This window comes from Esox lucius, chromosome 24, assembly GCF_011004845.1.
Source record: "Esox lucius isolate fEsoLuc1 chromosome 24, fEsoLuc1.pri, whole genome shotgun sequence".
Lineage (NCBI taxonomy): Eukaryota > Metazoa > Chordata > Actinopteri > Esociformes > Esocidae > Esox > Esox lucius.
The window spans coordinates 24,826,508-25,048,571 of NC_047592.1; the positions used below are offsets into that span (position 1 = coordinate 24,826,508).

General features: G+C 42.4%; 6 protein-coding genes across 22 annotated transcripts; 1 reads left to right on the forward strand and 5 right to left on the reverse strand.

Moving 5' to 3' along the window:
• Window positions 1–15,008: 15,008 nt before the first annotated feature.
• Window positions 15,009–29,894, reverse strand: LOC105030862 (insulin receptor substrate 2-B). The gene is made up of 2 exons (XM_010904978.4): window positions 25,565–29,894; window positions 15,009–15,945 (listed from the first exon to the last, which is right to left on the reverse strand). Exons 1-2 carry the CDS (start codon window positions 29,535–29,537, stop codon window positions 15,941–15,943), a joined length of 3,978 nt encoding a protein of 1,325 aa, XP_010903280.3. The 5' UTR covers window positions 29,538–29,894; the 3' UTR covers window positions 15,009–15,940.
• Window positions 29,895–34,837: 4,943 nt separating this feature from the next.
• gc2 (guanylyl cyclase 2) lies at window positions 34,838–69,973 on the reverse strand. Of its 9 annotated transcripts, none has more exons than XM_034290624.1 (24): window positions 69,515–69,971; window positions 67,696–67,920; window positions 67,243–67,422; window positions 66,385–66,502; window positions 65,858–66,159; window positions 65,393–65,524; window positions 64,105–64,208; window positions 61,596–61,714; window positions 61,327–61,411; window positions 59,600–59,693; window positions 57,888–58,019; window positions 57,576–57,656; window positions 47,830–48,006; window positions 46,564–46,720; window positions 44,414–44,563; window positions 43,782–43,930; window positions 41,022–41,185; window positions 40,380–40,572; window positions 39,959–40,133; window positions 38,833–38,931; window positions 38,586–38,680; window positions 37,964–38,052; window positions 37,826–37,864; window positions 34,838–36,621 (listed from the first exon to the last, which is right to left on the reverse strand). In XM_034290624.1, the coding sequence occupies exons 1-24, from the start codon at window positions 69,581–69,583 to the stop codon at window positions 36,480–36,482; spliced, it is 3,270 nt and encodes a 1,089-aa protein (XP_034146515.1). In that variant the 5' UTR covers window positions 69,584–69,971; the 3' UTR covers window positions 34,838–36,479. The 9 variants fall into 9 exon arrangements, with proteins under 9 accessions (XP_034146515.1, XP_010903272.1, XP_010903273.1 ...); XM_010904970.3 differs by having other exon boundaries at window positions 67,696–68,465; XM_010904971.3 differs by having other exon boundaries at window positions 67,696–68,314; window positions 69,515–69,593.
• A 13,214-nt stretch (window positions 69,974–83,187) lies between these two features.
• rasl11a (RAS-like, family 11, member A) lies at window positions 83,188–91,098 on the reverse strand. Of its 2 annotated transcripts, XM_020044224.3 has the most exons (6): window positions 90,597–91,098; window positions 89,749–89,805; window positions 89,165–89,247; window positions 88,190–88,360; window positions 87,600–87,694; window positions 86,141–86,310 (listed from the first exon to the last, which is right to left on the reverse strand). In XM_020044224.3, the coding sequence occupies exons 1-6, from the start codon at window positions 90,745–90,747 to the stop codon at window positions 86,235–86,237; spliced, it is 633 nt and encodes a 210-aa protein (XP_019899783.1). In that variant the 5' UTR covers window positions 90,748–91,098; the 3' UTR covers window positions 86,141–86,234. The 2 variants fall into 2 exon arrangements, with proteins under 2 accessions (XP_012987998.1, XP_019899783.1); XM_013132544.4 differs by lacking the exon at window positions 87,600–87,694 and having other exon boundaries at window positions 83,188–86,310; window positions 90,597–91,096.
• Window positions 91,099–91,726: 628 nt separating this feature from the next.
• Window positions 91,727–106,826, forward strand: usp12b (ubiquitin specific peptidase 12b). 3 transcript variants are annotated; one of them, XM_013132554.4, is made up of 10 exons: window positions 91,727–91,948; window positions 94,082–94,162; window positions 95,371–95,510; window positions 95,926–95,999; window positions 96,183–96,454; window positions 96,726–96,802; window positions 96,938–97,021; window positions 97,799–97,996; window positions 98,690–98,768; window positions 101,880–106,826. In XM_013132554.4, exons 1-10 carry the CDS (start codon window positions 91,901–91,903, stop codon window positions 101,979–101,981), a joined length of 1,155 nt encoding a protein of 384 aa, XP_012988008.1. In that variant the 5' UTR covers window positions 91,727–91,900; the 3' UTR covers window positions 101,982–106,826. The 3 variants fall into 3 exon arrangements, with proteins under 3 accessions (XP_012988008.1, XP_034146245.1, XP_034146244.1); XM_034290354.1 differs by lacking the exons at window positions 91,727–91,948; window positions 94,082–94,162; window positions 95,371–95,510 and adding an exon at window positions 95,538–95,602; XM_034290353.1 differs by lacking the exons at window positions 91,727–91,948; window positions 94,082–94,162; window positions 95,371–95,510 and adding an exon at window positions 95,547–95,556.
• A 288-nt stretch (window positions 106,827–107,114) lies between these two features.
• Window positions 107,115–176,410, reverse strand: arhgap36 (Rho GTPase activating protein 36). Of its 6 annotated transcripts, XM_034290351.1 has the most exons (15): window positions 175,961–176,410; window positions 165,801–165,894; window positions 136,017–136,173; window positions 127,585–127,659; window positions 122,472–122,557; window positions 121,571–121,789; window positions 117,316–117,526; window positions 116,960–117,015; window positions 116,152–116,302; window positions 115,713–115,861; window positions 115,535–115,606; window positions 111,377–111,556; window positions 110,803–110,891; window positions 110,173–110,390; window positions 107,115–109,652 (listed from the first exon to the last, which is right to left on the reverse strand). In XM_034290351.1, exons 1-15 carry the CDS (start codon window positions 175,963–175,965, stop codon window positions 109,321–109,323), a joined length of 2,094 nt encoding a protein of 697 aa, XP_034146242.1. In that variant the 5' UTR covers window positions 175,966–176,410; the 3' UTR covers window positions 107,115–109,320. The 6 variants fall into 6 exon arrangements, with proteins under 6 accessions (XP_034146242.1, XP_034146240.1, XP_034146241.1 ...); XM_034290349.1 differs by lacking the exons at window positions 165,801–165,894; window positions 175,961–176,410 and adding an exon at window positions 160,054–160,225; XM_034290350.1 differs by lacking the exons at window positions 165,801–165,894; window positions 175,961–176,410 and adding an exon at window positions 160,054–160,224 and having other exon boundaries at window positions 110,173–110,387.
• Window positions 176,411–180,117: 3,707 nt separating this feature from the next.
• On the reverse strand, window positions 180,118–188,501 carry LOC105030864 (acetylcholinesterase). The gene is given in 7 exon segments (XM_020044229.2): window positions 180,118–180,371; window positions 180,674–180,837; window positions 180,839–180,896; window positions 181,901–182,208; window positions 182,290–182,616; window positions 184,939–185,254; window positions 186,931–188,501. Coding segments are annotated over 6 exon segments (1,326 nt in total). The 5' UTR covers window positions 185,239–185,254; window positions 186,931–188,501; the 3' UTR covers window positions 180,118–180,202.
• Between the last annotated feature and the right edge of the window lie 33,563 nt (window positions 188,502–222,064).

Here is a 222,064-nt window from a genome sequence, read left to right on the forward strand (position 1 = left end):
GAAGTACATATCGTCGCTGACGGGCGGAAACGTCATATCTCCATATTTTATCATTTAAAAAAAAACATAAATCAACGCTATTGGTCAACCTTCACGTCTGTCTGTGGGTTTTACAAATATTTAACCAATGAAAAGTATTATGAAAAGAGCTTGTAACAAAACCTTGTAACTCCATTGGATCATCGGACTCTCGGCAAAACATGCTTCCATATTGAAAGAGCCGAAGCTTAACAGTAACAAGGCGATTTTGTCTCACTTCATCTGAGGTGCAATCTTACTTTTATTTTATGATGGACTAGTTGTTTTTCTATCCATGTAATATGATTTTTTTTTTATTATTATTTGTGTGAGGTTTTGAATGGGATTATGTGTCTTCGTTTTTAATTTTGTTTGTATGTTTTTTGTGGATTTGTTTATTTATTGGGTTTCGTTTTGTTTTCGTTTGTACTTTAGGGATTGGTTACTTTTCCATAGTTTCTCACATTCTAGGTTTTGTATTATATGTTTGTTTTGGTTTAATTTGTTTTTGTTATTCGGTCCACCTGTTCATCGTTAACGCAGCTATTTCAGTGGCCATTCTCAGTTCCCTGTGAGGTATTAGTTGTTCGCCAACGTACCGAGACTTCGTTAGAGGTTTCCTACGAAAACACAATATAGGCCTACCTAGATTTCCCCGTGAAAAATAATTTAGCCTGCTTGTTTTCGACTTTGCCTAGCCTTTATTTTGTACTAGAGACGTTTTTTCTGGATTTCCTGTTACCGATCGACTGTGTTTCTGAATTTTTTAATTAATCTCCTGCCTAGCCCTTACTGGAACTTCGTATTTGTTTGTTAAATAAATCTTCCAACGCTCCGCGTTTGGAACCGCAAAATTCTTTCCGACTCATAACAAAATGGCAATGCAAGTAGTCAAACAAGTGCGCACTACAATACATGTGAGTAGGCTATTGCGTTTGAAAAATATTTAGCAATGCTAAATAAAGAACTAGTTTGAATAAGTAGGCCTAGAGGTTTGAGACGTGTGAGCGTTGAGTGCAGGTCTGGAGGTAGATAGGAGCAGGGCTGCCATGTCCACTTAATATAATTATTTTGGTCTTTTGCGGTGCATTCACACTATTCGCGAAATTTCGGATAGCCAACACTAGCATGCGTCACCCAAAGTGCTTCGCCTGTAGCATACTTGTGGGTGTGTCTGTTGGCGAACTAGCGTCATAACAGCAGGTACGCTGTGTTAAGGTTTAAAAATAGCACATTTGTATAAAGAACATCAGATTATTAAAATGGTTAAAATTGGAATAGAAACTTATTTTAATATATTTCTACATTTTATCTCCACTCAATTCATATGCCTCATTGATGTAATTCCTACAACCTGCAATGCTAGCTAGCAAACCAGCTTGCTAGAATTAGGTAGCCACCAGTCAGCTAAGGTATCTACCTGTACAGCTCCCACCACTGCTACTAAACATTGTTAAAAAAAATTTCATCCATCTTTTAAAAAGGACTGCACAATAATTTCTGTTTAAGTTCTTTTAATTGCACAGAGAGCATTTCACAACCACCTACACAAAATCCTATGATTGGTCAGTCCCCAGCGATAGGCGCGGGTGATTGGCATAAGGTTGGAAAATCTAAACATTTTCTTCGGATCCCACGCTTCTCATGGATCTCACACATCGCTCCACAAGACACTTGCTCGCCACGCCACTTCATTGAAATTAATTGAGCCATTGCAAATAGTGTGTATGTACGGTTAGACGACGTCCTGGAGAGCATGACAATGCTTGTGTGATAGCAGCTAAGGTCCCACGTATTGCAGATGCCAGGTTCCATGCATAGAGGGTCTACACCTTCTAACAGTATGAGTGCCTCTCCTGTTATGAGCTGCTGTGGTCTAGCCAGTAGCGTTGCAGACACTCGTTTGGGAGATCGGGGTTTGTGTCCCGACTGTGACTCTTTTTCTGCTCCCTTTCGATCCTAGCCCTCGATGGCAAGACCGTTGGTGGTAGGGGCGGACGAGGATTACGAGAATTTTCTGAACACCCCTCAACTTCGTGCTTGTCCTCTCTAAGAGCGCCATTGGGAATGACGTTGGCATTGTACACTGTCAACCTGGCTTGATTTTCGCATGCTCACTATGACTCGCCTACTGGAATCCGTGCTCCAGAGGGACTTTAGTACAAGCATAGACCTAAAGGATGCTTACTTTCATGTGCCGATCGTTCCTCGCTACAGAAAGTTTTTACGATTTGCGTTTCAGGGCAGGGCTTATGATTACACAAGGGTGCCCTTTGGCTCAGCGCTCGCTCCGCGCACCTTCTCCAAGTGCGTGGAGGCAGCACTGCAACATTAATGCAGACAAGGTATCAGAGTTCTATCCTATCTGAACGATCTACTGATTTTAGCCCCATCGGCGGATATGGCAAGGTCTCACACTTGCGAAGTGGTGTCCCTATTTCTTAAATTGTGGCGGCTCCCTGCAAGGGTGGGGAAGCATATGTCGGGTCAGGCAATAGGGGGCGTGTGGTTTTCGGGCCCTCGCCACATCAATCTGTTGGAGTTGGACACTGTTCTGCTGGTGTTAACCCACTTCCTGTTCCTGGTCAGAGGCTGCAAAGTTCTGATTCGCTCATACAGTCGGGCCACGGTCTCCTAAGTCAATCGGGGGAGTCAGGTCTCCTGCTCTCCACCTGTCGGCCACGCGCCTGTGGCTTTGGGCACACAGGTACCTGCGCTTTCTCTCTGCCTCACATTCCGGCTCGGCTGAACGGGGCACGAACCCAATGTTCCGAGAGGGTCTTCGAGACGACGAGTGGCGTCTTTACTCCCTCATCTGGGAGAGATTTGGGGAAGCCCAGACAGACCTCTTTGTGTCGAGGCAGAACACTCAGTGTGGGCTTTGGTTTTCCCTCAGTCAGCAGGATCACCCTCTGTTAGGGGTGGATGCCTCTGTGCACCACCCCTAGCCTCCCGGGCTCCTTTACGCGTTCCCACCGTTACATTGCATTGTTCATCTACTGGCTCGGATCAGATAGGATTGGCTACATCTGATCCTCATGGCACCGGATCGCCCAGCAGCGGTCTGGTACCCGGAAATGATCCAACTGCTGGAGGGCCACCTGTGGACGGTTCCTCTCAGACAGGATGCGTTGTACCTGGCCGGGGGCACAATCGTTCGGTCATCATCGCTGTTGGAGACCCTCATGTTCTGGCTCCTGAACGGGACAGGCTGATTAGAAGGGGACTGTCTCCTGCGACGGTACTCACTATTCAGGGCGCTAGGGCTTCATCTACTTCCAAACTGTATTCCACAAGGTGGGACATGTTGGTGACTTAGTGTGAGTGGTCTTCCTTAGACCTTCTGTGTTACCCGGTTGAATCGATTCTGTCCTTTTTGCAGTACATATTCGACATGGAGAGATCGCCCTCATGCCTCAGCCATCTCAGTTTGTCACAAGGGTTTTGCTGGCAACACTTTTTTCAGCCACTCGCTGATTAGCCATTTCCTTTTGAGTATGCGCCGTCTGTGCCCTGTAGCCAGGACCAGTGTGTCCCAGTGGGACCTTTCCAGGGTGCTCAGAGCACTCTGTGCGCCTCCTTTTGAGCCCTTGGAACAGAGCCCTCTCCAGTCGCTCTCTATGAAAACGGCCTTGACTCCTCACCTTGTGCCCTGCTAAGTGAGTGAGCGATCTGCGTGCACCCTGGATGCCTGTCCATCAGAGGGGATCTGCATTGTGCCACGCTACGCCTTAACCTGTCGTTCGAGCCTAAGGTAATTACAAGCTCTTATCAGTCTAGAGTGATTGAACTGCAATTTTTTCTTCCACCTCCCCATGCGGGCGAGGAAGAGGAGAGGCTGACCCGTTTGTGCCCCGTTAGCGCCCCTTGCGCATTATGTTGAACGCACTAAGAGTATAAGATTGACTTCTCAGCTGTTTGTGTGTAATGCGGATTCCCGATTGGGCTACCCGCTCTCCAAACAGCGGCTGTCTCACTGGCTTTGCAACTGTATTGCATTGGCCTACAAATCTTTGGGGTACGCAGCTTCTGAGGGTCTCAGAGCCCACTCCACACGGGGGATTGCCTCCTCTTCTGCCCCTCTTCTGAGGTTAGAGTGGACAACATTTGCTCCTTGGCGTCGTGGTCGTTGCAGTCAGCTTTTATTCATTTCTACCTACTGGATATTTCTTCTACATCCCTGACTCAGTTCTCAGCGCCGCCACTGGGAATCTGTAATTATTATTGTTAGAGCCCGTGGTGGGTTCTCTCTCTGTGACAGTATGCTCCTTAGACACCTATTGAGTTGAGGTGTGAGGAGACAGTGCCGTTGGGGGAGCGGTATGAGAAATGTTCCTCAATCCCGTGACCTGGGTTTCTTTCTCTTTGTTGACTATTGTGTTGAGGTCTAACAGAATTGTTCCCGTTCAACTCGGCTTGAGACCTTTGTATTGTTTTTTCTACGCCCAGAGCCGTTGCGTGTTGGCATGTTTGTGTATGGGCCTTGTGTGAGAGATTTCAGTTTTTTTAAGGGCCTTTGTTACATTTTATATCGATCGCGCCCGCCACGCCTTGTGGTGTCGGGTGCGTTGTCTATTTCACAGCCATTTGGTCTTGCAGGTTCGCTTCTGCCTACCGTTTTCGCGGTTCACTACACTGTTAGGTTAGTATTTTGGTCCTTTTCCTTTAAAGGCGTGTCTTCACTCACTCTGTAGGGTTGAGGTCTATTATACATATTTATTTTCACACATTCCTTGTATTCACTTGTTCCTTCCTGCCTTTGGCAGTCTGAGGGGTGTGTGTGTGTGCTTAGGGTTGTGGGGATAGTCTTGGACTATCTTGGAAAACCACTAGGAGCTAAGCCCTCTAGGGGGCGGAGCTCCACGACATATAACATTAGTTACCGGGAATGTATCTCAGGTTATATGAGTGGAGCGGAGCCCCCTAGAGGAAATGTATCTCAGGTTATATGAGTGGACCGGAGCCCCCTGGACTTGTTGCCCTGCCTCATCTGGCTTTTCTGCTGGCTGAAGACATTGTCGGGAGGGGGTCCTATGAGCACAGGTACCTTTCTAGGGGCAGGCTTTCTCCAATTGGCTGATGCATGTGCATATATTTTTTCAGTGATGACCGCTTCCGCGGCAGGGGTAAACCACTAGAAGCTAAGCCCTCTAGGGGGCTCCGCTCCACTCATATAACCAGAGTTACATTCCCTCTAGGGGGCTCCGCTCCACTCATATAACCAGAGTTACATTTCCTCTAAGGGGCTCCGCTCCACTCATATAACCAGAGTTACATTCCCTCTAAGGGGCTCCGCTCCACTCATATAACCAGAGTTACATTCCCTCTAAGGGGCTCCGCTCCACTCATATAACCAGAGTTACATTTCCTCTAAGGGGCTCCGCTCCACTCATATTACCAGAGTTACATTCCCAGTAACTAACGGTTTCTGCCGGACAGCAACGATTTGCTCTAAGCCTAGGGGCTTGGAAACATGACAGCAAAAAAATGAATGAGCTAAGTATAAACTTTTACTGCATTAGAATTTAGTTTATTTGCCACCCCAATAAAGGCACATTTTGTACATTAAGAACAACTGTATACTAAATGAACATCTATAGTAATTCATTAGTTAAACCATAGTACACACAATAGACTTCGCTGATGGACCTGACGAGCCGTGAGTCCGCCATGGTTTTATCTACTTAATCTATGTTAATGTAATTGTGCCATCTAAAGCAGAACACTGGAAACTTTCATCCATTAAGCATTGTGTTAAACTGACTAATGTTTCTTATTAAGATTACCTCCACCACAAATAGCATCTATGAACTGTACAGCCTATGCCCCTGGTCGTTTTAACAGCTTATTAGCCAGTAATAGGCTTACTAGTATCTACTAACTTAAAACTTGGAACTGTCATGAGAAATGAGCAATTGCTAGCAAGACTGAAGATTAACTTTTCCTTGACAAAGCTATTTTATTTCACGTCACAAAAACATTTAATTTGTGAAGTATACACTTTTACCACATTTGAATAAATTTTTTTTAGATGATTGAATTTAGTTTTTTCATATGATGAAATATATTTTAAAACGTACAAAAGATATTTCAGTTATGTTTTTCTTTTCTTATGGTCATTACATTTGAGCTAAATTTGGCTCCATACAACTCCCACCATTTTTCTTTCTAACCATAAATTCCAACCTGGTTGCAAGAGAATACATAACATAATATAAAAGGATTTGACAAAATCCTGGAACTGGTCTGAGCTAGTTGTGCCTGTTTTATAAAATGAGTGACAGGCAGCATATTATGTATGTGCCATCTACAGTAGCAAACTAAAGCCAAGGTTAAGTCAGGTCAAGTGTTTGTAGCTAGCTTAGTTGAATTTACACAAAAATAGACAGAATATACAAATCAGGTTTGATAAAATGCAAGGACAAAGAAAATAATAAAAGTTTAATTGCATCCACTGTCCCACTTACAACCTACCGTTTAATCCTTGCATCAAGACCATTGTGATAATGGCATTAAATATCTAATGACTAAATGCTAGCTCTAGAGAATTCTCAACTTTCTAACAGTGGCTAAAAAGACCACATTGATGGAAGTGACATGTTTGTTGCTGATGTTTTGCGATTTGCAAATGGTAATTTTATTCACACGTTTGTATGGTAATTCCCTAAGAAACCTAGAATGTTAACCCTAATTGCTCCCTGGTGCTCATTGTGGCATCTTCCTGCACTTTCCAGGTAGGAGTTGGGTTAACTGCAGAAGCCAAATCTGGTTGTACCTTATGTGCAAACAGACAAAATATTCTGTTGCGTTTATGGCCATATCATATTTTAATTTAATTAGTCAGAAGGGCACCTTGAGAGCACCCATCCGTTATGTGCTGAGACCCTAACTCTCTATATATAGATATATATAAAATGTATAATATGATACATATAAGATGATAACTATAATACAGTGTATATACATAAAATCATCCGAGTTCCAAAATAACATTTGTGGTCTAATGGATTTTTACTCTTTTAGAAAAAATGCAAATAAAAAGTGTTTGGTTTTCAGATTAATGTTCCTCCTATAATGTGCCCTTCATTTGCAACACTAATGACCCTGCAATCGCACAGCTATGAATTACCGCTTCAACTCAAGATCAGTTTCTGAGAAAGACTTTGTCTGTCCATCTGCTAAACACGCTTGAAATATAGATGGCTTGGAACGTGCACAGACATTTCAGTTGAAACATAAACGATGTGGAAGATGCCCAGAAAATATCTGTTGAAAAAAGATGACCTGGAACATGCCCAGATATTTGTTTTGACGCTGACTTCATGGGCAGGCTCTTGTGGCTCTGTACACCTAAAAGAGCCAACTCATTTGGCTCGCAAACAACTCTTTATTAAAATTTAGAAGAAAAAAATAGACATGGTATCATTAAAATATATAAAGCCCAAAAAGTAGCCTTTCATTATGTCAGAAATGTTTTCTAAGATATCTGCAGATAATCGTGGTTTTAAGAAAACCCATAAAAGTATACAAATCAGGAATACTTCACCATTGCAATTAGTTTCATAGGTTTTACCATAAAGGGCTATTTAAAAAGAGCTGTTCATTTTCAAACGAACCTTTGCTAATGACAGTGTGAGGAATGAACTGGGACAGGGGTAGCAGGGGGTAAATTTGTAAATTCCTGACCGAAAATATGTTGTGACTGAAACATTGTTTGATTAAAACACAGTTCTTAAGCAAACAGTATGTTCAAGCGGTTTCATGTGAAATAATATCCATTTGAAATTTAGAAAAAGGTGTGGTGTAAAAATGGAACAACTAACATGTGCTACTAATGTGATTAGGATAGTGCTTGCTTGACAATTAAAGAAAGTTAGACAACTACAACCTGAGAAAATGATGCTGGTTAATGGCATATTAGATGTTAAAAATTATATCTATTGTATTTTTATAAGCAAATTGCAGCTACTCCAAAACAATGAGATGCCTCTTGAATGAGACTAAACTTCCCAGTTTAAAACAATTGCTATTATGGTAAAATAATTTCTTAATGCTGACTTACACTGTGCAGACTATTAAGATATCCATTACTCATACATCATTCCTCATTTACACTGTATTTAAACTGTGCCTACCTGACTTGCACTATTTCTTGCACTTGTCCCTACTGAATTCACTGCATATATTCATAGTTTTCAGTCACGTGATTGCTCTGATAGCCTGGAGGGCAAAACATTGCTAAAACACGGCGGCTCACTGGGAACTCTATGGGGCAAGTGCACAAGCCGGTCAATGTTTTACTTTTACAGCCCATGACTGTTTAGATCACCTCACAAAACATGAAGGTATGCAAACAACCTGCAAATTTTAGGCAATTGTGACCCATATACAGCACCCGCTGCATTATTTACTGTACATCCTTAAAAACAGCGACTTCCGGAGCTGAACTTTGGGTATGTGTACTATACTATATACCTTGTGGAGAATCCATCCCCTTATGCACACTGCTACCAAAATGAAAGCGTACAAAAGTACAGACATCCGTACATTTGGGGTGGGTCAATAATGTAATGGTTTGGGAGGTGAAGGAGAAGAAATTATTCGTTGTCACAGCGAAGTTGAGTGCTAATTTACCTAAATTACCATGGGTTCTATGGGTGGTCAGTGTAGCGTAGTGCAGCCAGTACAACACAGAATCTTGGGACAAATATACTGGTAATAATATAAATGTTTTCCCAATTTCAGGTAAACCATTTATATTGTTTAAATAACCCACCATTGACAGCCTGGGATGCTGTGAAGAAGTTTGGATTGGTGCAATTTTCTCCTGTGTTAACTTTATGAATTTAGCTAACACTATGTTTAAATAGAGGTTTAGCTAGCCTCACTAACTTCAGCTAGACCATTGGAGTTGGTTGCATCCGGTCATATGAAAACAGACCATGTCATTCATTACACTGATTACATGTAGATATGATTGCATATACAATATAGAGTATATGCGGTTAGCACATCCAATGGAACTGCAACTATCTGGCATTTAGTATGATAAGTATAACTAGCTAGTAAAAGTATTACGAGTAAAGGTTGTCGATGGTGGGCAACTGAAGGGCACTGTGTTTAGCCCACCAAGTGACCCCACGTGAAAACTATCAATTGCAGTACCTGTTTAGGGATAGCCTACGAAATGCTTAAATAGTTTGTACAGCCGTTTAAGTTCACAAGAGTTCAATAAACATACTTGTTTAAAACAGCTTTTGCTGAGGCCAGAATCTCTTCTGTAAACACACAAGCTGAACAGAATGGCCATGGGGATAACATTATAAATATTCATGTTTCTTAGTTCTGATCCATCATACATATAGCTCGCCAGCTAGACCTACATTTAAATACAATTTCCATTAAAAATTGTAAAAACACCACATATTTTGACCATCACAGCTAGCTGGCTATAGTAGCTAGACAATCTCTAATGTTACTAACTAGCTATCTACTTGATAAATGGCTTCCACACAAGAAACTTTGCATAGCCCATTTGTTTGTGCTTTCAGGTTCCGAAAGCACTTGTCTGCAAAGTGTGCTCAACAAATGGTGGTCACAGTGGCACGGTTAAGCTAAATATCTGATGAGTTGCTTGGTGAATCGGATTACAGGTAGACTGTATACATTAAAATTAGGGCGATAAGTGAAAATATAAAAAGCACATAATTGGATGTATTAAAATGATATGATGCCAGGTCTACAAAGCAAAATAAAAACCAGAGTGATTTAGATTCAAGTGATTTTCAGATGAGGTTCTGCAGACAGAAATGTTATCAAATGTTCACTTGGGTGCCTTAGTTCAAATGTTAAATTCAGTAAAACTGCAGACTGAGCACACCCTTCTATTTTAAATGTAATCCAATCCATTTCTTAATTATTATTAGCAAATGTGTCACATCTACGAGGGACTAAATGTACAGCAATTACTCCAACGACAATTCAATATTAGCGCTATAAAATTAACATTCAAGTAGCATTTAGCAGAGGTTATTATCCAAAATAACTTACAGTGTGAGTGTATACATTTTTATACTGCCCCCGAACTCAATGCCAGTATTTGATTTGATTAGGAACCCCAAGCTGATGCAAAAAACACCATTTACACTTCCTGGGGTCCACACAAAAACACATAACAAAAATAAAAATAAATAAATAAACATCAACAGGTAGACCAAGAAATAACACAGAAAAACATGATTGGAACTGAGTCGTCCATATTTTTTCATGATTTCGTCATCATCAATCCTTGCCGAGTTTGAAAAAAAATTTACTTACAAGGACTTACAAAACCGCATTTACCTAACTTTCTATTTTTTTGTGTAACTTTTCAGGCAATATAAACATCCAAACCGACCTATATTTTGCGAGATGCAGGGAGAAACTATAAACGAATATTTGTTTACGGAGGCCACACTTCCGTCTGTACAGTGGGATATAAAGGTCACAAATTATATTATGGACCAAATGTATTACCTATTAAAATATTTAGGCACAGCGAAAAGACAAGTAGCTATAAAAAAAACCATGCCTTAGGCCTAACTTCCGTTGCAGGTTAACTACTCTGCCAGTTGTCAGTCTTTGAAAATTAAATTACACGTGGCTAGTCGAAACTACATCAAAATATTTAAACATGGCAGCTTTTCTTTCCCTTCATTTACAAAGCTATACAATGTAGAGTTTTAATACCTGCAATATTAGTCATGCGACTTCATTTTTAGCGTTACAGCACGTGAATACACACACGCATTTGTTCGTGGCACGCTTATTTTTTTCTCGTGATGGGCATTCCAAGACTTTGCTTCTTACTCAATTCACACGAAGGAGCTTGGTCATTCTTTGTTTAGTTTTCTTAATATTTAACCACTTTAGCATTGTCAGCGTATTTCCAAACCCTAGTGTAATTTAGACAAAACAGTTATTGGGCCCTGCTTCAAGTCATTATAGCCCATTTCATCTGACCAATTTACAGAGGTTCCATCCATGAGACAAGCTTTCTCAAACACTTTTGCTGTGTTTGCTGTGCATCGAAATCATCTGAAATTTTTTCAAGGTGAATCCAACAGAAAATGGCTGTCAAGCTGATCTTGACAGTTTCCTTGTATTAGGCCACGTCTGAAGACCTGCTGCTCCAGACATTCCGCAAATTTGGACAGAGGTTTCTGGGAACTAGATTACCATTTCACCCAAATATATAAAGCAGTGTTCTATTACCTATGATTTCACCAACCCACTGCACAAGTGCATCGAAATCATCTGAAATTTTTTCAAGGTGAATCCAACAGAAAATGGCTGTCAAGCTGATCTTGACAGTTTCCTTGTATTAGGCCACGTCTGAAGACCTGCTGCTCCAGACATTCCGCAAATTTGGACAGAGGTTTCTGGGAACTAGATTACCATTTCACCCAAATATATAAAGCAGTGTTCTATTACCTATGATTTCACCAACCCACTGTATAATGGTTACTATTTTACAGCCAGTGTTGACCCGGCATAAATGATTCAGACAGTGGTTAGTGTTGATGTAATCTGAAAAATTATCCTATGTACATTAGAGTTAGACAGCAGTTTGAAATCCGAGTTAAGTCATGGGACAATGCTACACACCTTCTTGTGTGATATAACTGTTTTTGACACAAAATAGATTTGCAAATGATTTGATAACTCTTATGGTAACTATAAACTCTTACTCCTTTACAGAGTCATGTTACTGAGACTGTCCTCTGCATGTCATCAAGTATTATCTGTTCAGGAGTGGATGTGAATGTGAATGGGTTAAATGTTCAAGGGAAAATTGGGGTCAAAATACAATCCTGCAAGCGGTGGGATTCAAACTCACTCCCTGAAAAGTTTTGCATTACTTTAGACCACGTTTAACTTCGTTTACTGTAGTTTGACAGTGGTTATGTCTTAATTCTTGGCACAAGTAGCCAGTTCTCAAACCTCTGCTTGAGGTCCCTGAACTGATCAATTTAATAATCAACCTATCAAAAAAACTGGTAGAGTTGGGATTTAAACCCACACCAAGGAAGAGACTGGAGCTTTATTCCTGCAACTTAGATCACTCAGTCAGGCTATCTACTATAGCATAAAGGCCATAAACCATTTTGTGTAGTTATAGATTACGAGTGCTGGTCCTGGATCAGTTCTGCCATTTAATCCCACCTTTGTCAGACTTGCTTTTGACCAGAACAACAAAAAAAATGAACTGATGGGAGTACTGAAAAGATAGGTTTAGGGACACTAGAGTAATTCATGGGCCAAGACTTTAATAAGGTTGAAATGTTGAGCTACATTTCACTTTAAGACAGGTGATCAAACAGTCTGTCAGGCACTGTTATTGGACCTTTTCAAAGGAAAGTCATTCTGTTTTGAGTGCATTGGCCATTGAGTCAACAAGGCAGGTAGTGCTCATGCTCTACACTGACAAGTCTTGCAAAGTCATTTTATCTAAGAATCACACCTGCGGTCACTCCTCAGGGAAGCCTAGTTTTAGACAAGGCGAGTTAGACACACACACATACACACAAAGAGGGATAGTTGAGGCAGTAAGATGTACATGAACACATTTTTATTGCAATAGCTCTATTGAAAGCAAAAAAGTTGGATAAATATAAACACTATGCAACGCTCCCAATTCCTCAACTAGGACTTTGTCACCATCCCTCTTTACCTCCTGTTGTAAAAGAGAGAAAAAAGAAAAAGGGAAAAACAAACAGAAAAAAGGCGCCTTGAGGCGCCATTAACATGGAAAAACAATTGTACCGTATATACAGGGGGAAGAATCCGCCAAGAACAGTTTAAATTTTGAAATGATTAAGGATTTTTTTTTAAATTAGTTTCTTGTTTTAACACTTTTTGCAAGGACATACATTGCAGAAAACTATGATGCACATACGAGGATCCACACCTCTGCGGTATGTATGAAGAGAACTCTCTCTGTTCTGCAAAGCTAAATAACGACAGCATTCAATTCAGAAAACACAGGTAGCAATGAAAATGAACCCAACATCATCGTTGTTGCAAGTTGCCATCAATCAACAGCATTCAAATTGTAATTTTGTATTACTACACAGCAGCAAATAAAATAGTAATAGTTACAAAACATTAGGCAGAGGTTTTTACTTATCTTCTTGCTTTTCCTTTTTACAAAACTGCAAAATGTCTATGCCGTCGTGCTTTTGAAAAAAGGTGTATCCAACGTTTTACCTTAGTTTCAAAAGGACTTCAACACCGATCTGTCGTTAAGAGTTCCACCAAAAGTATCAACACAACACCCCCCCAAAAAAATTATTCCCCTCTTTCTGTGAACTACATATAAAAAAGAAAAAAATACAGTTGCATATTTCTTTATGCAGTACCATTTAATTCCTCTGTAATATATTACGTAGTTATTACAATTTCTATTTTTTCCATTCTTTTTCTATTGGGTTTTTTATTCTAATCGTTAACTCAGAATGCTAAGGCTCTTTTCCAACAACCCACTAGCATAGTACTTAGTATGTGCTAGAAGCTAGTTGCACCCTAGTGAGAATGCATGTCCAATGCATCGATAGTATGAAGTTTGGGACAGGGCCATAGTACTTTGTTACATGTCATGAAAAGAAGATTGGGACAGTACCAAAAAAATCAAGTATAGAACTGAACAACACTGATTTAACAAATCGACACTTATCTTGCTGACTGATTGAATTGATTAGGAAAATGATTAAGTAAGACTTCTCAATCGCAGCAAGTATTTTGCTAAAGCTTTTCTATAGGTCAAATCTAATAGCTAAAGCCAAAAAGCGCTGCAGCGTAACCTATTTTTTGATGTCTCAAACTAAACAAACTGGAAATATTAAGAAAAAAACAATTCCAAATGTTGCATGTACTATAGATGAAACGGTACAGCCTTTGAATGTGTTCCAAACACAGCATTAGAATGAAGAGAATCATAGTTCAGTCTTGGTAGGTATAGTAAGAGTTCCGTTCACATAACGTTATGGTAGGTTCTCTGTCCGGTAAGAGTACCACTTAAGACATTGGTTGTACCTAATGGGCTAAAAACAGGCGGTTGAAGGATTTCGGGCTGCTGATGGATTTTGGGAGTCATCTTTACACTGTCCACAGTTTGCACCAACAAATTATTCCTCAAAATAATCATCCTCCTTCTCCTTGTACTAACTTTCACACACCAACAAAACATACCGTTTAAAAATACTTTGGAGCTTGTGTCCTTTTTTTTTTTTTGTCTCTCCAAGCAAATAGCTTGTTTTTCTTTTCACTAACATTTGGTTAGGTCATCATCACATGAAATGAGTAAGGGAGCTAGCAAAAAAGAGGAAAGGATAGATGGGTGGTGGGGGGAGGGTTGAGCAGTGTAATAATATCAGTGAGTGGGAAAAATATCAAAACACTCCAGTCACCATTGAAAGATTCCCGCTAACATCTTATCCTCCCTTCCTCTCTACCCATCCATCTCCCCCTTCCTCCTCGGCACCTTAACAGTGGTTTAGCAATATAGCTAAAAGGCTGACGAGATCACACAGCAAAATACACACCAGTTATCAAGCAGAACTCACTGCTTGCTTCCTGCCTTTCAGAACGGAGAGCTGGAATGAAGAAAAAAAAAAGGGGGGGGGGGGGTGGAATTAAAAGCAAAAGCATGGCACGCTTGAGTCAAAATACTGAACCTCAGAAAAGAAAACCTACAGCTGGCTGTCAGAGGTTAAATGGTCACTCGCGTCAGTCCTCTGTTCTCAAGTAGTGCGTTTTGGCTATATGTCTGATATGAGGCCTGCTGTTGTGTTGAGGTGAACAAAGCAACTGATTCCAAGCAAAGCATTGGACCTTCAATGTCGTACCATTACTTGTTCCAGGTTGGTTCGTTTTGTAACCCTTTATTATAGCTACATTTCCCAACGCTCACCCTAAAGTGATGTCTCTGAGCGGTGTTCTGTGAACCCCCCCCCCCCCCCCCCGTAACAACATCCAGCTGACATATTTGGCAATGTGATAGGCCTAGCGTGCGTAAGCAGGGAGGTTAGAGGCTGAGGGGCAGGTATGGCCAGGACATTGAATCTTAGTGGTGTGGAGTTAGTTTACTAGAACCGCAAACGTCACCAAGCCCTACTGACAGACTAGGCCTATCACAAATGGGGGGGTGAGGGGGTTGCCTAGCCTAAACGGGAAACACTGACGTCTGTGTGTGTAGTCAGTCAGTGTAGCCTAAAGTGGAGAAACAAGCAGCCAGGTATGTAAGTGTGGGTGTGTGTAGGTGTGAGTGCCACACGCACATTATACTAGACCTGTGCTAATAAGGACCTTTAAGTGGAAATAAAGTACCTGCTTCTTTTACAGAAAATCTTTTTTCACCAGGAAAACAAGGACTACCGTCAAGTCCAGTACCATTTGCTGCTAGCTAATACAAAAATACTTCATTGTGTTATAATAAGAAATGCACTATTGTGGCAATAAATACATTTAGCCTTTTCTCAATGAGAAAAAATGAGTAAACCCTAAGAGCGCTTAGAGTCAACTCTACTGACCAATCTGTACAGGTATTATTATTAATATGATTATTCTTACTATACAGTCATACTCTAAAGTGTTTGAGCGAAGCTCCCTTTTTGTATGGTCAACTGAAATGCATGTCTTCGTAGCCAAAGTCCTTTAACGTCGAGAGTAGCCTCAAAACCAGCCATGAACACAAAGTCTCAAACAATAAGTCGCAAGAAAGAAAAACACTCAAACGCGAGCGCCGTCCATTTTCGCCTTCCGTCGTCTTCGTGATGTTGTTGCTGTTGCTCAGAGGGAGGCGTGACCTTGTGGGTAAGCCTTGGCATTGAGGTTAACGGGTTTAAGGTCAAGGCGTGGGGGGCATCTATCCATCCATCCATCTTCAGTCTGGAAAAAGAGATGGAGAGAAGAGAGAGAATCAGTTTACTGAATCAGTTGGTAAAGAAGCATTCCCCTCATGACCTCAATGAACCTTGTTTAACCAAAACACACACAGGGCCAGTAAGAACCCAGTCCTAACCCCTTGCCAGAACTCGAACCCCTCACATGTGCGTGTGTGTGTTTTAGGGCTGGCCCGGTTGACCCTGAGCAGGGCTTTGATAGGGGCTTTGTACTGTCATAACAATGGATGCAGGCCCACAATACGGATGCTTTGAGAGAGGGCTTCAGCTGTGGACGGGATGGAGCGACAGGAATGCAGGCTGACGCTTTGTATCGGTCTGTTTGTTACAGAGGAGGGGAGGAAAAGTAGAGGGGGGAGGGAGAGGGGGAAACAGAATGGTAGACAGAGATAGATGGTGAGAGGGAGAGAGAGGAAGGAGGGGAGAGATGGGAGAAAGAGGGTGACCAAAAGCGAGACACAAAGAGATGAGTGCGAGAGAGAAAGAAGGAGAAAAAGGGGCGATGGACAGAGGTCTTTGTGTTCTTTTCACGGCAGTTGACTTTGACCATAACAATCTCCTCAGGCTCCGACCACTACAGCACTCTGGCCTCAGCTGAACCCTGCACACACACACACAGTTTTGAATTTATATCCTTGTACAAACCAGAAAACCTAAAGAATACCCGTTCCCTAACCTTAACCTCAATATGCCAAAACTTTAAAAGCAACCCCAAAATTTACTTTTACTCCAAACCTAACCCTTGAGCTGGTAACAGACTTTGTCATTCTGAAGACTTAGCAAAAGGTCCTAGTAATTGCAATTGTTCATGTTTTACATTTTGTGACTGAAAACTTCTGGTCTTAATTTTATCTGTGAAACAAAAACACCCCCAGCTGGAATAAAACGCCTACATATTTCCACATAACACCTAAGGCATTAACACCTAGCCAGGTGCTTGGGCCAGTGTTTCCCCTAGCTAGATCCCTCTAGGCGGGGTGCCAAGGCCCTGACAGCAAATGCCAGCCAGCTGACATAAGTTCACTACACACATTACAACTGTTGACACTGTTCAATCAGTGGAGCGTTTTGATATTCAGACTTTTTCCCCCCTTTATAATACCATGCTTTATTAATCTACATCCATGTTACAGGGGTCTTAAGATGTTTACTGTTCTACTACCATAAATGACCTGACACCTGCAAGGAATGTTTTACTTTGGTTTTCTTAGTAATAAATAAAATATTTTACACACATATATATACATACATACATATTATATATACATATACATATTATATATACATATAATATATACATATACACATATACACATATACATAAAAAAAACGCACACACACACACACGTTCAGTTTCTTCAGAAGCTCCTAGGCTAGCAAGTAAATTACCAGTTCTTTTCAACATTATTGGCAGTGAAGCCAACTAATGCTACATTAGATGGGTGAGTGTTGTTTTCCTGGTCAAAACTTGGGTTAATAAACCAAGGCTAAAGCTCGCCAGTTAAATTGAATGCTACCTAATATATTAGCAAGCTAGCTAATGTCATAGCTACCTTAGACATTGTCCCATTGTGCACACACTCCTCCATCATCCCTTTATCCTTTTCTGACTCTTCAATGGGTCCCTCATCCTTCCATCATATCTGTTTACCTTTTACCCTCAACCTGTTCTTTGCCCCAATCTCTGGTCCTTGTCCCGAGTTCTCTCTTTTTTTTTTTAGCACAATCACAAAAAAAGATAAAAAGGTCAAGATGGCCACCAACGCGCAACAGAGAGAGTATGCATTGTTCTTCTTTCATGCAACAAACAATTATTGTGTGTGAATTGAATATATTAAAAAAATTCCTGAAGCCATACGGAGGAGGACGTAGAGAAGGAACTTGCCAAGCTACATTGTGGACTAATTAATCTCACTCACTTATATACTCCTTTCCACCCTTCTCATCCTCCCATGGCAGAGGTGGCAACGTTTTGGCTACCTGCTGCTACTTATGATTTAATAGGGTCGGGGAGTAATGTCTGTCTTTCTCCATTTCTTTGTGTTGTGGAATACGAGTGGAATATGGTTAGGATGGATCAATAGAAGTGGATGCAAGGGTGCAAGTAACCAGCCATGCCAACACATACACACAGCGAAAACATAAACAAGTTATTCTCTACTATCCATGACCCATTCGGTCATGTTTTCACATGGCTAATAAAATCTAGCTAACATCACATTCCTATAGGGAAGGAGCTTCACAAGTTCAAACCTAATCCTTTATCAAGACCATCTGAAGGTTGTAAATCCAGAAAGGTTCAAACCTCTGGGGAGGAACATCAACACAGTAAAATCACACACATGGTTGATCAATGGCATCATCTGGTGCTGGTGTAGCGTATACATACAAAATACAGTACAGCAAAGTAAAAAACACACCCATCCTAGAGTAGAATAACTTTTGCATGATACAAAGCACCGATGAAACAACAACACTATATTCTACTGCCTGACAAGGACTGACCTTTTCAAGCCAGCTCATTATGGAGACTTGAAATTCCATTCCATTCTGATTCTATGTTTGGAAGTCGGAACATTCTAATTGATGACGTCACAATTCTGTAATGGAATCCTGCATGGAGGTAGAGGAATAGTGTCTCCCAGATACAGAACACAACAGTAAATGAATCCTGTCACTTTTAGACCAGGAGTCAAATATTGTGGATGGTTAGAGGTGTTGGAGGATCTTAGGGAAATGCTAATTCTACATAATTGGGGGGAGGCATGTGTTGTCGTGAAATAAGACAGGCGTTGTCCTTTTAACCTATCATACAAATTACACTGATAAAAAAAAAAAAGATTTATTAAAAACTCTACACTATCAATGGGTTTCATAATTGTTCACAATATTATTTTGAACATAGGTTTTAGGGTTGATTCACAACTGCATTCTAATCAACACAACCCTACTGGACCTGGTCAAGATTTGGAATTAAGGTGGTTAGAAAACATGATAAAGAAGGAAGATAATTGGTAGTGTGATCCTGTGTTAGTAATGTAAAGTAACTAAATAGATTTTAGATGCAGTCTAAGTTTAAATAGTCAGCTAGGATTGACAGATGTCCACTGAATTTGAGCTGACTAACATTATCTCTAGCTATTTTTGACTGACTGCAGGGTAATGACAACACTGACATCTGATGTCATGATTATGATGGCAACCTTTTCTACTAAATGTTTGCCTACTTTAGCGATTTTATCATTTTTCATACCCTATAGCACAAATCAGACTAAACAGTTAATAGAACCTGTTTCAAGTCATTAGTCTTGTTCCACTTTTGATCATCTATGACTGTGGCTTCTGTAGAATGTTGACCACAATAGCAACAACGCAACCGAGTGATGGAGGTCCAATCCAGTGAATAGGCAACTGATAGACCTTTAAGGTCCAGCATAGGGAAACTTAACAATTCAATGGCAGTGAATGGATAGCTGAGAAATGGAACACTTAGACATTACCAACATGACCTGACGTTTTTCAATGTTAGGCACATGGCAACCTAAATAGTTGATTACTCAACTGAATTTATATTATTCACATCACATCGTCTGCCTAAGTAAATAAGAGAGAATATTTACTCCCCAGCGTGGCGTGTTAGTCAGTCATCCAACTTTCCGAAGGTTATGAAAAACCATTGACCGCACATTGACACACACAAAGGCATACAGAGTGAACAGCAAGCTAGCCTATTAGTCACTGGGCTAATATTCTCCCAGCCTATCTGAGAAAATACACTACCCTTGACTCATTGAAACAGGAGGTGTTTACCTAGCTATGTCAAACACAATACACTAATATAGCTAGCAAGTCCTGACACTAGTAGGACTAGTCAAAGTAACAGCAGAGGCCATGCCATGGAAACTTGATAACACCAAGGGGTTTCGCTATAACAATACTGTACTAGATATATGTTGTATATTGTCGTTTCCACAGTAGCATATCAACAACTGGCTAAATATAAAGCAATAGGGCAATTCATGACAGAGGTATCCATTTGACACACACTCATTTCACAGAACCTGATTATATTAACATCTGTGCATGTATTTGCGTCAGAGTGTGTGAGGGTGAGTTTAGGTTCAACACACACCCCCACACACATACACCAACCCACAGGAAAGGTGATCCAATCGCCTCTGCCTAGGAGGCTTCCTCCTTTAGGGCCAGTGTACATCCGACGTCTCAAATAGCAACCCATGTAATGCACTACTTTTGATCGGGCCCATGGGGCTGTCTAGTCAAAAGTAGTGCCCCTATATAGGAACTAGGGAGCTATTTGGGACTCGGGCACACATGCCTACAGCTAGGCCCAGCTCATAAATAAGTGTCAGTCTGAAAATAAAGCCGTAAATATAGATGGAGGTGGGATAGGAAAGGGTAGTTAACAAACACTCTACGGGACTTTAACAGCTCCAAGTCCCATACTGGACTGTCAGACACTGGTGCCTACTGTACAAATGGATGAGGTTTGAAAGAGCAGCCAGCTAGCCAACCCTTTATATACATGGCTAACACAGCTAGTTAACACACTCTACATGAGGGTGAATGATTATTTTGTGTAAAAAAATAACGAGGCCTCTTAGAACTGTCTAAAAATGACCAAACACGTGCCTGGCACAGAGGATTATACCACATTCAAAGTCCCTTTTTCGGTTAACCAAATTCTTTTTTGACAACAGATCAGTCCCTAAAATAAACATTTGTGCGGCCCGTATAAATTACACTATGGCCCTTGAGCCAAAGGTTTTACCCACCCTGCTCTGCAGCTTTCCTGTGGATGTCACGGTAGAAGGAACGGTTGCAGCTTAGTTGACCGACCATTAACACATGCGCAACCCTTTCTAACTACCACAAGAGGGGACTTACACCTATGCTTTGAACACCCACACGGCACACCTAGCAAAACCAGAATGAAAACCTGCCCTGTCGTTGTAAAACTTTGGATCATAGCCTACATCCCTGTTTCACTCGGTTTCAAACGTTTTTTATTTTTTGCAACAGAATGCTGTAAAAAAAAAAAAAAAACAGGACCCGGTGGCCTGTGCTTTCAAACCATAAAAAACTAAACTGGGTACTGAAAGGGAGTCAGGTGTGCCTGTCTGCCAGGGGCAGGTCACAGGAAGTGCATTCCTGTGTGATGATGTGTTTTCTGTGGTGCCACAGCACGCTGGGCCAATTAGAGCACATCAAAGACCCTCCACATGATTCAACGTGCACACACACAGAAGTATTTACATGTGTGTGAGAGCGAGTTTGGCTTCAGTACACACACGGTTACTAAACTACAGTAAAGGAAATGGATTGACTCTGTTGACCAACAAACAGAATTACATCTCAGGTCCACAGACACCCCTATTGTAAGGGAAATGGATTGACTCGGTTGACCAACAAACAGAATTACATCTCAGGTCCACACACACCCCTATTGTAAGGGAAATGGATTGACTCTGGTGACTAACAAACAGAATTACATCTCAGGTCCACAGACACCCCTATTGTAAGGGAAATGGATTGACTCTGGTGACTAACAAAGTGATGAACAGAATTATCTCAGGTCCTGGATCTTTACTGTAGAGAAATAAATGCGTCCATATGTGAAGTATGAATTGTTATGTATCCTAAGAAGGCCCACAGATGTAGAAGTGTACACTGTCATTTGACAGCTACACATTGAGATTTAATAATAAAATATACTAGCGTACACTACTGTTATTGGGAATATTTCATACATAAACTTAAATCATAATATTCTACCTTAAGATCCCCTTCTCCTCCCTGCAATATGTCCCCTTCTCCACATACACGCGCTCCCTTTTATAATGGCGTAATATGATCAGTATCTGTACCGTGCTAATGTCTACTGTACTGATAAACAATATATAGTACTATACATTGTTTCCCATATGTTCATTAAATAGATTTTCGATATTTAAGATATTTTCAATATTTTTTGTGATGATTCAGGAATCAATGTAACTAACAGGCACTTGTTCTACTGAAGAAAAGGCTAGCTGTATATGCAGAGCCCTGGCCGAACAAATAATTAGGAATATCGTTGATATCAATGCCTTACTAGTAATCTAGATTACATTGTTTTGTTATGTTTACGGGGGAGCATTCAACAACTAGTTAGCATTCTTTTCAAACCACCTGTTCCAGAGATTTAAAAAGGGAAGTTCTGCTGCATAGGATGCGTGGAATCACGGTGATATACAGTATCAGTCAAACATTTGGACACACCTACCCATTTGAGTAGTTTTTTATTTATACTATTTTCCACATTGTAGAATAATAGTGAAGACATCCTAGCTATGGAATAATGCATATGGAACCATATAGTAACCAAAAAATGTGTTCAACAAAATCAACTTTGAAGAATCTGCGATACGAAATGTAACTATTTTTTGGTTGCTGCATAATTACATGTCATTAAATAGTTTTGATGTCTTCAATTTTATTCTACAATGTGGAAAATAGTAAGACTAAAGAAATACAGTTGAATGGTTAGGCGTGTCTAAAATGGGATTTGTCAAACTGACCCCATTACTTAATGTTAGTTTCCTGGAGTATCAGTCCCAATCTTGTGCAGATAATTAATGGTAATACTCCAAAAACATTGTATAAAAAAAAATAGCAGGCTCTTTAGACAAACCCAAACTGTTGCAAAGCAAATACTATACTGGTAGTTTGATTCCAGGCCAGAACGTTTAGAATTTCCTGCTGGGCTGTGAACAGTGGATGTGCACCGATAACTCAAAATGGGACTTAACAGGCACTCTCTGGGGAATGTGGGGATTATCTTGATATTACCCAATGACCCAAACAACCTGTTTTATCATCATTATTATTTTCTAGAATTGTAGCCAGCGATGATGTCGATATAGAGATGTTAGACAGCCCTTGATTTTCTAATAATTATATGCACATTTTCTCCAAGCAAGAGAGAGCAACAGCCTCAGAAAGTGCAAGGACAAGTCAGTAAAGTAAGATCAGTCACACTTATAGTGCAGGATTTCTCAAACTGGGGACTGGGGCCTAGAAGTGAGCCATGGGTATATCAAAGGGTGTTGAATGATCAGAGTACATGAAGAATAACACGCTGTTTGACAAAAAATTGGTTCACAGAAGATGGTCAATTTTTCACTTGAGTACCCCTGAGTTGGCGCATTAACTGAATTAACATGGTCTTATTCTCACTGTTGACAGTATGGTTTACATCACAAGACTGGAAGAAAAAAATTAGATGTGGCAGCGGTACAGCAAGAGCATGTTGTTTCCATTATGACGCATTCAGGGTCAATTACAAATACACAAACAAAAGGCATAGTTTTCTTTAGATTAAAGACATTTTAAAAGCAATAAAATCTATTCTACTCTAATATTCTGTACTAAAGATAGATCGTACTAATCTGGCACTGTACTAACAATCTACTGTACTAATTAGCTACTGTTCTTTACTGATACTAGTGTACAAACGTCTACTGTTTTAATATCCATCATACTGTTCTGCACTAATCTTTGTTACTATTGTACTAATCTCTACTGTACTGCAACCTCTACCTTACTGTATCTCCAGCTTTGTTTACTAATACTACTGTATTAACGTATACCATAATGTACTAATCTCTATTCTCTACCAATGTTCACTAATACTACTGTACTAACTGGTACCATACTGTACTAAGCTTTACAGTACTGATCAGGTTATATACGCTATACTTTCACTATACTGTTTTTATTTTTTTAATTAAATAGCCTGAATGTAAACAACCAAAATGGGGGGGGGAAGTGTATAGTGAAATGATAAGGAACATCTAGTCTACTCAATACATTATTTCATTATCTAAAAACAAACAGTATTTTCAATATGGAGCACTGTATTTGCCATGCTTTTTAGCAGTAAGCTAGTCAATATTCTTCATCAAGAATGAGCAATTTGGACTAATTGACCATGGAATACATGGTAATGTTGTTCGCTTGTCTAATGTGATTGCTTCACTGACCTTCAAGAAGGTATAGCTCTGCAAAAAAAAACGTTTTAATTCCTTTCCAAAAAAGTGAGGAACAGAAATGTTCAATTTGCAGTGGTCTCTTAATTTCAACCCCTCTGTTGCTCACTCAAAACCGCCCTTTTCGACTTTTTGGGAAAGGAAAGAAAAAGGTGCAGTGGTCTCAGCTGTATAACATCAGATAACATTCTGACAAAAGCAAATATGTAGCCTAGGTTGTCGATTAAAATGACATGACTACCAGGTTCTCAGGACAAATATATTAAAAGGACCACCAGGTACTGTAGGGTGACTACAAGACTTCTGAAACACGTTTATAATTGGGCAGACTTGGTCAAAACGTATGAAACATAATCCGCTATAGGAAGCGGCTCAGTGGTGAAAGACACTAGGAAGGGCAAATGAAAAGTAGTAGGCTAATAGGGTTCTTTGTTAGGTTTTAGTACGAATGATATAACCTGGATAGAGAGATGTTCTCCTGACTGTGAAGCAGTTGACCTATTTGCGGTTTGTGACAACTATCAGTTACCTTTCAAGCCAATTCAACTGCAGTCATTCAGTTACCAATTCATGGATCGTTACATACCGGATTTAGTAAAACACAACACATTTTAACCACCTAGTAAATCATAAACAAAACGTGCATCTGTAAAAAATAAATAGGTTGGTCTACCTTAAAAGAAATGAGAAAAATATTTATGGAGATGTGGTGGGGGAATATCGTTTCTGTAAAACTATAATATTAACTGTAACCAGCACTAGTCCCGGACGAGAGTTAATAAACATACTCACTGACACCTTTGTTCGTTTGGGGCCCCAGCTACATGTGACTCAGCCTCACTACTAATACCTGGGCACATGATTACCGACTGATTACTTTAGGGTCACAGGTCTGTGTCTGTCCGTCATTAGATGGCTCACTGGATCAGCGTCGCAGTGAAATACTAGGCTCAAGGCTGATGAGGCAAGTCAAGAGGGACAGACGGATGCTTTTCTCACTTAACATTGTATGGACTACACTTAGCACTGAATGCACTCAGTGAGCACGCAGGCAGGTCGCGGCGACATGTGTTCGCTAGGCTGACACCCTCTTTCCTCACTGGCTGTCAAACCAAACCAACCATGTCAGCTCCTAACTGTAAAACTGTACACCACTTAATGTAACTTCTGGAGAAAGAGGGAGTTTTTACCCCCAGTTGATCATCCACAGTGTTAGGCTTTAACTCCAGACTGACACACCTACAGCATGGGCATGTTGCTGACTCATTTGTAGGGGGAAAAAAACAAAAGGAGGAAGACAACACCACTTCTCCTGCTTGTCTGTGAGTGCAGGTGAGAAGCCCTCCCCTCTCATCATTATCACCAGGTACTCCCCAGGGCTGGAATGTCTCCCTACATCTCCACAGACATAACAGGAGGGCCACACACGCAACTTAAAAGGCTAATAAAGTACACAAATGCTGAAGTGTTATGGAAACAACCTACAAAAAGACAATTTTGAGCAGTGGGTCTCACGGACTTCACATAAACCCCCCTCACCACACACACACTCACCCTTAGATGTGGCGGTCATCCCGTCAGAATTGGTAAAGTCTATCTTGGTGTAGGCGTCATTGTTCTCCATTACAGGCACCGCCACGCCACCTGCTGAGGGCACGTTAGGACCAGGCCCGGTTTCGTGCCCAGCTCCCCCCTGCTGCTGTTGGGCTACAGGGAACGGGTCCGAGTCCCGGTCCCCTAGAAGCTCCAGGGCCATGTAGTTGAGTCCGTTCTGGTACCCCATTGACACGTTCCTGCACGTCAGACCGCCGGCAGGGCCCCCGGATGAGACAGAGGCCAGGCCGGGTTCAGAAGCCCCTGGCTGGGGAGGGAGAGCAGCAGAGTCCCCACCCACACCCTCCACACACAACCAAACACTGTCAAAGGAGCCCGTCAACTTGGAGCCCTCGGCCAGTTGGGCTCCATTTAAGGCCAGGGGGTTGGCCGAGCATAGGTGGGGGTTGGCGGTGGAGTTCGCACCTCCCCCACCCCCTGGGGTGGTCGAGGAGGAGAAGGTTTCGGAGCTGTGCCGGCGTCGGCCCTGTGGGTCAGCGCGTACCACCTTGGGCAGCTCGGGCTGGGGGCCGGAGCAGGAGGGAGGGGGGGTGTGGTGGGGTGGTAAGGTGGGAGGGTAACGCCCCTCCAGCAGATGCTGCAGCATGGCAGTAGGGCTGCTCCGCAACCCCTCACCCCCACTCAGATTGAAGGTCATGTCGGTGTAGTCGTCGGCTCCTGTCCGCCAGTGAGCTCTGGATGACCCGGGGGAACCGCTCAGGGAGGTGCCAGAGGCCAGGGGTCGGATGTAGCTGGGTGGGTTCCAGGGGGCCACCAGAGAGGGTCTGGGCGACTGGTTCTTAGCCAGACGGCCTCCATCGTCACTCCCGCCACCTCCACCCCCCACCTCCACGCTCATATAGTCCTGGTTCTGAGGTTGGGGAGGTGAGCGGCGCTGAGCGGCCATGCCTGGCAAAGGTGAGCCGTCCTGGGCAGGCAGAGGGCAGGACGTGGGGGGTCTGAAGCGGTCCCCAAACTCAATGTTGATGTACTCCCCGGGGCTGGGGGGTCCCTCGGTGGCGGCCGTCTCACTGACCCTCAGTGACCCGTGGAAGCTGCGACGGCTCAGGGGGAGGCGGTTGGGCCGGACCGGGGTCGACCGTCGGTCCCCGTGGGCTGACTGATGGTGAGCTCCGTAGGGAGGGGGTGGGTGAGTGTGTGGAGTATCCGGGCCCGAAACACTACCCCTTTCTGCAGTGTTGCCGGTCGCAACCTGGGAGTAGACTGGTTTGGCTGGAGAGCTCATGGGGACGTATTCGTTATGCTCGCTTGTTCCCCTAGCGATGGGGGCCTTGTATGAGCGAGGCAGAGAGAAGTAGGGGCTGTAGGATTTCGGGGCACCTTCTGCGGTGCTCAGTGCATAGTATCCGGCCTCATTCGGGGGCTTCCGCACCCCCACAGCGCCACTGTATGACATGTCCATGTAGCCTCCGTTCTCCAGCCGCTCAACGACATCACTTACATCCGGGCCCGCGTCGCCGGCCCTTCTATGGGGGCTCGGAGAGGCCTGGACTGGGGAAGACGAGCTCCGTCCTCCCGGTAACATCATCATGTAACCGTGAGGGTCTGTGGGTTGGTTGGGCGGGCGCGGGGCTTGGCTAGAAGTCTGGGGGGAAGTCAGTGGAGGTTGGTGACGCTGAGAGCCGGGCTGCATGGGCACATAGTCGGGCAGGTCACGAGGCGAGGCAGCCACCCCGCACAACATAGGCATGTAGCCGCTGTCCTCCTTGGCCGAGGAGGTGGGAGGGCGGCCTTGGCTGTGCTCAGAGGACGAGCTGTAGTCGGAGCGCAACGAGGAGGACGACGACGAGGGCTGGTTGCCGCTGCCGACCCGGCCCAACGACAGAGCCTCCCCCGAGGCTGCCGACTCGTCCAGCGAGAAGGTCGTCTGGGTCATCTTCTGGTACACCGCCACGCATCCCTGGGCTCCGGGCCGGGTAAACGAGTGCGTCCGCCGCCTCAGTGAGCGGTCGTCGTCCGCCGACGTGCTCTCATCCCGGTGGGGGGTCTCTGCGCCCCCGAGGCTGCTCCCACCAGTCGCCCCGAAAACCTCACGGTGCCAACCCATGGCCATGTAGTCACTCAGACAGTTCTCCTCTCTGATTGGCGGGGTGTTCCCCAGCGAGTCGGGTGTGTTGCTCCGGACCCGGAAGTAGCGGAAGTCTCCAGGGCTTGAGCCATACTCGTCGGACGAGTTGAAGCCTCCGTCCGAAGGGGAACCGCAAATTGAGGCGCTGGAGGGCCTGGTGAGGGTGTCGGAAACTGAGCCGTGCCCGCTGCTACTTGACACGCTGACGGGGGATGTGGTGGAGGGGAAATGCGAGACGGGGAGTGAGGCAGAGCGGGCGTGGTATGCGGAGCCCGGAGGCGCCCTGGCATAGCGCCCACCGCCTGCGGAGCTCCCGGCACTGCCAGCCCCTCCCCCGCCCTCCTGGCGCCCCAGGTGGATGCGAGCAGTATTCAAATGAATCAGGCTGCCAGTGACAGAGCGAAACGGGCGGTTCATGGTCCCCTCGCCCTCACTTGACGTCCTGAAGCGGTAGCCGCTGGCGCCAGAGCTTTTGCTGGACGGCGGTGTCCCGACCACTGACTCGGTCCGGGACCGGCGCTGCAGACCCGTCTGGCTTGGTGGCAGGTTACCTAGGTGACGGCGTGTGGTGATAAACGCAATAGGATTGGAGCCTGATGACTGGCTCTTGCTACGGGGGCGGAATTCAGCAAAGGCCTTCAGAGCCTTCATGGTCTCAAGGATGGTCTCATGCATGTTCTGGGCCACGACGGAGTCGTCCACCTGCATCCATATCTCCCCTGGTCCAATAGAGGAAGAGCGACCCACCTCAATGAAGAAGAAGCTTTCGGAGTGTCCACATCGCCTGATGTTCATCAGCTGGAGATTAACGTACGGTGTCTCCGAGTTCAGTTTAAGCAGGTGGATTGTTTTGGTAGAGAGACATAAGCGATAAACACCTGTGAGGTTCTTGGTCTGGCCCAGCCCTTTTGGTTTCACATTCACCTGCCACACCTCTTTGAAAACCGTACCTGGTGTGACTGTACCGTAGCCATCATCCAACTCGTCAGAGTCGCAGTGGCCCTTTTTCCCCTCACTCATCAGTTCACTCAGTGCTACAAACCAGTCCTCTTGCTCCTGCTCATTTTCAGCCACAATAGCAAAGTATTCATCCTTAGTATAGAGGGCTATGAGGTGTTTGTTCTTGGAATCCGCTCTTTTGTTGACGGTAAAGCACTGATACAGATAGATCACCCGTTTCGGAGGAGAAGGGGCAACTGCACCGGTCGCAGCAGCCGCAGCAGCAGACCGCAGGCTATTACGGAATTTTTTCTCGCTGTCATAGTACTCCAGCCGGCTGAGGCCTAGGTGGCTGGCTGCTCTAAGCACGAAAAATCTCTTGTGCCCGTGCTTTTGTTTCCGCAGGTAGCCACACTTCCGAATGTCGTCCACAACAACTTCTGAGGTAGCCACGCTAATGTTAGCACTCGCAGCTAATTGTATAGCGGCAGACGCAGCGTTTACCGACGCGGCGAGTGCGTGGTGGCTAGCAGCGGGGTCCTCATGTACTAGATTCAAAGACGACGCGGGGGCTTTTCTTAACGGGGACTCCGTTATGTTTTCGCCGGAGAGATGTTGCTGTTGAGGACTCGCTGCCTGGTAGTGGTGCGACAGCGGTTGTTGTTGTTCTTTGGGTAACGAGCTCTGGGGGTAGTGATGGTGGCTGTGGTGGTTGGAGGGCGGCAAGTGTTGATGGAAACGTACTCCGCTGCCACCACCGATATTCAACAACGGGGAAGGGGGTTCCCCGATTGAGGTGTCGCCGTTGGCTGTCGAAGCCGCTGGTTTCGTCCCGATGCCTCTCTGTTGCGTCTCCACCAACAACATAGTGGCCTTGCTTTCCTGGTAATTCATGAAATTTGCCATTTAGAGAACACAACCAAAGGTCACTTTACCTAAGCCGTGCTGTGGACCTGGACCCCATTCTTGTTTTGGAGACGGGCTCCGGCTGGCTCTGTGTTGTGCTGTAGCTACACGGCGCGATGGTTAGCTAACGATACAATCCAAGCAGCAATTTGTTGGATGGATTAAAAGGGCCGGTCCAAGCCTCTTCGTGAAAAATTGGTATCCAATAAGGGCTTTAGGAAATTAAGCCCGCCGAGTGCACCATAACCACGTTCACCCCGGTTTCTTTAATCGTTGGAATCCAAGCTAGCTAGCTACCGTTAGCTGGCTAGCAATCTATCCCCTTCTACCTCTGTGTAGCTACACATCTCTACAGAGCAGAGCACAAACAACACGTGACCCGTGCGTCATGTCCAAGCAGGAGGAACAATGATCCAGACTATGATTTTCATTGGATGTTTAGATAAGTTGACAAGCGTTGACAGGCAAACAAACCAATTGTTGTAGGCTTTTGGTGTTCTACGTCAACACGGCGCACCAATAATAACGCAAGGAGTTTCATTAATGTAAAAAGAGGAGGGTACGTTACGTATATGATCGACAGATAACTGGCCACTGATGATAAAGGAATAATGATCTGTATATGTTGATGCTACCACTCTCATTGGATAATAAAGTGGATTGACGTTGAGGTTATCTAATCATAGTGTGTGGACACGTTTTAGTTGAAAAATACCCTCCCGCAAATTGCAAGTTCCTCCTTTCCAACTGGGATCCTAACTAGAACTTGGGCAAAACAAGCCTCACAACAAACCCTTTGACCCTTTTATCTCGCACTTAGTTCATGTGCAGATTCCAAAAAAACTGGGCTCTCCTAAAAGCATTGTAATTGCAGGGGGAGATATCACTAAACTGACCGCACCTAACCAATTATTTTAAGATCTTCTTAATTGGAAGTGCCAGGGGTCACAATAATTAGGATGGTGTTTATATAAATGTGGTGTTTTTTGTTTGTTTTGCGTGGTGATAATCATATTATTTTAGTGCCGCAGTGTTGGTATAGCATCTGAATAGTAACTCAAATGTTGCCACCCGCTGAGCAAAATAGGTATTTTCAACATCTATTCAACATCTTTTCAACCAAGAAGACATATTTTCAACATCCCTTGCTCAGTGGACAGGTCCAATCCCTGAACTGGCAAAAATATCTGTCATTCTCTCCCTGAGCACATCAGTCCACCTTAACTGCTTCCAGGTCATTGCTGAAAATGTGAATGTGTTCTCAGTAATACACACATGGTAAACATATTTTTTTTTTTTAAAGGTCTGTAAAATATGTTGGCTTTGCAATGTTTTTGCTTTGTTATGGCTGCCTGGCACTTGAGCAATAATTTACCTGTAATATCTTTTCTAGTGAAGCCCCAGAGACACAGAGATTTGTTTAAAGTAATAATAATTTGTGGTTTATCTATCCCCAAAAATTATTTAAAACTCTACAATATATTTTTCCATGTATTATTTTACATGGGACCTCTTGGATCGAACTATTCCTTTGCTGATATATCTGTAATTAATTAGAACACAGCTTTTAATAGTCATTGTTCTGTAATTGTCGTTACTTTGGTTACACATCAGATTGAGAAATGGGAATAGTGTCCTCTACTGGTTACTGAAGCACTTTACAGTACTCAGATCTTACTCAAAATATTTCTTAATCAACATTACAACATATTACTGAGGTCTGGTTATTGTCAAATGGATTTAGATCTATTTCCTCAGGTGTACTTTAGCTCAGGGAGTCTGGAAATTATAATCTAAATTTGTCTTACTATTAACAAACATTTTAATGTACATTATTTTGAAAGGCTGGAAGACCTGTATACATTTCACGGCTGGTAAGCAGCATGACCAACTGGTATAAATTAAATTGGTTTATGCAGTTTTTTCCTGCCAGCTATAAGTTATCACTCGCATCTCATATTCACACTGTAACCTTCTGACTAAACTTTGTCAACCCACGCTCTAAAACCTAATGGTTAGAATCAAAATGTATATCCTATCTTAATCTATCAGGCAGATAGTAGTGGTTGAAGGTTGTGCCCATGGGGATTTTAATAGGCATATTTTTTGTTTACATCTAACAAACGTAAATAAAAAAGTGAAATTGTTGCACAAATTCTAATGAGGAGTGGAAGGAGTGGTCCTGTCAGGGCCTGAGCAGAACCCAAAAGCAGACAAGGACAAGAAGTGACAGGTTTAAAGGTCAAACAGAAACACGTATGAGGTGAGTATGGACAGATTGCTGGCAGGGAGAATGGTGTGCAGATGGTTGCAGGTGTCCAGGTAGACAGGAAGGTGAATGCAGGTTAGGGCGCGGTAGCTGATCCGGTTGTAGAGGCAAAATCCAGGTAAGAGTTTGGAAATGCAGAATCCTGTGACAGAGCAGAGAACGGGGTGAGACAAAACACAAAACAAGCAGGTAAGTGGGACTAAGCAAAACCTAAGGCTAGGCTGGATCAGTAAGACATACAAGGTACGACTTAACGATCCAGCAGGGACGAGACGTCAGGGCTCCGCTTAAGTGCTGCCGGTAAGTGGTGGAATCGGGAACAGGTGCGTGATTACCAAGGGGAAACAGCTGGCACCAGCATCACCCAGGAGTTGACGCCACACCCCCAAATAGGTTGCCAAGACGACCAAGACAGACACAGAAACAAACTGACACCCACACACACAATCACGGGGTGGGGATCGTGACAGGTCCTCATGGTGTAGCCAACTGTACTCATGATACATTTACAATTACAAACCAATGTAACATTGAATTACTCAATTACCAAATCTCTGCAAAATCATTCTGCAGTGTTGAAGGTACCCAAGAACACTCTTCCTGAACAATCGGGGGAGAAGGGACTTGGACGGTGATAGCAACTTTGGCAGAGCTCCAAAGTTCCTGTGTGGAAATGGTACAACTTTCCAGAAGACAACCATCTCTGCAACACACACCAGTTGGCCTTTATGGTAGAGTGGCCAGACAAAAGCTAGCCCTCAGAAAAGGCCCACGACAGCCACACTTGGAATTTGCCAAAAGTCACCTAAAGGACTCTCAGACCATGAGAAACGCAATTATCTGGTCTGAAACCAAGATTAAACCATTTGGCCTGAATGCCAAGGTTGACATCCAGAGGAAACCAGGCACAGCTCATCACCTGACTAATAGAATCCCTATGGGGAAACATGATGGTGGCAATATCATGTTGTGGGGGTGTTTCTCAGTGACAGGGACTGGGAGACTGATCCATGGGCTCTTGTTAAGATCAATGGCATAATGAATTCTTCTTAGTGCCAGGATATTTCAACCCAAAACCTGGTTGCCTCTGCTAGGAGATTGAGACTTGGATGGACATTTCAACAAGACGATAACCCCAGAAATATATCAAAATCAACACAGAAAAGTGCCATAACTTCTGAAACCTGTTTTGCAAAAAACATCATACTTGTGAAAATGTTTTAGGTGTGAGAAATAATTGTGTAGTAATGAATATCGTGGAAAAGTTCATTTTCTTCCGTAATTCAAATCAAAGAGTGATACCTTCATATATTCTAGATTTATTACACAAAAAGTGAAACATTTCAAACCTTTTCTGTTTCAATCTTGATGATTATAGTTTCCAGCTCATGGAAATCACAAATCCAGTATCACAAATTATTAGAAGAAAACATTTATAATACAGAAATGTTGACCTGAGAAGAGCTCTAATCAGCTAATTAACTCCCTGAGCCTTCAGTACACACAACCACAATCATGGGGAAGACTGCTGACTTGACAGTTGTCCAGAAGACATTCATTGACACCCTCCATGAGGAGGGTAAGCCATAGGTCATTGCTGAAACAGCTACCTGTTCGCAGAATGCTTTATCCAATTGTATGTGGCTGCATACAATCAAAAAAGTGACACCTTCATGTTTTCTAGATTAATTACACATGAAGTGTATCACCTGTATGTCTCCCCGTTATGATTGACCCTAAAAAATGACACATTGTTTGTGTTGTTTATTTTTGCTAATAATTACTGTAAATACGTATTTGGAGCCAAACACAGTATATATTATTGTACCAAAAAAACTGAAAAGATATTGTCTGGAGCAGTTTTGCTGTTTTTGCAGGGTGTGAGTTCAACAACCAGACTTCTGAATGCAACTAAGCATGCCAGGTAAAAAATTATATTTATTATTGTTTGTTTATATTTGAAAAATCCAATAACGCTTTTAGTGTATCAATATTAATTCAAGAAATTACTGACAGTATTGATAGTTTTGGGCCCTAAGACTTTTTGGAGTTAAATTCTCCAAACAAGGTCATTTCCACACATATCCAAAAGCAAATATTTCCCCCTATATACTCATATAATCCCCCCAAATTAAAAAAAATGTATTCTAAAAAGGCAGTTTGCCTGCTTGACAAGAATGGTCACAACTTTCCAGAATCTCTGATTTAAATGAATATTGTATTGTGGTTTTCTGGTTGTTTTATCCTAAAGTTACATGTCATTGTGGCAGATCTGCTTCCTTAATTGGAAGACTCACTAATCTGGTTAAGGTTGACCCTTCTTGACAAGATGTCAATCAATCAAATTTATTTATAAAGCCCTTTTTACAACAGCAGTTGTCACAAAGTGGTTTACAGAGACACCTGGCCTTAAACCCCAAGGAGCAAACAACAGTAATGTTGAATTTCAGTGGCTAGGAAAAACTCCCAAAGAAGGTCGAATTTTAGGAAGAAACCTAGAGAGGACCCAGGCTCAGAGGCCTGGCCTTCTAGGAGCAGGATGGCCTGGCCAATGGAGCAGTGATCATCCCATTGCAGCTGCTGCGTCTATTCTCTCTGCCACCAGAGGGCACTGAAGACTGACAGACCTAGACCTGGGACATATTTTAGTGCATAGAGTTAGTAAAGGGGGTACATGTTGGCCATAACAATATTTTTGGTCATTAATCAGGCATTAATTTGGTCATTTAGGGTTAAGTACCTTTCGCCAGGAAACAACATGTTCTTGATTAATATTGGCAATAAGGGAGTGTCCCCAGAGTAGGACTAAATTGGGGATACCATCTGTACACTTTGTCTACAATACATGTGCTGTCAAAAGTTTGTGCAATTGCTAAGTAGTGGTTGCACTTGGTCGGAAAGTCTTTAGGATATTCCTATAGACTTCCAATCATCATGCTAAAATGTGTAAGCATTTCAGGAAATGACCTCTAACCTTCATAAAAATGGTATTCGGACATTCACTTAAAACATCTCTGCCAAAAGCCTGAACAACTGGATTAGATTTTCTCATTTATTTAATTAAAAAGCTATTCAGAATACCAAGGTACACAGTTGTTGATCTTGGAAACATGTTTATTGTAACAGTCTCCCACTTTGGTTAATTGAACTATATTGTAACGCTATAAGACCTTTTGCTGTTTGTCTGGGTCAACACATGGGTCATGAAAGTGCATAGATGTGGGTGAATTGACCTGTAGTCAAGGCAAGAACAATTTTGAAATGCAAGCCATGCTAACAAGTCACATTACACAATTAAACATACAAAGAAATCAACACTGGTACACACACAAATGAAAACCTCTTTAAATGTTTTACAACACAGGCATGTGGAAGTTATAAGTGACAAAACATTTCTTAATAATATCCACACAGAAATATTAGTGAATAGAACGCATGCTTATGCAGAGAGGTCCTACATGGAAGCTTTGATCAATTACCCTTTACGTAGAAAGTGCCTCAGCGAGCGTGTACTGTACATTGCAACCTTATCTAACATAATAATATACAAAACAAACACCTTTAATGAGTGATTCCACAGAAGCTACTGTACACGTTATATTAACGCATGTCCCCTTATATGGGGACATTTGTCTTTACACATGTAATAATCCACCAGTGAAAACTCTGCCTATTAATATCCAGAAGAACCTTTCAGAAGAACATAAGCATAACTCAAGAAAAACCACAAAAAAACCCACAGCTTTTGCTTCACTAAAGCGGAGGACGGACTAAGTTGGCAGACGGACTCAGGTTGTATAAATTGTGGTGGGAAACTTGACGATTGCCTGACAACATTTAGCCAGGGCATAATTACAGGGGTGTGAGAAGGAGCGGTGTAGTAGAGGAGAAGAAAGGAAGCAGGAGGAACAAGCTTTGAGCCAAGCGTTCATCCCCTGACAGAGCCAATCCAGGGTTTGCTGAGTAACACAGTTGGGCTAATAGCCTTATACTAATCCCCCGTGTGACTGCCATCTTCCTCCCATTCAGCAAGGTGCAGTAATCTCCACCCGGCACAGCGGACGCTTTCACCCCCCCACCCCCCTCTCTCATCTACAGGTTTGTCTTCCTGTTTCTTTCAGGGCTTGCGATATCCAATCCATTAACAGATACTTGCCGAAAGTCAACAAAATCACAAGCTGGTCGCAGGACAGTCTTATTTTTGCCATTTCACTTTCCAAGGTAACCGTAGCAAGATGTCAATATGTGACTCAAAATGAATAGAGAATAAGTCTAACACACCAGGAGTCATAACACCCAAAGTGTTTTCGATACATAACCTCGTCCCCAGGCTGCTATTGAGGGCAGTGCATAAAAATCCTGCAATATCAACTGCTTAAAATTAGCCTTTACTGGGAACCAATGTTGGTTCATACAAATGACAATCGGTGGTTCTCTTTGGTCATCCCCAAGATGCATTTTTTTAAATGAGCAAAACAAGGCTTTGCTGTAGTTCCCTTGATGCCAGTCTTTGGCTAAAGTCAAAGGTCCGTGATAATGCATCATGTATTCTCGCCCTGGTCCTAACTGGTCAGCGGTGGTGAGACAACTTCTGACTGGTCAGTGGCAGTCTCTTAATGTCTGATTGTTATGCCCGATTGGCCAGTGGCAGTGAGTCGGTGACGTTTGATAGGTCAGTCGTGATGCATGTGGTGGTGCATCATGATGTTTTCATCGTCCACCATAGTGATTTGAGCAACCGTTCTGACAGTGGAGATCTTCTTAACCGCCTTCTGGAGGAGCAGTCTGAAGTCCTTATTGCTCTCGTGGACAGATCTGAAAAACACAGATGACAAGGGTGAGAGTGAGTTAGCCCAGTCAGAGAGGCCAAAACCTCAATTCGAAAGGGTGTGGTAACGCCCTGTAGAAAGTAGGGCCACAAACATTTTTGTATTTAGTAAATTTACATGAAACTTGAGCCATGGTTAGCCCAGTAACATTGCACAGAGAGTTATTAAAGAGTGCTGTGAATGTCAACATATTTAAATGTTGACCAACTCTCTGAACACAAAGTTCGACTAAATGGAATTCATATCGGAGCCTTGAGATCTGAGAGGCAGATTTGACAGACACACACATATTATAGATTTTACGCGAGCCAGGCTAAAAGACCACAACTTCTGCAAGCCCATGTTGTAAAAATACTCAGGGCAATATCTGAAAATACAAAATGTCAGTTTGTTACATATTTAACTAGCTCCTGTCTGAGAAATACTAGACCCAAGATAATTCATTTCCAATCCAGTATGTCAACTTTTCTCAACCAGTTTAGGCAATAGTCAATCCATGACATGAATCATTGATTGAAAAATCAGACATCATCAACTCTAATGAAGATACACGTGAATGACAACCAATGGGTTTTCATTTGGACAACTAGTAAATGTGTCTACACAAAATGACAGAATTCAGAAACACACACACAAGAATCATGGGTTGAAACTAAACAACATACAAGCATGACACACAATGCAAACAACATATATGTGGTTTTCCACCTATACAGAAAGCAGTATTATTGGCAGATAATATTAAATTGCTTTAAAGTAACTATAAACTTACTAATTGTTTAATATGTATATGAGCTGAATATAGTGCATTCTCTTCTGGTTTGCTCTATTGATTTTTTGGCAATAGTTCTTTCTTTTCTATATTTATCCATATTAAGTTAACAAGTGAAGCTCAGGCTGTGATTCAATCATAAGCATGTTTCCAGCAATGTGCCTTTGACCGAATCCCAGCCTCAAACTTGTAAAGTAGAAGAACTGAGTTTAAAATACATATTTAAATGGCGGTGGGCTGACCCCGAACAAAAAAAGGTTTTTGTAAGGATTGCAGCTAGCCCCAAGTCCCAAACTACAGTTCGTAAAAAGGCCAAACAAGTAATGTTATACATTTTCCATGCATAACATTACCTTATGTAATTCAGTTATTCTTCTTTGCAAGCTGTTGCAGTTGCTCGGCTTTTTTCTTCTTGTACCTGGCTATCTCCTCCATCTGCAGGCCATGAGCCAATTGCCTGTGAAAACGAATCGGACACAGAGGTAGGATCAACAAAGCAGGACACACAAACAGTGCAGGAGAGACAGGCGAGGGACGGTAGGAGGGCATATCTTACCCTTTCTTCAATTCGGGTGGGACCGGAAGAGGTTTGGTAAAGTTGTCCTTCCCTACGAGCCAGAACGTCTGCTCGGTTCCACCTTTTCCCTACGGAGAGTAGAGCAGAGTGAGAGAGAGATTTCTAGCTGAGATTCAATTGAGTTTTAGAGAATTAATATACAGAATTATCAGGGGCCGCTGGAAAATTCCAAGGTAGTTTGCGACATTTAAGTAAATATATTTTTTTTGTCAAAACTAAAATATATGTAAAGTTTAAAAATTTTTACCAAATTCTGTAGTTCCAAAGAAATGTAAGTGTTCAAAATAAATTCACAATTACTTGTAATACACATTACCTGGCAAAACCCTAAAAATATATTTAAACATACATACATACATACTATACTTTAAAGGGGAGATGAGCTACGGGGTTCTAGAGCATTCTAAAGAGTTTTCTTTCCATAAGGGGTGGTTTGAGGGAAAACTGGAGATTTTTAGGTGAGTTCTTGAGTTCTATATGGTTTTTGATATGTTCTATAGAAATCTAAAGGAGTTCAAGAGAGTTCTAGGTGAGTTCAATGCTGAGCTTTAGGTAGTTCTACATATTTCATAGCTTACTGTACATAACACTGATGGTTTACCTTTAAGTCAGTCCTGCCTCTTAACTGGACCTTGTATCCTGCCTTGAGTTCCAAGAGGATTTTAACTGTACTGTTATGGACGTGGATTCGGTATGCTACAAATACAAGTGGCAGGTCACTTCCAAAGTCAAGATTTTGCAGAAGCTTCCGGGCTCTGTCAATCATCTACCAGTGACATTTCCTTCAAATGTAAGCAAACAACACACTAGATTGTATCTGTATTAAAGTACATGGATGTGTGACTTACGCGAACCAGTAGACTCCATGCGTGAGGCGGTGGTGACCGTGTCTCCGAATAAACAATATCTGGGCATGGTCAGACCCACCACTCCAGCTACACACGGACCTATTGGACACACAGAGGTCAGGTGTGTGGGTGTTCAGTTAAATTTATTGGGGTCCTCATTAGCTATAGCACACGCAGTGGCTACTCACAACACACTACATATATCGAGAAGACAATATGCTATTACATGTTAAATCCAAAAAACAAGTAAATCTATAAATAAAATGAATAATGGCAAGACACTAAGAAATAAAGCTAAAAATATTTGAACTTTAATCACATCCACATTAATATTCTTACAATACAGTTCATTTACAGATTTAAGAAGAGGTTAGATTTTTCTTAAATCAGCATCTCTACATGTATGGCACCCATTCCATTCCAGTGTCTGTTCAATGCCAACACAACACAGGCACACCTTATTTTACTTAATGAGGTACTGATTAGGTGATTACCTGAACCAAATCTAATTTCACGTGGAAAAGTATAAAAACCACTGCTGTGGTCAACTATCCTCTTGCAATATATATATATATATATATATATATTGTCTGCCCGAGTTGCGTCTTATGGCAAAGCATTTCACTATGATGTGGCTTTATAACGGGCTAATGCATTACATTTGTTTTTGGTGAGGCTACATTGAACAAACCCATTGTGGTGTGCCTGGAGACATATGTCTGTTTGAAGAGTATACAAACATATCATACAAGTGGCTAGACCCCAAATAAATATTTTTTCAACCCTTACCCATGAAATGTAGTCACACTTGGTGTTAATGTTAGTTCTGTGCGAGCCGTTGAGGAAAGGGCATGCTGCTCTGTTTTAAACCAGTAGCATCTTTGCTACAGTAGGTCTTTCTTTGCTGCAGCTGAGCATGCTACAGTATTATTATAATTAGTATTACTAATCGTAATACTGAATGTAACTATTTGTTTCAAATCTAGGCGAGCTCACTGGCTTTGTGTGCTGACATGTATAATACAGTATCATTTGTAAGAATTAGGATACTGTAGTTTTAGCCTCATATAAAATACATAATTAGTAAAAATAAGAAAGATAATTGGTCCACGCTGCCCCCCCTCACCTGAATGTAGTCCTATTCGTATTCGCACAGGGACTTCTGGCATGTGTCTCATCTTAAACGTCCCCACAGCACTGAGAATGTCCAGCGCCATGTTGGCTATCTCTGCCGCGTGCCGGTTTCCGTTGGCAACCGGTAACCCTGACGCCACCATGTAGGCATCACCTATCGTCTCCACCTATGAAACAACAGGAGAGGGAATGGGGAACATTTTGAGGGGACGACTAACTTCAGGCAATATGGGGGATGGAAATATGCCTGTACTGTCGGGAGAGAGTCCCGGGAACACACCATCATCCGGCAGAGTAGGAGACGGCCAATCAGCAGGGGACATGTCAAATCAGACTGCAAGTGTCGTGGGCTTAGCGACAAAACGGCATTACACTTAGTTGGGGGTGCACTTAATCACTCTCCGTCTCTGTACCTTATACACGTCGTGGTTGCCGATGATGGCGTCGAAGAGCGTGTAGAGGTCATTGAGAAGGTCAACCACCTCGATGGGCTCGCTGTGGGCTGAGATGGTGGTAAATCCCACGATGTCACTGAAGTAGAGTGTCACACTGTCAAAGTACTCGGGTTCCACTGCGCCGCCCACCTTAAGGGCGTCTGCCACCGACCTAGGACAGAGGTAGACATTACAGGTGTGATAGTAAAACCTGAACAGGAAAAGGGGATTTCAAGGTTAGGTTTAGGGCTGAATGTATAATTACGTTATAAGGTTATCTTTAGGCGTTAGGGCTACTGTAGTTTCCCCATAAAGGTTAGAGGACTGAGGTTAAGGTCTGGGTTAGGATTTGGTCTCTGATATGTTGAATATACAAATGTGCATGTGTGTTCAGTGTCATTATACAGCTCCGGAAAAAATGAAGAGACCTTTTTTCTTTCCTTTCCAAAAAAGTCGAAAAGGAAGGTTTTGAGTGAAGAACAGAACGGTTTAAAATTAAGAGACCACTGCAAATTGAATGCTTCTGTTCCACACTCAAATCTTATTTTTTCAACTTTTTAGGAAAGGAAAGAACAAGGTGCAGTGGTCTCTTGGTTTTTTCCGGGGCTGTATGTGGCTCACGGTGGCAGCATCTGAGTGAGCAGTTTCTCGGTCTTCTGCTTCTCTATCTCCAGCTCCTCGGTCCGCTCTCGGATCAGTTCTTCCAGGTTAGACGAGTACTGCTCCAGCATCCTCAACATGGAGTCGATTATGTTGGTCTTCCTGCCCTTGTTGATGTTCTTGAACTGGGGGTTAAAGGAGAAAACCGAATTACAGATAAGAATTGAGAAACCAAGAAAGAAATGGTGAGAAGAGGGGAATGAGAGCAAGAAAGATGAATAAAAACGGAGAGTCTGGGTCCAATAAGGATATTGATCGAGGCAAATATAATACCAACAGAAAACTGATTTCCAGGATTTATTCATGTTTACAAATGGAGAGGGGTCTTTCAACAATGTGTGTTAAGTCGAAGTGGGAAAAATATAAAATTAACGGAGGATGACTGTTTAAACATATATAGGACACAGTCTACCACCTCTAGCTCAGATCAGTGGAGGGAATTCACCAGGAAAACATTTTAAGGTTCTTTACAACTCCTAACATAAAAAGTTAACAAAGCAACAACACTGAAAATGGCCAATGCTGGAGAATGTGTGGGGATGTGTCTGCTGTTAATTTCAACCCTGAATATGGTCAATGCTAGACAATGTGTGGGGATGTGTCTGCTGTTCATTTCAACCCTGAATATGGTCAATGCTAGAGAATGTGTGGGGATGTGTCTGCTGTTCATTTCAACCCTGAACATGGTCATTGCTGGAGAATGTGAGGGGATGTGTCTGCTGTTCATTTCAACCCTGAACATGGTCAATGGTGGAGAATGTCTGGGGATGTGTCATTTTCATATTTTTTGGGGCTCCAAATATCTCTTCTGACTGGGTAGATGTGGAAACAGATCAGATCAATCATCAAACCTGGGCTTGATTAAAATTTTGGTGGTACTGGGAAACCTTGCCTACTGGACTGATGAAGCAGGATACTACTAGCAGGTAGTAAAAAGCAAAAACCACAAAATGGCTGAACAGGGAACATCCAACAGTCCGCTAATGGATAGAAATAGTTTAAGAAATGTATGTTATGGAAAAATTTACTTTCTCCCTGAGACACACCACAAAATAATTTGAAAAATAATGGAAAACCTGTAAATCTTACTTGAATATACACTCACCTAAAGGATTATTAGGAACACCATACTAATACTGTGTTTGACCCCCTTTCGCCTTCAGAACTGCCTTAATTCTACGTGGCATTGATTCAACAAGGTGCTGAAAGCATTCTTTAGAAATGTTGGCCCATATTGATAGGATAGCATCTTGCAGTTTATGGAGATTTGTGGGATGCACATCCAGGGCACGAAGCTCCCGTTCCACCACATCCCAAAGATGCTCTATTGGGTTGAGATCTGGTGACTGTGGGGGCCATTTCAGTACAGTGAACTCATTGTCATGTTCAAGAAAACAATTTGAAATGATTCAAGCTTTGGGACATGGTGCATTATCCTGCTGGAAGTAGCCATCAGAGGATGGGTACATGGTGGTCATAAAGGGATGGACATGGTCAGAAACAATGCTCAGGTAGGCTCGTGGCATTTAAACGATGCCCAATTAGCACTAAGGGGTCTAAAGTGTGCCAAGAAAACATCCCCCACACCATTACACCACCACCACCAGCCTGCACAGTAGTAACAAGGCATGATGGATCCATGTTCTCATTCTGTTTACGCCAAATTCTGACTCTACCATCTGAATGTCTCAACAGAAATCGAGACTCATCAGACCAGGCAACATTCGTCCAGTCTTCAACTGTCCAATTTTGGTGAGCTTGTGCAAATTGTAGCCTCTTTTTCCTATTTGTAGTGGAGATGAGTGGTACCCGGTGGGGTCTTCTGCTGTTGTAGCCCATCCGCCTCAAGGTTGTGCGTGTTGTGGCTTCACAAATGCTTTGCTGCATACCTCGGTTTTAACAAGTGCTTATTTCAGTCAAAGTTGCTTTTCTATCAGCTTGAATCAGTAGGCCCATTCTCCTCTGACCTCTAGCATCAACAAGGCATTTTGGCCCACAGGACTGCCGCATACTGGATGTTTTTCCCTTTTCACACCATTCTTTGTAAACCCTAGAAATGGTTGTGCGTGAAAATCCCAGTAACTGAGCAGATTGTGAAATACTCAGACCGGCCCGTCTGGCACCAACAACCATGCCACACTCAAAATTACTTAAATCACCTTTCTTTCCCATTCTGACATTCAGTTTGGAGTTCAGGAGATTGTCTTGACCAGGACCACACCCCTAAATGCATTGAAGCAACTGCCATGTGATTGGTTGATTAGATAATTGCATTAATGAGAAATTGAACAGGTGTTCCTAATAATCCTTTAGGTGAGTGTAGTTTGATTGTGTTATTTTATATCTGCTTAGAGGGCTTTGTTCTACCACTCTCTGTACTGAGATCAACAGACTGGACTCTTGAATGAGTAAAGGACCTTATCCCCCTTAGCTTGGCCTCAATTTTGGTTGAACTACAACCACAGATCATAAGAACCTATCATCTCAAAGGACAAACAAACACAATGAGCCCTCAGACCTTTACATTTCATTGTAACTCAAACTTGTGGTTTATTATAATTTGTATTTATAATTTTCATTTTATTTCCTTACTTATACATTGACAAGCATTTCGTCTTACCTATGATGATCCTGTCTGTTGCTTGTTTGTTTTATGGCAAAATAATACAAATAAAGTAAAAAATAAAAATAAATAAACAGGGAGAGAATCTCAAAACACACCATGTCGAAGATCTCTTCGAAGCATGGCCGTTTGTCTGGCTGTTCGTTCCAACACTGTTTCATCAGCTGGATACATTCCATTGGGGCTGCCTCAGGGGAGACCACTGGACGACACAGAGGAGGCGGTTTACAGATCTTCTGTATCAAATCTGAAGGGCATAAGTTAAAGTTCAGGGGTCAGAGGACAATTCTGGCACATTCAACTTTCCTCCATACCTCAAGATTGTTTCCCCTTCAATTGGTTTTTATTAGGTAAGTTAAATAGCTGCTTCTCTTTGTAAGAATGGTGTATCCAAACAATAGAATGGCTTACATGTATAATAATTATAACAACTGTTCATGTGAGTAGACTGTAATGAACTGCTCATTGACAATTTCATGTAATTTTCCCCAAGAAGATTACATCGTCCTACTGAATCTTTTATTTAAATGGACCATTTGAAAAATTATTTTGAGGTGGGTCAATCATATTTTTTACCTTTTTTATACTTACAAATAAATATGATAAGACAAGCAAACTCTTTTTTACGAACCAGCTAGTTTATGCGCCAGTGAAAATAAAATGTTAAAGTGAATAAAAGTGAAAGATCATTTAGTTACAGTGACACCTATCGGAACGGGCCAGGTATTACCTTCAGCAGACAGCTCCAGCATGCAGAAAGGCGGGCCCCTCACAAGCACTTCCTGCACGACGATGGCAAAGCTGTACACATCACCGTGGAGACTGCCATAGAGGCCAGGACGGGGGCCGCGTAGGATCTCTGGGGCTGTCCACAACAGGTCTAGGAGAGATGAACCAAAACATGCACCAATGCGCACGCGCACACACACACCAAATCCAAAGCAAACCAAATTGTATTTATATCGCACATTTTTATATTAACATTTCCAGGTGCTTTGCTGGTAAAAAGAAAATAGTAAAAAAATTGTTTTTATTCAAAAACAATATAACATGAATAATATAATTCAAAATACAAAATAAAGAAAGAAATATTTAACTAATGCAACAAAAATAAAACAAGTATGGCTGAGACAAGATAAAAAGCACCCTTTAAAAAGATCTAAAAGATTTGAGGTTTTATTTGAAATTGTCAATCATTTTGTAGAATTTCCACAGTCTGTTGCACTGTGGCTTAAAGAAGAACAGCCAAAAGGCCTGTGCTGGAGGATTGAGGGACCAATAGCTTATCATAACAGAAAACAACAATAAAACAAAAACGTTTCGAATAATAAAATAAACAACTATAGCTGAGACTATAGTAAAGTACCCTTTAAAGCAGGGATTCCCAACTTACAAGGCGACCTCCAAAATGGTGTATCTCATCTTCCTGGGGTGGCCTAGACCACAACCTGATTAATTAGAATTTTCTTCTTTTGTTGATATAGATATATTTTTTCTCTGTTACTTATTTGAAAGGGGGTATTATGAGTAATTACATGTATATCTATAATCTTATTAATATAACAGACCCTTTTTATAAAAACCAAAAAAGTTAGCGGAATAACAGCAACACCAGTTTGCATAAATCTTATAAAAGCTTTTATAACAATATTTTCAGATCTTAAAATATAAAAATATAAAAAAAGATTGTTACTTGCTACAATTATTACCTTCACTATTGTATGTTTGTTATCTCGCTTGAAAAGAAACGTAGGGAGCTGAAAGTCAGCAACCAGGAAATGATCAAGGGATTTCACTGCTATTGTTCGTGCCCATGTCAGCTAATGTTTGTTTGAGGAGAGATGATAGCATTTCTTAGTAACAGAGGAAGAGGAGGGTGAAGGTTTTTCATTTTACCAACAGAAATTTTGCATTTTAGAATGCAATGTTTTATGTGTCAGTATATATACATTCATGTTCAAAATTTGGGGTCACTTAGAAATGTCCTTGTTTTCAAAAGAAAATCACATTTTTATAACATCAAATTGATCAGAAATACAGGGTAGACATTGTTAATGTTGTAAATGACTATTGTAGCTGAAAACCACAGATTTATGGAATATCTACATAGGGGTACAGTGGCCCATTATCAGCAACCATCAGTTCTGTGTTCCAATGGCATGTTGTGATTGCTAATCCAAGTTTATCATTTTAAAAGGCTTATTCAACATTAGAAAACTTTTTGCAAATATATTATCACAACTGAAAACTGTTGTGCTGATTAAAGAAGCAATAAAACGGTGCTTGATTGGAGCCAATTTCCTCCTACAACAGGACAATGACCCAAAGCACAGCTCCAAACTATGCAAGACCTATTTAGGGAAGAAGCAGTCAGCTGGTATTCTGTCCAGTCACCGGATCTCAAAATTAATGAGCTGTTGTGGTTGCAGCTTGACTGTATGGTGTGTAAGAAGTGCCCATCATGCCAATCCAACTTGTGGGAGGTGCTTCAGGAAGCATGGGGTGAAATCTATTCAGATTACCTCAAGAAATAGACAAAGGTCTGCCAGGCTGTTATTGCTGCAAATGGAGGATTCTTTTGATGAAAGCAAAATTTGAAGGACACAATTATTTCAATTCAAAATCATTATTTCTAACCTTGCCAGGTGACTATATTTCCTATTAATGTAGTTATATTTCCTATTTAAAGTGATTTCATGTATGTTTTCATGGTAAACAAGGACATTTCTAAGCGACTGCAAACTTTTGAACGGTAGTTAACAATTTCAGATGGATTTCTGTCAAGCCAAACTCAGCCCAGATGGAACTCAGCCCAGAAGGAACACTAAACTTAAGACACTCTGGATAAAACTCTCTCTCTTCCTGTAAAGCTTTACTCACCCTCTGCAGATGATTCAGTGTAGGGAAACCTCGCAGCCTCCAGAACCTTGTTGTATCCATAGTCAGAGATCTTCAACACAAAGCGTCCATCCACAACACAGTTCCTGCTTTTCAGACGGCCGTGATATAAATTCCTGTGGTGCAGGTACTTCATACCCTAGGGAGAACAGGAAACACAGAACTCAGAGGCAGAACACTGAAGATCAGTGTGGAACCTCCTCTGGCTCACCTCTTCAGTACATTAATAAGCCAAAAGCATAGCATCCTGCATCCAACTGCTGGTTTGCATCAGATCTGGTTGAACTTGGACCCAGTACTGGTCTTGTGGGTGTCAGATAGAAATGTAATAGATACAATTTGGCTTGGATATACAACCCTGTTTCCAAGAAAGTTGAGACGCTGCGTAAAATGCAAATAAAAACAGAATGCAAAAAAGACAGAATATCAAATGTTGAAACTGAGACATGTTATTGATTTATGAAAATACATGCCCATTTTGAATTTGATGCCAGGAAAAATGTTCAAAATAAGTTGGGACAGGGGCATGTTTACCACTGTATTGCATCACCTCTTCTTTTTGGGAACTGAGGAGTTTTGAAAGTGAAGTGTTTCCCCATTCTTGCTGCATAACGGATTTCTGCTGCTCAACCATGTTTTTTTTGGTTTTTTGCATTACAACTTTTCCAGTCTTTTGTTGCCCCTGTCCCAACTTTTTTGAAACGTGTGGCTGGCATAAAATTCAAAGTGGGCATATACAGCTCTGGAATAAATTAAGAGACCACTGCACCTTTTTCTTTCCTTTCCTAAAAAGTTGTAAAGGAAGGTTTTGTGTGAGGAACAGAAGGGTTAAAATTAAGAGACCAATGCAAATTGAATGCTTCTGTCTGAGTTTCAACATTTGTTGTCTTTGTAGTATTTTCTATTAAATATAAGGTTTAAATGATTTGCACATCATTGCATTCTGTTTTTCTGTACATTATATACAGTGTCCCAACTTTTTTTGGAAATAGGGTTGTACATTTGGAGATCGAAGGAAGACCTTTACTCTGGTCTAAATATCAAGGCCAGTGAAGAGGACTCTGCCTTCCAACTGGCCAACTCATTCCTTCTAAAACAAACTGCAAAGAACTATATGTATACAATCAACAATGGTTACTGTGGATTAAACTTCATGACTAAAATGTAAATGTAAAAATTGTATAAGGGGTAGCAGTAGTGATGACTGGAATATCCAACTCTCAATACCTTTCGTCCACCCTCCCTCACCTTAATTAGGTCTAGCAATAGTGATGACTTGAACATCCAGTCCAGCTTTACACCATCGTTAAGTAGTAGATCCTCCAAACTTCCTCTGGTGCAGAACTCGGTCACAATAGCGAACACTCCACAGTCATGGAAGAAACCCAGGAAAAGGTTAATGTTCTCGTGACGCATGTCCTTCATCTGGAGAATTGAAGGTTTAGAGGTTGGGGGTCAAAGGTCAGCGCAGACGTACACACTAAAGATTGAAGTGTTAAAGGTGTCATTTGTAAGATTTCCACCATATCATAGTAGAGAAGTTCTAATTACTGTACATTTCAAAAGATATTGAGGAAAGATGTTATTTGAAATAGTACACTTCATAAATAATTTGTTATTATAGGCATATTCCATTTAAAGGGATAGTTTGCCAAAATTAATTTTTTTTCTAAAAGCGCACTTACCAAGAGATATTCCTGAAGGCACATTGTAATTTTTTCTAACAATCCATTATTCAGCTCTGTCCCAGGCTATAATTAGAATTATAAGTATCGTCCAAATTAATGTATGGAAACGGTTCGTACCGCTATCGCAAAGCTGCATTGTAAGTGGAAAACTACTCCCAAACACTTCACACTCTATGTGCCTGAAGGAAAAACTTGGGGTAAGGGGACTGTCACCGAAATATGATTTTTGGACGAACTATCCCTTTAAGAGAATCTGTATGCCCAGTTAATTTAGCAAATGTTAGACATTAGCCAAGTAATTTAGCAAACTTTAGCCAGCAATGATGAAGGCATGCAGTAATTTTGCTAACTAGTAGTGTTACTGCTGTTTACAGCTGAACATGCTTGGGCAAAATGTGAAATTTTCATCGAAATACTCTGCTGTGTTGCCATATAGCTATATTACCTTAAGAAATAGGGTTAGTGGTTCGATTTTAGACTGTAGTAAGAGATTTGTCCAATGATGTTAGCTAGCTAACATTAGATGGGGACAATGGGGAATGGGACATTTACATGCATATTATCAAAGTTTCAAAGGTGCATTTGATGACCTGAATTTGGGAAGTCTCAGCACAGATATGCATGTTTTGTGCTAGCCGACCAAGGCCAAAGTGTAAATATAGTGCTTGTGTGCATCATGCAAAAATGACTTATAACCGGTAGAACCAGTGGCGTTTTTATTTTATTTTTTAAATTGGTGGGGCACAAACCATTTCAAAATATAGGATACATACCAGTAAAGCTACAAAACTCCCTCTTGCTACTGATGTGTTTATTTAACACATCAACAAACAGGGTGGCTCCACAAAACACTTAACGACAGAGCGGCTTGCCTCTACCAGGTGTTGCAGTACACATACTGGAGAGAGAGAGAGAAAAAGCTTCTTGTGCAATTGCTCTCCTTCTCTCTCACACACACGTAAAATTACCACTGTCACATTTGCAAACCTAAATTAGGAATGCAAACAAGCTCAGAACCAATGTGCCTACAGGGCCACAACGAAGCGGAAAGACAACTTTTTAGGGATACAGATCCATTCTATGACAACAACCTTAATAGATAAGCATGGACACACTGACACTCGTCACCATCTATATCAATCGATCCAGCACAAAAATATGACCAATGCACAGACCAGCATCACAAAGGCAGGATGATAAAATATGCTTTCACTCATCAAGGCTGAGGGCTCACTTGAAGAGAAAGGTGGCACAGCAGTTCTTCCTCTGGGCAAACCTTTCGATGACTTTGGGAATTAAGTATTTGATACACTGATGATTTTGCAGGTTTTACTACTTACAAAGCATGTAGAAGTCTGTAATTTTTATCATATGTACTTCAACTATGAGTGAAGGAATCAAAAAAAATATCCTGAAAATCACATTGTATGATTTTTAAGTAATTAATTTGCATGTAGCTGCTGAATCAGCTGGCTTTCGGTGGACAACATTGCCAATGCGTTGAATCGCGGCTGTCCCATGGTATTGCAAGTGAAGGTTTTTATCCTCTTCAAGGTGGAAAAGTTCTTCTCTGACTCGGATGTCATCATAGGTGTTATGATAATTTGTGACGGTCTCAGCAAAAGCCTCCTCTAGGTTGTTCTCATGGATGGATCTTAACAGAAACAGGGCCGACAAATTGTGGGAAGAGCGAGCTGTCAACCAGCTTGCCAGCGATCAGGTGGTCACTTGGGCTCCACCTGGGAGATTACTGTGTTGCATGCCTCCTTCATCACCGGCGCTGTGTTGGTTACTTGTCGGCCTGGCTCATCTGTTCCATCATGAACAGTGTCAGCCCATTCATCAGTTTGCTTCCGCATATCCTGGACTTTCTACCACCTGGGATTAGCGCACTGCTAATCCCAGGTGCATCGATGCTCCGTTTTTGCAGAATGTTATAGAAAACATCCAGTTCTGGCATAAGGAAGAAAAAAAAATCCAGCAGCTGCAGAAAGGCTCGGTCCCAGAGTTTGCCTCACTTATGGTGGCCTCATCCCATTCTGGTTGTGTGCGTATGTCCTCCATACAAAGGAGCAGCGCAGCGCGGTTTCCCCAAAATGCATTGACAGTTCCATCGTACAGCGGGTGGCCTTTGAATGCGTCTCTATGTTGCCTCAGCATGTAGTATGCTGTGACCTAGGTAAATGAGTAATTAACAGACCATAGGGTCCTTTGTTTATCAGTTGAAGAGATCTTAACTTGACCAGAGAATGACCTAGCATCTGTTCTGTGTTCAATGTGTGAGTAATATGAGTAGGGGGCATGGTCAGTGAAGGAGTTACAAAGACGCCTGTTGTAACTAGATTCTTTGATTACTCGGAGTGCGGTCATACTAGGTGGCCGTATATCTCGTCCACTTGCTTGGCAATCTCCTCCCTGTACACTTCATACATACAGTCTAACAGTTTGTTTTGTACAGTCCTGGATGTCCCTTTTAAAATGGCCTGAGTGTCATAGTGCATCTGAAGTCTCGAATTGCCCTCACATAGTCTCTAAAATGCATCTGAATATTCCAGGATTCAGGGAGTCCACCGACTCGTCGTGCCCCCGCAGTGCGGTTTCACATTTTCCACACAGTTTAATACATGTTATGATCTGACTGAGAACGTACCTGTTTTCCTCCACCTGTTTGTTATGCTGCTCAATGGAGCGCCCTTATGCACTGTCAACTTGGGCTGTGACATTTACCCTTCCAAGTAAGTCCAATTTCACAGCATTGTCCAGATGACTCCTACTGCTCTCATGTTTTAAATCCTCTCAGAAACATGTTTCAAATCTTTGTAATCCATCCTCGACCAAGTACCATCTCCACCAAATAGCAGACATGGAAAACAGAAGAGTGCCTTCTTTTGTATGTTAACCGTTAGCCACTTTTACTTCAAAAACCACTCCATGTAAAATCCACGGTTACTTTTACCATCAGTATGAGTGATGACAATATCCCCTGGCCGATGGGCACCAAGTCGCTTTACTTCAAGTTTCTCTTCCAAATTAAGGGTTTCAAACCGGTGCTCGAGTATGAAATCCACTTTATTTATTTTCTCAAGTTATCTGGAGTTTGTGAAGCTAACAAGGTAGCTAAGACAATCTACCCTCCTCGCTCTTCTTGCCGACTAATGTTGGCACCAGACAGACAGACAGCCAATCTGGTCTGAAATACGAAATTACGCTGTAGTGGGGCTACCGACTGCGAGCCCCACTTGGCATCAAATTTGTTTGATCTACATTGTTCACACTAACATTCTGAGCATGCGTATTAATATTTTCACACGTACAATGTACATTGCATTGTGAGAGAGAGGCTAGCCCCACATTCATGCTTAGCCTATGGCTTACTACTGAGAACTTGAATCGGCAGAACGCAGTCTGAAGCAGCAAGGCAGGGACCAATGAACATGAAATAAAATCCTAACATAAATGATATGCAATTTAGGAAGATTCATATATAATAAATTATAGGAAGAAATCTTTTTTTTTTTTTGCAGTTCTTTCTGTTGACAACAGGTGGGGCTGTGCATGTAGTACATGTAGATCGATGCAAATAGTATTGGGGTGTGATTAGTTTGAGTATTCACATTCAGGTAATTGGCTACGGACACATGGGTACAAATTGTCCTGGGTGTAAATAGATATATGGGCTATTTCCACCCCGGGTGCAAATAGCATAATTCACTACGGACACCTGGGTGCAAATAGCATTGTTGGCTACGGACACCTGGGTGCAAATAGTATCTGTCATAATTGAACGCAATTGATCAACTGAGGCAAAAGAAAAATGCACGTAAAACAATAATAATAAAAAATAATGAAGAAAAAGTGTTTTGAAACCCCGGATTGCACTGGTACTGTCTTTGATGGATAGGTGTTGGTGCCTCCAAGAAGAAAGCTGAAATATTCAGCTCTGAATGATTGTATTCCCTTACGTTCCATTTTTATTTCAAACAATTACAATGGATTTTCTCCACTGATTTAAATTCCCAGTTAATCAATCATGTGTTGATTGCTATGACTTAAGTAACATATTCTATATAGCTACTGACAATTTGATAATTGGAGGAACTGATAATTGGATGCCACGTGATTGATCTCCAGAGATATGGTTTTGATCGACTGAAGTCCACCCCATTGGTTGAATACAACAGTTTCATCCATCCAACTTTTCATTACTTCTTCGAGTTAAGCATTTTCCTATTGATGCCTAAATAGTAGAATATATTGCCAGTGATATTATATGTTTCTGATAAGTAATAAAGCTATATCAAAATGCAATGAATAGGCTATTATTCAAAAGGTATGCATGGCTATGTCCATTCCAAACCACAAATATGGCCTAATTCCATTCCAAATGGCCGCAAAGTGGCACTTATAGTGCACTTTATAAAGAGCAACGTACGTGGTCCATCGTAACAAAGTCCATCTCAAGGCTATGTGCATCGTTAAACCGTCGTAAGTGCCATGTTATCGGGAAACTTTTGTGTTGTATGTTTTGGCCCTAGTTGTAGTACAGCATGCCCTTTTCACCTCATCCCACTTCCTGAGTAAGCGAAACTCAGATGGAAAGCAAGAGTTCAGGACCACCAGGGTGTTATAGTACTGCTCCATGAAAAAACGATGCTACCAGTCCCGAAGAAAATGGGATAAAGCTAGAGGTAGAAGGAGAATAAATGGAGTCTATGCATCGCTCTTGAAAGATGGAGGAATACAGGGACGGATTCAGACTTGAAAAGTGACGCTGAGTCTGCCATGTTTCTCCATGACAGGTAAGAACGGTACTAAGGACTGTAGCCAGCTAACAGTTATAATAGCTAGTAGTCAGTAAAAAAACGCTAACAGCACTAAAGTTAGCTTTAAATGCTAATGACATTAGCTGTGGCCACTGGCCAGCTGTTCGAATCCTGGACTCAGGACACAAACAATGCTCGGGGCTCTGGCATTGGTGCGACGCAATTTGGCTCAGAATTGCCCGGGGTACTTGTAAGAACAGGCACCTGCAATCTCTATCAAAGCAGTAAACCAGGAGAATGTGTAACCCTCAAGTTGACGTGTACCAGCTGAACACTTCTGCGTTGACCTAGCACTGTGATGCCATGACAGGAAATTGGATATAACCAAAATTGGGATAGGTGCTTCTTAACTAGAAATCCCCAATCATGCTTGAACACAATGTCATGGCCACACTAGCTAACAGAAATGTTGTGCAGAAACGCGTAATCGGTTGTGACACACCAAACTGCACATACTGAATGTCAAATAAAAGACACTTCCAAATAAAGTTGTTTTTGAGTGGAATAAATGTAAATGTTTTCACTCTAAGGATGGATAACATCACCCATTACCACTTTCATATGACAATATACTGACAAAACCTTACCTTATATACACTCACCTAAAGGATTATTACACCTGTTCAATTTCTCATTAATGTAATCATCTAATCAACCCATTACATGGCAGTTGCTTCAATGCATTTAGGGGTGTGGTCCTGGTCAAGACAATCTCCTGAACTCCAAACTGAATGTCAGAATGGGAAAGAAAGGTGATTTAAGCAATTTTGAGCGTGGCATGGTTGTTGGTGCCAGACGGGCCGGTCTGAGTATTTCACAATCTGCTCAGTTACTGGAATTTTCACGCACAACCATTTCTAGGGTTTACAAAGAATGGTGTGAAAAGGGAAAAACATCCAGTATGCGGCAGTCCTGTGGGCCAAAATGCCTTGTTGATGCTAGAGGTCAGAGGAGAATGGGCCGACTGATTCAAGCTGATAGAAGAGCAACTTTGACTGAAATAACCACTCGTTACAACCGAGGTATGCAGTAAAGCATTTGTGAAGCCACAACACGCACAACCTTGAGGCGGATGGGCTACAACAGCAGAAGACCCCACCGGGTACCACTCATCTCCACTACAAATAGGAAAAAGAGGCTACAATTTGCACAAGCTCACCAAAATTGGACAATTGAAGACTGGAAGAATGTTGCCTGGTCTGATGAGTCTCGATTTCTGTTGAGACATTCAGATGGTAGAGTCAGAATTTGGCGTAAACAGAATGAGAACATGGATCCATCATGCCTTGTTACCACTGTGCAGGCTGGTGGTGGTGGTGTAATGGTGTGGGGGATGTTTTCTTGGCACACTTTAGGCCCCTTAGTGCCAATTGGGCATCGTTTAAATGCCACGACCTACCTGAGCATTGTTTCTGACCATGTCCATCCCTTTATGACCACCATGTACCCATCCTCTGATGGCTACTTCCAGCATGATAATGCACCATGTCACAAAGCTTGAATCATTTCAAATTGGTTTCTTGAACATGACAATGAGTTCACTGTACTGAAATGGCCCCCACAGTCACCAGATCTCAACCCAATAGAGCATCTTTGGGATGTGGTGGAACGGGAGCTTCGTGCCCTGGATGTGCATCCCACAAATCTCCATCAACTGCAAGATGCTATCCTATCAATATGGGCCAACATTTCAAAAGAATGCTTTCAGCACCTTGTTGAATCAATGCCACATAGATTTAAGGCAGTTCTGAAGGCGAAAGGGGGTCAAACACAGTATTAGTATGGTGTTCCTAATAATCCTTTAGGTGAGTGCATATATATACATATATTACAGCTCTGGAAAAAATTAAGAGACAACTCCAAATTTTTCTTAAATCAGCATCTCTATATGCAGAATTTCACAGTGTCTGTGAAATTCCAGGCACCTCATTTTATTTAATGCGGTACTGATTAGGTGATAACCTGAACCAAATCTAATTTAACAAAGAAGTATAAAATCATCACTATCCTCTTGCAATAGAATCAGCTGGATGGCAAAAACAGTGCAAGTCAAATCAATCAAATGTATTTATAAAGCCCTTTTTACAACAGCAGTTGTCACAAAGTGCTTTACAGAGACACCCGGCCTTAAACCCCAAGGAGCAAACAACAGTAGTGTTGGATTTCAGTGGCTAGGAAATCTCCCTAAGAAGGCCGAATTTTAGGAAGAAACCTAGAGAGGACACAGGCTCAGAGGGGTGACCAGTCATCTTCTGGCTGTGCCGGGTGAGATATTAAAAGTCCAATTGGAATAATTTATACATTTGTCTGGGCTAAATCCAGAGTCTATTTGATTTTAGACTAGGTCAAAAGTATGACCAAGTAGTTCCTCAAAGGTAATTTGAATAAAAAAATTACTATTCAGCATGACAAAAGAGTTGAAAATAAATGCTTTGAGTGAGGAAAAGAAGGGTTCAATTCTGGCTTTACTGGCAGAGGGATACAGTGAGCGTCAGGTTGCTTCCATCCTGAAAATTTCAAAGACAGCGGTTCATAAGAACAAAGTCAAGCAACAGACATTGGGGACAACAAAGCTACAGACTGGCAGAGGGCGAAAATGACTATCCACTGACCGAGATGACAGTCAACTCATTCAAATGTCACTCAACAATTGAAGGATGACATCGAGTGACCTACAAAAAGAATGGCAAACAGCAGCAGGTGTGAAGTGCATGGCAAGGACAGTTCGAAACAGGCTCCTAGGGGCAGGGCTGAAGTCGTGCAAAGCTAGAAAAAAGCCCTTCATTAATGAGAAGCAAAAAGCCAGGCTGAAGTTTGCAAAAGATCATAAGGATTGGACCGTAGAGGAATGGAGTAAAGTAATCTTCTCTGACAAGTCAGATTTTCAGCTTTGCCCAACACCTGGTCATCTAATGGTTAGACGGTGATCTGGAGAGGCCTACAAGCCACAGTGTATCGCACCCACTGTGAAATTTGGTGCAGAATCGGTGATGATCAGCAAGGCTGGAATCGGGCAGATTTGTCTTTGTGAAGGACGCATGAATCAAGCCAAGTACCAGGTTATCCTGGAAGAACACCTGCTTCCTTCTGCTCTGAGATTTGGTTTTTCCAGCAGGACAATGCTCCATGCCACACAGCCAGGTCAATCAAGGTGCGGATGGAGGACCACCAGATCAAGAGGAGGACCACCGGTCATGGCCAGCCCAATCTCCAGACCTGAACCCGATTGAAAGCCTCTGGAATTTGATCAGAGGAAGATGGATGGTCACAAACCATCAAACATGCCGAGCTGTTAGTGCCAGGAGTGGCATAAAGTCACCCAACAGCAATGTGGCAGACTGGTGGAGAGCATGCCAAGGTGCATGAAAGCTGTGATTAAAAATCAGATTAATTCCAACAAATACTTTCTGATGTTGAAAAATTAATATTAATTTGTTTTCTGTGCATTATTTGAGGTCTGAAACAATGCATAATTTTTGGTCATTTTGACCAGTTGTTATTTTCTACAAATAAATACTCTAAATGACAATATCTTTATTTGGAATTTGGGAGTAATGTTGTCAGTAGTTTATAGAATAAAACAAAACTGTTCATTTTACTCAAACACATACTTATGAATAGTAAAACCAGAGAAACTGATAATTTTGCAGTGGTCTCTTAATTTTTTCCATAACTGTATATATACACATAAAATACAAATTTTCTGAAGGAAAACTACCATTGCGTGGGAGTCGGGAAAAGTGCCAAAGGAGTGGCGGACTGGGGTGGTTGTTCCAAAAATGGGGAACAGAGGGTGTTTGCCAATTACAGGGGTATCACACTTCTCAGCCTCCCTGGGAAAGTCTACTCAAAGGTACTGGAAAGGGGGGTTCGGCAGATAATCGAACCTCAGATTGAAGAGGAACAATGCAGATTCCGTCCTGGTCGCGGAACAAAAAAAAACGAAAACAGAGCTGAGCCAGAAGGCAAAGCTCTCGATATACCGGTCAATTTTCGTTCCTACCCTCACCTATGGTCATGAAGGCTGGGTCATGACCGAAAGAACTAGATCGCGAGTACAAGAGGCTGAAATGGGTTTTCTCAGAAGGGTGGCTGGCTTCTCCCTTAGGGATAGGGTGAGAAGCTCAGCCATCCGTGAGGAACTCGGAGTAGAGTAGAGTAGAGGTGGTTCGGGCATCTGGTAAGGATGCCCCCAGGACGTCTCCCTAGGGAGGGGTTCCAAGCACGTCCAGCTAGGAGGAGACCTCAGGGTAGGCCCAGGACTAGGTGGAGAGATTATATTTAACACTGGCCTGGGAATGCTTCGGGATCCCCCATTCAGAGCTGGCAAATGTGGCTCGGGAAAGGGAAGTTTGGGGTCCCCAAAAAAAGCAATGACAGCTGGAGCTGCTGGAGCTGCTGGAGCTGCTGGAGCTGCTGTCCCTGCTGTCCCCGCGACCCAATACCGGATAAGCGGATGAAGATGAGTTGAGATGAAACCTACCAGTTCAAACACATCACTTGTTTTTGGGTTGATGCTCCGGAATGTCCCATGAGGAAGTCTCTTTAACCAAGCCCAGTCTCCCTAGAGAAATTACACATTAAGAATAGGTCAATTCATTCAATGATATGGAATATTTAAATATTCAGCCCATAAAGTATGAGTCAGTTGTGGGTGGCTTCATTTCATACTGAAACAATATACTGGGCTTTACTACGTTCCACCTCAGATGCTGAGTTGATGTGTTTAATGAATGCAGTTCATGAAACACATCCATGATTCGATCAATCAATCAACCACTTAGTTCTCTCTCACCTCTAAAAGGACTACGTTGGAGTTCTCGTAAGTAGCAGGTGACTGATCCGAGAATGGGGACAAGACACTATTCATTGACTGGCTCCTTAGATCGATTCCGCTGGTCTTCCCTTTGCTGTCTATACTCAGTTTCTGTAGAGAAAAGGCAGCCATCTTAACTTGGTCACAACTTTCAAGGAGCCACTCAGGTTACAGTCAATCCCTACATTTCATATACTCAGCTATTGAAACACAACAGAGAGCAGGTGTTGAGTGGGACTCGTTTTCAGCCCGGGAGTTACAGTGGATATAAAAAGTCTACATACCCCTTTTAAAATGCTAGGTTTTTGTGATGTAAAAGAATGAGACAAAGATAAATCATGTCAGAACTTTTTCCAGTTTTAATGTGCCCTATAATGTGAACAATTCAATTGAAAAACAAACTGAAATCTTCGAGGGGGAAAAATGAAAAATAAAAACCTTAAAATAACCTGGTTGCATAAGTGTGCACACCCTCTTATAACTGGGGATATGGCTGTGTTCAGAATTAACCAATCACATTCAAACTCACATTCAAAAATAGAAGTCATTACACACCTGCCATCATTTAAAGTGACTCTGATTAATCACAAAAAAAGTTCAGCTGTTCTAGTAGGATTTTCCTGACATTTTCTTTGTTGCATCTCAGAGCATAAGCTATGGTCCACAGAGAGTTCCAAAGCATCAGAGGGATCTCATTGTTGAAAGATATCAGTCAGGAGAAGGGTACAAAAGAATTTCCAAAGCATTAGATATACCATGGAACACAGTGAAGACAGTCATCATCAAGTGGAGAAAATGGGTTACAACAGAGACTTTACCAAGAACTAGACGGTGGTGGTGGCAGCATCATGCTTTGGGGCTGTTTTTCTTCAGCTGGAACCAGGGCCTTAGCCAGGGTGGAGGGAATTATGAAAAGCTCCAAATAACAGGCAATTTTGGCAGAAAACCTTCAGGAATCCGTTAGAAAGCTGAAGTTCACCTTTCAGCATGACAACAACCCAAAGCACACATCCAAATCCACTAAAGCATGGCTTTATCAGAAGAAGATTAACATTTTGGAATGGCCCAGCCAGAGCCCAGACCTGAATCCAATTGAACATATGTGGGGTGATCTGAAGAGGGCTGTGCACAGGAGATATCCTCGCAATCTGACATATTTGGAGCGCTTTTGCAAAGAAGAGTGGGCAAATATTGCCATCTCAAGATGTTCCATGCTAATAGACTCCTACCCAAAAAGACTGAGTGCTGTAATAAAATCAAAAGGTGCTTCAACAAAGTATTAGTTTAAGGGGTGTGCACACTTATGCAACCAGGTTGTGGTTCACGTTATAGGTCACATTGAAGGTGGAAAAAGTTCTGAAATGATTTATCTTAGTCTCATTCTTTTACATCACAAGAACCTTTTCAACAGGGGTGTGTAGACTTCATATCCACTGTACATGGTGCACAAGCCAATTTTTTCTATGTAAATAGAGATAATACAAAAACACTGTTGAATAAAATCTCAAATAACTAGAACGCAAAAATATATAAAAAGTAGTGCCGTCAAACGATGAAAATAATTAATCCCGATTAATTGCATTATATTCCGATTAATCGCAATTTTAGAATGTGTTTTGCCCTTAACACACGCTTTTTCAACCAATCACATTAAGAGTCTGAATCTAATTTCTGGGCCAAACACAGCTGACCTTGCTAAGTGACGGGTTGATAAAGGTGACATCTTCGAGGGTGAGCAGGATCTTGTTTGGACCCCGGAACAAGCGGATGTGATTGATGCGTCGTCTAGGAAAGACAGAGACATAAACAAATGATGATGGTTGACATCATAAGACCATAACAAATTCAGAGTCCATTAGACATTCACTCTAGGTTTTGTCCTTAAAAGGGCCATAACAAACAGTTCAGACACAGTCCATCTTATTTCAAGTTGTCATGCACTTATGATGTTGAGTTAGATGCATAACTGTCCCCTTTGTTTGGGATTGTATGTGATGTTAATGTAAGTTCATGAATGGAGTGTTTGTACAGTTTAAGCCGGATAAAATCTGGGTAGTCAACCCTGGGACCTGAGTGCAGTAGGTACTTTGTGTTTTGGATCTGACTGACCGGGATGACCAGGGGTGTTGAATTTAGGTGATCAATTAGCTCAGTTGGTCACAAGTGTTGCTTGGTTGGGCCAAAGTCCTGTTGTACCTGGGGTACCTTTGGAACAAGTTTGTCTTACCCTTTACCTGATACGGTAGCTTAGAGTATATCTTCTATAGCAAGGCTATCCAAACCTGTTCCTGGATTCACCTTACTAAACCAATACTCTCCAGGTACAGGGTTGGAGACACCAGTTGTTAGGGAGCAGGACTGTGAATAGTAATCTATTACTTATTACAGTAACATCAAAATAAAGTAATTAGTTATATAATATTTGTAACCACTAAAATGTATGCAATGACATAATAAACATAATTGGATTACCTTTAGATATACTTCTAACACACAAATGTAGTTCTTGTTTTTTATTTTAAATGGGCTAACATTATTGTTTATACATCAACCGTTACATTTAAATTTAAATGTTCAGAGTCTCTTAGAGTAGTGTGCGTGTATATCCCTCTGGACCTTGAGGCAAGATCCAATCAGTCTTTAATTACAGTGTACCTTAAAGTGTAGAGTACATGCAAAATTACTTCCTGTCTCCCCTTGGGAATCCAACCATCAAACCTGGAATTGCAATTACCATGATCTATCAACCGAGCTATGCAGGACACCCATAACAAAAATCTTCCCCCAGAGATGAGAGGTGGAGGCTTTAAAGACAATGTTAATCCTGTGAATGCATTCTGGCTTGTTGCACAATCATAATACCTTTTTTGCTTTTCTGCTATGAGAGTTAAAGATAGATTAATTAAAGCAGCAGGCAGGAGTCTCAGATGACTGTTTGATTGACAGGTGGGCCAGGTGTAAACATGTTGAAAAATCTTACTTAACCCTAACCTTTAACCAGTTTGAATAAAAGAAGCTGCAATGAACGGTCATAAAATACTTCAGCGCTGACTTTTTATCTTAATGACTTTTCCTCTTCAGAGTGATTGTGTTCTCCTGTAGCTCATGTTATGAAACATGGTCCTTTAAATGCTGAGGTTGTGGATTTTTATTCCCACAGTGGACAAGCAGGAAAATGATTATACTTGACCAGTATAAGGGTGTTAGCCAAAGTACTTAAAGTGAAAGTAATGCTGAATGTTATCAGCTATTTTAAGAATGTAATACCAATTACTCTAATTTGGTGAGAAATCTCGTCCGTTTTACAGCTACTTTGTTTTTTGGAGTAGAATTATATAGCTCAGTAAAATGTAACCTGTTACTATCCAACCCTAACTGGGAGTCTTTAGAATAGGTTGATTGTATTGGAGTGCTTTACTTGATGCAGTAGGTCAAAATGAACAAGATGAGAACCATCTGGATGAATCCCATGAAGATCCCAACTGCAGAGAACGGATCAACACCTGGAGGAGATATTTCATCTTTTAACATTGTGTTACTCAAAACATGCTTTATCTAAACTATACATAAATTGACAAACATTTGAATGTATGTGCGTGATTTCATGTGTCTTCTACCTCTGTGTGCGCTCCTATTTCCTGTGTGTGTGTTTTTGTATGTCCCCTGCATTTCTGTGTGAATGTGTACCTCCAGTGCAAATGATGCCGTTGATGAACCAGCAGTCTGAGTCAATCTTGGGGAAGATGCCTTGAGGGAAGTGGATTTTTCGACCCAGGAACCTTACCATGTCAGCTTCCATATCTATCCTAGATGGGAGAGGTTAAAGTTCAACATTAATTGCAGTATACCCTTAACCCACGTTCCAAAATCTTGTTCCTGCAGAGCAACTGTACTTTAGGTTTTAGCTCCAACCATAGTTGTGGCTAACCTGAGTTTGCTTTTCAAACAGGACATTTTTAGAATCAGTTCTGCTGGCCCTTAATGGCACAGCGATAAATTAAATTTCCTTGTATGACTTGTTAGGTGTGGCAACTAATTAACTACGTCAATGAAACCACATTTCAAATCTTGCTCATGGAGGTCAGCGCCATCTGTATTCGGTGGGTTCAAATATGTTTGCCTTGTTGACTTGCCCACTCCTGGGCACCTGTGAACTCAAAAGGCTAAAGAGTGCATTCTTTCCGGAGTGTAAGGATTCTGGTAGAGACCTCATGGTTGAGCCAGCAGTGTAATAAGAACCTGGACAACATTGGATACGCTCTGAATGACACTTATCTCAGCATTAACTGTCCTTAGTCCGCTGGGAGTTGTTGCAATGAAACAGGGCATTTATCATGAACTGGATATCATGTAATTTAGGGGGAACAAGTGGTAAAACTATATGATTATTATTTGTAATCAGTTCTGCTGGCATAAGAGGGATAGGTCTCCAGGAGCAGGGTTGGGTAGCCCTGACTTAACCATTAACCTCACTACATAGTACCTTCCTTAGCAGGGTTGGGTAGCCCTGACTTAACCATTAACCTCACAACGTAGTACCTTCCTTAGCAGGGTTGGGTAGCCCTGACTTAACCATTAACCAGACTACATAGTACCTTCCTTAGCAGGGTTGGGTAGCCCTGACCTAACCATTAACCAGACTACGTAGTACCTTCCTTAGCAGGGTTGGGTAGCCCTGACTTAACCATTAACCAGACTACGTAGTACCTTCCTTAGCAGGGTTGGGTAGCCCTGACTTAACCATTAACCAGACTACGTAGTACCGCATTACAGCAGGAAGACTAGGCAAAGAGCTTATGGACAATAAGTGTCAGGGGCAGAACTTAGCTTTCCCTCCCAAAGGGTCAAAGGCTTGGTGACACTCCCCTCCCTCTATATTACTACCTGACTTCCCACAGCAGGTAACATGAATTCTCCTAAAATTTGAGGAAGTTTTATCTACCATGATGAACATATGTGCCTTACTTTAGCTTGTGCTTAAGCTGAAACTATATTGCAAGCAGTGGAAAAGAACAGACAGGCTGTGGTTACGCTTGGGCGCAGATGGTATTGGACTGTCTAGTATATATTAAGAGTGTTATGTTCTTTCAATTTATGAGGAACTGATCGGGCCTGAATTAGGAAAACAGGAACAGAAACTTCAGTTTCAGCATAAGGGTGTAAGAATAGATAATCTTCAAGAAAACAGACTTGTCGGACATGCCGGACAGATGGAACACGCCTAGAGGCTGGGACCAGCCTGTGTGCCAGCGATAGGCTGAACAAGTCTAAATCGCGTTCAGCCCCATTCTGATAGGCCTGCTGTGAGCAGGAACTACCACTGTCAGAATGTATATAAGAAGATCTTTGTCAACAAATAGTCAGTTCTCTGCTGACCCTGTGTGGTGTTGCATGTACATGAAGATTGCATTTGTCACATATGTCTTATAAAATCTTATAACGAAAAGAGTGTCCGCTAGTGATATTAAGATTTGTCCTCAACACCAGATTTGAATCACGCCCTAACACCTTTCTCTATTGACAATATTATGCTGCTGCTGTCATTGTAACATTAGGTCTATCTCATGCTTGCTGCTGTTCAACAACTTTACTAAAGACGCTTGTCAAGGGCACATATTACATTAACATACATTAAAGTATCGTGTTTCTTTCCTCTTTTGACTGGAAGACATATCAACATTCCATTTTTACTTTTTGTTATTTTAGCTAGCAATCTTCCACAGCTCAGATCTTTAGCTAAAGAACCGGCAAGATCTGACATGAAGCCCACATGGTCACAGATTGGTCCATCCTAAGAATCCTTCATGGATTTATAAAACATTTGCATAAGGCATTCACACCAATGTCAAAATATGTATATGTATTTGGTCTCTCAAAATAAATTGTAACCCAAAATGTTGAGACAAATGTTCTTCTGGTCCCCTTTGATTGGCTCCCATCACCCATCGCACCCATTACAGCTCAGCCTCTGAAGCCAGAGCCATTTCATGTTTTTATCCATTTCTGATCTATCTCAGATTCACCAATAAACAAACCATCAATTCATTGATTAGGTGAATCAGGTGAGGTAGTTCAAAGGAAAAACAACAGTGATTCTATCCAGTAATGCATGTTTCAGTAATGAATTAATTTAGTTGAATCTATTTATTCCACCTCATACACATCTCACGCACACACCCGACCCACGCCCTTGTACCTGTGTGTGGGTCTAAGATCCCAGGTCTTCCCGTCTGTGTCCAGGATCAAATAATCAGCCAGGTTAGCACCGGACCTGTTGGTCTTAATTGGGTGGCTGAAACCCTGGAAAAGAGTGTGTGTGTCAGTACCTTCAGTTTATTTGTATTTTGTACATTACATTTCTTCATGAACAGATAGCTTAGATCTAGATCTATTTTGCGGTTCAACGTGTATTACAGCAACAATAATGATAAAAAGATCAGCCTACCAGCAGGGCCCGTTTTAGACATGAATGACAAAGATGACAAAGATGCGACTGAAGTATATAAAAGACAACGATGTGTGCCAATGTTTGGACCAGTAATAGAACATAATGCAAAACTGTATCCAACACTTATGAATGCACGTTACCATAATCAAGCACTGACATAACTGGCCTGTACACGTTTGGTTTGGTGCTAAGACATACGTCATTCTTTCTAAATTAATGTTTTTTTATCTTCAGCTTTTTCACCAACTCTGCAATGCGTAAGAGATGATCATCTAACTCAGTGTTTCTCAACCCTGCTCCAGGGCGCCCCCCTGCCCTGCATGTTTTCGAGCTCTCCCTGCTGTGTCACACCTGACTCAAATGATCAGCTCATTATAAAGTCCTTCATGAGCTACCTCAGGTACGTGAGGACAGGGAGAGATCTAAAACATACAGGGAAGGGGGCCGTCCAGGAGCAGGGTTGAGACAAACTGATCTAACCAATCCCAAAGTCTGCAGGTAGGAGCATATTCTATAACAGAACCATCAAGGGTAGTCATGTTTATATTTTCCAGTTGTAGATTTTGGGACCACGGGTATATACTTAGTTTTACTAACACCAAACCTAAGGTCTATAAGCAAGGGCGTATGTTTGTATTGTATATTGAGAGGGTCAGGGTCAATCTATGGTCCCCACGTCCCCCCCTAATTCTCTACCCCTGTCTATGAGTGAGTCTTGCAGTAGTTGAAAATCAGACTGCAGGAGTACAAATGCTTATGCAGAAGATGGAGCTAGAGCATACAGTACAGTGTCATCAGCATATATAGGGAAATTACAGTGAACAGTAGAGCACCCAAAATCAAACCTTATGGAACTCCGTTCTGAACCTTAACAAATATCATTTGTTAAGTTTGAATTCAAACTATTTTTGGGTTTTGGTGCCATGGTCATGTGATTCATTTGGACAGCCCCACTTCTTTCAGCCAGGTACAAACAAAAAACTAAAATGTTTTGGTCCACGAGGAACCCTGAGTTAAATAAACAGTATCCATGTACCTGGAAGTCCAGGTTTCGGGTGCTCTGGGCCAGGTTCGGCCCAGACAGCCAGTCCCCTGATACTCTGACCCGGTGGACAGCATGGGCCATGAACAGGACCGAGCTGTATATGGTTCCAAACAATGGGGACACCTGGAGGGTAGGGAGACATGGAAGTTGAAGTAATGTAGAATCCAGTACATTTAGCATAAACACACCAACACATGGGCTTAGATAATACTCAGCGCTTCATTCAGTCGCACACACAAACCTATGTGATGTGTTTACCTATTGTGGCTTAGTAACTGAGTTTGCACATAGCGTTTCGATTGTATTTATGTTACAGTAAGGGTTGTCTTGCAATCCATATCCCTCTGGCCAGCTCCTTATTGTAAATAAGAATAGTTTCTCAGTAATTTGTCATGAACTCAAACTGATTTAACAAACATCCTGATTTAAGTAAGCAACAATTTATTTTGGCTGTACTTGGTGCGGCTTGACATTCCCGGCTATCTCTCCCCTGTCGACAGCCTCCTGGTAGGCCTGGTAGAAAGACATCTTGGGAGAGTCTATGGTGACAGTCAGCACGGCGTCGTAGGCCTTCATCAGCTTGCTGTTATTCCTCAGGGCAGGGTAAGTGACATTGTGGTAGGGCAGGCTGTAGAGGAGGGTGTCGTAGGGTAGGAACACCAGAGACCCCTCAGTCAGCTTCATGTCCAGGGCCATCTCCAGTAGCAGCTTCTGGACTCCCCCTCCGATCAGGGCTGAGTGCATACACATGATGACCACTAAATGGGAGTTATGAGAGAATGAAAATGGAAATTGGGCTGAAAAAGGAGATTTAGCTCATGTTTTCAATTGCACGCAACAGCGATGAACATGAGCTCCCACAATATTCCGACAACATCCATTGAGAAGCTTTTCAAACTGATTGTGTCTATTTCAGTAATGTTTATCTTGCCTCATAAGGTGAACAGTAAAAGTAGTATTCCAACACGTTTAATTTCACTTACATCGTAGATTTCTGGATTTTTTTAGCTTGGCCAGTGCGTTCCGGACGCTAGCGGCGTCGTTTCCGATAGTAACCACCAGACTCACTGGCATTCCATGACTTCTCAGAGAGTTGGTCACCTGCAAGAGAGGTCAAAGTAAGTAAAAAATAAATGTGTGTGACAGAACATCATTGGGGACCACTCCAATAAGCTAGGTGAATCAAAACAGTGCCCAAATAATATAATTCACCTTCTATAAATGAAATAATAATGAAAATAACAGACACAGTAGCAAGCACAATTTGTCCACAAAGGATCATTCACGTCTTAAGAGAATCCATTTACTTCTTCATATAAAAAATGAAGTGAATTGTTTTAAATCACAGGTGCCTAGCCTATAGTCAAAAAGATTGCAGTTTATGCAGGAAGCCTGGCAAATTACCAGAAAGCCATTGTTGAGAGTGAAAATCTCCTTCAAAAGGACCAAATCATAGGTAATATTAAAAACTGTTTGGAAAGGAAATGGCTGTTGCTTTTAAATAAATTCTCAAATCGTCTGATCAGTAGTCTATCTTGGCACCAGCATAACGCATTGTCCATACTCTTCGTCTATCTTCAATAAACAATCTATATTTGATCAATTTGACATCAATTAAAGGACAGATTCCTCTCAAATGTTGTGTATTGTCAAGATGATAAAGAACAAAAAAAATCTGTTCATTTTAACCAATGGGAACAATAGTTTTGGAGCGCATTGTATATAAATGTGTGAGTGTATATATTATACCATGTACACACACACACACATCTACCAAGCTCCTCCCTCTGCCACTTACAACACTTTCATATTTGGCTAACAGGATATTATTCCCTGTTTACCTTGCTGGCAGTCTCCACCCAGCTTTCCTCCGCGGAGGCGATGACGCCAGCGTGTGCCCAGTGGAAGTGCTGCATGAGGCTGAGGAGAACCCAGGTGGGACGGGGCATGGAGCGGGCAAAGGTAGGATGGCTTCTAGCATCATCTAGCTCATAACCAACACACCCCCACGAGAACACTGCCTGGGGAAAGGAACATTAGATTGAATATAAGATTGTTTTCATTTGATTTTAAATCTCCTTTTTTTTTTGTCTGTTTTTGAGTCATTTGTTTCCAGAGTAACCTATTGATTGCATACCTTTTGTACCTTTAGTAAGATAAAGATACAAAAGATAAATGAGGCAATCAGAATTTCTGGATGATTAGGAGGCCATGATGGTATGAAAGCTAGAATACCACTGAATAACAAGAAACTCACCACATGAAAACAACCCATCCATTACACACGGACCCACCTTGTTCCAGCTCCTGGCCAGTAGCGATGCAGAATCACAGTACCCAGGATTGGCAGGTCCTATGAAGCCTGTAGCCCGTGTATAGAAGCCCATGAAGCCATCCAGAGCCCTGGATGTCTCGCACTTCTCCTCCAGGATCACGTAATCAAATGTGGCCGCCAATGAGAGGTCGGGGTCTCGGTTGACACGTCCAACCGCCAGCCGGGCCGCCACACTCGGTAGCGCCTTGGCGAAGAGAGGGTCACATGACCATGGCCCCAAAACCCCGACACGGAAGCGTGTGGCATGAGCAGCAGAGGGGCCAAGGTGTCCAAGGGGAGTAAGGCACAGGAAGGCTAGGAGGAAGAGCCAGAGCAATCCATGCAGTCGGAGACGTTGAGGGAAATGGCAAAAAGGAGAGAGAGGAGGAGAGAGAGGAGGAAAGAGACAGAGAGGGAAGGGGTGCGACTTGCGGGAGTCAGGAGATATGTGTCCTTGCAGGGCCCATTTCCGAGGTATGTTGTGGAAGGCACAGGGAGTTGGTCGCATCTCAAAGAGGCCAACCTCAGCGATGCTGGCAGACACCGGATGTTTCCGGTTTTCAAAGGATACAGGATCTTCCACCAAGTGTTCGTTTCCTCTGAAAACAGTATTTGGAAACTCCCCTTACACGTTTCTTCAATGACCGCTATGTTGGGTTGCAAGAAAGCTAACACCTGCTATAAGGACGTATAAGCAGAAAATCCCAGGAAGGCCAAAGCCAATGTTCTTAACAAGCAGAACCCAACTCCCTGTCCATACAGAAACAGAAAAACATGGAGAATCACCATATGTGCCTTATGAATTAGCCAACCAATCCATTAATCAATCAATATTTGTTTAGAAGGGTTTAGAACATAATTATGTATTTGTTGCAAAGTACTATGAAGTCAAAGCTAAACATATTTTTTATGCTATAACTACTCTTTATATGAGATCACAGTCTCGGGATGTGTGCACATTTCCTCTTGGTTATGTGTATGTATATTTGAACAAAACAACAAGCATTATTTCAAACTGAGTTACAGGAATTCTATAGACTTTAAACAGCTCAGTTTAAAGAGGATTATCAGACTAAAGATGACTGTGGACTAGTAATCATAACCTAATCCCTATACAGCATGTACACTGTAGGTATATGACTCTGTCCTACAGTTAAATCATATGAACTCCATGTTGCCTATTTAGACAGTGGCCTATGGTAGTAATCAGTCGTTTGTGAACAAATAGTTCTTTTTGAAGAACATTCGTTTAGCTCCCGGTCATTCGACTGCTGCATTGTGTTTTTGTTTCGTTTTTTAAATACAATTATCTGGAGATCTGTTGCAACATAATTCAGTATATATGGTGTATCCTCACTGCAAGATAGAGAAGGACATTTAATTGCTTCAACAGCTAATGTGGCAAAATAATTAGCCCAAGTACATGTAGACTATTTGAAGGTGCATGTAATCTGACGTAATAGTAGTCTATAATTGGGACCTATGGGACATAAAAGACCTGGAATTTATTTATGGTTCCAGGTTGATTTTTAAGCATTTTGGACAGTTGTTTGGGAACCAAATAGAACCGACTCATTTAGATCTTCAGGGCCACTGCAGCCGGCTCACCCAAAAAGAGTCGGAATGCCCATCATAATCAACATCTTTAGATAATCAACGTCAGTGTTTGTCCACCAGTCGGTATTTATCTTTTTTGGCTGTTTTATGAATGCATTTATGATACAAACGTAATACCCTTCTTACTAAGTAAAGACATTAAACCATTTTATTTAGAGGGGAAATTAAGAGATATCACTTACCATTTCATTAGGAGGGCGACTTTTGATCCAACACAAAAATGCACAAAATGAAAGTTTTACCACCGTCATCTCATTTCCATATTACATGATTTAAAAATACAAAAACAATAGAAATATTTTCACATTACTAGGTGCTCCTAGCTGACAGACCTAATGTGACTTCAGAAATGCAAAGTTTTTAAAAAGTCATTATTTAAAGCATTTCCTTTCGCCTATTAAACGCGGAGTTTCCTCCAGGTGACGGGGACGCGCCATACAGAGTTAATAATCCGGTGAAACTGTAGCAGTGGTACCGACCTAGAAGTGACCCTTACGATTATATCAAATCCAATCCTCTGACTGTAGGTATGTAACACCTACTTCGACACCTTGAGAATTCCTAGATGGAAAGCACAAGATATTCGGCCATGACACGCTGGTAGCCCTTCCTATACCTACTTTGATATTACTTCAGTAACTTCCATGGTAATTAGGGCAAGTTTCAGTTTTTTTAACGCCAAACCCCTCCGCTGGTGGCCAATAGTTCACCCCCCCCCCCCCCCCCCCCACACACACACACACACACAAAAAAGCTTGAATCTCTTTATGTTGTCAGTAATCTTAACCTTTCATTCGTTTTAGAATGCGTAATGAGACGCAAAATAATAACGCAACGTTCTAGATTTCAGTCATTTAGCAGACGCTCTTATGCCAGACAGGGCATTCATTTTAAAATAGTTATCTGGGACAACTACAAGCCATTGATAATAAGTACATTTACTCAATGTATTGTCTCATTAAACAAGTCTGGTCTGTTTAGTACTTCTTTCAATACTATTGCCTGAACGCATCAATCGAAGAGGTCTTAAGTATTGAGTCAATGTTTTTACTCTTGGCCTGCCACAACTCTTTTGCAGAAAACAATAATGTCATTTTTTAATTGTATTTTTTACGTGACATTTCTCAAATTTGTCATACACTTCCATATTATTATTATACACTAAAAACTGATTTATGTATTTTTTATGTTTTTTATTCTGTTTTATTCCTCTCATTTAACTATTTATTATCCCCACGTACTCATCAGCTTCAGTAAAACAAAATACATGCTCTTCAATCTGAAATAAACTCTACCTGCCTGCATCGTAAACATTTCTACATTAGATGGATCTGAGTTAGGGTATGTCGATACCTAAATAAGTATCTTGGTATTTGGTTAGACACAGGCACATCTAGTCTGAAATCAACTCCAGAATTGGTTTCCTATTTCCCCAAAAAAGGGTCCTTTCGCCATGCTGCAAGACCATCCTTCCAATTCTGGGCTTCAGTCTTGAAATGTACAAGCTAATGGTTACCCTTAATAAATTAGAGGTAGTTTAACACCATCCACTTTGTCACCAGTGCCTTATAAAACACTCATCATTCTGATCTTAACACTCTCGTAAACAAATCATATGATGCCAGACTCACTGGTGCAAGCTTATCTACATGTCACTCTTGTGCAAATCCCCTCTACCACAGTTCACACCTTCTGCAGCTGTCATTCTTTTCAATTCCCTGCTCCCAATGAGTGGAATAAACTGCAAAATATTCTATAACTTGAAAGCACCCTTTCTTTTTTCAAAGTCAGACTGTCTTAGCAGGAGCTGTGATCAGACTGCTATCTGATCACAGCTCCTGCTAAGCACCTTACCAACCTGTATTTACTGTATGTGACCTCAGTTAAGCAACTTTGCACCTTATTCCAGTTGTATCACCTCATATGGTGATCTGTGCACATTATCCATCTCTAAATACGTACCACCTCTTTCACTGTAACATTGATATATTGCTTACCCTATTGCACATAATATTTCTTTGATTGCTTCTAATGTTTTCATGTGTAACTGAGTATTATGTCTGGCTATTGTTATGCTTTTGGCCTGGTAGTCTTTGTAAACGAGAATTGGTCCTCAGTCCGCTCACCTGGTTAAAAATAACAGTCAAATAATAAATAAATAAAATGGAAATCAGTATTCACATTGTCAGTTCCTGTTTTTAAGGCTAGAGGGCAGTGCAACACCCGTTCATTCTCATCTGGTAACACATCCACGGTGGAGTTTCCAAGTGTAACCCTCTGAGCAGAGAGTTTCATTCTGGACCTCCATAATGGAATAATAGAAAACAGATTCTTATTCCACTGATGATTTTGTCATTCTCCAAGACTTGCACAGTATTTTAACTGTGATAAGCTAGAGTGCACTATTTGGTGTGGGGCACAATCAACAAGATTTACATGAGGATAATTTTTTTTTTGGGGCCTGACAAGCACTGTTTATCTCATCTGTTTCTATATCCCCCCTCCTTCTCTTACTCACCCACTCAATCTTCCGCTCTCTTGCCAGTTCCCTCTAGAAAGAGGGAACCAGAATGACAAAAGGGAGTACGTGTGTGATCGAGGTAGAGAGCAAACAATGTCTGAGAGGTGGTGTCCAAGTCCTTATTAAGCATGATGAAGGTGAGGTTGCTTCTCCCTCTTTCCATTTCTCTCACCCTTATTTTCTCTCTCTTGCTCTCTCTCTCTCTCTCTCTCTCTCTCTTTCCCCTGATAGTATTTGTAACTGCAACAGTCTGCCAAGAGTAACAGCTCCAGATGTTAGAAGAACTGACGGCCAATGTTCTCCATCCTAAATGGCACCCCTTTTCCTATATAGTGGACTACTTTGACCAGGGCCCTTCTGGCCAGTAGTGCATTGTTTAGGAAAAGGGACTCACACTAGGCCACCTCTTTCAAGATTTCTGGTACAGGAAGTGAAATGGACAGTCATTTTTACCACATATTTTTCTGGTTATAGTGCTTTGCAATAACACATCATTGTGGTTATAGTGTTTCCAAACACTGAATAGGTACAAAAATCGCAGTATTGAAACATTCATTCCAATGATAAGCAATCACAAAAAACATGCTGTATGGAGATAATATATACACTCACCGGTCACTACATTAGGTACACCTTTTCAACTGCTCGTTAAAGCAAATATCTAATCAGCCAATCACGTGGCAGCACCTCAATGTATTTAGGTATGTAGACATGATAAAGACGATCTGCTGAAGTTCAGTCCAAGCATCAGAATGGGTAAAGTGATAAGTGAATTTGAATTTGGCATGGTTGTTGGTTCCAGGCAGGCTGATTTTAGTGTTTCCTGCACAACCATCTATAGGATTTTTAGAGAATGGTCTGAAAAAGAGAAAATATCCTTTGAGTGGCATTTCACTCAAAATCCATTGAGTGGCAGGAGAATTGCTAGACTGGTTTGAGCTGATAGAAAAGCAACAGTAGCTCATATTATCAGTCGTTACCACCAAGGAACGCAGAAGAGCATCTCTGAACTCACAACGCGTTGAACCTTGATGCAGATGGGCTACAGAAGCAGAAGACCACACCGGGCGCCACTCTTGTTGCTCACCATGTCCATCCATTTACGACCACAGTGTACCATCTTCTAATGGCTACTTCCTGCCGGATAACGCACCATGTCACAAAGCTCACATCATGTGCTGGAAGCAGCGGCTTAGAACACAAGACCATCATAGGACACAGTAGCACACAGCTTTTAACGATTAAACCTACTGGTTCTTGTCAAAATGGATATCTTTGAAAACAATTCTTCTCTCTTTAAGAAAAGGATATTTGAATATTATTTTGAATTACAGTTTGGACCAAAATGAATGTATATCACTGGGTAACAAGGCAATGCTGGAGATTATTTAATGAGGACTGATGTCAAAGTTGTTTAATTGTTCTGATTGTAATGGTCATTGTATTCAAAACCATATCAGTCATATAAATGAAAACATGCCCTCTAAATGCCACAGGAAACCATAAACTACAATGACACCACTGGATACTCTACTGAACACTATTCATTCATTCATTCATCTTCTTCCGCTTATCCGGGGCCGGGTCGCGGGGGCAGCAGTCTAAGCAGAGATGCCCAGACTTCCCTCTCCCTAGACACTTCCTCTAGCTCTTCCGGGGGGACACCGAGGCGTTCCCAGGCCAGCCGGGAGACATAGTCCCTCCAGCGTGTCCTAGGTCTTCCCCGGGGTCTCCTCCCGGTGGGACGGGCCCGGATCACCTTCCCGGGAAGGCGTTCAGGAGGCATCCTAAACAGATGCCCAAGCCACCTCAGCTGACCCCTCTCGATGTGGAGGAGCAGCTGCTCTACTCTGAGCTCCTCCCGGGTGACCGAGCTTCTCACCCTATCTCTATATTGACCGCATTACTGCAGAAGCTGCACCGATCTGTCTGTCAATCCATCCTTCCCTCACTCGTGAACAAGACCCCTAGATACTTAAACTCCTCCACTTGAGGCAACCTGAAGTGGGCAAGCAACCCTTTTCTGACTGAGGACCATGGCCTCGGATTTGGAGGTACTGATTTTCATCCCAACCACTTCACACTAGGCTGCAAACCGTCCCAGTGCATGCTGAAGGTCCTGGTTTGAAGGGGCCAACACGACAACATCATCCGCAAAGAGCAGAGCTGAAATCGTGTGGTCCCCAAACCTGACACCCTAGAAATTCTGTCCATAAAAATTATGAACAGAACCGGCGACAAAGGGCAGCCCAGCTAGAGTCCAACATGCACCGAGAACAAGTCTGACTTACTGCCGGCAATGCAAACCAAGCTCCTGCTTCGGTCGTACAGGGACCGGACAGCCCTTAGCAAAGGACCCAGGACCCCATACTCCCGAAGCATCCTCCACAGGATGCCGCGAGGGACACAGTCGAATGCCTTCTCCAAATCCACAAAACACATTTGGATTGGTTGGGCAAACTCCCATGAACCCTCCATCACCCTGTAGAGGGTATAGAGCTGGTCCAGTGTTCCACAGCCCGGACGAAAACCACACTGTTCCTCCTGAAACCGAGGTTCTACTATCAGCTGTATTCTCCTCTCCAGTACCCTGGCATAGACTTTACCGGGGAGGCTGAGAAGTGTGATCCCCCTGTAGTTGGAACACACCCTCCGGTCCCCCTTTTTAAAAAGAGGGACCACCACCCCGGTCTGCCATCCCAGAGGCACTGTCCCCGACCGCCACGCGATGCTGCAGAGGCGTGTCAACCAAGACAGCCCCACAACATCCAGAGACTTGAGGTACTCAGGGCGGATCTCATCCACCCCCGGTTTCTTGCCACCGAGGAGTTTCTTGACTACCTCAGTGACTTCAGCCCGGGTGATGGACGAATCCACCTCTGAGCCCTTAGCCTCAATGGAAGACGTGACGGCGGGATTGAGGAGATCCTTGAAGTACTCCTTCCACCGCCCGACGACATCCCCAGTTGAGGTCAACAGCTGCCCACCTCCACTGTAAACAGCGTTGGTAGGGCAACGCCGGACGGTTTGCCAGAATCTCTTCGAAGCCAGCCGATAGTCCTTCTCCATGGCCTCACCGAACTCCTCCCAGGCCCGAATGTTTGCCTCCACAACCACCCGGGCTGCAGTCCGCTTGGCCTGCCGGTACCCGTCAGCTGCTTCAGGAGTCCCACAAGCCAACCAGGCCTGATAGGACTCCTTCTTCAGCTTGACGGCATCCCTTACTTCCGGTGTCCACCACCGGGTTCGGGGATTGCCGCTTCGACAGGCACCGGAGACCTTACGGCCATAGCTCCGAGCGGCCGCTTCGACAATGGAGGTGGAGAACATGGTCCACTCGGACTCAATATCTCCAGCCTCCCTCGGGATCCAGTCGAAGCTCTGCCGGAGGTGGGAGTTAAAGATCTCTCTGACAGGAGACTCGGCCAGACGTTCCCAGCAGACCCTTACAGTACGCTTGGGTCTGCCGAGTCTGTCCAGCTTCCTCCCCCGCCATCGGATCCAACTCCCCACCAGGTGGTGATCAGTTGACAGCTCCGCCCCTCTCTTTACCCGAGTCTCCAAGACATACGGCCGCAGGTCAGATGAAACTAAAACAAAGTCGATCATCGACCTACGGCCTAAGGTGTCCTGGTGCCACGTGCACTGATGGACAAGCTTATGCTTGAACATGGTGTTCGTTATGGACAAACTGTGACTAGCACAGAAGTCCAATAACTGAACACCGCTCGGGTTCAGATCAGGGGGGCCGTTCCTCCCAATCACGGCCCTCCAGGTGTCACTGTCGTTGCCCACGTGGACGTTGAAGTCCCCCAGTATAATGATGGAGTCCCCAGTCGTAGCACTTTCCAGCACCCCTCCCAGAGACTCCAAGAAGTTCGGGTACTCAGCACTGCCGTTTGGCCCATAGGCACAAACAACAGTGAGAGACCTATCACTGACTCGTAGGCGCAGGAAAACGACCCTCTCGTTCACCGGGGTAAACTCCAACACATGGCGGCAGAGCTGGGGGGCTATAAGCAAACCCACACCAGCCCGCCGCCTCTCACCATGGGCAACTCCAGAGTGGTGAAGAGTCCATCCTTTCTCAAGGAGTGTGGTTCCAGAGCCCAAGCCGTGCGTAGAGGTGAACATAGTAAGGGCATTTGTACGTAAGTGTAGGGTTAAAATCATCAAAATAATCATTCCTTTAGACTTTCCCTTAGCATTCTGTCTCTGACCTAGGTCAGGTCATTGATCTGACTTTATATCCCTAAAAAGTTATTTTTTATATTTCTCTGAGCTGTATACAGTTGTTTTCAACAAACCTGTTTAAAGTTCTGCATGATTATCACCATCGACAATTGATTATCTCTCAACTGGTGTTCTCTCAACTGGTTTTCTCTCAACTGATTTTCTCTCAATTCTGCAAGAAGAAAAAGTGTTTGACCACCATATACATTTAGATACATTTTATAGAATTTGAATAAGTCTTATGTTCATGTTACGTTCTTGTACTGTTCTTTTTGTGTCAATGCATACAGTGTCAGAGTACAAAAGAGAAAACAGTTTATAGTTTTATGCAATCACTTACACACCAATGGAACAACTGGTTATATAAACAATATACACAAAACTATTTTGCTAAATTCCAGAGGGAAGCCCATTTACCCTGATCTGTTAGCACTCTTGACCTGTTATCGCACACATAGTTGTTCCATTCATGCCTTTTTGTTAAACCCTACACACAACTCAATTTGTAAAGTAAAATTGTCACCATGTTGTTGCATAGAAAAGAGCCATTCAATAACAAAAACCAAATCATACCAATTCTATTCCGAGGTGTAAACACTTGTGTTTTGGAACAATGGATGACAACTTCAGAAAGAGGGGTGAAGGTTGTGGAAGAATGAGTGGAAGTAGACAAGGGAAAGGAAGAGAAATGAGAACAATGATCTCCACTGAGATTTGTGACACTGTACTTGACCTTGTTCTTGTTAGTGTCATGACAATGACATAGGCTGGGCAGAGAGCACAGCCAAATGTGAGCCATTTCACTTTTGCATCAATTATCTGTACTTTTAGGAATTAAAAGAGGTTACTTAGTGTAAACCTATCTGACTACGGTGCTGAATACCCTGTTTTGAATGCATCAGCAGACGCAGGACAGTACAGGAAAACGTCCCTCACTCAGTCTGATGTGTACTGGTCTACTAGCATGGTGGTGTGAACCCGCCCACCACCCCTGCCTCCACCTGATTGGTTCTGGGTTTCCTTTTCATGGGGGGATCGGTATTGCATACCTTTCTTATTGCCTATGGGGATTGATATCATAACTAGTGGTATCGTATACACCATCATGGGATGGCAGTGAGTTTCCCCAGAGGAGCAGAACCTTTGTCCATGTTCTAATGGTTAAACTTAAACATGGTAATTCACAATTATAAATACAGCGGCAGAGGTCACATTTGGTTGATTGCCAGTTAGCAGTACATACTGTACGTGTTAGTTATAAAAGAGCTCTGAAAATTAGCACTGATATCTAAGTTTTCAAAGCACAATGTCAGCTGCCAACTGCAAATCATAGTGGGGGATTCGAAATGGTATAGGCAGCTACCTTGTGGGAGTCATTGGGTCTGATGTTTGCCCTGTATGGTGGTAGAACAGCCAAGGAATATGAGGCCATTTTACAGGACCAGGTGCACACTGATGAAAACACTGTTCCATCATGATGTTCCAATATTCCTGAATGATAATTCCCCATACAGACTGCTAAACAAATTCAAGAGAAATTGGGATGACGTCAGATGCCTTCCATAGTCTCCCCAATCACTAGTTCTGAATATCATTGAACCTTTATATGAAGTTCTGGATCACAGAGTGCGCAGTAGATTTCCACCTGCTTCGTCCCCCAGGGAACTAGAGGCATTTCGTCTTTGAAAATGGGGCTATATCCCAGCATACACAGTTCAGGACTTGTATGACAGCATTCCAAGAAGGATTGGAACTGAAGGGAGAGAGAAAGAAAGAAGAGAGAAGGATGTCTTGGCCTTAGCTGCAAGAACTCCATGGCAAACATCATTGCTGACATTTCAATATGCTTTTATAGAATGGGCACTAAAATGCACCAATGTGTAAATTCACCTGTGAAGATATTGCCAAATATGTCACATATACTTGGGTGGCAAGTGTAATATCTCTCTCTCCCACAACCGTATCAGCTATTCATTTAATGTTTAATGTTTTTAAGTCTAGTAAAGCCTTTTAATGGACTTGTATGTAGACAGATACCCATTGAAGCCTGTCAGAATTGCCATGGCTGATGTACATATAGCAGAATAACTGTAGTCAAACTCTTACCATCGATCATGTCCAGAGTAGCAGAGTGCTAAAAAAGATTGACAGGGTCCCAAATGCCCTAGTGCATGACTTTTGACCAGAACCCTGTCCTATCAGTCCTATGAGGGAAAGCAGTGTGCTATAAAGTTCATATAGGCCAATTAGGATTCATATTATTGGTAACCTTTTGGTGTAAATGTTTTAATATCCTGGAACCTAAACATGGAAAATGTTACCTTGTGGGAAATATTACCATGTCCCCACAAGGTAAAAAGACATATTTGTGTTTAGGTTCAGTGTCATTGTATTTGATGTAAATTGTGTGGGAATTTTGAGAGCAAAGTTTCATATACAGCTCCAGAAAAAATTAAGAGACCACTGCACATTTCCTTTCCTTTCCAAAAAAGTTGAAAAGGAATGTTTTGCCTGAGTAACAGAATGGTCAAAATGAAGAGACCACTGCAAATGTAATGCTTCTGTTCCTCACTCAAAACTTTCCTTTTCAACTTTTTTGGAAAGGAAAGAAAAAGCTGCAGTGGTCTCTTAATTTTTTCTGGAGCTGTATATTCCAGTTAATATGGTTCTGAGTATAATGTTTAGATTTGTGTCTGGGAGAAGTCTGGGGTTTGGTCAGCAGTTGTGGTATGTGTTGGAATTAGGTTCAGGGCCAGGAGTTACAGTAGTAGGAGTAAAGGTTAGGTTAACGATTAAAGTTGATTTTAGAGTTAAGATCAGGTTTTTGGGGTTAAGGTTAGGGAAAACTGTATTGTAAATAGGAATTGTGTCCTTGTCCAACAAGGATAGTTAAATGCACAGTGTGTGTGTGTGTGTGTGTGTGTGTGTGTGCGTGTGTGTCTGTTTATGTGTTTACTGAGGGACAAAGTTTGGGATGAGGTTTGCAGGCCTCAAATAATCAGTCCCATTTACGTGTCAACAGTCGTCTCATTCCGGCACAATATAGTGATATTCCATGTTTGGTCATAGTAAGGCCTTAGGAGCCAGCGCTGATCGTTGACATGCCCTGACAATAACTGTGCTGTGGTGGTATCAGGTAAACAGCGTGTACTGGTTATGACGGGATCATAACATGCCCTGACAATAACTGTGCTGTGGTGGTATCAGGTAAACGGCGTGTACTGATTATGAACGGATCATAACATGCCCTGACAATAACTGTGCTGTGGTGGTATCAGGTAAATGGCGTGTACTGGTTATGACGGGATCGTAACATGCCCTGACAATAACTGTGCTGTGGTGATATCAGGTAAACAGCGTGTACTGGTTATGATGGGATCATAACATGCCCTGACAATAACTGTGCTGTGGTGGTATCAGGTAAACGGCGTGTACTGGTTATGACGGGATCATAACATGCCCTGACAATAACTGTGCTGTGGTGATATCAGGTAAACAGCGTGTACTGGTTATGACGGGATCATAACATGCCCTGACAATAACTGTGCTGTGGTGGTGTCAGGTAAACGGCGTGTACTGATTATGAACGGATCATAACATGCCCTGACAATAACTGTGCTGTGGTGGTGTCAGGTAAACGGCGTGTACTGGTTATGACAGGATCAGAAATCAACCGACAGAACACACACTTGCAACACTAGGAAAACCAATTGTTCCCTTCAGCCACAGTCTCTGAACTAGAAATGAAACAGGAAACAGTACGTTTGTACTGTAGATAAGACTTCAGACGCAATTATGTCCATGTTCGTGTATCTTCTAGCAGACTGTACAAATATCCCACTAAACTCTCACACCAGATAAAGAAGCAAGTTATTGTATCTTATTTACCCGACAACAGTACGTTTGTATTTACGGCTTTAATACATTTCATTTTATGTTCTGAACTAGCTACCTGATGTATGTGCCTGCTATTTTGGGTCTTCCCTGTGTCTTTTTTACTCACAACATTCACTCAAAAATACTTTAAAGATTGATTAAAGATACTTATTGACGGCCTTCGTGTTACCCTGTTATTTAAGTACTCTGAAGTAAGCTGCAGTCTTTCTTCGAGGGGAGTGGTTTGTGTGTTTGAGTGTGTGCTGCCACAAGGGACATCAGTCAGTTTGACAGATAGACTCAGAGGTCATTCCAGACCGACACACTGATATCACTCCTAAAGCAGGCACTTCTTTTTCCCTTTCTATTTGATTTTCTTTCTTCAGTCTTTTTTTCTGCCTTACTGTCTTTCTTTTGACCTATTTTATGTCTTGTCTTTCTGTCTTTTCTTTCATTTTTCTATCTTTTCCCCCTGTTTTTCCCCCTCTTCTTGACATCTCTCCCCCTCTGATCCCATGAGGTTAGTTTCTTTCTCTCCCTGGCCCCGGTCCTCTAGCCCTGTAACCCCACTCATCCTCTCCCCTCATCCCTCCCCTCATCCCTCTCTCCCCAATCCAAAAGCCCACCACATCCTGCCTTTTGATAACAAGACGAGCCGTTGAAAACCTCGCCCACTCTAACACACATACACACACATCTAAACATACACTTACACACACACACACAAATGAAACCAACAGCTGTGGCATGTCCAGGGAAACGTTCCTTCTGAGAACATTCAATGTTCCAAATCCCTCTTATAATAAGCTCCCCCACTGCCTGAAATGTTTCTACTGACTGAAGGAGAATGTTAGGAAGGCTGGTTAGCAGATAACCTCTTATCTGGTTCAGACAGTTTGTCTATTTTATGTTCCTTTCCTTAAAAAAATATGTTATGTTGTCGGATTCCAAAAATGCTGACACATGGAAAATCTGAAATGCTTGTATGCTCATTTTAGAGGTGATTATGACTTGGATTTTGAGAGGGTAAACTGATGCTAGATCTGTAGGGCAGTTGCTGCCCCAAAGCAAGGTCGAGGATCACCCTTAAAAGAAAGGAAGTGTCCATTTGAATCTGCCAAGGGGACGGATCTCCTTGGTTATGTGGTTGTCAGTGGCAGCAGTTCGGGTGAAGGACAGGAGAGAGCGCGCCATAGAAAGTTCAGAGAGGGAGATTTTCAGTGATGGACAAAGAATAGGTTGATTATTAAACTACAGTACTTTAACTATCCATCATAAAGATGATCTGACTTCTGTGAAATTGGAGAGGGGAAGTAGGTTGCAAAAATGGGCATTTGGGGAACAATTAAGGTTAACTGCCTTGCTCAAGGACAGCATTTTTTTTTTCCTTATAGGCAAAGGGATATGATCCAGCAAATGTTGGATACTGGTTAGATGCTCTAATCGCGTTATGCCACCCTGATGGCAGATTATTGTGGAAATTCGAAGTAGTTAAACCGCTAGCCAAAAAACATTTGTCGGCTGTATTTACTTGTGTTTATAATCCACTGAGTCATCAACCCTGTGGGTGCACCCTTTCAGATCCTCAGGAGCATGTCTTTCCTGTTTGGACAATGTATGCATTTACCATTAAAGTAATTCAGCAGAAGGACTTATCCAGAGCAATTTACAGTAGGGAGTACAATTCCTTTTATTCCCATATTTTTTATCGTGCCATTATTATTTTGAATTCAGTCAGGGAATACATGAGCATTGGATCGTTCAGGATAAAATGTAAGTTGTACCATACCAACTGTACTTGGCCATCTAAAGTTGATTTTCCTTCAAAAATAATTATTTTATTAACGCTACCCTTAGCCTCAGTCAACATTTATTCCTAAACTTAACCTAGACAAAATGCCAAACCCAACTTCTAACCAACACCTAACTTCTATCCTAAATCTGTCACTTAAGCCAAAAATAGGGACAAGAAATATGTCCCCTCCACTTGTTCTGTTTATTCACAGTTCAGGAAAATTGTTGTTCTTGTTATATAGTTAAGTCAGAAACTCACAACACACATACACACAAAGCCTGTGAGAAACAAGGAGGGGAAAAACAACAGAGCTGGTTTAAAAGAATTCACACATGGTCTTCTCCTAACACACACACACACACACACACGAGATCTGCCTACCTTTAACCTTGTAAAACCACATATGTTACCCATTCATTCTTACCAGATCAAAGCTTATAGACATCAATTCTATGGGCCATCTAATGACAAAGACACACACACAGAAACAGAGACAGAGGTGTGTTTTCTTGTGTACCATTTATGTGTACTTATGCTTGTGAGGGAGGTGAGTGTGTCTGATAATGTGGGTAACCAGAGGGTTCCCACTCATTCTTCTTCATTCCTATTCTATGTTCCTCTATGTGCCAAGCCAAACCAATGCTAGACCAGAAAAGTTTGTCAACTTGCGACAGTCCTACACACCAGCACACAAGTGCACACAAAGACAGATTCAGCCCTTTTGAGCTGTATAAGACTCCCATTCTGAAGACAGAAAAACCGCTGACATAAAAGAACTCAAGATGATGAAGTCAAGAACAAGAACTCAATGACTGCATTCCAATTCCCTGAGTGAACAATGAAAACTCAGATACACTCACAAACAACACTTGAAGAATCCTCCAATAGCCGGAATGGCAACCCATTCTGTTGGATTTCTTTGTCAAAAGTTGACTGTCCCATAACCTCCCGAAAAAATCTAATTTAACAGTTTCTCTCAACATTTAATGACATTTGCAATGCATAGTTTTCCCTGCCTCTTCACGGCAACTCCCAGTGAATAATGGAGAGCCAAGATTGGGATACATTTCTGTCAGATGAGCAGGTTTGGAGGAGAACAATCCCATAAGTAAGTCCTTAGATCGGGATGTGACATAGAAAATATTGCCGGCCGTCCCTCCATGACCTTGCTGGGTCTGCATACACCATCCCAATACGACTCTCCACCACGGCCAGTGTTGGACAGCCAGGACTCAGTCTCAGGTTGCAGTGACACCTTAGACCATTTAGGCCCCATGACCATTTCTTCTGTGGTGAGCTGTTTTAACTAACTCTATGGTGGGCTGAGTGAGCCTATGTTTTAACTGGCTATTCTTCTATGGTGGGCAGAGTGAGCCTATGTTTTAACTGTCTCTTCTTCTATGGTGGACTGAGACAATATTTTAACTGGCTCTTCTTCTATGGTGGGCAGAGTGAGCCTATGTTTTAACTGTCTCTTCTTCTATGGTGGATTGAGACTATATTTTAACTGGCTCTTCTCCTATGGAGTACGGGAAGCCATTATACTACTGTCTGGCCCTTCTGAGGTGGGCTGAGTGGGCTACGTTTTAATTTCCTGCCTCTTCTATTGTGGTTGGACAAAAACATTCCGACTTGGAAAGAAATATGATAAAGGCTCCAGTTCGTCACCCTATTTCGAATATAATGTTGACCACTTTACACTGTTGACCATTTGGCTTATGTCCAAGACACCAGGTTATTTGGCACAACTCTAGGTGGAGTGCCTGCACACAACCCTTTGCTGATTGACAATATACTGCACAACAAACCCCAGCCTTATTAATAGCCTTATTGTGATTATATAACGCTGACAAATGTATTAGAACACTTTTTTTTTTTTTTTTATAATTTCTGTTGTATTCATTCTGATATGCCACAGCTTTCAGACAATCAGCATTTGGGGTTTGAACCTCCCCGTTTATATTTTTGAGTAACATACATCCGTATTGGTCAGTTTCTCTGGCTTTGTGAGTAGATACGAGGAGAGCACAAATGAGCGCACTTGTGCCAGTGGCATGCCGGAAGAGGGTCTTTATGTAGGCAGTGGTTTGTGTATTCGTGCATGAATGTGTCTACATGTGTGCATCTGTGTGTGTCTGTGTGTGTGTGTGTGTGTGAGCGTGTACAAGAGGTTGGGGAATTTAGATGCTGAGAAACAGGAAGAAAAGAACATTACATCTAAAATGGTTCCAGTAAATTACTTTTTGCCCATTTTTATCTTCACACCAGTTCAAACATATTTATTAGTCTTTCTAAAACAGATCTCAGTATCAGTTCTTGTTTAATAAAGCAGTCAACGATAACATTTCAAAACACAAAATAAACATTTCTAATTGGACAAGTCCAGGTCTTCCCATCTTGTTTGAGTCCGTTTGGCTCCTAATGAACAAGAGCCGGCATAGTGATACTCAGCCAGCTACCACTGTGAGATGAATCCTTTTGCTGACACTGAGACCAAATACTTTCATAGGCGAAAGGTCAGAGGTCGAAAGGTCAAAACATTGTGAAATGTGTGTTTGTGTGTGTCTGATGGAGGACGTTAGGGGCAGAGATCAGATTCACTTAGACGAATTCCAGATGGTCAGGAATTTGTCATCACTGGAACAATTTACCCCAGGCATTCTAGAGTGTGCCACTCTCTTATTAGTAAGGGAATGAGTGTTTATATCAGTGTGTGTGTGTGTGTGTGTGTGTGTGTGTTTTTTCACCCTAAGCATGTGTTTATTTCCCTTCCCTCAGCCTCTGCAACAAATCTATGGCTAGGCAGTAGCATACACAATGGTAAAATTACACAGGTTTTAGGCATTTGTAAAACAATCACAAATAATTTCCCGAACCTTAACCAGTCAGTGTTAGTGCCTGAATTGTTAACCCTCTAGGTATTTGTGTATTTAAACTCAGTCGCCTAACCAGTCACCATGTGGAAGAAAGCTGTCCAGAAAAGGTGAAAGATATATTTTTCCTATAGTACCTGAAATATCCATGTGAGACTGTGAGGTTCGGTTGGGGTGTTTGTGTGTGTCCATGATGGGAAGAAGAGTGCCTTTAAAAAGAAAACATTTTAAAAAACTGACACAGACGCAGTAAATAGGTGAAAGGTCATGAGAACCCTCAATCTCATTTTTCTCCATGCCCTTGTCCAAAATTGTTACGCTGTTCTCACTTTAGCACACATTTTTCCAATAGTGGACAACGGCTTATCAAACTAAAGTAGTGCACTATATTGGGAATAGGGTGCAATTTGGGAAGGCGGTCCAGTCCCTTTTTTTCCAGACTAGTATTAATAACACAGGCAGCAAGATCCATCCTTCAGACACAGAGACTCCACATCACATCAGGGGCCTGACTGGGGATCCATTTGCAGCATTCAAAATATCCTTCTTATTCCCTCCTCTTTCTGTCTGTCTTTCAACCTTGATTTCTGTAAAACCTGGTTGTTTCTTCAGTTTAGACTTTCGCAACCGTAGAGATCGTAGTGGTAGGTTTCCACTAATGACTGGTCTGTGGTCAGTTTCACCTTCCAGATGGTTAAAGTTAGGTAAACTTGATCTGTGGTTGGAAGCGGACTGTTCAGGGGAACCAAGCTGGGACAGATTAGTTCCGCTTAGGCTGACGAACACCATGATTGTGTTTTTTCAGTAATTAAATGTTTTAAGCTGGTCCATGTCTTTTAGAATAAAGTTCCCATAAGACCCAGGTGGAAATAATTACAAATATACAATAAGGTACAGTTTTTTTCTCTCTGGGAACACATGACACAGTTGATTTTGTTTGAGTTCCAATGTATCAAAAGCACGGAGAGTTCGCTACCCCATGACAATAGAAATAAGAAGGTCAGAGTACCCTATAAATGGTCAGTTAGACCTGTCAGTCATAAGCTCTGTCTTCGGTGCCCATTGATTGAATTGGCATGCAGTCCTGTGACATCATGCACCACTCCGAGCACTCCGATGTCCCCCTTGGTGTCTCTTTGCCATTACCTTCCACAACTGGAATAGTCTCCTTTAGCGTAATTTGCCATTCCAATCCAAGAACTTGAACACAGAACTATTCATCTCTATTAGATTTACCACTGTGACACTGAAATGTTCCATTCACTCTCCAACGACAGCATCCCGGAAGATTCAACGGGACTAAATCCATCATTCCGAATCTGGAACGACTTTTAGATGCATCAGAAACGATCAGGACCATCTCTGATACTGTTCTCATCACAGTGTTGTAGTGGAAGATTTCCCTTTGGACGAGAGCACTTGTCTAAACCTCCTCTTCAGCTCCTGCATGTTCGGGGACTTTGGCCGGGCCAGGTGCAGCCCCCCTCTTCTCTTTTCCCCGTTTCCTCCACCCAGTGCCCGACTCACCTCGCCACAGAGGTGCAGGAAGGCGGAGTGGACTCCCTCGTGGTTCTCCCGGGCAGAGGCCTCAAAATAAGCCCCGCCTAGAGAGGCTGCCAACGTCTCACCCTCATCGTGTGGCACCTGTCGGGCACGAAGGAGATCACTCTTGTTGCCCACCTGGGAGTTAAGGGAGATGAATAGACCAATTTAATGTTAAGCCAAAGAACAGAAATATTTCCTGGTAAAATAAAGGTTACCTAGCTAGTCACAAGTATGATAAAAACATCTAGCGGGAGAGTTAAATAGGACATGCACACCGATGAGCCAAAATATTGACCACCTGTCTAATATGCAAAACAGCCCTGACCCGCCAAGGCATGGACTCTACAAGACCCCTGAAGGTGTCCTGTGGTATCTGGCACCAAGACATTAGCAGCAGATCCTTCACGTCCTGTAAGTTGTGAGGTGGAGCCGCCATGGATCGGACCAGTTGGTCCAACACATCCCACAAATGCTCAGTCAGATTTAGATCTGGGGAATTTGGAGGCCAGGGCAACACCTTGAACTCTTCATCATGTTCCTCAAACCATTCCCGAACAATGTATGCAGTGTGGCAGGGCACAGTATCCTGCTGAAAGAGGCCACTGCCAACAGGGAATACCATTGACATGAATGTGTAAACCAGCTGCAAGGATGTTTAGGTAGGTGGCACGTGTCAAATAGATTTCTACACGAATGCCCAGTCCCAGGGTTTCTCAGCAGAACATTACCCAGAGCATCACATCACTCCACTGGCTTGTCATCTTCCCACAGTGCATCCTGGTGCCATTACTTTCCCAGGTAAACTGCACACACATACACAGCCGTCCACATGATGCAAAAGAAAACAGGACTCATCAGACCAGGCAAACTTCACTGCTCATAGGTCAAGTTCCTGACGCTACTCAGCCCAATACATAGCAGGGTGCGATGCACTGTGTGTTGAGATATTCCTCCCGTGACCATCATTACCATTTTCTGTGCCACCGTAGACCTCCTTCCGGTTCGGACCAGACAGGACAGCCTTCGTTGCCCTCACGCATCGACGAGCCTTGGGCGCCCAACACCCAGTCATGGTTTGTGGTTTGTCCCTCCTTGGGCCACTATTTGTAGGTATTCACCACTGTTGACCAGGGACACCTCACAAGCCTTGTTGTTTCAGAGATGCTCTGACCCTGTCATCTGGTCATAACAATTTGGCCCTTGTCAAAGTTGCTCGGGTCTTTACTTCTGCCCACTTCTCCTGCATCCAACACGTTGACTAGAAGAATTGACTGTTCTCTTACCATCTAATCTACCCAAACCTTGACATGTGCCCTTGTTAGGAGGTGATCAATGTTATTCGCTTAATCTATAAGCGGTCATAATGTTTGGGCTCATCAGTGCATGTTAATTTATGTTTTTAGACAAGAATGCAATTTCCTCACAGTGACAGGAGTCTATGAGTGAAGAAAGATGCACTGCATGGATCAGAGTTCTTTAAACAGCCTTTACAAACTTCAGCAAATCTAGCCACAGCTAGCTAAAAATGAATGAAAGGAATGAGCACGTTAATAATTAAATAAAATGAAAAACACTCACACATTTGACTTAACTAGTGGTGGAAAAGGTTAGCAAAGTAGGTACTGGCTGTTTAAAAACTGAGTGTGCGACTTTGTATTCTACATCTATATTTAAAGAACTGAACAATACTTTGTCCTGGCCAATAGACTACTTTCAGGTTAAGGAACCATCTAACATCCAGTAAAAGAGTGACATTCTCCTCTAAGCACTTGCAAATGTGTAACACATATAAATTGCACAAAATAAATAGAAACGGTAGTAACATAAAACAAATAGATGATATCCCAAACAACTGGGAACGATTTCCTGGGACACATTTTAGCTTGTGAGCGCTACTTTCAAAACAATTGGCGTAAACAATAGAAAATGCACTATTCATAATAACAGTAATAATCATAACGACATAAAGCTCCTGTCCAAAACAAATACACAGTGACTGAACAGTGAAACTCACCAGTATGACAGGTATGTTCCCTGCAGGGTGGATGCGTCTGACGTGCTGGTAGAGTGGCTGGATGGTCCGATAGCTGTTGTGGTCAGTGATGGAAAAGACCAGGACGTATCCATCTGCCCAGTAGATAGATCTGTTGATCTGCTCCTGGCAGTATAGGCCCTCTGCATCATCCTGGGTGAAGGGTAGGTCAGTGGGAGGTCATATAGCTGGTCATGTGTTAATCAACCTTCAGACAGCCAGACAGACAGTCGGGCAGACAGATCCTCTAAGATAAGGTTTGTTGACACAGGACCAGGCCTTTGAACTGACTGGCGCTTGGTTTTCAAAGTGAGTTTGATAAATGAATGGGAGCCTCCCCTCAGCCGGGAGCTGAATGATCGAATCCTCTACAGTCAGATAAAAATGATAGGGATGTGCCTTTATGGACTGGGCTTAGAATTGCTGTGTTGTCCAGGCTAGCTATGTTGGTGGTGTATGGCGCTTGCAACACAAGAGTCGCTGGTGTTTCAGGCTTTAGTTTTTCAAGAATCTTTAACCATAAATTCTCCTCTGAGGTCTCGATCTTGGACTCCCCCGAACCTGCTTGGGAAGTTGCTGTGATAAGCTTAAACTATAATTAAGCCTTAAAATAGACATAATGAAATTAGGAGTAGAAATACATGTGGAGGATTTTTTTTTTAAATAAATAAATAAATAAATAAATACTTTTCCCATTTTCCCAAGGTCATTTAAAGTATTTGACCTTTGAAAGCATTTCACCTCTGTATTTGACCCAGCTCTGGTTACATAAGCCCCTAGGAGGGCTAATAGGAGTTACCTGTAGAGACAATAAGTTACATTCCATTTGGCCCCAGAATCCCAATGTCAAACACTACTTTGAATAAGGGCCCATAATGTTAAGGTTTAAAGTAGTTCACTACATTGGGAATAGTGGACTTTTTGGGGCATATGTCTTGTGTGGAGCGAAAGGTCTACCTGCAGAGAGACGCAGGGTGTGTCCTGAACCTGCAGTGAGACCTGTTCTCCATCTATACTGATCTTTCTGGAGTAGAGCGCCCCTGGGAAAAGAAAAAACGTGACAGATTGCTCAATGAACAAATCAAAAGTTACAGTATGTATTTATCAAATGGAATGCATTTGAATTTATTCAAATGAACAAAATAATACAAAGTTCAGAAAGATCCCCCAAAAAATGTGAAAGACCTGGGAGTACAGCATTATAATATAAATGAATAAGATGGGACATAAAGACCAGTAAGTAAAAGCATGTGTGATAGGTAGCTCCACCGCTCCTGGTACTGACCTTAGCTAAACAAAAATGGTGATGTGAAATGTAAAGGGATATCTGCATTATAATGATTGGTGTTAAGCAGTGGGATTTTTCCTAAATGCATAGTAAACTAGTATGGGGCTATTCAAATGATTTCATGTTCATTTTAGTCATATAGCAGACACCCACATCGAGAGTGACTCAGAGTTAGTGCATACATTGTTACAAGGTTAATACAATGTGAAATCACAGTGATATGAATGTCCCTGGGAGAAAATTAAGAGCTTACCTGTGTTTGCTTCATAGTCCCCGATGAACCTCTTGGTCAGAAACCTGACTATCAAAGCTGTGAATTAAACCACCAGATTATTAATCTCCAGCAAAGAACATCATGAGTGTGGTTGGCAACATACTTTGTATAGATGCCATAGATGACCTGCCAGTAGTTGACCTAGGCTAACATCCTAAAAACTGTAACAATACTACACCTACTTCATCCGTTATGGGTGCCATAAGAGAATATGTCAGGCTGCATGTTTTTCATTGCTTACATAGTCTGCTCCTTAGGTGGCACAGGCCAGACTACCATCTGCAGTCTGTCTCATAGCACCATATTCTCCCTCCATACTGCACTACTAGACCCCTAAGGGCCTTGCTCAAATGAAGTGCACAACGTTGGAAATATGGTTGCATTTGGTACAAAATCTCTGCTTGTCGATATGTGTCCGGGAATGCACGTCGCCCCCTGTCGACAATTTAGTCTCACCGTTGGATACCAGAGTAACATTTTAGTTATACTTGAACATTATAATTGATCGTATTTGTTCCAAAGTCGACAGATTTTGATAGGCCATAGGTATCATTCTATAAAATGTGATAGTTACTAAAATAAATGTACATTTATATATCAACCAAATATATCAAATGCATTATATACTAAATGTATAAAATATGCAGACATATTTCTAAAAATGTAACGTGCCAAACTGATTATTTCCATTGTGGCTTTTTATAGGACTATTTGGCCTTGATAGATTAATAAAAATAAAATAAAAATTACTTTGGTTCAGGTTTCCAGAGTCCAACTGTGATATTTAGACTACTTCTGCGCACTGCTCCAAAAGTTGTGTCTCCTACCTGTTTTCCCCACGTTACTTGCTCCCAAAACCACAATTTTAACGTTTTTGTTGGGCACACAATCTAGAACAGGATATTCCGGTATTGGGACTAGCAGAAAGTTGCTAGAACCACTATTCATTGTTCTCGGTGGGTCGACAAGAAGACGCATTGATGAGTCCTTATGAGTCAAGTCCGGGAATGCCGTGCCTAAATCTTCTTCCTCGTCACCCAAGGCTAAAATAAGAGTGTCTCGTCCATGACAATAGTTTACTCGGGCAGCTTATACCACTTGTAGTTTTCTTGCACTGAGAGCGCAATTTGACAGAATCTAATTAATTTGGCGCATGCGGTCCCGACGGTTATCCGATGGTATAGGTTGTATCCTTGCTCGACCCTGTTATTTCACATTGTCTAAGTATACAGACAGCTAGTCCACATAAGCCAAGAAGGGTTTAGAGTAGCTAGACAAGTCTATCCCGTCAGTTCCAGAGCTCTCCTCCTAAGTGAGAGGCGAGCGGAGCAGCAGGAGTGCGTAGAACGAGAAGGGGGCGTGAATGAGTAGCCTGGACTCGCTGACAAGGCACAACCGCAAACTGCTACACTCCAAATAGAACCTTGTTCCCTGTATAGTGCACTAATTTTGCCCAGAGCCCTGTTAAGATCTTGTCCCAAAGTAGTCCACTATGGGTACCGACAAGGGTGCCATATGACGCCTTTTGGGAAGCAAGCACTGACTCATTGGATCTGGCCGTTCATCTGTTTAGAATAGTATCCCCAAATATATTGATGCAAACGATTTGCCTTTTTATTTCCAGTGAATAGTCTTTAACTAATATTCAAGACCGTCAAACAGGCGTCTATGTGAATATTTTAAACAATTGTTGGAAATGAATGGTCTTGCAGAGTAAATTATTCTCAACCACATGACCAGGGTTGACTAAATCCATTTTCCTCGATGACCATGTATCCTTAGATACATGGCCATATTAACTATTAACCGTTCTCAGAGTATTATTATTTTTTGCATACAACATCAACCAACGATGTAAAACATCCAGTGTTGGTTTAAATAATGTTTGTGTTGGTGTACCTTAAACCACAAGCCTCGTCTTCGCCTCCTAATGACCGAGCCCTGCAAGTGGCCAATGGAAAAACAGTACACATTGCAGACAGCGTCCGGGCGGTGCACCTACTAGCCAGCGACACTCCCTCATCCGTCATCCCCAAACTGGACGGTGCACAAGGTAGCCACAAAACTACAACAGCCAAAGAGGCTGTCATCGTTTTAACTTTGGGGTTTGGTCCACTATGGCGACAGACGGATGGAAATACTGATGACAGTCCGAAAGATCGCCTCGATTTGTACGATGGTAGGTTATCTTCTCTGTTTGCTATGCGTCTGGCTAGCTGCATGGCTACTATGCTAGCTAACCTGGCTATGTAACAGGACATTACTCAGGTCTTCCAGAAAGTTGTATGATTAGCAATCTAGCTACTGCACCTAGTTATCTATGTAGCTATATGGATAAGTAGGGACAGCAGCTAGATAGCTAACCAGACAACTAATCCGTGTCTATATAGCTACATATTTTAGAGAAGCAAACAAAGAATAGATGACGGTTATGCAAGCATTTAGTTATCGGGTTTCAAGACTATAAAGTATCACTAATAAGGCACGGCCCGTACAAGTAGCTAGGTAGGCTAACAAGCTAGAATTATGTACGCTAGTTTGATAGCTTAACGTAATGCCATGGCCTAGCTAGAAGCTAATGTTAACTATAGTGATCAATTACACCAAGTTTTTTGACAGAATTACTATTAGTATTAGAATAACCAGTCATGTTGCCTTTTCATTCACCGTAGGCGTTTTTGACCAGGTCGTTTAAAAGTAGTTACATTAGAAAACTAGCTAATCATTGCTCCCCAACTTGAAGTAGCTGTCAAGCTTTTAAGTTACATTTTAGCTAGCTAAAATATTAGCCTGTGTTATCATTATATTGAACATATGTTTGCATGTAACTTGAGCTAGATTTATTTCTAACGTTACCAGGTTGTATTTTGCCAGCTAACTTAATAGTTGTCTGCTAAGCTAACTCTTATTGTGCCTAAAAAACAAGTCCGATGCAGAGGTCAACGTTTGTTTACTCCGTCTTCTTTGATTTGTTAGTTAGCTGGCTATCTATACAGCTGAATAATGACAGAACGCAGGATGGCTGTGTCATTGTAGAATTCCTGGACAGACGCTACACTTGACAACTTGAGATTCACACGGAAGTCGAAAATACAAATTCATGAGACCAGCGCGTTGCTAGAAAACGTGACCAGTGGTCGAGCTATCGAGTTTTGAACTGGCTGTACTGTAGATTCAAAACATTTAACGCCCAACTTAAAGATGCAGTCTGGGACTTCTAACCAAATGTGTGTAATATGTTGTTTATTTGTGCGTAATTTGTAAGTAGGATCACTATCATTTCTTGGTTAGCCATGAAATTATTTGAAAGCAAGTGCTTTGATGACATGGGTCGCAAATAGTGACTGACTGACAGCTACACCTTAATACCAAGTTTTATTTTGCCAAGAGCTGACCTGAAATGATTGACATGTCAGGGAAAATATTCACTCAGAGCCTTCCAACTATGTTTCAACGGCTCATGCTTGGATAATTCTAGTTACATTGTTAGCGGTCATGCACATCGGTTAACTAGTCAGTTCACTACTATCGTGAGACACGCTTATTCAGTGGTGACGAAGCTTGATTAATGCATGGTAAGCGAATAGCCATAGGTTTGGAGAATAAGAGCCACACCTTTCTGTCACAGGAGATACTGGACTGGAATTCAGTCTCAGAAATTCAGTGGTGCGCTTGACACCCTGTAGGAACACTACATAAGTGTTGCACATAGCAGTGATAACATTCTCAGATCCCAGTTTGTCAGAAGTTACCGGTTTGGATCTCACTCATTAGATAGGATGTTATGCATGGAAATAGAGTAGATGAACTGTTCACTTCTCGGTAGACTCTGGTTCTATGTCTGTATTTAATCATTCATATATACACACACACAGAACAGGTGATGCCTGGATAGCTTGGTTTTTAGAAACTGGTCTTGGGTGCGAAACCAGGTGGAGCTTCAATACTGAACCGTGTGTAGGACTGGTTTTAACCACTGGGAAATATTTGTTAAACCAGAACAGCTCCATGTAAGTGTAAAAGCAATGGATATGGTAAGCCTATTACAATGAACAGCTTGGAAAGCATACCAGCTTCTTGGGAATACTGTACTCTGGGGTCAGAGAGTAAATCTAATCAGGATGTGTCCCAAAGTTTGTATTTGCTGGCCTAAACAAAACAATTATTCAAGCTAACATGTTTTCAAAACATCCCGATAGCTAATGAGGCTATCGGGATGTTGGGCTAGAAGAACACATCACTTATTGGCATGGATGTTTGATCCTGAGTAAATGACTGAAATCAATGCTAATGTAATACCTTTCCTTTCCAGGGCGCCAATGCCTCAGCTTTGGAGAAGGAAATCGGACCGGAACAGTTTCCCGTTAATGAGCATTACTTTGGCTTGGTCAATGTAAGTACTATCACAACAATGAGCTATTCGCTTCAAGTTTAAGCATGCACTTGCACCAACAACATTGTAACTGAACAAAGTGGGGATGTATCGGCCAGTAATCGGTACTGGCATGTTATAGGCACTGATGTTATTATCGGTACTGGCATGTTATAGGCACTGATGTTATTATCGGTATTGGCATGTTATGGGCACAGATGTAATAATCCATATTTTCCGACTGCTTTACATTTCAGACCGATTGTGTTTTCCGGTATTTCCGTTTTGTTAATGTTACTGTGGTGATCCCGCATGGCATTGCCAGAGCAAGGACAAATATGGATTCCTAACATTCCTGAACTTTTTGTTAGACGTATGAATGGCATTTTCTTGAAACATAATGATCGTGTTACAACAATGTTCTTAGGAGTATTGAGCTCTTGGTGCTATTGTATTCATGTGCGACTTGAGAAGCACAAAGCACCCTTCCTTGTATTTGGAGCCAGCCAATTGTATTTGGAGCCAGCCAATGAATCCAGCACACTATGCAGACCAGCTGGTCCTCTGTAGGGGAGAGAATGTAGGATACCTTTCACCCGAAAATCTCCTGAAGCCAGCGTTTGTTCCCCCCGGTTGTTTTGGTCGAACGTGTGGGGGTTTTCAATGTTAGTTTGAGTTTAAACTTTTAGCAACAATGTCAAATGAATACGGACAGTCCGATTCTAGTCAGCCAGCGAGTGGCAGCAGACCGGACGCAGGTGACGGTACTGTCTTGTTTTGGCTTAGAGTCAGGTGAAATCACAAGATTTTTGTTAATTGAGAAGCTATATATCATGTTACTGCAAATACTCTCTTCTTTCATTAGAAACAACACTTTCTTTAATTTATGCCAATGTACAGAAATGACAAAACATCTGTGTCGGCTGATTGTGGTATGTGAATATTGGTGCATGAAAATCATTTTCTCATTGGTGCATTGTTAAAACATACCTAAATTACCATAGGAAGAAACACACACATTGCTGGTGTGTGTTTGCTTTCAAATTCAGATTGAATTAACATGTGCTAACAGTTCTGTTCCAAGAGTTATCACATGATTTACACAACTTCCTCTTTAAATCTCTCCACTCTTCTCTCCCCCCACTTATTTCTCTTTAATTCTCTCATTCTGTCTCCCTTATGGTCTCTTTCTCTTGCTGTCTCTGCCATCTTTGCACTCTCTCTCGTAGTTTGGGAACACCTGCTACTGTAACTCTGTGCTGCAGGCCCTCTACTTCTGCCGTCCGTTCAGGGAGAAGGTCCTGGCCTACAAAGTCCAGCCCAGGCGTAAAGAGTCCCTCCTCACCTGCCTCTCCGACCTCTTCAACAGGTAAACTAGAAGGGAACGTGCCCCGCCTCTCCGACCTCTTCAACAGGTAAACTAGAAGGGAACGTGCCCCGCCTCTCCGACCTCTTCAACAGGTAAACTAGAAGGGAACGTGCCCCGCCTCTTCGAACCTCTTCAACAGGTAAACTAGAAGGGAACGTGCCCCGCCTCTTCGAACCTCTTCAACAGGTAAACTAGAAGGGAACGTGCCCCGCCTCTTCTAACCTCTTCAACAGGTAAACTAGAAGGGAACGTGCCCCGCCTCTCTGCACAACGTTTACCCTCTGACGTAGTCAAAATAATAGAACGGATCTGAAATGGTGGAAATGCCAGCATGGGCGTGGTTACACGTCGGCCTACGAAGTGAAACCGTTTTTTCCGGTAACCTAGCTCAGCCCAACATGTCCTGTCCCAACAGCATCGCCACCCAGAAGAAGAAGGTGGGCGTCATCCCTCCCAAGAAGTTCATCTCCCGTCTGAGGAAGGAGAATGGTGAGGAGGAGGGAATGGGGGTGGAAGGGGGCGTGTTGAAGTGGAGATAAGGGGAGAAAAACTTAATCTTGCTCCTTCGAATGGAGGGCTGAACGGAGACTGATTGGGTGGGGAAATGTAGCAACTTGAGACAGCCCAGAACTCTTCCCTCATCCCCCTCGTCCTCTGCCCCCTTCCTCCCAGAGCTTTTTGACAACTACATGCAGCAGGACGCCCACGAGTTCCTCAACTACCTCCTCAACACCATCGCTGACCTGCTGCAGGAGGAGAAGGGCCAGGAGCGGCAGCAGAATGGGAAACTGGTGCAGAATGGCGGCGGGGGAGGTGGGGGGAGTGGTGGAACGGGGGGAGGAGGAGGAGACGGGGAGGAGGGGGAGAAGACGCAGCAGACCTGGGTCCACGAGATCTTTCAGGGTACTCTGACAAACGAGACCCGCTGCCTCAACTGTGAAGCTGTAAGTGGAGGGAGTTTCAAAATGGAGACCGTTATTGCATTTGAAATGACAGGGAGACTAATGGGGCCGAGAGACAGTAATGGATGTCTGCCCGTGCCGTTTTCTAGATACCACGTTGTAATGTGAGAGGGACGTCCGAAATGGTGCCTGCTGTTGCATTGAAAATTGAGATTAATGTGGCAAGAGCTGTAATGGCTGCCAGTTTCCTGATGTTATACAGTGTTTCAGCAGATGTCGTTGTAACCAGCATTGTTTTATTTTGCTTGTCTAGGTGAGCAGTAAAGATGAGGACTTTCTGGATCTTTCTGTCGATGTGGAGCAGAACACCTCTATCACGCACTGTCTCAGGTGTGTGTGATGTTGTTCAGTACATCCAAATAGGAAGACGCATTCCCGAAATGTGACTGTCCAAATCCTACAACAAAAGGACGTAACTGTGGACTTTCCGGAACTCATCTGTGGGTGTGTTTTCTCTCTCCATAGGGGTTTCAGCAACACAGAGACACTCTGTAGTGAATACAAGTACTACTGTGAACAGTGTCGGAGTAAACAGGAAGCACAAAAAAGGTGAGCGGTCTCGTCCCTGTGCAGCTCCGTTGGTGAGAGTGTGACTCGCCACGGCTGGGTCGTAGGTTCAATTCCTATGGCGGCGGTCTGGAAATGTGTGTTGGCAGGACTGCAAGTCACTCTAGATAGGAGTTTCTGCTGAACTCTGTTGAGTTGAATGGAAGCGCTAACAGAGAGATCTGCCTGGGGTCTGTGCTATATCTAGTTACTAGGCACCAACTCTGAGACAAAACGGATGAAATAATCACTAGTAAATGTCAACGAGACTGAGAACAGGGTCGTTTTGGCACATGCTCAGAACTGATCATCTACACAGCGTTCCCTGCTGAGAAGTTGTGTGATGAAAAGTGCTAATTGGGACAAGGTGCTAATTGCTCTCGCATCGGAGCTCAAACCAAGCCCGAGCCTTTAAGAGTCCCTTGTTGCTACCCAGGATGTAGGAGAATTACTGTCTGTTTACCGGCTACAACCAGTCAGTAAAGGCTAGCCACCAGCTTACTCATTTCTACTGATTATCAGAAAATATGATTTTATAAAACAAACATTACCCTGTATAGCTTTTTAAGACCATAAATGACCAATCAATCTTCTCTGGTATTTTCCCAGCTTGAGGAGCAGCTAAGCATTCTTAAAGACTAAGAAATGCTGCTTTCACCTTTAACTGCACACAGAAGGAAAAATGCTTAGCCTGAATCTTCCAAGGACCCCCCCCCTTTAACAGCCATTACAATGACGGCCACCTCTTAGGGATATTTGTTCTGGATCTTTCTTCTTCAGAATGCGTGTGAAGAAGTTACCTATGATCCTGGCGTTACACCTAAAGAGGTTTAAATACATGGACCAGTTGCATCGCTACACCAAGCTGTCCTATCGTGTCGTCTTCCCCCTGGAGCTCCGCCTCTTCAACACCTCAGGAGACGCTACCAATCCCGACCGCATGTATGACCTGGTCGCTGTGGTCGTCCATTGTGGAAGGTGAAGTGTTGTTTGATTCCAAATGGACCCCTCTTCCCTCCATTCCCACATTCATGTGCTCCGTCAAAACTGTGTCCCAAAGCTGTTGGAGCAAATATGATCAAGGTTTTAGGGACTAATTTGACCCTCCAGTGGCCTAAATAGTAAAAACTATTCAGTCCCCACAAATATTTCAATTTACAGATTAGGGTTACAGGATAGGAAGAGGAAAAAGGGGGGCGGGGGCACGGGCATTACATCACTTCACTGCTCTAATTGGGTAAGTAACTGATTTGTAAGAGCAGGTAGCCGTGGTATTTTGGCCATATGCACCACACCCCCTTGTGCCTCATCACTTAAAAACCATGGCTGTCAAAATCCAGGATACAAACTACCCCTTTCATAAATATAGTTGATACCATGTGTGTATGTCTGCGTTCCTATTTCCAGTGGTCCACACTGTGGTCAGTACACATGGCTAAGATATATAGACCAACAGCATAGTATTCAGCTCTTACTCTGTGTGTCCATTCCTTTAGTTTTCTAAACCATGGTCATTACAGAGAGTGGCTAGATATGAAGATAGACCCCTACACAACAGACCCCCTACGCAACAGACCCCCTACGCAACAGACCCCCTACGCAACAGACCCCCTACGCAACAGACCCAAGTGTTTAGCTGTAAGTTCTTTCTGTATCTGCTTCTCTCTACAGTGGTCCAAACCGTGGTCATTACATCACTATAGTGAAGAGCCATGGATTCTGGCTGCTGTTTGATGATGACATAGTAGAGGTAAGGCCTATTTCCTATGGTCCATTCTGCATTATGAGTACATTTGTAAATGAAAATACTGTAGGCAAACTAGACCACCCATGTGCGACCGTTGCTAAATAAACCTACATGTTGTTTAGTATTTGTATCTACACTGCTCCCATGCATCAGAGTGTCTCCAACAGAACCTGGTTGTGTTGGAGACGCTCGTTATGTTGCAAGTCCCACATCTCCCTTCTCATTGGTTGGCACAAGCATTCTAACCCCATCCTTGGTCATTGAAAGATTATTCAAAGATACTAAAACATCTTTTACTCTTTGGAGCAGAGATCACATGATTTTGTATGACTCAACTTTCTACAAAAACCGGTCCAAAAAGCAGTACAGTGCATTCTGAGTATTCAGACACCTTCAGTTTCTCCACATTGTTACTTATTCTAAAATGGATTCAATTATCAGAGATGTTTTTACAGCTTGATTGGAATCCACCGCTGATAAATGTAATAGATTGGACATGATTTGGAAAGGCACATACCTGTCTATATAAGGGCCAACAATTGACTGTGTGTGTCAGAGCAAAAACCAAGCGATCAGGTCAAAGGAATTGTCCGTGGAGTGCCGAAGCACAGATCTGTGGAATGGTACCAAGGTTTTGTGAAGCACCAGGGATGTTGTTGGAGTATGCACAGTGTCTCCCAGCTCAACTGTGGAAGGAACTCCTTCAGAGTTGCCATAAGCCTTCTGGTGGTCTCTCTGACTAGTGTGCCTCTCTCCTGTGTATAACCCAACCCTTACTAATGCTTTTCATGTTGGGATTATTTAGCTATGCTCTCTGCCAGAAACAGGTGTATTTAATCAGAGGTCAGGTGGCACTTGGACACACATGTACTCCAATCAGCTGATTGTGTGACAATTGGCTGCACTATGTGTCATAGCAAAGGAGATGAATACTTACACTGGAAGTAGTGGACTAAATCAAGACTTTACTCATCGAGTTAATTGTTAAAAATTTATAAATAAACCACAAATCGCTGCTACATCAAGACTGTAATACTTTGTGTAGATTAGTAATGGAAAATCCCAATTACATTTAAGCAGGCCTCACATAAAAGGACCAACGAGATCCCTGCCACACCAGTTGGGCTAGTGCAAAGCTCAAGGTCATTGAACTAGTTTAAAATAGCATTTGAAGCAAGGTATAATCCCTTCGCACTCCAAATGTAGCCTGGAATTTCACAACCTGCTTAGTATATAAGGCTTTGGGAAGCAGGAGACGGATGGAATGTTGGGATCAGATTTTCTTTAAAGATGATCTGATCTGACTGTGAAAGTCAAAAGAAGTTTCACATATTTGGCAGCAATTCTTTTTAGCTTGAGATTAGCCTGTGAAAGAGAATAGATGTTTCACACATTTAGCAATACATTTTTTCTTTCTCATTTATGGTTTTGAATTTGTTGTAATGACTGTTGTTTTTGGTAAAGAAGCTTCTCTTAGGTCTTGGTATTTGTCACACTGTAACAGAAATGGCGTTCTGTCTCCGATCACAGCCTGTCCAGGTTGGCCATTGATGACTAGTCGCTACGGCCAGGCTTGTCTACGGCGTCTGTACATTGTCAAGTTCTTCCTCAGTCACAGTGCTCAGATAGTTGGCCACTGTATTGCCTTTTTAGAGCTAAATAGCATTGGCTTTTATGTTGAGATATGTTAATGTTCTCCCAATGTTTTGTCTTTTTGTTGGGTTATACTTTGTTTGGGTGCGTGCGTGCGTGCGTGTGTAGGTGGGTGTGTAGGTGGGTGCGTGCGTGCGTATGTGTGTAGGTAGGTGGGTGCGTGCGTATGTGTGTAGGTGGGTGCGTGCGTGCGTGCGGGTTTGGGGGGATGGGTGGGGGGATGGGTGTGCGTGTGTGGGTGTGTGCGTGCGTATGTGTGTGGGTGGGTGGGTGGGTGGGTGGGTGGGTGGGTGTGTGCGTGCGTGCGTGCGTGCGTGCGTATGTGTGTGCGTGCGTGGATGCGTGCGTGGGTGCGTGCGTATGTGGGTGCGTGCGTGCGTATGTGTGTGGGTGCGTGCGTGCGTATGTGTGTGGGTGCGTGCGTGCGTGCGTGCGTGTGGGTGGGTGGGTGGGTGGGTGCGTGCGGGTGCGTGCGTGCGGGTGGGTGCGTGCGTGCGTGCGCCTGTACGTGTCTGTCACCTGTAATCAGCCTGCTTTCTTCAGTTTTATGTGTTAATATGATGAGCCAGTAAAATGGTGTTGTATACCTCCCACCACAACATACACCATAAGGAATGTGCCAGCTTTTCTCAGACATTGAAAGTGTGTTAAAGCATAGCTTAGCCCTAACAAAGGGTGCGACATGCTAGCACCTCATGTAGAAGCTGAAGAACATGTCGTCTGCTGTTAAGCTCACAGTCCAGATCACATTCGGGGAGTGATTTCACCTAGTGAAAGGCACTGTCGGTTGTAACTGCAGCGATGGTGAAATGGGGCCTGCTTCTTTCCACTTTGCATACTGCACAATCCATGCAGGCAAATATCTGTGATCAGCTTACTTTAGGTTTACCCAACCTAGCCAATAGTGGAACAACATAAAAATGATTTTAGAGCAGGGTCTAAGTTTTCAACTATGAGAGAAGTCTCACCTGAACATCTGGTGGATGAGAGAAATCTGGCTAAGTAATGAAGTTTCCACTGGGCTTGGAGCTGAAGTGCTATTTAACAATGTGGGCTTACTATGACCACATCCGATGGTAGTGTACTCTCTGTAGAATTTCTTAATTTCACATGAGGTTATCCACATTTGTCCCACAACATAATCATATCATTGTTACAGATTCCCTAAACATGTACCGCAAAACCACAAAGTAAAAAGAAAGGGATTTTTCCAATTGAAGCATCTTAATATGGCACAATGTGTGCCATAAACTCAAATTAGATTTGAAACTAAACTCAAATTAGATTTGTTTCTGTGGTTACAGATAGTATAGCAGAGTTGTTTGAGAGTTGTTTCTGTGGATACAGAGGGCATAGCAGGGAGTCGATTAAGATTTGATTAGTGGGGTTACAGAATGGATTTGCAGGGAGTTGTTTGAAATGTGTCCTTCTCTAACTTCTAACTCTTCTTTCCTTTTCTAGAAAATCGACGCCCAGGCGATCGAGGAGTTCTATGGTCTAACGTCGGACATTTCTAAGAACTCTGAGTCAGGTTACATCCTGTTCTACCAGTCTCGGGACTGAACCGACCAATGGTTGTGGCCGAACGGCCGAAGCGGGCCAATGGGATTGGGACTCTGCATAGAGAGAAGGAGGGGCTTCGGCTGGCACAGGCCCACCACCCATTTTTTAAATATTCAGCTTTGCACTGTGGAACAACAAGAGGATGGATGGACCGATTTCCAGTCAATGACGGACAATATTGCCGCCACCATCAAAAAAGGAAAATGTTATGCTTGGTTAAAAATAATTGTTTTATTGGGGGAGGTGGGGGGGTGTAACAGCAGATTTAGGGGAATTAATATCATTGTGTCCCTGCCATCTTCTGAGCCACCAGCAGGAGTGGCTAAACAGGAGTGGGTTTTAATGAAAGGTGGATCCTGCCGTTTCCTGAATGTTCTGGCTAGTCCGTTGCCTGTTGTGGTCATATGGACAGAGTGGTGGAGAGTTGAGTTTGGTCCCTGTGTAGCTGAGCAGACTAAATCTGGTTGCTAGGTGCTCAGTGTTGAATTACGTTATGGTCCCAAGGCTGAAAGTTGCACACACATTTTGTCACACACTCTTTCTCTCTTGCTCTCACATGAGTATGCTCCTGAGCTCCCCCCTCTGGTAACAACAGCAAATTAAGCCACACACTACAACACACCTGCCAACCAGATATTTCTGCTATGTGTCTCCTAAGTTGCCCGTTGGTGTCACATTTCCATTGTGGTGCGCATTAACAGTGGTGTGCTATATATGGACTAGGCTATTTACATCCTGCCGGCCTGTAACCCAGTATAAAAACCCAATTGGCTACTGTAACAATTAACTCCTCTTCCTCCTTTCATCTGATCTGAACTTTCCATAAGAGCCTAAGGTTCTGTTGCCAATGTTTAAACTTATTTGAAAGTGTAAAAATATACTTTTTGGTTTCCGCCCAAATAAACCAAATATCAGTTTGGTTTGTATGATGCTTTTGCTATGCTGCCGGTTGGTGTAACCAGTTTAATGCCACTGTTTTAAAAGGCCACATCATAATGCATTCCCAACACAATCCAACAGATGTTACATGGCAGCCACCGGCATCTGGCGTTGAGACAACTTGTCCTGTGAAATCAATCGAGGCTGTTACACTATCTGTATTGAGTCCACTGGCAGTGACCAGGCTGAAGATGCCTCATCGTATACCAGGTAGAACGACACAGTGCTGATGGCCAGAAAATGTAGCGGAGTTGTTTTTGGGACAGAGCCCGCTTTGAACTCACGCTCTGTATTGGTACAGGGCCTGCTTTGCGCAATTGCCAGCCACATGGTTTATGGCTAGGGATGCACTGATACCACTTTTTTTCATTGTCGATACAGAGGGCGAGCATCTGTTGATACAAAGTACCGATCCGATACTGCCATTTCTATTTTGTTGAAGTGCTATGAGTGTGATAATTTGTTTACATGAATTAAATGTATACCATACGTTTTATTAACAATTTAATCAATATTTAAGATGGAACTTATGGCATTTTAACAACATGAAGTCTTACACTCTGAGGTAGAGTAAGCCATTTGAAGTTATTTAGTAATGTAGAATGTGAAATCGGATATATGTTGGACTAACAAGTCACTGCAGTGTAAAAAATTTGACACGCAATGCAAGTATTTTATTGATATTTGTTCAATCACAACTTGATGGAAGCGACACTAAAATAACGTTAGGCGTTTTTGGGCCAGTGTCGGATCGGTGCTTCCCTTCTTGGGTTTCTTTTAATGGGTTTCTGTGTCTCCGAGTAGCAGTGCCAGTCAAGGATCAGTTTGTGCTTTTAAACTATGAAAGATAACATTATTATGTCCTGGCAGGATCTGATTCTGGATCAGGACTCCCATCTGAGATGTTTTATGAAGGCCTGGAGCAACAGCTTTGATGTGCTCTGTGGATCTGTTAGGCCCTGCATTAATTTAAATGTACGACAATCTGCCTTTGAAATGGACCGTAAAAAATGGCTTTGAGTTGGAATGCATAGGATCCCAAATGTAACCCTGTTTTTTTTTCAATCAAGTCCCATAGGGCCAAATATAGCCAATTCAGTTAATAGGTTGCCATTTGAGTCATAGTCTGGCCAGGCCCTGGAATTTTCCTCATATCAAACAAGCCTTACAAGCTGCTGACCTAGTCTGTGTCCCCATGGCGCCCTATTTACTGTATAGCAGTTCACTTCTTTTGTTCCAAGCCCTACTGGGTATAGAGTACAATATCTCTACTTTTGGATTATTTTCTGCATCATAGCTTAATTCAGATTTTTACACCCTCTGCTTTGTACAGTTTTTAATCTGTGTCTATGAAGTGTAGCCTATGACATGCTGCTAGTTTTTAAGGTTTACTAACAAACTAATATGAAGTTGACATTGTACAAAACTGGTATTAATGTTGAATGTCAGTAGTTTCACAGCAACTTTTCCCAGATTTCCAAAATCTCACCTGAACAATTTCTGGGATTTAGAACAAATATGCTGGGCATCTGGAGTCCATGAACCAGAAATTCTTTACAACCTGGGAATATTTTGGGGAAAGTTACAGCATTTTCCAAAATGTAACAAAAGCTGGTTTTAATGTGGCTGTGGGACTTGCTGTTCTACTTAGAATGTGTTTTGAGCTTAGGAGACCTAAACTCATTAATGATTTAACTTTGTAGCAGTAGTATCAATGAGATCTACCTAGAACACACTTGTGCACTCCGCTAGCCTCCAGGGTCCATTCTCTGTACAACTCTCAAATGGCCCCCTAACATTTTTGTAGTGCACACCTTTTCCCATAGGGAAATGGGGCGGGGGGGCAGCACACTTTTTAACCTGTCTCTCTACCTGTCTATTTCTCTCTGTCGGTTTTTCTCTGTACTCCCTGACCTTTGGTGTTTGTCCATGTTTTGTTCGCGAGTTAAGCTAACTTTTTCTCTGGCTTGTTTGGGATTCCTGCTGACAGCGCGACTGGAGCTCACACACAGTCAATGTTCATGCTCCAGTTGATTTGGGCTTGCAGTGAGCGATAGCGAGCGCTGGACACCGCCGAACACAATACAGTGAAATGGGTCTCAGAGCATTCCATAGTGCACATTTCCCCCTGGCTTTGTGAGGAACACGAAAGTTAGCCAAAGGCTGGTGTAGGTTTAAAAATAGCTTGAGCAGCTTCATATGTAACGGACATCCTACCCATGCATCCCATTTCACTTCCTGGGATCGTCTGAGTTCGATCTTGGTCATTTCTAAAGGTGTGGAAACTGCAATGTTATGCCTGTTCCAGGGTTTATTTTATAGAAGTGATCTACCTGGATTTCGCCTATATTATTGCATAGGATGCAGGATGGATGGAATTGGAATTGCAGGATGGAAATGCATAGGAATGGATAATGAATGGAATGAATAAAGCAGGCATGTCATGGACTTGATTGGGAATCTATTTCTATGCATGAATTCCTCTGTTTGATGAATTACTTTTGCAAGCCAAGCATACAAGGCCCAGGTAATGGCTTCAAACGGTCCAGCTATTATTATTCAAGTGTAGACGAAGCAAAGGAGACAAGGGGAGGTGCTGTCTGTGTTCAAAGGCTACTTAGAGGCTGGGTCCTTTTTCTATTGTTTTGGGTCGGGCATTGCCCCACTGGATCTACATGTTTTCCCGTCAGCTGACTTCAGATCAGTCTTACAATGCCAGTGACCTGTGTTGTTTCTTTCAAATGTAATCCTATAAAGTCTATGTACTGACCCTTTCAGTTGTTATGCCAAACACCACCCTATACTAAATAGTGTGCTATTCTTTACCTGCGACCCTATGGACCAGTGTGAACAGTAGTGCACTATACAGCTTGTAGGGTGCTTTTGGGGAGCATCCTCAACCTTACCTCCACTTACTGAATGCGCCAGCAAGGGCTTAGATGCATTCAAAATAGGGTGTTATTTTCTTCTCTTTAAAATGTATTTAAGTATAAAGAATTATAATAGATGTTAACTTTTTCTTAATGTACACTTTTTTTTATATATATATATTTTACTAATTTAGTCCTACTATTCTTGTGTAGGCAGTTAGGATGAATGGGGTTGCAAGTTAATATTTTGGGGTTATATTTGAAAGATTGTTCAATCCAAAATGGTGCCCTATCCCCTATGTACTGCACTACTTTTGACCAGGGCCCACAGGGTACTGCACTATATATAAAATAGGGTGCCATTGGGGACTGCAAGAAGTTGAAAATGTGTAAATATAAAGATATTATTGGAGCATAACCAGGTTAGTCAACCCTGGTTGGGGAGTGTCACAATGAAATAAGCAACCAGTATGGTGCCTAGTTAAGACCAACCCCTACTACCTGGAACACTCAGAGACATGTGGCCACGTCTTTAGTACAATAGCTTGCTTGAAATAACAATGACCATGCTAGTATGATTGGTAAAGTTAAATTAGGAGCAGGATTTATTCCTTGCCATGTACCCTGACCAGGAAAGACCCCTTTCCTGAATTTTTTTTTTTTTTACCTGGCCAATATGAAAACACTTTCTTAAAGAAATACACCAATAATCATAAATCAAAGTCCTAATACACTTGTGTGGGGAAACCCATGTTGACTGATTTCACATTTCTCATGGTCCCCCTTCAAATAATATTCAAAAATAATTTTTTGTTTTTATTCTTTGGGGAGGGACTTGACCTGGCTTACTTGTCACTGTAACATGCCAAAACTGTAAAAGGCATTAAGCCTAGGTGATTAAGTTGAAGGGCAAAGTGTGTGTGAGTGGTTGTGTAGGTATGGTGTGGTTGAAAGGAAAAACGTGTTTAAACTGTTTCCAATAAATATAATAAATACTGGTTTAAGGTGGAGAAAGAACTTGACAAACTGCATAGTTGTTTTGTTCTGTGTGTGGATTTTTTTTAAAGTAGATCATTCACTGTTTTGCTGGTTAACTAGATCTTTGTTTCCTTTGGGGTTTACTGTTGTGTCTCCTAGGAAGGTTCATTACAGTATTACCTTCCATACCCAGCATTCCAAATACACGATGGAAATCCCCCAAGCGTTACACATCAGGGACTTGCTTGACAATTATAACCAGGTTCTTCAACAGTGAGCCTGTTTTGAAATCTGTTTCCCCTGAAGATTTGTTTCTGCCTATTGGATTCATAATAATGAGCCAAGCAACAGTTGTACGTTTAATTTTTTAGGTACATAATTCAGACATACAAAGTCAACTGTTAGAAAGTTCGACAAACTTCAAAGTTAGCTACACCTTGAGGGGATCTCCTCTTTAGAAAATATAGAAAAGTGTTTTCCGAAAAGATTATAATGTACAAGACTCGAATAGAGAGAACCTTATTGTTTAAAGTATAGCAAGCGCCTCATTAGACAGAAATGAGGTCCAGAATAAAACACTGGATGTTCAGAAATTGCACACATAAATACTTTTATATACAAGAAAATACTGCATGTATGTTTACTATATAGGCTTATTCAGAACATTCCTTCTCCTCAGCCCAATATAATCTTTAGGTAGTCCTTTAAGTAGTTAGCTCCTTTAGTTCATGAAAATATGGGCTCTGCTCTCTTCACCCAGACGGTCCCTGGTAGTTAATTGAAATAGTCCTGTGATATGTGATATATTCCTGTCAACAGCAACAAGAATGACGGTGTATATACAAAGTTATGGTAAAGTGTGCCACCTTGTGGAACAACAAGTCAGAATTTCTCATTTAAATGAAGCAAACACATGCTGAAGGAATACACACTTTTCCATTCTTCTGCCAGCACCCCCACTTGCTGAAAGAAAATGCACACTTATGGCAAAAACATATATATTTTTTAAATGTAATACACACGCTTGGGAAAAAAATTGCTATGATAAGAGATACTTTATACTAGTATTTTTGGTATTTACAGTGTTTTCATCAACCCTGTCCATACCTTGCGATAACATTCATCCTCTGTCCTGATCTTGTAAACATTTTGACTGTGCCCACAGTTTTTGATAGGTGCAGATCATTACATTATACTGGGATCTGGTTGTGATTGTGCCTGTATCCACTCAGTGACTCTGGGTCTCTTTTTGTACCTGACTTTAAAATGTATACTTTTTCCAGATCTGTTTATACTTGGCTTGATCAATCTGTTATTGTAAGGTTAAACTGTGAAAAATAAACTGGGCCTTGAGTGGATTTCTTTCAGAAGCGTATGAACTTGTGAATATTATGTCTGTAGGCTTGAATAAACTGGTTTTGATTTGCAGGTAACGGTTGGGAACTAAAACTATGTGGATGGGTCAGGTTTCGGGGAAGACCGTTGGGTGGTTCCAGGAATATGGTCTGGACGCCACTCTGGAAAACTGACTCATGCAAGGCTTTGGTACAGATCTATGCTCAGTTTGTCCTTTTACCTCCTACTGATTAAGACTATGGACAGATCCGAGATCACATCTAAGGATAAGGGAGCTGATGTGAATTTGGACCTTGACAATCTTGGGAGGCAGTCAGGCATGTATTTTGTGTGAATATCAACCAACAGTTTTGGACGGTAAAACTAATTGAATATTTGTTTCAAAAACCAATTGTATATGAAAAGTTTTTTTTAAATAAATACCGTCACAATATTTTCAAAGTGCATGTCAAATAACAAAAAGGAAGGGACCAGCTGTTTTGTTGCCTATTCAATTATGGCTATTCAATGCACATACAATGTCCTGATAAGATGGACTTTTGAATTAAGTGTGTAGATGAGACAAACCTTGACATGGACAGGATCACATTGATCAGACACTACAGCAAGACATAAACAAGGCTGTTGATCTAATGACTTGTTCTGTTTTTGTTCATACTGAGACAATTGTCTTGTTATATTTGTGAGAAAACTTGGGAACAAATTTCCTGTTATTATTTAATTAACTTATACTTTTTTAATCCAAAAATTACAAAAAGATATGTACGTTAACAAAAATATATATTGTTTTTTTGGGGCAGCATAATTTGCCTATGGGCCCACCCTTTGCCAAACCCTTGTCTGTACAGTTACCAACATATTGAAATGCCTAACCCTTGTCTGTACAGTTACCAACATATTGAAATGCCTAACCCTTGTCTGTACAGTTACCAACATATTGAAATGCCTAACCCTTGTCTGTACAGTTACCAACATATTGAAATGCCTAACCCTTGTCTGTACAGTTACCAACATATTGAAGTGCCTAACCCTTGTCTGTACAGTTACCAAGGTATTCAAGTGCAGTAAACAATCTGTTGATAACGTATGTTTGCACCCGTATGAATACTTCAGACCCCTGTCTACTCTGAGTTGGTTTAGTCCTTATACACCCCAGCGCTGACCCCTCCATCCCACCCCTCCACCGACCGATCATATCATACCATGGTCTCCGAGCCTGAGCCCTTTCCCGTGAAGAAGTCCCAAAATTGACTGGTATGACTTGGAGAGGGTTTTGCTCTCTCCTCCTGGGGCGTCTGTCTAACCCAGACACTGTTATCTCCCTGTGCTCCAAGGCTGGAGCAAGAGGCAGCTCCAAGGGCGAAGCTCAGACTTTCCCCCAACGGTGCCCTCCTTTCCTGGCTGAGGTGGTGGCTGTCTTCTGGGTGGACTCTGGAGCTGCTGGAAGGCTGGCCCAAACTCAGGAGGTTGTGGTGGGAGTGGAACTGTCTCATCTGGTTGATCGATTTGGACAACGCCTCGCTGGAACCTGTAGAGAACAGCCTCATTAGAACATTATTAGAATGTTATTACTAAGTAATAAGAGCTCTAACAATTGGCTCAATGCTTATCGTCACTTTATGATCACAACCCTGTTTAACCCTAACCTCAACTTAAATCTTAACTTCATGCTAGCGGTTTCATTAAAACAACTTGTAAATGCGTAGATAATATAAATTACCCATCCATCTCAGAACTGTCCTGACCTATCAGAACTAGGTTTATTGTCTTGTAAGTCAGGTGATCTGAACTTAAACCCAATACTAAATCTAAACCCATAACCTAATCTTAAAACCAAAAAAATGAATCTTAAACTTTTTTTTTTGGAAGGAAAGTAGATAGTCAATCTTCTTGTTAATTTTTTTTCCACCAGGCTTTTATTGCAAGAATCAGAGGGAGACAGAAGTAACGGGTGGAGACGATAGTGAGCCCCGGTCTCCGGCCTGGGAGCCAGAAGCATTACCATTTAACCACGGCTCAGAACCGTTAACCTACAAATGGTGGCTTACGTTTCTTGTTATTCTGGTGGCGATGGAGGATATCCAAGTTGAGAAACACTTCGCTGCTTAGGCTTCCGTCTCCAGGTCCATCTCGGTTAAAGAGGGGCGACGGGGGCTCAAGGGGGGACAGGCTACCACTAGACGCCCCAACAGAGTCAAGAGACGCCCCCGTGTCCCGACGACCCCCCGTAGCGTCCACCGTCTCCATCGTCAGGTGGCTGCTGCTACTGGGAGAGAGGAAAGGGGTGAGAGAGCATCCCAATGTTCCAGAATAGGTTTAGAACATGATTAGTTTAACCAGCAATGTTGGAGAATATTGGGCAGAAAGTCTCACGCTACTCAGGCTTTAGACTACACAGTGATTGAACAAGTATTTGGACAGTGACATGTTCTTTGGTTCTGTATTCCAGCACTTTGGATTAATACCTTTTGTACCATATAAAGGGAGGACTATTTACAAATCGAGATGTAATTTCTTAAATGGTTACCCAGATACGGATGGAAGTGTAACCCAATACTCACTGTATCATTTAAATTCTAAAGTGCTAGAATACAAAGCTCCAAAAAATTTCTCACTATACAAATACTTTGGGAGTTCACTGTTGTTAGAAATATATGGACCTTGAAGAGTATATCTACCTGAGTTTCCTACGGAGGAGATAGTCGATGATGTCAGGATCAGTCTGGATGAGACTCATCAGCACCTCCTGCTGGAGCTCTGCTGACACCTAGAGGATGGGAGGACAGAAGCAGCCAATCACCACTATCGTCCTGGAAATCCACTGGCTTCCTGTCACTTATGACGGGAACCCTCTCGGTCACTCCGCTCTGCTACAGCTGGTCACCTCATCATCCCCCGGTCCAAGCTGCAGGGCTTTCTCTAGGACTGCTCTCTTCCACAATCAATCCGTGACTCTGAATCAGTTACCATCTTCAACCACCAACTTAAGCCTAATCTGTTCAAACAAGCCTACCCCTAGCCCCTGCCCTTTCCCTTCATCCAGTGTCTTGTCTGAGTCATTTTCTTTACGTTTGTCTGTGTATTGTCTAGTCACTCTCCTTGGATGCTTTTTTGTTTTGTACCTGATGTAAAGCATCTTTGGTTCCCAGAAAAGCACAATATAGTTCAATGTATTCTTATTCTTATAGAAGCATTATATGAAGCTGGACAAACACTCCACCCGCCATCAGCGTGCACTTCCAATGGACATACTGTGAACAGGCGCTTGTAGTTCTGTATGAGGTGGAGAGTGACGTTGATGATGGCCGCGCTGTCCTCGATGCCCATGGCATGGGGGCTCATTTCTCGGTCGCCTCCGCCCCTCTCCCCTTGGAGCAGGTTGGGACCGAAGATCACAGCCAGGTTGGTCGCGGTCATCTTGTTGCCGGGAAGCTGTGGGGAGAGAGGATGAGAGGGGATGAGTTAGGGAAGGATAAAGAATGAGACCACATAGTACCAGTCAAATGTTTGGACACCAAATCATTCAAGGGCACCTCTTTAGTTTTACTATTTTCCACACTGTTGAATAAAACTGGAGACATCAAAAATATGCATTAACTCACATGGAATCATGCAGCAACCAAAATCAAAATACATTTCATATTGTAGATTATTGTAATTAGCCTCCCTTTGCATTCTCTCAACCAGATTCATGAAGTAGTCACCTGGAAAGCATTTCAATTAACAGGTGTGCCTCATTAAAAATGTATTGTGGAATTTCTTTCCTTAATGCGTTTGAGCCAATCAATTTTATTTGTTGTCGCCCCTGCAGAAGGCCATCATGATGTCTGTACTGTAATAGTCCAAACTATGGCAAAAACAGCAAAATAAATCACTACTGACAGACACCAGAGATGGGCAAAGATACATCAAAATGTATTTTAAAATATGATACCAAATACCTTAATTTTAAATGTATCAAAATAAACTACAAGATACAGCAGTGACACCATGTATCAAAATAAACTACAGTATTTTTGTATTTTAAAAATACTTTTACAAGGGAGAATGAAATCTCTTCGCAAACCTTCCATCAATCAGCCAATTTGATCTATCCCTTCACCAGGATCTGACTCAGTACATTAGGTAGACAATGTTTGATATCAACAGCTTTTCTCTGCCTAACGAGTCATGTGATAAATCTGACATGCAACCAGTTAACAGATGAAATATTCACATATCCCTGTGATCACCCAGATGAAGGTTCGCTTTAATGTCACCAACAGTTTAATGTTCAGGGTCAGGGTGATGTGAGTGGTGGATGGGTTGACAACCTGCTCTTTAATGGTGCTGCAGCTCAACGCCAACGTCAATGACAATGAGGCACACGTGTGTGCACCTAACAAGTTACACCATGGGGGTATTTCAGAAAGCAGGTTTAATGAAAACCTACAGTTAGTTGACTCAGAGTTGATGGAGACTCTGGGTTTACGGTTTCAAAGAGCCAGTTCAGCGTTTCTGTGAGTCAGTTACTATGGCAACATACTCCATGAAGCTAACCTGCTGGTCAGCAGGTTTTATTCAACTAACCCTGAGTTTGTCCTACTCTTTAACTGAAACCTGCCATCTGAATGTGTCAGACAGGGTGTATCCTTATCTCAAAGAGCCAATTGATATTGAAGCACAAACACTCCGCAGAAATCTCAGTTGGAGGAGAGTTATCAGACTCTGGATGTTTTATCATTCCCTAATGATTATCTGTTTGAAAAAATAATTCCACAGAATTGCAGTTGTCAGTCTAAGCAGTAATCACTTTATTTAGTATGAAGCTTTGTGACTTGAAGCACAAAGTCTACTTGCTTAGGAAATTTCACTTACTACTAAGATATGTTGCATGTAGCCACTGAAAGGTGTTAAATCAGGTAGGGGAGGCTAAACAGCATCACAATTGCTTTTACAAATTTTACACTTTTCCTCTTTGAAGTGTATATTTTTATTTCATCTTCAGTTGCAGCCAAGTATGTTTTGTGCCTGTTGGGTTGCACCTGCATAAACAGATGACCTCACTTGGTCCAGGCAAGTGAACTTGACAAGAAGTTTGTTGTTTTTGTCGGAAAATCTCCCACCAACTTCTACAGGTGCACCATTGACAGCATCCTCTCAGGCTGCATAACTGCCTGATATGGCAGCCGCTCCCATTGCAGAGTACGTCATCGGCTGCCATCTTCCCTCCGTGCAAGGCATCTACCATACACGATGCCTTAAGAAAGCACGGAACATCATAGACTACAACCACCAGGCTATGGTCTGTTCATACCGCTGCTGCGGTCTGGTTGACACTACCGGAGCATCAGGGCATGCACTTCCAGACTCCCCAACCAGCAACACTGATCTATGATCATATTGACCACACATGAACATTCCAAATGCTCTGATGTCTTTCTATGTACATTTAATGTACATTAGAATATTATTTTGTATTCATAGGCATATTACACTCATATTATATTTATAATATTCAATACTTCTACCCATTTTGTTCATATTTCCCATCCTACTCTCTTTAAAATTGCTGCTGGTTTACATTTGTATGTATATTTTTATGTATAATTCTAACTGCGTAAATGTGTGCCATGTCACAAGAATGTCACTTCAGAATGACGCTGTGTTATTCAGTGCATCTGATAAATAAACTCTGAACTTGATATTCCACCCACACATTATATAAATGTTTTAATGAGTGGAAGACTCGAGATGCGACCTGGATTGTCTCTGTCAGCAATTTTCTGCCACGCTAGCACACATTCTTTTACTGCTGATACTGTATTCCTTTTACTTTAATATCCTGCATGTGCATTCATTAATTGTATTGTTGCATTGATGAGGGCTTTTTATCTCCTCGTCAACCCAGAGTTGTGGTTTCACCTCAGAGTATGTTAACCCTGCTTTCTGAAATAACCCCCCCCCTAAAAAAAACGTATCATAGGCTGAAAGTAGCAAGCTAATGTTAACTGTGAGAGCGGCTACTCTGGTAAAATAGTTGGCTAGAACATTACATAAATTGGTAAACGATTTAGCCTAGGCTACTAAAACTTAACATGATCTGTTAAAAACTTTAGCAATTTATGCTAAAAATGGATGGAAACGTATCTGCACGTTTCTCATCACGACCTTCTTCAGTTATGGAACACTTTTCTGTTCTGATCTCAACAAGTCTTGGCAAATTAGTGAGTACGCACTAGCGATGTGTATTTGTTCGTTCACGAATGATTTGTTCGTTTTGAATGAATCTTTCTAGTGACTCGGGACTCGTTCAATTGTATTGTTTATTCGAAAGTTTGACAGCGGGTTTCTACATCACTTGCTTCATACCCGGTCCTCCAGCTCAGTTCTCCGATCAACATCTTCTGTATGTACATTCGCAGAGAAAAATAGATCAAGGCAGGAACATCATAAAGACATGGTTATAACTGATAACTGACTATAATAATTTATATAATTAGTTGATGACTGATGTCATGAAAAAGCATAATAAAAAAAGCATTTTATGATGTCAACATGTAGATTTCGCAGTATTTTTTAACTACAAAAGTATTTTGATACAAAATGTGAAGCAATTTTTATCAACCCTATCAAATACAAATTACAAAATCCATGTTTTTTTAAAAATACGTATTTTAGAAAAAAATACTTGTTGGGCCAAAACACACGAGAAAAGGACATTAGACCAGTGGAAATCTGTCCTTTGGTCTGAGAGACTGTCAGTAATGTATTTACAAGGCACAGTCAACCAGCATGGCTTTGCCATTTTTGGATTATCATTTGTTTTTCAACATGACAATGACCCAGAACACCCAGAAGAACTCCAGTCTGTGTAAGGGCTAATTGATCAACAAGGCTATTTGACCTGGCCTCCACATTCACTCAACCTAACGGAGATGAATTGGGATGAGTTGGACCGCAGAGTGAAGAATAAGCAGCCAACAAGTGCTCCGCCCCTTCAAGACGGTTGGCAAAGCATTCCAGGTGACTACCTGATGAAGCAGGTTGAGAGAATGCCAAGAGTGTGCAATGCAGTCATCAAGGCAAAGGGTGTCCACTTTGAAGAAATGTATTTTAATTTTTGGAACACTTTTTTTAGTTACCAAATGAATCAAAGTGTGTTTAAAGTTTTGATGTCTTGTTGGAAATACTCTTGAATGTTGTGTCCTAAGTTTTGATTGGTACTGTATAAGGTTTAAAGTGTAAGTTGGGAACCACTTCAGTGTAGGTCACAGGGTTGGTCATGGAACAAGCTAGAGAAAGAGAAATCAGTTTGAAAACTAAAATGTAATTCAATATTTAATTGAGAGAGAGAGAGAGAGAGAGAGAGTGTGGGGAGGGGGGGCAAGGAGATTGGAGGGGAAAAGAGCAAGAGAAGTGAGACTTAACCCAAAATCCATTTTGTTCCCCCCTCTTGAGAGCGAGAGAGGAGGAAACTGGCGTGTTGAGGAGGGACAAACGCTGCCAGAGAAAATACAGAGGAAAAGAACAACATGACCTGGCAGAACGGGCAGACAGAGTGGCCATAGATACAGAGTGCCCCCCCCCAGGCAAGGCCACCACTAACCTCCTGGTCCCGGGGGCCGGTGGTGTCTTGCGCGTGGCTCTGGACGGTGTGTAGCAGACTGAGGAGACGGAGCAGGGTGTCACAGTTGCAGGGGGGTAACAGGTAGAGGAGCTGCTGGAGATACAGGAACTGATCCATCCCTCTCAGAACTGGGGGGGGGGGGCAGAGAGAGGGAGAGACAGGGGAAGAGAGATAGAGGCAGGAATAGACTTAGGAATAGTTTAGACAACACTGAACATTTTTGTTTTTAATTCCTTACATATTTTTTCAGGCATTGTTATGCTTTATTTGACAGTCAGTGAGCCGGATTCCAACCCTTGCTGCAGCAGCACACGTCAACAGAACACTGACACCCTAGATGAGCATAATTCTAAGTAGGCAGTTATAATGGTTGCATGCATACAGGTAGTCTGAGTGTGTGTGTGTGTGCGCGCCGTACGGTTGGCGTGCAGGAAGGCAGCGTAGAGCTCTCTCGGCAGCAACGGGTCGGGCATGTCCCTGAGGAACTCCTTCAGAAGAGCGGCTACGTCGTGGACACTGTGCTCCTCATCCAAACAGACATCTGCGCCCATGTCAAAGTCCTCACGCAGCTAGACAGAAAGCAGAGACGAGATTAGACACACACACACACACACACACACACTTTGCAGAAGAAGCCATTGTGAGTCAAAATAAATCCAAGTTCACACGAGCCCTGCCACAAATACGGTGGGATTCCTACGTGGGTGTTTCTTTCAAAACAGGAAATGACAGGGATCATTGACCTTCAGTGCTAAAGTACACAGTGGAGAAGAAGTACACCTGCCACAATATCAACACTAAAGCCTACATCGCAACTTAGATAAAAGAAAAGTGATGTAGTTGGACTAACATTTACTTTAAACCAATTTATGTCACAGAGTTTTCCCACACAACAGGAAATGCACACTCCTAGTTTTGTTATTTCGACAACACCGCCATCAGATTTAATTTGCCTTTATGAAAGACGTATCATCCCCAGTCATCCCCTTCGTGTTTTCATTTGCCCTTTATGGAAGACGTATCATCCCCAGTCATCCCCTTCATATTTGTTTTTGCCCTTATGGAAGGCGTATCATCCCCAGTCATCCCCTTCATATTTGTTTTTGCCCTTATGGAAGACATATCATCCCCAATCATCCCCTTCATGTTTTCTCCATCTATGATCTACACCAGAAGCAGGAAAAACTAGATTAGACAGCGTCCAAGGTAAAAAAAAAATGACTCACTTGTCGAACTCTCTTTTTGGAGCTCCCAACACGAAAGATTCCCACAGTTTGTAACCCTGTTGACGATAAGAAGCAAATTCAAATTATTAAAACACTTAAATTCTAATTAGTGATACACTTTAGATTATTGTCACAGAATATTTTCAGTTTTAAGTGTCCAAAAGGAGGCTCAATCGATGAGTAACCTAGCTTGAAGAATTGTGTTAACTCTCCTGCCCAATGCCTGGGCTTTAGCTTAGAGGGATAACATGGTCTAATCTGCAGACATCCAGGTTTTGCTGAGCAGCTGACAACCGCGGCATCACCGTTCAATCTCGTGAAAGAATACACTCCCTCAATTTGGTACCAGCACTAACCATATTTCTCTATGTGGGAGCAGCAGCGCTCTACGACACGGGGGACCTGTCTGTAGATGGGGTTGAGGCTCAGCTTAGTCTGGGTTCGCCCCGTGCCTCCGGCCGCGTTCTTCTTCAGCTCCAGCTCCGCGGGGTGCGACAGCTGCAGCGCCTCCAACAGGCGGGACTGACTCTCTACCAGATCCGAAATGGAGTCCACCGATAGGCCACCCTTTTGGGGACGAGAGGATAAGTGGAAGGCAGAGTCTAAGCATTTTTAGTTCAAATTTCAAAACCTTTTAGGAAGACTTAGAATAAGACAAAAATGGATAGAAAGGAGGACATGGCTGAAGATGGAAAACGAAGAATTTACGGAGACAAAAAGTTTGGAGCAGAGGAAACATTTGACAGAGGGAAGAGGCGACATTAGGAAAGTATGCATGAGGACAAACGTGAGAGGATGGAGCTAGGGAAAGAGAGAGGGGAGAGTAAGTTGGGACAGAGGGAGGGAGAGAGACAGAGGGAGGGAGGGAGACAGAGGGAGGGAGACAGGGAGACAGAGGGAGGGAGCGAGACAGAGGGAGGGAGGGAGACAGAGGGAGGGAGGGAGACAGAGGGAGGGAGGGAGGGAGACAGAGGGAGAGAGACAGAGGGAGGGAGACAGAGGGAGGGAGGGAGAGAGACAGAGGGAGGGAGGGAGAGAGAGAGACAGAGGGAGGGAGAGAGACAGAGGGAGGGAGCGAGACAGAGGGAGGGAGCGAGACAGAGGGAGACAGAGAGGGATGGAGACAGAGGGAGGGAGACAGAGGGAGGGAGGGAGGGAGGGAGAGAGACAGAGGGAGGGAGGGAGACAGAGGGAGGGAGGGAGCGAGACAGAGGGAGGGAGCGAGACAGAGGGAGGGAGCGAGACAGAGGGAGGGAGGGAGAGAGACAGAGGGAGGGAGGGAGAGAGACAGAGGGAGGGAGGGAGAGAGAGAGACAGAGGGAGGGAGGGAGAGAGAGAGACAGAGGGAGGGAGAGAGAGAGACAGAGGGAGGGAGAGAGAGAGAGGGAGGGAGGGAGAGAGACAGAGGGAGGGAGGGAGGGAGACAGAGAGGGATGGAGACAGAGGGAGGGAGGGAGACAGAGGGAGGGAGGGAGGGAGAGAGACAGAGGGAGGGAGGGAGACAGAGGGAGGGAGGGAGACAGAGGGAGGGAGAGAGACAGAGGGAGGGAGAGAGACAGAGGGAGGGAGCGAGACAGAGGGAGGGAGCGAGACAGAGGGAGAAAACATATGAGTGATAGATGGTGGAAAGGGAAGGCAAAAGGATTTGAACAAATATTTCTCCTGGCGTCAAAATCAGCTTTCCGTCAGTGGATCACAAATAGAATAAAGTCATGCCAGTTGCCATCAAAAACATTCTTGAAAAATACAATGACAATTTCCCCCGAATGTCCAACCATTTAAAAAAAGTAAGAAGACAGTGGAATAACAGGAAAATTATATTTCCTGTGTCAGTTTAATCAGGCCAGTGTTTAATGTTAATGTCTAAACCGCTGGCAACAAAAGTGAGTACACCCCTAAGTAAAAATGTCCAAATTGGGCCCAAAGTGTCAATATGTTGTGTGGCCACCATTATTTTCTAGCACTGCCTTAACCCTCTTGGGCATGGAGTTCACAGGTTGCCACTGGAGTCCTCTTCCACTTTCCGTTTGAGGATGCCCTACAGATGCTCAATAGGGTTTAGGTCTGGAGACATGCTTGGCCAGTTCATCACCTTTGCCCTCAGCTTCTTTAGCAAGGCAGTGGTCGTCTTGGAGGTGTGTTTGGAGTCGTTATTATGTTGCGGCCCAGTCTCCGAAGGGAGGGGATCATGATCTGTTTCAGTATGTCACACACAGTACATGTTGGCATTCATGGTTCCCTCAATGAACTGTAGCTCCCCAGTGCCGGCAGCAATCATGCAGCCCCAGACCATGACACTTCCACCACCATGCTTGACTGTAGGCAAGATACACTTGTCTTTGTACTCCTCACCTGGTTGCCGCCACACACGCTTGACACCATCTGAACCAAATACGTTTATCTTGGTCTCATCAGACCACAGGACTTGGTTCCAGTAATCCATGTCCTTAGTCTGCTTGTCTTCAGCAAACTGTTTGCTGGCTTTCTTGTGCATCATCTTTAGAAGAGGCTTCCTTCTGGGACGACAGCCATGCAGACCAATTTGATGCAGTATGGTCTGAGCACTGACAGGGTGACTTAGGCCATCTTTATGAAGAGCAACAATTCTTTTTTTCAGATCCTCAGAGAGTTCTTTGCCATGAGGTGCCAAGTTGAACTTCCAGTGACCAGTATGAGGGAGTGTGTGAGCGATGACACCAAATTGAACACACCTGCTCCCCATTCACACCTGAGACCTTGTAACACTAACGAGTCACATGACACCAGGGAGGGAAAATGGCTAATTGGGCCCAATTTGGACATTTCACTTACGGGTATACTGACTTATTTTGCCAGCGGTTTAGACATTAATGGCTGTGAGTTGTCATTTTGAGGGGACAGCAAATTTACACTGTTATACAAGCTGTACACTCACTACTCTACATTGTAGCATAAGTGTCATTTCTCCAGTGAAGAAAAAATATATAATCAAATATTTACAAAAATGTGAGGGGTGTACTCACTTTTGTGAGATACTAATATATATATATATATATATATACATATATATATATATTCTTTGTTTGACAGGTTAGTGGTGAAATACAAAATAGTTTTTGCTGAAAGAGCAGTAAATTGGACCAAGCAGCAGCACTACCCAAGATCACAGTGTTGTAAAGAAGGGGATGATGGAAAGGGAGAAGGTCAAAGTGCAATGGGCCAGACTTATACCCGTGCCAGGCTCAGAATCTAAGGCCGCTACACCACCTTAGACCACAGGACAGTGTTTTCATTACAAAATGTTTCTATATTTGCATTCATTTATATATGTTACGTTTATTCGTCAACTCTTGTGTTGTCTCCATATTTTCCACTAGAAGTCAGTGTGTGTGGGAGTTTGTGTGTGTGTTGCTACTGTGCAGTGTATTGTGTGCCAAACGAGTCGTTGACGTCTTTGTGCCTCTTGATAGCAGAACAACAAACAAGTCTTCCATAAACATCAGTGCGTAATTGAATCCAATCCGGGTTTCTACACAGGTGAGTCGTAACAGCACACTCAGGCCTGAGGCTGCATCTAATTCATCTAGAGCACAGGCTTCACTGGAAACAAGCCTATCATGCCCTAGACTAAAACTATTTTTTCCTCATCCCCGAGTGTTTTCTGGGCTGATAATCGCTGAGCTCGGAATGTTTTCACCAAGATAGTGTTGATTATGTGTGGGTTCCCATAACAGACTGGCGCTTCAGTTCAATCATGCAGACCAGGACACTACACCAGGTAAAAGCTCCAAGTTGGAAGTTGGATCTTTTACCTCTGCCAAGACTGCCGTTAAGGCATCCAGCTTATACACAAACACACACAGCAGGGGCTTAACTGACACACACACACACACACACACACACACACACACACAAGATCACATACACAGACAAACACATAGAGGTGTATTAAACACACCCACACCCACATAACTCTGTTGCTTTCCGCACACTGAGGCCTCGTGAAAATGAACACTTGCACGAGCACTCAGTATTAAGCTGTGCTAGTATTTTGACGCCTTAACAACTAAGAACTAACGATTAAGAACTCTAACTCCATACCAGGACCAGATACTGACTGTGTTTGGGATGGAGGGAGCTAGGCAGAAGGCAGATAGACTGAACTGTCTGGCTGCTCCAAATTGCACCCTATTCCTTGTATAGTGCACTTCTTGCACACTAAGGAGAATAGGATGCTATCTGGAATGGCAGACTGGCTTTTCTAGTGTCAATTCTGATTACCAGCCAAGTTGAGAGAAATACTGATCTCCCATTCCCCTCCATTTGCTTTGAAGCTGGGTGGATTGTTATTGTTAAAGTGAATCCAAGTCAGATTTATTCAGCGGACATGTTTGGATGCATTAGGCGGTAAAAGCTGTTTAGGCTAACATGTTCAAGTGCCAAATGCCTAGATTAGAACTGTTTGCTTGTTTTTGTGGGGATGCGTTAGCCGACCCTAATCTGAAGCTGATAAGTCGTGACTGACAAGTGTTTGTTGACAGGTTTTTTGAAAGCCGACCAGAGGCCGGACTAGAACACTGTATTTTGGACAGAACTTTGTGGATGTTTGCGTGTGTGTGTTCGACAACCCACCCGTCGCTGCACTCGAGCAGTGTTATCTAGGAACCTGGGCGAGAGTGGCTTGCTGAGGAGCTCCAATGCTGACGATGAAGATGATGATGATGATGTAGTTTCACTGAAGGGTGATGAAGGGGAGATGCAGAGAGGTTTGTTTCCATTGGACTGCTGCTGTTTCTCAGCCCTGAACCTCAGGACACTGGCCTCTAGATCCAGGCAGTCTCTCCTGCTTTCCTTCAGTGAAAATCAAATGCAACTTGATTTCAGATGGATCCAGAAATCGCAACACACTGTGTGGTAAATTGTATATAATTGCACCATACAGATCTACGGATAAAATACATTGAACAAAATTAACACTTTTGTTTTTGCCCCCATTTATCATGAGCTGAACTCAAAGATATAAGACTATCTCTATGTACACAAAAGGACTATTTCTCTCAAATATTGTTCACAAATCTGTCTAAATCTGTGTTAGTGAGCACTTCTCCTTTGCCGAAATAATCCATTCACCTCACAGATGTGGCATATCAAGATGCTGATTAGACAGCATGATTATTGCACAGGTGTGCCTTAGGCTGGCCACAATAAAAGGCCACTCTAAAATGTGTAGTTCTACATCTTTGGATTCAGCTCATGATAAATGGGGGCAAAAACTAAAGTGTTGCGTTTGTAATTTTGTTCAGTGTACATACACAACCGTTCAAAAGTTTGGGGTCACATAGAAATGGCCATGTTTTCCATGAAAACAGACATGAAATTAGTTTGAAATATAACAAAATGAGCAGGAAATATAGTTTATATATGAGAGTGATAAAGTGATAGGAGTTGGGTGGAGACAGGCTCCCAGAGAGCATGACAAAAACACAAACTAAAGATAATAATATCAAATATGAAATAAATCTATATTTTAAACCTTTAGAGCATCCTGACGCTGCTTGAACGCACGATCGTTGGCTATAGCCTGGGAAAGAGGGATGCCAAACGCCTTGGCGGCCGTTTCTGTGGGAGGGATGAAGGGAGGGAAGATGAATACATGGAATGAAAAAAAGAAGCAGATTTTAACTCTTCTCCTTCCCCTGTGATTTAAGGGTTAAATAGCCATACATACAAAGCATTTGTGGGAAGTGAACTAATCAACATGTTTAGACTATATTGCCTAAAGACGAAAACATTATTCACTGTTCCAAAATGTACGGAGGGTCAAGTTTGCCAGTTGTCAAACTATACAATGATTAAGTTGTCATTTGACAAGTTATATGTTGCCGCAACAAGTGGCCTTTTAACCAGACTCGGTGAGCAATGATTACATTTCATTGTTGTGACATTTTCGAAGGAACCCGCTGTGCTAGCTGTGGCCTACACTGTGACGCTGTAAACTGGGTTAATCTTTCCCAAATCTCACGGATGGGAGGATGTCAGAGAATGATTGGGAGACATGGGTTACAAGAAGGCAGATGCAACAGCAACTCAACTCTCCAGTTACAGTGCTTCACTGTCCTGGTCCAACAATACCAGTGCCACGTCAACTGGCTGACATTACCTAGCTCGCATTCGTTTGTCGGCGTCCATGGGGGATTTGGGCGGGCAATTGAGTAACACACACACACAACAGAAGACAGAAAGTGGGTCAGACTGGCACCATGCCCGAATGTTAAGCTCTAAGGATAGTGGGATTGGCTGAACTTAAAATAACCCTAACGTCTTTCTCTGCTCTCGGTATCCCCCATTTGCACACAGTGTCTTTCTTTTTTTGTCACGGTCAACCATCAGATTAAATAAATCCTAGCTGTGCTTTATTGACCCAGGAAACATACTGTACGTGGGGGAAAATGAGTCAAGTGGATCTCTCTTTGGGTAGAGGATATATCTTCATCCCCCCACAGTAACATTCTCTTTCCTGAACAGTCTTTCCTGTCCATCTCTATTTCTAAACCATCTCTCTTTTTCCTCTACCTCTTCTCATTTAACTTTCCCTCTCTCACAGAAACACATGATCTCTCAGTCCATTCCTCTATTACCTCCTATTCTCCCCTTCCACCCATCAGTTATTTTCCTTGAAACTGGTCCAAGGTACACTAAAGCTATCGACACGTGTGGAGGTACATCAGAAGACCCAGATGGGCTGGCAAACCCTTAAGCATGTGCCAGTGTTTGATTGTGAGCCAGCAAGTGGCTAACTAACTGACATGCTAGCTGGCCAATGAGTTATTAGGCTAGCTGATAAACAGGCTAATAAGCAAGCTGGTGAACACACTAGAAATCTAAAGTCAGCAGGCTTATAAGACAGAGGCCTAATTAGTTAATAAGCAAACTTGCTCGTTTTTTAACTGGCTAATAAGCTAGCTGGATAGCTATCCTTATTCAGTGAACAATGCCATCTGATACTGTAACAGCTTGATAGCTTAGCTGCTTAACTGACAGTTGGCTGTTTTATAGTAGTAGCTCTAATGTCTGGACCCCTCTGGAGAGTAGTCTGACTAATAAACATGCACACAAGCAGATGTGCATCCCTGGTTATGATACATTTTACGGTAAACTATTACTAGAATCGGCTACTACAGCATCACTCGTCACTCGACAACTGGCCCCTGTAGGACTATGACTTATGGGTAAAAATGTCATTTCAGTACGATAATGACTCCAAACACTCGGCAAACACACTTAACATCAGCTTGAATCAGAGTATTAGACTGGCCACCTCAGAGACACGTCATTTAAGCCATATAAAGTGAAGAGTTATGGTAAATCCCACAAGAAACCAGGAAAATGTACAACCCCGTTTCCAAAAAGGTTTGGACGCTGCATAAAATGTAAATAAAAAATAGAATGCGGAAATCATTTAAACCCTAGGTTCAATAGAATATACTAGAAAGACAACATATCAAATGTTGAAACTGAAACATTTTGTTTCTTGAAAAACATATGGCCACTTTGAATTTTATGCCAGCAACACGTTTCAAAAAAGTTGGGACAGAGGCAATAAAAAGACTGGAAATATTGTGTAATGCTGAAAAACTAAACCTGGTGGAATATCACACAACTAATTAGGTAAATTGACAACAGGTCAGTAACATGATTGGGTATTAAAAGATCGTCATTCCAGAGAGGATGTGAGGATGGGGAGGGGTTCAAGAGAGTGGTGTAAAACACCACTCTCCCCAAAGAGGTTGGGGATCTCATCATCTACGGTACAACATATCATTAAAAGATTCAGAGAATCCGGAAAAATCGCTTTATGCAAGGGACAAGGCCGAAAACCAATATAAGATGGCTGTGATCTTCAGGCCCTCAGGCAGCACTGCATTAAGAACAAACACGATTCTGTAGTGGAAATCACTGCATGGGCTCAGGAACACTTCAGAAAACCATTGTCTATGAACACAGTACGTCGCTGCATCCACAAATGCAAGTTAACTCTACCATGAAAAGAAGAAACCATATATAAACAATATCCAGAACCGCTGCTGTTTTCTCTGGGCCTGAGCTCATTTAAGATGGACTGAGGCAAAGTGAAAAACTGTCCTGTGGTCTGACAAGCCAAAATCTTTAATTATTTTTGGGAATCATGGATACCACATCCTTTGGGCAAAAGAGAAGAGGGACCATCCGGCTTCTTATCAGTGCAGAGTTTAAAAGCCAGCATCCGTAATGATATGGGGTTATTAGTGCACAGGGCATGGTTGACTTGCACATCTGTGTAGGCACCATTAATGCTGAACAATACATATATTGTATGTATACACGTTTTAGAGCAACATATGCTGCCATCCAGATTACATTTTTCAGGGAAGGCCTTGCTTATTTCAGCAAGACAATACCAAACCACATTCTTCACGTATTACAACAGCATGGCTCTGTAGTAAAAGTCTGGGTGCTAAACTGGCCTGCCTGACACAGAAATGACACTGTTGAGCAGCTGAGATCACATATCAAAGAAGAATGGGAATACATTTAACTTTCAAAATTACAGCAATTGGTCTCAGTTCCCAAACGCTAACAGAGTATTGTTAAAATAACAGGTGACGCAACACAGTGGGAAACATGCCCCTCCGCCAACTTTTTTGAAAGATTTTGCTGGCATCAAATTCAAAGTGGGCATATATTTTTCAAGAAACAATAGAATTTCTCAGTTTGTCTTTGTACTATTTTCTACTGAATATAGGATTTTTATTGCATTCCTTTTTTCTTTACATTTTACACAGCGTCCCAACCTTTTGGGAAACGTGGGTTGTAGTTTATTTTGTGAAAAGGGGTTTACTGCACCCATTACTGCTAATTAGCATTTGTTGGCATTAGCTCTCCATGACGTTACTCGCCTGAGCACACTTGTTTGTTTTTGACCGTTCCTTCATCTATTTATCCGTCCCTACCAAAGCCCAATGTTCTGACGGAGCGCTAAGTACTATCATCTTAGGAGATTAAGCCTGACCTGAGGGCACCCAGAAAACAGACAGGCATGCCACTGCCCTGTGTAACACATCTGAAGACACACAGGCCGTCTACAGACCAACAGACAGGCTTACCAAAGTACGAGCACCTTTGGCCTTTCCCTGTGTAACTAACCGAGGCCAGTTGGCTGACCACAGCTTTGGGCTAAGAAAGACAGGTCAGCCATTCCCTCTTCACTGCCCTGGCTTGGGCTGGACAGCAAGCCATATTCTATGAGTAAACCTAATGGTAACCATAACAAGCAGTTGTTCATCAACATGAAGTTACTATCAACAAACTATATTTAGAGCCACATTTGGACGTTGGGACGTTCAAAATAAAATGTAACTTGCTTCAAGTTGTCTAGCTGCACACATCCATGTCCAGCACCTCAACAGAGACAGCACTGTCGCTGTGCACCGTCTCGTCCAGGAAGACTCCAAACGGACAGAACAGTGACTCGGTTGGCCGAACAGTCTGTCCTTTCGAAAGTTACTTGTTTATTTTAGTCTATGGTTTGACAATTGGAAGCAATTAATTATACAGCAGAATAAATACCAGTTCCTTCATAAAGACATTGGTCAAGTATAGTTCAACTGGTAAGGGCTTGCAACTTGAAACACCAGGTTTCCCATTGTGGTCTAGTAGAAAAATATGAAAATATATTCACTTACTACTGTAAATTTCTCAGGATATTTGCTAAAATTGCATAACTGTAAAAAGACAAAAAAGTTGATATAACTAATAACTGATTGCATTGAGCAAAAAGAAATCCAATGAATTGATTACGGAATGTTAGGTCTACACAACCAGCCTACGCTCAGCACCTGAAATCGACAACCAAGTGTTTGTGATTGCTGCTGTTTGAAACAGTATAAACACCCCTCGCCATGTAGCAGTCACACAATTGCCAAGCTCAGCCGGTGGCATCGAAAATAAATGCTTCTAACCAAAACTAAATTCACGGCTAATATTTAGAGCCCCTCGTCCCCAACATTTGACTTCTGTGCCCCCGCATATCATGGCTCATAATTTAAGACAGGCCGGCCCTGGAGATAACCCAGCTGGAGACGGAGAACATCTCTTTATTCTCCACGATTACACCTCCACATGGCCAGCCGCTGGGCCAAGGCGACGGCAACAGAGTGAGCATGGGGGATGAGGGAGAGAGCCAGGGAAAGTGAGAAACTCTCTACACGTGTCTGTTTCTACACGTGTTCTTCTGTGCATGTGAGAGAGTGAGAACTAATGTATATGCATATGCTTGCATCTGTCATTGTACATACAGTATGTGTGTGTGGCACGTGTGTGCGTGTGAGAAGGTTGGTTTAGGAGTTCGTCAGCACATATATCCTGGGAATGTAGTGTTTATGATTGTCTAAAACAGATAACATCCTCAACAGTGAGTAATCTACGTGTTTAATAAGCCCTGGCATGTTAGGGTTAAAATCACTGAAATCAAACAACTGTTTCACAGGCATTGGGCAATACCTCTTTGTTAAATGGGAAATAAATACAGAAATAGAGCTTGGTACTTGGTAATGTCACATGCATTAATCACTTGGCCCTTTTTTTGAGAAACGGGGGAGGAACTTTACCTCGCTCTTTTTCTTTCTTCTCCTTGGAAAAGGAGTCGAACTTCCTTCGGAGCGATTTCCTCCGTTTGCGGATTTCTACAAAAAAGGAGATAAGAAAATATGATATTTCTGAAAATGGTTGGTTTTATAATAGTTCACCTTACAGAGCCAAGGAAATGATTGGAGAAAGGTGCGTTTTGTATTCTAAATGTCTGGGGACATTTTAAATGGACATGTGAATCATCTGCGTCACCCTTCAGTCCATTTGAACAGCCAAGTGTGCCCTATTGAGTCCCTGTCATTCGGAAGACCCAATGAACAAAATAAGAGCCTTGTAGTAAATAGGGTGTCATTTGGGGAAACTGCATTGGTAATTTGTGTGTTTTCATGCCAGTAGCCATGAATAACCGTAAAAAAAAACACATACACAAGTTTAAAACGATTAGTAACATATACACATGTTTAAAACAAGTTTAACATGATTAGAAAACATATACACAAGTTTAAAACAAGTTTAAATTTATTAGAAAACATATACACAAGTTTATAACAAGTTTAAAATGATTAGAAAACATATACACAAGTTTAAAACAAGTTTAAAATTATTAGAAACATATACACAAGTTTATAATGATTAGTAACATATACACAAGTTTAAAACAAGTTTAAAATGATTAGTAACATATACACAAGTTTATAAAAAGTTTAAAACGATTAGTAACATATAGACAAGTTTAAAACAAGTTTAAAATGATTAGTAACATATACACCAGTTTAAAACAAGTTTAAAATTATTAGAAACATATACACAAGTTTATAATGATTAGTAACATATACACAAGTTTAAAACAAGTTTAAAATGATTAGTAACATATACACAAGTTTATAACAAGTTTAAAATGATTAGTAACATATACACAAGTTTATAACAAGTTTAAAATGATTAGTAACATATACACAAGTTTATAACAAGTTTAAAATGATTAGTAACATATACACAAGTTTATAACAAGTTTAAAATGATTAGTAACATATACACAAGTTTAAAATGATTAGTAAGACAACCACCATGACGTGAAACCCAAACAGGAGACAGGAAAACCCACACAACCCGTTGCAACAAATTCAATTGCTCCGATTATCTTTGCTCCTTCACTGAGAACGCTCACCTCTTCCTCCACTCAGGAAGAGGCAAGAATGTTAAGAATAGACCTTTTACAACGTTGACTGGGTCTTTGTCTGTGTGTTTGTACAGGGCCCCAGCATCCCAGAGCGCCTGCCCTTATCCAGACAGCAACCCCAGAGAAACCACACGCAGGTCAAGGTCGGGGTTTTACAACCTAAAACCTCCTCTAAATGACGAGCCTCGCGTGTAAGACGTTCAGAACAGGAAACAGAAAAAATAAAGTCTACAAATATATATGAACACATGACTGCTTAAGTAGTTGTGTAAAGGCTTGGCACTGGGTGCACTATGGTATGTGTGTTTGTGCTGGGGGATCCATTCTGAAACAGTGTCGGGGTCTAACTGGTTTGGTTGGGAGTCCAGGGGATAATGTATGGAGAGCACCCGAATTGAAAATCCACATGTGGAAAGCTGTGTCAGGGATTTAGTTTGGGTCAGAATCCCATGACCACAGGAAATTAAAGTTTATTTCCACAACCACAGACTCCTCCCACTCTCCACACGCCAGAACGGGGGTGATGTTTGAGTGCACTCAACGCTCGGTGCAAAAGGGACGATGAAGCACCAGAGATAAAACACCCACTAATGGAGAGAGGGGGAAAAGGCGACGACAGAAATAGAATGAAAAACAGAAAGGAAGAAAGAAATACCCTGTGGGGTCGTTAATAGAATCACCAAATCACTGGCTTCTATAATCATGTCAAAATCCACCAATGTATTGCCAGGAAACCATACACAAATAAATAACAATAAAAACATCCAAACATCACTCCAGTAGCTCGCTCTAATAATATGAGTCTTCTGTGTGCGTGCGTCTTAGACACTGGCTGGCTCCCATAACACATAACCAAGAGCCATCACTGACACAGTAGTGGGCCTTGTAAACCGCAGGATGTGTCTGGGTCCAAAATGCACCTCTACTCCTTATGAAATACACCACATATACCACTACAGCTGTATAGGCCCTTGATCAGTAGGGCACTGTATAGGAGGATAGGATGTCATTTGGAATGCAGCCAAGTAGCAATCCACCAAGGGAGGTGGCTGGGTTTCCAATCTGTATGACGTCTGCACCCTGGGGGAGAGAGACAGGAATATTCCCAGACATTGTTGGATTTGAATGATCCACTTCACAGAGACAGCGATGAGATATGACTGATGTGGCTATTTTAGCTTTATTTTATTATACATTTATAGCAATAGTCATACTGCTACTGAAGTGCTTTGAATTCTCTATTTACGGATTTTGCAGTTAATCGGGAATGAGTTATAGCACCAGAGTAGAAACAAATTCAGCTTGCTATTTCAGTCCCAATACCATTGAATTATGAAATTCTATTCTAGTCAAATTTGATTCGGGAAACTCAATACACTCTCTTCAAGCATACTGCCAAAATTATGTTCTAGTATACAGTAAGAAATGAGTAATCAACATAAAATTTGAATTTATATTGAGAGTTAGCTTAGCTGATATTAGAACTGATTTTCTTTTGACTCCATGCGAACTGTTTATGTAACACATTCCAAGGCAGAATATGACTGATTAATAGTTCATAAACTCTGCAGCCCAGGAGGATTTCAAACTGTTAGTGGGGATAAGGCAAGAGCTGCACATAAGCTTGACAAAAAATCATATGTTTCTGTAATATTGCAAACAATAGTCTAAGATTCCAGCTTTCAGGTTATGATAAGGGGTGGGGAAGTTGAGCCTAGATTGGTGCCTACGGGGAAATGCCTCTGATCCCAGAGTTCAGGAAAAGATTGAAAAAGAAAAATATTTTGGTGAAAAAGTGGATATTTTCTTGAAAAAGTAGACCAATAAAAGGCGATAAATGATAAATGAGCTGAAATATTAGAAAACAATACGATTCAAATAAGTGATGGGACTAAAGACAAATTATATTCAGTTGCATTTTAAGTCGATCATCTGGCTGTGGCAGACATTTTTCTTTCCATAGCAGGAAATGCGAGCCCCTCGAGTTCACAGTGGTCAAGTCACTGCCTTGCAGTATAGCTGGCCAGGTGTTTGAATCCTGGTTGTGAGGGAGTTGAACAGACAGTGGCTGAAAACTGGTCCAGCCCGCACCTGCTACGGAATTTCAGAGGCAAGATCATAACCACAAATTGGACATAAACTTTTTTCATACAGTTTATACTTTATTAGACTAAGAAGAGAGAAAAGATGCAAGAACGTTTATGCTGGCGTCATGCCCCACGGTACAGAGATAGTGGCTTAGATCGCTGGGCCACTCTAGGCTGGATAAATTAATTAATTCATTAAACGTTATTTCCACTCCTGTCAGTGTATCAAAACAAATTGTAATCTTCTTTCTCTTTACAATAATTACAATCCACGTAATGATTAGAATTTCCAGATGCAACAAACCTATTTTTCCACTGCAAGAAATTGGACTGAAATGTACATCAGCTCACTGTCACACTGCAGGTTTCCAGTTGACCATATAACAAACATAAACAACCTCTCCGGGAGCCATCACCTTATCGTGGTGGAGAGGTTTGTGTGTTCCTATGAACCTGAGGGCTGTGTTGTCCGGGCCTTAGTGCTCCTGGTAGGGTTTCCCATGCCAAAGTAGTCTCAGGGGAGCCAGACTAAGAATGGTTCAAAAAAACCCTATGCACAAACAAGGAAGAGGAGGAGTTACCCTGCCCGGAGGAAGCCCGGGGCCCCCGTCTGGAGCCAGGGCCAGAGGGAGGGCTCGCCGGCAAGTGCATGGTGGCCCGGGTTTGCCACGGAGGCACCCCCTTCTCCATCCTATGGGCCCACCACTCATGGGAGGAACCGCTGGGGTCAGGTGCGCTGCCATATGGGTGGCAGTGAAGGCCAGGGGCGTCGACGGACCAGACCCGGGCGGCAGGGGCTGGCTCTGGGGACGTGGAACGTCACCTCTCTGTGGGGGAAGGAGCCGGAACGTGTGAGGGAGGTGGAGTGCTATCAGTTAGATCTGGTGGGGCTTACATCCACACACAGTCTTGGTTCTGGAACCGTACTCTTGGATAGGGGATGGACTTTATTCTTGTCTGGAGTTGCCCAGGGTGTGAGGCACCGGGCGGGGGTTGGGATACTCACAAGTCCCCGGCTGAGTGCCGCTATGTTGGAGTTAACCCCAGTGGAAGATAGGGTCGCCTCCCTACGCCTACGGGTTGTGGGGGGGGGATCTCTGACTGTTGTTTGTGCATATGCCCCGAACAGCAGTTCGGTGTATTTGGCCTTCTTGGAGACCCTGAATGGAGTCCTGTATGGGGCTCCAGTAGGGAACTCCATAATTCTGCTGGGGGACTTCAACGCACACATGGGCAATGATGGAGACACCTGGAAAGGCGTGATAGGGAGGAACGGCCTCCCTGATCTGAACTCAAGTGGTCGAGTTCTGTGCTAGTCATGGATTATCTATAACGAACACCATGTTCGAACATAAAGATGCTCATAAGTGTACGTGGTACCAGAGCACCCTAGGCCGAAGGTCGATGATTGATTTTGTGATCGTGTCATCGGATCTGAGACCGCATGTTTTGGACACTCGGGTAAAAAGAGGGGCGGAGCTGTCAACCGATCACCATCTGGTGGTGAGTTGGGTCAGGGGGTGGGGGAAGACTCTGGACAGACCGGGAAAACCCAAACGGGTAGTGCGGGTGAACTGGGAACGTCTGGAGGAGGCCCCCGTCCGAAAGATCTTCATCTCACACCTCTGGCGGAGCTTTTCTGGCATCCCTGTGGAGGTTGGGGGCATTGAACCTGAGTGGTCGATGTTCAAAGCCTCCATTGCCGAAGCTGCGGCGGGGAGCTGTGGTCTAAAGGTCTTAGGTGCATCAAGGGGCGGTAACCCTCGAACACCTTGGTGGACACCGGTGGTCAGGGAAGCCGTCCGACTGAAGGAGGAGGCCTTCCGGGATATATTATCCCGCAGGACTCCAGAGACGGTTACAGTGTACCGACAGACCCGAAGGGCTGCGACCTCTGCAGTGAAAGAGGCAAAACAGCGGGTGTGGGAGGAGTTTGGGGAAGTCATGGAGAAGGACTTTCGGTCGGCACCAAGGTGTTTCTGGAAAACCATCCGACACCTCAGGAGGGGAAAACGGAGAACTATCCAAGCTGTGTACAGTAAGGATGGGACACTGTTGACCTCAACTGAGGAGGTAATTGGGCGATGGAAGGAACACTATGAGGAACTCCTAATTCCCAATAACACACCCTCTATAGTGGAGGCAGAGCTGGAGGCTGATGGGGAAGCATCGTCAATCTCCATGGCAGAAGTCACTGAGGTAGTCAAACAACTCCACAGTGGCAAAGCTCCGGGGATTGACGAGATTCGTCCAGAAATGTTGAAAGCTTTGGGTGTGGAGGGGATGTCTTGGATGACACGCCTCTTCAACATTGCGTGGGAGTTGGGGAAAGTGTCTAAGGAGTGGTGGACCGGGGTGGTGGTTCCCCTGTTCAAAAAGGGAGACCAGAGGGTGTGTGCCAATTACAGGGGTATCACACTTCTCAGCCTCCCTGGGAAAGTCTACTCAAAGGTACTGGAAAGGAGGGTTCGTCAGATAGTCGAACCTCAGATTGAAGAGGAACAATACGGATTCCGTCCTGGTCGCGGAACAACGGACCAGCTCTTTACTCTTGCAAGGATCCTGGAGGGAGCCTGGGAATATGCCCATCCAGTCTACATGTGTTTTGTGGATCTGGAGTAGGCGTCTGACCGGGTCCCCCAGGAGATACTGTGGGAGGTGCTGCGGGAGTATGGGGTGAGGAGGTCCCTTCTGAGGGCTATCCAATCCCTGTACGTCCAAAGTGAGAGCTGTGTTCGGGTTCTCTGTAGTAAGTCGGACTCGTTCCATGTGGGGGTTGGCCTTCGCCAGGGCTGCGCTTTGTCACCAATCCTGTTAGTAACTTTTATGGACAGGATATCGAGGCGTAGTCGGAGTGGGGAGGGGTTGCAGTTCGGTGGGCTGGGGATCTCATCGCTGCTTTTTGCGCATGATGTGGTCCTGATGGCATCATCGGTCTGTGACCTTCAGCACTCACTGGACCGGTTCGCAGCCGAGTGCGAAGCGGTTGGGATGAGGATTAGCACCGCTAAATCTGAGGCCATGGTTCTCAGCAGGAAACCAATGGAGTGCCTTCTCCGGGTAGGGAATGAGGCGTTACCCCAAGTAAAGGAATTCAAGTATCTCAGGGTCTTGTTCGCGAGTGAGGGGATAATGGAGCGGGAGATTGACCGGAGAATCGGAGCAGCGGGGGCGATATTGCATTCGCTTTACCGCACTGTCGTGACGAAAAGAGAGCTGAGCCAGAAGGCAAAGCTCTCGATATACCAGTCAATTTTCGTTCCTACCCTCACCTATGGTCATGAAGGCTGGGTTATGACCGAAAGAACAAGATCGCAAGTGCAAGCGGCTGAAATGGGTTTTCTCAGAAGGGTGGCTGGCTTCTCCCTTAGGGATAAGGTGAGAAGCTCAGCCGTCTGTGAGGAACTCGGAGTAGAGCCGCTGCTCCTTTGCGTCGAAAGGAGCCAGTTGAGGTGGTTCGGGCATCTGGTAAGGATGCCCCCAGGACGTCTCCCTAGGGAGGTGTTCCAGCCACGTCCAGCTGGGAGGAGACCTCGGGGTATGCCCAGGACTAGAAAGGAGAGATTATATTTCGACACTGGCCTGGGAACGCCTCGGGATCCCCCAGTCAGAGTTGGCAAATGTGGCTCAGGAAAGGGAAGTTTGGGGTCTCCTGCTGGAGTTGCTGCCCCCGCGACCCGATACCAGATAAGCGGATGAAGATGAGATGAAGATGAGATGAGAAACAACCTAGTATTAGCTTCTCAAAGTCATCTTCTAAATGACTCACAATGAGTGTCCATGCAAAGAAATGAGGAAAATGTGGGATTTTTTTTGTATTACTAAATCATTTCATGAAAGTCTGTTAGAGAAACACGCACTTTTCCTAAGTTAAATTTGCAAATAGGTTGCAGGGTAAAGACAGAAATTATAATGTATTTAAAAAGTTATTAATTGAGTTACGTGGTAAGCAAAGGAAGTTATCGTATAGAGAAAATATATAAATATATGTAATTGTATGTCATTCTAATGTTGAACCTTACCAAATAGTTTGACTACTCTATTATGTTTAATTTGTATAAATAATTGAAGAGGATGCTATTATTAAAGTTTGTTTCAGTTTTATTAGTTCACAGTGAAGGCGAAGATAATGGATGTGCCTGGTAAAACAGGCCTTGATGATGGTCCAAACTGTAACAGAAATGTTTCTGTTGCCTTAGTTGGTCCTGTGGTCTAAACCACTGCAGCATGGGTTTGAATCCAGCCCACTGTCCTTTCATCTTAAACTCTACTTCCCAACTTTGTAGTCAGAAAATATATCGTAATATTTAAGTGCAGAAAAGCGTTTTTGCTTTTGGTTACACAATCTATTTTTTATGTTTTTTAATATTTGAATGTAATGGTCATATTATAATTTTTTACCAATAATGTAAAAAAGGATTAGCAAACCTGAACTACAGCAGATTAGAGAGAGGTCAGGGGTCAAAAGGTAGAGGTTAACGGCCTCAAATGGACTACAGAAAGAATCGCTGAGATAGATCGGACTGATTCCTCTTTCGTAACCCTCTGTGACCAAAGAGAGGAGTAAAACACTTTTCTTTCTTACACTTTTCTTCTAACGCAGGTGCAATTCCGAAATGAGTCACCAATTTTAAAGTACACAAGGTAAATAAAATCTAAATATTCTGACTACTCCCATCCTGGGATCAGATAAAAAAAAAATCTGAATTAGGAATCACTGCATAAACAACACTATATATATACACACTTGGCTGACTCAATCCATTGGGACATTATAAAGGAGGTCATGACAAGAGGTCCGTTGGTTCCAACCCAGTGTGGAGCAGCCAGGCTATGGGAAGAGGGACTCTAAGCGGCATTGGTGTGTGACCTCTGACACTAACATCGAACTTCATGGCTGCTGTATCATGTTGTATAAACACATTATAATAAACTATAATTACAATGTTTTATACGTCCAAACTCTCTAAAAACCAGGCTCTGGTAACTAAGGTGCAGTAGATACCCAACTAAAACGTTGCTGGATCGAATCTCTGAGGCGTCGAGGATCTGTAGATCCGACAAACTTGGAATAATATGTGAATAAAGTCAAACAAACGACGCTACCCCTTGTTTCAAAAAGGACATGCTATTCCACGTCCTATTCCCATCCATTCTGCTCACAAATCGACAGCCTTTCACTTACCTGTGGGGATGCTGATGTTGACATTGAGGTCCCTCTCCATCAGGTGATAGCAAGCCACCTCCTGAAGACGGGCTCTCTCCAGCTCTGACAGGCTCTGTATGGGCACCGGTTGCAGACGCACACTCTGGCCCAACATGGTCGCCCACGTGTGGTCCCCCTAGGGTGGCGAGACAGAAACAAGTGAGCCTCAGTCATGTGGATAAGCACAAAAGGTTTGATAGAGAAACAGGAAGAGAACGAGAGAGTGGTTCATTCTGTAACTATTTTCTGCAGTCAAGCAATCAATTCCAAGCGACAAACTCGCAAAATGACTCCCAGTGTAATTTTAATTGCCCCGCCTCACAATATTCACATGGAATTTACATAAAGATGTGTAAATACTCTCGCTCTATCTTTGCTGCTTTAACCAACATCAAATCATGTTATATTGGAGGCACTGTATGTACAGGCTGCTTTTAACCACAGCCTATTGGGACTACATTGTGAATAAAAACCAAGCCAGAGGAAAAACAAGACCTTAACAACATGCTTTTTGTAACTCTCTATTCCCTAAAAAAACATTATTGTCTATTATTAGACTAACTGTAACCTGATAGGAATGGTAATAGGGAAATTGCTGTCTCCTTAATAGGGGATAAAATACAGTTTTCTTTGAGAGTTGAAAGGGTTAGACAAACATGCACACAATGGTCACACATCTTGTAGAGCAGAATCTATATTTTCTTTCAGTCTTGTTCGGTTCAATGGGAGGACAACCTTTGTCTACCGCTGAAGGCTATGTCTGGAGGGGTCAAAGCAAGGCCGTTCGACAAATAGAAATTAGAAGAGGCTTTACAACCAAAGGACACAGTGTGAAGACCTCTCCCTCACAACCAACATTTAAGACACCTTCCCAAATTGCACCATTTTTACTTGTAGAAATGTATGGCACAATGTAAGAATATAGCGGCACTAATCCCAGCTCTGGGAAAACTGCTAATTTCGTAATCACCTGGATATTTCATTTCTGTCATTTAAACGAGACAGTCAGTTGAGAACGTGTTCAGAACGTGAAAGTAAAACCGGTACGATCTGGTCCTGTGTCCTGGCAAAATAAATAGTGGAGGTAAGCACCCAGCTACCTTTTGAATCTTGGACAGCAGAGTCCCTGCCCCTTTTCAGAAAACCTTTCAAAGCATAACGAAAATAACTCCACCGCGATCAGAGGCTACCAAATGAATAGGGATTGCAGGCCTTTAAATTTTGTGACAATTATTTGATTCTATGACCATAGCAATAGAAAGAATGTGTCTGAACATGGACGATGTTGAATGTATGTTCACCATTGTCTACATGGATGCCATTCCATTCCTGGGTGATTACCAGAGCAAAGGCTGCATAAACAACCTTGTACTACTGCAACAGGCACAGGATGGAGGGAAATAGAGGGTTATAGAATAACAGAGAAAAACAAGAGAGAGGGAAAAAAATGAAGAATGAAAAGAAAGATGGAGAAAAAATGAAAAATGACCGAAGGAGAGAAGAAAGATGTGAATAACAAAAAGAAAGGATAAAGAATAAGAAAAAAATCAAGCAAGAGGTGTTCTTTGAAGCTGGGTCGCCAACATGGGAAGTAAAACCAGACATTGGGGTTAGGGGGCAAACTCTGCCTCTTGGGGTCAGCCCTGATGACCCCTCACCCTTCCCGCGACAGAGGAACGTGTGTGCGTGGGAGTAGGTTTTACTACACTTGAGGACCAAAATATTGCTGCACGGATGCTAAAACAACAACAATTTGACCTTGAGGACACATTTTGCCAGTCCTAATGAGGAAAATGGGGTTATGTTTAGGGTAAATGTAAAAATTGTGAATAGGGGTATATAGGTTAGGTTTAGGGTTACATTTGAGGTTTTTGTGGTTTACGGTTAGAGGTTGAGTTTAGGTTTAGGAATATAACATCTTAAGTTTGTGTGAAGAAAACACCCTCAACTCCCCCCACTCTGGACTGCTTTGGTGGTCCATTCTGACAACCCCTCACCCACAACGAAATGGAGGAATGTGTGCGTGTATAAAGTTTGCGCGTGCGTATGTGCATGTGTATACTGTGCAAGGCTGTGAAGGAAAAAACATTCACAGTAAGTGACACCGGATGAAAGCCTGAGGAACGCATGGCAGAGCGTTGCAACATAAGCATAATCAAAAGTAAACATGTTCAAAATGTACGTCTTACAAAACCATTCAGTGTATGGGTACACATTTTCCTCTTACTTTTAAAGAGACCATTTCCAATGAGTCCATGCAACCTAGCGTCTAAACCAAAGCCTTGGAATCGAAACTGTGATCCTCACAAGCCTACTCCATGGTAATAGCCCCTCAAAATTGCACCAGTTGACCTGAACAAATATCCCACAGTGCATATAATTCCACAAAACTAATGATCTGAAAAGCCTTTCCCAGCCTAGCGCTGTGCCTCCAGTATATCATTATACTGACGTTGTACTGGTAGACCAATTATTAAACCAAAAATGGCAGAGGTTCATCAAGGCCAGGAGTTTTTCCACACACTGTGACCTGATGAATCATCGTTATTATCCCTAACTGGATGAATCATTCAATACCTATCGCTATGAAGTGCGTTCCATTTATACCCCCCCCCGCCCATGTTCATCCATTTTTCCCCATTTGTCATTTCCGGAGAGCTTTCCACTGCTCCCATCTCGGCCAATTACAATTTTGAGTTTAAAGTTTACAGGTCACGTCCTGTTAGAAATACAGCCGGACGTGGCCAGGAGATCATAACAATATGGACCGGATCAAACGTTTTTTTCATACTTTTGTAACCTGGTGGTTGTGGTATACAAGTTTGAAAGTAAATCTTTAAATTTGAGTAAGTTAAATTTGAATTCAATTGTTGGCCCTTATTGAAAATCATTGGACAGGACAAAAATGTGAATGTATTTCCTAAGTTGACCCAAACCTGATTCCCGCACACCCAGGCACACTGGCTGGGATTACATTTCCTGACGTTGTCTGAGACCACAGCCTTTAAAATACACAGTAAATGTTCTAAGTCTTCACTGGTTCATCCAGGGGGGGAAAAAACTGTCAGGTTGTCAAACAATGAATCTAGCTTCCAGTCAGATCACGGTACATTCAGTTTATGAGCTGCTTGTCATTTCTGAGCTTGTTACCCCTCCTTCCCTCTCTCCATCCTTTCCTCCCTCTTAAACTCATTCTCCACCATCTCACCCTGAGGGGATCAGTTCAGGAACCAACACAAAGCAAAACCCATCAGGGACTAACCACTACCCGCCCAGAGGAAGACAATGAATAGTGTTGTGAACCACAACATATGTAGACCTCCGCACAGACAAATGCCCTCAAACGAGCCTTCACACACACACAGACGCACACACGCACAAACGCACACACGCGCGCACACGCGCACCCATGTCTATTCAAGAACTTTCATGTGTGCATAATATGCCCTCTTGACTTCCCGATAAACAAATTCAACGTCAATGTCAACAAGTCTGGAAAAACTAAATACAAAACGTATTTAATTTAAAACGAGTTTCACCAGAAGCATAATCCATCACTAAAGCATGCATTCCATTTAGCACAATGAACAAAGCTGTAAGTGCGTTTTTCATTCCTTCTGGCCCTGTCTTTGCATAACTGAACCAATCCAGTCCAGCCTATTGTCTGAAATCGGATCAAAGTAACCCTCCCCTCAGGACTGATGGAGGAGGGGATGGAGGAGGGAATGGAGGAGGGGATGGAGGAGTTGTGGGGAGAAGGGTACCCAGGCAGTTACGACATCTAACCGATAACCAAAAGATCGCTAGAGCAAATCCCAGAACCGACAAGGCTGATGACGACAATCTACCCAATTGCACATGTAAATTGTTCTTGTTAAGAGCATCTGCTAAATAAATGAAAAAGAAGAGCACATTTTACATTAGGAATCATATTCTAAGTTAAGCCACAAAACGCCCTGCTGTTTATTTGTGTATCAGTCCTGTAAGGCTCCTGAAACTCCAGTGTCGTACTCTTCAGGCAGATTGTAACGACAGCATGGATGCGAACTTCCCCCAGTTGGTTAATGTTGGGTTACTCCGGGATACGTAGCAAGAGTAGCACTGTTCATTCACCGTGTCTCACTGAAACTAACAATCCTCCATGTTCTGGCCCACTCATGTCCTTCTCAATCTTCTACCGCTCTCCTCTATTTCCCAGATGGTTGACAGGTCACTCCACAGAGGCGTAGCTGGAAAACAGGACTCCGCTCTGCATTGTTTGGAGAGTTCTGAAAACATTCGATACACCTTGACCCTTTTGAGTGAACTACCACTTTACAGTGGCCATAATTAATTTCTTTAACCATTCCAAGATAACGTTCCCTGCTATATTTTGACCAGCCTGTCAAAGTGAATACTCTGTGTATCCCAACTGGCATCCTTTTCCCTAAACCCACACTGTCAAAAGGCAGTGCACCACTGAGAGTATAGGACAGTCATATTACAATATTATTTTCCATACATAAGACTAGCTGATGAATTTGAGGTGATATGTTTCCAATAGAGAAATGCCACCCTGATAGTGGCTTCTTTTTATATTACATAGTTGCAATGCACACAACATGTACAGAACAGGCTTCTTAAAAATGAGACTGACAGAACAACGACAGTGCGGCAGCTACCTTTTGGGAAGGTTTAATTGAGAACTCCACAGAGCTTGATTTTTTTGTCTTAGACTAGGCTTAATCTGTATCAGCGAAGTTGGCTGTGTGTGTCGAGGTTTAGATCAGGTCCCTAATCCCTTTAGCCTGTCTCGATTTAGATGTGACGGCAGAAACCACAGCACTATTGTAATAGATGGTCCAACAGAATGAAACTATGTAGAATTAAATTGACAAACTGCAAGAGGTCAATGAAATCTGTGCATTCCACATTCAAAATGGGAGTCCTGAACATCTAGTTTGTCTGTAACCGGTTGTGTGTGCGTGTCTATATAATCAGCAGTCGAAACAACTGCCCTGATGAATGTCATGGTAGTAAGGTAGTAATTAAACTGGCATTATAGTGTTGTTTCTGTAAGTTTTTCTCAACCCCAGCCATTGTGACCCAGAGGACAGCTGGTTTTCATTCTAGCAGTCTCATCAGGTATTGGTTTAGACCTGGGATACAGGTGCAAGTAATTATCTACTAGAATAGATAAACACTTCCAGTTGCCTGGCTCAGAGTTGAGAACCATTTCTACAGGCACCTTAGCAGCTAGTGGACATAGTTTCACGCTATTGATTATTGTCCTGGATACACATATGTTGTTTTATCTGTGCCACAGATCAGAGATCAGGCAACCAGAATGGTCCTCAGGAGAGGAGCGCTAAATGTAGAATTAGAAAAAACGCACTTGTGTGTCCATTCTATTGTTGAAAATGTCAGAGTCTAAAATGAACTGTTCCCAGAGGAGGTGAAAAGAAGTTCCAAGGATCTCAAGGGGAGAAGACAATGCAGAGTTTTGCACAATGGTTGTAGGGAAACAAATGAACTTGCCCTCAGGGTAACTGTAAGCACATTTTAGGAGGACAGATGGACAAACTAGAAACAAACATACTGTTTTAATCAGCTGAGCTCTAAAATAATTGAAGATGACTAACTTGCGAAGATCTGTATTAAAATCAACAATTTAATCTAATTAAGCAGTATTTGCTTTGCACAAAGTCAAATTTCTCTGTGAATGTAACTGGAGCAATTCAAAACGATTTTCAGTATGCTTGACTATATTTGTGGAATCCACTGTTAAGGTAAATTTGACATTAGTCCCTAGATGGGTTCTTTCCAGGAACCCTTGATCAGACAACTGAAGGCACACACCAAGAAAATCCATACACTCAGAATGTTCAAAAGGGATCTCTAGAATCCTTAACAGATAAAAACTCTGATACTGATTGGATTCTGATTGGATTCTTCTTAAATGTATATAACACATATTCAATTAGTTTACGAACTAACTTGTGGTTTACTTAGTACCAATTCATTCCAGTTTAATCAATTAGACAATGCACATCTCCAGCTTGTAAAAAGACACCATAAAAACACAGTTACTTTTAAGTAACTAGAGAGCGTACACACAAAACAACATTCTCCGTTGTCAAATGATTGACAGTAGCCTACAGCACTGAGACAGACGGTCCCTGTAAAACTCCAGGTTAAGGATATGGCTGCAAATACCTATTGGCGAGTGGTAGAATACTAACATTTAGTCGCTACCTTGTAGAACTTCTCGAGAACAAATACACAGTTGCTTTAACAAAAGAGCATGAGATTATAAATTAACGATGTGTCACTTAATGACAAAAAACTGAATAGTGACTAGAAAACACAAATTGCCACAGACCGTGAACTGATCAACGCAAAAACGAGGCTAATCGATGAGTCTGTGAATTAAATACGTAAAACACGTAATATACCTGTGAACCTGCAGGCAGTGGTCAACGAATGAATAGTTAGGTCCAGTGAGCGTCCACTCAGCAATGCGCTGACAGAGAAGGTAAGTCCTGGATTCTGATCAGCCACCGATCACCGTACAACGTACACACACATCAGATAGGCAAACCTTGTGTAAGTCACCAGACCAAATCTGGCACGAGGGAACATACGCACGCGGTGGAAAGAGTAAAACGCAGCACGAGCCGTAGAAAAGCAATGGTCTACTCCTTCCATCTGCTGGGGTAAATCAGTGAGCCGAGTCTGCCAGCCAAGATCACTTCACGTAAACACTGGGATGGAAGGAGGAACGAGAGGAACAGTAGGAGGAGAGCAACTTTTTTGAGGAAGGCGAATTTAAGGAGAAAGTGAAGTGCGGGATAAATGGCTGGAAAGTATTTTAAGCGGTCTGGACGATTTTGTGGGGAAGTGAGGTATTCGACTTGGAAAGGGACTGTGAGGGGGCAAAATGCCCCGGGGGGTATATTACCCCTGAGAATATATGGGTAAAATGTCACTAAATTATAACAAAAATGTGATTAAACATTACAAAAGTTCAAGAATAGCCTAATATACACTGAACGAAATTATAAATGCAACACTTGTCTTTGCCCCCATTTATCATGAGCTGAACTCAAAGATCTGAGACTTTCTCTATGTACATAAAAGGCCTATTTCTCTCAAATATTGTTCACATATCTGTCTAAATCTGTGTTAGTGAGCACTTCTCCTTTACCGAGATAATCCATCCACCTCACAGGTGTGGCATATTAAGATGCTGATTAGACAGCATGATTATTGCACAGGTGTGCCTTAGGCTGGCCACAATAAAAGGCCACTTTAAAATATGCAGGTCCATCACAGAGCACAATGCCACAGATGTCACAAGTTTTGAGGGTGCATGCAATTGGCATGCTGACTGCAGAAATGTCCACCAGAGCTGTTGCCTGTGAATTGAATGTTCATTTCTCTACCAATGGCGTTTCAGAGAATTTGGCAGTACATCCAACCAGCCTCACAGCCACAGACCAGGTGTAACCACACCAGCCCTGGAACTCCACATCCAGCATCTTCACCTCCAAGATCGTCTGAGACCAGCCACCCAGACAGCTGCTGCAACAGTCAGTTTGCATAACCAAAGAATTTCTCCACAAACTGCCCTTGGATATTGGAATGTGCAATATCACAGTTAAAATATCAGTTAAAACCTTAATCGTAGAAAGAACCTCAGAGGGAATTTTACCCATAGGGACGTGCATTGTGCCCCGATAGTGGGGTAAAAACGCACCATTTGCATAATTTGGCATTTGATTAAGTTGCAATAAAATAAAATCAATTTGCCCAATATTTTCTTTCTAAATGTATTCGCCTGACTATAGTCAATATGTTTCCCTTAAGGGGGGTATTTTCACCCAAGTTACCCTACATGTCCCTGAGCATTTCAAGCATTCACTTGATCTGTGCGTCTGCACATGTCATCTCTAGCTCTTTTCTCTAAACCATTGTCAGCACTCTCATCCTGGGTTTTCACCTATTCCTCAGACAAAATGTATTCGAGAGAACTGCTAAACAATCTCCCATCACTTTCTGTTCTCAAGGAAGAAATTGAGATGGTTTTGGAATTTCTGGAAGGTAAAATATATTTTGTCCTGTGTAAACCAAAAATGTTCAAGATTTTTAAAGTCATTCTTGCTCCTATATGGTTCAAGGAAATTCTGTAGAAAGCAGAGCATCCTATCCAGAGTGCATGTATCTAAGATAATCTTAATAATATGATAATCATACCATCTCTCAGTCTTCAAACATTTCCAAAAGTAACTCCTCTGTGTTCGTTATTACAGCTGATCAATTTGAATATCAAGATTGTATTATAATGAATATTTGTAGGTTAAGTGAATCACGGGAGCTCATGTATAAAACATACTTGTAAGAATCTGATGATACCACTGTAGGGCATTGATCACCACTGAGTTAATTAATTCCTTTGGCACAGAGTATCACTGTAGGGGTTAAGCCTAATCCCAAAGTCTTTTTTATTGTCAAATGCCCAAAATAACATTAGGAAATTCTTATGAAATGGCATCTACGCAGTGAGCAATAAATAAAATTATAAAGGCAAAAAAATATGAAATAGAAAAAAAGGTATACATAGGTAAACTAGCAGCAATTCCAAAGACTGTAGAAATGGGGTATATGGAAAATATGAAAGAAATATTAAATATCATTAATTGAAATAAGTGTACTAGTGCCTATGAATGGTACATTAAAATATGCTAATATACACTGAATGTGCATAGAAAGTCATCAGAGCATCTGAAGTGATCATGTGATTATTATGATCATAGATAAATGTTGCCGGTTGAGAAGCCTTATTGCCGGGTGAAAAAACTGTTTGTGACTAAAACAACCAGTTTTATTACTATACTATATTAAATGGCTAAGTCTAATACCTATGTTTTGTGGCAGAACATGAAACAGACATTTTGACTAATAAAACAAGGAACACAAGGATTCTTGCAGCCCTACCACAGTAAATAACCGCAGTCCCCAAAATAATTTGTACAAAACTACTGAGTTGTTTAATTGAGACCCAAATGGCAATAATCAAAGAAACCCCTATTTAACTCATCATTTGGGCATTTGTATCATTCCGGCATTATAAGCCCTAAAAAAAATAGGGCTCACATATATTTATTTCACATAGGCCTACTGTTGATTTGTAATTTTTGTTCTATCACAGCAAACAAAAACAATGGGACTGTTATTCACTGACCTCTGTCATTTTGGGAACCACTTTTGGTATATGCTGCCGTGGGGGAAAAATTCTTTGGTTAACAATAGTAATTAATCTGACAAGGCCAAAAAATATTTCCTGGAAAATACTAGCCCCAACTTCCTATTCCCATGTCCAGATGCTATGGGTAGACACATTGGGGAACCCCACAGTGGAATTTGGAAAGTCTCAGTCAGCATTGCATATGAAACGTGTATGCTAGCGTTTGTGTGTTTAAGAACTTTAGCTGGATTGCGGGACTGGCAGAATAAACAAAACAATACATGAAATTGATCAAGTATGACCTTCAAGGTTAACCTTTAGGATTTGGTAAAAACAAAACATGGGACGTACTTGTGTCAACTTGGGGTACGTTTACTGGAAGGATGCATGTTATAGGCTATTTGTGTTTGCGTGCATGTTTGAGTGTGTGTTCATTCCTCCCTAGGGAACACTGTCTGTCAATGTTAAATCCTGTCCAGATGCTCAGTGTAACATTTGGCTGACATTTATGTGGCTCCCGGTTACATCGGTGCAACCAATACCAACTGCCCCCAAGCCTTCCCATCCAAAACCCAACAATGGAGTCATCTCTAGTTCAGCTGTCTCACCCTATGAGAACCCCAAGCCTATTTTATTTCAATGTTAACAATGTTAAAAAAACAACAACAGTTTTGCCTCAAAATGTGGTTAAAACGAGAATCTTGATATCATGGATGTTTAGCCCTGTTCACATTGCTCTGTCTATTATTTGGTAGTAGTTGCATTTCTTCAGACTCATTCCTTTGCTTTTTAACAAAACACTGAAGCTTAGTTTTTGATAGAATTAAGGATTAAAGCCTTAATACCTACCTTGAGACCTTGTCATGTAACATATTTAACATTTCGACCCTTCCAATAATAATAAACCCAGCCAGAATATACCACTCAGTGTTTTCCCTTAAGGCCACTGCAAAGCAATTAAACTCAAATCAGTCTATTAACTCAAAAAAAGGGATGAAAAGTTGGCCCAAATATGTATAAGAAGGATCAGCTGGGAAATACAGTGGATAAAAAAAGTCAACACACCCCTATACAAATGGCTGGTTTTTGTGATAGTAGGACATTCACCCTTTTGTTCTTGAGCTACTCCAGTGTTGCTTTGGCATTGTGCTCAGGATCATTGACTTGCTGAAAGGTGAATTTCTTCCAAAGCTTCATTTTTTTATGGACTGACGCAGGTTCCCTTAGTTATTTTCAGTATTTTGCTCCATCCATTGTTCCTTGTTTTATTAAGATGCCTAGTCCCAGCCGATGAGATGCTTTCCCAGAGCATGACGCTCCCACCACAATACTTCACTGTTAGGATGGTGTTGATTGAGGTAATGATAGAGCACTTTGAGTTTAGACCAAAACGTGTTTATTAGTAGGGGAGACCAGGAAAAGTTATAACATTTTGGACATTTCTGTCGGTATCTTGAAGCTCTTTTAAGCCAGTACATTCAAAACTGTATACAAACTAGTTGCATGTGTCTGCTATTAGATAGATTATATCTGTAACACAAACAAAAAAAATGCATGGTTTAGTTTTAAACACATAGAGTGAAATGTTACAATTCGCCCCATAGTCTGGGTTAGTTGTAACATACCCTGGTGTGAAATGTAACATTACGACATACCCTGGTGTGAAATCTAACATTATGACATACCCTGGGGTGAAATGTAACATTATGACATACCTTGGTGTGAAATTTAACATTATGACATACCCTGGGGTGAAATGTAACATTATGACATACCCTGGGGTGAAATGTAACATTATGACATACCCTGGGGTGAAATGTAACATTATGACATACCCTGGGGTGAAATTTAACATTATGACATACCCTGGGGTGAAATTTAACATTATGACATACCCTGGGGTGAAATGTATTATGACATACCCTGGGGTGAAATGTATTATGACATACCCTGGGGTGAAATGTAACATTATGACATACCCAGGGGTGCAATGTAACATTATGACATACCCTGGGGTGAAATGTATTATGACATACCCTGGGGTGAAATGTAACATTATGACATACCCTGGGGTGAAATGTAACATTATGACATACCCTGGGGTGAAATGTATTATGACATACCCTGGGGTGAAATGTAACATTATGACATACCCTGGGGTGAAATGTAACATTATAAAATAAGGATTATGACAGATTGTTTTTAACATAATTGGGGTATGTGTGTGTGTGTGTGTGTGTGTGTGTGTGTGGGGGGGGGGGTGTGTGTGGGTGTGTGTAGTATGTTAGTTGCTGTCAGTCATAGTAGTGAGATATTTGAACATAATACATTTTAACAAAATTAGCGTTACTGAATATTAGTGTGTTTGTGCTTGTTTGTCACCGTCAGTCTAGGGATACCGAAATTCAAAGAAAACATACAGCTCTGGCAAAAACTAAGAGACCACTGCACTTTTTTCTTTTTCTTTGCTATATAGGCCTACAACAAAGATATTGCATGGGGTATGTTGTAACATATTCATTGTTGTTACAACTAACCTAGACTCTTGTTTTTACAACTAACCCAGCCTCCTATAGTCATGAACTAGCTTACCTAACAGCTAACAGGTAAAACATTATCACTAACAACTTGCAAGAAAGTTATCTAGATAGACAAACAATAAACATGATTTAAGTTTGATGAGTTTAACTACATAGCTGGCAATACTATCACAAAAATAAATGAGGTAAAAAAATCATTCTAACCTCAACATTTAATTTTTCCTTTTATAATTGTTTGTATGTTACTTATTCACGTGTGGAATAAGGACTAAACTGAGCATGTGCAGAATAAATCAGGTGATTCATAACTTGTTCCTGATTGTAGAAATTGGAAGTGTTACAACTGACCTGTGTTACGACCATCCCCGGTCTCACCTATTTTCAATTAATTCAACCAGTGTGCAATCTGTATTCTCTAGAGTCTGGGTTTGATCAGTATGGTGTCCTGAGAAGTATGTAGGCTACGTAGTTTTGAGAAAAAGTGTACACATTCAGGAAAAGTGTATCAACAGTTAGAATAAAAATCTGTGATAGTAATTAAATGGAAAAAACATCCAGTCAACAAGCACTGCCTGGCCATAGAGACTGGCCATCAAAGTGAAACCAGGCTGACCTGAGAGAACAGGATGTGATCACTTTTCTCCAGGAAGAGGTGGAGACAGAACTGCATTTCCTACTGCACTGTGACAAATAAAATAATATTTTTTCCTTTTATTTTTATCCATCATTATAAAGGATTTGACCACGTTTTTCATATGTATACTAAAAGTTATAAAATAAAAGTGGTTTAACTTGCCATGTCAATAAATTCTAGCGAGAGAGAAGAGAAAGAAGAAAGACTGGTAGGGAGAAGTAGAGCGAGGGGAACAGAATTGGAGAGAGAGTTTTAGTGAGAAAAAGAAGCAGATGGAGACAGAGCAAGAGAGGTGAATCAGGTCAATCAGTAGGTGAATAAAGTGTGTTAGCAGTTATTAAATATGTATATATATTTAACTTTAATTTAATCGGTAAGTCCCATTCTTAGGACTGTATAAGAACAGGTCAAAAGGAGGCTGAAGGAAGGTAAGAAGAGGTAAGTCACCGGATATCCTATCATGTATTTGATCTGTCATAAACATTATGACCCGACTATAATACAAAAATGCTCAATGGCCTATGATGTTACAGCAGTCTAAACAGCTAGAGTTTGAAGCTGGCCCCATTTTCCTGTGAAATAAAGTGAGGTAATCCGGTTCTTGGCTTTGTACTGACAAGCATTGGCAACTGTCGGACGCTTAAATAGATAGGTGTGTGGATGTCCAATCAATTTAATTTACCGCAGGTGGATTCCAATCAAGTTGTAAAAACATCTCAAGGATGAGCAATAGAAACAGGATGCATCTGAGCTCAATTTCAAGTCTCATAGCAAAGGGTGTGTATACCTCTTTTCATTTTTACACACGCATACAGTTGTGGTCAAAAGTTTACATACACTTGTAAAGAACGTGTATGTCATGGCAGTTTGAGTTTCCAATAATTACTACTACTACAACTGTGATGAAACCATTGGACCACACACTACAAAAAACAGTCATGAAATTTGGTTCCCTTATGATTTTATCATGGGTCTTCTGAAAATGTGACCAAATCCACTGGGTCAAAAATATACATAAAGCAACTTCAACAATCAATTTTGATGACGTAAAAAGTCGTATCAATCAAATTTGCTTTGAAATATGACCTCTAACTTCTCATGAGTGATTATGATTGACTACAGCTGGTGACTTCTCTGAGCCCATTTAAATAGGGCTCATTTGATACACACATTAGACTCTGAAGAGGCAGATCATTGACTTGAACAAGTCAGGAAAGTCACTTGGAGCCATTTCAAAGCAGCTACATGTTCCAAGAACCGCTGTGCAAACAATTGTTTGTAAGTATAAAGTGCATGGCTCAGTTGTGTCACTGCCACAATCAGGAAAACCACGGAAGCTATCTGCTGAGAGAAAATTGGTCAGGATGGTCAGGAGTCAACCAAGAACCACCAAAAAGAAGGTCTGCAATGAATTAGAAGCTGCTGGAACACAAGTGTCAGTGTCCACAGTTAAGCGTGTTTTACATTACCATGGACTGAGAGGCTGCCATGCAAGAAGTAAGCCCTTGTTCTAGAAGCGGAACATTAAGGCATTAAGGTAAAGGAATGACTAAATCAGGCTAGAATTAAGGTTTTAGTCTTCCCAAAGTCCTGACTTAAACCCCATCGAGAACATGTGGACGAAGTGTGAAGAAGTCTGTGTCAGAAAGCCAACAAATTTAGATGAACTGCACCAAATCTGTCAAGAGGAGTGGTCAAAGATTCAATCAGAAGCTTGTCAGAAGCTTGTGGATGGCTACCAAAAGCACCTAATCAAGGTGAAAAAGGCCAAGGGACATATAACCAAATATTAACATTGCTGTATGTATATTTTTGACCCAGTAGATTTGGTCACATTTTCAGAAGACCCACAATAAAGTCATAAAATAACCACATTTCTTGACTGGTTTGTGTAACAAAGAAGTGTGTGCTCCAATGATATAATCATAGAAAAATAAGAGTTGTAGTTATTGGAAACTCAAACTGCCATAACATAGATGTTCTTTACAAGTGTATGTAAACTCTTGACCACAACTGTAAATATATCAACAGTATATTTGTGTACAGACGAAAGTCTGTTCCCTCACAAAGAGGAAGTCTATGTAAAAAAGCACAAGGCACGTTGTTTTCGAGAGTGCCATCGCAAGGTCTGCAGTGTCCCCTAGTACAATCCCAAGAACATGGAGGAGATACCAGGATATGGGCCATTACACAAGGAGAGCTGGACAGGTGAAGTGCATCAACCCAGCAGCAGCATTATTTGCTCCTTTGTGCGAGGAGGAACAGGAGGTGCACTGCCAGAGCCCTACAAAATGATCTCCAACGGGTTCCTGGTGTGCATCTTTCTGGTCAGAAACAGGCTCCATGAGATTGGCATGACAGCTCGATATCCTCTATTGGGACCTGTGCTCATTGCTCAGCACTGGGCAGTTCGATTGGCATTCGCCAGAGAACACCAGATTTGGCAGGTCCACTGTTGTTGCCCCGTTCTCTTCACAGACGAGAGCAGGTTCACACTGAGCATGTGACAGACGTGAAAGAGTCCGGAGACGCTGTGGTGAACGTTATGCTTCCTGCAACATCATCCATCATGACCGGTTTGGTGGTGGGTCAGTGATGGTCTGGGGAGGCATAGCCTTGGAGGGTCGCACTGACCTTCACGTGCTAGCTGTTACCCTAATGGTACCCTGACTGCTATTAGGTGCCGGGATGAAATCCTCAGACCCATCATCAGAACTCATGCTGGTGCAGTGGGCCCTGGGTTCCTCCTGGTGCAGGACAATGCCCGGCCTCATGTGGCCAGAGTGTTTAGGCAGTTCTTGAATGACAATGGCTTTAATGCCATTGACTGGCCCTCACATTCCCCATACCTGAATCCTATTGAGAACCGACGACGCCAAGTAGTGCAACAGACCGTCCAGGAGCTCACTGATGCCCTAATCCAGGTCTGGGAGGAGATCCCCCAGGACACCATCCTCCGTCTCATTAGGAGCATACCCAGATGTTATCGGGTGTGTATACAGGCATGTGGGGGCCACACACTACTGAGTTGGCCTGATGAAATTCACACAAGTTGGAACAGCCTGTGATTTCAATTGTTTACTTTTAATTTCGGAGTAAAATTACTATTTGTTCAGGAAACAAACGCAAACGCAGATACACAAGAGCATGCATAGCAACACAGAGACCTTCACATTAATAACCACCACTAAATGACACCAAACCAGGAAAATACATACACAATTTTACTGCCCCCTTCAGGTAAAGGTGTGCAACCACATTATTTCAGAAACTACCACTAGCCACTGAAACAGTATTAACCATTTGCAAATAACACAGTTACTGTGCAAATCCAAACCTTGACTCAGACCAGCTACCAATGTAAGATGCAAACTTAAATAACGGACAGCCATAGTGCATGCAATTACATTAAAATAAATAATACATCGACGGTTGAAAGCATGACTTTTGCCCTAAGCTGTTCTGTCCAGACTTCGGTCATGAACAAATGACAGTAGTCGGCAGTAAACACACCTTACTTAACCTTCATTCACTCTGATGGCTACAGGATAAGAAAGACATACTGACACACACACACACACACACACACAGTCACAGTTCAGAAACATTCATGGCGGTGATAATGTACCATGGGTGTTGATTTTAACATACACAGGTGTTGGCATTCTTTTTCACAACTACGTGACTGAAGGATTGCCTAATTCTTCTGTCGACTCAGCATATAGATAACCAAGAGCAAAAAGTCTAAAAGGTGCCAAAACCATGTATGAAGTAATTTTTCATGAATCGATTTGTTATTAATTTTTTCTTTTTTCAACCCATTTTTCTACCTTTGCAATTTAGTGTTGTTCAAATTTGCAATTATGATTTTGGCTCATAGAAAGACCCCCATAAGCAGGTCCAGGAGAGTCCAATATCAGGAAGTGTGTCTGGGGAAAGATTATTTAAAGGAAATTGCAACACGTTTGGGATAATAAAAAATAAATAAAAAACTAAGCAATGGCATACAAAAGAGCAGGGCAGTGTATTGCTTTTAATCACCATAACAATCCCTCCCACCAATCTCTACATCTTGGGGCACATTCAGCAGGATGCAACTTTTAGACCATTCAGAAAATAAAAACTAAGGATGTTAGCATCCAGCCATGAATTAGTTTTACTTTAAGCTCCCAAATCACTTTAAAAGGACACACTGTTTGGAAATAGTTAACATACACAACACATGTTTATTTACTATAATTAACATCAACATCACATTTCTGAGAAAAAACATTCCCTTACTCATTGTATCTGGAATTAAAAATGCCTGAATAACCACTGTATGTATCTGAAAATCCTAAAACCAAACATTCATGGCAAAACACCAGACTGAGTGAAAGATCTTATCCATAACTCCCAAAGCTTTCTTAATGGGTGCCCTATGTGACAGGCAATGTTCCTTATCTAGAAAATTCCCATTTGTAGTCAATGAAGAAAAGCTGAAATCATTTAAATGTTTTGAATGACCAACGTTAGCCCACTAGAAAACAATTGCACAAGTACAGACCAACTATAACACATGAACACGTACATGCAACACATACAAGAATTCATCCCTTCCTCATTTTGTTCATTCTCTCAATGGCTTTCATTACAATTGCGGTCAAAAAAACAATATTGAAGGTTTGGGGTTAAGGTTAGGTTTATAATAATGTTTATGTTTAGGAGCTGAAGATGCAGTCTGGGACATTTGCGATTAACAAAATATTTTTTTTAATCTCACATTTTAGACTGGATGTGTAGTGTGTTGTTTACATGTGGATAAACTATAAATATAATCACTATTTAATCAGTTACCCCTTCAGTTACCCATAGTACACAATTTGTGGGCACCCTTTTTGAGTCAACGGTGACACATTTACAATCAATGGCCAAAAAGCACAGACTGCATCTTTAAGGTAGGGTTAGTACTAGGGTTTTTGGGGTTTAAATGGGAATACATTTTAGTCCCCCAAAAGTCCTTGAAAGTACACTAAAACTAGCCTGTGTGTGCAGTACAATACAAAATAAACATGTTAACTGTACTTACTGTCATACTGTCAAGTCCTAAGATGCTGGAAATAAGAGTTAACTCCAGACCCAAAGCCTAGTTGCTAAACTCTGGAGGTAACAAAGGTGGTGGGGGTTTAGGTTGAAGAGGAGTGGCCCTAGTGAAGGCCTTAGTGAACTCACACACCTATCTATTTACAATATCTCCTTCTATTTACTGTAGAAACAACATAACAAAAAGACAAATATTGAAACAGAAAACAGAAACGGAGGGTAAATGTAATCAAATCTGATTCCTCAGAAACCTTGAAGCCGACATTGTTCTGTTCTTACATGGTCTTAAAGTGGATATCAAAAGTATTGAGGGAATGCCACTAACCTAAGCTATTAGCAGCAAGCCTGTTCATTTTTCTCCATTAATGACAAAGTTGCAACTCTATATTGTGAAGTACAGAAAGTATTCTACCATTATGTCAGTTATTGAAATGCGTATTCCAAATGTTTTACACACTTCAGAAATAAGCATTGACCAAAACACTAGTTTCCCCACTATTTGCTGTTCCTGGTGTAAGGATCCACCACCTTCAGATAATTATTTTGACACTTTGTTGCATACAATTATTTGTGAATTTAGAAGGAAGCAGTATGCAAATCAGGGAGCAAAATAAACGGCTTTAAACCTGTGATTAGTTCCTCAATGCTGAATACACAGAATCCTCCTCTTTGCTCACTTTTTATTTAATGGAACAGTTTATCGGCTGGCCTCTCCTTGAACTGCCACCCTCTCCTTGAACTGCCACCTTAACGTGGTGGAGGGGTTTGAGTACCCGAGTGACCCTAGGAGCTATGTTGTCTGGGGCTATATGCCCCTGGTAGGGTCTCCCAAGGCAAACAGGTCTTAGGCGACGGGTCAGACTAAGAGCGGTTCAAACCCCCCTTAATGATGAAAAAAATATTGAGTACCGTGACGTCGCCCGGTATGGCGCAGCCGGGGCCCCACCCTGGAGCCAGGCCCGGGGTTGGGGCTCGTATGCGAGCGCCTGGTGGCCGGGCCTTCCCCCATGGGGCCCGGCCGGGCTCAGCCCGAACGGGCGACGTGGGGCCGCCCTCCCGTGGGCTCACCACCCACAGGAGGGACCATAAGGGGCCGGTGCGAAGAGGATCGGGCGGCAGTCGAAGGCAGGGGGCCTAGACAACCCGATCTCTGGACACGGAAACTAGCTCTAGGGACGTGGAATGTCACCGTCGCTGGCGGGGAAGGAGCCTGAGCTAGTGCGTGAGGTTGAGAGGTTCCGATTAGAGGTAGTCGGGATCACCTCTACGCACGGCTTGGGCTCTGGAACCACACTCCTTGAGAGAGGATGGACTCTTCACCACTCTGGAGTTGCCCATGGTGAGAGGCGGCGGGCTGGTGTGGGTTTGCTTATAGCTCCCCAGCTCTGCCGCCATGTGTTGGAGTTTACCCCGGTGAACGAGAGGGTTGTTTCCCTGCGCCTACGGGTCGGGGATATGTCTCTCACTGTTGTTTGTGCCTACGGGCCGAACGGCAGTGCAGAGTACCCGACCTTCTTGGAGTCTCTGGGAGGGGTGCTGGAAAGTGCTCCGACTGGGGACTCTATTGTTCTACTGGGGGACTTCAACGCCCATGTGGGCAACGACAGTGACACCTGGAGGGGCGTGATTGGGAGGAACGGCCCCCCTGATCTGAACCCGAGTGGTGTTCAGTTATTGGACTTCTGTGCTAGTCACAGTTTGTCCATAACGAACACCATGTTCAAGCATAAGGGTGTCCATCAGTGCACGTGGCACCAGGACACCCTAGGCCGCAGGTCGATGATCGACTTTGTTGTCGTCTCATCTGACCTGCGGTCGTATGTCTTGGACACTCGGGTGAAGAGAGGGGCGGAGCTGTCAACTGATCACCACCTGGTGGTGAGTTGGATCCGATGGCGGGGGAGAAAGCTGGACAGACTCGGCAGGCCCAAGCGTACTGTAAGGGTCTGCTGGGAACGTCTGGCCGAGTCTCCTGTCAGAGAGATCTTTAACTCCCACCTCCGGCAGAGCTTCGACTGGATCCCGAGGGAGGTTGGAGATATTGAGTCCGAGTGGACCATGTTCTCCACCGCCATTGTCGAAGCGGCCGCTCGGAGCTGTGGCCGTAAGGTCTCCGGTGCCTGTCGAGGCGGCAATCCCCGAACCCGGTGGTGGACACCGGAAGTAAGGGATGCCGTCAAGCTGAAGAAGGAGTCCTATCAGGCCTGGTTGGCTTGTGGGACTCCTGACGCAGCTGACGGGTACCGACAGGCCAAGCGGGCTGCAGCCCGGGTGGTTGTGGAGGCAAAAACTCGGGCCTGGGAGGAGTTCGGTGAGGCCATGGAGAAGGACTATCGGCTGGCCTCGAAGAGATTCTGGCAAACCATCCGGCGCCTCAGGAGAGGGAAACAGTGCCCTACCAACGCTGTTTACAGTAGAGGTGGGCAGCTGTTGACCTCAACTGAGGATGTCGTCGGGCGGTGGAAGGAATACTTCGAGGATCTCCTCAATCCCGCCGTCACGTCTTCCATTGAGGAAGCAGAGGATGAGGGCTCAGAGGTGGACTCGTCCATCACCCGGGCTGAAGTCACCGAGGTGGTTAAGAAACTCCTCGGTGGCAAGGCACCGGGGGTGGATGAGATCCGCCCTGAGTACCTCAAGTCTCTGGATGTTGTGGGGCTGTCTTGGCTGACACGCCTGTGCAACATCGCGTGGCAGTCGGGGACAGTGCCTCTGGGATGGCAGACCGGGGTGGTGGTCCCTCTTTATAAGAAGGGGGACCGGAGGGTGTGTTCCAACTATAGGGGGATCACACTTCTCAGCCTCCCCGGGAAAGTCTATGCCAGGGTTCTGGAGAGGAGAATACGGCCGATAGTAGAACCTCGGATTCAGGAGGAACAGTGTGGTTTTCGTCCAGGCCGCGGAACACTGGACCAGCTCTATACCCTCTACAGGGTGATGGAGGGTTCATGGGAGTTTGCCCAACCAGTCCACATGTGTTTTGTGGATTTGGAGAAGGCATTCGACTGTGTCCCTCGTGGCATCCTGTGGAGGGTGCTTCGGGAATATGGGGTCCTGGGTCCTTTGCTAAGGGCTGTCAGGTCCCTGTACGACCGAAGCAGGAGCTTGGTCCGCATTGCCGGCAGTAAGTCAGACTTGTTCCCTGTGCATGTTGGACTCCGGCAGGGCTGCCCTTTGTCACCGGTTCTGTTCGTAATTTTATGGACAGAATTTCTAGGCGCAGCCAGGGGCCGGAGGGTGTCAGGTTTGGGGACCACACGATTTCGTCTCTGCTCTTTGCGGATGATGTTGTCGTGTTGGCCCCTTCAAGCCAGGACCTCCAGCATGCACTTGGACGGTTTGCAGCCGAGTGTGAAGCGGTGGGGATGAAAATCAGTACCTCCAAATCCGAGGCCATGGTCATCAGTCGGAAAAGGGTGGCTTGCCCACTTCAGGTTGGTGGAGAGTGCCTGCCTCAAGTGGAGGAGTTTAAGTATCTAGGGGTCCTGTTCACGAGTGAGGGAAGGATGGAACGGGAGATTGACAGACGGATCGGTGCAGCTTCTGCAGTAATGCGGTCGATGTATCGGTCTGTCGTGGTGAAGAAAGAGCTGAGCCGTAAGGCGAAGCTCTCGATTTACCGGTCAATCTACGTTCCTACTCTCACCTATGGTCATGAGCTTTGGGTCATGACCGAAAGGACAAGATCCCGGATACAGGCGGCCGAAATGAGCTTTCTCCGCAGGGTGGCTGGGCGATCCCTTAGAGATAGGGTGAGAAGCTCGGTCACCCGGGAGGAGCTCAGAGTAGAGCCGCTGCTCCTCCACATCGAGAGGGGTCAGCTGAGGTGGCTTGGGCATCTGTTTCGGATGCCTCCGGAACGCCTTCCTGGGAAGGTGTTCCGGTCCCGTCCCACCGGGAAGAGACCCCGGGGAAGACCTAGGACACGCTGGAGGGACTATGTCTCCCGGCTGGCCTGGGAACGCCTCGGTGTCCCCCCGGAAGAGCTGGAGGAAGTGTCTGGGGAGAGGGAAGTCTGGGCATCCCTGCTTAGACTGCTGCCCCCCGCGACCCGGCCCCGGATTAAGCGGAAGATGATGCGATGCGATGGAACAGTTTACTCATCGTTTTTGTAACATTACAACAAACACATACAAGACACAGCCCAAATAAATGGAAAATAAAACAGAACTAAAAAGAATGTGTGTAGATTGTGTATGCATGCATTAGCATGTGTATGTGGGAGAATCTCTTCATAGTTCTTGTTACACAAGATGATGTTTAATCCCTTTCCTGCTTGAGTAATTGAGGATGGAAGAGGTTTCTATGTGATCATAGTGCTGTGCAATTCAGTATTTTGCTTTGGTCTTCTTTTTAAAGTGGAGACACTGAATAGACTTGGTGGTATGTATTGAGGGATATGTCTTTGGGGATATGTCTTGAGGGATATGTCTTGAGGGATATGTCTTGAGGGATATGTCTTTGGGGATATGTCTTGAGGGATATGTCTTGAGGGATATGTCTTGAGGGATATGTCTTGAGGGATATGTCTTTGGGGATATGTCTTGAGGGATATGTCTAGAGGGATATGTCTTGAGGGATATGTCTTGAGGGATATGTATTGGTGTCTGAGTTGCATGTTATTTCATTATGTTTGAACTCTTCAATAAAGTGATATTTCTTGTAAAAACTAGAAAATTAACAAGAAATCTCTTGTCAATCCTCAAATAAGAAAGAGAAAAATACCTGTTGTTGTGAATGTGAGCTTAATGAATGCTAGTTGTGTGTGAGATGTAGCTTTGCTAGTTCCTTCTTTTCCACACTGTAGCATACTGCTGGACAGTAGTTGAGATGGAACAAGACAATAGCCTGAATAAGTAGTACTGCTGATGTGTCAAAAAACATGTTTGCACAACAGACTTCTTCCCACCTCCACAATTAGTTTGTAGATATAACTTCACCATGACAACTGCCCGTCCAATGTACCTGGGATTTTCACCTCTTCAAACTGCTCGATGATCTCACCCTTTATACAGAACTCCAGCAGAGGTTTAGTTTATGGAGAATGTGTTCAACCAAATACAATGTTCTTAATTTAAGATGTATTGACAAACAGTTTGTTGTTAGTAAGCCATTCTGCTACTGACTGTAAGTCCTTAGTAATAGTTTCAGTGAGCTCACTGGCTTTGTGTGCTGACATGCACACTGTGAGTCATCAGTATACAACGCCACTGTAATGATAAACCGCTTCACCTGGGGCTTGCATAGAACTCACTCAAAGGGGGAAGTTCCATTATCTGGCCTAGGTACCCTGGGATGAGGAGTTATTTTATACAGGGTACTAAAGGCTGCCATCTTAAAGGAGCAAACTGTCTGTTAGCCACCACAATCTACAGTCCCTGAGCTTTTTTCAGTTACTGTAATACCAACAAAGTTTGTTCTGCCTGGAGTATTCCCTCATCTAGGGTTCTCTGTGTAGCTTATTTGGTATGGCATAGTAATTACAATGCCAGCATAATGGATTTGATGCCCATGGGGGGCCATACAAACAAACACAGTTATCATTCTGGAAAAGTAAATGACTTAAAGGTACTTGTATTTTACAAGTAAGGGTCTGTGTGCAAAAGTTAGAGTTTAAAAGGCATGAGTATTCTAAACTACTGCCTTTGGATACACTTAAGTACAACCTGGGGCTCTTAAATACACTAGACCTGGTTTGAGAGCCACTGGCCTTCAAGCAATACATTTGAATGGTGAAGCAAATCCGTTGCTCAGTGAAAAAGCAACAGTCAGAAGCACCCTCAGAACAATACCGCCGCACGGGAAATTCTCACTGGGTTTTCAAGTTAACGCTACAGTTATGATGACATCCAGGTGACCAAAACACCTGGAAAAAAATAATCAATTTTTTAACTAACTCCATTACGAGGTGCTGACCAATGAAAAAAATTATCACATATTAACCGTATATGTTCCTTCCCAATCAACTCTCTCTAAATTAGGAACCCAGTAATAACTATCACGTAATAAACTAGGGCAAAGACAAGCACGTGCCTGACATGCTCCTGTAACAATAGCGGTCTAAATACCATAACCAAGTATCCTCTTAAGGCAAACGTTATAAACATTAGTTAAATGTTAAATACCGTTTGTACGAAACAACTAATTATGTAAATTACAATGGCAAAACAGATACGTTGTAGTAGCCTAATGTTCTGGTGTTAGCTTCTTCATACCAAACCAGTTGATTGGAAAATACCAATGATGTGGAATTGTTGTCTAGCGAGACAATAAAACATAACTCGGACTTCACAGTAAATCTTTTTTTACGTAGCCTGCCTTGGTATGGAGTATAGCTCCTACACCATGCGGCTCTCACTACACATAAAACCAAACAATACATCGCATTATATACAATAGATTAATGTACATCAGCAAACAACTGGGCACCGGCTGGCCTGGGCTGGTTTGCGTGGTATGTGATGAATAAAAGTGGCTTAAACTTTCCAAAACTCATACAGACATACGAGCTCGATTGTACTGTAGTCTACTTACTGTAACAGTGGAGGAGACCGGGAGAGAACTTCGTAAACGCTTAACAGACCGATCATAATTCATTTTGAAAAGGTGAAAAACTCCACAACTGATTCCACTGTAAAGATCAGAAAGGTAATCAATCATTCCTTGTATGGTCAGATCGACTCCCAATTTAAACACAATCCAAAATTCTAAATTGTTTATATCAACAGGCCCGGAAATATCCCACAGTCAGGTAAAGATGGGTTTTGTAGATTTTGGAGGAGATCGAATCAGTGGATTGCGTAGTCGTTGCCCCTCCCTTGTTGCTTTACGTATGGGCTTTACCTGGGATTTTTTGTTCTCAGATTGTGCTCAGTAGCCTCTGGGCCCAATTTTTCAAATAACATATTCGGAGGTAAAGAAATATACAGATAATGTGGTCTTCTATATTGCTTTCCACGACTTCTAGAGCTGAATATCAAGATTACATCAGATTTTTGTAGCTTCATAGTGCCTTTATGTTTCAGTCTACTTGACAGGTGCTACTACATCTACAATGTAATTGGGTTACTTAAATTAACAAATTACATTAATAAAGATATGTTGATTTAAAAAAGTGCCACCTCGTCCTTGTTGCATTTCTAGTTGTGCCTTTCTAAATTCACAATTCCTGTGGAATAAAGATAATCCCAATCACTACCTTTGAATTTTGAAAAGCACAACCGACAAGCAATCCTGAATAAAGGTGAGCTTGAATTTCCAAAACCTTTTCAGGATTATCACAAGAGGATCAGAATCTTATTTTCCAGATAACAAAAAGGATTGTAACATTTCGTCCCATCAGTTTGATTAAATAAATGATGATTACTTTTAATTAATTCAAGATACAAAATTGTAAAGTTTCATTTATTAGCAAAACGTAGGCTACATTTTATTTTTACTACATTCACCACCATGTGTCATCACAGTCCGATTGCTCAGTTTTGGAAAAAACAATTGTAATATTGAATTATATCCAACGGAAATCGGATCAACTAACTGAATTTCTTATTTCATGGCCTTTGTAAGCAACCGTATCAGCAGAACTAGATTTTGAAATCGTCTGATTCTGTTCACTCCTTTCAACGTCTAACTATGTATTATTAAATTGTTATACCTGGACAGGTGTGGAATCCTACAGAAATCACGTTTGAAAGACTGTGTATATGTGCGCCGATCGCGTGCCGCGTAACATTTCTCTGGCTAAGGTTATAGGCTGTAACTGGATTGAAAATTGTACTATTTAGTGAGTACTTAGCCATGGTGTCAGTGAAAATGTGTTTATGCCTCATCCTCAGTCTTTCTCCTACTATTTATCTCTCTTTCTCTTTCAGTCTTTTATCCTGCTGCCTTCTCATTCTATTCCCTCAGGCCTGGATGAGGAAATGCCAGAGATGGATAGACATTCAGAGCGGAGGGAGCCAGGATCCCACTGCTTCTTTAAACAGGACATACTCTAAGTAGCCCCCACCCATCACCATTATGTCCTAACATCGTCCCGCTCCTCACCCGGTTCGCTGTCTTCTATGCTTGTTTAAGTAGATAAAATCGTTGGCAGACTCTTCTGTCAAGTGAAAGCATTAGATAGTCTTTGGCACGACGAATCGAATCATGGTGGGCTAGTCTTAGCTGACCTGAGCTGGGCTGTTTTCTTAGCTTGGTTCCAGGCTGCCTGCTTTAACAGGTTAAAATGATGCCGGCTATTTGCAACCTCAAAAGTGTAGCGATTTGTGTTCTGTAGAAAGAAACGTTATATTTCAGTGCAAGGTCTCCTTAATACATTCTGTCCGTTGTGGAAATATGTACATAATCTAACTTTATGTTATACTGTAGGTGGAACTTGGCTGCAAATACACTGACAACACAAATGAAAATCTCTGACGTGTATTAGTTCCAACCCACTCTCTTCCCTTTGCTTACACATTGATTAGTTCATACCTTCTAGAAATACAGTACTTACTGTTTAGACATCTAAGGCTGCCAGAGAAAATTGTTGTTTATTGTAAAAACCATAACTTTAAAATGCACAATAATAAAAAATAAATAAAGTAATTACTTGTATTGTCTGAAAGGTCATTGATATCATGTATGATGGCTAGAAGAAATGTCATGAATAAATGTTAAGAATCTGGGTAAGATGAAGACCGGAAATGTAAAGACCCAGAAATCTGTTTGCATCTATGGAACAAGTGAAGTTTTTTCTCCACTTCAGGCAATATCATTGGGCACCAAAGTACAAACTGGAAAGAAGTCTTACAAGAAATGGTTAACTTTGACTACATTGCTAAAAATCCCAAACACTGCAAAATCTAATCAGATATACTTGGAGAAGTCTGTAGATGGAATGCTCACAGTATTAGACCAACCCCTGAAACAGAGCCCCAACTTCAACATAATTAAAACTGTGTGGGATGACTTGGACAGAGAAAAGATTGAAAAAAAAGCATCCAAATTCGGAAGATTTATGGTAAGTCCTGCAAGAGTCTTGGAAGAATTTAGCACAGGATTACTTTGAAAAATTACATGACAGTCTTTTTTGCTTTTAAAGAATGCCACCCAAAATACTCACTTGTTTCTTTTTACTCTATAAATGTTTCTTTGTATTTACCTCTATTTTATAAAGCACTTTTAATAAAGACATTCTGTCTTGTTCTGTTTTGTTTTTGCTGTTGTTTTGTAATGTAGCCTCTCCTTTTGGTTCGGTTTTGTTTTCGCTGTTCTGTGCATAAATAGTGAATGAGTTTGTTAGCTCTCCTGTGGATGCACTGAGCAGGCTAGATACTGAGCCATGGGGAGCAGAAAAGAACTGTCAAAAGACCTGCGTAACAAGGTAATGGAACTTTATGAAGATGGAAAAGGATATAAAAAGATAACAAAAGCCTTGCAAATGCCAGTAAGTACTGTTCAATCATTTATTAAGAAGTGGAAAATTCTGGTATACATGTTTGATATATAAAGAAAAACCCTTACGTAACCTCAGGAGTGATACAGGCTGCTCTGGAAGAAGACAATATGGTTGTTTCAAGGAGCACAATACGACGATACTTGAACAAAAATGAGCTGCATGGTCGAGTTGCCAGAAAGAAGCCTTTACTGCACCAAAACCTCAAAAAAGCCCAGTTACAATATGCCTGACAACACCTTGACACGCCTCACAGCTACTGGCACACTGTAATTTGGAACCACAACCATAAGCACTGTTTGGAGCGGGGTCATTAAAGCCTATAGTGAACAGAATACCATCCCCACAGTGAAGCATGGTGGTGGCTCACTGATGTTTTAGGGGTGTGTGAGCTCTAAAGGCACAGGGAATCTTGTGAAAATGTATGGCAAGATGAATTCAGCATGTTATCAGAAAATACTGGTAGACAATTTGCATTATACTGCACGGATGCTGCACTCTTGGACTTTCCATCACGACAATGACCCTAAGCACAAGGCCAAGTTGACCCTCCAGTGGTTACAGCAGAAAAAGGAGAAGGTTCTGGAGTGGCCATCACAGTCTCCTGACCTTAAACTCATCGAGCCACTCTGGGGAGATCTCAAACATGCGGTTTATGCAAAACAGTCAAAGACTTTCAGAGAATAAAGTGTCTCATAGACAACTATTACAAAAGACTGCACGCTGTCATTGATGCTAAAGGGGGCAATACACAGTATAAAGAACTAAGGGTATGCAGACTTTTGAACAGGGGTCAGTTTATTATTTTCTTTGTTGCCATGTTTTGTTTTAAGATTGTACTATTTTGTTATGACCTACAGTGGAATGTAAATCCCAAAAGAAATAAAAGACGTGTTTTGCCTGCTCAATCCTGTTTTCTTTACAAATGGTACATATATTACCAATTCTCCAAGGGTTTGCAAACCTTTTAGCACAACTGTAAATGGTTCAACCAATATGGATGATAATACCTTGCATTTAAGACAACAGTCTGCACTTTAATTTATAATCATTGTATCAGTACAAATGCAAAATGGTGGAATCCACAGTCAAAAATGCATTAAATATTTCAATCTCCATATACATTTGGAGTTCATGGTATGTGATAGGAATGTGTAGTTTTGGTTGAAGTACCCCTATAAGCCAACGCCTCAGTTGTAACTATTGAATAATTTGAAAAATCTCCCTTAACGGTTGACTTGTGGTTTCTTTTTTAACCAAACATAATTCATTCTTACATTTCAATATCATAATATCATAAACTGATGTTAATGCAAAAGTATTTGTTCAACCTTACATTTTGTAACACATTTATGGACACATTCTTAGGTTAGTGTAACAAACAATGTTTCTGTTTAATCATAAAAAGTGTTTATGTCCAAGATGGGTACAACGTTCTGGGTCAGTAGAGATCTACACAATGACATTAATAATCGGCGTAGAATCTCAAAAAGGATTGATAACTTGAAATATGTACTTTTAATGGGGTGCCAGTTATCCAAGCTGTTAGAGCATGTGATTAGTAAACAACAGATTTCTTGGTTTAAACCCTGAGTCAACAAGATGAAACACCCTTCATTCTGCCTTTGAGCAAGGCAGTTAACCCTACACAATATCTTGAGGTGTATTTTAATTTAAAAGTTTGTTGAGCTTTTAAGTGGTTGAAAGCTCCATTTATGTAAAGTTGTGTCTATCCTAAAATGTATCCATAAAAAAATATATTTCAAATGCATACCTTTTTCAGGGGGTGAACATGTATGCATTTGAAATATATTTTTATGGATGCATTTTAGGATAGACACAACTGTCATTGTTCAACACCTAACCCAAATATTATCAACACTTTCACATTGGAATTATATTGGGGGTCCAGTGGGTTAGCCATTGATTAATAAAAAAATATATTTTAACTCTGTAATTTTATCTATTAACCTAGGATAGTACAGTGGTCTGACCTACTGTAATACAGCATAGGTTTGAATCCAGCTCACAGCTCTTTTGGCAAAAACTCTCTACATTGTCTTTATCCAATAAAGCATTCAAGTGTGTGTGTGTGTGTGTGTGTATGTGTGTGTGCTTGTGTGTGTGTGTGTGTGTGTACTTGTGCTTGTGTGTGGGTTGATATGTGGGAACCCAGACAGATGTATTAAATTATACTGGATTAAGTGTGATTTAACAAATTGTTCTTTATATTTGGGGAATTACATTATCCCCATCTTAATCTTAAAAACCAGACCCAGGATATAATTAAAGACACATTCTGCAATTTAGAAGTTCAACAAATGGGTAAAATCAAGAAGTTGAATATTACCACTGAACAGATTCCTAAAAGAAGTAGCTTTAAATTACCCAGACAAATATTAATATTTTACATAGAAAAGGGAAAAAGAAAATGGAATTCCTTCTCAAGAAACATATTAAATCTTATAATTGTATCTAATTAAAATCATGGAAAAGAGCATAAAGGAGCACTAAGCGGTTTATTTGCGAGGGGCATAGTTTATGGATACTGTATAAAAATGAACAGTATTATGAGAAATGTATCACTTGTTTCGATAACTCAGAGCACAGTGCTGGCATTGATTCTTAGGTTAGCCGCAAATACAGAAGATGTGTGCAATTGCAATCATATTTTATCATCTCTATAAAGTGCTATAATGATGACATTGAATAACAAAATGACCATGATAAGAGACTTTATCAGACCTTAGGTAGATTAGACTACTGATTGCTCAATGAGTGACAGACAGGAAGAGACAGAACTAAGCCAAAGGTAAAGAGGAAGTGGTCATCAGTGTCAGACCTTGCCCCAGCGCACTTGACCTGGACAGCCATCCATATTGTGATGAAAAGCGACAGAGAGATTGACGCCATTTTGTGTCCGGTGGTGATTCCTCCTTTGGGAGTAGAGGGGAAATGAGGAAACAGTCAGAGATGTGGCATTGATGTTGAGCCTGCTGACTCTAGACCCATTTGTAAGTACTGCATGTGAAGCACTTGTGCTATCATAGTGAGATAAGGTGAGTGGACTTGTTGTCAGCCTGCCTGAAGACACAAAGGTTAGTGTTTCAATCATTGGTTGAGTCACACCAAAGACTCTGGGTTCAGATGCCACACATTTCTGAGGCCTTGGGTTGTGGATTTACTGTTACATCAAATAAACAGATACTACAAAAACAGATCCGCTCATGTGTTATTATCTGGTCCAGCTTGGACAAGGCAACTAACTTATTATGAGCCAGCAATGAATGGGTCGCTCTGCACACCTCAGGGCCAAATAGATGCTTTGGGATGACTCAGCATTCAACCAAAAATAACAGCAATTAATTGAGCAAAGAAATACTTGAACACTTTTTGGTTATAAAGTGGACCTGAGCTAAATAGACTGAACATACCTTAAAGGGTCATTGTACTATATATTAAAAAATATGACTCTTCCAACTTAGCTAGCTAACAGTTAGCTACTATTTTGTTTTGAATCCAACATCCTGTTTTTTGATTCTTCTGTTATTCTAACACATTTTGAGGACCATGGTGGATAATGTCAAGCTGGAGATGATGAATGAATCGCTCAGTCTGACGTCTCCTATGTTTGATGCAGGCTCTCATTATTAAGCGAGTGGAAACTAACAGCAGCTTTATCTCATGCAGGATTGAGTCAGCAGCTACAGAAAAGATGACGTGACACTTCTAGGATGATGAGGCGCTGCCGATGGATGGCTTGACTGGAGACGGAGTGCTGCCAGCCAACGGATGACCTGTCCATGTCCTCACTGAATTCATTTTCTTTTTTTCCCATTTCAAGCACTCATTTTAGTATTGAAAAGTGCTAAAGACCATGAAAAAAGTAGGATTATTATTAGGTTTGCTTTATGTTTTCTTTAATGGGGTGTATGGGCATGAGATGAATACTGTAAATAGGGAGATTTAGTGAACATGTAAACATTGCTATGGTGGGTTTCAATCAATCATGGCCTATGTCGACTTATCTCAACCTAACTCAACCTTGATCAGTGTTTTTTTGAAGATAACCGCTTTATTTAGCAACTAATATCAAGGACTGGGAGTTCAGAAGAAGCTCATCACTCTCTCTCTCACACACATAGAGAAGGACACATAGGTACAGACATACAGATACACATACACAAAAACACAGACTATGAATGTTTCTGCACACCCCATGTTGGTGTTTGTCCTGGCATGAACTCCTTTAGAGTTACTACAGGAAAACCACTGTTAGCCACATTTTACAGAGTACCCATAGATAAATCTAGAGGGAAGAGTAAAGTAAACACATGGAGACATTTTCCACAGTGGAAGACAAGAGGTGTCCAAGCCAGTAGAGTCGTAAATATGAGGGGATGGTAGATTTATTTACCAGCTGGTAGAGAGATTTTCATTTTTCCTTCATGAAAAAGGGGTAAGCAAAGAAGAGGATTTAACAGTTCATGATTTACCATTCAGTATGAAAACCCTCTCTCCATCCAGTTTATTTCCTCTCTGGTCATAAGAGAGCACATTGTTCAATTAGTATTTCTACTCAAGCACGAGGTCAATCGATATTCCACAATATAACCACAGGTCTGTCATGCTGTAAACACTAACGCTATATTGATAACTCAGCAAGACAGAATATTATGACATAATCGTCCAACAATTTTATTATAATATACCACAAGATAATAGATTTCCACCGCGGACAATAAAGAGAAGAACAAGAAGATGGTTGCTGAACACGAGCATCCATTTAAAAGGACAATCTGCAGTTTCTACGTCCATTTTGGACATATAAGTGTGGGGTTAGGATTGGCCCTCTGCCAGAAATACAGAAATATATTGATATACTATGGGTGGTAAGTATTTAAGATAATGGGATTCGAGAGGAGAGGGGAGAGAATATAATAGAAATGGATTAACAGATGTGCACATTTCCAGTTTCAGTATGCCCCTCCAAGAACTGCCACCTTAACGTGGTGGAGGGGTTTGAGTACCCGAGTGACCCTAGGAGCTATGTTGTCTGGGGCTATATGCCCCTGGTAGGGTCTCCCAAGGCAAACAGGTCTTAGGCGACGGGTCAGACTAAGAGCGGTTCAAACCCCCCTTAATGATGAAAAAAATATTGAGTACCGTGACGTCGCCCGGTATGGCGCAGCCGGGGCCCCACCCTGAGCCAGGCCCGGGGTTGGGGCTCGTATGCGAGCGCCTGGTGGCCGGGCCTTCCCCCATGTCACCTCGCTGGCGGGGAAGGAGCCTGAGTTAGTGCGTGAGGTTGAGAGGTTCCGATTAGAGGTAGTCGGGATCACCTCTACGCACGGCTTGGGCTCTGGAACCACACTCCTTGAGAGAGGATGGACTCTTCACCACTCTGGAGTTGCCCATGGTGAGAGGCGGCGGGCTGGTGTGGGTTTGCTTATAGCTCCCCAGCTCTGCCGCCATGTGTTGGAGTTTACCCCGGTGAACGAGAGGGTTGTTTCCCTCCGCCTACGGGTCGGGGATATGTCTCTCACTGTTGTTTGTGCCTACGGGCCGAACGGCAGTGCAGAGTACCCGACCTTCTTGGAGTCTCTGGGAGGGGTGCTGGAAAGTGCTCCGACTGGGGACTCTATTGTTCTACTGGGGGACTTCAACGCCCATGTGGGCAACGACAGTGACACCTGGAGGGGCGTGATTGGGAGGAACGGCCCCCCTGATCTGAACCCGAGTGGTGTTCAGTTATTGGACTTCTGTGCTAGTCACAGTTTGTCCATAACGAACACCATGTTCAAGCATAAGGGTGTCCATCAGTGCACGTGGCACCAGGACACCCTAGGCCGCAGGTCGATGATCGACTTTGTTGTCGTCTCATCTGACCTGCGGTCGTATGTCTTGGACACTCGAGTGAAGAGAGGGGCGGAGCTGTCAACTGATCACCACCTGGTGGTGAGTTGGATCCGATGGCGGGGGAGAAAGCTGGACAGACTCGGCAGGCCCAAGCGTACTGTAAGGGTCTGCTGGGAACGTCTGGCCGAGTCTCCTGTCAGAGAGATCTTTAACTCCCACCTCCGGCAGAGCTTCGACTGGATCCCGAGGGAGGTTGGAGATATTGAGTCCGAGTGGACCATGTTCTCCACCGCCATTGTCGAAGCGGCCGCTCGGAGCTGTGGCCGTAAGGTCTCCGGTGCCTGTCGAGGCGGCAATCCCCGAACCCGGTGGTGGACACCGGAAGTAAGGGATGCCGTCAAGCTGAAGAAGGAGTCCTATCAGGCCTGGTTGGCTTGTGGGACTCCTGACGCAGCTGACGGGTACCGACAGGCCAAGCGGGCTGCAGCCCGGGTGGTTGTGGAGGCAAAAACTCGGGCCTGGGAGGAGTTCGGTGAGGCCATGGAGAAGGACTATCGGCTGGCCTCAAAGAGATTCTGGCAAACCATCCGGCGCCACAGGAGAGGGAAACAGTGCCCTACCAACGCTGTTTACAGTAGAGGTGGGCAGCTGTTGACCTCAACTGAGGATGTCGTCGGGCGGTGGAAGGAATACTTAGAGCATCTCCTCAATCCCGCTGTCACTTCTTCCATTGAGGAAGCAGAGGATGAGGGCTCAGAGGTGGACTCGTCCATCACCCGGGCTGAAGTCACTGAGGTGGTCAAGAAACTCCTCGGTGGCAAGGCACCGGGGGTGGATGAGATCCGCCCTGAGTACCTCAAGTCTCTGGATGTTGTGGGGCTGTCTTGGTTGACACGCCTGTCCAACATTGCGTGGCGGTCGGGGACAGTGCCTCTGGGATGGCAGACCGGGGTGGTGGTCCCTCTTTTTAAGAAGGGGGACCGGAGGGTGTGTTCCAACTATAGGGGGATCACACTTCTCAGCCTCCCCGGGAAAGTCTATGCCAGGGTTCTGGAGAGGAGAATACGGCCGATAGTAGAACCTCGGATTCAGGAGGAACAGTGTGGTTTTCGTCCGGGCCGTGGAACACTGGACCAGCTCTATACCCTCTACGGGGTGTTGGAGGGTTCATGGGAGTTTGCCCAACCAATCCACATGTGTTTTGTGGATTTGGAGAAGGCATTCGACTGTGTCCCTCGCGGCATCTTGTGGAGGGTGCTTGGGGAATATGGGGTCCTGGGTCCTTTGCTAAGGGCTGTCAGGTCCCTGTACAACCGAAGCAGGAGCTTGGTCCGCATTGCCGGCAGTAAGTCAGACTTGTTCCCATTGCATGTTGGACTCCGGCAGGGCTGCCCTTTGTCACCGGTTCTGTTCGTAATTTTTATGGACAGAATTTCTAGGCGCAGCCAGGGGCCGGAGGGTGTCAGGTTTGGGGACCACACAATTTCGTCTCTGCTCTTTGCAGATGATGTTGTCGTGTTGGCCCCTTCTAACCAGGACCTTCAGCATGCGCTGGGACGGTTTGCAGCCGAGTGTGAAGCGGTGGGGATGAAAATCAGTACCTCCAAATCCGAGGCCATGGTCCTCAGTCGGAAAAGGGTGGCTTGCCCACTTCAGGTTGGTGGAGAGTGCCTGCCTCAAGTGGAGGAGTTTAAGTATCTAGGGGTCCTGTTCACGAGTGAGGGAAGGATGGAACGGGAGATTGACAGACGGATCGGTGCAGCTTCTGCAGTAATGCAGTCGATGTATCGGTCTGTCGTGGTGAAGAAAGAGCTGAGCCGCAAGGCGAAGCTCTCGATTTACCAGTCAATCTACGTTCCTACTCTCACCTATGGTCATGAGCTTTGGGTCATGACCGAAAGGACAAGATCCCGGATACAGGCGGCCGAAATGAGCTTTCTCCGCAGGGTGGCCGGGCGATCCCTTAGAGATAGGGTGAGAAGCTCGGTCACCCGGGAGGAGCTCAGAGTAGAGCCGCTGCTCCTCCACATTGAGAGGGGTCAGCTGAGGTGGCTTGGGCATCTTTTTCGGATGCCTCCGGAACGCCTTCCTGGGAAGGTGTTCCGGTCCCGTCCCACCGGGAGGAGACCCCAGGGAAGACCTAGGACACGCTGGAGGGACTATGTCTCCCGGCTGGCCTGGGAACGCCTCGGTGTCCCCCCGGAAGAGCTGGAGGAAGTGTCTGGGGAGAGGGAAGTCTGGGCATCCCTGCTTAGACTGCTGCCCCCGCGACCCGGCCCCGGATAAGCGGAAGAAGATGGTATGGTATGGTAGCATGTGTATGTAGTTAGATACAGGGAGATGAGCAGAGTTTTGGGTAGCAACAACTGACTAAAAAGTTACCCATTTTCAGGTTGGTTGATGCTGGCGTAGTCCTGTGAAACTGGGTGGACAGATGGCTTTTGCAGAGGGCCATGACATAGGGAAAGATATGGTTCAGGTGGCCAGAGGTTTTGGACATTATTGACCTGTACTGCCCTAAGTTGGTGGGGTCAACAATGATTAATGCCTCATGAGTTCTCACTCCATTTTTTGTGAATAAATGTAACTGTATCACCTCAAAATATCCTTGAAACTATCATTTTGGTAACATGTAGAGCCAGTCCTTGCGTCCAAATATCTGGCAATTAATTTCAAAGTGGTTAAATCCTTCCCTCAGGTATTGGTCAAATGAGGGGCCCATTTCTTGCAGTTTCAACTGCTGATTTTCATGTAAGTTGGCTTAGAGCAACTCAAATGAAGTGATACATCTGCACAAATGATCTCTCCTTCTCTTTTCTTCCTCTCATGCCCTTGTTCAACCTGTCCCCCTCAGTATAACCTTCCATCCATTCTTTTTTGCACCTCTTTAACCCTCTGTGTTCATTCTTCATCACTCCGTTCATCTGCCATTCCTCAATATCTCACTTCCTGCATCACAGCCCTCTCTTACGCCTTCCATCTCTCTCTCACTCCCTCCCTCCCTCCATCCTTCCCTTTCTGCCTTCCTTCCTTCCCTCTGTCCCCAAAGTTTTTCAGTTACCATATGTTGGTCATTATGTGGTAGAACGTACTATGACGTTAAGCAATATCCTAACCAATATCCTGTCCAATATTCCCACACACGCAGACACACAAACACACAAACACACAGACACAAGCAACTCCTGTTCACATTTTTAGGTGCATACCAGTGACGCAGTAAGTACAGGCAGATGATTAGAAAAATAACAATAAATGTAATTTGTGAGTTAATTCACACATCTAAGACAGATGCTCCAGACACAGATCTAAATAGAGAAAAGGAAAAGACGTTCACATGTGTTGTGGATCGTGGGTTTGACCAACACAAAACATACAGATTTAACACTTAATTTTCTAGTTGAGCCGGCTCTTGTGGCTTTGTTCAAATACACTGCGTGCACAATTATTAGGCAAATGAGTATTCGGACCGTATTATTATTTCTGTGCACATCTTCCAACTCCAAACCATATAACCTTGAATGCTCATTGGATTGAATCATTTTCAGGTGATATGTATTTGTGTAATGAGGGAGGGTGTGGCAACAGTGAATAACACCTTATATCAAGGTGTGCAGAATTATTAGGCAGCTTCATGGCCTCAGGTGTAATGGGTCAAAAAAGAGATTTAACTGACACTGAAAAGTCCTATATTGTAAAATGCCTTTCAGACAGGTGCAACACTCTTGAAATAACTAAACTATTGAGGCGTGACCACCGGACTCTAATGTTTTGTTGTGAATAGTCAGCTGGGGTGCAAAAAATGTATGGAGATGAAAATATGCAAATTAACTGCAAAAGACTTGAGGTGAAGGTGAAGCTACCAGGAACCCATTATCCTCCAGTGCCACCATATTCCAGAACTGCAACCTACCTGGAGTGTCCAGAAGTACAAGGAGTCAAGTGCTCAGAGACATGACCAAGGTCAAGAAGGCTGAAAGAAGACCACTGAATAAGATTCACTCGTTGAAGCGTATAAATTGGGCAAAGAAATACCTGAAGACAGACTTTTCAAAGGTTTTATGGACAGATGAATGAAAGAAATCTTGAGGAATATGATTTGCCAAATAATTGTGCACAGAGTGTAAAACAATGGGCTCAGGTGGCTCCCAAATTGCTCCACAGTAGAGGCGAACATACGGTCTAGATGTCAGATTGTGAAATGCACATTCAACTAGGCTACATCTTTCATTGCCATCCCGTTTTTAAAATGATTTTGCCAAACGCCATCTCACTGATGAAACACAACCTCTTTAGCTAAAAATGCATGCAAATCATTGACCCAAATGAAGAGTGCCTTTCAGTGGTGCAGTTTCCCAACGTTTAACCAAGCAGATCAAAAAGGGCCTTTGGTTCCCAAGCTACCCATCGCTAACACAAACTTGAGTAGAATGTAAAAGTAAAGTAAAAGATCTACAGGTCAGGGTGACTGTAATTTTGTCATGCATTCCTTCAATTAATTTAATGAATTCTCCGCTACAACCGTTCTGCCACCCGTCCAGCTCAGAACAAACATCCTCCAACATGGATTCGAACTCTCTTCTGCCAGGATGCGGCTGGAGATCCTGTTAGTGACATGGACCACTGCCACATTAGGGGGTCCATGAATACACGTATGAAGAGGAGTTCTCATGTCACTGCCTTAGAAAAAAAAATGAAGATATGTAAACATCCTTTAACACAAATTACTATGAATCCCATTGATTGTGGATACATTTTTTAAAAAAATTTAAGATCGAAGTAGGTTGGCGGATCGCATTCAAATGCCACGTGTATCCATGGCCATCTACTGAACGTTGACGTGTGAGGCCTACCACGGCCTCCCTATACCCTCAAAGAATAAGTTTGATACAGTTGAAAAAGAAAAGCACAGGGTGCATTACATCTGCCTTCGACACCTGCTGAGCAACATGTCCAATTCCCTTTGGTTTCTTTACATCCACTTCTTCTACAATTTTCCATGCCTCTCTTTACGACACCTGCTGAACAGCACAGATTTTTGCTACTTCTAACTCTTTAATCTCAGCACGGTGGCTTCCAGTGCAGTTGCTACACTTCAGATCTACTGAATCCTTAACAACCCACTCCTCCTCCAGACACTTATAACATGGCCATACATCTTGCACGACCCACAATGCTTTGGGCACAAATGCTCGAATGGAGTTCCTGGCATATCGCTGGTTTACATGTGTAAGTAGATTCTCCTCATCTTAGCAACCAGACAGGCTGCCTTTTTCTTCCCTCAAGTATTTGAGTATGATAACGTTCAATAACTATACCTGGCACACTACAGCCTTAACTTCCACTGACACTCCAGATACTACTCCCTTCTTTGGCACTGCTGAACAAGTCATAACTTTCCAATGTTTTCACCTTCTGGCCAGCCGACAAGAAATCAAAACCCCTCCTACTCCGTCTAATATAGTACACCTCTCCCTAGGGGCAGGTTTGTTAATTTTCCGGCCCCAATCAAAGCACAATTTAGGGGCCCCCACCTCTATAATGATCACGTTAGCATTACCACATACACCAGTATCTGCCGAAATATTACGTCATTATAAGAGTGGGATACAGAATTGTCAGTTAACTTAAAATAGTGTTTGCAAGCAAATTTATTGGAGAGTGGAATAATTTTTGTACTTCTTGCTAACGATTATTTCCAAGAGAATAACAGTGTAACTCACCATCAGGTCACCCATAAATTGTTGATGGCATGACCCAGGCTAGATGTCTTCAGCTTCTGAGCTACCACCCATAATATTGGGTGCGTAAAGCACTGCCACAAAAAGCTGAAGTGGTGGCAATATCACAAGAAGAAATATTTCCTTCTTCATCGTCAGATTTCTTTTAACTCTTACTCTTAAAGAACATGGTGAGCTTCTGCCAAAATTCCGTTATTTATTTTTTCATTTTTGAGCTCCACTACTATACAAACGTTTCATTTTACTAGTTTCCAGTTAGTTAGATAGTTTGTTACAAACGTGCTCAAACGTGACATGAGACACGCTAAATAAAAATATATTTTTTAAATAGATAGATGTGCACACAGGGTGTGTCTGGTTTAAGTCTATGATGTCATATGAATATTATTAATATTAGTCGCAACAAAAGGTTTTCTTTAGTGTCAACTTGCAATTCTGCTTGTAGTACCTGCTGCTAGGGAGCCAGGGGGCCCCTTCCCCACAGGGCCCCAAGCAGTTGCTTTGTTTGTGTGTTGGGAAACATCGCGCCTGCCTATCCCAAAGACTTCTTTACTAACTTTGTGTTTTTCTGGGTCTCATAAATATGTATTTCTATTCAAGAACCACACTCTAACACACACCATCGACTGTGCCGTCTGATTCAAACATTACTCTCTCTTGCACATGACAGATCGTAGGCGGTCATATACATTTTCAACCACAACGACAGCAGATATATATATTACCTCATTTTCAGTTGTGCAATGTCACTCAAGTAAAGACAGATTATAGGCATGGTTTTGTTGACGTGACATGTGATGTTGCTGAGCCCTAATAAGTTTCAATGTAAGAACCTTTTCTATAAATCTACATAGCATTCTAAACACTAAAGATGAACTAATATCTAGCCTTGTTACTTTCAGTCAAAGTGAATTAAACCACTTATCCTTCAAGTAAACACGTCTCTAAACATCTCCTTTCAATATTAACAAGGCTGCACAGTGCAGAAGGCATAAATATGTCCTTTACAGTTGTCAGCAGTTTGATATTGTTCCAAAGGTCAACTAAACTGCAACTGAAGCGTGATACGTTTCACTGTGTCAATGTAGCCTGTATCAAAGGGAAACATAATATAAATGTAGTATTAAAGCTATGCAGTGGGCTCAGTTAGCAGGCTAAGTATAGTTCGCTGCAAATATGGCTCCCATTCTCAATGCAGCACACTAAAGGTGGCACACTACATTGAGAAAAAGACACGGGCACTACCTTTGAGCCATTAGGTATCACTGAAACGAATCACACGAAGACAACCTTGGACAACGCTTACAATATAATTACCAATACACTGCTTCGTACGAAAACTGTACACACATTCTTTGTGTTTGTGAGGTATGCAATTACACACAGCCACATGTACACTCACCACATAGTAGAACTGTATGCTCTGCCTCACGAGATATTCTATCTGCATCACTGAAGAAGATAATCCATCTGAGACTAGAGGAAAAATAGAGAAATTCTAAGATGAGAGTCCCCCCCCCGTTTTTTTTTCACCCCACCTGTCTTTTCTCTTTTTCTCTCACTTGTTCTCTCAAAGCTCAGACAGTACGAGGTCCCTCCCTCCTTCTCTTCAACAACATAATCATCGGCCTCTACTGATGTGTCAGGGGTTTGTCAGTCCAGAAACTGCCACAGCCCAGTGTGACTTGTTGTAGTATGGGTCCTTCCTCTCTCTCTCTCACTCTCTCTCAGCTACACTTTCATTTATCACATTTCGCTGTCATTTAACCGCCTTATTTAACCATTTTCTTTTCTCTGTATCTGCTCTGATAGTGTTGAGTTCTTCCTGTGCTGGCTGCTGTGTATGTGTGTTAAAGAGTGAGCATGCGTGTGTATGTATGTGTTATGTGACAGATAACACAGGGTGTCTCTCCTGTCAGCAACAGGAAATGTAGAGTTTTAGCAGTTTGTCCCTGATGTGTGTGTTCCGCTCTGTATTCTGTGATTGTGTGTGAGAGAGAGAAGAGAGAGGGGAAGAGGAAGATGGTGGTGGGGGGGCCTTCAGAGTAATTTAAGAGATTTAATCGTGGTAGAATTAGGACAGAAAACCCTTTCAGCCAACAAACCCTGATACCTGTTGGCAAAACATGTAAAAACACACAGACATGATTAACGTCTAACCCCACATTTTTGAAGAGTATCTACAATTACTCAAATCTCTAGCACTGACTTTGTTGATAGCTACTTTGTTGATGCTAATCAGTTGGGTGATTTCCCTCATCACTTTAAAAGGTAGACAATGTATTAACTGTAAGTCAGTCTGGATAGTAGCATCTAACTGATTATAGCCCTTTTCCTATATTTCTCAACAATATAATCTGTGACGTAATCTGTATGTTGACCTTTATTCTGACACACCTCTGTAATGACACTGCAATCACTGAATTAGTGGGAGCTAGATCATTTTTTATCAAATTGATAATAAATTATCAAATCTTCTTACTACACGTTGATCAGCCAACTCCATTGAATTGTAATTTTAGAATCCTAGATTACAACCTTTAGAAAAGTTGTAAATGTTTTAACAACCTTAGGACCAAGTACTTATTGTCCTGTGTGGTGTCATTAATGAATATTTCCACCAGGTGGCAACAAACTCCAGTAATTTCCCAAAGTAAGACAGTCCTAAGAACATGTCCAAAAACAGACGACACGGTACATACAGGATACATACTACCTTCGCTATGCAACACATCATACACTGAAATACAGACAGATCACAATCTCTATGCAATCATCAAATATCTCTTTAAATCGTGAAATATTTCTTAAGTTCAATTCTAAAATATAACAGGCCTCAGTTATTATGCAAATTAGGTAAGAGGTGAACCAGTTACAGGAAGTCCCAGAGATAGCAGTGTGCTCTCTTAGGTGCTGGAGTAGAATGGTTTGATCTACTGTATCAAAAGCAGCGCTGAGGTCCAGAACAATCAAAACAGAGGGGATCCTGTATCTGCAGCCATGAGCCGATCATTAACAACATTCACCAATGCAGTCTCAGTACTATGCATTGGCATGAAGCCAGACTGGAAAACCTCATGGAGCTGGTTAGGACTGATGAGTGAGTTGAGTTGCCACAATCTTCTCCATGACTTTATATAACAATGGGAGTTTGGAAATAGGCCTGTAGTTTGAAAGGATGTCAGGGTCAAGGGACGGTTTCTTGAGCAACGGCTAGATGGCTGCCATCTTGAAAAGTGACAGTACCTGCCCATTGTGCAGGGACAAGTTGAACAAACAAGTTGCAAAATCAATGAGAGTGCCTGAGCATTTTTAAATAGTGATGTTGGAATAGGGTCAAGAGGGCTGCTGGAATATTTAATTGTTAATTTCCAAAACAGTAGCAGGTGTCACCAGAACAAAGTCACTTAGAAAATAATCAGATTTCGGTGGTTGGGAAGGAGCCTGAGGAGTATTAGGGCTACAGGATAGAATGTTCTCTCTACTGTTGTTGAATTTATTCTTGAAGAATTCAGGAAATGTATTTACTGTTCAGTGGTTGCTTTGGAAGGGCCACAGTCTGTAGGTTGCAGGAGACGTCTAATGGTGTTAAATAATGTCCTGAGATTATCTTTGCCATTCTCAATCAAAGAAGAGTAGAAACTAGAGCGGGCTGCTTTTAAAACTTTAAAATATCAGTTCTGGTGGTCTTTATAGGCCAATATGTGGACAGTTAAGCCAGTGCTTCTCCACCGACATTCCATCTTACAGTCGTGGGTCTTCATGCTGCACAGCTCCTCTGTAAACCACAGGGAAGATCATTGGAATGATACTTGACAGGATTGTACAGGGGCAAGAATGTTCAAGGGGTTATTGTGCTGTTATACAGGTCAAACATCTCATCAGCGGTGGACTTGTGCCAGTCAAATAGTAGGGCAAGCTGTACTGACTCCTGGAAGACACGTGTCAAGGGACTTGATGTTTCAGAATTTAACAGTTCGCTTAGGATGGAGTGCAGAATCTGGAAATATTTGGATACTGACACAATCTTCTGAATTTTGGCTCTGTACACCACCACAATGGATTTGACATGAAACAACCCAGATGCAATTGAAACGCAGACTTTCAGCTTAAATTCAAGGGGTTGACCAAAAATATTGTATGAAACGTTTTGGAATTGCAACCATTTTCATACACAGTCCCCTAATTTCAGGGGCTCAAATGTAATTGGAGAAATTAACACAATCATTAATACAATTTTCATTTTTAATACTTTGTCGAGAATTCTTTGCAGACAATGACTGCTTGAAGTCTGGAACGCATGGACATCACCAAATGCTGGTTTTCTTTGTGATGCTTTGCCAGGCCTTTACTGCAACTGTCCTCAGTTGTTGTTTGTGGGTCTTTCTGCTTCAAGTTTTGTCTTCAGCAAGTGAAATGCATGCTTAACCCAGCCATTGACGGAATATTCCACTACTTTGCCTTAAAAAACTCCTGGGTTGCTTTCGCAGTAAGTTTTGGGTCTTTGTCCATCTGTAAAGGACACTGCTGTCCAATTCATTTTGTTGAGTTTGGCTGAATCTGATTCCTATACACTTCAGAATTAATCCGGCTGCTTCCTTTTCTGTCACATGATCAATAAACACTAGTGACCCAATGGCATTGGAAGCCATGCATGCCCATGCCATCACTGCTTTCATCGTGTTTCACAGATGTGTGATGCTTTGGATCATGAGCTATTCCAAGCCTTCTCCATAATTCTTTCTTCCCATCATTCTGGTACAGGTTGGTCTTAGTTTCAACTGTCCAAAGAATGCTGTTCCAGAACTGGGCTGGCTTTTTTTAGATGTTTTTTGGCAAAATCAAGCCTTTCTAATCTTGAGGCTTATGAATGGTTTTCACCTTGATAATGATATGCCTACCTCCTGGAGAGGGTATTAAATTGACATTGTAGATTATCATCTTGATTTTTCTATTTGGCCTGCATGTCATCATTGCTTCTGGTGGAGATTAAATAAATTTGGGCACAATGGCAAGCGTTGTAGTCTGCATGTTAGTCATTAAAAACATTAAAATAGTCAACAATTTTGATTTATTGGTCCAAATGTTCTGCACGAATAGTTATTAAAGATCAACTTTTAATCAATTCCTACATGAAAATGATATAGGCCTAATGTATATTAGACAGAATTGACATGCATTTGTTTCTTTCTGCAACAGTTTCCATTCAGCGAAACAGAGATATATACCAGAGATATTCAGACCAAATTGAACATAAATGTGACAGAAGCGGTCCCCATGAATATTGGGCATGTACCAAACACTTATTGCAATTATAAACATGTTACTATTTCAATTATGATTATTTAATATTTTTTAACATTTTGCTTGTTGAGGCTGCATTGCTGCACACTCACCTGGATGGAGGTATAATTAGCACATACACCTTTGATAATGTTTGTATCATGAGTTGAGGTTAAGCAGGACACAAGCGCAGACCAGAAATACAACAAAATATTTTAATGGAGAACAGAGACAGGAACAAATGAGAGAACTACAACAAAGAAACATGAAAAATTATGTATTTTTACAAATTCATACAGATAAAGATATTTTAATTAAAACCAGAAATGAAAATCTTTTGATAAAGCCCTTGAAAAAGGTTTTACATTGCCCCAGTGGCATTCTGCAGTTTGGGAAGGAAATTGGTCCATAACTGGCACTGGTTAGCTGCAAGCTTCCTTTGAATCATTGGAGGGGCAGAGTTTAGGGTGATGTACTCCTGTAGGTCCAGGGTAAAAAGTGGCCAATCTTCTTTCTCTATACTTGGGTTCCTACCAATACAAACAAAACAACCAAACAATCCTGTGAGTAAAACTATGACAGTAGTTTTAAACTTCTTATGATCGAAACTGCTTACATGATTTCTACATATCTGACCTGGTCCAATCCATGTTTATATGAACTGATACTATACATTAACCGTGACCCATTACAAACCAAGTCTGTATGAACTGATACATCCGATGACACCTGATCCAGTCTAATCGATGCCAATTCATGCCTGTAAGAACCGATTTGGGTAACCTTTGACCGAGTTCAACGCTTCTCTATATGAACTGACATGACCTCTTACCCAGTTCTTGCCATGTTGGCCCAGTACTTCATCATCCTCCTGCTCATAACCACTTCCTCTTCCAGATATCCCAGGGTGCTGTTGAGGGGCTTTCCAAAGACAATCTCTATCTCATAGCCATGCATCACACCCATCCACGCAGGCCAGGGATTGGTGGAGGAGCGGGGCCATTGGCCTGTGGGTGAACAGTTAAAGGCGGGCCTGACCACCATGTTCTGTGTACCTGATGAATAGGTGTGACAATAGTTGAAGGCAGAAGGCTTTGACAAAACTCTTACCTCTTACCACACAAGCCAAAATTCAATGCACAAAGGGATGTGGTATATGGCCAAAAGGGGTGTGGTATATGCCCAAGCTTGCACATATAGGTTAGCCAAGCTACATTGGCAATACATCACAAACCCCCAAGATGCCCTTTTGCTCTAATAAACTGATGCAATTAGAGCAGTAAAAAGTGATGTGATGTCATACCCGTGGTATATGTTCTCTCTAAAACAGGGTGGTTTGAATCCTGAATGCTGTTTGGCTGATAGTCGTGGTATATGACAATATATAACAAAAGTACCACATCACATCAATTCTTACTGTTTTAACTCCCTGAATGTAAGTATCTCATATCTGGGGTACCTCTGTTACTTAATTAAATTCAGTCTTATACGAAAACGGTAGCCCCTATCTGGGAATCCAGGGTGTCTGCTGAAAGCTGAGTTTTGTCTTTCCGGCGGTGCATTCCAATCTTTGGTGTGACTCACTAGCTTAGAAATCTACCATGTTGTTTTTACACATAACCTATTACATGATCAATTGGGATCATTGTGTGTACAGTATAACTCTGAATAATTAAGATAGTAGATCAGGGTTTTGTTTCACCAGGGCCCTGTATTTTACAATGGATATACCCTCTCCCTGAAAAACAACTCCCAAACCACAGTTATCACCATACTGTTTCAATGTGCTGTAGTTTCTGTACTATTTTATTTGTTTTTTGAATGGATAAAAGGAGCTTTGACGGGCTGTTGCATGCAATGGTTAAACTGACAGTCAGTACAGTTCAGTTGTGTTGGGAGGACAGTTATGGCTGAAAGCGTATTAGTCCATTTATATTGAAGGTGTTTTAATTGTGATGGTTACCAGTTAATAATTGCAATAAGGAATCTCAGGGGTTTGTGATATATTGCCAATATACAAGGGTTTAGTGCTGCATCCATGGAATTATGTTGTACTCACCTCTTGGTAAACTCCAGCACAGGGCAGTTAAATTCACGGTCTCCCACGATTTGCCCAAGTGAATCACGATTCTTCGCCCCAATATTTTCATCTGTCCAATTAGTATACTGGAGGATGGCTGCCTCCGTCATGATCTCACTCCACCCGGGCAACTCTAGCTCCACCCCTTTCAGAAAATCCTCCCTACTGATCAGACTCTGGCTGGTGATGTTAAATCCTGGCGTTCCAGTCAGGAAGTAGGTCCCCTCGTCTTTGTTCAGACCAATTAGCACCTCTTTCTTCAGGAATTGGCCCTTCCGGAGGAGAACCTAGGACCGGATACAGAAATATTAGACATGTTTAAAAACTATAAGACCACCATTTAATTTAGAACCAATGCCCACACAAACCTCAGGCATGTCTGTTAGGAAGTCTCCATCAATAGAGGTTGTGAACGGTAATGCTATGAGTGAGGGAACAGGGAGGATGTTGAACTGCTGCTTGACGATTAGACACTGTAGACACTGCTCCAGGACAGCCGAAGGTGCCAGGGCACAACCCAGCAGCCTACCCAGGGCGACAGACCTGTCCCACGCCTGGAGTTGTGTCAAGACAGACCACGGAGCATTAGGGGAACCGCTCTGCAGTATCGCCCTTTTGAAGAGGCCACGGCTGCCTGGGGAGAGGAGATGAAGACCCACAGATGCAGATCCTGCACTCTCACCAAACAACGTCACCTGGAGACAACAATAAGAACCGCAAAAAAGATAATTAGGCCTAATGTGTAATGCATTAAATTTTAGTTGTGGTAAATAGGAGCATCTGCTAAATTACAAAAATTTCATATATGATATAGAGTATAATGTTGGGTCTGGAAATAATTGGATACTGGCACAAGTTTTGTTATTTTGTCTGTTTACCAAAATATATTCAAGTTACAGTTAATGAATATGGGTTTAAAGTGCAGTCTTAAAATCTATCAGAGAGATAGCAGGAAAATTAGGAGTGGCCAATTCAACAGTTTGGTATACTCTGACAAAAAATAATGTCATCCACAAAAATGCCTGGTGAATGATCGTAGGAGCCTTTCCATGGTAAAGAAAAACCACTTTCACAACATCCAGCCAAGTGAACAACACTCTCCAGGAGGTAGGCATATCATTATCCAAGTCTACCATAAAGAGAAGACCTCACGAGAGCAAATACAGAGGGTTCACCACAAGGTGCAAACCATTCATAAACTTCAAGAATAAAAAGGCCAGATTAGACTTCGGATTAACATCTAAAAAAGCCAGCCCAGTTCTGGAACAGCATTCTTTGGACAGATCAAACTAAGATCAACGTACCAGAATGATGAGAAGGAAAAGTATGTAGAAGACTTGGAACGGCTCATTATCCGAAGAATACCACATCATCTGTAAAGCATGGTGGAGGCATGGGCATGAATGGCTTCCAATGGCACTGGGTATAGGGATATAGTCTGCTCAGATTCAGCCAAATTCAGCAAACTTAATTGGACGGAAACTTCACTTTACAGATGGACAATGACCCAAAGCATACTGTGAAAGCAACCCAGGAGTTTTTTAAGGCAAAGAAGTGGAAATGGCAGAGTCAATCACCTGATCAAGCATGAATTTCACTTGCTGAAGACAAAACTTAAGGCAGAAAGACCCACGAACAAACAACAACTGAAGACAGCTGCAGTAAAGGCCTGGCAAAGCATCACAAAGGAGGAAACCCAGCGTGTGGTGATATCCATACGTTCCAGACTTCAAGCAGTCATTGCCTGCAAAGGATTCTCGACAAAGTATTAAAAATGAACATTTTATGTGTTCATTTGTCCAATTCCATTCGAGCCCCTGAAATTAGGGGACTGTGTATGAAAATGGTTGCATTTCCTACACGTTTCATATGATATTTTGGTTCAACTGCTTGAATAAAAGCTGAAAGTCTGCACTTCAATTGCATCTGGGTTGTTTAATTTAAAATCCATTGTTGTGGCATACAGAGCCATAATTATGAATATTGTGTCAGTGTCCAAATATTTCTGGACCTAACTGTAAATGTATTGTGACATGTGCAGGGTGTCAGTGTCTCGCCCCACTTCAGGGAAGAAGCACTGCCACACAGGCATGTGCACAGGTAGACTCCAGGGAAGGCTTGAGCCCCTGCTCCTTTCCCCTCAGACTTCTCTTTTCATTTATTTTTGTTGTTTTTTTGCAGTGAATACACAATGATTTTTTTTTACTGTCCAATATGTTATAAAAACACTGTTTTCTATTTCTATTTATGAGAGCATCTTGGCTAACATTTGAAAACAATTACGTATAATAGCGTTTTCAATAGTTCATAGTGCTGTAGGCTAGGTGTCCGGTACATTTGCCTGTCTGGGAAAATAAAATTCTCCGGTCACATTCTCCAATGACAGGTTTTCATAATGGAAGTAATCATGATCAATCAAAGAATAACAATAAAAAAGAATAATAGAAAAAAATTGGGGTAACTTTTGAAGGGTCGCCGCCAAAAGCACCAATGTTATTGGCTACCCAGCGCAGAGCCAACTGCTGATCCTGCAAACCAGCGTTGCCACGGATGACCTTACTGCCAGGAAGTGACAGGAAACCAAGTGGGCCGACTCTGTGTCCAACCAAAACTAAAATTATTATATATTGCAATGTCAAAACATGTTTAATACAGGAAGCTCAGTATATTTCTCCCCTCGTATTGTTCCAGGACTACCTGTAGTTCCAGGACTACATGTATGATGGACGCTAAGGAAGCGTCCATCATACATGTCTAGGGAGGCAGTGCCTGATGTGAATCTGCCCCCATAGATCCACACCAGGACAGGAGCCAATGAGAAACAAGGGGAGGAGCTTCTACAACATGCTGTTTTATTGGAAATAGGGGGTGTCCAGATGTTGAGATAGAGGCAGTCTTCGCTCTGGTTTGTGTTTGGATTCCACATCTCCGTTTCATAGAAACCTGAAACACAGGAACCAACCATGAAAACAGCTAACAATTATTCGTTTTCAGGTCTATGCCATCATTAATCCTACCCGGTAAAGATGTATCCACAGGTTGGAGGCAGGAGTTGCTGTAGTGAGTGACATGTTGTACACCTCTCCATCCCTCTGCAGGTTGGGGAGATTGGAAACGCAATTTCCCAATGGGGGGTTTCCCATATGGAATCCCCAGGAATGCCCTGACTTGTCCACCAAAGGTACGGAAAGAAGAGTCCCGTGGACCCTGCCCTGGGTTGTTTGGACAATGAGGTCATCATCAACCTGAGCTGATATGGCAATGAGAAGGCTGAACGCTAGTAGCGACAGGATAATGTATGGTTGAATGGTTGACATGGTTACACATTCAAGTCTGGGGAGGGATAAAACAAATAGAAGGACGTGAAGGTCAATATAAGAGTTTGGATGAATAACCTTTTTTGCAGAAATAAATATATTTTATTTTACTGTTATTCATACACAGGACTCCAACTGAGACTAAGAGTTGAGAACTATATAACAGCAATAATGAAAAGTATATACAACATACAATGTGTACAAAATATATGAAATGCAGGTTAAGAAAAGCAATGACAATTCTCAGTAAAACCATAATTTATAAAAAATGGACATTGAACCTTGGAGGACACCCTTTGTAAACAACAAGAAATTCTGATTTGACCTCATCTCTTAAGCCTGAGTTCTGTTATGACCTACAGTTGAATGTGAATCCCATAAGAAATAAAAGACATGTTTTGCCTCACTCATATTTTCTTTACAAATGGTAATATATTAAATATAGTAAGGCCATCTTTAACCACTACATCACGGAGCTATACATCTGCTTATTAGGCATTCGTGAATTACATTGATACCAGGTGACGATAATTTACTTTTTCCTCAAGTGAAGAGTTCGTCTATGCTGAACAAGTCCTAATACCCATCAGAACTGTTTCATTTTAGGTTCTATAACATAGCTACTGAAGGTTGTAGCCAGCAAAAGTTTTTTCTGTCTTAAACAATAAATGTGTTTTGACGGTGACGATACTTGAACGCGGAACCTGTCGTTCCATAGTCCGCGTCTCAAACCATTACGCAATTTAACAAGAGCAAAGCAGTCCGTCAGTCAGTCAATAAGAGATATTCGCTCTTCTAGGCCGGCTCCGCTTTCGCGGTCCAGCAAAAACGTTCACATATAACACATGCAGTGGACGGCTATTTTGAAAATATGATTATTTTAAATGAATGCACAATTAATTATTGTTGTGTTATTATTGTTGTATTTATTTATAGATTAAAATGTTTTACATAATAAGTACTGTCAAAATATATTTAGAAATATTAATGGATAACATAAGCATCATATTTTCTGTTAGAGAGTGGAGTGGAAGAGGAGGAGGAAGACTAGAGAAGGAAGATTGAAGGAGATTGAGGAGGAAAGGTAAAGATATGATTAGAAAGCCTGCCAATTTATCATTACAATGTTTTTGAGATAAAATAAAAAGATGAGGCAAGCAATGGGAATCTGTAAACCGAAATACTTTATCTAAGTGTACTATTTATTATTAAAGATTGGAGAGGAAGGAGAAGAGAGTGAGAAGGATAAATTGTGGGAGTAAAAAGAGTTTAGCGAGGAGAGTGTCGAAGATGAGGTGAAAAGGTAAAGAGAAGGAAAGGAAGAAAGATGAGTGAACAAAAGGGAAAGATTTTAGAAGAAAAAGTCTATTGTCTTTGTTTTTCAATTTTGCTCCTGTTCCCTTATGCTCTCATTCTGCCCAGACAACAAGGACCACTGAATGGCTGTTCAGGTTGGACAGTTCAGACTTGTCTGTGGTATTTCTGTAATATAATTTTTTTCTGTCTATCACAATGTGCCTGTTAAACTAAATACAAGAAACCGGAACTGTCCCCCATTTTTATTTCATAGATAACATCAGATACTTTAATGTTATATTGACCGCCAAACTGGAAATGTCCCCGGTTTTCATTTCAGACATCTGGTCACCTTAATCACAGTCTATCTTGGCATGGCACTTATCAATGATTTACCTGTTGGTTTATGGCCTCTTTCTCTTCCTCCTTGCCTGTTTGTTAATGTCTGTCACTGTTCTGCCATGATCATAAACCTATTCTAAAATACTGAACACACGCTGCAAATGTGTGGCGAGCTGGCATTTGCCCCAGTACTTTCAGAGCAGCGGAGTATCGAGCGCATTCAATGTATCTACGATTATACATATAAACGTTTTGCAATGGAAAAAATACCCGTACATTTCGTGCAATTGAACAAGATGAAAAAAATACTAAATTTCAACCTGTTTACTGTTGAATATAACGCACTACCTCAAACGCTGACTGCAATAGGTGAAAGCACCTGTCAGTCACAGTGATCTCCCCAGCAAACAATATTTCGTCCCGGTTACGTAACTATCTGACGTTGCAGCAACGTCAGATGATAGTGAGGTTCCTATTTTGGTTGCTACAACGTAATTAAGTTACGTTTTCATTTCGTCACCTGTACGTCGTGACAACGTTATGTAATTAAGGTTGCCTATTGGTCAATTGCTGACCATTTGCAGGTTTGCAGTATTTGGTTATGCAATGCTTATTTTTGCACTAGCAAAATCAATTCGGTCTAGGTACATCTACTGTAGCTACCCTACCTGTTACCTTCTACTCCTGTTCCTTTTCAGCATCAACCATATCCCATTAACATGGTGGTTCTATTTTTAAAATAAGTCTGAATTAACTCTGTTTTCTGCCTTATATTCCTACATTCCACATTCCTGTTGATTTTTCAAGTACATGCCAATATTATCTCCTGCTCGTCTTAAAGCACAAACCCCATAATCTAAACTTACTAGATACTTTGCTCAAGTAGTCATTTCCCGGCAAACAAAATTGCATTGTCACGGCAACTTACATTTGGAACCAGTTAGATCATTATTTTACATAAATACAACCAGAAATGCAATTTATTTAAAGTAACCCATTTGTAAATTGTTAAACAATATTTTGTACCAGCTATTTTAATATGCCATAATAATTATTTGCACTTAGAAATGTGTATATTCATACCTACAGCTAGAATAGGTACAATTAATTTCTATCCAATCAACATATCTCACATGACACTCCTCTCAAATTGTGTGTTTATCCACTCCAACTGTCCCATGCCCTCTTAAAGGTGCACAACACCATTCTGCAGGGCTCTAAACAGACTATAGTTTTACATTGAGCATGTGAGGTATTATGTATACATTTATTCTGTCAACCCCTTTCCAGATATAAGTATGTCAATGTGGTTAGATCATCAGTCCAGGTATTTTCTCCTAACAAAGTACATTACATAATATAGAAGAGCCCCATATGAAATGTAGTAAAACAAGAAATACAACATTTACAAACAATCAAGAAAATGTATGTAATTTAAAAAGCATTTTATTGATCACCCACCTCTCCCAAGTTGGTCAATGTTACAGAAATTACAATCAGAAATGTGTGGGACTTCAAAACAAACAGAAAGGATAAAGTAGGAAATCCCACCTAGTTCATTACCTTCCCGGGAAGGCGTTCAGGAGGCATCCGGAACAGATGCCCAAGCCACCACAGCTGACCCCTCTCGATGTGGAGGAGCAGCGGCTCTACTCTGAGCTCCTCCCGAGTGACCGAGCTTCTCACCCTAAGGGATCGCCCAGCCACCCTGCGGAGAAAGCTCATTTCGGCCGCCTGTATCCGGGATCTTGTCCTTTCGGTCATGACCCAAAGCTCATGACCATAGGTGAGAGTAGGAATGTAGATTGACCGGTAAATCGAGAGCTTCGCCTTGCGGCTCAGCTCTTTCTTCACCACGACGATACATCGAGCACATTACTGCAGAAGCTGCACCGATCCGTCTGTCAATCTCCCGTTCCATCCTTCCCTCACTCGTGAACAAGACCCCTAGATACTTAAACTCCTCCACTTGAGGCAAGAACTCTCCACCAACCTGAAGTGGGCAAGCCACCCTTTTCCGACTGAGGACCATGGCCTCGGATTTGGAGGCACTGATTTTCATCCCGACTGCTTCACACTTGGCTGCAAACCGTCCCAGTGCATGCTGAAGGTCCTGGTTTGAAGGGGCCAACACAACATCATCCGCAAAGAGCAGAGACGAAATCGTGTGTTCCCCAAACCTGACACCCTCCGGGCCCTGGCTGCACCTAGAAATTCTGTCCATAAAAATTACGAACAGAACCGGCGACAAAGGGCAGCCCTGCCGGAGTCCCATATGCACTGGGAACAAGTCTGACTTACTGCCGGCAATGCGAACCAAGCTCCTACTTCGGTCGTACAGGGACCTGACAGCCCTTAGCAAAGGACCCAGGACCCCATACTCCCGAAGCACCCTCCACAGGATGCCGCGAGGGACACAGTCGAATGCCTTCTCCAAATCCACAAAACACATGTGGATTGGTTGGGTAAACTCCCATGAACCCTCCATCACCCGGTACAGGGTATAGAGCTGGTTCAGTTTTCCTCGGCCCAGACGAAAACCACACTGTTCCTCCTGAATCCGAGGTTCTACTATCGGCCGTATTCTCCTCTCCAGTACCCTGGCATAGACATTACCGGGGAGGCTGAGAAGTGTGATCCCCCTGTAGTTGGAACACACCCTTCTTAAAAAGAGGGACCACCACCCCGGTCTGCCATCCCAGAGGCACTGTCCCCGACCGCCACGCGATGCTGCAGAGGCGTGTCAACCAAGACAGCCCCTCAACATCCAGAGACTTGAGGTACTCAGAGACTTGAGGTACTCATCCACCCCAGGTGCCTTGCCACTGAGGATTTTCTTGACTACCTCAGTGACTTCAGCCCGGGTGATGGACGAGTCCACCTCTGAGCCCTCAGCCTCTGCTTCCTCAATGGAAGACGTGATGGCGGGATTGAGGAGATCCTTGAAGTACTCCTTCCACCGCCCGACGACATCTCCAGTTGAGGTCAACAGCTGCCCACCTCCACTGTAAACAGCGTTGGTAGGGCACTGTTTCCCTCTCCTGAGGCGCCGGATGGTTTGCCAGAATCTCTTCGAGGCCAGCCGATAGTCCTTCTCCATGGCCTCACGAACTCCTCCCAGGCCAGAGTTTTTTGCCTCCACAACCACCCAGGCTGCAGAACGCTTGGCTTGCCGGTACCCGTCAGCTGCCTCAGGAGTCCCACAAGCCAACCAGGCCTGATATGACTCCTTCTTCAGCTTGACGGCATCCCTTACTTCCGGTGTCCACCACCAGGTTCGGGGATTGCCGCCACGACAGGCACCGCAGACCTTACGGCCACAGCTCCGAGCGGCCACTCTGCCGGAGGTGGGAGTTAAAAACTCTCTGACAGGAGACTCGGCCAGACGTTCCCAGCAGACCCTTACAGTATGCTTGGGCCTGCCGAGTCTGTCCAGCTTCCTCCCCCGCCATCGGATCCAACTCACCACCAGGTGGTGATCAGTTGACAGCTCAGCCCATCTCTTTACCAGGGTGTCCAAGACATACGGCCGCAGGTCAGATGAAACGACAACAAAGTCGATCATCGACCTACGGCCTAGGGTGTCCTGGTGCCACATGCACTGATGGACACCCTAATGCTTGAACATGGTGTTCGTTATGGACAAACTGTGACTAGCACAGAAGTCCAATAACTGAACACCGCTCGGGTTCAGATCAGGGGGGCCATTCCTCCCAATCACGGCCCTCCAGGTGTCACTGTCATTGCCCATGTGGGCATTGAAGTCCCCCAGTAGAACGATGGAGTCCCCAGTCGGAGCATTTTCCAGCACCCCTCCCAGAGACTCCAAGATTGGGTACTCTGCACTGCCGTTCGGCCCGTAGGCACAAACAACAGTGAGCCGTAGGTGCAGGGAAACGACCCTCTCGTTCACGGAAATACTTTAAAAACATGATGAATACTGCGTGCTTAGTCACACCTTGAAAACTCGACTTGAGTATTCATTTCTGTCCCAGCAAGTGAAACACGTCTTGCACTGAGCTCAGCCTGGCTGGGGGAAAACAACCAGTCAATCAAGCTAGCTACAGTAGTAGTTGACTTGAAGGCTTGCTCTACAGAGGTAATGTTATTCGATGATAACTACCAAGGTGATTTTAGCTAATTTGTCAGATAGATAAGATAGCTATATGCTTTGTAAAGAAGTTAAATAAGCTTACCTGAGATTTCTTGTCCAGAAAATATGACAGGGTGCTCCAGAAATTATGCTGGCGTAACAAGCTAAGCAGATGTTTAAGTAATCGTACAGTGTTACTAGCTGCAGTAGTTAGTTAGCCAGGTACGTTACTGTAACAGAAAACCTCTACCTGCAGTTGTTAGCAAGGTAAACTGGAGTAGGCTACACAACTAAATAATACTTTCTAAATTGGAAAATTGCTAGGTTAGAAAAACCGAAAGTACCTTGCTATAGTTTGTAAGGTTAACATACATTTTTACATCATTTGTAAATAGAAAAAAATGATCAATTCGAAAAAACTATGATAGCGGCTGAAACTTAAGCACTATAGCTACTGGGCTAACTAGAGTAGAAGAGTACTTGTGAAAACTCACAGACATGACTAAACCAGAATTATCTTAAACTGGAGTAAAAAACTAAGACAAAGACATCAGAAGTATATAGCCACTGCGATAATGTCATTACTGAGGTAAACTTCTCACGACTCTTTACTATATACAGGTGCTGGTCATATAATTAGAATATCATCAAAAAGTTTATTCATTTCAGTAATTCCATTCAAAAAGTGAAACTTGTATAATGTATACATTCATTCCACACAGACTGATATATTTCAAGTGTTTATTTCTTTTAATTTTGATGATTATAACTGACAACTAATGAAAATCCCATATTCAGTATCTCTGAAAAATTTTATATTGTGAAAAGGTTCAATATTGAAGACACCTCGTGCCACACTCCAATCAGCTAATCAACTCAAAACACCTGCAAAGGCCTTTAAAGGGTCTCAGTCTAGTTCTATAAGCTACACAATCATGGGGAAGACTGCTGACTTGACAGGTGTCCGAAAGACGACCATTGATAACTTGCACAAGGAGTGCAAGACACAAAAGGTCATTGCTAAAGAGGCTGGCTGTTCACAGAGCTCTGTGTCCAAGCACATTAATTGAGGCGAAGGGAAGGAAAAGATGTGGTAGAAAAGTGTACAAGCAATAGGGATAACCGCACCCTGGAGAGGATTGGGAAACAAAACTCATTCAAAAATGTGGGGGAGATTCACAAAGAGTGGACGCACAGACGTATGCAAGACATGGGTTTCAGCTGTCGCATTCCTTGTGTCAAGCCACTCCTGAACAAGACACAGCGTCAGAAGCGTCTCGCCTGGGCTAAAGACAAAAAAAGACTGGACTGCTGCTGAGTGGTCCAAAGTTACGTTCTCTGATGAAAGTACATTTTGCAGTTCCTTTGGAAATCAAGGTCCCAGAGTCTGGAGTAAGAGAGGAGAGGCACAGAATCCACATTGCTTGAAGTCCAGTGTAAAGTTTCCACAGTCAGTGATGGTTTGGGGTGCCATGTCATCTGCTGGTGTTGGTCCACTGTGTTTTCTGAGGTCCAAGGTCAATGAAGCCGTCTACCAGGAAGTTTTAGAGCACCAATGATGTTAGGATGAAACAGTCAGAGGTTACGAAGCAGAACATAGCATCAGCGTGTAAACTAGTTAGAAAGATGTGTCGGCCTCGTGTAATTGTCTCTGGCCCCCTCCCAGCTAGGGGTGGTGACGAGCTCTACAGCAGACTTGCGCAACTCAATCGCTGGCTGAAAACGGAGTTCTGCCCGTCGCAGGAGGTAGAGTTTGTAGATAACTGGCCTTCTTTTTGGGACTCTCCCAGAAATAGGGCCAGGCCTGATCTGCTGAGGAGCGACGGACTCCATCCTAGCTGGAGTGGTGCTCTTCTTTTATCTAGGAACATTGACAGGAGTCTCACTCCTATAGATTTAACATGAGATAGGGTGCAGGTCAGGCTGCAGGCTGTTAGCCAGCCTGCTAGCATAGTGGAGTCTTTCAATAGCATCGCCAGAGTAGTTAGTACAGCTTTACTTATTGCCACTGTGACTCATTCCAGGCTGAGAAAAGTTAAACAAGGTAGTGCTAACAAAAACAACCTTATTAAGATAAAGCCTTCCTCCACCTCGGTCAAAAATTAAAATGATTGTATCACTTCGCATCTCAAAATGGGACTCCTAAATGTTAGATCCCTTGCTCCAAAGGCAGTTGCAGTAAATTCATTAATCTCTGATCATAAACCAGATGTTATTGGTTTATGTGAAACGTGGCTAAAACCTAATGAATTCACTGCCTTATATGAGGCCTCTCCTCCTGGTTAAACTAGTGATCATATCCCACGTGCGTCCCGAAAAGGAGGGGGTGTTGCTAATATTTATGACAGTAAATATAAACTTACTCTCAAACATATCACAGAGTTTCATTCTTTCGAAGTTTTACTCATGAAAGTTAACCAGGCCGATAAATCATTTTACATGGCTACTATTTATAGGCCCCCCGGGCCATACACATTGTTCCTCAATGAGTTTCCAGAATTCTTGTCTAACCTTGTAGTCATGGCAGATAGTATTCTAATTTTTGGCGCTTTCAATATTCATATGGAAAACTCAAATGATCCTCTTCAAAAAGCCTTTGAAGCCATAATTGACTCAGTGGGTTTCATCCAACATGTCTCAAGTCCAACACATTGCCACAATCATACCTTAGATTTAGTCCTGTCACGAGAAATAGATATTGTAGATCTAATAATTTACCCCCAAAATCCTGGATTATCGGATCACTGTCTTATTACATTTACCGTTAAAACAAGAAATCCACTTGCCCCCCAAACAATGAGTTTCAAAAGCCGTACTATAAATTCTCGGACTACAAATAAATTCCTTGATATTCTTACAAGTTCGCTCATTAACGACAGAGTAAATAAGTCTGTAAACGATCAAGTCGAGGATCTAAACTCAATACTGCGAAATACATTAGACATAGTTGTACCACTAAAAACTAAAGAAATACGCAACAAGAAACTTTCTCCCTGGTACACACAGACAATACTAGAGCACTTAAGCAAGCCTCCAGAAAATTGGAGCAAAAGTGGCGCTCCACCAAGGTGGATGTATTTAGACTAGCCTGGATAGACAGTACTCTACAATACCAAAAATCACTCACGTCTGCTCGATCAGCTTATTTCTCCAACCTGATTGAGGCGAACAAAAACAATCCAAAATTTCTCTTTGATACAGTTGCAAAGTTAACAAAAAAGCAAACCTTAACAAGTGAAGTGGGTCTTCACTTTAGTTGTAATGAATACATGAACTACTTTGATGAAAAGATCGTCACCATTAGAAAACAAATAACTGACTCCTTAAATAGTTATGGTCCTCAAAATCTCAGTTGTCCAAAAAATTTCCTGAACCTCCCTGACCAGGTGTCAATGGGGACACTTGAATTTTTTGATACCGTATCGCTCGACACATTTACAAAATTTGTAATGAGTTCCAAACCCACAAACTCTCAGCTAGACCCGATTCCTACAAAATTATTTAAGGAGTTATTTCCTGTGCTAGGTCAGCCAATGCTGAACATAATAAATTGCTCCCTTTCCTCCGGATGCGTACCAAACTCACTAGAAATTGCGGAAATTAAGCCTCTTCTAAAAAATGTTTATCTAGTTCCCGACATATTTAACAATTATAGGCCAATATCGAACCTCCTGTTCCTCTCAAAAATGTGTTTCCCAACCACTGAATGCCTTCCTAAAGACAAAAAACATTTATGAAATACTCCAGTCCGGTTTTAGATCCCATCATAGTACTGAGACTGCACTCGTGAAGGTAACAAATGACCTTCTAATGGCCTCAGACAAAGGTTCCGCATCCGTCCTGTTGCTTCTTGATCTTAGTGCTGCTTTTGACACTATTGATCACTCCCTTCTCTTAGAGAGACTGGAAACCCATATTGGGCTACGTGGACATGTTCTAGCTTGGTTTAAATCTTATTTATCTGAAAGATATCAGTTCGTTAGTGTGGATGGCATATCCTCTGACAAGTCAAAGGTATGTTTTGGAGTTCCTCAAGGCTCGGTTCTGGGCCCATTATTGTTCTCACTATATATGCTCCCTCTGGGCGAAGTAATCCAAAATCACAATATTAACTTTCACTGTTATGCTGATGACACACAGTTATATATTTTCAATGAAGCATGGAGAAGCCCCTTAATTAGCTATTTTGGAAGCATGCGTTTCAGATAAACTCAAATAAAACAGAAATGCTCCTTTTAGGACCCAAAAAACAAAGAGCGTTGTTAGCAGATCTCACTGTGAACCTCGACGGCTGCATGGTCGTATCCCAAAAAACTGTAAAAAACCTTGGCATTACCCTTGACCCTGAGCTCTCCTTTGAAGAACATATAAAATATGTCTCACGTGTTGCTTATTTTCATCTTCGAAACATTGCAAAAATTAGAAACTTTCTATCAAAAACTGACGCAGAAAAATTAATCCATGGTTTTGTTACTTCTAGATTAGATTACTGCAATGCTCTTCTCTCTGGTTATCCAGACAAATCAATAAATAAACTTCAATTAGTGCTGCACATGGCTGCTAGAATCCTAACTAGAACAAAAAAATGTGAATACATTCCTCCTGTCCTGGCGTCCTTACATTGGCTGCCTGTTAGGGTTAGGGCTGATTTTAAGGTTTTACTCTTAACCTATAAATCAATACATGGTGTAGATGTATTGATTGTATAAGTTAGTGAACTGTTATAAGCTGTTGTAACCAATGAAGCAGAATATTAATTGTTTGTAATATGAGCTGAAACTGAAGGAGCAAGTAGGAGAATAGGAAACCCTGTTCAAGCGGTTGCCGGGGAGAGAAAGATTTAGTATGTCTATTTTGTGAGAAACAGGTCACAGGTCAGAGACACACACACACAGTCGGACAGACAAGACAGAAACCAGAAGGGGGGCAAGGGGATACTTGCAGTTATCCTATAAGGAATAAAACTGGGATTGGGCCAATGGCACACACTTTGCAAGTTAACGCCTCTATCTTTTTGGGCGTAGTAGAAGTATAAAATGATCTGTTGAATGTTGATCCTTAGACATTGTGCGGCGACACGTGTCTCCAGAAGCTTCTGTAATAAATGGACATATGATACGGTAATTGACCTGACTCCTGGTGTTTTATTCTCCTTTCCAACAAACCAACTCGGGGAAGTGTTAGACTTCAACAATGGACTTGCTCCTACTTACCTTGCTGAAATGATCCAGCCATACATACCTACACGTAACCTTAGATCGCAAGATGCAGGCCTTTTAATTGTACCTAGAATTTCTAAACAAACAGTTGGCAGCAGGGCTTTTTCTCATAGAGCTCCACTCCTGTGGAATGATCTGCCAATTAAGGTTAGAAATGCAAACTCAGTGCAAACTTTCAAGTGTCTACTAAAAACTCATCTCTACAGCACGGTTTATAATTAGGTGTAGCCTGGCCCGGGGCGTGAAGGTGACCAGTAGGCTTGATACTGTCCACCCTTGCTGTCTTGCCAGGTGGGCTCTCGTCGCCACTGGGATGCCCTCCCTCCAATGCCTTTCGGGGGAAGAGTCACTGGCTTGTTGTTGACTCTCTGTTGCGCACTTGTGCAATTGGGCTGTACGCCGCTAGCAATACTCGGCCCTCATTCAGGGGGGTTGCGGTTGGTGGGTGTCCCTTTGGTTGATGCCTGGCAATGTTGGGCCCTGTCCGGGGCCTCCCCCCGGGTAGGGCCACAGTGTCACCGGACCCCCCCGTCTCAGTTCCAAGGTGTTAAGCTGCTATATTATTGTGCTGGGGGATATGAGGGATGTACTACTAACTTTTCTCAGTCTCCTCCAGTTTTAAATTTTAGGAGGAGATGAGGACCTGGTCCACACCTGCGGATTACCTGGTTTGGGGGGCCCGTTGCTGTCCCTGTCCTTGTCCACCTGGTCATACTTCTGACCTAGTCTAAAATCAAATAGACTCTGGATTTAGCCCAGAGAAATGTATTTATTATTCCAATTGGACTCTTAATATCTCACCCGGCACAGCCAGAAGAGGACTGGTCACCCCTCTGAGCCTGGGTCCTCTCTAGGTTTCTTCCTAAAATTCGACCTTCTTAGGGAGTTTTTCCTAGCCACTGAAATTCAACACTACTGTTGTTTGCTCCTTGGGGTTTAAGGCCGGGTGTCTCTGTAAAGCACTTTGTGACAACTGCTGTTGTAAAAAGGGCTTTATAAATACATTTGATTGATTGATTGATTCATGCTTCCTGCTGCAGATTTCATTTTCCAACAGAAGTTGGCACCTGCACAGAGTGCCAAAGCTACCAGTACCTGGTTTAAGGACCATGGTATCCCTGTTCTTAATTGGCCAGCAAACTCGCCTGACCTTAACCCTATAGAAAATCTTCAAAACATCTAAACTGAAGAAAAAAATGTGCCAGCTGTTGTGTAAAGGTTATTACCAAGAACCTTAGCTACTTACACTCCTCTCTTAACTGGTGGTGGCTCGTCCATATCTTAGCTAGCTGCAGACCCCATGGTGAAGGCTAAGACAGAGATTGTGCAAATAATTGTATCGGACGTTCTTCCTTTCATATCATTCACTATCACTTTCACACAGCCATAGGAAGTACTCAGTGTTATCTAGCAAGCAAGCTACTGTAAAATTTTTGTTGGATTAACTTGAAAATATAGATAGCTAGCTAACTACGCCTTAACTATTTTCTTTTAGCCAGAAGAAAGCTTATATTTTATTGCGTTCGTTCTATAGTTATACACGTACTTACTGTGAAAACAAAACATAAAGCTACCGTAATCCACTCAGCCAGCCTATACATACTGCTCGTCATGAAATAATGAATGAGAATGTTGGATTCGGTCGCGAAGGAGACCTGCGCATGCTACGGTGTGCCGGCTCCACAGCGGGACGGCCACGGCAACCGGCCGTGCCAGGGCTCTCTCTCTCACCTCATTACCGACACCTGTTTTCCCTCGTTACGGACCCTATTTAAGTTGCTGCTTCCCCAATGTTCCCTTTCGGTCTTTGTTTTTATTTCTACCTGATGTAGCGTTGTTGTGTTCTGTGTATTATTTTGTTCCTGTCTTTCCCAGTTCGTTAATCCAGTTTTCTGTTTATTATTTTGTTCATGTATTAAATGTCCTCCGTCCTCCCTGCGCTTATGTCCAACCTCCATACTTCAACGTTATCTAATTGGTGGTGATCATGGCCGCAGGAACTAGGGGTGCGAAGGGTGCTGCAGCACCCCCTAGCAAAATGTAGACACACTACAACCATCATTAAAAATTACATACATTTATTTTTATAAATTGATTATTGATATGAATCCCCTCCCTTTCATTATAAATTGAAATCTGATTTTATAATTTGGTTGGTAAGACAATAAACACAATTTGATCAGAATGAATCTGCCTTTTTTGCCAAGAGTGAGGCGCGCTGCGCACTGCTGACGCTCATCCATGAATAGTTGTGGAAACCTTACCAGTGTCAACAGTACAGAAGTTATCTAGGCTATAACATGACAAAAAAGCGCATTTTGGATTTTTTTATAATAAAATCACAGGCTAAAAAGCCTAATAGACCTGAGTCAGAAAACTGTGTCTGAAAGAAGTAGCAGCAGCACCTCTACACCTGTCACTCCCACAGTGACCCTGCTAGCAACAGATGACGAGGAAGCTAATCTTGTTAGCCAAGCTAGCAGCCCTAGGGCGGCCGCAGAAGGAACATCAACAATGTCAACTCAGTGCTGCCAGCTACAGGGTCACACATTTCCTGGTAGACGTTTTGGAGATAAGGATTTTTCCTGTTCTTTTCAGCCTCAGTGGTTTGAAAAATGGAGGTGGACACACTATGACATAGAGAAATATTGCACTTTCTGTTTTGCTTGTATCCAGGCTGTTGAGAAACAACTGGTGGCTTCCCATCAGCATGGGAATAAAAATAGGCTTTTTGTTGAGAAAGGATTTTTCAACTGGCGCAAGGCCTCTGCAAAATTTTGTCTGCACCAGAAATCGGCCATTCATAAAGATGCAATTCGCACTCTCGGCGGGTTAGTAAAAATGCCAATAAGCGCTTTGCTCTCTGATATTGCAGCTAAAGATCCAGTAGGGGCTACATCCCTCAGAGCGACGCGGACATCCATCATGCTCACATGGACGTCCTCGCTAGGGGGAGCCCTCGAGTGGATGTTTAGCAGGACGGACGAGCGTCGAGTGACGTTGAGCAGGATGTTGATCCGGACGGACGGAAGAGGCAAGTAGATCCCTCAGAGTGACGCGGACAACCACCGCAAATCACATGGACGTCCATGCTAGAGGGAGCCCTCGAGTGGATGTTGAGCCGGACGGACGGGCGATGAAGGATGTTGAGCGGGATGTTGAGCGGGATGTTGAGCGGGATGTTGAGCGTGATGTTGAGCGGGATGTTGAGCGGGATGTTGAGCGGACGGACGATGAGGATGGAGGGCATGGTCCGGACGGACAGGAAAGTGGCCTGGATGTCAGCATCCAGCTCTAACTGGATGTGTATTGAAGCAAACTGGATATCTTGTGTATGAGCATATTTTGAACGTAATAAAATGGATCATCAATCAAATTATGACTTTTATCCAAGGACAATATGTATTCTTTCTGTGATGATTATGCTAGAATTCAGGCTAGGCTACACTGTTTTCTAACATTGGGGGAACAGGTTTATGTTTTGTTTTTGGCAAAAACGACACTGAAGTCTTAAGATGTTATGATGTTGTGTTTTATAGCACATATAGTCGATCTCATTTCACTTTGTAACAATATGTCTTGGATAGGCTATAGTTTACAGTGTTATGTTTCGCTATATTTTTTGCTTAATTCATACTACGTAGATTTCGGGTGCTATGTGACAAGAATTTCATTGTGCAGGATGACGCTATGTTTTTTGGTGCATTTGATAAATAAACTGAAACTTAAACCTTAAACTTTCTTACTATACCGAAAAAAACACATCAATTGCTAACCCGTCTGTCAAGTCCCATTTTATTTAATTCTTTCCCACTTTTGTCAACTAAAAATAATTAATAATAATAGTAATTTCCAAATTTCGAGTTTTAAATAAGACTCACAAAATTATATGTTTTCATTAATTTAAATTCCCAACAAAACAATAACGGTAGTGTAAGTCCTACAAATAGAACATAATTATTAACAAGGAAATGTAAGTACAATTGCACGTGGCCTTATTTTAATGTTAAAATATATATACTAAACTCCATCAAAACAATGACAGCATTTCAGTTTTGCGTTTTACTAGTGTCATTGTCACTACTGGTAGCATGAGGCGGTACCTGCTGCCCATTCAGGTTGCACAGGCAGTCCAGCTCCTCCAGGATGGCACATCCATAGGTGCCGTCGCTAGTAGGTTTCCTGTGTCTCTGAGTATAATCTCAAGAGCATAGAGGAGATACAAAGAGATGAGCCATTACACGAGGAGAACTGGCTGGGGCTGTAGACCTTGTTGTGCGATACAATATGCACAGTTGAGGCCGTCGGCTTTCTTGCAGAAATCCTCAGATGAAAATGTTTGCTCTTTTTTTTTTTTATACTGTCGTTCAATACATTTCATAGTTGCCAATGTTGAAGAACAGTCCACTACTTTAATCACTTCTGTAGACTTTATATAGCCTATTTGTTGTTGTTGTTCCTGCTAATATCATAACACTAACAATATAATGAATGTGTCCTTAACAGCCTTGTTAATTGATTAATTTGAAATAAGCTAACAGTAAATCTTGGTAAATGGTAAGTTTATCAGACGTCGCCGCTGGCACAAGCTACTGTTGATGCATATTTTCGGAACATACAAAGTACATTTTGAAGTAGTCTACATTTACGTTTATTTTTCTGTAACATTCTTCCATCAGTTGTGTCATTTGATTGGCAATTATTTTGTAATAAGGAAGAAAACTAGGCTACAACAAGTCGGGTAGCACCCTAAGAAATTGTCATCCGGATAGTGTGCTTTGTTCGTATTATTGGGGTGGCTGATTAGCAGCTCCAATTACCTCATGAACCATTTATTGAGTACTGAAAGAATTCAAAAACAGAAGCTGAAAGAGTGTTTATTATATTTTCATAAGTATTTATTATCAATTGATAAGGCACTCTGTTTTTGCAATATATTAACGTAGCCACTCGTTTAAATATATATTGTCATGGGGTTTTATTTTTGTTCGTTTTTATATTTAATGAAACATAATATGTGACAAATCTGAGGACTTTTAAAAATAGGAAATGCAGACTTCTCGAGAGAGCAACAGGTTGCAGTGCGCGTCCTGATTGTACCCTCAAAACATTTGCATTACAAAACATCACTCATCGCCGTCCGTCCTGCTAAACATCCACTCGAGGGCTCCCCCTAGCGAGGACATCCATGTGACCGTGGTGGACGTCCATGTCCCTACGAGAGATCCATTTGCCTCTCCTGTCTGTCCGTCCGGCTCAACATCCCGCACAACGTCTCTCGTTGCATGTCCGTCCTGCTAAATATCTACTCGAGGGCTCCCCCTAGCGAGGACGTCCATGTGACCGTGCTCGACGTCCACGTCGCTCAGAGGGATGATCTCCAAAGATCAGCAAACAGCAAAGAATGTCCTGGAGATACAGTTTCGTACCATAGCATTCCTGGGACGAAAATGAATCCCATTTAAGGGTGACACAACTCGGGAGGGTGTGCTCTATGACCTGATGCTGGAACAGACTTTTAATTTACCCAAAGAAAGAGAGTGGATAACGAAGAGGGATAATACAGAATAAGATAATCAGTTTGCTCAGGCTGTTTAAAAGGACATAGTAACTTGTGCATCAGACTGCCCGTTCTAAGGACAGCACCACATATATGAACGCTAAGGAACAATTCTTATGCAGTCTTCAGTTTGTTGACAGCAATCTTCAGTCTCACTGCAAGTTCTCAGTCTCACTACAAGTTATGTTTACTCGAGCCCTGACACAACAGCAGAAACACTGTTTAGGTGTTTTAAAGACATCTTTGTGAGAACATCTCTTTGGATCGCCTTCAAGGATATTGTTTTGATGGTGCAAATAACATGTTGGGCTGCTTGTCCGGTGTTCGGGCCTGACTGAAGTTCTTGTATGTTCATTGCAGCAACCACTCCGTGGACCTTGTGCTGCAAGAAGTTGCACGTGAGGTGAGCCTAGTAGCTGAGGGGTTTAACTTTGTGCAGGGTGTTGCAAGTGTTCTCAAAGAATCTGCAAAACTCAAACAGTTCTTTGAAACACGTTTCGGCTATGATGACATCATTGTCAACATTTTAGGACTATGCCCAACGAGATGGTGTGTGTGTACCAAAGCAATTTAGCGCTGTTGCTCAACACACGCCGTTGCTCAACGCACGCCGTTGGACTGGATGACACTGGAAAGTTTGAAAGACGTCAGAAGTGTAAGACGGGATACAAGGGCAAAAATATCAGGACTGCACAAACAGGCACTCAAGGGCAGAACTCTTTTCAGCCTCCTCTGCTGCGAAGCCCTTTTCGGGCCCTGTGATACTGTGGCGAGTAAAAAGTAATGTGCTCTGGGTGCCATTAACTGTGTGAACCTGCTCAAAGTCAGAATTGGGACACTGAGAGATGACAACGTGGTGGCTGAAATGGTAGACGATGTGAAAGTGTGTGCTACCCAGAATGGTCTGAAGATGCCAAGCCGTCGGCCCTGAAACGTTGTCACAGGCAAAAGGTGAAATGAAATGGAGAGTTGAGTTTTATGAAGCTCTGGATTTGGTCCAGTCTGAAATCAGCAGAAGATTCGACCAGACCGGGATGAAAATAGCGGCATTCAGGGAGACCATAATTGATATAGCAAACAGCCAACTATCATCGGAACTTGACGCACAATCTCTTCAGCTTCTTACAAGCCGACTTCACCTTCAGCTCCAAATGTTGGGAGATCTGTGTAAAGGGGCCAGTTCCCTATGCGAGACAGTACAATAAGTTGCCTCACATCTATCTAACCCGCAACCTCAAACCAGAGCTCTATTTGGAGAAGTAGAGAATCTAATACAACTCTGCATGTGCCTACCGATCTCTGTTGCTTCTTCAGAGAGAACTTTCTCAACCCTCAGACGCCTTAAAACCTGGCTGCGGAGCAGCATGTCCCTAAAGAGACTAACAAACCTGACCCTAATCCACGTACACGGGGACATTGTTGCCCAGTTGGATATTCATGCAATTATGAAAACTTTCATCAGTGTCAACCATCACAAGGTAAGAAAGCTGGTTTATTATTATGCTGCCGCCATGCAGTAAATCGGCATGATTTATCAACTGTTCAGTAACAGTTCAACTGAAAGTTTATTCATGAATTATTGGAGATAATTGTGTTTTTTTTTTTACATGCGTGAGGCTATTATTTTCTGGTGTTTTTGGATCAGTAGCCTATGCCAGGTAGAGGCTAATTATTGTGTTGGATAGACTATTTATAATGAATTGAATCTCTATACAGTTCAATAAAGTTGTGATGGATGAAGTGTGGTGTATGGTGGTTGACTTAGGCTGAAAATGTCACTCTCGAAAATGTGTCAGCACCCCCAACTCTAAATATGTTCCCAGGGCCATGGTGGTGACCCTAATATTTAACAAATGTTTGCAATTCTCCAACTGTAATACTTGCAGGGGGGCAAAACACTGCAGCGATAATAGACCTTGCGACAACTTGGCACTCGTATAACCTCCGATCGCTAGCTCACCTCATGCTGTGTATTGATGACCAGCGGGTATCATCTAACGCTTAATGTTTCTTCTGGTAGATTCGCTCAGCAATAGACGCCAGCTCGGAGCCAATTAGAGAACAGGAGAAGAAATTGCTAGTGAAAGCAAGCGTGCCGCACAAGCCCTGAAAAGTGAAGCCAAAACGTCTCGATCGCCCCCTAGTGAGTGGTCCCAGTATAGGTCATAAACCCCGCCCTCCCCATGTTATTCAATGGGACGCGAGACCAACTAAACAATTAAATTACCCTTCAAATATATTTTTTCCGAAGCTGGTTTCTGTCATTTACTGTAGTTTGTATCACGCTAATGTAAATTCAAGAGTTTGTTTTTAAAATAAGTTTGTTTTTAGTTAGTTATTTAATGCTCTAAAAACGGTGGTGTGACGTCGTGATTCACAGCTGTGATTGACAGCTATCTGAGCCGAGGAGCCACTGAATCTTCGGAGGACTGAGGAGATTGGAACTTTGCATTTAATCTCTAAATTTCTATAATTGATATAATTTCACACGGACATAATGGGTTGTTCTGCAGTACATTGTGCTAACCGATCTGGCATTTCCAATCGATCTTTGAATTTTTTTCGGTAAGTTAAATTTATAAGCTATTTAATTAGTAAATAAATGTAATGGGCTAGCTAACGTTAGCTAAAAGACAACAAGCCTCGTTAATAGCCATGTTAATAGCTAGCAGGTGATCGTTAGCTAGAAGTTACCAATTATTTTTGTATTAAGCCTATTCTAAATTAAGGTTAAACATGATGTAAGTTAGGCTATAACATATCGTCTAGGTTTAACAAGCAAAGGTTGTACTGTACTTGGACTTGCGATTGATTACGGTATGCGCATTCTGCGAGGGAGAGTGAGGGCGGGGCACAGGGGTGGGGCCGTTGATTTCGCGGCTTTACGGCTTTACTTCCTTCTCGCTACTGCGCATAACTACTGCGCAGAACTGGTCCCAAGATCGCTATCTGCGCAGACGCAAGTCCAAGATGTCAGCGTCGTATCAGGACACTGGTGGCTTCATTTTTCACCAATGGAAAAGAGCGAAAGGGCGTCGTCCATTATTTATACAGTCTATGAGTGAAAGTCAATGAGAGCGAAGATAGAAGAGGATTTCTTGCGGTCCCTACTGAGTACAGTAGTAGCCAGTGTGAACGTGCTAATTGGGGTCTAGACAGCACTGTAAGCGCTGTTCTACACGAGACCTTCTTGGCATGCATAGATCTAAACTGCTATTAGTAGAGAAAGTCCAGAGCGTTATATGACTATATCATTTATATGTCTAATCTGCGGTTGAATTTGCAAAAAGTAACGTAAAATTGTATTGCTATTTTTTCTGGGGGAGGATTATGTGTATATAAGTAAATAACCAACAAGAATAGACTTTGTACATGTAGGCGCTGACAGATTAGGGCATGTTGACATAATGATCATATACAGTGAGGAGAACAAGTATTTGATACACTGCCGATTTTGCAGGTTTTCCCACTTACAAAGCATGTAGAGGTCTGTAATTTTTATCATAGGTACTTTTCAACTGTGAGTGACGGAATCTAAAACAAAAATCCAGAAAATCACATAGTATGATTTTTAAGTAATTAATTTGCAACCTCTCAGGTCACCCAACATGTCTCTCTGTAAACTAACTTCCAGGGTGACTGACTGTGACACAATAACCAATCTTGAACTTGAATCCAGAAATGTGCCACTATAGAACAGTATCAAAATAGATTATCTATTGTTTCTGTTTCATCCTGATATAGTCTGCACACGGGCAACTGCTCAATTCCACATAATATAAGCAATTTAAACTGACAGGCTCTCAGAGACACATCAATAGTTGTTTTATATACTAGTCCATACACTTGGTGCCATGGGGTTGGAATATCAAAAAGATGTTCCCAAATGTTTTGAATACTGTAGGTTGTCACAGTCCGACTTTCTGTAGCACGATGGAAGAGATACATTTTACGGTTTATGTAACTGCGGTTTAACCATGCATGATCTTTAATAGATGGGGGACCAGGAGATTAATTGCTTTCTAGAGTTTTAATTTTCTTTCCATTTGTCTGGTATGGCTGCAATTAGTTTATTATACCTCTGAAGTGAGCATGTTTCACCATATGCTTGTTTGAGTTGCTCATGAATGATAAGTTTCCCATCTTTGTTCGTGATGTCTAATATAATTTGGTGTAAGATTTGTTCAAGCTGTTAAGGGGGATGGAATTGTAACCAGCTTTGTATAGATTCCTTCATGAAGGTCGATGTTTCAAATAATGTACCATTTCCTATCAATTTAAAATGGCAGATTTTAATCTGCAGCATGGCAAAGAGGCTGTCTTTAAACATGGGATGGGCCTGTGTTATTAGTCTACTTGAGAACCAGCTTGAATTCAGCTATAGTTTTAGCATATTTGAAGATTTACGTGACTGATTCAAAGCTCTGATATGTATTAGTTTGACCCATTTCATATTCATTATATAAATATTTTATTTTAATTTTATCTGGCTTACCATTCCGGATAAAATCAAATATTCTTTTTTCACAGGACTTAAAAACAGACTCACCCTGTGCAGGGAGTGTCATGAATAAATGTGTGAACTGGGATAATACGAGTGAGTTGACTATAGTAACCTTGCCATAGATAGTTAGATGCATTCCTGTCCAAGGTTTTAATATGCGATTGAACATGGTAATTTTCCTGTCAAAATTACTAGAAACAAGATTCTTGAATCTCAATATTTGGTGGAAAATGTACACTCACCTAAAGGATTATTAGGAACACCATACTAATACTGTGTTTGACCCCCTTTCGCCTTCAGAACTGCCTTAATTCTACATTATTGATTCAACAAGGTGCTGAAAGCATTCTTTAGAAATGTTGGCCCATATTGATAGGATAGCATCTTGCAGTTGATGGAGATTTGTGGGATGCACATCCAGGGCACGAAGCTCCCGTTCCACCACATCCCAAAGATGCTCTATTGGGTTGAGATCTGGTGACTGTGGGGGCCATTTTAGTACATTGAACTCATTGTCATGTTCAAGAAACCAATTTGAAATGACTCGAGCTTTGTGACATGGTGCATTATCCTGCTGGAAGTAGCCATCAGAGGATGGGTACATGGTGGTCATAAAGGGATGGACACGGTCAGAAACAATGCTCAGGTAGGCTGTGGCATTTAAACGATGACCAATTGGCACTAAGGGGCCAAGAAAACATCCCCCACACCATTACACCACCACCACCAGCCTGCACAGTGGTAACAAGGCATAATGGATCCATGTTCTCATTCGGTTTACGCCAAATTCTGACTCTACCATCTGAATGTCTCAACAGAAATCATGACTCATCAGACCAGGCAACATTCTTCCAGTCTTCAACTGTCCAATTTTGGTGAGCTCATGCAAATTGTAGCCTCTTTTTCCTATTTGTAGTGGAGATGAGTGGTACCCAGTGGGGTCTTCTGCTGTTGTAGTCCATCCGCCTCAAGGTTGTGCGTGTTGTGGCTTCACAAATGCTTTGCTGCATACCTTGGTTGTAACGAGTGCTTATTTCAGTCAAAGTTGCTCTTCTATCAGCTTGAATCAGTCGGCCCATTCTCCTCTGACCTCTAGCATCAACAAGGCATTTTTGCCCACAGGACTGCCGCATACTGGATGTTTTTCCCATTTCACACAATTCTTTGTAAACCCTAGAAATGGTTGTGCGTGAAAATCCCAGTAATTGAGCAGATTGTGAAATACTCAGACCGGCCCCATCTGGCACCAACAACCATGCCACGCTCAAAATTGCTTAAATCACCTTTCTTTCCCATTCTGACATTCAGTTTGGAGTTCAGGAGATTGTCTTGACCAGGACCACACCCCTAAATGCATTGAAGCAACTGCCATGTGATTGGTTGATTAGATAATTACATTAATGAGAAATTGAACAGGTGTTCCTAATAATCCTTTAGGTGAGTGTATACCAAGGACATCCACTTCCCCATTGGTCCATTTGATTGGAAGTTTACATGAGTAAAAGGAGTATCCTTTAATGATCTAATGCATAATATTGTGCACTTTTCATAGTTGGATTTTAATCCAGATAAATTCGAAAATGGTTTAGATCTTTAATGAGACAGGATAGTGATTCTGTATTTGGCGATATGACAAAACTTGAATCATCCGCATGCATGGAGACTTTTGTTTAGAAAATCTCTATTTCCAAACCCTTAATTTTGTTATTTGTTCAAATTTTGCCGGCTAAGATTTCTATGGCCATTATGAATAAATACGAGGATAATGGGCATCCCTGCTTTACTCCCCTACCTAATCTAAAACTGTTTGAAAGAAAACCATTATTCATGATATTACATTTGGGGTCACAATACATTACCTTCAACCACTGTATAAGAGATTTACTTAAATTCAAATAGGTCATACATTTATAAATAAAATCTAACCAGACTTCATTGAATGTTTTTTCAAAATCTGCTTTGAAAACTAGGCCAGGCCACTTTGATTTATCATACAGTTTTATTATTTCCATTATGTGATGTATATGGTTACCAATGTATCGGCCATGTATAAAACCAATTTGATCAGGTTGTATTATTTCTGTAATGGATTTTTTTGTTCAAAGTGCTATATTATTTTACTAAATATTTTGTGTCGCAGCACTGTAGAGTAAGAGGTATATATTAATTTTTAATACTTTGTTGAGAATCCTTTGCAGGCAATGACTGCTTGAAGTCTGGAACACATATCACCAAACACTGGGTTTCCTCCTTTGTGATGCTTTGCCAGGCCTCTACTCTAGCTGTCTTAAGTTGTTGTTTGTTTGTGGGTCTTTCTGCCTTAATTTTGTCTTCAACAAGTGAAATGCATGCTCAATCTGGTTGAGATCAGGTAATTGACTCGGCCATTGCAGAATATTCCCCTTCATTGCCTTAAAAAACTTCTGGGTTGCTTTCGCTGTATGTTTTGGGTCATTGTCCATCTGTAAAGTGAAGTGCTGTCCAATCAACTTCACTAAATCTTGCTGAATCTAAACAAACAATATATCCCTATAAACTTCAGAATTCATCCAGGTGCTTCTGTCACATCATCAATAAACACTAATGACCCAGTGACACTGGAAGCCATGCATGCCCATACATCACACTGCCTCCACCGTGTTTTTCAGATGATGCGGTGTGCTTCGGCTCATGAGCTGTTCCAAGCCTTCTCCATACTCTAGTTCCAGAACTGGGTTGGATATTTTTGATGTTTTTTGGCACCTTTCTATTCTTGAGGCTTATGAATGGTTTTCACTTTGTGATGAACCCTCTGCATTTGCATTTCTCTTTATGGTAGACCTGTATAGTCTTCTCTTTATGGTAGACTGGTGGCTGGGATCTGTAATGATCCATCTGATCCTCCTCCTACACCTCTCTTGTAGAGATCCGGCAGGGATGGCAGGTCAGACCTTGTGATGCGCTCTGCTGTTTTAATCACCCTCTGAAGTGCTTCGTGTTCGAGGGCGGTGCAGCTGCCATACCAGGCGGTGACACAGCCGGTCAGGATACTCTCGATAGTGCATCTGGAGAAGTTGGTGAGTATCCTGGAATCCATGCCAAATCTCCTTAATCGGTGCAGGAAGAAGAGCCATTTCCTGGCCTCCTTTACCACAACGTTAGTGTGATGAGACCAGGTCAAGTCATCACTGATGTTGACCCAGAGGAACCTGATGTTGTGAACTCTCTCTACTGCAGACCCATTGATGTGGTCTCCCCGCTGCTGCTTCTTGTTATCAACAATCATCTCCTTTGTTTTGCTGATATTGAGCTTGAGGTTGTTATCCGGAGACCACAAAGTCAGTGAGTTTACTAAGTCTCTATTGGCTGACTCGTCTATAGAGATCAGGCCTATGATAGTGGTGTCGTCTGCAAACTTAACAATGGTGTTGGAGACGTGAGTTGCCAGGCAGTCCTGGGTGAAGAGAGTACAGGAGCAGGCTCAACACACAGCCCTGGGGGGAACCAGTACTGAGAGTCAGTGAGGACGAGGTGGTTGGCCATCCATCTGCACATAATGGGGTCGAGACCCAGATCCCTGAGCTTAACTGCCAGCTTGCGGGGCACAATGGTGTTGAAGGCCGAGCTATAGTCAATGAACAGCATTGTCACATGTTCCTTTTGTCCAGATGAGAGAGTGCAGAGTGGAGGATCAGAGCGATGGTGTCCTCTGTGGATCTGTTTTGTCTGTAGGAAAACTGTAGCTGGTCAAGTGTTGCAGCCATGGAGTCTGTGATGTGTGTTTTAACTAACCGCTCAAAGCACTTCATGATGATTGGTGTGAGTGCTACAGGGTGGTAGTCATTCATGCAAAGGACTTTTTACTTTTTTGGCACAGGAACAATGATGGACTTTTTGAAGCAGGTGGGGACCACTGACTGACATAGCGATAGGTTGAAGATATCAGTAAAGACATCAGCCAGTTGGTCAGCACGGACCTTGAGAACACGGCCTGAGATGTTATCTGGTCCAGGAGCCTTACAGGTGTTAATCCTTTTTAGGGCTTTATAGACGTCTGACCTGGTCATTTGGAAAGGGCAGCCGTCCTGGTCCATTTGAGTATCCATGCCAGAAATTATGTTTTCAAAGCAAGCATTGAAAGAGTTCAGTTCCTCTGGAAAAGAAGGTGACACTTCCCCCACCCTACCTGAATAGCCTTTATAGTCAGTGATGGTTCTCAGACCACACCACATGTTCCTGGTATTGGAGCCCTGGTAGAGAGATTCTATTTTGACTCTGTTTTAGCGAGACAATGTCGAAAAATACAACAAAATAGACCCCAAATGGTTGAGGAGTTGCAGCCCTTAGAATGGGAATGCATTTCACTTTCAAAACTACAGCAATTGGTCTCCTCAGTTCCCAAAAACTTACAGAGTATTGTTAAAAGAAGAGGTGATGCAACACAGTGGTAAACTGTTATGGAAATTGTATAAATGGGTTACTTGTTAAAGGTACTGAGTCCCCATGTTTCGATAAGAAAAGGAATGTAGGAGAGGGGGATCTGGTATTTGTTAATGGTCATCACTGTATGGTCTCAGAAGGTCAGTGGGTTATCCATTAATCTGCTAAAACCATCAGTGTATCTGGTCTGTGTCCAGGTGCTGTGTGTCCCTTCTGAGTTGAATAGGTCACCTACAAGTCGTTGGGTTAATGTGGGGGAGGATAGCCTGCCCCTTGGTTAAAACATAGGTATTGACAGAACAAAGGGAATGTGTATTTATTGACATAAGACAGCTGGGCAGTAACTTACCACACCCCTTTTAACTGTAATAAATACAGACTGTTCATGTATCTACCTCAGAAATTCCTCAGAGGATTATTCTGTAAGCTTTTGACGCATCTCTCTATTTTCAAATAAACTGTTAATTGTGCCAAGATAATTTTGTCTCTGTACTTACTCCTTTAAGAGTGTCTATCAATGGAATCACCATCACAAAACAGGCCCCTCTCCCAGCTTCTGAAATGTGTTGCTGGCATCAAATTAAAAAAGGGCATGTATTTTCCCCATAACAATAACATTTCTCTGTTTCAACATTTGAAATACACTCACCTAAAGGATTATTAGGAACACCTGTTAAATTTCTCATTAATGCAATTATCTAATCAACCAATCACATGGCAGTTGCTGCAATGCATTTAGGGGTATGGTCCTGGTCAAGACAATCTCCTGAACTCCAAACTGAATGTCAGAATGGGAAAGAAAGGTGATTTAAGCAATTTCGAGCATGGCATGGTTGTTGGTGCCAGACGGGCCGGACTGAGTATTTCACAATCTGCTCAGTTACTGGGATTTTCAAGTACAACCACCTCTAGGGTTTACAAAGAATGGTGTGAAAAGGGAAAAACATCCAGTATGCGGCAGTCCTGTGGGCGAAAATGCCTTGTTGATGCTAGAGGTAAGAGGAGAATGGGCCGACTGATTCAATCTGATAGAAGAGCAACTTTGACTGAAATAACCACTCGTTACAACCGAGGTATGCAGCAAAGCATTTGTGAAGCCACAACACGCACAACCTTGAGGCAGATGGGCTACAACAGCAGAAGAACCCACTGGGTACCACTCATCTCCACTACAAATAGGAAAAAGAGGCTACAATTTGCACGAGCTCACCAAAATTGGACAGTTGAAGACTGGAAGAGTGTTGCCTGGTCTGATGAGTCATGATTTCTGTTGAGACATTCAGATGGTAGAGTCAGAATTTGGCGTAAACCGAATGAGAACATGGATCCATCATGCCTTGTTACCACTGTGCAGGCTGGTGGTGGTGGTGTAATGGTGTGGGGGATGTTTTCTTGGCACACTTTAGGCCCCTTAGTGCCAATTGGTCATCGTTTAAATGCCATGGCCTACCTGAGCATTGTTTCTGACCGTGTCCATCCCTTTATGACCACCATGTACCCATCCTCTGATGGCTACTTCCAGCAGGATAATGCACCATGTCACAAAGCTCGAGTCATTTCAAATTGGTTTCTTGAACATGACAATGAGTTCACTGTACTGAAATGGCCCCCACAGTCACCAGATCTCAACCCAATAGAGCATCTTTGGGATGTGGTGGAACGGGAGCTTCGTGCCCTGGATGTGCATCCCACAAATCTCCATCAACTGCAAGATGCTATCCTATCAATATGGGCCAACATTTCTAAAGAATGCTTTCAGCACCTTGTTGAATCAATGCCACGTAGAATTAAGACAGTTCTGAAGGCGAAAGGGGGTCAAACACAGTATTAGTATGGTGTTCCTAATAATCCTTTAGGTGAGTGTATTGTCTTTGTACTATTTTCAATTAAATATAGGGATAAATGATTTGCACATCACTGCGTTCCATTTTTATTTGCATTTTACACAGCATCCCAACTTATTTGGAAACAGGGTTGTATTCTCCACATCAAAACTATGGAATAACACATGTGGAATCCTGTAGTAACCAAAAAAGTGACTAACAGATCCAAATAAATGTCATATAGTAGATTCTTCAAAGTAGCCACCCTTTGCCTTGATGACAGCTTTGTAAACTCTTTGCATTCTCTAAACTAGCTTCATGAGGTAGTCACTTGTAGTTAACGGTTGTGCCTTAAAAGTTAATGTGGAATTTCTTAACCTTCTTGTAGCATTTGTGATAAGATTACGTCGGTATTGTAGTTATCCATATTATGCCAAGAACAGCTGAAATGAGCAAAGAGAAACAACAGTCCATCCTTACATTAAGACATGAAGGTCAGTAAATCAGGAATATTTAGTTTCTTCAAGTGCCGATGCAAGAACCATCAAGCGCTATGATGAAACAGGCACTTCTGAAGACCGCCACAGGAAAGAACCCAGAGTTACTACTGCTGCAGGGGACAGGTCATTAGAATTACCACTGCTGCAGGGGACAGGTCATTAGAGTTACCTCTGCTGCAGCGGACAGGTCATTAGAATTACCACTGCTGCAGGGGACAGGTCATTAGAATTACCACTGCTGCAGGGGACTGGTCATTAGAGTTACCTCTGCTGCAGGGGACAGGTCATTAGGATTACCACTGCTGCAGGGGACAGGTCATTAGAATTACCACTGCTGCAGGGGACAGGTCATTAGAATTACCTCTGCTGCAGGGGACAGGTCATTAGAATTACATCTGCTGCAGGGGACAGGTCATTAGAATTACCTCTGCTGCAGGGGATAGGTCATTAGAGTTACCTCTGCTGCAAGGGACAGGTCATTAGAATTACCACTGCTGCAGGGGACAGGTCATTAGAAATACCACTGCTGCAGGGGACAGGTCATTAGAATTACCTCTGCTGCAGGGGACAGGTCATTAGAATTACCTCTGCTGCAGGGGATAGGTCATTAGAGTTACCTCTGCTGCAGGGGATAGGTTCATTAGCCTCAGGCACCTCAAATTGCTGCCCAAAAAGACATTCCTCAAAGAGTTCAAGTAACAGACACCTCTCAACATTAATTCTTCAGAGGACACTGCGTGAATCTGGCCTTCCTGGTCGAATTGCTGCAAAGAAACCAATACTGAAGGACATCAATTAGAGGAAGAGACTTCCTGCAGCCATGAAACATGAGGACTGCAGAGTGAAGGCAAAGCAGTCAACAAGTTTTCAGCATGTGGGAACTCCTTCAACACTGTAGAAAAAGCATTCCAGGTGACTACCTAATCAAGCTGGTTGAGATAATGCCTCGAGCTCACAGCTGTCATCAAGGCAAAGGATGGCTACTTTGAAGAATTTGTTTAACACTATTGTGGTTACTACCACATTATTAAAAAAAAAATGTCATAGATTTGATGTCTTCACTATTTTTCAAGAATGTGGAAAATAGTAAAAATATAGAAATATCATTGAATGAGTTGGTGAGTCCAAACTATTGACTTGCACTGATTATTGTTATAAATTAAAACTCATAGGTCAGCCTGCCTGTTCATGGGGATACCAAACCTAAAACCAATGTAAGTGTCCCAGATTTAACTATCCTTAGCTTTCCTCTGGTCTATGAGAACAGACTTCAGGAACAAAGCAAAAACAAACACCTACAGTCACTTACAGTATGCGAGCGCGTGTTTGTGCTTGGTGCTCTTTATATACGCGTGAGTTAGTATTGTGCGTGAGTGTATGGATAGTGTGCGTATTTGTGCCTGGGCATAGCACGAGTCCCAGACAACCAGAAAAATATTACGTAGTCGTTTTTTATGTTGGCGACTTCACTCTCACTTTGATTCCCTGGGTGCAACCTACTTATAAAAAAAATATTGCTGGGAAGATTGGCTCCTAACTATTCGGATTGTAACATCCGTACAAACCATAAGAAAAGTTCTCCCAATTTCACCCAATTCCCTTCTCCAATTTTGAAGCATATAACAGCAAGGGAGGGGCACGAACAGTTTGAGTTGAGACAGCAACCAAATTCGGTGTCATCTCCTGATTACATAGTAGCTATTAACTATGAGAGATTATTATTATAGCTGACTACACTAGCGATATCTAGTCTCATAGATACGTGGCTAGTATAAATTATAATACAAACTGTGACAGCGTTTTCAACGTTCTACATTCCATTCACATAAAAATTGCAAACTTACCCGTTTGTTTATGTACTTGTAATTTTAACATTTAGTTGTCATTTTAATTCCATTTCAAATTGGTTACCCAGATTATAGTGTCACACAGACGCTGAAACTAGATTCGAACGCAATTGAAGGAGCTAGATCACATTCAGACGCGAAACGTCAGATTATGTGATCACTTCTATTCAACTTTATTACTTTTCGCTTTTGTAATTCAACAGCCAAAACCGCTCCACTTGCTGGCCAACATAGGTATTATTCAGCTGTGGTTTAAGCTCATTATCTAAACCAATTCCTCTATATTTGTTGTAAATCTACACACTCACAGACTTAATAGTATAAGGAATGGGTTCAGAATTGTAGGGATCAATGTTAAATTAACCACGGAAAGAAAGCCGTAAACATACAGTACATACAGTATATTTGTCTCCTCTTTTGTGTTTGCTTATGTTATATTTTTTTCCTGTGTGCTATTTCTGTTTCCATTTTCGGTGTTATACCGAGGTAAAGTCGATTTTATATTCAGACATTCGCTGTAAACAGATTTAAATGATAAAAGCTAATTGCATTCTTCACTGACAACTATGACAGACCTTTCAAAAGATTCTATATTAGGCTGGACAACTTTTACAACCTTTGATTTGATAAGAAAATCACACCTGAAGTCTTCAAAATCTTGCAAATCTTGAAAAATGCAATAATATTGCAATAACATTTTCAAAAATTATCATGGAAATGTCATTCCAAGTTCAAAATATTTTATGCTAGACTGGATTACTTCTACAACATTTGATTTGATCAAAAAAATAATCACATCTAGATTTTATACACATTTTCTTACATTAGAATTACTAGGCTGGACAACATTTACAACCTTTGATCTGATCAAAAAAGTTATCACACCTAGATTTGATACACATTTTCTAACAATTACAATATATTCTTACAAGCTATTATATCGCAATTACTTTTTCAACAATTGACATAAAAAACTATTCCAAGTTCAAAATATTTTATACAAGGCTGGACAACATTTACAACCTTTGATTTGATTAAAAAATCCCACCTACAGTCTTTAAAATCCCGCCAACTTTGAAAAACATAATTATATCGCAATACGGTTTTCATAGATTATCACAGAAACATAATTCCAAGCTCAAAATATTCTCTACTAGGCTGGACTTTGATTTGATAAAAACTAAAATCACACATGGACTTTAGAAACATTTTCTAACTTTGAAAAACAAAGACCTTGTAAAAGTTTGCCATATTTCCTTGTATATTGTGTAATTTTGCAGGAGTTTGCAGGATTTTGCAGATTTTAGGTGTGGTTCTTCGACCAATCAAAGGTTATAAAAGTTGAATTTTTATGAATATAAAATGCATGTATACACATGGCATAAATGTCCCCCTGGAGAGAGCCAAGTAAGATATTGATGCAATTATTATCTCACATAGGGACTGATGGGTTCATCCTAGCATTGGAATGCAAGGATTGAGATACCGGGGTGTTGAAGTTAATGCAGTGCCCCTGAGCTAGAGAATTGTAACAATCGGAATGTTTTAATTCCATTGCATTTGGTATTTTTATTTATTACTATACAGTGGGGAGAACAAGTATTTGAAAATTGCAGATTTTGCAGGTTTTCCTATTTACAAAGCATGTAGAGGTCTGAAAAAAAAAAAACTCTGCACAAACGAGGAAGAGGAGGAGTTACCCTGCCCGGAGGAAGCCCAGGGCCCCCGTCTGGAGCCAGGCCCAGAGGGAGGGCTCGCCGGTGAGCGCCAGGTGGCCGGGTTTGCCTCGGAGCCCGGTTGGGCATAGCCTGAAAAAGCAACGTGGCACCCCCCTCTCCATCCTATGGGCCCACCACTCATGGGAGGAACCGCTGGGGTCGGGTGCGCTGCCATATGGGTGGCAGTGAAGGCCAGGGGCCTCGACGGACCAGACCCGGGCGGCAGGGGCTGGCTCTGGGGACATGGAACGTCACCTCTCTGTGGGGGAAGGAGCCGGAACGTGTGAGGGAGGTGGAGTGCTATCAGTTAGATCTGGTGGTGCTTACATCCACACACAGTCTCGGTTCTGGAACCGTACTCCTGGATAGGGGATTAACTTTATTCTTCTCTGGAGTTGCCCAGGGTGTGAGGCGCCGGGCAGGGGTTGGGATACTCACAAGCCCCCGGCTGAGTGCCGCTATGTTGGAGTGGATGAGAGGGTCACCTCCCTACGCCTACGGGTTGTGGGGGGGGAATCTCTGACTGTTGTTTGTGCATATGCCCCGAACAGCAGTTTGGAGTACTTGGCCTTCTTGGAGACCCTGAATGGAGTCCTGTATGGGGCTCCAGTAGGGAACTCCATAATTCTGCTGGGGGACTTCAACGCACACATGGGCAATGATGGAGACACCTGGAGAGGCGTGATAGGGAGGAACTGCCTCCCTGATCTGAACTCGAGTGGTCGAGTTCTGTGCTAGTCATGGATTATCTATAACGAACACCATGTTCGAACATAAGGATGCTCATAAGTGTACGTGGTACCAGAGCACCCTAGGCCGAAGGTCGATGATTGATTTTGTGATTGTGTCATCGAACCTGAGGCTGCATGTTTTGGACACTCGGGTAAAAAGAGGGGCGGAGCTGTCAACCGATCACCATCTGGTGGTGAGTTGGGTCAGGGGGTGGGGGAAGACTCTGGACAGACCGGGAAAACCCAAACGGGTAGTGCGGGTGAACTGGGAACGTCTGGAGGAGGTCCCCGTCCGAAAGATCTTCAACTCACACCTCTGGCGGAGCTTTTCTGGCATCCCTGTGGAGTTTGGGGGCATTGAACCTGAGTGGTCGATGTTCAAAGCCTCCATTGCCAAAGCTGCGGCGGGGAGCTGTGGTCTAAAGTTCTTAGGTGCATCAAGGGGCTGTAACCCTCGAACACCCTGGTGGACACCGGTGGTCAGGGAAGCTGTCCGAGTGAAGGAGGAGGCCTCCCGGGATATATTATCCCGGAGGACTCCAGAGACAGTTACAGGGTACCGACAGACCCGAAGGGCTGCGACCTCTGCTGTGAAAGAGGCAAAACAGCGGGTGTGGGAGGAGTTTGGAGAAGCCATGGAGAAGGACTTTCGGTCTGCACCAAGGTGTTTCTGGGAAACCGTCCGCCACCTCAGGAGGGGAAAACGGAGAACTATCCAAGCTGTGTACAGTAAGGATGGGACACTGTTGACCTCAACTGAGGAGGTAATTGGGCGATGGAAGGAACACTTTGAGGAACTCCTAAATCCCACTAACACGCCCTCAATAGTGGAGGCAGTGCTGGAGGCTGATGAGGAAGCATCGTCAATCTGCATGGCAGAAGTCACTGAGGTAGTCAAACAACTCCACAGTGGCAAAGCTCCGGGGATTGACAAGATCTGTCCAGAAATGTTGAAAGCTTTGGGTGTGGAGGGGATGTCTTGTATGACACGCCTCTTCAACATTGCGTGGGAGTCGGGGAAAGTGCCTAAGGAGTGGTGGACCGGGGTGGTGGTTCCCCTGTTCAGAAAGGGTGTGTGCCAATTACAGGGGTATCACACTTCTCAGCCTCCCTGGGAAAGTCTACTCAAAGGTGCTGGAAAGGAGGGTTCGGCCGATAGTCGAACCTCAGATTGAAGAGGAACAATGCGGATTCCGTCCTGGTCGCGGAACAACCGACCAGCTCTTTACTCTTGCAAGGATCCTGGAGGGGGCCTGGGAATATGCCCATCCAGTCTACATGTGTTTTGTGGATTTGGAGAAGGCATATGACCGGGTCCCCCAGGAGATACTGTGGGATTTGCTGCGGGAGTATGGGGTGAGGAGGTCCCTTTTGAGGGCTATCCAATCCCCGTACGTCCAAAGTGAGAGCTGTGTTCGGGTTCTCGGTAGTAAGTCGGACTCATTCCAGGTGGGGGTTGGCCTCCACTCACATTGTAAAATAAATAATGAATTTTATTTTTATTGTATGACATAAGTATTTGATCACCTACCAACCAGTAAGAATTCCGGCTCTCACAGACCTGTTAGTTTTTCTTTAAGAAGCCCTCCTGTTCTCCACACCTGTATTAACTGCACCTGTTTGAACTCTTTACCTGTATAAAAGACACCTGTCCACACACTCAATCAAACAGACTCCAACCTCTCCAGAATGGCCAAGACCAGAGAGCTGTGTAAGGACATCAGGGATAAAATAGAACCTTTGGAGGGAGCTGAAAGTCCGTATTGCCCAGCGACAGCCGCGAAACCTGAAGGATTTGGAGAAGGTCTGTATGGAGGAGTGGGCCAAAATCCCTGCTGCAGTGTGTGCAAACCTGGTCAAGAACTACAGGAAACGTATGATCTCTGTAATTGCAAACAAAGGTTTCTGTACCAAATATTAAGTTCTACTTTTCTGATGTTTCAATACTTGTTCTCCCCACTGTAAATAAACTTGCTTGCTAAGGTCTGTCATAGTAATCAGTGAAGAATGCAAGTAGTTTTTAACATTTTAAATATGTTTACAGCAAATGTCTTTTGAATCTCTGAATATAAAACCAACTTTACCACGTTCTAGGTTATACTAGGTTTTACAGATTGTCATGTACAGGTCAAAAAATGAAAATCAAAAGGAATCTGTAGAAAAAAAGCTGTGTTAAGCAAGAAAAATAATTTATTTGAATGATATAATAATTTGTATCACATTAGCAAGACATACATAGCTGCATGTGTTCAAACCTACAGCTACATACACCACACTGCTGGATCTGAAAACTGAGGTTGTCAACAATCATCATTATTACAATATAAGCAGTCGAGTTTTTAATATGTCCTTCCAATGAGAAATAACAAAAATAGAGTAATTCCAAAAACTCTCTCTCTTCTTCTTGGTGTCTTTCTCTTTTGAGTAGCCCAGCCATCCTATACCCTATTGTTTCATGATTTCTGGGTATTGTCACTCAATGGGGGTGTGCACTTGTAAAATTGGTGAAGATCTTCCTGGTCCAATACTGACTTGAGCTAAGTGAACTTAACATGGACCTAAGTAAATCAAATCTAATTTAAGTCTACTTAATCTGAATAGGGCACCATGAGCCATGTTTGTGCTGGACAACTGCTCCTTTCTTATACAAAGGGACAGGAGCTCTTACTGACCACGTGACTTGACAGGAAAACCATCTGGGTCAGAGTTATACTCCTATATTCTATAACTAGACTCCAGAGTGTTCCTGCATGGTCATGTGATGTGTTGAGAAAAACATATGGAGGAAGATCCCTGTCAAAATGCTGTAAATAAATCAAATATTTTTGACGGATATGTATCTTTATATAAAAGGTGATATGATGAGGAAAACATTATGATATCAAAGATTTCTGTAAGAATGCCAAAATGTTTTTCCATAAAAACTCCTGTCCCTGATCATGCTATATTGAATCTGAATAAGGGTTTTCTGAAGGGACTTACATTGTATCTACAGATTACCCTTCAAGACACCTTTAAGAGCGATGTCAATTGTCACGACACCCTATTCTCTTTCTCATGCATTACTTTTGACCAGAGCCAACCTTTAGTGTGGTGCACTTCATGGGGAATAGAGTGTCTTTTGAGATTGTTTTAAAATGAATATCTATTCATTTGTTTGTGTTTGCTTAGCACTGTGACGACCAGATGGTTGTCAACAGCTTGTTATGTGGCTACTTTATGCAGATGCCAAAACAAAACATAAACACAAACTGTCTAGAGGACATTGTTTTCTTTCATCCGTCCTCTCCCAGTATTTGTCTCTCCATCCCACTCTCCCTTACTCTCTTTCCCTCCCTTTCTCTCCATCTCTCCCACCGTCTCTTTCTCCCCCCTGACTTAATTTTCATTGGGGAGTTTGGGCTGGAGAAATCTTTAAGAGCTGTCCTCAACAGTAACAGAATAATGAAAAAAAAAGAGAGTTATTAACCCATCTGTGGTCTCCTCCTCCAAGACTCAAATATACACTGTTGAAATGTTAGCCAACGTCTCCTCATCCCCATTTAATTTCTGTCCCTTATACCATGTAATAATCCACCAAAAACACATTCATAGACAATGTTGTTTGGAGTTTGGAGAGCCCACTCTTATAAATCCCCATGTGTGGGAACAGTAGACTACTGAAGAGGTTGTGTGTGTGTGTGTGTGTGTGTGTGTGTGTGTGTGTGTGTGTGTGTGTGAGTGAGTGTGTGCTGCCCAATCTTTCTGTGGCCAAGTTTAGACACTGTAACTGGAATGAGAGTTGGAGTATTTAGTGAGTATTTGTCCTTGGTGTCAGTGAAAACCTGTTTATGCCTAATTTTCAGTCCTGGGCTGTCAACTATTGGTTACTATTGGTTCTGTTCATCCAACTCGTATCCCTCACCATGTCTCTCATTTTCTATTTCTTTCTGTCGTTGTACCTGTGTTTTGTGAACAATCTAGGTAAATGGCTAAGAGTATTAAGGAATCATGATGACTGTTACTGTTACAGACAATAGTAACCACAGCATACAGTATTACTGTAAGAACCACAGTATGTTACTGTAGTGTATACAGTGGATACAAAAAGTCTACACACCCCTGTTAAAATGCCAGGTTCTTGTGATGTAAAAGAATGAGACAAAGATAAATCATGTCAGAAAATTTTCCACCTTTAATGTGACCTATAACGTGAACAATTAAATTGAAAATCAAACTGAAATCTTTGAGGGGGGAGGGGGGGGGGGTGTAATAAAAAAACTCACAATAACCTGGTTGCATAAGTGTCTACACGCTTAAACTAATACTTTGTTGAAGCACCTTTTGATTTGAATACAGCACTCAATGCAGTCTTTTTGGGTTGGAATCTATGTGCATGGCACATCTTGACGTGGCAATATATGCCCACTCTTCTTTGCAAAAACGCTCCAAATCTGTCAGATTGTGAGGACATCTCCTGTGCACAGCCCTCTTCAGATCACCCCACAGATGTTGAATTGGATTAAGGTCTGGGCTCTGGCTGGGCCATTCTAAAACATGAATCTTCTTTCTGGTGAAACCATGCTTTTGTGGATTTGTATGTGTGCTTTGGGTCGTTGTTGTGCTGAAAGGTGAACTTCCTCTTCATCTTCAGCTTTCTAATGGACGCCTGAAGGTTTTGTGCCAAAATTGCCTGGTATTTGGAACTGTTCATAATTCCCTCCACCTTGACTAAGCCCCGGGTTCCAGCTGAAGAAAAACAGCCCCAAAGCATGATGCTGCCACCACCATGCTT

Bases quoted from the DNA above. Each gene is read 5' to 3' on its own strand.
- usp12b (XM_013132554.4), top strand. From the start codon at position 91,901: ATGGAAATACTGATGACAGTCCGAAAGATCGCCTCGATTTGTACGATG. The intron at 91,949-94,081 runs GTAGGTTATCTT...TTTCCTTTCCAG, and splicing joins TCGCCTCGATTTGTACGATG to GGCGCCAATGCCTCAGCTTT. The intron at 98,769-101,879 runs GTAAGGCCTATT...TTCCTTTTCTAG, and splicing joins TTGATGATGACATAGTAGAG to AAAATCGACGCCCAGGCGAT.
- gc2 (XM_010904970.3), bottom strand. From the start codon at position 68,223: ATGCGACCAACTCCCTGTGCCTTCCACAACATACCTCGGAAATGGGCC. The intron at 64,209-65,392 runs GTACATGGATAC...ACTCTTTTCCAG, and splicing joins CCCGAAACCTGGACTTCCAG to GGTTTCAGCCACCCAATTAA. The intron at 44,564-46,563 runs GTGAGTAAAGCT...CATCTCTCCTAG, and splicing joins CACTGAATCATCTGCAGAGG to ACCTGTTGTGGACAGCCCCA.
- LOC105030862 (XM_010904978.4), bottom strand. From the start codon at position 29,537: ATGGCAAATTTCATGAATTACCAGGAAAGCAAGGCCACTATGTTGTTG.
- rasl11a (XM_013132544.4), bottom strand. From the start codon at position 90,747: ATGCGTCTTCTTGTCGACCCACCGAGAACAATGAATAGTGGTTCTAGC. The intron at 89,806-90,596 runs GTAGGAGACACA...TTTAATTCACAG, and splicing joins AAGTAACGTGGGGAAAACAG to CTTTGATAGTCAGGTTTCTG. The intron at 89,248-89,748 runs GTAAGCTCTTAA...TTCTTTTCCCAG, and splicing joins GGACTATGAAGCAAACACAG to GGGCGCTCTACTCCAGAAAG.
- arhgap36 (XM_034290349.1), bottom strand. From the start codon at position 160,179: ATGATTGATTACCTTTCTGATCTTTACAGTGGAATCAGTTGTGGAGTT. The intron at 136,174-160,053 runs GTAAGTAGACTA...TCGCCACCCTAG, and splicing joins CGGTCTCCTCCACTGTTACA to GGGGACCACACGTGGGCGAC. The intron at 111,557-115,534 runs GTTAAGTCTCAC...CTCTCCCCACAG, and splicing joins GGGAACAAAATGGATTTTGG to CTTCCCGGCAACAAGATGAC.